Source organism: Clarias gariepinus, chromosome 19, assembly GCF_024256425.1.
Source record: "Clarias gariepinus isolate MV-2021 ecotype Netherlands chromosome 19, CGAR_prim_01v2, whole genome shotgun sequence".
NCBI classification, from domain to species: Eukaryota; Metazoa; Chordata; class Actinopteri; order Siluriformes; family Clariidae; genus Clarias; species Clarias gariepinus.
Genome location: NC_071118.1, coordinates 18,076,380 through 18,364,737, shown reverse-complemented (window position 1 = coordinate 18,364,737; position 288,358 = coordinate 18,076,380). Strand labels below are relative to the sequence as shown.

Below are 288,358 nucleotides of genomic sequence, written 5' to 3'. Positions count from 1 at the left end.
CTAATCCCTTAGTTCCCTGGCATAGGCTCCCGGCCTCCCATGACCATGTACAGGATAAGCATTATAGACAATAAGTAAATGAGAACTTAAGGTTGTGAGTTTTTAAAAGGATATGGACCTTCTAAAAGCAAGGACAAAACTGCACTGTTTTTGCTGTTGCACTGTTTTTACGGTTGTTGTTGGAACCGTTTTTGGAAAAACTGGTGTTTAATTGTGGCAGGTTTATTTTATGTGTTATTTTTTCTAAAATAAGAATATTCTGGCAGGGTGGCGTAGTGGTCTGTACAGTCACCTCACACCTTCAGGGCAGCTTGCGTCCAGTCTCTGTGTATAGAGTTTGCATGTTTGCTGCTTGGTAGTTTGTAGATTGACTTGTGTTACATATTTCAAGGTAGCAGATTAGAAGTTTGTTTAAATATCATTTATTATAAGCAATGTAATCATGCTTTAATGAGAAACTAAATATTTTTTTAAATAATTTTGAACATTCATTAGACTTTCTGAATTAGGCTTTCAGGTGAAAAATACGGTGTGTACAATACATTATGTAGGTCTATGGGCCTCATTTTTTTTTTTTTTTATAAATGTCTGAGAAGATTTCGTTCAGGTGAGGCTATCTGGAAGAAGGTGCTTTGGTGAGATGAGATTGAGATTTGGCTTAAATGCCAAATGCTATGTGTGGTAGAAAACTAACACTGCACATCATCCTGAACACACCAGCCAAACCGTGAAACATGGTAGTGGTGGCATCAAGTTGTAGGGATGCTTTTTTTGAGGTTAATAGGAAAGCTGGTCAGAGTTAATGGGAAGTTGGTTGTAGCCAAATACAGGGCAATATTCTGCAAAAGACTTGAAACTGGGGCAAAGGACAATTATACACAGGTTTACTCAATTTTTTTGTTAGGGGTTTCAGAGCAAAGGGGGCTGAATACAAATGCATGGCACACTTGTGTATAAATGTAAAAAAATTGTGGAAACCATTTATAATTTTTTTTCACTCCATAATTATGTGCCACTTTGTATTGGTCTATATAAAATCCCAATAAATTATATTTGGTTTTATGGTTGTAACTTAATGGGGTTATGAATACTTTTGCAAGCTACTTTATCTAAATTTATGAAAATGCTAAACATGTCTCATATTATATATATTGAGAATGGTAAGGTGTGTGTATACAGGTGATAATACCATAATATATATAACATTAATATAGATGTATACGAAACAAAGCATGGACAGAAAGAAAAAAATCTACACATACGGTGTAGGAACAGTGGGGCTGGGCAGTATAAAAGATTTTTGTATATGACTATAACCAATTCACTTATTTGATTTATCAAGTTTGTTATTTTTTTATTTATTTTTATATTGACCATTATTTGTTGTTAAGACAACTTATATCACTGCTTAAAGGTTTTTACCAAAAGAAGTTATACATAAGCATAAGTGTGCTCTTAAAGGAATTTGACCGTGTATCATTTGCAGAAAACAATTATGTCTGCAATCTGTGGTTGCATATTGTATCAAAAAAGGCAAGAAATAGCCATGATTTCCCAACTTGTGAAAATAGATTCTATGTTTAAAGTTTAATTGATTTTTTGTTCAGTTTGTGTATATTACTGTAGATATATGCATTATTACCAGACATATTTCCCATTTCTGTAGTATCCCATAAATGCACTCACATACAAATTCACTGTTTCAGCACTTCTTATCTCTTATAGTCTTAAGCAGTTTTGATCAGAGTTTACTTACTGTTCTGAGCAGTAAAATACTTGAATGAACTAAATACAAGTTGTTATCATCACTTAATTAAGTATGAGGGTTAATTGATTTTATATTAATTGCAGACAATAAATGCAACAGGCGTAGTTTTATAAACTACAGTTTAACCAGTTAAACATTTCTTTAATTGGTCACTGTTCTTTATATATGTTTTTGTTATATATATATATATATATATATATATATATATATATATATATATATATATATATATATATATATATATATATACTATGTTTTTTTCTTCTTTAATTTTAGTTTCAGGGTGTGCATACATGTGCCTTGAGTTACTTCAGGTATGGCTTGATCTCAGTTAAAAGATACAATTTAATTACTTTTTTTTGTTTTTACTTCAATATGACTTAATGAAATTTTTTTAAATGTTTTTTAAATTTTTTTAAAACACATATTATTCCAGGTTTGAAATGCAGAAGGCAGATTGCATGTGATGTGGATAAATGTGGTTGGCTTACTCCCAGATAAATTAGTAGGATTCAAATTTAAATTTTACTTGTACAGACCAATGAATCATAGTGTAGTAGATTAAATAAATGGTATGGTTAATATACCTTCATCTACGTTATGCTTCTACAATCACAAGTTATGTCACCAAACAAGATTTTTTTACAGGATTTTTATGAGTGGTGCCCTGATAGTTAAACTTCTTTGAAGCTTGAAGGTTTCTTTGTATTTTTATCATGCTCTAAATTGGTCCCACATTTTCCCACACTGTAAGGAAAATAATTGTTATGGAGTTTATGATTTTTGTTTCCGCACTGTGTGATTTTAGGTAGATTTAACACAAATTATCCAATTTTATTAATTAAAAACAGAATTCAGTAAAGTTATTAGATGTTGCTTAAAATTGTGGATATTATAAAGTACAAAATTTCTAATCAGATCTATTGGTCCATTAATGCTAGCTGGATTGTTGCTATGTTAATATGAACTTGGTGGTTAAATGTAATTGCTGTCATTTAGCATACCAGTTAGAGTAGAGAAATAGACACATCAACATTTCTGCACTGCTACTCTGATAAATGCTAAGGTTAAGAATCAAGCATAGTTGTTAAATCAGCAGTTCTCAACCCTGGACTTACTTCCCTGCACATTGTAGTGTTTTCTCAGCTCTCAGCAGACCTGATTTAATTAATCTACTAATTAACAGACTTTTCTGAAAAAGTAATGGGTGTGATAGAGCAGCGTAAACACTAAACTTTGCAGGACAGGAGGTCGTCCAGACCATGGCTGAGAAAACACTGTTCTAAATAAATGGCCAATTAGCCTTTGTAAAATAGTAAGCCAACATTAATTTTTGTGGTTAATCTTGTACCTTACTAGTAAACACTTCCTAGCTAAAACATTTTGGAACACTTCCTAGCCAAAATGGAACCAAAATCATACCCAACTGATATACAGTGTGTTTGATGTCTATATTTGATATATCTACATTATCTTGTAAAGACTTTGACATTAATATTTTAACTGCATCAGCACTGTGAGTATTGAGTTAGTCGTTTTGTTCCAACCAACATTTTGAATTTAGATTGTGAATAGTCACCTAACCTTTATTAGTAAAATAAGCACAAGCACATGGTACGATTTCAGATGTGTTTAGTTCCATATACTGTCAGTTCTGATTTGACAGCAACACATGAAGCCTTTCCAAACCCAGTAAAATTTCTACACTTGTGTTATATTGTTATAACACATAATTTGTGACTCTAGCAGTATTTATTTCAACCACAGTTAAATTTCTCCAAAACCACTATATTGGACTTGTGCTGGAGACTTGCCTGTTAAATGTACAGATCCAAACTTCATTCATGAAGACTGTTTGCCAGATGTGCGTTGGTGAATAAAAAAACTCAAATTATTACCAATGATTTAAAGTAATTAAAACAAAATGAATTACATTTGTTTTTAATTCAGGTTAACAAGTATATACTGTAATACAAAACTTAATAATTATGCACAATTCTGCCAATTTGTAATTATTATTACTAATTAATAAGTCAATTGGTAAAATGTATTGATTAACCTTGATAGGAATTTTCACACTTGATTTGCAGATTTGCTTGCTAAAATAGGATAAACCTTACGGAATAAAACATGGGGTAAAATCTACCCCAAAATGGCTAGGTATTTTGGGATTGTTTACCTAATTTACACAATTCTATATGCCTTTTTCCAGTGTGGGATTCAATTAGCAATAACATAACAAAACGTATTGTATAGACGGCCTACATAGCTAAACACAGTAATGTTAAGTTAAAAAGTATTTTTACTTTTCAACTAAACATACACACTTTCTTCTTTGACTGCATGCCTCACGAACATCTTCAGCCGATTTCTTGTTTGCAGAAATAAGCAATGTCTCTTTAAGAGCGGAAACCTTGGCTGAAACTCTATTGTCCAACCCCCAACAGTCATTGAAAGTGTCAATCAGCGCGTGGTGCCCTTTGATGTTCGCGCTACCCGACTTGTCCTCTGCTCAAAAGCAGTGTTTGTTGGAGGCCGTGACTACAACACTTTTCATCCGAGGTCCTACGTATTTTCTCTGTTTTCTCTCGGAAAGTTCGAACCTTTACATTTCGAAAAAAAAAATCACAAAAGTTTCTGACACGAAAGTGGAAGTTTTTTTACAAAGAAAAAAATGCCGCAGCTCAATAGCGGAGGGGGAGATGATCTCGGAGCCAACGACGAAATGATTGCCTTCAAAGATGAAGGAGAACAAGACGAAAAAATTCAAGAGAACGCGTTTACAGAGCGGGACTTGGCTGATCTGAAGTCGTCCTTGGTGAATGAATCGGAGATCAGTCAAAACTTACACCCGCCGGTAGTATTTCATCTTGTGTTTATTTGCTATCACGTTTTTAACGCTTACCTTCATGTTTTTAAGCCACATGTCGGTGGCAATGTGCTTTTTGCTGTTGATGGAAATATTATTTTCTACTAAGTTAATGGTTTGTTAATAACCACAAGTTGCTCATCTTAGTATAAAGTTTATTCCATTGTATTCGATTGTTTCGAATTCGTGCAGGTGGTCAGAACAGGACATCAGGAGGAGCAGAGAGTGTACGAAGAGAAACACAGGGATCATCTCGAACATCTTGACAGCGGTGAGTCTAATCAAGCTAGGAGTCGAAATCAACACTGAAGAAGGGGAGCCATAACGGAAATTATTGCAGCCATCATTCTGTAGTTTAATTATATTCTTTCGTTCTTCTGCGCTCGTGCGCGCATAACTTTGGAATGTACTCACGCGCAGTTTTCTCAGTTTGTTATTGTTATCACCTGGTAAAGTGACGTCGAAAAGTTCCTTCTTTTCTGCATCTCGCTGTATATATAAGGAGTAACAAACGACAGGCCGTGTTCTAATGTGAAAATTATTCCGGCCAGGCACGATATGGGTTATTTTTATATAAAAAAAGCGGCACGCTGTACAAGCTATATTTCAAGAATACAACAGTGAAATTGTTAGTCAGTCGTATATATTAATCGTTTATAGTATCCTGAGAGGACGCAGACTAGTCCTCAGCTTGCCTGTTAATAGGTCTTCAGGTCTTCGTCGTATTCCTGAAAATAATATATTACTAATTAGTCTGTGAAGACGCCCTAAAGACGACTCTAGTATGTGAACTTAGTAAATTAGTCATAAGGAAGAAGACTGTGTATTTGGACTAATGTATTTGGGGCATTAGATCCTTAGGACGTCCCCATTAAGTCTTTTGTATTTATAGTCAAACTGGCCATACCTTTCACCACTGGGTAGATTTAATTTTATGGGATGGACAAGTTAATAACAATAAAGACATTTTCCTTAACAGCATCTCCTTTCCCTGTGTGTTAAAGTTAAAAACATTACAACTTGTCTTGTCACTGAGATACAAAGAAGCATAAACTCATACTTCATAACAAGTTTCCCAAGACTGTTAAAAATTGCAGACATTCTGGACTTGACTCGTAAGTGTTACACAAACAGAAAACTTCACAATATTAAAGACAACACCTTTTTTCTTTATTTTCTTAAATAACAATACACTTTCAAAATGCTGTTTATAACTTCAATTAGATAATGCAAATTTGTTCACCTCAAAAGTCTCTGTGAAGGTAGTTTTAATGTAAACATAGTCTTTATAATGACTGTCAGAATGACTGTTTAAATAGAAAATTGCAACAAAAAACACTTTCTGATTACAGAATTGTTGTGCTGTAAGTTAAGATGTATGGTTTTCTTTGATTATTAAGTAATTTAGGAGGGAATTGTTAACGTTTGGTGGTTGAAAAAGATTATTGGTCATATTAATGTTTACCACACATATTAGAGTATGCAGAGTATTTTTAATAGACTTTTTAAATAGACTGTCCACTGGGACTGATGGGGCATTAATTTTAGGTATAATAGTAAAATGATTTTACTGTAATCACAGCAACTGTGGATTATAACATTTAATATTTTAGTACCAAAGACTCAAGATGGAGGGATGTACAAATCATCGGCATATACTGGATACCCGTTCCTGATGCTACCAGATCCCTATCATCCCAATGGACAAGTAACACCATCTGTAAGTTTGTCCTTCTTCATTGCACTCATAACTTCTTATTTTGCAGTGTGGAGAAAATCAAAAATACATTGGCTACATCAACTGACCAGATCTGTTTTCTATTGGTCAGAAAAAAAAATCTTGATTTATTTCACTCTTGAGTCATATGGTTAACATGGTATGCTATAGCTGTAAAAGTACAATTGTACATTTAAATAAAAGATGTTTGTCTTCATGTACATCCGCTAAGTGCAGCCTTACTATTAATGCATTGGTTTCAGAACACAGGATATGCAAAGCTATGAACATTTTTGTAGCATTTTTATATCAACCCTTTCAGCTTTGTACTGTATGTGGCTTGAGAAATAATTTTAAATTAATCATTTGACAAACCTTATTGTGTTGGTAGGTGTGTTGAATGTTTAGTCGTATGTACATTTGCCTTTATAAAAAGGCCACATTGGAAACCTTGTGTGTGTATATATGTACACACGCACACACACACACACACACACACACACACACACACACACACACACACACACACACACACACACACACACACACAGAGAGGGAGAGAGAGAGAGAATTAGACAACGTCTAATTCATATTTTAAAAGTTAGGCAAATTTGGGATATTCCCCTTGTTTTTATAAAGTTCTTTTAGCCATTGGAGCACATGTTTAGAAAAACTGATGGATTTCATCTAACATGGCTCATGAAGGTGTACTCTACTACATGAAGGTGTCACACTACTATTATTTAACTAAGCCTAAAAGGGAAAACTATTAAATACTAAGTATTATATATTAATATTACTTAGCTTGTACCTTTCCTTTGTACATGCAAATATACATATATTTTAAAGCATCATTTACAAATCTCTCTCTCTGTTTCTCTCTCTCTCTCTTTCTCTCTCTCTCAAACACACACACACACAATATTTTTGTGAAAAAAATTGGGTCATATAAAGCTGTTGGATTCAATTAAGCTTAATTTCAATTGAGCTTTGTCAAATGAAAGTTTTCCAATTAAACATATAGTTTACCGTGTAGTGTTTCTTCTTGAATTGTAATTGTTTTGCATATTTTATGCTAACATATTTTGACATAATATGTCATAGATAAAAGAGTGGAAGAAAGCACTACTATTAATTTAGTAAGCTATGGCCATTAAAATAATGATTAGCTCAATTACATTGTTTTTGAATGGTTTTTACTAAAGGGATTTGTTTTTAAAAATCATTCATACGTGTCGTTCTTCTATGTGCACTAACTAAACAAACAAACATTTAGTCTTGTTAATACTATAACAATGTTAATATTTATCTATTACAAATGATCTTTCACATTGTTATGTTTGACTTTTGGATTCCTCATGGTTGCACTCATATTACGGTAAAATGAATGTTCATTCCCTATACAAACCCAGGACGAATATCTAACCAGTGATAACTATATTAAAGTTAAGTTTGTCTGTGATAGTCAAGACAAGCATAGGCAAAAAATAAATATGTATAAACTTGCCTTAAACAAGCATATTAAAAATCAGAAACAAGTGAAAATTTTTTTTGTTAGATAATAGAACTGTTAATCTGTAAATAAGCCCTCACTAAAATGCAGAAAGCAAAGCAAATGAAGAAGTTGGAAAAAGATAACAGCATCTATGCTTTCTATGTTCTTCTGCTTTCTACGGTGGACAACAGAAAATACAAGGGCCTATCATCATGATTGTTAAAGATTCAAAAAAATTAGTTTTTAATGGATATCAGTAAAATTAAACTTACTAGTTATCAAAAAAAAATAATGCATTAAAGAATAAACCATTAAAGAATGTGTGTTATTTGCAACTTTACCATCCTTTAAGCTCTTTATTTTAATGAATATATTTAAGAATATAATACTATTTTAAAATATAACATAATAATAATTAATATATACTATAATATAAAATTTGATGATATTTAAAGTACTGAACACACTGTTTTGTTAACGAAGCTTTAGCTCCTGCATGTTATTAAATAATTTTATTTGTTTTAAATTTAAAAAGCATCTGATTCTTGTCAGATGTTCTATTAGCATTCATCTGGGATTTCTTATTTATGTACACTATGTGTAAAAGGTGTATGGACACGTTACCAATCTCACCTATTTTTTGGTTGTTAAAAGTCAGCTGTTCAGCTACAAGACATTAGTGAGGAAAGGCACTAATGTCTTGCCAAGAGGTCAGCAACTTAGTTGGCATTACAATTATTTTGAATGGTGTGGTGGGGTTGAGGTCAGGGCTTTTTACTGGGCAAGTTTTTGCACACCAACCTTCACCATGTCTTTTTGGACCTTGCACACGTGCTTTGCCATACTGGAACAGATTTGCTTGTTGGCTCCAGGGAAGGAACCTATGCTACAGCACAGAAAACATCATAGACCAGAGGTTTTCAATCTTATCCATGAAGTTTGATGTGGCTATAGGCTTTTATTTTAGCCAAATAGAAGCATACTTGATAGGTGATTAGAGACCAAGAGTAAATTATTCAGCAAGTGGAACCAGGATCATTCCTTATTGGTTAGAATGAAAGCCTAAAGACATACAAGCCATTTGTGGATAATATTAAAGGCCCCCTGTTCTAGACATCTAGTACATCAGACTTTGTGGCAATGGTATGGAGATTCCCCACATAGGATTAATGGCGTCCAGATACTTTTGGAAAAGGGGGGTACATAGATAATTATGTTTCCCTTATAATTATCTCTCTAAATCGGTCTTCCTTGTATCGTATTGTGAAGCTTGTTTTGACCCGCTCTTGTCCAGTTAACGTCTGTTTCTGTCCAACATTGCTGTATGTGGTCTATAGAAACTTTATAATTTTTATACCAGAAAATTAAAAAATACCAGAAAAGATTACCAGCAGGAAAAGGGTTAATACTTTAAGGTACATATGTTTTGGTTCTGCTTGTGATGCACTTCAGGAAGGTAGAATCAAATACTATTAAGTCTATTTAATTAAGAGTGCTGGGAATACCTTGAAGTAAAGACAGATAAGTTCAGACAAGATAGACAAGACAACCATAGTCATCAACAAATAAGTGAACATAAAAAATCATGAACAAGTGAAAGACAGTATCTGTCATGACAGACAGTGTGTCCATAATAAGTAAAGGACTTGTCACTTAAATGCAGGAAACAAAGAAAATTGATAAGTTGCATAGAAGACAATTGCATATTAAAGAGATACAGAGATACTTTTAGAAAAACCATAAACAACTCTTTTAGCTATGTAGCCTTCCATTATATGTATAATTTCCATACAAATAAATCATATAATGGGAAGGCTACATTTCTAAAGGAGTTGGTTATTGTTTTGTTATTATTGTTTGATTCTTATGTGTGTATTTTAGATGAAGTTTAGCAATTAATCCAGCCCAGGCATGCAAACATGCCTACATATGATGTAAATGTTCAATATAAAAGTAAACATTAAACAAAAAAAACATTAAATGTAAAATTTAATAAGCCAAAAAAAACCCCACATTTTTGCAGTGGACTATAAGCTGAATTTAGTTCTTATAGGGCACAACATCAAGAGAGAGATTTGCAGAAGTTCCTGTCTGGGATCTTTTTTTTTTTTTTACCAGTGACTAAATTCTAGCAGTCCGGAGACTTGTAACCCCATTATGTTTCATCTTTCTGTACTTTTCTCACCTACTGTATCTTATGTCATCAAAAAACTTTCACTAAGTGAGTCAGTCTGTCATGTTTACTTATATGATGTAAAATGAAAGAAAATCCCCCACCTCAAGGTAACCATAGCTCCCAGATCATACATGATTGATGTCAGTAAGGCCAGATTGATGACACATTTACAGTCTTCAAAGTAATTGCTTGTTCATTAAATGATTGCTAAAAAAATTATAATTCGCTGCTTGTAGTCCAATCATCATAATGTGTGCCTCTAGATTGAAGAAACAGGGATGGAATGGCAAAGGTGTATCTACTTTGTCCTCTCCCAGGTACAAGTATGTGGGGAAACTTGCTTGCTCCATTTGATAGCCATCAATCAGACTGTTTCCTGAGGGGGTGGGGCAATGTAAAGGCAGGAGATGTGAGGTGTGTAATGCTTGTCTTAGCACAGAGTAATGCATACAATAGAACATATGTAACTTCCTAGTAGTAAGAAAGCCCTAACACAACACCCTTTTTGCCCTATAAAAAGACTGTTTCAGATTTGGTTCGATATGTATATGTGACACAAACGTTTTCCTCATCTGCGTTGCTCCGCATTCATCATAAAAGGTTATGTGGTCACGCTACTGTATATGCTGTATGGACTACAGCATAAAGGAAAGAACACATAACTTTAAAAATCTGAGATGTTTGCAGATGTTTGGTGTGGTTGTTGACATGTTGTTTACCTTCTCACACACGCGAATATACAGTAGGTTGTGGATAACATTTTAAAGGCCTATGATACTGTAATTTCTAATATAAAATGGTATAATAGGCAATCCTATAGCATGTTATGTGGGACAGAAAAAAACTCAAAAGTAAATCGACTTTTACTGGGCAGGGTTTGATTATTCCTCATAGCTATTTCTACAATTATTATTTTATCATTTGCTTTGTTGACTTGCAGTGAGCATGATCTGCCACGTGCCTTTATATTTTATTATACCAAAAAGCCTAGTGTGTTGACTCAGCAGTCCATAAAAAACTGATAAGTTTACACATGTGTTAATTCAAACAGAGACTACATATGTTTTTTGTACGCCCATGTACATGTCTGTTTCCATATGTGTGACTCAATGGGTATCAGATGGGAGTGGGATTTGGCTGCTGTGGCCCCATGTGGCTAGGGAGGCTCCGCTGGGTCTAGGCCACACTAATTCAGGGTGTGTGTGGTGTTGGCTGACCATAGCAGAAAGAAGTGGAAGAAGTTCTCCATATGTCCCAGTCTAGAACCATCCTTTCTTTCTTTCTTTCTTTCTTTCTTTCTTTCTTTCTTTCTTTCTTTCTTTCTTTCTTTCTTCCTGATGCCAAAGAAAGATTTTAGATAATTTTGTCTGTTTTTTGTGTTTTTATTTTAGCACATACTTAATGAAATGAACCATGAATTAAAGACTTTATATGGATTTGTATGGTATTTAAGGTACCAGTTTTACAGTATATCATAGTTTAAGGCATTCTGCTACAATAACAGTAGTTTATCAAAAGTAAATAAAACCGTTATCATATAGAATGTTCATTAAGTTTTTACATTTGTTTATTTTTTTTGCTAAATATTGCAAGAAATACACTACTCTGCTTCTGAAGAACAGTTTTAACTACACTCAATGTTGTCTTAGTCTTATGTAGAATGTTTAAAATTGTTGGAAATCAGCATTGTTGCTTCTGAATATCTCACATATGTTGGTGTGAAATCGTTACTACCTCAAGAGAGCAGAAGTGAGGTATAAGTAAGTCGTTCTTGGTAAATCCAAGTGGTCGACCTGAATGCTATGGCCTTGTCCAAATTGCATTTCCCCTTGAAATGAAACTCTGTTGTGCCAAGTAATTTTTTTGTAAAGAGGGGGTTCCCACATTACTAGTTGTTCCCTTCAGATATGGAATGTGGTTTTCCCATGTGTTTTTGTCCCTCTATAATCAGGGGTCCAACTGGAAACGTTTACCTACCATAAATAGAGCAATGCTTGTGGGATTGAGAACAAATCCCACTTGTAGATAGCAGTAAGAAGAAAACTTAAACGTAGCCTGTTGCTTACGATTGTGAACAGGGGAGTCTTGAAATGCAGCATAAATAGGCAGTACTAAGTACTATGGCTCATTATTAGCATTTTTATACTAAGCATAAAAATCATAGCAAAATCATTAAGTTAGTCTGTTCCTTTTAGACATTTCAGAGTGTAGACTTCAAGCTCACATGGTGTGAGCGTTGTGGTAACTGCAATGCGCACATACGTCTTACATCCTGTGTTCAGTGTTATCAAGGCCAAGTTGCTAGTAGAGTAGAGTGATGAGGTATAATGTGGTTACACTAAGAACTGTCTGAATGTTTGCATATGGGTGTTTATGTGTGTATATTTGTATGGATTAGTGTAACATTGCACATAAATGCAGGAAGTAGAAAAAATGTTGAGAGAGGAGAAAATGTGTTGGTCTCTTCTTTCTCTCTTATTTGATTTTTATCAGATAAATAGAGTGGAGCAAACAGTTTGTGAAGCTGAGTTGTGGCGGAAGGGAGTCAGCAGTAAACACTGAGAAGTTAAAAACCATGCACTGCACCTGGCACACCTTTCTTTCTTTGAGTGACTTTCAGCAGTCCTATTTTGACTTTAGCTGTTTCACAATGCTGTTGTAGAAGAACATGTTTATAATGCTTGCTGATCTCTCTTCAATGCGTACACAATCAAACAGTATCATACAAGGTTAGTTCCCTTGAGCATGAAAGCTAAGTTTGTGGTCCTGATCCCAAAATAATGTTAGTGGATACATTTGTTTCTGGCTTCCAAACCGAATGCAGTGGAAAGAGTAGTCATATTCAGAAATTGTTGATAATTGTGCAAAAAGTTACATGCAAAGACAAGAAGTACTGTTGTGAAAACAGTGTCCTTGTTCTTTTTTTTTTTTAATATCCTTAAATGGCCGCGCGTCATGGATTTTAAATATGTGTTGTACATTTTGGTGATAATGGTTATGTTACATATTGATAATTTTATTTATTTATATGTTATTGGATGGCTATTAAAATTTTTATATTCAGGATTTTCTTATAAATTGAGTTTTATGATGAGTCTTGCAGTTAAGTAGAGGACTCTGTAACAGTAAAGCATTCTTACAGAAGTCAAATACAGTCAATCTAGCTTCAGGCCACATGCAAGGTGCTGATATTTCTAATCTAAATACCTGGCAGGTGAATAAAGTCATTATGTTGCTTGAAGTAACAGACAATCAGTTGTAGGGAGGAAGGGTATGTTTTGGCTAAACATCATTGAGTGAATAGCTCTACACAAATGTTGGGTTTGTGCAAGTACAGTTGTTAGGTCTTGTGGTTTACCATGGAAAACAGAGCAAGCTGTTACCTGAGAAACCAAGTAACTGTTATTATGGGTAGCAAAACTTCTAAGCTCGTTGTCACATCTCAGCTACTACTATATATGCAGGTTATGTAGGTTATATAGTGTGTGTCCTCTTCAAGAGGTGAAATGCATGCTGAACCTGGTTATAGTCTGATGATTTACCTTGACGGTCTAAAACCTTCTACTTTTCCCTGTTAAAATCTTTGTGTTGCATTGAGTTTGGGGTCATTGTCTTGCTACTTTAAAGAAATGCCCCACAGTTAGATTGCATGCATTTCAATTGGCAGACAAAATATCTCGTTGCAACCATGCTATTCCATCATAAGTAACATTGTCAATAAAGACCAGTGAGCCCATTCCAGAACTATTGTAGCTCATCTCTGTATTTTAATGTTAATTACAATCTGGCCTTCTGATTTTTGCTGCTTTGTGTTTTTATATTTCTGCTTGCTTGTAAAATTATAGTGGATTATGATTAGAAATGCGTTGAAAGGCAGTTTTATGAGCTGTATCCTAGTTCTGATTTTTGAAGTCTGACAGAGTTTATTTGAGAACTGAACACTTAAGTGTTAATTAGTGGGGAATTTGTTATATAGTAGCTTAAATATTTTTGTAACTTTTTTTATATACTTTATTTTATATTTGATGTATAATTTGATGTGTTTTTCTATGCCCGTGGTTTAAAGGATAAATGAACAATGCATTCATCTGCTACAATTGCAGTTCATTATTATTTAATATTTTCTATATATTTATACATTTTATATTGGTCTCATATGTTATTCCTTAATTTTTAAGAGCATTTACTGCCCAAAACCTAAATTTTAGCATGTTGTATCGTCATTACATCACACTGTTAGTCTGCGGTGCTGGATTTATACTGCCCATGCTATTGCAAGAAAATAGGCTTAAGTCCAACAGTAGGATCATGTGTAGCTGAGACATGGCTCTGTTTTAGGCAAAGTCTGCCCCTTTCATGCAAATGCCTAAGCATAACCTTAGTATATAATTAAATCTGTGCTCTGACCTCAGATTCTGTAGTTCCAGTATAGACTTCTGACGCTGTGTGCTTAGCAGAATTCTGAATACTGTGCGTATAGACTATGCAATATTTCTTTATATGTTTTGTTATGAAAATGATTAAATAATAATTAAGTGTAATGTTTAAATATATTGTAATCTCCTAAATTTAGAGTTATTCAAGACTCTAAGCTTAGGAGATTACATTATATTTAAATATTAGAAGAAGACAAAGGGCTCAAACACAAGTCTTTGTTATTGTAGGGATATGTAGGCAGGGTGTAGACTGTGGGTGGAGTTTGCTTGCTTGTAAAATAGTATTTTATAGGAACAGGATAAATAATTTGTTAAGTACTTATTTCAATGAATTTGTCTCAGTCTGGGTCTAATTTTCCCCTGGTTTAGCTGTGCCACGTAGCATCAGATATTCAACTGAAGACACTCCTTGATTAAAAATTCTTTGACCAAAATTATTTCACTTGCAGGGAAAATTAATAACATTTATAATTTCGAAACAATAGCACCTGGAAAACAGAAAAAATGGGCGGGCATAAGGATCTGATCTACATTGACTAGGGCTAAGTTGTGATTGCTATACGACTGAGTCAAAACATCTTCAAAACAGCAGGTCTTGTGGGGTGTTCCTGGTATGCAGTGCTTAATACCTCCAAAAGGCACAGGATCATGGGCACCCAAGACTTGTTGATGCATGTGGGAAGTGAAGGCTAGCAGTTCTTGTTTAATCTGACAAAAGAGCTACTGCAGTACAAATTTCTGAAAAAGTGAATGCTGGCCCTGATGGAAAGATGTTAGAACACAGTGTTCATCTCAGCTTGAAGTGGTTGGGGCTGTGTCAGGTCAGGGTGCCCATGCTGATTCATGATTAGCACCGAAAGACTATGGAGCAATGCAAAAAGGTGGTCTGATCAATTAAATTTTCTTTTACATCATTTGGACAGCTAGATGCATGTGTATCATTTACCTGAGGAAGAGATGGCACTTAGGTACACTATTGGAAGAAGGCAAGCTAGCAGAGGAAGTGTGAAGATACCACGTCACACTTTCAAAGGTTTAGTGGAGTCCATGCCTTGATAGGTTTGACCTGTTTTGGTGGCACAAGGGAGACCTACACAGTGTTAGACAGGTGGCTTTAATGTTATGGCTAATCTGTGTTTAAAAATGATTATCTGATTAATGCGTATTGGCTGCCTGCTTAAGGAGATAGTAATCAAGGTGCTATGGTCAATGAAGCGGGACATGTTTAATGCAAGATTAAAATGACCTGTGTACAAAGAAAACAGACTTATACTCAAAGAAAACTCATATTCTTTTAACCCATAGATACATTCAACTCTGCAATTTCTATACATTTTGCAAACTAATGCAGCCTCAAGTAATGGCGGTATTTCCTTACTACTAAAATGAATAACTCTTGTATATGTTACAAAATTATACTAATATTTGAAATGAACCTACTATGCTTTTCTAATCAGTATTGCCCCTTCAAATACTTAAAGAATATATCATGGAACAGGAAGACTATAAAGGATACATTTTTAGTAAGTAGAAAACATGCTGCATTAAGCATTTTCTGTGCTAATGTAAAAAAAAAAACCATGACCATAAATTTCCTACTTGCAAAAAAATGCATGGCAAGTGAAAACCAAAGATAATTCATCATAGGTCACAGGGCCTCCTTTCATTTGCTTTTAAGGTGAGCGATTCAGTTACGACTAATAAGCAACTAAAATACAGAGAATTAGACAACTACATGATAATTTGATAATTAAAAACAATAAATATGTATGTGAAGACTTGTGTTCACATTATGATTAAAAAAAATCTATTAATTTAGTTTCAATTAAAAATTATTTTAGATTTTGATTAATTTAGAATTGCTTTTAGATTAGATGGATAGATTTCTAGAATTCAAAACAGAAACAGCAATAAAAGAAGCAATTGTCAGAACTTCTTGCCGGTATTACCATTATTTAAGCCATAATAGGGACATTCTACAGCTGCACTATAGCGAGGACCAGCCCCTACATGGCAGGTTAGCTATTTTGAGACAATTATGGAGCCTACAATTGCAGCGAGACTCGACCTTTTTATTCTGGACACTGTTATTATATCATTTATTTAATTTACATTTATAATGTGTGGTTTTATTTACTTTCATTCATTTAATGTTCACATTGCAGTGATCTTTGACCGTGGCATGGTTTTTGGTGCCAGACAGACTGGTTTTAGTATTTCTGGAAGTACTGGTCTCTACAGTTTATACAGAATGATGTAAACAACAACAACAACAACTATAAGAAGAAACATCTAGTGAGTGGCAGGTGATGGTAACATTTTGATTGGAAAGGTCAAAATAGAGAACACATGGGCAATAAAACACTTAAAGCATGTAGCATACAGTTGTTTGGCTGTAACAACCATACCGCAGTTGTTCCTAATAAAGTGGCACATTTTAACAACTTCCATAGACAACACTTACAAACCCTCAGGAAATAATCCATCTGATTACAGGACAGATAAAGACTTCAATAGGAAAAATTATTCTGAAATTATTCAATTATAAACCTGAAATCAACTGTTACATGATAACTGAATTGTGGTCACAGACGCAGGTGTGTAGCTTAACTGCCATCAGAGTGCTCTAGGACAAGCAGAGATGTAGAAAACAGGAAATGGTATCAGATACATCAGCTGTCAGATTCTTCTGCAGCTTTTACCCTCACATATTTATTGTCACCGTGAAGCTACTGGGACCCTTCAGGAACATGAATAAAATGATTATGTCAGCATATAAATTAATATAATAAAACTAATTTAGGTTAACAAGTAATATTTTATGCATATGAATAGCATTATAAATCACAGTATATAGTTTTTCTCTATACAGGTGTTTTTTAAATTTATAAACATCGACTCTTGTACTGTCCACAATGATTAGAAACTTCTTCTTCTTTGTCTTTCGGCTGTTCCCTTTCAGGGGTCGCCACAGCGAATCATTTGCCTCCATCTAACCCTATCCTCTGCATCCTCTTCTCTCACACCAACAAACTTCATGTCCTCTCTCACTGCATCCATAAATCTCCTCTTTGGTCTTCCTGTAGACCTCCTGCCTGGCAGTTCCAACCTCAGCATCCTTTTACCGATATATTCAGCATCTCTCCTCTGAACATGTCCAAACCACCTCAATCTGGCCTCTCTGACTTTATCTTCAAAACATCTAACGTGGGTTGTCCCTCTGATAAACTCATTCTTGATCCTATCCATCCTTGTCACTCCCAAAGAGAACCTCAACATCTTCAGCTCCGCTACCTCCAACTCTGCCTCCTGTCTTTTCTTCAGCGCCACTGTCTCTAAGCCGTAGAGCATTGCTGGTCTTACCACTGTCCTGTACACCTTTCCTTTCATTCTCGCTGATACTCTTTTATCGCACAACACACCTGACACTTTTCTCCACCCATTCCAACCTGCTTGTACCTGCCTCTTCACCTTCTTTGAACACTCTCCGTTGCTCTGGACTGTAGACCCTAAGTACTTAAAATCCTGCACCTTCTTTACCTCTGCTCCCTGTAGCCTCACCGATCCTTCTGAGTCCCTCTCATTTACACACATGTATTCCGTCTTGCTGCGGCTAACCTTCATTCCTCTGCTTTCCAGAGCATACCTCCACCTCTCCAAATTTTCCTCCACCTGTTTCCTGCTCTTGCTACAGAGCACAATGTCATATGCAAACATCATAGTCCATGGAGACTCCTGTCTTACCTCATCTGTCATCATGTCCATCACCAGAGCAAACAAAAAGGGGCTTAGAGCCGATCCTTGATGCAGACCCACCTCCACCCTGAACTCTTCTGTCACACCTACAGCACATCTTACCACTATCCTACAGCTCTCATACATGTCCTGCACCACTCTAACATACTTCTCTGCCACTTCAGAGCTTCTCATACAATACCATAGCTTCTCTCTTGGCACCCTGTCATACGCTTTCTCTAAATCTAAAAAGACACAATGCAACTGCCTGTTACCTTCTCTGTACTTCTCCGCCAGCATCCTCAAAGCAAATACTGCATCTGATGTACTCTTTCTAGGCATAAAACCATATTGCTGCTCACAAATGCTCACCTCTGCCCTTAACCTAGCTTCCACTACTCTTTCCCACAGCTTCATTGTCTGGCTCATTAGCTTTATACCTCTATAATTGCCACAGCTTTGCACATCTTCCTTGTTCTTAAAAATTGGCACCAATACACTTATCCTCCATTTCTCTGGAATCCTCTCACTCTCCAAGATCTTGTTAAACAAACTTGTCAAAAACTCTACTGCCACCTCTCCTAAGCACTTCCATACCTCCACAGGTATGTCATTAGGACCAACAGCCTTTCCACTCTTCATCCTCTTCAACGCCCTTCTCACCTCACTTCTACTAATATTTGCTACTTCCTGTTCCACAACAGTTACCTCTTCTATTCTTTGTTCTCTTTCGTTTTCCTCATTCATCAACTCCTTAAAGTACTCCTTCCATCTTCCCATCACCCTCCTGGCATCTGTCAGTACATTTCCATCTCTATCTTTAATCACTCTAACCTGCTGCACATTCTTCCCATCTCTATCTCTCTGCCTTGCCAACCTGTACAGATCCACCTCTCCCTCCCTACTGTCTAGCCTAGCATACAAGTCCTTATATGCTCTTTGTTTGGCCTTTGCCACCTCTACCTTCAACTTACTCTGCATCTCCCTGTACTCCTGTCTACTCTCTTCAGTCCTCTCAGTGTCCCACTTGTTCTTAGCTAGCCTCTTTCCCTGTATACACTCCTGTACTTCCTCATTCCACCACCAAGTCTCCTTGTCCACTTTCCCCTTACCTGATGATACACCAAGTAGCCTCCTACCTGTCTCCCTGATCACATTGGCTGTAGTTGTCCAGTTAACTGAAAGCCCCTCCTGACCACCCATAGCCTGTCTCAACTCCTCCCTAAAGACTTCACAACATTCTTCCTTTCTCAGCTTCCACCACTTTGTCCTCTGCTCTGCCTTTGTCCTCTTCGCCTTCCTCACCACCAGGGTTATTTTACACACCACAATTCTGTGTTGTCTGGCTACACTCTCCCCTACCAACACTTTGCAGTCACTGATCTCTTTCAGGTTACAACATGGACACAAGATGTAGTCGACCTGAGTGCTTCTGCCTCCACTCTTATGTGTCACCCTATGTTCCTGCCTCTTCTGAAAGAAAGTATTTACTACTGCCATTTCCATCCTCTTTGCAAAGTCCACCACCATCTGTCCTTCTACATTCCTGTCCTGAAGACAAAACCTGCACATTACATTTTCATCACCTCTGTTCCCTACCCCAACATGTCCATTGAAGTCTGCACCAATCACCACTCTTTCACCTCTGGGGATGCTCTGCATCACTTCATCTAACTCACTCCAGAATTTCTCTTTCTCTTTTAACTCACATCCTACCTGTGGGGCATAACCACTAACAACATTGAACATTATTCCTTCAATTTCCAGCTTCAGACTCATCACCCTATCTGATACTCTCTTCACCTCTAGAACATTCCTTACAAACTCCTCTTTCAAAATAACTCCTACTCCATTTCTTTTCCTATACACACCATGGTAAAACAATTTAAACCCTGATCCTAAGCTTCTAGCCTTGCTACCTTTCCACCTGGTCTCCTGGACACAGTATATCCACCTTCTTTCTCTGCATCATATCAACTAACTCTCTTCCCTTCCCTGTCATGGTCCCAACATTCAAAGTCCCTACTATCACTCCTAAACTCTTGCCTTTCCTCTTCTCTCTCTGCTTTCGAACAAGCCTTCCTCATATCCTTCTTTGACCAACAGTAGCCCAATTTCCACCAGCACCCTGTAGGTCAACAACACCAGTGGCAGTCGTTGTTAACCCGGGCCACGACCAATCCGGTATGGGAATTATATCTGTGATTCGCATCATTGATTTGGCAAATGTTTTACGTCGGATGCCCTTCCTGACACAAACCCTGCATTTATCCAGACTTGGGACTGGCACAAGAAGACACTGGATTGCATAGCAGATTTTGTACAAAATCCCTTAGAAAGTATCTGAGGGATATTGGACAACATCTGTTATGCATAATATTTCAAGTATCTTTATAATGTTAGGTTTGTCCAAGTTATAGGCCACATGATTTTAATAGAACTCTAATCTGGAGACTGACACAGACAGTACAAACAACTATAGTGCAGAATTTTATGTTTAGGTTTGGCTTGTGAAAAATTTGATTTTTCACTGATTCCTAACCTCCTAAAAAAGCCTCGGACATTTTACCCCTTTTTGGTATAATATTTTAATAATTTTCATATATATATATATATATATATATATATATATATATATATATACACACACACATACTCAGTTGCAAGATGCAAGTTTGTGATGTTGTCATACAAAGGTGGAGAGCTAATTTCAGATTACTGGTTTGTCAAACAAGTGTAATTCATGAGTGGTGGATTTGACCTATAATTGAGAGACATGTTGTGGTATCGTTATTAAAAGGATTTTGTTCAAATAGCAGTCCCTCAGGAGTCTCAGAAGACTTTCAGCAAGGCTTTCACTAAATAGAACTGTAAGTATACTGTAAATTTTGAATTATTTGGTGCTGAAATGCTAGAAATGTTTTATTTATTGTTTTAATTCATTCAATTTACAAATTTCAAAGTTATAAATTCAAAGTTGATAATTGACTCTAGCTGGTCGTTTCTCTGTGCAACATTTGGTTTGGTTGACAGCAGTTTGGTTGTCTTTTGTCTGCAACTCCTCACAAACCATTAATGGAAATTTTAATTTCCAGAACAGAAGCTTTATTAGGAAACATGCATTTGCACTAGATGTGCACATTCTCCGGTGTTTTTGAAAATATGCCTTTTAAACATATAACAAAAGGGAATGAGCAAATCTTTTATCCACAGCTCCCCTTAAATAATTAATGGTAATTTGATCATTTCTTAATTGAACCTTTAGTGGGAAGCATAGATGTGTTTTTTAATAAATGTTTTAGTATTATTAGTTTAATTATAATATTCTATAAACCATTACATTTACAGCATTTATCTCATTATACATCTGCAAGTTTGAGGGTTTTTGCTCAAGGGCCCAACAGTGGAAGCTTGGTGAGGCTGTGGTTTGATCCCATCATGGTAAATAACACCACAAAGTGGGACATAATTTTTGTTGGAGTAGACCACAGCTAAATGCATGTTCAGAACTTTAGCTAAGATGCTGCGTTGATTATTTGTGATGCTTCCACCTCGTTGAAATTACCCTTCCATGTAAGGAGCAGGGCAGGGTATAAAGGAGACAGTTCATATATAACAAATGAATGTAGTGTTGTGAACAACTGGCTTGGGTTGATCTTTAATGCTGACCAAATCAACTACAGTGTGGAAGTGTCCATCCAGATTTTTGTGTTTTTCACCTCTCTAGGTCAACTTTCTATCCTGCTACAGGCTTACAGTAGGTTCCCCACAATGAAGTTGTATGTTTCATATTCCTATCACATACTTACAGAAATCTGTTGGCATCAACACAGGATGTTGGACTGATGGTAGCACTCACCTTCATACATTTCAAGAAGGGTAGCAAAGAAGCCACTTATTGCCAGGAAAAACATCAGGGACAGACTGATATTCTGCAAATGGTACGGGGATTTGACTGCTGAGAAAAGGTGAGCACTACCATTAGTCCTGTGTCATGCCAACAGTAAAACATTCTGAGACTATTCACGGTGTGGAGTTGCTTCTCAGCCAAGGGATTGGGCTTTGCCTAATCATGAATAAATAATTGTACAAAAACAGCCTCAAAGAGCATCTTCTCCCAAACATCTAAGAAAAGTTTGGTGACGAACAATGCCTTTTCTATCAGGATGGAGCACCTTGCCATAGGGCCGTGGTTCTCAAAGTGTGGGGCGTGAAACTAATTCATGCTTTTCCTTAATGACAATAAAGATCGGACACTCGAAACTAAACAATCACACGCAAAGAAATAGATCAATAATACAAGTAAATTAAAATAATGTCAGAGAAAAAGTGGAACCATAGTGCAACAATAACGGTTTAACGTCGACATGTTAATTGCAGCAGAACAATATATAAGAAAACATTCTGTATTATATATGTAATTTCATTTATTCCAATGTGTTTGCTGATGTTTCTGTATTTTTGTTAAAAAATACTATTTTATCAGGCAGTACTAGTCTGGCATTACTAGTTTCCAGTGTGGCAACAAAGTTGCTTTTTGATCCTTCAGGCGGGAAGATCAATATCGTTCTACGCTTTTTGTTGGTGTGCGGCATTTTGCGATGACCCCTAAATCATTCGTTGCGCCGTAGAGAATAATGGTGTTTATGCTCTTAAACATGTATCATTTAAGGCAGATGTAGCCTAAAGACAATGTAAAAAGGAAATAGATGTTGGTATCATATTTGCGGGTTTATTTAGGCAGCTATTAAATTCGGAGATGCGAATATCAAACTAACTTTACCGCGGATACAAACCGGGTCAGTAGCGTACTGTATGTAGTGGGCATAATAATGTCAATGGATACATTTGTTACATTGACCACAAAAAAATAGGTGATTCAGCACTACCAGCCTAATCAACCAAAAAGCCAACCAAAAGGAAAACATGATGAAGCTTACATTGTGCTTGGATTCATGGTGGGGATGGTGGGGTCAGAGGAGAGACCTGTGTGAGTTTTGTGTCTTAAACCACTGGCAGCAGACAGCAAACAGGAAGACACTTAGAGACAACACACCCAGTCACGTTAATAAGCCACTCGACTTCTTTGAAAGAAAGTTCTATATAAGTGACTAAGTAAGCCTTTTATAACAATTGCACGTGTATTTTATCTGTTTTGAACTTTTATTTAATTAGAAATTTATATTTAAATAAATAGTAAACAAGTTGACAAGTGGGGCTTGAAAATTCGCCCACCCCCTTAAGTGGGGAATGTTTGAGAACCACTGCCATAAGGCAAAGTTATAACTAAGTGGATAGAGGAACAAAGCATGGGGATTTTGGGTCCATGACCAGGAAACTCCCCAGAAGTTGTGAGCATACCAGGGTGAATTGCAAATGTCTTTAAAAAGAAGGGTCAACATTTCAAAAATTTACTCTTTGCATAAAATGTAATTTTCAAAGAAGCATTTGACACTTATAAAATTCTTGTAATTATAATTCAGTTATACCATAGTAACATCTGACAAAAAGTTCTAAAACCACTGAAGCAGCAGACTTTGTGAAAGTTAATATTTGTGTCATTCTCAAAACTTTTGGCTATGGCTACAGTTATTATTTTTATCAGTAAAAGGATAAATGTCTCGCATGCACATTCACACAGACACACACTCAAAAATATATACTCTATTACAGTGTTTCTCAACTCGTGGGTCTGGGAAGATTTTCAGTAGGTCATGGAGTGTGTGGTCAAAAAAACAACAAAAGTTTAATTTTTAACTTATTTTGCTTATACCGGACTTTTATTTTAAAATGCGCGCGCGACAACCGCACCGTTTGACACATGAAATTTAATTTAATTATAGCAACAAATATGTCGAAGCGCAAGTACGACCCCGAATATGTAAAGTATGGATTTACATATATTGATGACAAAAAAGGCTTAAAACCAAACATCCCAAAAAAAACAACAACCAAAAAATGGTTATGATTATTTTAATCATTTTACTGTAATTTGCTGGTTTGTTCTGTTCAACAGAAGAAGTGTTAAAGTTTTATTAACAGTTCAGTTTAGTTCATGGTAACTGAACCTTTCCTTACCCTAACCACTGTTTACAGTATTTGTTGTTTTTACTTTTTGTTAAATGACAGCAATAAAATATTGTTTATTTGTAAGTCTTGGTGATTTTCTTATGATTTATCTGTCACTACTTGTGTATGATAACAAATAAATACAAATTAATTATAATTTCTAAAATTATATTATAGTTCCTACAAATTTGGGTCGCGGCTTGATGACCATGTAAAAATGTGGGTCCCATGGCCAAACCAGTTGAGAACCACTGCTCTATTACTTTCTGAACAGAGACAGACATGTACAGTTCTAATTGGAATATAACTTACTGTAGTAGTTAATTAAACCTGATATGTTTATTCTAGCTGTTACACAGAACCTCTGAAAACAATCTATATAGAATTATACTAGTAGTCTAAGTAGTCTAAGTATACTAAGTATGTTAAATAAATAAAACCTTGAATAGAAATGAATAAAAAATAGAGGTAACAGATTAAATTTTCCAGTTCAAAATATTTCATATAAAGTTACCCGTTTCATATCTCATTGGCACAAGGCGAGGAAATTCATCCTGAAGGAATAAATTATTATTTATAAAACATATATTTATAAATGAATGTCATTTAAATAAATGTAATATATATTCATTTATGCAAAGTCCAACTTTGATTTTTTTAGTTGGAAATGTAAGTTCACCTTCAAACAAGGACTATGTAGCCATACCTAAACCCTCTCCCTTATCCATAACATAAAAGGATTTAAGTAAACCCCAGACAAGATGAGGGTGTGTTTTGAGGTCTGCAAGATGAAAGGAAGAGCCTGAACATTAAATCAATATTTCCCTCAATAGAAACATCTACAGAAGATTAAAGAGAAAAAATGGTGTTTGCCATGTGCTAATAGTGCACTGGGCATTAGTTTAATTGATATGAAGAGAAGTATAATAGAAGAGAGAAATATAATACACATGTGGATGAAGGTGTTATAATGGCACACTGAAGATCTTCAGAACATAATGTATCTCCCACAGAGGGTGCCCTGATTCTTCAATCAACCATGGTTCTTAAAATAAATCAATGATCACTTCAAAAGTGATTCTCTTATCAGATGCTTTTCTATTGGCTGTGTTGTAAGGCAAGGTGTTTTATTAAGATACTTAATTAAATTATATTTCGAGTTTTGTGGACTTGCAGAAATCTCTGCTCAGTAATAATTATTATTGCATGTATTGATAATTTACCTTTGGGTTAATATTTAACTATTTTTTTTCTCACGCATGCATAGGCATAACATTTACATTTAGGCATTTGGCAGAGCGACTTACAATTTTATCTCATTACACATCTGAGCAGTTGAGGGTTAAGGGCCTCGCTCAAGGGCCCAACAGTGGCAACTTGGTGTTTGAACCTGGGATCTTTCGAACCATAGGCCAATGCCTAAACCACTGAGCTAGCCCTGGCCCCCATCAACATCTTTTTCATATAATAGTAATATATTTAAACATGCATTTCAGAACTATAAACCTGTGGTTATAGAAAAGAAATGCACATATTAGCTTATGATGTGCCACTGAAATTCAAATAAAAATTTTATTTGTCACATACACAGTCATACATAGTCATACACAGTACGATATGCAGTGAAATGCTTATACGACTGCCAGTGACCTTAAAAAAATAGTAAAAGCTTATACATAAGAAATAATATGAATGAAAGAAATAAGTAAAAAAAAATTAACTAGTAAAATATGCTGTACAAAGTAAAATATACTGTAATAAAAGAAATACGTTAGAAAAATAGGATTAACTAGTGCAATGTACTGTACAAAGTAAAAGTAAAATATACTGTACAAATAAGAACAAAATATCAATATAAAAACAAAATATCAATATAACAAATATAGAAATATAGAAAAGAAAATAGAAATAGAAATTTGTCAAAAACAGAAATTTAGAATTTTTAGATGGCTGTGGTGTGCAAATATGCATAAAAAGGGACTTCGTAAATTTGTCTTATTCAAAGTGATTTGTGCAGTGGTCCATAGATGAAAAATATAAATATATAGTGCAGTGTGCATGAATGTGTTCAAAGTGGCCATGAATGCCCAGTCAGTCTTGGATGTTACAAAAAGATGGTAATTAGTCCCGTGTTGTGTTGTGGTTAAGAGACCTTATCGCTAGGAATTATGAGCTAGGAAAATGATTGTATCTGGGTTAGGGACTTTGGTGGCCAGTTTATGACCTCTCCCTAAATCCACTCTTTTACAATTTGAGTTTGATGAATCTTTGTCATTTTGGATTATGCAGGAAAAGTCCATTGATGGAAAAACCCAGTCATTCAGTATATTCGGGTGATCATCTGACCTAATCTTTTGGGCACATGACATAGTTAAACACAAACCTGACCAACAGAAGCAACACCAGATCATAACTCTTCTCACTCTGGCTTAAGCTGTAGGCAATAGGCATGAAGGGTGCATCACTGTATCTGCCTGTCTTCTTACTCTGACGTGTCCATCACTTTGAAACACGATAAATCTAGACATACATCTGCTGTGTATCTAGTGTTAAAGCTAGACAAAAATCTATCCAATATGACCAAAATATCCAATATGTCTTTTCTTATTTAAAGGGGTCATACGGGCCTACATGCACTTTTTCAAGCTGTTTGGACTAAAATGTGTGTTACGAGAATGTGTACACAACCACTCTACAATAATAAAGAGCCGCCCAGTGATTTTTTTTTTCATTTATTAAAATAACATGCCCCTTCTGAAATCAGGCCAATCTCAAATGCCTGTCAATGTGACGCCACACCGACAGAGGCCGCTCCTACTATAGTTGATTGACACTGGTGTTTTAGCAAAGACCCGCCCCGAGTGAGAAGAAGCTGTCGGCCATTGTTTTTCGCCGCTGGAGCAAAATGTCGCCTAACGAGTGTGGTGTACAGTTGTTGGGTGTAATAGCGAACACAGCAGTCGTCATTCACTACCGACATCTGAGCCGCTGAGGACGCAGTGGCTGAATTTTGTTTTTGAAGCTAACATCCCCGCCGATCTACCTAAATGCGTTCATGTTTGCACTAATCATTTTTCACCAGACTGCTTTATAAACGCGGGTCAATATAAAGCAGGTTTTGCTAGGAAGCAGCTCCTAAAAAAATGGATTTGTACTAACGCTTCGTGTTCCTGCTTCATCTTCACCAGGCTTGGTGAGTGTGATTTCTTTTTCTATGAATCTTTGCAGATCGCCTTTTCTAATAATCACGATGAATGCAAACTGTGTACGTAGTCGGAAAACTATATTATGCTACCTTTGTAACGTTAGATGGTTTATAATGATGTCTGTCAAAGATTAAGAAGTCATGTAAACACATCAGTAAACACATCGCGTTCGTATCTCTCTCAGTAAGCTTCTCCGCTTTTGTTGTTGTTGCTCGCGGCAGTGATGAGAAAGACAACTGGGTCGATGCATGTCCATTCTTTTAATTTCTGCATTGTCAGGCGATATTACAAACTTTCGGGTGAGTTCCGTACTTAAATCAAACCAAAAACTACCTAAGAAAACTGGCTCAGGCTTTATATTCCAGCGTTTTCCAGTTTGGACTGCATTACCCACAAAGCATTGCCCGCACTGCGTTGTGGGCAATGCTTTGTGGGTAATGCAGTCCAAAGCATTGCCCGCACTGGACTACACTCCCGTGGCTATACCCCACGTGTGTTGTGAAGACACGCCCAACAGAATTGGGGGGCGGGCTCAGCAGAGATCATAAGCATTTAAAGGAGCATGTACTGAAACAGGTTGCTGAGAACAGAGCTAGTTTTTACCAGGTAAAAGTAGTGTTTTTTTTACACAACCATTGAGAATTTTTAATTGAAGTATATTACAAACTTTTCTTTAGGACCCTAAAGATCATATTAACATTTAATGAAAAATGGGGCTGGATGACCCCTTTACGACTTATCTTTTTAACTTATGAGAAAAAGTGAAAGCACAAAACAACACAAGTTTCAAACAATTTCTAGTTTTATTCTTAGATATTTTTACCATTTTTTCAAAAAATTGTTTGAATATGAAAACTTCAGATACGACTTGCCGACTGTTGGGTTAGTTTTGTGTTGGAGTGGGAGTGTTTTCAGCACTGCTAAGGTGCGACTATGTTAGTGTAATCTGGCAATGCTGGCTTATAGGTCACTTAATGTACTATACAGTAGAATCTCAAGAGTTTGGAAAATACTGTGACGTACCATGGCTCTCTGTCAAAGATGTGGGTATATCTAAATAAACCTGTGAGGAGCAGAGGCAAGGTTTATGTTTGAATGACAGCAATCACTTCAACGTATTACCTGTTAGAAAAGGGCTTTTGTCTCCAATCAATCTTCATGCTCCTATTGTCTCTCCTGTTAGAGATGCAATTAATTGTAAACTGAAAAAGCTGTAATTTCATTGATAATAATGTTATCTAGGTTGGCATTGCTTCTTGTTCTTATGTAAGCAAGGAATTGAGAAAATAAGCTCATTTAGATTTTTAAGCTTTCTTAGATTTTCTTTCATGGCTTTTCTCAGAAATGGCTTCTTAATTGCCACGTCTCCACGATCTTTAAAGCTCTCATTACGTTGTTGATGTCTGCACAACTTCTCCTATTTCAGATGACGATCTCGGTAACTTCTTCAACTGTTGCTAGACTGTTAAATAATTCTCTAACAATTGCCCTTTTTTGTTGAAGCACTCTGCCTAATCTTGGTAGTGTCAGGGTGTAAAACTATTTTTTGTAGCAGATTTTACAGTGCTCTTAATAAGATTTAAGCACTGTTGGTCATTTAAAACAATATTTTGTCCTTCTAACAACTTCATCTTGAAGCTTAATGGCTGAATCAGGGTTAGTTTTCTAAAGTGTACATCACGCTACATGAACACATGTTCTTTAATTAATGTAGGTTTCCTAAAATGCTAGCATGTAAACTAGTTTTGTTTAGTTTACAAGTAGTTAAATGTAATCTGAAATTAACAAGTAACCTGACCCATTCATTATTCAAAAAGCACTTTCTTGTTCGTCTTGGCTTAAAAAGGCACAGACCACTCATTTTTATATAGAAATCTTTTCAGGTAGTTATAGTAAGTGTGATCTTTTGCCCAACTTTATTAATTAGGTTGTTCATAGCATGGTGGTGCAGTGGGTTGTATGAGCACATCATATCATTGTTTTAGGTTTAAGCCACTGCTGTGGTAACTGTGGAGGGTTGCAAATTGCTTTAAGTAATCTGTACACTATCTGTACACAAACACAAAAGTACTTTTAAAGTTTTTTTTAGATAAAGCAGTCCATTCAGTGTATGAAATCTCTTTTGGTATATCTTTTTGTACACTCTGGTCATTGAACCTAAGACACTGGAGCTGTGCATCAGCAGTGATATTTACTCTTCTGCAACCCTGATGAGGATAAACAGGTTTCGGAATAATTAATAAATGCATGATAGATTTTAGTAATTCACTGAAATGTTCCAAAAGATGGTTATGTGAAATATGACATCTGTCATTGACAAATGTTTATACTTATTGTTTATGTTTAATCATAACCATAATGATGTGTTTCTATCTATATATTCTAAGTGGATAAAGCCTCTACAGGATGTTTAAATGTTGGGAGCAATAGTAGCATCAGGTGTGGGTGCAGAGGCAAAGATTGATTTTAGTGTGTTTGACCATGCCCACCTTGTTATGTCTGCAGTGTCTTTGATGTCCTCCAAACTTCCAACTAGGTGGCTTTTTTTTCTCTCTCAGAAATGGCAAATCATTTCCAGATTGTGGCACAAATGCCAGCGTGGACTTGTTGTCACTCAATAAAACAACAACAGAAGAATCCCTAGTTTACTATGCAGCCTTTTATATAGGATAAACAGGATAAATACATACAGAGGTTTAAAGACTGAGATATAATTCTTATCTAATCTTACTTTGACACATAGTTCTAATTGACTTTTTTATGATAATTACACAAAACATTTTCCAAATACGCAATCAATCAATCAATCAATCAATCATTAGTTTTCTTTTACCACATTGACAATTTCAAAATCCTGTATCCTTCGTCTCATTTTTATGATGCTGTCTAAACAAGTGTGGGCAGCTTTGAAAGCTGGTAACTAACTGCGTTTTCCCACAGACTGATGCCCACATACACTGCACAGACAAAAAGCAAGTGCCCTCATAAGCAGGAGAATCACAAGGGTCTTTATATGGAAGCTGCATGCAAACTATGGTGAGCCTCAATGGAGGCAACATTACTGCTCATACAATTTATAAGTGTAATAATTATAATAATGTTTGTAATTTCATATACTTTAATTTCATATAATGTATTGCATTGCAAAGTATTTTGGTGGCAACTAATAAATCAGTTAGCACACCCTTAGAGGATAGTCATAAGAAGCTTGTTATTAATTTTAACATCCTTAGTCTAGCTTCATCAAAGGATAAAACACATTCACATTAAATTGTTGCTCTCCCTTTAAGTGGGAGAGTGCAAATAACTTGTGTAATATGTATCAATGTTCAAATAGGAGATTAAAGACCTGACTCTCAAAGCAGCTCTCTGTTCCTAAAAGACCTCTAATTTCCTCTTCAAAAAGCTACCTACTTACATGTTTAAAACCAAAGGATATGTTACGATGCACAGTGTTTCATCTGTAATGTGAGTGAATTGACACACAAGTGGGTCATGGTGGTCAGTGCAATGGGACCTTCATTAATTTCCAGTGATCTGTCTTACACTTTTTGCCCAGCAGTTTTCTTGTTCAAACAAACATTAGATAAAAGCAAATCACATTTTGTTAGAAGATTTTGTTTGGTAACAATGTAGCTGGAGATCTGCTTTGATTCCACATTGACCAGGACAAGTTTTTTTTTTTTGTAGTTTTTGTGGGTGTACTGCTTTGCATTGTATAACTACGGAAATATATTTATTGTAAGCTGATGTTTTAAAAGGAGGTTGATAAATATGTTACCCTACTCTGCTCATTTAGCCCGAATAAGGGAAGAAATAGCTGAACATGGAAAAAAACACTGCAAGAACTGATAATTGCATTAATTATATCAAGTATGTAAAATTAAACTTAATACAAGTGTATTCTACTAAATTAGAGTAATAGAAAATAGAAAACTTTTATAGTTTCATAAAAAACCTTTCAGTTCTTATAGCTTCTAGAACTGTGTTTTGTATTCTCCCTCTCTCTCTCTCTGACTTGAACCAGTATTGGAAAATTATCAGTAACGCTTTTATGAGGTTGAGTCAAAACTTATGGACACTCTTGTTGTATAATTTATTTTGATAAATTTTTTGAAAAAACAAATACATAATTTTTTGACATATTCTCCTTGCTAGGCCACACAGTGACTTAGTTGTTTGCTCTGTCACCTTGCCCCTCCAGGGTCCAGGTTAGATTCCAGGCCAGGTTCGATTCCTACCCATGTGTGCATGGAGTTTGCATGTTTTCCCCGTAATTGGTGGGTTTCCTTTGGGTTCCTCCAGTTGGGTTCCTCCACAGTCCAAAGACATGCAGTGAGTCGACATGAGTCGACTCACTGCATGTCTTTGGACTGTGGAGGAACCAGTCCAAAGACATGAGTCGACTCACTGCTTGAGTGTCTATAGTGCAGGCAGAAGTGTGCAAATGTGCATTGTCATACAAGATAACATCTGTGATTTAGACTTTATCTCTTCAATAATCATCTCACTGTAACGAGCACTGTTGATTGTTGAACTCTTTGACTGATAATTTTCCAATACTGGCTCTCGAGAATCCCAGAAAGCTCTAAGCATTAATTTTCCAGCTGAGGTTAATTTTTTAAAACTTTTTCAATTGAGGATGTTTCAATCCCATACTCTGCTGTTTACTCTCAGACTCATAGTGATGAATCCCTCCGTCAGTTGTTTTGGCACCAAGTGCACTCTCAGACAACAAAATAGATAACTACGCGCTGCTGTTGTGCAAATAACAAGTAATACCTATATCCTTTATTGTTTGCACCACCATTATAAATGCACTGTTTGTGACGTCAGAGGTAGCTTAATGGTTAAGGCATTGGACTATGGTTTGGAAGGTCCCAGGTTCAAACCCCACGACCACCAGGTTGCCACTGTTGAGCCCTTGAGCAAGGCCCTTAACCCTCAACTGCTCAGATTTATAATGAGCTAAAAATGTAAGTTGCTCTGGACAAGGATGTCTGATAAATGTAGAAGACAGTAGTGTTGAACAGAAAGGGCTGATAAGACAGTGTGGCCAATGGAAGTTTTAATACTCTTATTACTCTTTAATATCTCAATAAAAAAAAGAAACATAAAAGGGTTTTATTTCCTTTTGAATATAATGGTGTTACAAATGAAAGTTTTTATTCTAAATCTATTTTTAGATTATTATTATTTTGGAATTATTTAATCCTTTTTGTAATCTAAAGGGCATTTATTCTGAACTGTATGCTGTAACCTCTCTTTCTCTCTTATTTGTGTAATATTTGTAGGCTAACAAAGTGGCAGTGGTACAGCAGCCTCATGGGATGCACCCACTTACATCACTTCTGCCATACAGCAATGAACACTTCAATCCCAACCCTTCACATCTGACATCAGATATAAACCAAAAACCAGGTTTGTACATGAGTTCTCATGTGTTGATGCAAGTTTATGCCTTACTGCCAAAACAGAGAAATTATTTTATGGTTTCCTTATAAATAATTTCCACCCATTGAAAAGTTCAGAGGGTTTTTAATTTTCTCTTACTTACTCACTTCCTTATGTTGCTGACATTTTCTCAAAACTATCAAATGAGAAATGCAGACAGCCACCTAACGTGACATTTAAAGGTTTAATGGTAACCCTTTGATTTTCAGCATAGTCAAATCATGGCCAGAGGACAATAATGACTTATGCTTGGCCACAGAAATTGAGAAAGAGCAGAGCACTGTATACACTGGTCCTTTAATAACCAAAAGCCTGCTTAGGGTAGAAGTTAGGTAGTCATACGAAATGTACACATCAACACAGGCATTCTTAGCTATTAGGAACAATCTCTGTTCCATAGGCTACTCTAATTAATATGCAGAAATCTTGAAATAAAATATGCAGTACATATAGACCGCCATGATCTTATAATCACAAAATAAATAAAAAGCAGAAGTAGAATTAGGTAATTGCTCCAGGCAAATATACAGTAGTTTCAAGGAAAAATTTAACTGTGTCTAAATTATAATGCATTTTAATATTTGATGCCACAGAACAATTCCTTTAAAAAAATGTATATGTTTTGTATACCCAGGGCATATGTGATGTGTCAGATTAACTTAGGGAAAAGAGGATTTCCAGAAACTTTTCAAGCATGAAAAGTAAAGGCTTTTCCTAAACATAATAAAATAATAATGTAATGCTGCCGGTCTGCTGAAACTGTTGAGGATTGGTTTTAGTTTTCAGAAATTAATTAAAACGTTTTTTTTTTTTTGCTTTTAAAATAAAAACTTTAAAATCTATACTGTAAAACACCTCTTTGTAGTAGTCCCCCATTCTTTAGAATCCTTTTAAACAAATCAAGACAGCAGAGGTAATTTACAGTAGATATAAACCTAGTTAAAATAGCAGATCTTTGTGAAGTAAAGCAAAATCAATTATAATAAATAAAAAGCATTTTTTTTGCATCTTTTTGGGTAAAGGTTAATTAGCTTGGCCATCTGGTTTTCTATTCTGTCTTGCAAAAGCATTGAAACTCAATATTTATGGGTCAACTTATGTTTTTAGATTGTATTGGGAATCTGGATTTTGACTGGGCCCTTCCAAAGTATTGATTTTATTTTAGCCATTTCTTTGTTTACATTTAGCAGACATCCTTATTCAGAGCGACTTGCATTTTTAATTCATTGCACATCTGAGCACTTGAGAATTAAGGGCCTTGCTCAAGGGCCCAACAGTGGAGACTTGGTGGTTGTGGCGTTTGAACCTGGGACCTTCTGAATCATAGTCCAATGTCGTAACCACTGAGCTACTTCGAACATGAAACCTAATCATGGCGCTTTAATCAAAAGCTAAATTAAAAGCAATAGAAAAGCAGTCTCATTTCATGATGCTGTCACCTTGGTGATTTTAGGATGAGGTTTTTTGGCATGTACTGTGTATTTTTATTAAAAATTAATAGGTAAAATCAATTGTTGCACAGTATACTGGTAATAAAAAAGTACAGTGATACTATATTATATCAGCATTTTAAATAATCAATACTTTTGCTATGAATATGTTCATATACAGTGCATCCGAAAAGTATTCACAGCACATCACCTTTTTCACACTTTGTTATGTTACAGCCTTATTCCAAAATGGATTAAATACATTTTTTCCTCAGAATTCTAAACACAACACTCCATAATGACAACGTGAAAAAAGTTTACTTGAGGTTTTTGCAAATTTATATATATATATATATATATAAACAATAACTGAGAAATCACATGTACATAAGTATTCACAGACTTTGCTTAATACTTTGTCAATGCACCTTTGGCAGCAATTACAGCCTAGAGTCTTATAAATATGATGCCACAAACTTGGCATACCTATCCTTGGCCAGTTTCACCCATTCCCCTTTGCATCACCTCTCAAGTGTCGGTGCACAGCCAGTTTAAGATCTCTCCAGAGATGTTCAATCGGATTCAAGTCTGAGCTCTGGCTGGGCCACTCAAGGATATTTACAAAGTTGTCCTTAAGCCACTCCTTTGATATCTTGGCTGTGTGCTTAGGGTCGTTGTCCTGCTGAAAGATGAACCATTGCCCCAGTCTGAGGTCAAGAGCGCTCTGAAGCAGGTTTTATCCTGAGAATTTTGTTTCTCATTGTCTCAGAGTCCTTTAGGTGCCTTTTGGCAAACTCCAAACGGGCTGCCATGTGCCTTTTACTAAGGAGTGGCTTCCGTCTGGCCACTCTACCATATAGGCCTGATTGGTGGATTGCTGCAGAGATGGTTGTCTTTCTGGAAGGTTCTTCTCCCTTCACAGAGGACCTCTGGAGCTCTGACAGAGTGACCATCGGGTTCTTGGTCACCTCCCTGACTAAGGCCCTTCTCCTCCGATCGCTTAGTTTAGATGGTCGGCCAGCTCTAGGAAGAGTCCTTATATAGACAATTTTGAGCTTCATGGCAAAGGCTCTGAATACTTATGTACATGAGCTTTCTCAATTTTTTTATTTTTAATAAATTAGCAAAAATCTCAAGTAAACTTTTTTCATGTTGTCATTATGATGTGTTGTGTGTAGAATTTAGAGGAAAAAAATGAATTTGATCCATTTAAGAATAAGGCTTTGACATAACATGGTCAGGGGTAGCTCAGTGGTTAAGGCATTGGACTACGGTTCGGAAGATCCCAGGTTCAAACCCCACAACCACCAAGTTGCCACTGTTGGGCCCTTGAGCAAGGCCCTTAACCCTCAACTGCACTGATGTATAATGAGATAAAATTGTAAGTCACTCTGGATAAGAGTGTCTGCCAAATGCCTAAATGTGAAAAAAGTAATGTGCAGTGAATACTTTCCGTATGCACTGTATATGTCTAATAGTATTTGTCTCTTTAAGCACAATACTGCAGCAGTGACGTGTGTGACATTTACATTTAGGCATTTGGCAGACGCTCTTATCCAGAGCGACTGACAAAAAAGTGCTTTAATGTTTACAACATTGGATACATACAGTAGAGGGAAAAACCGTGGCTGTTTTTGTTATATAAGTCACAGGAAACATTAGATGAATCTCAAGCAATAATAGAGAGTGCTGATCACTTTTCTTTTATTTAGAGACTAGACTTAAAGAGATGCCAGCAGCAAAAAGGTTCCCCAAAGTGAAATTTGGGGATATTTTGGTTAAACACACGCACCTACTGTATAAGGATTTTATATTATGGTTACAATAATTTAATATTGGAACAGTCGTAATATTGTACCAGCCATTTGAGATTCTCTCTTATATATTTTTATAAACATACAACAACCCTCCACCGATTCAACAATGGTTTTTATTTAGGGCAGTTCTGGAAGGTAAAAGAGAGGGGTGCTGCAACAATTTTCGATGGGGGTATGTTGTCCTGTATGAATCCCAGATTGAATGGATGAAGTCTTCTCTCTAGAAGTCTGGCATAGATTTTTCCTGGGATACTGAGTTTTGTAATTACCATGTCATAGGAACACATTTTTCTTTCAGTTGTATATAAGGAAAAAGGGACCACACATTTTGCCAGTCCATGGTCACTGCCCTAGGTTTCCAAATAACACTGATGACACATGCTAACTCTATGATTCCATTCTTTGTTAATTGCATGGTTGAATCTTGTCCCTGCAGCCTTGCCACTATGAAAATTTCTTTATGCTATTTATTCTACTCGGCCACAGGTATAAACTCAAAACACCATATATTTCTGCCCTTGCTTCCTGAAGATAATGCCCACTGAATTAAGGAGTACCTCTTTATGAGTTTTTGAGTACACCTTCTATTGCTTACCAATATCCACAACAAGTAAAATCCGACATGCAGTTTGTCCATACCTCCTAAGTCAGTGCTTGTTTGCCAGTACATCTTTGGGGTCAACTGTCTCTTTCCATGTCCTTTCTAAACTTATTCATTGCTAAGATTTTGCTTTTGCAACTGCTTTTGCCAGAACCCTTCTGGGTCATCTATATCCCTAAATTAAACAAGAAAATTCTGTAGGAAACTGTTACTTAGTACTTAGTAACAGTTTGGTCACATTTTAGAAAACATAAAAGTGAAATATACCCAAACAAATCATTGTAAGTTTAAATAAATGCGAATGAAATAATGAATTTTTGTGATTAATCTTACTAACAAGTGACTTTCTTATGGCCACACAGCATTTTAGTCCTAATTCAGTTTGGCCTCCTGACATTGAAATGCTCTTACTTTAACCATTAAATGTAGCAGCTTCACAAACTATTTAAGTATATCCAATCATGGTCATTAGTAATTTTCAACCACAAATCTTACACAAAGTTAACGGTTCAGCACTATATTTCCAGGCTTTAATAATGTTTAACCAAATTAATCTTAACCAATTTTTTGTAGTTTCAATTTAATCTCCTAAGCTGTTTTCATTGCTTGATGCAGGCCAAGGGATACAACTTGGTTGACATGGTTGTTTAAAGGGGATGTAATCTTATGTTATTATATAAATGTTAAAATATCTTATAATTAACTTTTAGCTTTAAAGCGCACAGCTGCTTTGTGACAATGAAGCAGCTGTGTTAAAAGTCCTATGCAAATAAAATAAAATAAAATTAAATCTATTATGAAAATTAACTTTTTGACAATTTTAGAACAGTCACATGGGTCTCTAGCATTTCTAGCAGGAGTTGCTATTTTATTTAAAACAGACACAAAAGACACAGCACAGATATATACACTACTCACAATAATTTAGGGATATTGTAATTTACATGAGTGCTTTTTCTATTTGCTCTGAATTTAAATGAAATAAGTAAAAGTTCCCTTCGATATTACTAATAATGCATGAGAAGAAACACCATTTTTATTAGTTTAATATTTATCACCCCAATAATTTACACAATAACAGGGATAGCCCCAAATAACAAAAATTGACAATGTCAGCAGCAGGTGTTTCCACCATTTGCCGCAATGACAGCTTGACAGCAACGTCTCATGCTCCTCACTAGCCTCATGATTTTGTTTTGAGGCAATGTGTTCCACTCTTCCATACTGTAAGTGCTACATGCCGTTCAGCCAGGTCATGTGGGGGTGGGGTACGATCATCCAGTCTCTGCTTCAACTGGCCCTAGACATGCTCTATGGGGTTCAGGTCAGGGGACGTTGATGGCCATACCATATGAGGCACTCCAACTTCTTGAAGTCGAGCTGTGACAATTCTGCCACGATGTGGTGGAGCATTATCATCCATGAACAGAAAGTTGCGCTGACTGCTCAGACAGTTGTACCTTCTCCACCAAAGCAAACCCTGGGGACCATGTTGACCTCAGCATATCGCTCAACTTGCCTTCTCCAGCAACGCTGACGACAATCATTTCTGTGCACAGGATGATAGATAACTGCTTCATTGTCCAGGTCACATGGTCTTCTGCCGACTGCAAACGTTCAAGGCAGTGTCTTGGTGTCAGTGGATTCACCAGCAATGGTCGTCTGGCATTCAAGTCAGAGTAGTGGAGTCGGTTGCAAATGGTTTGTCTGGAAACCCAAGTACCCCTCGCATCTTGTGAACGGGGCTGCAGCTGTGTGGTTGTTGCATGACGATGTCTAAGTGCATAGGTCCTTAGGTACTGGTTATCGTTGCGGTCTATCACTTATAGGGCTTCTCTCCTGGGTCTGTCATGAACTCTGCCAGTAGTTCTGTGTTCTGTAACGTCGTGTGTTCATGGCGCTTGTAATGATGAACTTGAAATGACATACTGACAATATCAGTTTTTTATACCCACAGAATGTTGAAATTGATGCCACATTAAAAAAGGTTGTCTTTTGGGATTGGCCCCAATATAAGGCACACCTGTACACAATGAGACCATTACATGGAAAACACAAAATGAGGTGTGTCTGTCACCCCAATACAATTGCCTTACTATCCCAAAAAATGTCTGAAGTGAAACAAACACCATGTGTATGACATCCACTTAGTCTCTCGCAATATCCCTAACTTATTGTGAGTAGTGTATATTTAGGGCCCAATCACTATAGGTACTATGCTCAGAAAAAACTAATCAAAAAATTTGCAGACAGGTTGGAATCTGCTGCCCTTAGGATGCCTGAGAGTCTGGGCCCCAGGCATGGTACATGTGCCCTCACATGAAATTTTGCCACCAAATCGCCACCAAAACCAGGCCTATATGATCTAAAGCCATTGAGGATGGAAAATTTTAAAGGGATTTTTGATATTGCAAACGGGACGATGCCTTAAACTTACGCCAAAAAGTGCTTAATAACTTTCTGTGTGACATTATATTGAGTGACACGTTCAGTGACATTGAGTAACATTATAGTGTGATGCTTTTTTTCCAGCATCTGCGGGCTATTCTACACACGTACACATCACAAATATTAACTCACACACATCTCTCTCACACGCACAAAAACACTCATACATTACTCACATGACAAATGTTAACACTCTCACAGACCCACATGCACACACATGTACAGACATACTCATATCACACACATACACACATCACAAATGCACTTACACACTCACATCACTCTCTCTCACACAGACACACACGCACGCACAAACACACTCAAACATCACACACATACACACATCACTACTGTTAACACAGACACTCACATCTCTCTCTCACCACACACATGCAGAAACACACCAACAAGTTACATTTCTCAAACACACATACGCCCTCACACACGCACAAACATACTCATACATCACACACATATTCACGCATAGATACACTGATATCACACACATACACACACATCACAAATGTTAACACAGACTCACACACCACATACACAAACATGCACAAACACATCTACTCGTCACACACAGACTGACACAACCAGATGTCGCACACACGCACGCACGCACACACACACACACACGCACACACACCTCTCTCTCACACACACTAACACTCACTTGTCACACACACACTAACACACTCAACAAATATTTGTTGGGCCCAAACTGACATCAGTCCTATATAGTGTGTAATGTGTACAAGTTGTGTGGGGAACATGGGTGGTGATGGCTTTTTGTAGGTCTTAACATGCTCAAATAACACACAGGTTGTGGGGTGCACCTGGGAGGCGATAGCGCAAGGTGCTTGAATTGGGCAACTGAGAGAGTAACATCAAAAGTAACGTGTGTTACCTCATTAAAAAAAAATTAATAAGGGACAATCTGTATGTTTTGTTTTCTAGCTTAAAAAAGTTGTAGCAACTAGAACTTTTTGCTTCCTTAATTTCTCAAAAGCAGCATCAGCCAAAAATAGTTCATCTATATGGCAGAAAGGTGTAGGATAACTCGGGACCTCCACTAATATGACAAGCTTTACTCTATTTCCGTCAGTTGTCAATATGTAACCTAAATTTAAATATATTCATTTTAAACCCTGGTAGGTATGTGTGGGTCATTTCCTTTGGCTAAATAAAGTGGTAGGAAATCGGCAGCAAAATTTGGAGTTGATAGTTTAATGAAAACTCTGTCAAATACTGTTTAAGAATTTTTAAACTCTGCCATGCATTTTGTTAGGCACATTTGACCATTTTTTGTCTGAAGTCTAAAGATATGGCAAAAATCCAAGAAAAGTCTCCTGCAAAGAAGTTTTGCATATCAAGCAAATTCTCATGGTGTAAGGAAGGAAAGCATGGTAAAAAAAGATATAAACCTTCTTTAAAAAAATATTTGCTTCCTTTTGTGCATTCTGCAATTTTTTTTCAGAGATTCAGAGATAGACTTAATTTTTATTTGTACTAGTATTGTCCACGTTTTTAAAATCTTTCATGATTCTTTTTGCTGTTAATTTTTTTTTTGGCCAGATATTCCAATCAGATATTTACTAAAGTTATTATATGGCCATAAGAAAACCACTTGTTGAGGAGACTAATCAGAAAAAAATGCTTCAGTTTGGACTATGGAGCAATGAAAAAAGGGACACATTTCCTTATAAGTTCAGGTTGACCCTATTCCAGGGTGATGGGTGCATCAGGGTAACAAGGAAACCACATGTGATGCACCCATCATGCACAGTAGCCACTGTACAAGCCTCTGAAGGCAGAGTTATGAATGAAAATTTAAAAAAAAATCCAGTTTTTTTTTTTTAGAGAGAACTTAGTGAATTTTGCTAAGTAGATTGACACCAAGCTTGTAAAGATAAACGTAGGACAAATTCTTGATAACAGCAAATCACCATGGGAACTTATGTCAGGACAATATTCTGTTAACATCTTAGCTGGAGATAAAATAATAATTTGTAGACCATTAAAAAAATTCCTGTTGTTTTCACAACAGAGATCTGTGTGTGTAAAGGATGTCATTTTTTAGCAGCAAGCATCTAGCACATAAATGTGGCTTAAAGGCAACTTGTGTTTGAAGAATGCTTCAAACAAAAGAATGCTGCTTGATGACTGTAATTTGCCAATGCTTTAGGCATGTTTTTGGACTCAACCTATAAATCTATTGGGATTGGAATGTAACTGAGTCAGCTTACTTTGTCTTTGCTTCCCACCCCCTAACAAAAGCTGCATAACACATTTGGGAATGCTCAGTTCCTTTGAACATCAGTCACTTCCTATGAAGGTGCCATTAGCGAAAGGCTAATGCATGTCTATGACAGGACACGTATGACCCAAATGAGTTAGCAGACTAGCAGCCAGGTATCTTCATTTTATTAAATCAGAAGAGCTGCTCTATGTTATGAAAAGAATACATAATGTTTTTTTTTTTAACAGCTTTAAATACATGTTTTTCCTTACAGTTAAAAAGCCTGCGGACAATAGAATGATAGTAGTATCAGTAGCATATAATGATTATATAAACCTTTTTTTAAGAATCAGTAATTGCAGGCCCCTTACTGGGCTGGTGGGGCCAGATAGTCTGCCAAAACATAGTTCGAGTTGCTTAAACAAAGTTCAAGATTAATAAAGCACTGTTTTTTATTTAAATGTTATGAATCCATGATTATTTGCTTGTCCCCCCCATAGACAGTTTCCCAGAGCCACCTTATCAACTGCAGACAGAGATAACTCTTCAGCTGCGGCTACAGCAAATCTTGGCAAACTAGAAAGAAAACAAGGAGAAAAACATGTTCAAAGTAATCTTTTGACATAAATAAATAAATAAATAAATAAATAAATAAATAGATAGATAGATAAAAAGTCTTTATTCAAAGGGCTATTTCATAGTGTAATTCTAATCACTTGCATAATACTAGTACATATAAAAATGCACCCAAGTGAAAGCCCATGTGTAATGGCACAAACATTTTTTTTCAGGGCAAAGACCTCAGTGTAAAATACTTGACAACTACATGTACTTGATCAAAAAGCCATTAAACTTATAGGTGACAAATGCAACGTATGACCACTAGATGGCTATATGGAACAAGGTGAATAAAATGAGACAAAATAGATACGCAGACCAACACTAAAAACAAAAACAATGCCGCAATAAACCAATATGCAGCAATGATCTGTTCTGCAACAGAACATCAAAACCTCAGAGCTTCCTTTTTTATTACAAATTTAGGGATAAACTGGACTTTTTTGTAAGCATCTTAAACAATTAACTTCATTTTTATTTTTTGCTGGTATTGTTGATATTATTTTTTTGGCTTTTGTTTTTTGGCCATTTCTTCTTTATTGACACTGTGGACATATTCTTTCTGAAACTAGAAAGCAAGATTAATTTAGACTGATTACCTAATAAAAAGTCTAAATTAGGTAATAATTTAGTTTCAAATAAGCAAATACCTAAAAGGCATTGATCAGATATTTACGAAAGTTATTATATGACCATAAGAAAACCACTTGTTGGGGAGACTTATCAGAAACAAGGCTTCAGTCTGCTAGGAAGCAGAAAAATTGCACTATGGAGCAATGGAAAAAGGACATGTTTTCTAATAAGTTCAGGTTGACCCTATTCCAGGGTGATGAGTGCATCAGGGTGAGAAGTGAAACGCATGTGATGCACCCATCATGTATAGGGTCCACTGTCTCTGAAGCCTCTGAAGGCAGTGTTATGATTATGGGTTGCTTCAGATGTTCAGGTCTAGACTCAGCAATGTTATGTGGTAATAAAATACAGTTAGTTAAAAAAAACTGTGACTTAAAAAAAAAGAATTTTAACATTATTTGACAAACGTGACAAATGTATATACTGTTTATTGTAGCTAACAGCAAAAGATAGGCAAAATATATAACTTTTTTTTAATAACCTTTTACTCTTCCAAGTTTTGGTCTTGCTTTCCCGGGATGGCTTTTATGAGAATCAGTTTCATCAGGATGCTTGATGGGTTTTGGAAATACACTTGACAATGCTGTTCTTGCAAAAACTATTCTAGAAGAGCTGGCTTTTATGTCTTAAAAAAACAACTGATAGTTGTTTTTGTTGTCATTGTTACTAATTTACCTGGTATAAGGTAACTTAGTATGTGTTATTTCAGAGTAAAAAAAAAAAAAACTGTATTACCAAATTTGTGTCCAAACTTTTGTCTGGTACTGTATTGACTCCAGCAAAACTCTTCCTTCTGAAGCTCTCCAAAGGTCTTGAATCGGCTTTGCTTAGCAGTTTTCTTAAGGCTGCAGTCATCCCTGTTGCTTGTCTTATACACCTTATCTTACCACGCTTTCTCTTCCAGTCAACTTTCCTTGACTTTGCTTTAATATAGCCCTTTCATTGATCACCTTCTGTGGTTTTAACATCCTTGTAGAGGGTTTCAGTGATTGTCTTCTGAACAACTCTCAAATCCGCAGTCTTGAGATATATGGTATTAATTGTGTTTGTACCGTGATTTACTTAAACTTAAAATAAAATATTCAAATGTTTTGGATACCATATCTACATTTTTATGAATCATTGAAATAAAAAAAAGCCTTAAATAATTTTTGAAAGAAAATTTACTTTTTCATAATATTCTAGTTGTTTAAAGCAACCATATCAACCATAAAATTATCACCACTCACCTAATATTGAGTAGTTCTTGTAGTACTTAAAGCACATGGAGAGTAAAAGAAGAGCAGCTTGCAGTAATGTGTTTTTTTATGGTGTAAGGGTGTATCTGGTGCTGTTATTTATTGAAGACTGTGTGACAGTGTTTGAATATTTGAAAACAAAATTTGGTCCAATACTCTAAGGAAGGTGAAAGTTTTATTAAGAGAATCATTATGAGACATGGATTTACCAATACGAGCCTAGAATGGAAACATTCTCAATCACAGACAAGAAAGAAATGCTGTCAGTTTTCTGGGATTCTCAAAGGCAGTTTTGGAATATTATTAAGAAAACGGTTCAAGAATTAGCAGTGCGCGTTACAGTGAGATGTTTATTTAGGAGCTAAAGCCTAAATTTTGGATTAAACACAAAGGACTGTAATCCTATGTGATCTTGCACAATAATGGACGTCCGTGCACACTTTTGCCCGCCATGTTGACACTCTGCAAAACTCTGTTTTGAAGTATTAAAGTATCATTCCTATAGTCCTAATCTTACTCCATCTAACTTTCATCTATTTGCTTAGTGCTTTGGGTCATTGTCATGTTGGAAGACCCAGCCACGACCCATCTTTAATGCTCTGACTGAGGGAAGAAAGTTTTTGCCCGATATGTCACAATACATGGCCCCGTTCATCCTCTCCTTAATACAGTACAGTGCAGTCGTCCTCTCCCCTGTGCAGAAAAACACCCTCAGAACATGATGCTTCCAGCCCCATGCTTCACTGAGGTATGGGATTATTGGGATGATACTCATCATTCTTCTTCCTCCAACTACGCCAAATGGCGTTAAGACCAAAAAGTTCTACTTTGGTCTCATCTGACCACAGGACTTTCTCCCATAACTCTTCTGGATCATGGACATGGGCTGACTTAAGCACGGGAAACTTCTGTGCAGTGCAAAATTGTAAACCATGACGTCTTGAAAACGATGGCCCCAGCTCTCTTCAGGGCATTGACCAGCTCCTCCCATGTAGTTTTGGGCTGATTCTTCGCATCATTGATACCCCATGTATCTACTTAGACTTTGGCTTGTGGGGTGCACAGGTGTCTTTATGACAGCTAATGACCTCAAACAGGTGCTACTAATTTAGAATCAGAGTGTAGCTGGACTGTTTAAAAGCAAAACAACAGGTCTTTGAGGGTCATAAATCTGGCTGATAAGCAAGTGATCAAATACTTACTGTATTTGACACAGTAATTCACAAATAAATTGATTAAAAATGATACAATGTGATTTCTGGATTTTGCTTTTTAGATTCCGAATCTCACATTGGAAATGCACCTATGCTGAAAATTGTAGACTCCTCCATGATTTCTAAGTAAGAGAACTAGCAAAATCACAGGGTGATCAAATACTTATTGACCTCACTGTATATATATATATACTCTCAACAAAAATTTAAACGCAACACCTTTGTTTATGCTCCGATTTTTCCATGAGGTGGCTCCATGCGATTGGAGCCACCACAAGCGACAAGGGCAACATAGACTTCGGAATGCAAATCAGATCCGCCAGCAGATAATAGCAAGACAGCGCATCCACTTTGGTATTTTTAGAGCCGGGGCGATAAGTGATATGAAAATTGAAATGCATAAATAACAGCGCCCACCGGGCTTGATGAGGATTTAGCCTTTTTGCTTGTTAAATGTACTCAATATTACGGTAATCTCTGAGTACCGTAAAAGGGTGGTTAGCTCCCTTCAACCAATGCCGCCACTTCTCTAATGCCATTTTGACTTCTAACAGTTCTTGGTTTCCGATATCATAATTTCGTTCGGCAGGTGTTAATTTAAGCGAAAAGAAAGCGCATGGGTGGAGTTTTTCTGCGTTGCCCTGGCGTTGTGAAAGAACCGCTCCTATAACCACTTCCGACGCGTCGACTTTCACTATAAAGGGCTTCTCTGTGTCACGTAGTTTAAGAATAGGCGCGGTAGTAAATGGCATTTTTACTATTTGCCAAATCTTTTTGGTTTCTCTTTTAGCAAAGTAGTTAGCGGTGCTGCCACAGTACTGAAGCCCCGAATAAACTGCCTGTAGAAATTGGCAAATCCAAGAAAACTTTGTAGCGCCATTGTTGTACCGTCGCAACCTTGATTGCCTCCATCTCGACCCCCTGATGCGATAGCGGAGAAACAAAATCTTCTGCTTATGGAATTCACATTTCTCTGCCTTTGCATAGAGTCCATGTTTGCGCAGGCAATGAAGGACGGTGGATACATGAAGGACGTGCTCGGAATATGACCGCGAGTATACTAGAATATCATTTAGATATACTACCACAAAACGGTTTAACATATGCCGGAACACGTCATTCATAAAACCCTGAAACATTGCAGGTGCATTGACAAGCCCATATGCCGTGACATTGTATTGGTAATGCCCCGATGACGTACTAAACGCAGTCTTTCATTCATCGCCTTTTTGCTCACAAACGAGGTTATAAGCACTGCGGAGGTCAAGTTTAGACAAAAATGGAGGCGCCACGGAGTTGGTCGATAGCCACTGGCACCAGTGGTAGTGGGTGCTTTTATTTTACTGTGACCGCGTTGAGGCCGCGGTAATCAATACAGGGACGTAACCCACCTCCTTTTTTCTCAATAAAAAAGAAACCTGCCAAAGCAGGTGACGTGGACCTACTGATGAGTACCTGCTAAAGAGCCTCACTCCTGTATTTTTCCATTGCCCGTGTTTCCTCCAAGGACAATGGATAAACATGCGAGTAAGGCGGTGTTTTCCCTGGCAAGCGCTCTATCGCACAGTCCCATGGACGATGAGGGGGAAGTCGTGCTGTTGCCCTGACACTAAACACATCTTTGAACGCTGCATTTTCGAATGGCATACTAACTGAAACATGGGCAAGCAGACTTACAATGCTGGTCATTTTGATCATCAATTCCGGGACCCGAAACACCTAGGGGCCCAAGACATGATGCCAAGTTTGCCCAATCAAAATTAGGATTGTGGGAGCTGAGCCAGGGTAGACCCAGCACGACGGACTGATCCACCTGCACATAAAATTTCAGCTCTTCGGTGTAATCGGAAAACGTTTACTGAAGGGGCACTGACATAAATTCATTAGTCGATTGCTTAAGATTGCGGCCACCCAGAGCCTTGGGTATGAACTGGTATCAGGCATGTAAGCTTCAACACGGGAGCTCGCAGCGAGGAAATGACAGTGGAGGATATGAAATTGCCAGCCGACCCGGAATCTATAAGGGGACAAACAGACACAGTATGATTATCATATAAAATGTGGGATTTTAAACAAAAAGTGTTGTGCGTGTGTGGTGTAAGTGAATTTACTCTGCAAAATGGACAGGTGTCAACTCTGTGCTTTCCCCCCCCCACAGTACAGGCTCAACTCCGCGATCAGTCGTCGCTCTCTCTCCTAGGCTGGTAGGCGGAATGTATTCACGTCCATGGGTTCAGGAGAGGTCTCTTCGTGGTTGTCTGGAGAGAGTGTGTCAAGGCTGTCACTGCGGCGACCCCGTGCCGTTTATCGGACCATCGATGACGTGGGACGGCGTTGGCCGTGTAGTTAATACACACATCCAGTGACGTGCTGGCATCCCTGCAGGCGAGGTCCAACTGGATTTTGGGTTGAAGTCCATCACGGAAGCGTGCCAGTAATGCTTTATCGCAAGACCCACTCTCCTCGGCCAACACACGGAATTGGACAGAGTAATTGGCGAGAGGGGTATTTTTCTGGCGTAGCCTCAACAAAAGTTGTTCTCCAGACTTGCCTTGATCTGGATGATCAAAAACTCTGCAAAGGGCTTGGATGAATCGCCCATATTTGGACATGTTGTCCCCACCAGAGCCCCATACTGCTGCCGCCCAATCCATTTCTGAGCCTAAAGGTTGCTGGATAACAAAACCGATTTTTTGTTTATCGGTCATCTCGGGATATTCTGCCAGATACAACTCGCAGGCCAGGAGGAAGCGTTTGCATCCCTCGGGGATACCTGAGTAATGCTCTGGTGGGACTGGCGTGGCAGTGATGGTGTGGAGTGCTGGCGTGGCGGGGTAGACGGAGAGTGTGCCGCCACGACCTGACTCACACGGTCATTGAACATCCGGGCTAGACTGTCTATCTCTCGCTGCTGGCAGGGGAGATATTCCTGCAGTGGATCTTCCTCTTTGTGTAGGGGGGAACCTGCACATGTTTTCTGGGTAAATAGGAGGACACAAATGCAGGTTTCGAAGCAGAGTCTTTATTTTCGCTAATTACGCGGTAAACAGAAAGAACCACCAACAAACAAAAAAAGGAAACGTGTCCAATTTAACAAACTGAATCTGCAGGCTGGTGTGTGCGTCTGAGAAAATAAAAAAACTAATAATCGAGCAAACAAAAAGGGTTGACCCTGAACTTGCTCCAAATAACTGACAAAGTCCAGGCTCTGCTGACGCGCCTCAGTCCTGAGGAGAGAGCAAAATTGCAATAAAACATGTTACTAGGACAAACAGGAAGTGACACAACAGTGGACAGACAGGGGGTTACAGGTTCGGCTGACTTAAATAGGCGGACACACATGGTAGACACAGGTGATAATATTTAGTGCCTTAGTGAAACACATTCAAACACAGACACACCAGATACACACATCAGCTCAGTAATCTGGGGAGCCGGATCTGCAGACTTCTTTGGACCTCTTTGGACCTCATGTTGACAGTTTAAATAAACAGCTTCCAAATTTAAATGTAACGCCTCGAACCACCTTCAGGCCGTTTGTCTGCTTGATTAGTCATGCAAGGAAACAGGCCAAAATCTGGCCATGCAACTGCTTGTCAGCCATTTGTTTTATTATTTCTGATCACCCCAAAATGGGAGTATGTTTATGAAAATAGTATTAATTCCTGAATAGCTAATGCCACAGTTTTGATAAACCCCTTGAATTATAAAGAGGTCAAGTTATTTATTTACTGTATATTTGTATATTTTGCAATTAAACAGCTGTACAGTACCTCATCAATGACATTTTCACACAACAAATGAACTGAAAGTGAAGCAATAGTTATCTGTTACTGGGTAGGCTGGAACATGTAAGAATACTAATGCACAATGCACAATTCACAAAATTAGCACAAATGCTAATCTTGAAATCTTTCACACCTTCTCTATTTGATAATGAATTATTCACACATTCCTGACTCAGTAACAGCAATCACTTTAGCTGTCACATTCCTTACACAGTCACTCTTACATGTGATAGACCTGTTATATTAGCCAAACATCCTAGCAGGATTAATACAGTACTTATAATAAGTACAGTGATATGTAATATTTACTGACTAAGGTACTATTATTTTTATATTGATACCCCATATATTCCTCTATCGTCTGTCAATTTTAGGTGTTCACAGACATCAGCCCCATGATCTTTCAAGCTTCTATTCCCTGCCTTCAGGAGGAGTTGGCCAGATAACCCCATCTATGGGTTGGTAAGTTCCAAAAATTCTGTTTCTGCACCCAAAACTATGATGCCTTTGACAAGATAACTTTGTCAGTCAGGTCGCTTACATTTAATAGCTACATTATTTACCATCCTTCATGGGTTTTTGGTGAATGCGTTTTATACACATATATTCAAAGTGTATTCAGACCGCTTTACCTTTTCTTCTTCTGTTTTTGATTAGTCAAATGTTGTACATTTGGTTGCATTTTTACAAAGGTTGCTATTTTGGAGGGTAAACTTTTACTCCATTTTAAGGGTAATGATCAGTTTTATCTTTAAATTCTGACAAACTTTGCAGTGCCTGCAGCTACCAATGATTTCCATAGCATGATGCTGATTTCATTATGCTTTACCATAAGGATGGGAGAGAAGATTATTATTATTTTTTTTCATAAAATCATGTTTTTACACTCCCTAAGACTTCTTTTGTTGCCTTTTGGCAAACTCATTCAAAGCAGTTCACCCTTAATTAAATGTTTGTTTGTTTGTTTAGTGCTTTTAACAATAGATATTACTATATATATATTAGTCCCGTCTAAAAGTATTTAAACAGCAAGGTAACATCTTTTGTTTTCTCTCAATTAGATTAAGGGCATTTTTTTGTAAATTGGCAGACAAAACAACTTTTAAATTTTTGTCTCCTGCCGCATCATGAACTATAATTTCAATAGAAATTAGTTAGCCCATGTAAGGACTATAGTAATTCCTGCTCCGATATAGTTACATTGTCATCCACAATGTTACATAATAAATTGTACAGCTTTAGTATTAAAGTAAAAAATTTTTGTCAGATATTTTTAATTTCATCCTTAAAAAAACTGATTTATTATTACTATTTATTATTGGTGGGCATATTTTTTGGTGCTCTTATTTCTAGTTAATTTTGCCACAGTAATAAATAAAAAAATGTAGAGCGAAGCAATATGTTGATCTGGCAGCATTAAGATTTTTTTTATAGATAAGGACACTGTTTTCGAATGTTTTAAGGTGCATGTGTGATCATTATATTAGGGTGCTATTTTTTCTCTCTAATTATTTTTGTTTAGGAGGAACTACATTGAGCGTATAATGGAACTCCTCAGTCACCTGCTTGAGTTCTGTGGGGTCCGACAGTGATACAATCAGTGCACTAGCTGACGTAAATCTATATTTACCATGATTGCATGGCAAGGTCTTTTATTTCTAAAAAAAAAAAAAAAAAAAAGGATACTACTACTGCTCAAAAGTTTGGGATCACTTTTGGGATTACTTAGAAATGTAACTGTTTTCCAAGGAAAAAAATGAAATTAGACTTAATAGAAAATCCATTAACTTTAATTGTTTGTTAAATTAGTAAAATTGTTTTTGAATTGCATTAAATTTTGCAAGTGATTTCAAACTTTTGGTAGTGCAGATTTAAATTAGACCAGATCATAATAATAATAATAACAATAATAATAATCAACTGTGCAGACTTGTTTTGTAGCTACGATTGTTATGTTTAGGTAAAGAACCCTAAACACAAATACATAATATTTTACAAATGTATTATATGCCTGATCAGTGATATTAACAGTCCTAGCTTCACATCAAAGAGTTCTGGGTGTGTAGCAGTATGCTCAATATGGTAGAACCTGAGTGAAGGCTTAGTACAGCTAGCAATATTTTTGTTTAGCCTGTTTGTGTGCTCCTTAGGGTGACATCTGGATTGTCACTGTTTAACAAGACCTGTTCTGGGACTATGAACTATTTCATTAGAAATGAGAGCAGCACCTTCCTAAAGTAGATGGACACTGTCACACCAAAGTGGGATGTGGGATGGACGCCAAACAGGCCACCCCTTGTCCTTAAAATTACTTCTATTATCTATAAGGCCTGCATTATTTTGGAAGCACCATCTATACATCCAGCATTTCAACCTGCTGGCAATGTCCCTACCCCCTCATTCTTTACTAATGAGTTGATTAGTTGGTTTTGTCTTGCTCGACATTTTAGCCCCTTTCTCACTTAATCTTGCCCCAAGAACTTTTCAATGTCTGTGTATCTGGCCTTTCAATTATTACTGATGATCAGTGGTTTACATCTTGGGGTTTAGTCTCTATATATCTACAGCAGGAACTCTAGGAACCCTAACATTTGGTGACCATTGTAATATAGATGTGACGTTGTTGAGATGATGTCCACTGTCAGGACATGTGCGTTTTTAAAAGTTAGAATGACTTAGATAAAATAAACAGAATTTCACAGAACAAGTCTTATGATATATATACACTACCGTTCAAAAGTTTGGGGTTTTATTTCTTCTTACATTGTAAAGGAATGCTGAAGACGTCCAAAAATGCATTAATCTCCTTTGAACAATTATTGGTGAGATGTGTCTGCTACTTATGCTCTGTAAAGACTTCATTATGTCTCTAATCTTCGGTGCTGTTAATTGGTCATTTTTCAGCCTGATAACTCTAAATTAACTTCTCATCTGCGGCAGAGGTAGGTTTTGGTCTCGCCCTCCTGGGATGGCCTTCATGAGAGCCAGTTTCATTATGGTGCTTGACGGATTTTGCAAATGCACTTGACAATACTGTTCTTGCAAGAACTGTTACAAAAGGCTGACCTCTGTGTCTTAAAATAACAACTAACTGTTGTTTTTGTTGTTGTTACAAACAAAGAAATTTGCAAGTGACCCCAAACTTTTGAACAGTAGTGTATATTTACCCTTTAGGCTGCTTTTCAATTTATTGTTTTGGATAGGTTCTGTTGTTCAGTGTTGTGTGGCACCCCCACACAGGGAACCCATCCTCATTTGGCTGATAACAGATAGCAGGAATTGTTGTGCAGTTAAACTGTGTGTTAGGTGGTTAAGAATTCAGTATAACAGATGATTGAGTTTGTTATTGGAGGCTTAGGTAGAGAGCTGGAAATTCCAGTCCTGAACTATTGAGTGACTGCAGTCACAAGTCCTCAGAGAACAGCTGTCTGCATCAGCCAAGACCAGAGTCTTCCGTCTTCATGGTAAAGTGGAACCATCCCCAGTCACCACACACATCCTTCATGTGCCACACGCAGCCTCCATCAGCCCCACAGGGCCTCCATGTGACAAGATCACCAAACAGAAGCAGGGACCAGTATGAGTCAGACAGGTCCAGAGGGCAGAGGGGGTCTCTGGTAGCTAACATCACTCATAGCTTAGGAGCGGCATATGTAGCTCGAGAGAGAGGGAGGAAAAGAGAGAGAGAGAAAGGACGAGAAAAAGTTGGGTATAGTCACAGTCACATAATGTATAACGTGAATGTATATTTAATGTAAGCAGGGACTTTGGCAGTACTAACTATAGTTAGCAGCATACTGTAACTAAAAGGAAGAGCCAGAATGAAACACAGGCCTGAAGGCTGATTAGGATGTAAATCAACCAATCAACAAACCTGAGTTTACTGTCAACAAACCTGAGTGATCAATGAGAGTGGGAAAGACAGCATCTAAACATACCAGTTCCCCATAATACTCTATGTCCATGAGTCCCCAGATCTGGGCTTTTAAAACAAATCTTTCACAAAAATGCTTGGCTAAATAAATAAGTGTTTAGTCTAGACTTAAACACTGAGACCTAGACCCGAACATTAATTGGAAAGCTATTTCATAACTTTGGGGCTTTGTAAAAAAAAAAAGCTCTGTCCCCTGTTGTATTTTTCACAATACAGACAAGCAGCCTTTTATTAAGGTAGGTGTTAATAAAACACCATCCTTTTATTAAGGTAGGTGTGGTGGATCGTAAGAAACTAGTAGTTAATTTAGGTACTGCCGCGCAAGAACAATTAATGCTTAAGAGGTCATGAGTAGTATTTTAAAATCTATTTTAAAACACTACTCTTAATGTGTTCAAATCTTGTTCGAGTGAGGATTCTCACTGCTGCATTCTGGCAGGGGTCAAGGTCAGGTTTCTTAAGTAGTGGTTTAATAACTGCTAAATTAAAAGATTTTGGAACATAACATGCTGAGTGAAGAGTTAACTATTTTCAACAGGGGTTCCATTATTGCTGGTACTATTTGCTTGAGAACATTTGTTGGTATAGGATCTAATACAATGTGTGCTTAAACAATGTTCATTATGAGCCTAATATTCTTTATGATTAGTGGGTAGTGTATTAGTCTACAGCAGTGGTTCCCAACCATGAGGATCCTTGAAGATCTTCCCAATGTCTTCTCTGCTACCAGCACACCTGGTTTACATAATCAGTTATTAACAGAACAGAAGTTGGTGTGGTAGAGCAGAGAAAATGCACAAATGTGCAGAGCAAGAGGGCCTCCAGGACAAGAGTTGCGAAACAATGGTCTACAGTGTTCAGGTGATATTATAAAGAAAGAGTCCTAGCATGTACTAGCATTTTCCAGTATGATTTATGTATAATGGTCTCTAACAGATCGTCGTAGCTCCAGATCATCAAGTAGTGGAAAGGTACCCCAATTAGCCAAGGTTCCTGAACCTTGGTCTGTTCTTGTTTAAGAATAGTTTTCTCCGGCATGTCAATATTCACAATAAGATTATATTTCTTGAGTATTTGCAAATGCTTCTTGTTCTATGATACCCTCTGGATGTGCTGATTAGGTCATAATCCTGTTGCACTTGTGTTTTAGACTTCTCTCATGGCCAGCCCAAGATAGATAGTAAAGAGAATTGTACTGAAGGAGCCTCCTTGTGGTGTGCCGATCTTGGTGCTGAATGTCTGAGACAGAAAGTTTTGTATTCTTGCTTGGAGTTTAGTAGGGCTTTTGTCATCCTCCAGTGTGATTGTTCTAAGCTCTTTGAGTAGTTTCTGTGGAGCTGTGGTGTCAAACATTCAACTCATGTCTAAACCTAGGATTTGAATCACTTCTAGTGCTGACTGGCTATTTCTGAGCCCACTATGAATCGGATGTGCTTCTATAGAAACCCACTTTTGTTTGGAGTGATGAACTTTTCTATAACACGTCATGCAGAAAAGGGTTTTGTACAGCATGTTGAGGACAAATGATCTGAGGTGGCTCACTGCTCCAGGGTCTGTTCCATGTTTGTGTAGAACTATCAGAGTGCTTTTGCTAAGTTATAGTTCTTATCATTCTCAAACATATTGTTGAGGATGTTTGCAACCTACTGATATATGATTGGGATGCTGTACTTCATCTGGACCACTGGCTCTGCTGTTCTTTAGTTTTTTTACTGCTATTTCTAACTGGTGGTGATGTGAAGAGCAGTCCTTTTGGACTTGTTTCCTACTGTAACTGTGTCACATGCTCAAAGGGCAATTTTTGAGTTGAAGTCATCAGCGATCACCTGATCACTCCGCTCTTTTCGTTAGGTATTATAGACTTTGAGTGACATTTATTTGGTTCTATTTATTTGTGGCCACAATAATTCATTGTACACAGCCTAGTTCAAGAGTTGTTAGTGTCTCATCCAAGACATGTATTTGCCTTTAACAAGAAATGTATCAAAATGGCTAAGCATAAATAAAATCTAAACATGGTGTTTGCAATCTTAGACTTTTAGACATTAAGCAGGAACTTGCATCTTTTGATTAAAGTAAAGAGATTTGCTCCGGCACTCTATGGTGAGTAAAAAGTTGAAAAACAGAAAACCTTAGTCAAGTTGTCTCAACAAGATCTTTTATGTATAAGGAATTTTTTAAGAACCTACAATTTTTACTTATATTATTTACAGCACTAAAAACAATAAATGACCATAAAATAAACATAACAAATAAAATAAAAGTCATGAGGTCTGAATACCCTCTGAATATATTGTCTATTTCTACTGTATAATACTTTTTGGAATAAATGAAATTGTGACATGTCTGATTACTTTGAAATGCCAGGGCCAACATTTATAATACCTTTCTGCTTTCATCTATGAAATTTATCAGTATTTTAGTTATTAATCTACCAATCTATTTTACATAATAATTTAATTTGTACACTGGAAAAGTGTAAATCTGTTTATTATTTTACAATGATTGTATTATTTTATAGAGAAAAAGAATTTAAAATAAAATAATTCTTAAACCATTCACTCTACCATCCTAAATGTAGACAATAATATAGAATAAACAGTTGGTTAAATTCTTAGTTCATGTTAAATCATGTTAAATTAATGTACAGTATGCCTTTATATGCAAATATGCAATAATAGTAATGTAGAAAAATGTAAAAAAAAAAAAAAACATACTGTATTTAAGCACCCATGGTTGTTTTTAATTCAAATTTTACCATGAGTGACCATATGTCTGGCATTAAATGTTTTATGTGATTTTTTTCGTTCTTTGCCTCTGTCTAAAGTCATTGAATAAAATGTAGCTAAATGCAGTGTTTCTGTTAGTCAATGTGGCAGCAGCATTATCCATAATATCATGCAGAAACAGGTCAAGAGTTTCATCTTCACTGTCATATAAACACAAAAAAATCAAATAAAAAAGGCCTGTCACTAAGAATGCTCCTTCAGTTCTTCTTAACAACTAAACAGATGAAAATGTACACAATAAGTAAACAACAGGCCTACTAGCTCTGATAAATTGGTTAGTTTTTTTTTTTTACTGAGGTCGCTTGAAATGTGGTTGATATGCACTGAACGGTCATAACATTAACATCCAGACACACTCATCATCTATACCGCTTTATCTTGTATTCAGGGTCAAGTGGGCATGGAGCCTATCCCATTAAACATAGGGCACGAGATAAGGTACACCCTGGACACTTACACACTACGGGAAATTTGGAAATGCCAATTAGCCTAATTTGTCTAATCAGACTTTGGGAGGAAACCGGAGTACCCAGAGGAAACCCACCAAGTGCGAAGAGAACATGCAAACTCCATGCACATGAAGGGGTATCAGACCTGTCTGGGAATCAAACCCGGGACCTGGAGGTCCAAGGAGACAGTTCTAACCACTATACCACCACGGGACAGTGGTGCTCAGGAGACTAAGGCACTGAGTTACTGATCGGAAGATCGGCGGTTCGATCCCCAGCTCCAGCAGGTTGCCACTGATGGGCCCTTGAGCAAGGCCCTTAACCCTATCTTCTCCAGGGGCGCTGTATCATGGCTGACCCTGCGCTCTGACCCCAGTTATGCTGGGCTATGCAAAGAAGGAATTTCACTGTACTTGTAATGTATATGTGAAAAATAGAGGCTTAACTTAACTCAACCCAGCCACCTACTTGCTAGTCATTGCATTGTTATTAGATAGAGCACCTTAAAACTGACATTAAGGAGATCTTGTGATCTCATGTATATAAATTCACCAAAATTTTTTATGAGATATAGCATTTTAAGAAATCAGTCTAGTAAGGTTTGTCTTTTCGTTCCTTCTAATGACCACTTTGGGGCTCTGCAGAGTTAATGAACCTAGAAGCGCAATTTCTTTTGAGGCACAGGACTTTTTCTTGAGCTGTGAAGAATACTTTACACATCATATTTTTACCTGGAATTTTTGACAATTACATATAATACAATCAGGCATTAGCACAGTAGCATATTAGACAGGGCAGCTGATCTTGTAAACACCAGATTAGTGTGAGACAGATGCAAACTTTGTCATGGGTTAGGGGATATTATTTAATCCAATATCTCACAATTTAAAATATATTGATATATCTTAAATAATCAATTCCACCAAGCACTTTAATAGAATATGGAAATGAGAGATGCCTGGATTACTTCGCCGGATGAATGGCTGTTCCTTTTGGAAGTCTTAGTGCTCCAGTACAACCAGCTTGATGATTGTCCCACTCCTGTTTACAGGGGTCCTTTAGCTGCTGTAGTTAAGCAAAGGGCTGGCTGACCTTAGGGAGCTATTATGACTGAAAGCAGTGCTTCTCAGGTGTCAGCCAATGCACTGTATAACATTGTTCTTATTACATTGGAATAGTCCTGCTGCATCCATGGCAGCAGCTGTTGGGCAACAAGTTGAGTTGATGAGCTGAGCTGAGTTTTTGGAAGTACCACTGGTACTCATTGTGCAGGTCAAGAAGTGCTTGTGTTGGGTTTGGTTAAAGAGGAGAATGGACTTCATGATCTCATCAAGTGTAGAGTTTTTTATGACAACCTACCAGTCTTCATCGAAAACAGGTGATTTTAGGACCACTGGAGAACCCCAGTGAATGCGGCCGAAATTTGTCTCAGCACCAGGATCGCATTTATCCAGTCTGCCTTTTTTTACTGCATTTCTCACAAAAAGGACAACAGTTTATGGTTATATTCCTGATTCTCAGCTTTTTCTCCAGGTCTTTGCCTGTGTGTTTATGTCATGTCTTGCAAGGTCCTTCAGCGATATCACACTCACTCACTCTCCATCTCCCTCTGGTTATGAAAATCACTTTAAGCAAAAAACAGCCATAAATTTAACCTCCAACTCCAACCTCTACCACATACAGAAACTCCTAAACTGGACTCACCCATTGACTGTATTTTACCTGCCTGGTTTGCACAGTGAAGCAGCTGATGGGCTACAGTGGATATGATCAGGAAAGTGACATATCTGAAGTTGTTGTAAAATTTCAAGCACATGTGGCATGTTAGCCTTTATCTTCTAAACTATTTCATTAACTTAACATTTCCACCAACAGAATTGCTGGCTAATAGATGTTTTTGTTTTTCATATCATTTTGTCTGTAACCACAATATTTGAAATAATTTACGACAGTCAAGTAAAGCTTGTGACCTGTATCTGCATGATTTTATGCATTAATTTGGTGACCCATAATTGACTGATTAGATAAATGCATAAAAAAAACAGGAAATACTATTAATAAGGGTAATCAGTAAATATATAAAATTAGCTAGTAAATCTCAGAAAGCTTGGTCAGAAGGTCACTTGAACCTTACCTTACCTACCCCAACTCCCAATTACCTGCAGGCAAAGTCAGCCTGTCTATCCACTCTCCTCGTGTGGCTTCAGGCAACCCTACTCTTCCAGTCTCAGCAGCAACCCGTCCTATTCCAGGTATAGTATCAGCTGAAATTATCCTGTCTGAGGTTTCACCTAAAAGTGCCTGCTTGTGCAACTTCTGCCCAGCCTCGCTTGCATAAGCTTTTGCCATGTATGTGCCCTACATTGCTTTAAACAAATAATTGCCCAAAGACTACTGTATAAGGTGATGTATGTATAAATGAAGATATTTGTTGTTTAAACTGAGGTACTTGCAAAACCTCTTTAACAGGACCTAGACTAATAATGCGTTCAACCAAAGCTTGTAATTCAGAATTCAACTTAACCAGAATTTCTATCAAGAATTTGACAAGTTCTTGTCAATTCCTACACAGACAGCACACATATGCATTGCCGACATCAGCCTCAGAGTGCCACTTAAACCTCAGAGCAGTGAATGTCCAGCTCCTATTTCTAGCATTTGCAATATATTTGGACGAGAGCACAGATACAGCTGGTCAATTTGACCCGAATCTAAAGTTACATTGGCACAGAGAGCATTTGTTAAATGACAATACAGTATGTTGCAAAAACATCTACAACAAAATGCCCACCAGATGACATTTGGATGATGAATCGAAGCTAATACCATGGAAGTTAAAATAACTACTGACATCCAAAAGTAACTTTCTTTTTCTCCCCTGTTTTACTTTCTACTTCATCATTCTCATGGTTTATCCTTATCAATCAGTCCAGATTTCCCCTGTGACCCTTATATGGGCGTAAGAAACTTTAATTTCGGACTGAATGCCATTAAAAAGAACTTTAGTTCTAAACTTTTCTAAATGGAAGTTAACCTAAGGAGAAGAGGTCAGCTTTCAAATGTTACTTAATGTTACTCCAGTGGCAATGCTGAGACTGCAGCTTTCGCTGGCATTGCGTTAGCATTTTTCAGGAGACCCACAAGCTTCTGCGTACTTGCGTGAACCATGTTTCAGTCCATGTTTAGGGCTTTAGTGTTTGGTTGTCTTGATTTTATCTAAATCGATCTACCAGCCAGCAGTTATTTTTTTATATTTTTTATTTGATTTTTTTTATTAGTTAATTTTTTTTAAAATTATTTTACAGTCCTAATGGGATGTCCATATGGGATGCCTAGCACAAGTTTTTTTTTTTTTTTCATAAAGTGCTCACTGCTTTTTGCCATGAAGAGAATAATGTTTACCTCTGTTTACTTCAATTGTTTGTGTTTTTTTCTTGAGCTGGAGTTAATTTTTATCTCATTCAGTCTGACATTAAAGTTTTTTAAATTGAATCGTGTCCCGTCATTATACACACACAAAATTGGGTTTAGACAGTGGTGCCTTAGGCCCCCAAGTTTATGGGTTGCTGTTTGAAGGGGCCGGGGTTTGATTCCTGCCACTGAAAAAGGCAACAGGACTTACCAATGTACAGGATGTTCTGCGAGAACAAGGTAAGAGAGGATGGTGAAGGGGTTATCAAAAACTACTCTTTTTCTCCAATAGCATTAGCTTTGATTTGCCCAAACATCATCTGGAAAGAATTTCCCAATTAGCAAACGCTCTCTGTGGTACATCTTATAACCTGAGGATGATGTGAATTGATATTCATCTGCCAGACATACAGGTTCATCTTAATAAATTAAAATATCATCAAAAAGTTTATTTCATTATAGTAATTAAATTTAAAAAGTGAAACTCATATTATATAGATTGATATATTTCAATTTTATTTCTTTTCATTTTGATATTTATGGCTTACAGCTAAAGAAAACCAAAAACTCAGTGTCTCAGAAAAATAGAAAAAAAGTTAAAAAAAAAATTTAACACAGAAATGTTGGACTACTAAAAAGTATGAACATGTTCAGCACTTAATACTTGGTTAGGACTCCCTTTGCTGATAAATCTGATAAATCTGATAAATCACAGCGCACCAACACCAGCAGATGACATGTCTCTCCAAAACCACTACTGACTACAAACTTTACACTGAACTTTGATTCTATGCCTCTCCTATCTTCCTCCAGACGCTGGGACTTTGACTTCCAAATTAAATGCAAAAGTCCTTTTTTCATCTGACCCACAGAGCAAAAGTCTAGCCCTTTTTGTTCTTAGTCCAGGTGTGATGCCTTCATGGATACGTCTGTGGGTGGTGGCTCTTAAAAGACTGTCTTCACCTACAGTTTCATAATCCTCTCAAGGCAGCAGTTATCCCTGTTGCTTGGGAACCTTTTTTGCTACCCTTTATGTTCAGGGTGTCAAGTCAGCAACTATATCAAGTCAGCAGTCCTCCCCATGATTAGCATACTGAACGAGACAGGAAGACCATTTAAAGGCTTGGAAAACATTCCTTGTAGGTGTTTTGAGTTAATTAGCTGATTAAAGTGTGACAGCATCTTTTTAGAGTCTCCAAAACTGAACTTTTTCACAGTACTGTATTTTAATTTTCTGAGATACTGAATTTTCACTGCAAAGCCATAACCATCAAAATTGAAAGAAATAAACACTTGAAATATATCAGTCTGTGTTTAATGAATCCATATAATTTACAAGTTTAACTTTTTAAAATTAAATTACTGAAATAAGTTAATTTTTAGAGGATTTTTTTTTCAGTTTATTGAGATGCAACATGGTGCCAACAGTAAACAAAGCAGCACTTATTTACCTTTTTTATGCAAACTATTATGTTGAATATAATGGGCATTAGTGGCTCTCTGGTAGGTCTTTCACCGACCCGGGTTCGGTTCCCAGCCATTGCCCAAACCCCAGGCACTTGATGCAATGCCAGTCCGAAGACTGGATAAAAAGGGAGGTTTGTGTCAGGAAGGGCATCCGGTGTAAAACCTGTTTACAGGTGTACAACCTGTTGCCACCAACAAGTTGTTGTGTGGATCAGTTGGTCTGCTGTGGCGACCCCTCAAGACTAGCAACATTATGTTGGATGAGACACTGCAATTAATTTTTGTCCTCTGTGAGGGACATGATACTGTGGTTTTTATTTCAAACACCATGCATGCAGTGTGTTTTTTTCCTAATGTACTGTAAAGAGTACATACTGGGCTTTCTATTAATGTCACACAAGTGGGGTTGTGGCCAGCATATCACATGTTCTGTCTTTCTAAATTGGCGGCGATTGCAGGAAGCACATTCTATGGCAGTAAGGGGTTTAAGTGATCAAATTTTTAAATACAGGATGTAGTTATTTTTTCTTATGATATTGTTTTTTATTTGTGAAGATTTAAGTGACATTATATTACAATTTAATTAGGGCATGTTATTTTTAAGCCTTTTAAAATACACATTTCACTTCATGTCTTTTATAGGGGACAGGGGACTTGCATTATCCCATTTTCAAACCTTGCCCTTAAATACATTAAGCTTCATTTCTATTGGGCAGGAAAGGCAATGCCATTACAGAAAGCCATTACTGCTAATGGGACAGATTTTTTTAACTTCGCCAGTTCATTAAATGACCTTGCCATTCTAAAGATGGCAAGGTCATTTAATGATCCAGAAAATGAGGATGCTTATAAAGTCCCAGTGGTTTGGTGCTTAATTTTAAAGTCTACAGGAGTCAAAAAACATTTTAAGACAAGCAGGTGGGGTTTTTTAAAGAAATGCTGTTGTTTGCATGGCAGGGTCACTACCAGAAATCAAAGTGCTTTATCGCTTAAAGAAAAATGCTCTCCTGGCAACAGGGACTATTATTTAGAACCGAATCTTCAAATCTTTTTTAGATCTGTAAGTCTTAAATGTCCAGTGACAATGAACAGGAGAGAGGTGCATCAGAGATGATAGTCAGGAAACACATAACTAAATGGCTGGACATCAAGAAAGGTCCTTTGGCATCTTTCATTCATGGAATAGAGCCTCAGGATATCTGCCCAAGATGGTTAACAAAAGACAAAGCGCAATGTTACTGCATTTATACCGGTTTTTGTAACATAGTTTAATAAAAACGTGGGCGGAGTGGACCACATGATCAGCCTCTATCCTATGTCAAGCTGCACAAGGGAATGGACTGTCCGCACCATCCTATGGCTGCCACAAACATTTGTATCCAGTACAGATCAGACCACCAGGCCTCTGGGAAACTGGCAAAAGACCACACGTTTTGTATACATATGTATCCTATTAGGGCCCAAGCACTATGACATCAGCACTATGTCATCTCAGTGTTTGAAGAGCCGTAAAGTTTTCCTAAGAATTATTTTTTTCACCATTTTGGGCCTATTGGGGGTTTTAAAATTTTTGCTGCCGGAAAAATCGCAGAAAATCGGTCTTGGGCGTAGCTCAGGACCCTCACACAAGAATTTGCTGCATAGCCCATACTCACTTGCACAAATGACAGCTCATTGAGCGAAACAAATTTCACATTGCATGTCATGGGCTCAACTCAACAGAAAGTCAATTTTTAATATCTTAAACTGGTCAGCTGTGAAGATGCCTTAAACATACACCGAAAAGTGGTTAAGAACCTTCTGTGGACATCATATTGAGTGACATCACGTTCAGTGACATCACATTGAGTGACATCATAGCTTTGCCCAGGTGGTGATATTCTAAGACCGTCACATACAAATACAATTTTATTAAATGTCTCGATTGCCACCGCAGCACAGGGGTATAGTTAGCACGTCTTGCACCGCCAGGGTCTGGGTTTGAATCAAACCCAGACCCTGGCGGTGCAAGACGACAGTGCTAACTACTATGGCTTGATTCCCGCCTCTGTGTCCCTGGAGTTCGCATGTTGTCCCTGTGCTTGGTGGGTTTTCTTCCGGGTACTCCGGTTTCCTTCCACAGTCCAAAGACATGTAGGTTAGCTTAATTGGTGTTCTCAAATTGCCCATAGAGTGTGAATGAATGTGTGTACTGTATGTCTGTGCCCCCTGTGATGGATTGGCATGATTTCCTCATGCCCTAAGTTTCCTGGGATAGGCTCCCTGTGACCCTGAACACAGGATTAAGCAGTAACGAGTGAGTGAGAGTGAGTCTAGATCGCCAATTGCTAAATTGCCATTGCCATGGGCATATGTCTACTTGTACATATAGTTTAGAGGAGTTCAACACCACAAGTTCAATATTTCAGATAATTAAGGAATGAAGATGAAATATCTATAATTAATAATGTAATTAACCTGCAAATGAAGAGTTTTAAGAGTTTAGTGTAAAAAAAATTTAATGCTGGGCAAGGCTCTTGCTTTGTGTGTGGTCAACTCCTTTTGTTGTAAATTGGATAATGAAGACTCTGTGTCCTCAATGTTTTACTTGATGACTGGTTTCAATTAGAGCCTTGCAACCTCTTGCAAACCATTGCTGTTGCTTTTCACATCAGCTCGGCCATCAAAGTATTGATTTGTAGAGACATTAAATTAAATATGAATTTTACTATATAATATTTTATACATTTTATTTCAGTGTGATTATTATTGTTGCCTTGAACCTTTAGGGATGAGAGTTTGAATCTTGCTTTTGGTTTCCATCCCAGTGAAGTTTCGTGTTCTCCCTGTGCTTTGTGGGTTTCCTTCAGGTATTTTGTTTCCCTCCCAGTCCAAAGACATGCAGTGCATGCGACTGGTTATTCTAAATTGTGTGTACCTTAGTTCACTGGAATAGCCTACAGGTGTTGCGACCATACAAAGGATAAAAGGTATAGACGATGGATAAATAAAAATTCAGTTATCCTTATAACGAGTGACATACTTGCAAAGTAGCTTTACAGAAATGCAGATCACAGACTCTTAATGACCGAAGTGATTACTTTCCAAGATGACACACCTTATTTGCAGGTGATAAGGGACTGATAGGTGAAAAGGGATTGAAACCCTCAGATTCTCATGACCCTCAGTAAGTACAAGGCTAAGTATCTAGTTAGAAGTATCTACTGAAACAGAAAGGTAAGTGTTGTGACCTATATTTGGTCTGCTCAAAAAATGTAAACAATACTTTCTGCTTTTTGTTAAGAAATGTATAACACGAACAAGTGGTAATTACAGATTATCTGGACACATTTTTTCTACCAGTTGTGACCAGAAAAAGTAAAATCTGAAGACTCTTTTTAAGAAGCTTTTTATACTTACTTTGATAAGGATCTGAGGAGGTAAGGATGTAATCATCATTTATTATCAAAAGTATATAATAGTTTGTTGAAAAAAACACAAACTCTATGATGAAACTAGGCTATTCGCTTTAGTGCTAACAATAAACATTATTGCCAAGGTGGCAATAACCACCCGCCTTATATTGTATACTGTAGGCCCCCCTTCAAGGCATGGTCTCTGTAAAACCTGTAGGATTTGCAGTATTTGGCTTCAAGACATTAGCAGCAGATCCTTTAAATCATGTAAATTGCGATTTCTGACCGGCTGAAACTCTTTGCCATGTAAGTCAACCAATTTCCGCACATTTCTGTAGTGTGGCAGGACACATTTTTTTTTCTGCCATTGGAAACACCGTTATTACAAAGGTGTGCACTTGGCCAAGCATCATACTACCTTCACCAGTTTGCCTTCCTCTCTGAGTGCATCCTGGTCCCATCTCTCCCTCAGGCAAGAAACACTTAAGCAACCACCTACCAGAAGGGAAGGATTGAGAAAACAGTAGGATTGAGAACAGGGTCCTTACGTCAAGGCCACCTCCATTTTCTCTTTAGGAGGCTGGCTCCACTCGAAGTGCAGGTGCAGCTTGTGCAGTCCTTCAGCCTTGTCCCTTGGCAGCCGGTTAAACATCATCCATATATATACCTATATATATATATATATATATATATATATATATGTCCTTCTCAAAAAATTAGCATATTGTGATAAAGTTCATTATTTTCTGTAATGTACTGATAAACATTAGACTTTCATATATTTTTGATTCATTACACACAACTGAAGTAGTTCAAGCCTTTCATTGTTTTAATATTGATGATTTTGGCATACAGCTCATGAAAACCCAAAATTTCTATTTCAAAAAATTAGCATATCATGAAAAGGTTCTCTAAACAAACTATTAACCTAATCATCTGAATCAACTAATTAACTCTAAACACCTGCAAAAGATTCCTGAGGCTTTTAAAAATGAGTTCATTACTCAAAACCGCAATCATGGGTAAGACTGCCAACCTGACTGCTGTCCAGAAGGCCATCATTGACACCCTCAAGCAAGAGGGTAAGACACAGAAAAAAATTTCTGAACGAATAGGCTGTTCCCAGAGTGCTGTATCAAGGCACCTCAGTGGGAAGTCTGTGGGGAGGAAAAGGTGTGGCAGAAAACGCTGCACAACGAGAAGAGGTGACCGGACCCTGAGGAAGATTGTGGAGAAGGACCAATTTTAGACCTTGGGGGACCTGCGGAAGCAATGGACTGAGTCTGGAGTAGAAACATCCAAAGCCACCGTGTACAGGCGTGTGCAGGAAATGGGCTACAGGTGCCGCAATCCCCAGGTCAAGCCACTTTTGAACCATAAACAGCGGCAGAAGCGCCTGACCTGGGCTACAGAGAAGCAGCACTGGACTGTTGCTCAGTGCTCGAAAGTACTTTTTTCGGATGAAAGCAACTTTTGCATGTCATTCGGAAATCAAGGTGCCAGAGTCTGGAAGAAGACTGGGGAGAGGGAAATGCCAAAATGCCCGAAGTCCAGTGTCAAGTACCCACAGTCAGTAATGGTCTGGGGTGCCATGTCAGCTGCTGGTGTTGGTCCACTGTGTTTTATCAAGGGCGGGGTCAATGCAGCTAGCTATCAGGAGATTTTGGAGCACTTCATGCTTCCATCTGCTGAAAAGCTTTATGGAGATGAAGATTGAATTTTTCAGCATGACCTGGCACCTGCTCACAGTGCCAAAACCACTGGTAAATGGTTTACTGACCATGGCATACTGTGCTCAATTGGCCTGCCAACTCTCCTGACCTGAACCCCATAGAGAATCTGTGGGATATTGTGAAGAGAAAGTTGAGAGACGCAAGACCCAACACTCTGGATGAGCTTAAAGGGCCTACACATTATATTTTTCATTAAATTTTAATATGATCTTTAGGGTCCTAATGAAAAGTTTGTATTATACGTTAATTAAAAATTCAAAAGGATTGTGTAAAAAGAACACTGCTTTTACCTGGTAAAAACTAGCTCTGTTCTCAGCAACCTGTTTCAGTACATGCTAATTTAAATGCTCATGACCTCTGCTGAGCCCGCCCCCCCCGTTCTGTGGGGCGTGACACGTGGGGTATAGCGACGGAAGTGTAGTCCAGTGCGGGCAATGCTTTGGACTGCATTACCCACAAAGCATTGCCACAACGTAGTGCTTTGTGGGTAATGCAGTCCAAACTGGAAAACTATGAATTATTGAGCCCGAGCCTGTTTTTTTTTTCAGTCGTTTTTGGTTTGATTTAAGTACGGAACCTACGCGGAAGTTTGTAATATCGCCTGACAACGCAGAAATTAAAAGAATGGACATCCATCGACCTGTTTGTCTTTCTAATCACTGCATAGGCATAAATTAACGGGCTGTTGCGCTGCCGCGAGCAACAACAACAACAAAAGCGGAGAAACTTACCGAGAGAGATACGGACGCGATGTGTTTACTGATGTGTTTACATGACTTCTTAATCTTCGACAGACATCGTTATAAACCACCTAACGTAACAAAGGTAAGCATAATATAGTTTTCCGACTACGTACACAGTTTGCAACTAGACAGTCACCTTAATGCATTGTTTATTATAAATGGGCGATTAGGAATTATATAGAGACGGATGTACATAGAGAAGAAGCCATAACCATGTTCTATGAGAGTGTAAGTTAACTTACACTCCGCATTCATCGTGATTATTAGAAAAGGCGATCTGCAAAGAGTCATAGTAAAATAAATTACACTCACCGAGCCTGGTGAAGATGAAGCAGGAACACGAAGGTAGTACAGATCCATTTTTAGGAGCAGCTTCCTAGTAAAACCAGCTTTATATTGACCCGCGTTTATAAAGCAGTCTGGTGAAAAATGAGTAGTGCAAACATGAACGCATTTAGGTAGATCGGCAGGGGACGTTAGCTTTAAAAACTAAATTCAGCCACTGCGTCCTCAGTGGCTCAGATACCTAACCCTAGGTAGGTACCCTAGGTCACTAACCCTAGGTAGTGAATGACGACTGCTATGTTCGCTATTACACCCAACAACTGTACACAACACTCACTTAGGCAACATTTTGCTCCAGCGGCGAAAAAACAATGGCCGACAGCGTCTTCTCACTCGGGGCGGGTCTTTGCTAAAACACCAGTGTCAATCAACTTGTGTAGGAACGACCTCTTGTGGTGTGGCGTCACAAGGCAAGGCTTTTGCGATTGGCCTGATTTCAGAAGGGGGATGTTACTGTAATAAACGAAAAGAAAACCACTGGGCGGCTCTTTATCATCGTAGAGTGGTTGTGTACGCACTCTCCTAACACACAGTTTAGTCCAAACAGGTTAAAATAGTGCATGTAGTGCTGTATGACCCCTTTAAGGCCGCTATCAAAGCATCCTGGGCCTCATAACACCTCAGCAGTGCCACGGGCTGATTGCCTACATGCCACGCCGCATTGAAGCAGTCATTTCTGCAAAAGGATTCCCGACCAAGTATTGAGTGCAAAACTCAATTCATACTGGTCGTATGAAATATGCTAATGTTTTGAGATAGGAATTTTGGGTTTTCATGAGCTGTATGCCAAAATCATCAATATTAAAACAATAAAAGGCTTGAACTACTTCAGTTGTGTGTAATAAATCTAAAATATATGAAAATCTAATGTTTATCAGTACATTACAGAAAATAATAATAACTTTATCACAATATGCTAATTTATTGAGAAGGACCTGTGTGTGTGTATATATATATATATATAAACAATATTCATTTCATACATCTTTAGAGCCCCTGGGGCACTTGGGATAGACCCTATTACTTTCCTCTTTCGATGATGGTGCACCCACATTTTTATCATACTTGTCGAAATTAGTTTTTTTGCGGTCACAGCCAGCGGTTTCAGGACAGCCACAGGTGAGTCAAATGTAACAGCTTCGTGACTGGGAATGGAGGCCTTGCGTCAAGGCAGCGGCCTTGTACCTTTTGGCAGAAGCTAAAAGCGCCGGGGTAGCTCATGTGCTCCTTCAGCGGCTGTCTGCCCACCTTTAACCCTTGTATTGTCTTCACTTTTGGGACCCTCTGGTGTCATTCATGTCAGACTGACCCAAGACATATTTGGGGATTTAAAAACAAATAAATAAAGAGATAAAATTATACTTCAGAAACCAATAAAATATAGTGTCAGTGTCAATTTTAAACAACAGAGAGAACGCATACAGTTGTGTTTAAAATAATAGCAGTGTGTTAAAAAAAGTGAGTAAAGCTCCATAACCATATAATAACTTTTCATTCAAATTCAATTCAATTCAATTCAATTTTATTTGTATAGCGCTTTTAGCAATTTTCATTGCCGCAAAGCAGCTTTACATAGTCAAAAGAATTATTTAAGTTTGTATGAAATGTGAATTTGTATGAATCAAAATGGTCAGTTTGTCCCTGGTGAGCAAGCCGAGGGCGACAGTGGCAAGAAAAACTCCCTGAGATGGTAATAGGAAGAAACCTTGAGAGGAACCAGACTCAACAGGGAACCCATCCTCATTTGGGTGAAACAGAAAGCAGTAAATGATCTGCATTTATACAGTGTGTAGGGTGGGAGGCAGTTCAGCTATAATAGCTGATGTTAATTGATGTTAATATGGAGTCCAGGTAGTTATTGAAGACCCAGGTAGACTTGTAAGAAGTTCCAGTCATGAACTATCGAACTGTCAAGTCCCCAGAGAAACAGTTGCCAACACCAGTCAAGGCCAGAACCATTTTCTAGGTAGAGAGAATCATTCCCAGACACCAGACGCATCCCAGAGAGACACACGGGGCATCCATGTGACGAGATCTTCAGCCAGAAGGTCCGGAGGGCAGAGGGAGTCTGGATCACTGGCAGCTCAGGAACGACATGTGTAGCTCGACAGAGAGAGAGAGAAAAAGAGTGAAAGGGGGGGACAGGAGGAGAGAGGAAAAAGAAAGAGGGGGGGGGAAAGAGAAGAAGAGGAGAGATGGCAGTTAGGTATGGTCACAGTCACACAATGTATAATGTGAATGTATATTAACTGTAGAGTGCAAGCAGAGACTCCGGCAGGACTAACTATGACAGCATAACTAAAAGGGAGAGCCAGAAGGAAACACAAACATGAGGGCTTCCTGACATGTAAAGCAAACAATCACCTCACCGTCAGCAAACCTGAGTGATCAATGAGAGTGAGGAAGACAGCATCCAAACATACCAGTTCACCATAATACTCTACGTCCATGAGTCCCCCAGATCTGCTCCTTTACCTATGGCAAATCTATTTATAAAAATGCTTGGCTAAATAAATAGGTTTTTAGCCTGGACTTAAACACTGAGACTGTGTCTGAGTCCCGAACACTATTTGGAAGACTATTTCATAACTTTGGGGCTTTATAAGAAAAAGCTCTGCCCCAGCTGTATTTTTCATAATACGCGGTACTGACAAGCAGCCTGCATCCTTTGATCGAAGTAGGCGTGGCGGATCGTAAGACACTAGCATTTCGCTCAGGTACTGCGGCGCGAGACCATTTAATGCTTTATATGTCAAGAGTAGTATTTAAAAATCAATGCGAAATTTCACAGGGAGCCAATGGAGTGAAGATAAGATAGGGGTGATGTGCTCATATCTTCTGGTTCTGGTGAGGACTCTCGCTGCTGCATTCTGGACTAGCTGAAGCTTATTTATGCATCTAGCTGAACAACCAGACAGTAAGGCATTACAATAGTCCAACCTAGAGGTGATAAAAGCATGAACTAGTTTTTCTGCGTCGTTTAGCGACAATAAATTTCTTATTCTGGCAATATTTCTGAGGTGAAAGAATGCTATCCTGGTAATATTATCTACATGTGCTTCAAATGAAAGGCTGGAATCAATAATCACACCAAGGTCTTTCACTGTTGCATTTGATGGAACAGAAAGGCCATGATCTAAAATGTGTGATCACGGTGTGATCTAAAATTTTACTCCTAGCTGTATGCGGTCCTATGACTAGAACTTCTGTCTTATCCGGATTTAGCAGAAGGAAGTTAATTAGCATCCAATTTCTTATGTCCTGCACACATTGCTCAATTTTAGTAAGCTGTTTTTTCTCATCAGGTTTTGCTGAGACATATAACTGTGTATCGTCAGCATAACAATGAAAACTAATACCATGCTTACGGATTATGTTGCCCAGAGGAAGCATGTAAAGGGAAAAAAGCAGTGGACCTAAAACTGAACCCTGCGGAACGCCAAACTCCACTAGAGAACATGCAGAATAATCACCATTTAAGTCTACATACTGATAACGATGGGTCAGATAGGATCTGAGCCAGGAGAGGGCTGTACCCTTTATTCCCACTACATTTTCTAATCTGTGAAGAAGAATAGCGTGATCAACAGTGTCAAAAGCTGCACTGAGGTCAAGTAATACAAGCATAGTTACACAACCCTGATCAGAGGCCAATAGAATGTCATTTACTACTTTAACGAGCGCTGTCTCTGTACTGTGATGAGGCCTAAATCCTGACTGATACAGTTCATGTATGCCATTTCTATGTATATATGAGCATAGCTGCTCCGCTACTATCTTTTCCAGGATCTTAGAGATAAAGGGGAGGTTTGATATTGGTCTGTAACTGGACAGCTGACAGGGGTCGAGTTCAGGTTTCTTAATTATTGGTTTGATAACTGCTAATTTAAAAGATTTTGGAACATATCCAATGCTGAGTGAAGAATTAATTATTCTCAACAGGGGTTCTATTATTGCTGGTACTATCTGTTTAAGAAAATGTGTCGGTACAGGATCTAATATACAGGTTGATGAATTTGAAGAAGAGATGAGTGAAATTAGTTCATTCTCTTCAAGGGGAGTAAAGTATTCTAGGTTGTGGTCTGACATGGCTAGATTAACATCTGCATCAATTACATCGTTCGGTTTCAAAACCTCAATTTTATGCCTAATATTTACAATTTTATTATTAAAAAAGTTCATGAAGTCCTCACTATTGCATGATGTTGTTGTGGAGATTTCTGCAGTGGTCTTATTTCTGGTTAATTTGGCTACAGCATTAAATAAGAATCTAGAATTATTTTTGTTATTTTCTATAAGAGTGGAGAGATATGTTGATCTAGCTACACTAAGAGCTTTTCTATAGTTCAGGATGCTCTCCTTCCATGCTATTTGAAATACTAGTAATTTAGTTTGACGCCATTTACGTTCTAATTTCCGAGCGGTCTGTTTTAGAGTGCGCGTGTGATCGTTATACCAGGGAGCAAGTTTTTTATCTCTAATAATTTTTCTCTTGACTGGAGCTACATTATCTAGGGTATAGCGAAATGTCGACTCTAAATATTCAGTCGCCTGATCGAGTTCTGTGGGGTCAGACGGTGATCTAATCGTAGTTGGGAACTCTGGGAGATTACTGATAAAACTCTGTTTGGTAGTTGATGTGAATGTACGTTTTATACGGTAGCGCGGCGCTGTGTGTACATTATTATTGTGACACACTTGAATTGAGACAAGATAGTGATCTGAGATAACTTCAGATAGTGGTATTGTGAATAAATTTTTTATACTTAATCCAAATAATATTATTAAATCTAAAGTGTGACCTGCTTTATGAGTGGGTCCTACTACACACTGATTTACTCCTACCGAGTCCAGTATAGACATAAATGCAGTTCTCAGAGGGTCTTCTGGGTTTTCAAAATGAATATTAAAATCTCCAGCAATTAACATTTTGTCTACAGAAACGACTAGGTTTGAGAGGAAATCTGCAAATTCACTAAGAAATTCCGAGTACGGCCCTGGAGGTCTGTAAATGACAATTAGCGGGATCGACTGAGCTGACTTAATATAGTTAAATACACTTATGTTACTATAAAGAATTTCAAATGAATTAAATTTGTGTCTGTGTTTTTGTACAATAGTCAAATTATCATTGTGAATAACTGCGACGCCTCCTCCTCTACCAGTTAACCGAGGCTGGTGTATGTAGCTGTATCCAGGAGGACTAGCTTCATTTAGAGCTACATACTCGTCCTGTTTAATCCAGGTTTCTGTTAAACAGAGTATATCAAACTCTTGATCTGTGATAATTTCATTAACTATAACTGCTTTAGATGCGAGAGATCTAATATTTAACAGTCCTAGCTTCAGATCAGAGGTGCCGGCTGCGCATTCAGTCTGATCCAAGTTTGTGGTCTTTATGCTAATTAAATTACTAAAACAGACTTTCTGAGTCTTTCTAAATTTGATTTTAGCTCGGGGAACAGACACAGTCTCAATAGAGTGAACTCTGGGTGACGACTCTATGCAGCTAGCAGACGGTTGGGTTAGCCTGTCTGTCTGCTCCCTGGCCTGGGCTCTGGATTGTCACCGATTAACTAGGCCTTTTCTAAGACTATGAGCTATACTACAAGAAATGAGAGCAGCACCTTCCCGAGTGGGATGGACACCGTCCCGCCCTAACAGGCCAGCTTTGCCCTCAAAGGTCTTCCAATTATCTATAAAGCCCACGTTGTTTTCGGAGCACCACCTGGACATCCAGCGGTTCAGCGACCATAACCTGCTGTAAGTTATGTCACCACGTCTCATTGGGATGGGACCAGAGCATACTACTCCATCGGACATCGCCTTCGCTAATTTAAACACCTCTATAAAGTTATTCTTACTAACCTCTGACTGACGAAAGCGTATATCGTTAGCTCCAGCATGTACTACTATCTTGGAGAACCTGTGCTGTCCTAGAGCCCTAAGATTACCTGCTATGTCCGGTGCTCTGGCTCCCGGGATACACCTAACCACTGCCGCTGGTGCCCCTAAAGGTCTAGCTAATTTCACGTGTCTCAGTATAGAGTCTCCTATAACCAGAGCTCTTTCAGGTTTCTCAGTGGGTGTATCACTGAGGAGAGCAAACCTGTTGGACACGTGAAGCGCAGAAGAGGTGTGCTCCGGTGGGCTAGCCTTAGCGTTAGCTTTGGCTGAACGAGTATGCCGCCGAGTCGTCACCCACTCGCCCCGCTGTGAGGGCTCTAATGCCGGAGTCGGAGGCTGGTTATCTCCGCCTGCGGCACCCAGACTGTCCGCTACAGGAATAACGCTGCTGTCACACTCTCTAACCCTCTCTAAAGTCTGGATGTGCTCCTCTAACGCTGATATCTTCTCCGTCAGAGTGCTCACTAACACACACCTATCACAAATAAAATTACCGCTAATGACGGAGGAAGAATGTCTAAACATCCTGCACTCTACACACTGAACAAGCTGAATATTGGACATGATAACGTACCTGAGTCGGAGTTGTAGTTGTTTGGAGCTGAATTCCGTTTGTTGTTTTTAGAAAAAGAAACTCGCGCGTTCTCCAAAAAGCGCAGAAAAAGGCGAAGCCAAATAGTGAGAGATGTAAAAACTAGTTGCTATTAATATTATTATTGTATAAATGAAAAAAAGTATGTAATTTAAATCACACACACAAATGCATTGGACACCCTGCACGTTCTATTCTGAATCACAACATTAAGAAAAATATGCTTATTGTATTATTACTGTAGTTTACAGGAAGTGAAGAAAAGCAAATATTAGTCTGTTCAAAAAAATAGCAGTGTCATCATTCATCTTTACAAAGTGATACATTTACAGTTTAAACAAAAATGCTTGAAGTTTAATCTTTCTTGTGCATCTCTGAACTAAGATTTAGTTGTATAACCATGGTTTCTGAGAACTGCTTCACATCTGTGCTGTCAACCAACCTCTGGCACCTTTAAACAGGTATTCCAGCCCAAGAAGCCTGTTTTTTTGTCTCAGAAACAGCATTTTTATTGTCAGCCCACAAGTTTTCTATTGGATTAAGGTCTGGGGATTGGGCTGGCCACTCCATAAAGTTAATCTTGTTGGTCTGGAACCAAGATGCTGCATGCTTACTGGTGTGTTCGGGGTCATTGTGGGCATTTCCTCTTCGGCATAAGGCAATGTGACCTCTTTAAGTATTCTGATGTACTCAAATTGATTCATGATCCCTGAAATGTGATAAATAGGCCCAACACCATCATACGAGAAGCATCCCCATATCATGATGCTTGTCCCTCCATGCTTTACTGTCTTCACAATGTACTGTGGCTTGAATTCAGTGTTTGGGGGTCGCCTGACAAACTGTCTGCGGCCTCTAGACCCAAAAAAAACAATCTTGCTTTTATCAGTCCACAAAATATTACGCCATTTCTCTAGGCCAGTCAATGGTTTCCTTGGCGAACTGTAACCTCTTCAGCACATGTCTTTTTTCAACAATGGAACTTTGCGGGGGCTTCTTGCTAATACCTTTCTGGTTTTGGTCTCTATTTTAAAGCATGTGCTATCATTTTAGCAGAGCAGCCTCTCATTTTCTGCTCTTCTTTGTATGTTTTCCCATCTCTTATCAACTTTTGAATCAAAGTACGCTGTTCTTCTGAACAATGTCTGAAATGACCCATTTCATTTCAGGAAGAAATGCACCGGACAACCTTTTCAGCATTTATCCTTGACTTTTTTTTATCCTTGAATTTGTTTTACACCTGTTTTTCACAGAAAAATTCACCTCTCTAATTGAACTTCACACTGCTATTATTTTGAACATGACCCTTTTCAATTAATGATTCAATTACACAGAATCAGGTGCATTCAAGTCATGACTGTTGGGTCTGTTGTTTTCTATTACTCCACTACAACTACAAGTACAATATTTACCATGAAGAAATATAATTTCTCCCCAAAACAATTATTGATCTGTTTACTGATGTTGGACTGCTATTAATCGTTATTTTGTCATAAGGATGTAATTTAATGTAAAAAATCCACTATACTAATCCAGACTTAGGTGTCATAAATTATGCTTATCTTAGAAAAAATGATGTCACCAGCCGCACTATGGCTAAAGAAGATAGAGTCCTGGGCACATGTCTCCTTTGGATGTATGGTGTCACCAGTGCCTTGCCTAGCTCCTCAAGTCATCTTCTTTGGAGCTTCCTTTGGTTCCAGTCTGGATTGGTTGCCACCCAGCTTGTAAATGCAGTATAGGTTGAGACAAGATGGTCACCATATTCATTCTTCATTGACAGCTGTAGCAGGTCAGCAGCTTATCAAACTGATTTGAAGACCATTTGAAGGAAACAAATGTGTGGGGTAGTACCATGTGTTTTCAATTACTTTTTTTTGTTTGTACATGTTTATTACAACAACAAAAAAAGGATATTGAGTTACAGTTTCTGTTTTTGCTTGCTTTCATGACCAGTTATTTTGTTGTCCCAACATTAAGGGAAAGGTTGTTGTCATATTACCACTGTAAGTGTTCTGACCTTCTCCCTGTATGCTATCTTACAGTTATTTGAGATCAGGCCTATGACCAAGAAACTTTATGAAGAAACAGGGAAGAAATGAACACTATTTTAGTCAGAAAACTCTATCTAAATGTTTTTTCTTTAAATGATTAAAAGATGCCCTTGGTAAAGCTGCAGTTGTATGACTTTAGTGGATTCAGTGAGCCTATATTGTACATCTAATAAAAAAGGAGGCTGCAAGCTTGACAGTGCCAGTCTCTGTTGTTTTATGTTAATAGGAGGTAATCACAGAATTCTTATAGCCATACATCTGTGAATGACGATCCCAAGGTGGCTCAGAGGCCATTGCAGGCATTCCTGTGAACATTCAGCAAGTGGAACACCTGATTCGTGAAAATTTATGGATATCTTGTTAACAGCTTGAAGAAAAGATGCAACTTTCTGTTGGAAGTGTATACACAATCATTTACAAACACCACTCGAATGTTGCATGATGTACTGTTATACAAAAAGCCCATACAATCCTGACCTAGCCTCAAGCAATTTCAACATGCTTAGGCGATTAAAAGGGTTTCTGGAAGGTTTCAGACATGAAACAGGCAGTACAAGTATTCCAAGCAAGGGAAACCCTGAAATAAGTATATTACTGTAGCTGAGGATTATATAGAGAAATAAAGACAGTTTAAGTAGACTTAAAGTCTAAACTGACTAAGCAAACATACTGTAAACCTTATCCACGCGCAATGTGAGATGTTTGTCATGTAGCGTTTCATTTATTTTTTCTCCCAAATAATTTGAAATGTCACATATATGCCTTGAAACCGTCATTTAAATGTCAAACAACTTAGCATGAGTTTATTTATGCTTAAGTATTTACTGATAATTATTTTTTTAAATCAGAGTTCCTGTCCATGATATTTTCTCCATCAATTGAGTTCTTTCTTAACATGATTGTTAGTGATCCAAAATGGGACTGTGGTAACAGCATGTGGCGGCCAGATTAAAAATGATGCTAGCCCAACTTATTTCTTTTGTTCCATTGGTACATGGATATTGGGGCAACTAATGTTAATGCCCACCACTGCCAGAGTCACATATTACAGAAATAACACACACACAAAAAAAAAAAAACATACACAAAGACCTGCTGGAGTAGCTATGCAGTTTTGGCTTATCGTTGGTCCATGCTAGGCTAAAAGCAAAACCTAGCCAACTGATTCTCACATCCATCCTGATCTCAAATAAACTAGACTATATCCGACTACAGTGAACTACTGCTAAGACTGCTGAATGTTTATTTTCACAGAGACATACCTCAGGAGCAGTTCAGGATGCTGAGCTAGGCAAACAGGCAAACCCACTGGATCTTGTTTACACAAACTTTCCAGTGCATACAGGGCAAAGCACCCTGCAACCCAGCTATTTTGACCAAATATATGTTATACTAATTAAACTATACTAAAGGGCAAACTTTCCAAGGCCATCAAAAAGGTCAAAGTGAGCACATAACCATTAAATACACAACCACTTCTAAAAGAGAGGCAATACGACATGACGTGTGTGGCAGGGCATTCAGGGCATTGACAACTACAGGACAATAACATTTCCCTATGACATCCCTTCCAAATGCACTGAACAAGATCTATGCATGGTTTGAGGTGCAAAATGATGTGGTCGTATGGAAGACCCCACCCCTCCAAAGGAACGAGGATGGCACAAAATTCCCACTTTGAGTTGGCTACGTGACTTGGGCTTCTTTTTTCTCTCTTTCTCTATCTTTCCTGATAAATCAAAGACTTTATCACTGCCTTCCACAGGTCACTGAGGTAAGGGGTGGTCAGTTTGCATGTGACAATACTATCACAAATTCTCATCAAATATGGCTTGTATGAAAGGGTTGCAAAAACAAGCACACCTCAAGAAAGGCTACATGCAGTCATGACTGTATCTGCATGTTGTTTACCTTCCAACATGACAATGGAGCAAACTACACAGCAAAACTGACAACACGGTAGTTGAAGGAGAAAATAGTAAATGTTCTTGCATGGCGTATTCAGAGCCCTGACTTACTGTAAACCCCATTGAAACTCTGTGGAATGACTTGAAGACTGCAGTCCAGAAATGGTCACCATCAAATTTAACTTAACTTGAGCAGTTCTGCAAAGAAAGTGGGCAATATTGCAAAGTCTGGATCTCCAAAGCTTTGTGTTAGCTTCACCTGATTGAGTTTACACATCATTTTTAGGAGGGGGTGATCCTTTTTCAAATCAATATTTCAAATCAGCATTTAAGTCATTCCACATTTCTTTTGAAATTTGAGGGGAGGGAAAGCACTTTATGCGTGTACTCCCCTGCGTGCTCAGCGTATTTTCCACGCATGCATGCAGCATGCTTTTTTTGTGCACTCTCGACTGCTTGCACGCAACATTTCTTGTCTGTGCACGCTTTACTCTTGTCTGCACACTCGCTCATTTTGTCCACCATAACAAAACTTTCACAAAACTAGCCAATCACAGACTTCCACACACTACTTTTGATTGGATATTTCTTCTCTAATCATGTGGCACTATTAACCACAGAACGAAAGCATTGTAAATAATAAATATAATTGCAAGCAACGGTGAGCAGGCCCAATAGGAGGAATTTTATGTTAAGACCTCCAAAAAGCTGGTGTATGTTTATGTGTGTCATCTATGAGTGTTTTTGTGTGTGTGTATGTGTGTGTGTGTGTGTGTGTGTGTGTCTAAACGTGATGTCACTCTATATTATGTCACTGAACGTGATGTCACTCAAAATGATGTCCCACAGAAAATTATTAACCACTTTTCAGCACGTTAAGGTATCGCACAGCTGACCAGTTTGAGATCCCCAAAATCCCTCTACAATTTTGCATCCTCAATGTCTTTAGATCACATAGGCCTGGTTTGGTGGCGATCGTATAAATTCCCTAGGAGGAGTATATCAAAATCCTTTAGGTGCATTTTGGCAAACGACACAAAATAACTGACTTCCTGTTAAGTAGAGCCCATGACATGCAATAGAAAAATATTTAAAAAGTAAATTATAAACTAGTTATATTAATATTATTTACAGTGGAACCTCAGCTTACGAGTAACGCGGTTTACGAGTGTTCCGCAAGACAAGCAAAGATTTTTAATACATTTTGACTTGAAAAACGAGCATTGTCTTGGTTTACGAGCACTGAGTATCATGTTTCACGCATGCGCTTCTTGTTTAGATGACGAGCGTCATGTGTTCACAACTGAGACAACGGTTTTGCTCTTTCTTGTGCTGCGGAATCATCTTCCCTATTGGGTCTTAGTGTTCGTCTTTTACTGGTATAATCAACATCCATGCACGCGTGTACTGTTTACTATAACACTGTAACCACGTATGTGTGTAAAACATATTTTATGTTGTGTTCCTATAAGACACGTGTGTGCGCGGGAGTAAAGCAAAATAAATTCTCGATACAGAGGTTAAAAATCTATTTTCTTCCTCATCGCGGTGTTTGTGTTTGTGTGTGCGCGCACAAACGTAATTTGACACTGTGCCGGCTATGTATGTGTGTGTGTGTGTGTGAAACCCCCTTCACAAACGCACACTCTGCTCTCCGAAGAAACTCGCAAATCTTTTCAGAGGTAAGGTGCTGGTTCATTTGTTTGTTTGTTTTACTTTACAGCAGTGATTCTGTTAGTTTGCGCTCACACGAGTGTCATTAGCAATGGTAATTGTAGCGGGAGAGAGACATTGATTTACGGAAGTGTAGTCCAGTGCGGGAGATGCATTTGGGTAATGCAGTCCGGTGTGTGTGAACGCGAATGTGAGATGTAAGCTAGGATATAGAGCGTGAGTTTTGTTCTTCAGTAGTTTTTTTTGTTGAATTTAACTGCAGGATCTACCTGAAAGTTTGTACTATAGCCTGACAATGCAGCAAATAAAAGGACAGGGGCATCGAGCAGTTTGTCCATCTCATCAGTACATGGGCATGAATTAATGGGCTGTTACGCTGTTGCGAGCAACATTAAAATAAAGCGGAGAAGCTTTAATAATTAAGAAGAGAACAACAGTCTTTCCGTTAACGTGTGTGAGTGTGTTTAAACGAGAGGAGAAAGTTTTAATGTGTAAGATGAGGAGGGGGAGACAGGAGGGGCTGAAAGCAAGAGTCTCCACTTACTTTTAGCCTTACAAACACACACATACACACATACACAGCGCCTGCATGCACAAACAGAAAGACTTATATGCTGTAATTTATTTTTTTACTTTTTTGAAAGGTAAAGTGCAGGTTAATTTGTTTTATTTTTACTATATATTTTGTATTAATTATTTTTATGTATTTATTTTTTTGGGTTGTAGAACGAATAATTTAAGTTTCCATTATTTCTTATGGGAAAATTAAATTTGGAATACGAGCCCACTTCCGGAACGAATTATGCTCATAATCTGAGGTTCCACTGTATTATAAATAATTTTTTTTAATATACAATGCTTCCCTTATATAATGTCCTTTAAATTGTATAATTAAATATAATACTAATATAATTTCAATTTCCTATAATTTTATTTTGATTTTGTAAAGCTGCTTTGCGACAATGACCATTTTTAAAAGCACTATACAGTAGAAATAAAATTTAATTGCAATCAATTTCAATATGTTGTAGTCCCAGGTGATTAGAGATAAAATACCCAATCCGGAGTAGTGATTTGCCTTGTTTTTTGGCAGTTTTGTAACACAGAGGGCAAGCAGAGATAACTAAAACTAAATAAGTAAAAGGGATAGCCAAAAGGAAACATAGACATGAGGGCTCCCTTGGAAGTAAAGCAATTAGTTACTCTACCGTCAAAAAACCTGAGTGATCAAAAGGAGTGGGGGAAGACAATATCCAAGCACACCAGTTATATAATATTTCTGTGGTGGTCTTTTTGCTAGTTAATTTTGTTACAATATTAAATAGGAATCCAGAAATAATGCTGCTCTTGTGGTCAACTTTAAATCTCTCTAAAATCTGGATGCACTCCTCTAATGCTATCTTCTCCACCGGGGTGTTAACTAGTAAGCACATATCACAAATAAACTTGTTACTAATAATGGAGAAAAAATGACTAAAATTCTGCACTCCATACACTAAATGAGCTGAATGTTGGCCTTGATAAGTGTTTAATGTACCTTACTCAGGATTTTGTTGCTAGTAGTTACTCCAGAGAGATATGGCATGGATAGTAACTACTCCAGAAAGATGTGGCATGGATGGATTCCATTGCGGTTTTTAGACAGAAAAAATCATTCTTTAAAAACCAGAAAAGCTAAAAAATGACAAAAGTGGAAGATGCACTAAAACAAAATTAAATCATTAAACTGTCAGTGTTGATCGCCAATGAATCAGAATCAGTAATAGTAATATTAGAATTTATTTGTTTGCGTAATGTGTGGTATTAGGCATTAAATGGTTTTATACTTGATTTGTTACCATTTTCATAAGAAGGTTTATAACATAATTTGATTGATTCAATGCTTAAGTAATCTAAAGAAACTATAGAAGAATTAAGATTATAATGATCTTATAATTATCAATAAAAAGTTTGAAATGTAAGTGGTGCAACCGGGAGAGAAAAAGAGAAGCTGAAGGATTGTGAAATCTTCAAGACAAATCTGTGACGTTTATAAATGCTTTATACAATTGGACAAGGTATGAGTGTTAAAGCAATGTAAAACTGGATCAAGTGCTGCAATAGTGCATATGACTGAATATAGAAATCACAAATGTTTACAGATATGATTACAAAAACATACAATGGATCAAGGGCAGACCTGTGAATCATAAAATAGCTCATCTTTACATTTTTTGAGTGTATTAAAAAATGTTGCCCAGGCTGCAGCTCACTACAGTACATGTTACTCCGGCACACACGTAAGCCACAATCCTATCATAAAACTCTTCAAGGCTCATCACACTTCATGAATTTGCAGTGATCCATAGCAAAAATAATAAAATGTAACAATGGTAGGAGTGGTGCAACTTTTAGGGCCCTCAGGAATTGCAGCTTTCAAATCTTTTCTCTGTTTTGACGCCGAGCATCACGTGATCACAACTGAGCCAATGGTTATTCTCTGTGGAATTGTGGGCAATGATCTTCATCATCTGTGCACATGTTTACTATAACACAGTGACCACATGTGTGCGTAAGGCATCTTTTTTTTTGTTGTTTGTGTGTGTGTGTGTGACACCAGTTTAAAGAATAGAAGAATAGAGACACTCCCGCGCGTTTGTGAGTTGAGATTCGATAAATTAGTGTGTGTGTGTGTGTACGTAGAAGTCGTCCTATGCAGCAGCTGCCTCCCACCCTTGTCTGCAAGCTAGTGGGTGTGTTTGTGTCTGTGTGCGCGCGCCTGGTTGAGTGAGAGTCTGTGTAAACTGGTGTCCTTGTATGTGTGTGCGTGTGTGTGAAAGTCATACTACACAGCAACCCTCCTCCCCCCACCTTCTTCCCCTCCTCTTTCTGGTCTCAATCACTACAGCCAAGATTCTTTTCAAAGCTAAACTGCAGGTTAATTTGTTTTATTTTGACTTTAGATTTTTTATTAACTACAGTGAAACCTTGAATAACGAGCATATAAATCATTCTGGAAGCAGGCTCGTATTCCAAAACACTCATAAACCAAATTAAATTTTTCCATAAGAAACAATGGAAACTTTAATTATTCGTTCCACAGCCCCCAAAAAAATAATTATTAACACAAAATAAAATAAAACACAAAATAAAATAAAGTAAAAATAAAACAAATTAACCTGCACTTTATCTTTAAAAAAAAAAGTACAAATAAATCCAGACAGATAAGCGTTTCCATTTGTGCGCAGATGCTGTGTATGTGTGTGTGTGAATCGAAAGTAAGCTCCCCAGTCCCCCTCTTCCCCTTCTTGTTACCTTTCCTTCACTCTTTTCACACACATGTGCGCGACACAGTGGAAATACTGTTTTATCGGAAAAATAAACTCTCAAATCTCGATTGAACAACACACTAATGGAATCACTGCTTTAAAGTAAAATTAAACAAATTAACCTGCACTTTACCTTTGAAAAGAATCGCAACAGAGCAGTGCTGCTGTGTAAAGCAAGTGAAAGAGTGTGTGTGTGTGTGTGTGTGTGTGTGAAGACAAAAGTAGGAGGGGTCTGTGGATACAGACTTAGCCTTGAGTAGAGAAATCTCTCTAATGAGACTTGCTTTTTCTTTACACACGCGCTGTACACACATGCATAGAGACACAAAAAAAAATATGTTTAAAGTGCACACACGTGGTCACAGTGTTATAGTAAACAGTACACACATGCACGGGATTATACCCGTTGACTATACCAGTAAGGGCACTAAGACCCAGCAGGAGAGTCGATACACCACAATTCTGCAGCATAAACGAGAGAAAAACTGTTGGCTCAGTTGTGATCATGTGACGAAAAAAGATGTGCAGATATAAGTAATGTAAAGATATAAGACAGTTCCCTGTTAACTTAAAATGGTAATCTGTCTTGTCCCAGCTAGCCAGCTAATTAGGGGCAGTGGTGGCTCAGAGGGCTAAAGCACCAAGTTACTCATCGGAAGACCAGCGGTTCGATCCCCAGCTCCACCAGGTTGCCACTGTTGGGCCCTTGAGCAAGGCCCTTAACCCTTACTGCTCTAGGGGCGCTGTATCATGGCTGACCCTGCGCTCTGACCCCAGTTACACTGGGATATGCGAAGAAGGAATTTCCCGGTTCAGTAATGTATATGTGGCTTTAAAAAAAGAATAAAAATAATTAGGTCTCTAAGTTAGCAAGTTAGTTTTTTGGTAATTCATATGTCATGTCAATCTGTCTTGTCTCAGCTAGCCAGCTAATTAGGTTTCTTAGTTAGCTAATTAGTTTCTGTTAATTTATGTTGTATGTAGCACCTTGGTCCTGGGAAAACGTTGTTTCATTTCACTGTGTACTAATCTATATATGGTTGAAGTGACAATAAAAGCCTACTTGACTTGATTTAGGGCCATGGTATCAATTACAAATGTAGCCTGGAGAGGGGTGGGGTTAGCAGGTGGTCGCAGCCCACATACTGATGTACATTAGGCCTCAATTTTAAAACTAAAGTAAAATTTCAATGTTTAGGATCATGTTAAGACCTTCAAAAAGTTATTGATGTCACTCAATGTGGGCTGTGTTTGGTGGCGGTGCTTGGGCCGGTCATCGTTTGTTTAGGATATGTAGTGTATATGTACAGTCGTGGCCAAAAGTTTTGATAATTACATAAATATTGGAAATTGGAAAAGTTGTAGCTTAAGTTTTTATAATAGCAATTTGCATATACTCCAGAATGTTATGAAGAGTGATCAGATGAATTGCATAGTCCTTCTTTGTCATGAAAATTAACTTAATCCCCAAAAAACTTTCTACTGCATTTCATTGCTGTCATTAAAGGACCTGCTGAGATCATTTCAGTAATCATCTTGTTAAGGTGAGAATGTTGATGAGCACAAGGCTGGAGATCATTATATCAGGCTGATTGGGTTAGAATGGCAGACTTGACATGCAAAAAGGAGGGTGATGCTTGAAATCATTGTTCTTTCATTGTAAACCATGGTGACCTGCAAAGAAACGCTTGCAGCCATCATTGTGTTCCATAAAAATGGCTTTACAGGCAAGGATATTGTGGCTACTAAGATTGCACCTAAATCAACAATTTATAGGAACATCAAGAACTTCTTGTTCAAGAAAGAGGTTAAATTTTTGTTAAGAAGGCTTCAGGGCGTCCAAGAAAGTCCAGCAAGCGCCAGGATCGTCTCAGCTGCGGGATCGAAGTGCCACCAATGCAGAGCTTGCTCAGGAATGGCAGCAGGCAGGTGTGAGCACATCTGCACGCACAGTGAGGCGAAGACTTTTGGAAGATGGCCTAGTGTCAAGAAGAGCAGCAAAAAAGCTACTTTTCACATCAGAGACAGTTTGATCTTCTGCAGAAAGTATGGTGAATGGACTGCTGAGGACTGGGGCAAATTCTCCGATGAAGCCTCTTTCCGATTGTTTGGGGCATCTGAATAAAGGCTTGTCCGGAGAAGAAAAGGTGAGCGCTACCATCAGTCAAGCCAACAGTAAAGCATCCTGAGACCATTCATGTGTGGGGTTGCTTCTCATTCAAGGGAGTGGGCTCACTCACAATTTTGCCCAAAAACACAGCCATAAATAAAGAATGGTACCAAAACAGCCTCCAACAGCAACTTCTTCCAACAATCCAACAACAGTTTGGTAAAGAACGTCTCGGGTTACTTTGCTGTAACCCTGTTCCCTGAAAAGGCGGGAAGAGATGCTGCTTGAAAACGCTATGGGAAACATCTTGTCATGTTGCCAGTTGTGAAGCATGTGTGTATCAAACACGAAAAATTTCGGCTTATATAACCTCGGTCGGGTGACGTCATCTGATGAGACGCACCAGCAGGTTATAAATAGGAGTGAAACGGAAACATTCCTCAGATTGATTTGTCTGAACGGACGTACGGTCACGTAGGCAGTGCGGCATTGGGACGCAGCATCTCGTTCCCGCCTTTTCAGGGAACAGGGTTACAGCAAAGTAATATTTGGTAAGCTGACTCGAGGACCCGTGAGCCCGGAGTGGCATGAACATCCAGATTAGAAAATCTAACAAATGTGTGCGAAAAGGACCACCCCGCCGCATCACACAATTGCTGCAGGAGAATACCTCCTGCTAGTGCAGTAGATGAGGCGATCCCCCTGGTTGAATGAGCCCTGATTCCTAGAGGCGAAGTGAGCCCATGCGCAATAGCATTCCTCACCCAGGGTAGTGGGGGCCGCACCCCCGGTTGCAGTCCCAAAACATGTAAAAGCTGCTCTGACTTACGCCACTGGCTGATGCGGTTGACGTAAATCTGAAAAGCACTTACTGGACACAGTAAGTCTCTGTTGCTCCAAAGCTGTAAAAGGCGAAGGACAGAAGGCTTTAAAACAATAGGGTGCATGTTGAGAATGGAACTTTCGGAAGATAGTTCAGTGAGGATGCAAAATGGCCCTGACTAGCCCAGGGGCAAAGTCTAGGCAGGATGAGGAGACTGACAGATCTCCAATCCTCTCCAGAGAGGTAACGGCCCTTAGAAAACCATCTTAAAGGTCAGAAACCTGAGGCACTGACTCTAGTGGTTAAAAAAAAAGGGTGTCAATTGAGTGTCAAAAGAGCACGATAGACAAAAACCCACAAAAGGGACCGTGTCACAGTAACCCCACCAATCAGGACGTAGCAGGCTGAAATAGCAGTTACGTACGTCCTGAGGGTACAAGGGCACAAGCCAGAGGACAACTTTTCTTGCAGAAACTCCAGCACTGAAACATTTCAGCAGTAATTACGCTGGCTGGAAGACCAGCTTGACTTAGTTGGTCCCGTTCGTGAAGGTTCCAAAGCTCAGGTTGGGGATGAAATATCGTCCCCTGCGCCTAAGACAGAAGATCCTACCTCATTGGAATCACCCATGGTGAGCCGTTGAAGAGGGATACTAGATCCGAGAACCACACTCTGGTCGGCCAACAGGGCGCTATCAATAAGAGGCGCAAATGCTGTTGATGGTCCCTCGCCAAGACTCCCGAGAGCAGAGCTATCAGGAAAAGCGCATAAAGGCGTAACCAGGGCCATGTACGGGCCAAGGCGTCCAGACCCGGGGTAGCTGGAAGAGTCAGAGAGTAGTAAAGGGGACATTTGCTGATCTTGCGAGGCAAAGAGGTTAACCTCTTCTACCTGAAATCTCTCCCAGATTGACTAACTACTTCGGGGTGGGGTTTCCATTCCCCGTGTGTCAGAGATTGACTGGACAGTACAACTGCTCCCACATTCATATGCCCTGGAATGTAAATCGCCCTAAGGGACAGGAACCTGTTGCGCTAGCTATTTAGCGGCGCGAGCACAGTCCGCCCTGGCGATTAATATATGAGACTGCCATAGTGTTGTCCACCCGCACTAGGACATGGAAGCCTCACAACTGCTGGAGGAAGTGCTTTAGGGCCAGAAATAGAGCCATCATTTCGAGGCAATTGATGTGCCGCGCGAGAAGATGGCCTCTCCAGCTCCCTTGGGCTGGACGGTCATCTAAGATCGCACACCAGCCCATGAGGGAAGCGTCTGTAGTTAGCATCTGCGACAACAAGACGAACTTAGAGTGGGACCCAAAGCCAGAAACCGGGTTCTGAACCACATAGGAAGGGTACGAAGCACCTGGCGCGTAACCCTTTTTGGGGATTGGCCCTAGAGTGAAATTCCCTGGTTCTTAGCCACAACTGAAATGCTCTCATGTGCAAAAGGCCCAAAGGTGTCACCGTGGATACAGCTGCCATAAGAGCTAAGATCTCTGAAAGTGATATTCACTTTCTGGTCTAGCTTGATTTCCTTGAGGGTGTTGAGAATGGATTTGACACGAGTGGGAGACAGCTGTGCCAGCTTACGATCGAATCCCATGTGACACCCATTATGTTGTCCTCTGAACAGAAAAGAGCACGCTTTTCGTGGCGTTGGCTCTCAATTCTAAGAAACAAAGATAAGCTAGGATAACATGCTGATGTCAAAGCGCTAGCTACTAAGACTGGGCCAGCCAGTCGTCTATGTAATTCAAATCCGGATGCCCTGGAGTCGTAAGTGCCAGAACTACATCCATGCATTTCGTATATGTGCGGGTGAGAAAGCTAGACCAAATGAAAGGACCCGATACTGGTAAGCTTTGCCAGGTTCGAAAGCGACCTTAGGAACCTCCTGTGTTGTGGCAATATTTCTATATGAAGTAAGCGTCCTTCAATCGATTGTCCGAAATCAATCGCTTGGTAGGATTTGAAAGCAATCACTTTGACAGTCAACATTTTGAAGATGTATTTATTTATTTTAGATAGCAGAACAGCCTGCGAAAATAAAAAAATTGGACGTAGCCCCCCGTTCCACTTGGGAACCAAGAAATACTGACTGTAGTAGCCTGACTCACTGTCTGGTAGGGGAACATGTTCCCTGGCCCCATTCCCCAGCAACTTCTGTCAGCAGATGCGCACTTTCCGGTTTCACTGAAGTGGAGACCACGCCGTTGAAACACGGAGGGTGATGTGAGAACTGCATCCTGTAGTTTCTCTCTACAGTGCTTAGTCTTCAAGGAGATATTCTTGGCAGTAATTTCCACGCTGCCAGTTTTTCTGAGAGAGGCAAAAGTCTCGGCGGCTTAATTAAACGCGGGGACAATGTTAGATGTTCGGCATCCTGAAACATGGCAGGAAGATCTAACACTTTATTGGAGACTGGTGTTGCCCAAAACACCAGTGGTGGCAGAGCAAAAACACAGACCTCCTGGGGTGCCAGGGAGAACACTTTATTCTCGAAAGGAATTCTGCGTACCTCTCCCAATTGGGGGAGCCACCCCCATGGTCCTGGGCACATGAACCTGAGGGCTTCTTTGTGAAGAAGACAATATGCCAGTCTGAGCTCTTTTGAGACGTTGAGGCGACGCACCCCAATCTTTCCGAGGGAGTGCCCGGCTCAAAAACACTCTCCTTGTGTGTTTTACGCCTTGCAAGAGTCAGACCTGGTCGAGACTGGATGGCCGACAGTCCCGACTCTTGAGCACGGCGGGGAAGGAATTTCCGAAGGCTTGTTCATATAACTTCGCCTCATGAACCCAGTGGCGAACATCGTAAAACAGGCCCGGAAGGCAACATAGGGGCATCAAGGAGGAATGCACGATCCTATGCTTGCTGCCGCTGAGATTCAGCCACAAGTCTGTGGCCCGGCGTAATTTCAGAACGTAATTCTGGGCATCATCATATAACCCTGCGCTTCCACCTCAACTATATTTAAACAAATAAATAAGTAGGTTGATAAATACAGCTTACTCCATGAAAGGGTTAACTCATATGGAGATTGCTAAGAAAAAGGGAGAAAGCGTCGTTGAGGCTCCGCCCCCCGGCCCCCCGACAGAACCTGCCGTCTAATGTTTTTTTTTTTTTTTTTTTTAAGTACTTGGGTGCTATTTCCATCTCGGAGCGAAAGAGGATGTTTATCCTTGCCCATTCACAAGAAGCGCAGGGCGCGCTTGCGAGCAGACAGAGGGATTTCCCGATCCAACGAGGGAGTGAGAGATAGGAGTTTTTAATCCATCTCTCACAGCTCTGCTAGATACATGCGTTTTAAGCCCCAGAAATGCGCCGCGGCCCGGAGCTTCTTCAGAAATGCAAGCACTTTATTCAAAGCAGTAAAGTGTAGAGATCGCCCTCCAATATGGATTTATCAGACACGAAGGGATATCTCATTTAAAACTCTGCCATATCGGTGAGTTAAACACTTTCTTATTTTGCTGGTTTAAACACAGACATGCATACACAACTAGGTCAGTGAAGACAAAAGATCTGAGGAATGTTTCCGGTTCACTCCTATTTATAACCTGCAGGTGCGTCTCATCAGATGACGTCACCCAACCGAGGTTATATAAGCCAAAATTTGGCGTGTTTGATGCACACATGCTTCACAGATGTTTCCCATAGCGTTTTCATGCAGCATCGAGTGTAGCCTTTGAAAGGGAACAATGCATATTCCAGCCAGATGGAGCACCATGCCATAATGCAAAAGTGATAACTAAGTGGCCTTTCCTCCAGTCAAAACGTTGAAATTTTGGGTCCATGGCCTGGAAACTCCACGGATCTTAATCCCATTGAGAACTTGTGGTTAATCCTCAAGAGTCGGGTGGACAAACCCACTAATTCTGACAAATTCCAAGAAGTGATTATGAAACACTGCAAATACTGACTCTTTGCATAAATGTCATGTAATTGTCGATAAAGGCCTTTGAAACATATGAAGTGCTTGTAATTATATCACAGAAACAACTGAAACAAAGATCTAAAAGCAGTTTAGCAGCAAACTTTGTGAAAACTAATATTTGTGTCATTCTCAAAATCTTTGGCCTCGACTGTAGAATGTGTAGTGTGTGTGTAGATGTTTGGAAAAAAAGGGGAAAAAAAGAACCCTTAGAAGAACAATTTATGACATCAGCAATATTAAAACAGCATTATCTGAGTAATGGTGATGATGTCATAGTCATGGCATCATCGTGCTTGGGCCCTAATGAAATGGAAGAGTGGAAGATCCTGGCATGTCCTGGAAAATGTTATGTATTGAGCTGCTGCCATGAAATTTTGATTGGATAATTGTATAAATGAACAGGTCCTTTAATGTTATATGCTGGAAATTACATTTTCATCCAGATGTGGTGCATTACACAAATATTTTCATGAATTTTCAGTCAAGTCAAATTATTATTTTAAATGTTTTTTAAGCAGTAAAAAAGAGTGTGGGGTCTTTCTGCATGCTTAGTGCTACTTTGTATGCTTTACCGCATGCTCAGGTCACTGTGGTCCTTCTTTGATTTAAGTAGCTTGTATTAGACATTGTTGTTTTGTTAGCATTTTAAAACAACTTTTGTAAATACAAAATATTTACATTTGCTGATAGTTATGTCTTACTGTATACTTCTACTCACAACTGTAAAGGAGGGCTTTATGTAGGTTACTGCCCATCTGCTGACTGAAGCTGACAGCCAAGTTATTTTTTTTTTGTTATTGCATTTAAATTATTTGTTGGTTAAATTTTAATTTAGTACCATTATGATATAGGTTTCATGTTTGCACATTTGTGATCAAGGAATTAACTCTGGTCTTCCTGTGTGTTTTTGAAGGTTCTCTCACTCTCTTATTATGGGGCCATCTGGAATGCACCCTACAGGAATCCCACACCCTGCTATAGTGCCCTCTTCAGGCAGGCAAGAGCATGACCAGTTTGACATGTATGTGTAAAGGAAAAAAATCTTACCACATTTTTTTTCTTTTCACTGATCCCACTGCAAGTCGATGGTAGACAAGTGGGCTTCTTTAAATTACCAATTAATTAAGTTTTATTACGTTCACTTTTATTTGTGCAGTGCTTTAAAATGTGTTTATTGTCGCAAAGTATGTTTACAGAATTAAAAAAAATAAGGAAACATATATAACTTGTAATATAACTTGTAATAACTTGATGAGCAAGCTGGTTATGAAGGTGGCAAGGAAAAACTTCTTTAGCAGTCAAGAGGAAGAAAGCTTGAGAGAAACCAGACTCAACAAGAACCCATCATCATTTGTGTGATTTCAGAAGGATATAGCAGGGATTGATTTGTGGTCATACTGTGTGCTTTGAGGCTTAAGGTTCAGTATAGAAAGTAAATTTTTGTTGTTGGAGACCCGGGTGCAAAAACGGTGAATTTTAGTCCTAAACTATTGAGCAACTATGGTCACAAGCCATCAGTAAAAAACTGCCTGCATCAGGCAAGTCCTAGACCATCTTTTTGGTTAAATGAAACTGTTCCCAGTCACTACACCACAAGCAAACCACACATAGCCATCCTAAGACCTCCATGCAATAGGAAATCCAACCAGAGGGCAGAAGGGTTCAGGATCGCTGGCAACTCAGAAGCAAAGAGAAAGAGAGAGGGAGAGAGAGAGAGAGTTAGCTATACTCACAGTTTTATAACGGATAAGGCCAATGTGTTTTTTTGTGCGGAGAGCAAACTAGGCAATCAGTCACTTCACTTTACTCAACAAATCTGTTGAAATCAATTGTGGTGGGGGAAGATAGCATCCAAACATACCAGTTCACCATAATACTCTACGGCCATGAGTCCCCCAGATCTGTGCCTTTGCATATAACAAATTTATTCACAATGGCTTGGCTAAATAAATAAGTTTTCAACCTAGACTTGAACATTAATTGGAAGACTATTCCATTCCTTTGGCGCTTTTTAAGAAAAATCCCAGAACCCTGATGTAGTTTACCATCATACAAGGTACCAACAAGCAGCCTTCACCTTTTAATCGCAGTAGGTATGGTAGAGCATGAAACACTAGCAGTTCAGTCAGGTAGCATCCTGTGAGACCATTTAGTGCTTTTTATGTCAGTAGTAGTATTTGAAAATTGCTATAAAATTTCACAGCCAATGCATTAATAAGCATCCAGTATCTAATATCCTTTTCACATTCCTCAACTTTTTAAGCTGGTGTCCCTCATCTGACTGAGACAGATAACTGTGTGTCATCAGCATAACAGTGAAAACTAACACCATGCTGACGAATTATGTTCCCCAGAAGATGCATACAGAGAGAAAACACAAAACTTACCTTGGTACACATAGAATATTCACCATTTACATCTAAAAAATGTCACATAGGACAATACACAACCCTGATCACAGACATTACTTTCAGTCATTGAGCTACTTTGTCTCCTGATGTTAGGATTTTATTTTTACCTGTGATTTTGCCCATGAGGCGATTCAAAGGCTTCTAGCTTATAACATGATAGATTATAACACTAAAATATGTGATATTCCTTGAGCTTCCATACATTTTTGAGCTTCCTTTCACTATGGTAGTTATGAAGTTATCATTATTATGCAGTTATGCAATCATGCTCTACATCACTCTTACTAATAAGAAATATACAGTAAAACAATGAATGCACTTTTAAAGAAAGTGCAGAAGAGATTTCTGGGTTCATAACTGGTTAACATTGTTATTTGCTGTCTACAGTATTAAAAAGATGAACAAATGAAACTTGAAATGTTGTTTTCTTTCTGCACTGCAGTAAGCCTCATTCAGAATCAAAGAGGGAGAGAGAACCTAAGAAACCAGTCATCAAGAAGCCTCTGAATGCCTTTATGCTGTATATGAAGGAGATGAGGGCAAAAGTCATTGCAGAATGCACCTTGAAAGAGAGTGCAGCAATCAACCAGATACTTGGACGTAGGGTGAGTGTTTCCCAGATTGATACACTAATGTGCTTAAATATGGGAATAATGTAACAAACATTTGTTATCATTCATAACAAATGATATATATCTTGCAATATCCTCTCACGGGTACAGACCACTTCCTGGTGTTCATGCAGGGAAAGAAATACCATAGGCACATTTGATCATGTTTTTTGATTGTTGTTTTTCAGTTTTTATGGCTAGAAAATAATAATATGACTATTTTTGTGAGTTGTACTTTTTATTAGTTTTAAAAATAATGGATTTCTTTAATTTCCTTGTGGATAGATAGAGCAACCTTTTACACGTACGTTTTCTATTGCAATAGGGAGTCAGTTGTTCTTCAGACTCCTGAAGGTGACAAATGATGTCATGTCTTTGTGCGATTACTTAGTCTTAAGGAAGACACTGAACTTAAGACTGGGGAGTTTGGATCATCCTTGACACTTTACAGTAGCGACATAAAAAAAAAAACAGAAATAGGTGCATACACTACACATGACATACAAACAATATTTACACACACACACACAGTCACTGGTGTGACTGTTGCTCAGCATCTATGAAAGAAACAAAAACAGACCATCATATTAGCAACAATGAGAAAATGAACATCAAAATATGAACCACGAAAAACTGGCCTTTAGATGGCAGCACCTTTAGATGGCAGCAAGATTGGTACAGAGATTGTAGGCTTGTTGAACTGCGCCTCTGCCAGGGCATGCTGTTGTTTGGCTATCTCCAGCTTGGCCCTCTTTAGCTCCAGTGATTGTCGAGTGAGGTTGTTTGCTTTGGTCAGCTGGCACTGAATGTCATGCAATACCACTAACTTTTCTCATTCTAGATTTACTAGTTTCTCGCTACAACGGCATGGTGACAATTTGCGTTTTGTACTGTAGCGACGTCGTCCTGGGAAGGACGCGCATTCTGGAGGCAGTGGAGTAGTGCACTCTTCAGGCTCGCTGCTACCCGGAGAGAAGGGTGCTGCAGGTTTCTGAGTAACCGGGGAGCATGGTGTACTGGGAGGTGGCGATGGTCTGGCCTGTGAGCATGAAGCATACTCAGCATCATCTCTTCTTACATCAATTCTCCCAGGGATTCCATGAGAGGCTGATTCTCCCATTACTGCCAATGCCTTCTCCTCCAGTGGTGTTAGTGGTGACACTGAAATGGACCCAGCACCTGTCCTTGCCCGATCTCTTTGGGGTGCAGCAGCTTTCTGACCTTGGCATGGCTCGAGAAATCATGCCATTTTTTCTGCACATCCTGCCAGTCTCTGGGTGCACCTGAACCAGAGGCAGCCATCTTTCTCACAACGTCACTCAAGATCTCTTTTTTTACTGCTGTTACACACATTGTTTTTGAAGCTTGCGGAAAGTGTTGTCTTGTGGATGTACACCTCGTCCAGCAAAATTCCAACTTCTTCTGATTAGAAGCTTGGTGCCCTTTTTTTTTGTTGCCTCTTCTCTGCCATCTTCTCCATCCTATCTCTTTCTCTGTTTAGTGTAGGTAGGTTTCTTTTATTAAAGGTTTCAACCAATGGCAATTTAAGAGTGCCTTGCACATAAGTAATCGCAGCTGTTTGTCAATTAACTATGATTGCATACCCGGCTCGTTTCACCGCCACTACAGGTTACATGAAAATATTAGCGAAAAATCAGTTTGGTGATTTAATTAATATATTTGTCTATTATGGCATGCTATTGATAAGTTAACCCATGTCGAAATAAACGTTATTGGAAGCATTTTGTGCAATGTTTAATTTGGATAGAAAGTGTTGTCTTAACGCTGTAATGCAAAAGGAGTGTAAAAATCGGTTCCTGAGCAATCGATATCAGCTAATGTAGACAGCGCCTTGTAACGTCGGACGTAAGAGGTAGCGCCGTAAGAAGACTCCTAAGGGACAGTTCGGGTAACACACTTAGAAAAATAAACAACTTACGTAAGATATATCTTAAAAGTCTTCTGTGCGCGCTAAGAGTATGCGTTATTCGGAAACCAGTCCCTGGTCAATGCTTTGTCTGTGAATACATTTTTAACCTGGGTCACCTTGCATTGTTCAAACCAAATAAAAAATCCAAATAAAATAAGATGACCTTTTCATTTCTGAAAAAAAGTACTGTTTAAATACTTCAAAACATATAGTATTGATACTGATTTGAATAAATCTTATGTTTAATTATTATTACCTTGCTTTTATTAGAAACCTACCTGAAAATATATATTTTATGTGTATATGTTTGACAGTGGCATGCTCTGACTCGTGAGGAACAGGCCAAGTACTATGAGCTTGCCAGGAAAGAGCGGCAGCTTCACATGCAACTCTACCCCAGCTGGTCTGCCAGAGACAACTATGTAAGTACTTTTAGTCAAAGGTACGCATAGACATAGTAGTGGTAGACTCGGTCTCTGTCAAAAATTAGGCATTTATCACATTAGATTTAAGTAGTTACCAGGAAGAACTAGGAGTCATGCAACTCTAAACTAATAGACCAAGACAGTAACTTACTACAGGATCATTAATCCTTAAATTGCCCTAGAACTGCTATACAGTTATATTCACATTCTGGTTCTACATGCAACAACCATGTTATATAAAAAAAAAATCTCTTTTAAACAACTTATTTTTGAATTTTTCTTTTTTTTCATTTAAGACAAGCTATAATATGGATTCATTTAATTTGAACATTGACCTAATGATATTACTAGAGGCTTTAAAGACTAGAGATTAAATTGGTAACATGAGAACTGGAATTATCCCCAACTAATATTCCACTTTTTATGTTAAACCTGATCCATTTTTGGTTTTGACTGTCATCGAGTAGTCAGTTGTTGTAACATTGATGTGTTTTGAACAACAAAATAAACTTTAGAATTATTTGATTATTTGTAGATTCATCTGAAGAATATCTACCAAATTCTGTGCAGATGTAAGATATTGTGGAAACGGTGTTGACACGTATCTGACAGTGTTGACATGTATAGAGAACAGAATTCTGTTTGTTTGTTTTGGCAGTGGGTTGTGGGTGGTGCATAGCCAGTGGGCAGTGTTATTTGCACATATGCAATTATCAGCTGTGGGGATGTCACAAATGTGCCTGGCAGACTGTAACAGAAGGCAACATCATTATAAACCTTTACATCATTCTGTGAGCATGTCCCAGGTATTCACTACTAAATGTAACAGTAGGCAGCAATGTCTGCAATGAAAACAGCTAATGAAACCCTGGATTAGACTGGAGAGCATCTACAGCAACAGGCGCATACAACAGGCAGAAGTAGGGGCAGCCGAAACATTAAAGCAGCATGAGAAGCCACAGCGAGTTGATCACACACTCAGTTTACAGGTAACGGTAGCACATTGGTGTCAGGATCTGCATGCGGGCAGAACCGTGGGTGAATGTGAATGTGTATGAATCAAAATTATATGATTGTCCCTGATGAGCAAGCCTAGGACGACGGCGACAGTGGCAAGGAAAAACTCCCTGAGATGGTAATAGGAAGAAACCTTGAGAGGAACCAGACTCAACAGGGAACCCATCCTCATCTGGGTGAAAACAGATAGCAGGGATTGATGTGCATAATAATATGCGAGACTGGAAGTTCAGTATAAGAGGAGATGTGTAAGATTAAAGTCCAGTTTGTTCCTGGAGGCTCAGGTAGACTGTGAGAAATTCCAGTCCTGAACTATTGAGCGACTGAAGTCACAGGTCCTCAGAGAACAGCTGTCTGCATCAGTCGAGGACAGAACCACCTTCATGGAAAAGTGGAACCAACCCCAGTCACCACATGCATTCCAGGCAGACCACACGGGGGCATCCATGTGATGAGATCTCCAACCAGAAGCAGGACTCCAGGATGAGTTAAAGAGGTCCAGCGGGCAGAGGGGGTCTGGATCACTGGCAGCTCAGGAGCGACATGTATAGCTCGACAGAAAGATAGGTAGAGGAAAAAGGAGAGAGGGAGAGAGAGAGGAGAGAGCAGAAAAGGAAAAATAGAAAACTATTAAATAGTATTGTAAATATTTATGCAGCCTTTATTCACATTGTCAAACATTTCTTATGTAGATTCATCAAACTCTTTTGGAATCCAGCTTTTATAATGTATTTTTAAAACCAATGAATTGTGATTTAGGCAGCATGGTGGCTTAGTGGTTAGCACTTGAACCTCCAGGGGAGTTCTGCTTTGGGTCTGTGTGCAGGAAGTTTGCATTTTCTTCCCCATGCTAGGTGTGTTTCCTCCAGGTACTCTGGTTTTCTCCCACAGTCCAAAGACATGCAGATTAGGCTAACTGGATTTCCCAGTAGTGTGTGATTGAGCGTGTGTGCCCTTTTTAAAGCAATGAATCCTGCTTTAAACAAAACAATGTATGGACAGGAATTTAACAAAAGGTTTTGATGAAGAAAATGTAAAAATGATTTTAAGTGAATTAAAACCTACTTTGGATGTATTTGTCAACCCTGTCAAACAATAAGTTACCACCACCAGATGAATTTCCTGACAGTGTCGACAAAATTTCACGTTATGCTGGATAACGTGTGAAATGTATGTGGGAGCCAGTTTGTTTTGCTAGATGCATATTTAATGTGCTTGAAATTCATTAATAAAAAAATTTTTTTTTACTAAAAACTGTCCCACATTTAATATAATTAAAGACTGAAAGTCTTGACATGTTATGGTTGTGGACACAGCACTATTATTGTAAAATCTTAAAAATATAAAAAGTGACCAAAACATTTTTTTTTTTAGAAATGTCTGACAGTGCTAAAAAAAAAATTATTATGAAAATTTATTACATTATTTTTTTTACAGCTATTAATTAATTAACATACTGACAGACTGTAACTTTTATTTTACTCAACACACAATAAGTGATTTTTTTCATATGTTTAAATTAAATGTGAACTCTTCAAGCGTTAAAGACACTTAATCAAATTAAAAAAAATCATTTTAAGTGGGATAAAAAAAAAAAAATTTTGTTATGCTATGAGTTGGTTCATCTTATAACATTTATTGTAATCAAAATATTAATAGAAATTATAATATGAATTTTACAGAAAAACAATATTATGTGCTGGTTATGTCATTTGGTTCTCAAGAATTTTTGTTCAAAAGCTTTCATTGGCAAAATAGGTACTATCAAATGGTCTTTATGTCTGTCCTCATTAAGTGGTGCTGTCTTGTTCTTGTTTTGGGGCAAAATTTCATTTACAAATTTCAATTCATACATTCATAAAACTAATTAAATTATGTATGTGAACCTGAAGATTGTTTTTGTTGTGCCCAGTGCAGTCTTTATAGATGCTGTTTTTCTATCAAAGAAGGAAAAAAATGCAAGGGGCTACCTTTTCTAAAGAGATTCATTAGGGTTTCAAATACAAGAGTTTCAAATACAAAGTGTCACATTGAGTGTTGGATGTTACATAAATAATGTCAAAGAATTGTATTGCTTCGTTTCTCCAGTGAGTTGATGGCTTGCTGATTCCTGTTTTTGGTATATACTACCTCCTAGTCCCCGGGTTTCCAACCATGGTAATAAAGTACCCTTTGTACTGTACATCTAGAATTTTCCCTGCATAACATATTGCAACCATAATTAAAGGTCCTTCTACATGTTGAAATTAATGTGTTTGAATCAAAGAACAGAAAGAGAGCGAGAGAGAGTGCAGGATGGTGGTGTCTGTAGAACCAGGAATAGGGACTTCTGTATTAGTATATTGATGATCCGAAATAGCCATTCACAGGCATTCACATTTCAACAGGGGAATCTTTATTTCCTAAACAATCAAATTATGCTGAAAAGACTTTAATCTCCATTAAAGTTTTTTTTTTTTTTTTTAAATGTAACTAGTTCTTTTCTTTATTATGTCTGCACAAATGTCTTTAACAAATAGTTCTGTGTGTGTTCAATCATTTACAGGGCAAAAAGAAGAGAAGAAAAAGAGACAAGCAGCATGATTCTGCCTCAGGTACAACAATGGATGTGTTTAGATATTTGCCTTCTTCATTAAAAAGAAAAAATCTAAAAAAAATTGTTTCATTTCAACAGTGGGGTGCAATATTCAGTAAATCATAACATTAAACAATGATGCTAAAAAGAGGTTAGATATTTTACCATTTTAAAACAGCTACAATACGCGGCCAAAAGTTTGAGAACAGTGCATCACACCTAAATATGCTTTTTGAACAACCTATTTCTGATTCAGTCCCTAAAATCCCCTTAAATCCCCCTAAAGGGAATACACATTCCCTTCATGAGAATATATGTGTGAAAATAATGAACACCTCCATGTAAAATACAGTAACTAGCTTTGAAAAAAAATTTTGCCTTTGCATTAATTTATGTTCAGAACCTTCAATTCTTAACTTCTAAAATCCTCAGTTCTAAAGTTCTTCACTTCTAACCTAATGTTTTTTGCTTTTTTATGTTGTCTCTGTCTGTTAACAACGGACTCTGCCTGTGTCTTTTCCTTCTCCCTTCTTCCAATCTTCTTTTTGCTCCTTAATTTTCTATGTTTGCATGCTTGCTGGTTTGCATTCAGACCCTGGCTTCCCTAAGAAATGCCGAGCTCGTTTCGGCCTCAATCAACAAATGGACTGGTGTGACCCCTGCAGGTGTGTACCTCTTCTTTTCCGCTATTCTTAAATTTGCCCACCTTTCCTTCTCTGTCTGTTGCTGCTCTATGCTGCTTTGCATGGTGGCCTCTACTAACACTAGAGCACCCACTGTTCAGTATTTTTTGATAAATGTTTAAATAAATTAATTTGAAATCCGTACATTAATTTGAAATAAACAAATGGATTTTAATCTCTTAGATAAATTTGGGTTTTTTTTTAATAAGGTGCATATTAACCAACTAAACAGTAAAACAACATTTTATCCTTTAAATAATTATTGTATATAGACATCTTAATTCCAGTCATGCTATGCATTTATTTCATGTAAATATTTTAGTTTCCCCTGCTTTAACATGTCTAAATTGATCAAAGAGTAGCTTACAATTTAAATTAAATTCATTTAATTAGGAATGTTAAAATGTGTAGAGCTGTATTAACTAAGCATTTCAAAATGACTCCTAGGAAGTTTATTTAGCACTGAAAATATTTTTAGCTCAAAGTAGGACAAAAGTTCTTTAGGAAGCTTCCTATGTTTAGAGTAGGACTGTGCCAGGAAAAGCGTGCACTTTTTATGACACTGGGAGGCACGAAGTAGACTTCACATTATAGTGGGTATTGTAGTTTTGACAGGTTTTTGTAGTTTTAAACGAAGTGAGAATGGTGAAATCAGCAGCAGTTGTGTAAAAGCTTTATGCACATAGACAGAGTTTATTGATACGTGACTTAACTACATGATTCGATCTTCCCCTCCCCCTCATCACATTGTTAACCTTATTTGCAATTGTTGATTTCTTCTTTATAACATCAGAAGAATTTTTCCATTATTCTCCACATAGGCTACTAAGGTGCTTGTTTATCACTCCTGCCAGGGCTGCCTCTGCACACAATTTGCCCTTTGCAGCTGATCTAGAATGTAGCAGCATGACTTGTTTTCAATTGTTACAGCACCACAGCATGACTGCAGGTTACAAATGACCTGCTGATGACTCTGTCTCTCATCCTACTTGATTTGACATCTACATTTGACACTGTCAACCATGGCAACTTACTCAACCATATCCAAAATATCTGTGAACTATCTGGGTGTGCTCAAGGGTGTCTCTTATCCTATTTGTCAGTCAGACAGAAGTAGGTATGCTTGGGAAGTTTAAAGTCTACTATGTTACCTGCCATCTTTGGGGTACCTCAAGGGTCTGTCCTTGCACATATCCTTTCCACTATCACTTGATCATGTCAATAGCTAAAATGTAGTCATTGCTAGACACCCAAATTTACATTAAGACTGCCTCGGTTCTTCTACAACAATTTTAGGCTTTTACCTTGAGGCCATAAAGACCTGGCGGAGACATAATTTACTGCAGTTAAACAGCTTAAAAGGGAAACTAATTCTTGTTCGCACCCCTGACCAAGCCTGTCGTTATTCTATAACTCACATCATGTTTACATTATGCACATATGTTAACATTATACACCAACATTCAGTGACCAACCTATTAGGTTTGACCCTTACTTCATGTTTGATAATTTCAAGCACATTTGTAAAATCCCCTTTCTTCATCTTTAGAACATAACTTCCACTCTAAGTTTTGCGAACTCTAAAAAACTTGTCCATGCTTTTACCTTGCTATGCCCTGGTTATGTGCTTTTTATCAGGCTTTCTGGTTGCAATCTTCTGAAATTTCAGTATATTTAAAACAGTGTTGTCAGAATCCTGTTGAGAGCAAGAATGTTCCTACAGAGTTGACGAGTAAATACTACACCTGATCCACTAATGCATCCATAGGGCTTCCCTCCTTTATTTGCAAGAACAGTTCCCTCTAGTTAGGCCAAACTGTATCTCTCACCACAGCAGTTGGCTCCTTTTTCTCCTGAGGATCAAGCTCTGTTCAATGTTAGATAGGGCATTTTGCTTTCTTGCACCAACTTTCTCCCAGAGCATTCCAGTCTACTTTCCACAGCCTGTACATGTCTGTATATGAAGAGCAGGTCACAATACAAGGCTTGGTCTGAGATTTGTTGAGATGCGGAACAGAGCTTTTGGCCCAGGTCACCCATCATCTTCCAATCCCATGTCATGCCTAGTTGTCTGGTTTCTGGTGTAGTTGTAAGAAGCTTGGAATGATTCTAGTCATTATCGTTAAATGCTGTTGGTTTTCTATACACAAGAGTAGGTAACTGATTTTTGGCCATCTGAAATGTTTTAAAGATGTTGTGCCAGCAGGTGTATCTGCCTTGTGTTCGGCATGTTTTGTAGCCAAGCAGAATGTGTCTCTGTTGCTGGAGATGGGTATAGTGGGCATGTTCGTTCGAGTCATGCAATTGGCTGGGACTTTTGGGAGATAGCCATCATATAAATGCAATAATGAAAGCTTGATGTAAGTGCTTGCAAATTTTCCCAGAGCTCTTCTCACTTCCATCTTACATGAATAGAAGGTTTCGAACAAATTAAATATCTTGTGTAGAAGCAAGAGCTCAGACCTGCTTATTGATCCAGAACTATTAAATACTCACCCCTTTGTTTTTCTTCTGACTTAAGCTAAAGATAAGATAAAGGTGCATCAGTTTACAGGTGAAAGGTCAGCTACATAAAATAGACACAACAAGTAACCACAAATATGTTTATCAAATACTGTATACTTTCTACTTCAAGTGAATCAGACTGTATTTTATTTAATATTGCTATTGGATGGATATTTTTGGTTGGGGCCATATTCACATTTAATTAGTGATTACTAGAGCAAAATCCTTCTTACTCTACAGCAACTTCATGGCAACTCCACAGCAGAAGGACCCTGGTAGAGAACTCTAGGCCCTCCTATGTATATATATGAGGTCTCATTCGGCCTCTACCCATCTTGAATCATACTATATCTCGCATTTTTCCTTCCAGAATTACAAGGACACCGTCAGTCATTGGGGCACTAGGTAGTCAGTCTTACTCCCCAGCACTATGGTGTCTAAGATTATTTACACAGAGGATAAAGAAAATTATAATATTTGCATTGAGTTTAATGATACACAAAATAATGTATCACAATTTATATATTTATAGGAACACTATAGAGAATCCAAATACACGCAACATTATATAAAATACAATAGTCATGCAGGAGCTGTGGATCAGAGAGGATTAGGCTTAGTGAACAAGATACTAAGGGTTTTATCTGGGAGACATGGAATGAAGGGTTGATGTGTCGCATAGTGGAAGGTAGAAGCAGTCTGACTGTGCAGGTGTTGATGATCTTAACTATGGTGAATGGTCCAATGAACCTGGGAGAGACCTTGTGGGAAAGTGTCTTAATGGGGATGTTGCAAAAGGCGTGCATGACCCTCTGTTCAACAAGGTAGGTAGGGGCTCTGGAACGGTGGCGATCAGTCTGATGCTTGAACAGAGATATTGAATTTTGAAGCCTAGCTCCCGCTCGCAGCAAGGTCCTTTTGCAATGCCGCATGAAAATCTGGGCAGAGGGAACTGCCACCTCCTCCTCTTGGGATGGAAATAATGGAGGCTGGTAGCCTAGACAACACTGGAATGGAGCAAAGTGGACGGCCTCAGAGAGGCGATCAATAATGGTCAAAATACAGGTATAGCCATCAGAATCTGGGAGCCCTATGACGACATCTAAGACAATGTGGGACCAGGGTCTGTGGGGCACTGGAAGTGTTCTTAGCAGACGTGCTGGTGGTTTATTGCTGGTCTTGTTGCGAGCACAGACATCACAGGTGACCACAAACCGGCGAGTGTCGTCTCTGACAAAGGGCCACCAAAAGTGTTGTTAAATCAAGGCGAGGGTGCAAGCTCCGCCAGGGTGGCAGGCTCATCGTGAGCTATGCTCCCATTTCAGGACTTGGTGGCGAGCTACTGGTGGTACATAGAGTTTTCCCAGGGGTGCCTTTGGGGAACCGGGTTCCTGTTCCAATGCCTGCTTAACTTGGACCTCGATGTCAAGGGAGGTAGCTCCAATAAGACATTGTGATGGCAGGATGGTGGATACTGGGGCGTCGTCTGTGATCGAGGCAAACTGACAGAAGAGAGCATCGGGCTTGGTGTTCATGCTTCCAGGCTGAAAAGATAGGGAAAATTTGAAGCGGGAGAAGAATAAGGACCATCTGGCTTGACGAGCATTCAAGATTCTTATGGCCCGTCCAGATGAAAAACAGAATCTCAGTCTCCTCAAGCCAGTGTCTCCATTCGTCTAGCGCCAGCTTTATTGCCAGTAACTCCTGATCACCAACCCTATAGTTCTTTTCGGTGACTGAGAGACGGCGAGAGAAAAAACAGCAGGGATGCAATTTGCCATCTGTTTGAGACCTCTGAGAGAGCACAGCTCCCACTCCGGAATCAGAAGCATCTACTTCCACTACGAGCAGGATCTGGCTGTGTGAGAATGGGTGCTGAGGTAAACAGATTCTTTAATCTGGTGAATGACTCCTCCACCTGCTTGGGCCACTGAAAGGGCTCTTAGTGGATGTGAGAGAGATGAGTAGACTTGTTATGGTGCTGTAATTTCTGATGAACCGATGGTAGAAGTTTGCAAAGCCAAGAAAGCATTGAAGATCCTTTTGGGTGGATGGTTTCGCCCAGTCGGTTACAGCTTTGGACTGCTAAATGATCCCTGCAGCTAGAGATTCGGAGTTATACCTGTCCATGGCCTCCCTCTCATTTAATGAAAGAGAATACAATCTTCCCCTTGAAGGTGTACAGCCCGGGGGGGGTCAATGGCACAGTCATAAGGTCTGTGGGGTGGTAGAGAGAGCCCGCGATTTGCTGAAGACCTGCTTGAGGTCGGTGTAGTCAGGAGAAACAGCTGAGAGGTCTGGGAATTCCTCCTTGTTAGAGGACGTGACTGGGGAACTGTGAGCTGACCTAAGACAGGATGACAGACACGAAGGACTCCATTCTTGAATGGTGTTCTTGGCCCAGTCAATGCGGGGGTGGTGACAAGTCAATCAGGGGTTCTGAGAACCAAAGGCAAGTGGGCGTTTCTCATGATCAGGAAGGAGGTCTCTTCGGTGTGGTTACCAGAAATCTGCAGGGTTATCGGGGACGTACTCTGGGTGATTACTGACAGAGGGGTTCCATCGAGGGCCGAAATGGCTAATGGGTTCTCCAAGGTTTGCTTTGGGAGATTAAGTATCTGAACCTTTGAGGCGGATATTAGGTTCTGATCAGATCCACAGTCAATTAAAGCTGAGATTGTGTGAGATCTGCCTTGCACTACGAGAATGGCTGGAAGGAGCGGACGTGGGCTAGGGAAATGGTTAGTTGCTGGCCCCTCCAGAGCCCCTAGGTTCATCGAAGGGGCTTTGCTTTTAACAGACTTTTAACCAGTCCATAGGTTCTGGATCTGACCTGGTGCTTGGCGATGAAATAGGGTTGGAAGGATGTAGGGGTGAAGTCGAGGGTCTGGACCCAGAGGTAGGCTAAGAGGCTAGTTAGACGTGCGTCCACACTTCCTGCTAAGTTCATGAGACCATTTAGATTACTGGGAAGTTCCTGGCTGATCAGATGGTCCTTAACGTTCTCGGATAGGCCACGGAAGAAGGCATCATAAAGTGTTTGGGCGTCCCAGTTTGCAGATGCCGCCAGCGTATGGAACTCAAACCGCAATCCCCCGTTTGCGAACTCGGTCAGTGAGGAGCATGATCGCATAAGCCACTCTTGAGCGTTCAGTAGGGAAAAGAGGTATCTGGAGCTCCAACAATAAAGAGCATTGGGAAAGGAAGGAGCGTCAAGTTCCCGGGTTCACCGTTCTATGGTTGTAGGTTCGGAAGCTGGGGTTCAAGACGTGGGGTTTGCATCGGGGCCAGGGGAAGTTGAGTGGTGATGGAAGAAAGAATCTGGGTCACCCCCTGGATGCTTTTTTGGTGAGAACCCAGCAGCGCCCCCTGTTGTGAGAGCACTTGCTTTAACTGCGGAAAACAGCGGTTTGATTCTCTCAGTGATCGCAGTATGAAAGCTGACTTGGGGAGAAGGAAAAGGCGTAGGACGAGAAGAGTCATTTTTACCAGGCGGGAGTTGGTATCCAGAAATTCAGCAGTGAGGGCGAACGAATCCAAATCGTAAGTACTTTATCCGAAGTCCAGAAAGCTTACGTAGGGATAAACAAAGTTAATTCAAAGGGCTAGGCATGAGATAAAATCAAGAAAATGGGCAGGTCGAACAGAGGTTAAAAATCTATTTTCTTCCCGTGTGTGTTTGTGCGCGCAATTAATTTGACACTGTGCCGGCTTTATGTGTGTGTGTGTGTGTGTGTGTGTGTGTGTGTGTGTGAAATTAAGGTGAGAGACACACACTCTGCTTTCCGAAGAAACTCACAAATCTTTTCAGAGGTAAGGTGCTGGTTCATTTGTTTGTTTGTTTTACTTTACAGCAGTGATTCTGTTAGTTTGCGCTCACACGAGTGTCATTAGCGCTGTATATTGCTAATTTTCAGATAAAACAGTGTAGCGGGAGAGAGACATTGATTTATGACCGCTGTTTACGGAAGTGTACTCCAGTGCGGTAGATGCATTGTGGGTAATGCAGTCCGGTGTGTGTGAACGCGTATGCGAGATGTAAGTTACGATATAGAGCGTGAGTTTTGTTCTTCAGTATTTTTTTTTGTTGGATTTAAGTGCAGGATCCACACGAAAGTTTGTACTATAGCCTGACAATGCATCAAATAAAAGAACGGGGGCATCGGGCAGTTTTTCCATCTCATTAGTACATGGGCATGAATTAACGGGCTGTTATGCTGTCGCGAGCAACATTAAAATAAAGCGGAAAAGCTTTAATAATTTAGAAGAGACCAACAGTCTTTCCTTTAATGTGTGTATGAGTGTGCTTAAACAAGAGGAGAAAGTTTTAAAGTGTAAGATGAGGAGGGGGAGACAGGAGAGTCTCCACTTACTCTAGCCTCACACACACACGCACATACACAGCACCTGCGTGCACAAACGGAAACATTTATCTGCTGGGATTTATATTTTACTTTTTTGAAAGGTAAAGTGCAGGTTAATTTGTTTTATTTTACATTATATTTTGTAATAATTATTTTATGTATTTATTTTTTGGGATGTAGAACGAATCATTTAAGTTTCCATTATTTCTTATGGGAAAATGAAATTTGGTTTTGGAGTGTTTTGGAATACAGTCACTTTCTGGAATTAATTATGCTCGTAATCCGAGGTTCCACTGTATGCGTTTGTGTGTGCACGCACTGTGTGTGTATGTTTGTGTGTGCTCACATGTTTGAAGCTGAAGTAAGACGAGAGAACGAAAAGGGCAACTTCCTCACTTTCACCTCCCTTCTTTGGACTTTCACACACACACAAACACACAGACACACACACAATAATGGAAACACTGCTTTGTCTGGAAACTTTTTTAACAAGGAACTTCTCTAATGACACTTCAGCGGGCATGCACACTAACAGAATCACTGCTGTAAAATAAAAATAAAACAAATTAACCTGCACTTTACTTTTGAAAAAAATCCAGACAGAGTAATGTTTCCATTATTGTGTGTGCACATGCGGTTGTTATGGAACCTCTTTAATGACACTCGCAGGTGTGCACACACTAACAGAATCTCTGCTTTCTGACAGAGAGAGTGCCTCTAGATAATGACACTTAATCAGTACCTCTTTAATGACACTTGCTTTTGCTTCACATCCACACACATATGGTCACAATGTTATAGGAAATAGTCCACGTGCACACAGATATTAACTATACAAGTGATGCATGCGCACTGAGACTGATCATGGGATCATCTCGCAAAATGCTTACAGACCAAGTTACTTGCAATCTAGGGTTTCATTGTATTACATTCTTTTAGTGCCTAGTATTTGCGTCGTGCAAATACTAAAATACGTCATGTATAATTACTGAATCATATTGCTCATGCCATCAATTTGTGATAGAAAGCTCTGCATGTGTCAGGGTATTTTTACCAACAAGTGGAACGCAATGACAATGTAGTAAATGTAATAGAATTCTGGTAAGAGCCTTGTGCGATGTGGAGTTGACTTCACTGGTCCAATGGTGTTACCTTTTTTACTATACCTAAAACTGCACATAAATCGTGGGTGTTATAAAAAAGCTAAAGTAAGTATAGATACAGTGCCAATGGAAAGTTTTCAGACCCTTTAAAGTTTTCCACATATTATGTTTCACACTTTAATCACATAGATTAAATTATTTTACACACAATACTTCACAGAAGTGTTGTTAATTTATTAAAAAATAAAGACCAAAATATCAAAGGGCTGATAATTCATAGCACCCGTCTTTAACTTACCCTCTTAAGTGCTGTGAAAGCAGTAAAACGTACTTATTATTGCCCACATGTTTTGTTAAATAAATAATGGTACGTAAAAAAAAATCAAATAGCTTTGTCTGTCTGAGGTTCTATTAACTAACACTGCTTATTATCAGATAATTTTTATTATGTTAATACACGAAAATACATGGAATTTTTTTTGCCATGGAAAACTGGCAAGAAGAATATTCGTGCATGTCCGGGAAGAGAGAATATAACAGTTTATGTGGCTATGTTTACATAGCAAGTCTGTACCCCTTAATAATAATACATACCAAATAAAACTGTATTTTGGATAATTCAACTGTGTCAGCACCAGGGTAAATTTAAAACAACAGCTGTAAGCAACACCATAGACATTTTTTTGGACAATTACATAAAGACAGGCAGACATAAACAAACATTCAGCTTTACTGCACTTCATTGCTGTCATTAAAGGACCTGCTGAGATCATTTCAGTAATCGTCTTGTTAACTCAGGTGAGAATGTTGATGAGCACAAGGCTGGAGATCATTATGTCAGGCTGATTGGGTTAGAATGCCAGACTTGACATGTTAAAAGGAGGGTGATGCTTGAAATCATTGTTCTTTGAAATCAGTTGTTAACCATGGTGACCTGCAAAGAAACGTGTGCAGCCATCATTGCGTTGCATAAAAATGGCTTTACAGGAAAGGATATTGTGGCTACTAAGATTGCACCTAAATCAACAATTTATAGGATCATTAAGAACTTCAAAGAAAGAAATTCGATTCTTGTTAAGAAGGCTTTAGGGTGTCCCAGAAAGTCCAGCAAGCGCCAGGATCGTCTCCTAAAGAGGATTCAGCTGCGGGATCAGAGTGCCACCAGTGCAGAGCTTGCTCAGGAATAGCAGCAGGCAGGTGTGAACGCATCTGCATGCACAGTGAGGCGAAGACTTTTGGAAGATGGCCTGGTGTCAAGAAGGGCAGCAAAGAAGCCACTTCTCTCCAAAAAAAAAAATCAGGGACAGATTGATCTTCTGCAGAAAATATAGTGAATGGACTGCTGAGGACTGGGGCAAAGTCATATTCTCCGATGAAGCCTCTTTTCTGATTGTTCGGGGCATTTGGAAGAATGATTGTCCGGAAAAGAAAAGGTAAGCGCTACCATCAGTCCTGTGTCATGCCAACAGTAAAGCATCCTGAAACCATTCATATGTGCGGTTGCTTCTCATCCAAGGGAGTGGGCTCACCCACAATTTTGCCCAAAAACACAGCCATGAATAAAGAATGGTACCAAAACACCCTCCAACAGCAACTTCTTCCAACAATCCAACAACAGTTTGGTGAAGAACAATGCATTTTCCAGCACGATGGAGAACCATGCCATAAGGCAAAAGTGATAACTAAGTGGCTCGGGGACCGAAACGTTGAAATTTTGGGTCCATGGCCTGGAAACTCCCGAGATCTTAATCCCATTGAGGACTTGTGGTCAATCCTCAAGAGGCGGGTGGACAAACAAAAGCCCACTAATTCTGAAAAACTCCAAGAAGTGATTATGAAAGAATGGGTTGCTATCAGTCAGGATTTGGCCCAGAGGTTGATTGAGAGAATGCCCAGTCGAATTGCAGAGGCCCTAAAAAAGAAGGGCCAACACTGCAAATACTGACTCTTTGCATAAATGTCATGTAATTGTCGATAAAAGCCTTTGAAACGTATGCATGCTTGTATTTAGATTTCAGTACATTACAAAAACAACTAAAACAAAGATCTAAAAGCAGTGCAGCAGCAAACTTTGTGAAAATTAATATTTGTGTCATTCTCAAAACTTTTGGCCACGACAGTACAATTCAATACTTAAGTTTATCCTATTCCTTGACAGGTGCTTTTGTAACATTGTTAGACAATAACCCAACAAATACACAACCCATTAACATTACCAACAGGATCCAATGATTTATGCTAAGCAAGATTTATTTTATATCATGTACATTTGTTGTTGTTGGTCTTTCGGCTGCTCCCGGCTAGGGGTCGCCACAGCGGAATATCCAGTCTGCGCAACAACTTAGCACAGGTTTTACACTGGATGCCCTTCCTGACGCAAACATCCCATTTTATCCGAGTTTGGGACCGGCACTGCATCCATTGGCTGGGGGGTTTGGGCACTGGCTGGGAATCGAACCCGGCCCTTCCGCATGGCAGGCGAAACACCTACCACTGAGCTATTTTATATCATGTACACTATATGGCCGAAAGTCCATTGGTGTTCCTTAACTGTCTAGAACTGTCTTGATTTCCCTTTCACTTGGACTAATAGGCCTAGGTCAAACTAATTCCAGCATGACAATGCCCCTGCACACTAAGTGAGAACCACAAGGACATGATTCGCCAGTAGTGTTAAGGAAGAACTCAGTGTCAATATAGAAACCTGATCTTGAACCCCACTGAGCACCTTTGGTTTGAATTGGAATGGTTGTTGTGCTACAGGTTTTCTTACATGACAGCTGTGCCCAACTAACCTGTTTAAATACCTTTGGCCAAATAGTGTGCCTAATAACCCTTTCATGTTTTGTAGAACTTTTTTTGTCATTGAATGTGCATATTTGTGACATTTTACATCCACATTTTATTCACAGATAACTCTCTTGACTGTTCTTAGGAGAAAAAAGAAGTGCATTCGCTACCTTCAAGGAGGACAGTGCGCCAGCCCCGATTCTTCCGATGGAAGTGCTGTAGATTCACCCTCCTCACCTATTCATCATTTTACACACCTTACTTCTTCTCTAAACTGCCCCTTTTCTTTTCCCAATGCCAGCAATCTCCATGCACAGACCAGAAACCACCCTTGTCCTCAACTGTCAGTCCTCACACACTCTCAATATTCTTCAGGAGAGCGAAAAATAAGACCACAATCCACACATCTGTAGTCCACACCATTAAACAATGAGTCCCAGAAACTCTTCTGCCCTCAGTGTTTTTACTAGACACTATAACATTTTTAATGAAGATATCAGCTGCTGTGTGTATCACATTGCTAGCAACTTAATTGTAAGAGATTTAAATGTCATCAAATTACATTCTATACCTAATATTACATTTGTTTTTGTTTGCCATTTCTTTAATCCTGTTTTTCCAGTTATTTTCAAACTGCCACTTTCTGAGTACTGTGATTATTTCTGTGCCAGAGTCAAATATGTTTCAAGCAACCACAATGAAAATTATACATTTTACTGTTTATGTTGTCTGTCATCAATAAAAAGTAATGATTCTAAATCTATTCAGTCATAGAATAGAAAAGACAAGAAGTTCTCATGCCATAATGGAGAGTTTTGTTTTGACTTAATGAAGCTCGTCAAATTACTCTACTTGTTTACTTCATATAGAACAAAGTTTTTTGTTGCCTGTAAGTATTTTTTGTTTCTTTTGCTATTTTTATACAGGTGGTGATTTGTTGTGTTTTCTTTGGTAACATATCCATTTTAATATATTAAAAAATGGAAATATTTTAATTGAATTCATGTTTTTCATGCCAATATTAAAAGCAATCCTCCAGTGTTTTTTAGCCATCATCTATCCAAACGTTAAATTAATTATAAAGACTTGGACTTTAATGTAAGAATACCTCACAAAAATAACAAATTATTGTACATAAATGTATTGACTACCAACAAAATACAGTTACACCAACAAAATACAGTTACACAAGTATTCAGATAGTACTGAAGCATCCTGGCAGTGATGTATGAAGTATTTCAGTGGTAGTACTTCAGACCTGAACCCAATTGAGATGGTTTGGGGTGAGCTGGACCGCAGAGTGAAGGCAAAGAGGCCAACAAGTGCTAAACACCTCTGGCAACTCCTTCAAGACTGTTGGAAACCATTTCAGGTGACTATCTCTTGAAGCTCATTGAGAGAATGCCAAGAGTGTGCAAAGGAGTAATCAGAGCAAAGGGTGGCTATTTTAAAGAAACTCGAATATTCAATTCAACTCAATTTTATTTGTATGGCGCTTTTGGCAATTTTCATTGCCGCAAAGCAGCTTTACACAATCAAAATAATTATTTAAGTTTGTATGAAATGTGAATTTGTATGAATCAAAATGGTCAGTTTGTCCCTGGTGAGCAAGCCGAGGGCGACAGTGGCGAGAAAAACTCCCTAAGATGGTAATAGGAAGAAACCTTGAGAGGAACCAGACTCAACAGGGAACCCATCCGCATTTAGGTGAAACAGAAAGAGAGATGGCAGTTAGGTATGGTCACAGTCACACAATGTATAATGTGAATGTATATTAACTGTAGAATGCAAGTAGAGACTCCGGCAGGACTAACTATGACAGCATAATTAAAAAAGGGAGCGCCATAAGGAAACACAAACATGAGGGCTTCCTGAGATGTAAAGCAAACAATCACCTCACCGTCAGCAAACCTGAGTGATCAATGAGAGTGAGGAAGACAGCATCCAAGCATACCAGTTCACCATAATACTCTACGTCCATGAGTCCCCCAGATCTGCTCCTTTACCTATGGCAAATCTATTTATAAAAATGCTTGGCTAAATAAATAGGTTTTTAGCCTGGACTTAAACACTGAGACTGTGTCTGAGTCCCGAACACTATTTGGAAGACTATTCCATAATTTTGGGGCTTTGTAAGAAAAAGCTCTGCCCCCAGCTGTATTTTTCATAATACGCGGTACTGACAAGCAGCCTGCATCCTTTGATCTAAGTAAGCGTGGCGGATCGTAAGACACTAGCAGTTCGCTCAGGTACTGCGGCGCGAGACCATTTAATGCTTTATATGTCAAGAGTAGTATTTTAAAATCAATGCGAAATTTCACAGGAAGCCAATGCAGTGAAGATAAGATAGGGGTGATGTGCTCATATCTTCTGGTTCTAGTGAGGACTCTCGCTGCTGCATTCTGGACTAGCTGAAGCTTATTTATGCATCTAGCTTAACAACAGTAAGGCTTTACAATAGTCCAACCTAGAGGTGATAAAAGCATGAACTAGTTTTTCCGCATTGTTTAGCGACAATAAATTTCTTATCCTGGCAATATTTCTGAGGTGAAAGAATGCTATCCTGGTAATATTACATGAGCTTCAAATGAAAGGCTGGAATCAATAATCACACCAAGGTCTGATCACAAAAAGGTAATCTGTGAAGAAGAATAGCGTGATCAGTGGTGTCAAAAGCTGCACTGAGGTCGAGTAATACAAGCATAGTTACACAACCCTGATCAGAGGCCAATAGGATGTCATTTACTACTTTAACGAGTGCTGTCTCTGTACTGTGATGAGGCCTAAATCCTGTGTGTTTTAGTTCATGTATGCCATTTCTTTGTAGATATGAGCATAGCTGCTCTGCTACTATCTTTTCCAGAATCTTAGAGATAAAGGGGAGGTTTGATATCGGTCTGTAACTGGACAGCTGACAGGGGTCGAGGTCAGGTTTCTTAATTATTGGTTTGATAACTGCTAATTTAAAACATAACCAATGCTGAGTGAAGAATTAATTATTCTCAACAGGGGTTCTGTTATTGCTGGTACTATCTGTTTAAGAAAATGTGTCGGTACAAGATCTAATATACAGGTTGATGAATTTGCAAAAGAGATGAGTGAAATTAGTTCATTCTCTTCAAGGGGAGTAAAGTATTCTAGGTTCTGATCTGACATGGCTAGATTAACATCTGCATCAATTACATTGTTCGGTTTCAAAACCTCAATTTTATGCCTAATATTTACAATTTTATAATTAAAAAAGTTCATGAAGTCCTCACTATTGCATGATGTTGTTGTTGAGATTTCTGCAGTGGTCTTATTTCTGGTTAATTTGGCTACAGCATTAAATAAAAATCTAGGATTATTTTTGTTATTTTCTATAAAAGTGAAGAGATATGTTGATCTAGCTACACTTAGAGCTTTTCTTATGGAGTTTATGTGCCAAAATTTACCAAACAAACACAATCCGATTTGCAAAGAAAAAAATTCAACTTTCTCACAAATGCACCCTCCGTATTTTCTCACAAATGCACCCAACCTATTTTCTCACAAATGCAATGGAGCAACTTCCTCTTCCAAAACAGCAGATGGCGCTATCGGTCAATTTACTCTATTCTCCCGAGACCTCAAACAACGTGTTTATATGGTTTACCCTTATGTTCCATAGGAATATGAGTGGGGAACAGTTTTGAGGTGTCCATTATATATCCAGACAGCCAGAGATATTAACAATCCACTATCTTTAGGATAGAGCCCTGTAGGGGAATACAGTTATATCAAACCACAGCTGCATTTTAATTAACTATTGAATTATTATAATAATATATAACTATATAATAATATATATATTATAACTATTTATAATTATAAAAGATCTTGATGCATCATGTCGCATACGTCCGTTATGGATATAAAAAGCCGAACATGATGGCAGTTCTTTCAGTTAATTAAAATGCAGCTGTGGTTTGATATAACTGTATCCCCCTACAGGGCTCTATCCTAAAGATAGTGGATTGTTAATATCTCTGGCTGTCTGGATATATAATGGACACCTCAAAACTGTTCCCCACTCATATTCCTATGGAACATAAGGGTAAACCATATAAACACGTTGTTTGAGGTCTCGAGAGAATAGAGTAAATTGACCGATAGCGCCATCTGCTGTTTTGGAAGGGGAAGTTGCTCCATTGCATTTGTGAGAAAATAGGTTGGGTGCATGTGTGAGAAAATACGGAGGGTGCATTTGTGAGAAAATACAGTTGGGTGCATTTGTGAGAAAATACAGTTGGTGCATTTGTGAGAAAATACGGAGGGTGCATTTGTGAGAAAATACGGTGGGTGCATTTGTGAGAAAATACGTTCGGCGCATTTGTGAGAAAATACGTTCGGCGCATTTGTGAGAAAGTTGAATTTTTTTCTTTGCAAATCGGATTGTGTTTGTTTGCAAAACGCTGCATTTGTGAGAAAGTCTTTTTTTTCTTTGCAAAGCAGATTGTGTTTGTTTGTTAAATTTTGGCACATAATTAACTCCATATTTTCTATAGTTCAGGATGCTCTCCTTCCATGCTATTTGAAATACTAACAATTTAGTTTGACGCCATTTATGTTCTAATTTCTGAGCGGTCTGTTTTAAAGTGCGCGTATGATCGTTATACCAGGGAGCAAGTTTCTTATCTCTAATAATTTTTCTTTTAACTGGAGCTACATTATCTAAGGTATAGCGAAATGTCGACTCTAAATATTTAGTCGCCTGATCGAGTTCTGTGGGGTCAGACGGTGATCTAATTGAAGTTGGGAACTCTGGGAGATTACTGATAAAACTCTGTTTGGTAGTTGATGTGAATGTACGTTTTATACGGTAGCGCGGCGCTGTGCGTACATTATTACTGTGGCACACTTGAATTGAGACAAGATGGTAATCTGAGATAACTTCAGATAGTGGAATTGTGAATAAATTTCTTATACTTAATCCGAATAATATTATTAAATCTAAAGTGTCACCTGCTTTATGAGTGGGTCCTACTACACACGATTTACTTCTACCAAGTCCAGTATGGACATAAATGCTGTTTTCAGAGGGTCTTCTGAATTTTCTAAAGGAATATTAAAATCTCCAGCAATTAACACTTTGTCTACAGAAACAATTCAGAGTACGGCCCTGGAGGTCTGTAAATGACAATTAGCGGAATCGACTGAGCTGACTTAATATAGTTGAATACACTTATGTTACTATAAAGAATTTCAAATGAATTAAATTTGTGTCCGTGTTTTTGTACAATAGTCAAATTATCATTGTGAATAACTGCGACGCCTCCTCCTCTACCAGTTAACCGAGGCTGGTGTGTGTAGCTGTATCCAGGAGGACTAGCTTCATTTAGAGCCACATACTCGTCCTGTTTAATCCAGGTTTCAGTTAAACAGAGTATATCAAATTTCTGATCTGTGATAATTTCATTAACTATAACTGCTTTAGATACGAGAGATCTAATATTTAACAGTTCTAGCTTCAGATCAGAGGTGCCGGCTGCGCATTCAGTCTGATCCAAGTTTGTGGTCTTTATGTTAATTAAATTACTAAAACAGACTTTCTGAGTCTTTCTAAATTTGTTTTTAGCTCGGGGAACAAACACAGTCTCAATATGATGAACCCTGAGTGATGACTCTATGCAGCTAGCAGACGGTTGGTTTAGCCTGTCTGTCTGCTCCCTGGCCTGGGCTCTGGATTGTCACCGATTAACTAGGCCTCTTCTGAGACTATGAGCTATACTGCAAGAAATGAGAGCAGCACCTTCCCGAGTGGGATGGACACCGTCCCGCCCTAACAGGCCAGTTTTGCCCTCAAAGGTCTTCCAATTATCAATGAAGCCCACATTTTTTAGAGCACCACCTGGACATCCAGCGGTTCAGCGACCATAACCTGCTGTAAGTTATGTCACCACGTCTCATTGGGATGGGACCAGAGCATACTACTCCATCGGACATCGCCTTCGCTAATTTAAACACCTCTATAAAGTTATTCTTACTAACCTCTGACTGACGAAGGCGTATATCGTTAGCTCCAGCATGTACCACTATCTTGGAGAACCTGTGCTGTCCTAGAGCCCTAAGATTACCTGCTATGTCCGGTGCTCTGGCTCCGGGGATACACCTAACCACTGCCGCTGGTGCCCCTAAAGGCCTAGCTAATTTCACGTGCCTCATTATAGAGTCTCCTATAACCAGAGCTCTTTCAGGTTTCTCATTGGGTGCATCACTATTTCCGGCTGCGGCACCCAGACTGTCCACTACAGGAATAACGCTGCTCTTACACTCTCTAACCCTCTCTAATGTTTGGATGCGCTCCTCTAACACTGATATCTTTTCCGTGCTCACTAACACAATAGGATCTGAGCCAGGAGAGGGCTGTACCCTTAATTCCTGCTACATTTTCTAATCTGTGAAGAAGAATACTATGATCAATGGTGTCAAAAGCTGCACTGAGGTCGAGTAATACAAGCATGGTTACACAACCCTGATCAGAGGCCAATAGGAGGTCATTTACTACTTTAACGAGTGCTGTCTTTGTGCTGTGATGAGGCCTAAATCCTGACTGATACAGTTCATGTATGCCATTTCTATGTAGATATGAGCATAGCTGCTGAATCTTAGAGATAAAGGGGAGGTTTGATATTGGCCTAAATCTCTCTGAATCTCTGTGCGTAAGGGTCAAGGCCGGAAGACCATACTGGATGCCCATAATCTGGCATTGGGGCACTGCATCACATACAGGAATGCTACTGTAATGGAAATCACAACATGGGCTCAGGAATACTTACAGAAAACATTGTCGGTGAACACAATCCATCGTGCCATGCGCCAGTGCCGGCTAAAACTCTATAGGTCAAAAAGAAGCCATATCTAAACATGATCCAGAAGCACAGGCGTTTTCTGTGGGCCAAGGCTCATTTAAAATGGACTGCGGCAAAGTGGAAAACTGTTCTGTGGTCAGACGAATCAAAATTTGAAGTTCTTCTTGGGAAACTGGGATGCCGTGTCATCCGGACTAGGACAAGGACAACCCAAGTTGTCAGTTTGCTCAGTTCAGAAGCCTGCATCTCTGATGGTATGGGGTTGCATGAGTGCGTGGGGCATGGGCAGCTTACACATCTGGAAAGGCACCATCAATGCTGAAAGGTATATCCAAGTTCTAGAACAACACATGCTCCCATCCAGACATCGTCTCTTTCAGGGAAGACCTTGCATTTTTAATGCCAGACCACATACTGCATCAATTACAACATCATGGCTGCGTAGGATAAGGATCCGGGTACTGAAATGGCCAGGCTGCAGTCCAGTTCTTTTACCCATAGAAAACATTTTCATAGAAAACCTAAGACAGTTGAACAACTAGAAGCCTGTATTAGACAAGAATGGGACAACATTCCCATTCCTAAACTTGAGCAATTTGTCTTCTTAGTCCCCAGACGTTTGCAGACAGTTATAAAAAGAAGTGATTCAACATGGCCTTGTCCCAACTTATTTGAGATGTGTTGATGCCATGAAATTTAAAATCAACTTACAGCATTTTTCCCCTTAAAATAATACATTATAGCCACAGCACTACTAACACAACAGTGTTAGAACAGTGGCAACAAAACAGATGCGTAATTTGCTGGTTACTCCAAGGACTATTTATACACACTTACCTAGACAAGCTGCAGGTAAGGGCAATTCAAACGTTACAGAGGTGCACTCTGGAAAATGAAGTCCCTCCATGAACATGAACGTGTCCCTGGATGCAAGGCCTGAATCTTGTTTGACTGCACTTTCACCAGTCATCATATTATAATTTGTAGGATAAGTAGTAGTGCACTTGTCTATTTTCATTTCTGTTGCTATTTTATGACTTGATTCTGTGCTTAGGCACTACAAATGTCTGTATTTGTAATACCCTTAAAGCATCCTTTAAATCTTTGATTTTTTCTCTATCTTAGACCCACTAAGGACCATTGGCTGATCCACTTTGGTTGCTTTTCTATCCTTTAATTTAGAATAACTTTATTTTCCTGTGTCAAACCAGCTTTTGTGAGAACTTCTGTTGATGGTTGTTATTCTCTCTTTGTTTCCTCCTTCTATGTAGCAAAAAGTGCTGTGTGTTCGATTAGTTGTATTGTTGTAAGCTCCTGTTCTCCATTTGGCATCTGCTGGTTTTCTCGTCTGCATTACCCGTGCAGCTCATGTATAATAAAAATGTCTAAACCCACATCACGTCTTTTATATTTAATTATGTCGGGGACAATGGATAAGTAGTATTATAGTATAGTATAAGTACTATACGATTTATTATTATACTTACATTATGTTTTCCAAAAAAAAAAAACTTTTTTTCCACCAAATGTGCTACCTTTAAAAATTAAAATATCTAATGCACATTTATGCTTCCTAATGAAGATTTCGTGAAGGTTTGGTAAAATTCTCACGGATGGTTTAGGTGGAGTTGCAGATGACAAAAGTGTGACGATGACATATGCTGAGGCCGCCGAAGGCGACAGTGTTACCTATGCTTCACAGCTTGGCATATACTGTAAAAGCATGTAAAACTCAGTTATCTTACTGATATACTACTGTTATCCTACCATATACTATGATTTAATATGCACACAAACTGTTAAATTACAGTACATTCCTTGTTTGTAACAGTAAAACTCTTATTTATAGAACAATTTACAGAACCTTTAATTTACATGTAAAACTGTTTTATGAATGTTTCATTAAATCTTTATGAATAAACCAAATTTTATTAGGTATTACCTTTATATTTATAGATAAATACTCTTCCTTCATAAATATGCTAAATACTCAAATCTGCACACAGACACCCCAAAACAAATAAATAAACTAAATAAACAATAAGACTGTGTCTGGGCTCCATTCTTCGTACGTCGCTTGACACATCCGAGATGAACCGACACATCTAAGATGATCTGGCTAAGTTGGTTCTTCGAGCACACCTGCTGTTGATGATTAGTATAGCTGGATTGAGTTGTCTAGGATTATTGCGCGTTCGTGCGCTGGTTTAAAAGGCGTTATACATCGACAGTAGAAACACTGATCACAAGCCCTCCGATTGGTTGACGAAATGGAAAAAGAGCGGCTCAACTTTTCTGTAACACGTGTTATGCGCTGAAATGCCCCCTGCCATGGATTGCCCCCCCTACATAATCGCTATCAAATATTATATTAGAACATAACCTTATAGGTTTATGGTTTACAAATTACATGAGACAATAAAATAAAATAAGCAATATGAAAATAAAAATGTATATTAAAAAATAAAAATATTTTTTTCAAATACATGTTTTTGCATATACATTAGTTTTGCCCAATTTATCATAAAAATATTTATTTTTATTATATATAAATATTTATTTGCATATTCATGACAAACCCCTGAAAAATGTTACAAAATAAACATTATACAATAATTTGTATTAATAATCTTGACGGCCGTCTCATGCCTAGGGTTTATTATAATAGTAATATTATATTTGATAATAAGAAACCTATGAATTTATGTTCTAATATAATATTTGATAGCGATTTTATATATATATGCGCAGGATACTTTTCTTTTCCCTGATGAGTCAGTCCGCGTCAGTCGTGCTCCTCAACCAATCAGATATGACCTCGCCATTTCAACCAATCATAACCCGCCAGGAGCGCAGCATAAATCCTGTTTACATGAAATAAACCTACTCCCGAGCAGGTTCAAGCTTACGTATAAGGTGCTATGACAACAAATGCGAGAAGCGCATCGAAGAACGAAACAATCCAAGATCAGGGCAAATCCACAACAATCAAATCCAGCTAACTAAGTTAGCGACGTACGAAGAACGGACCCCTGGATAGCAGATGCTTAAGGTTTTTGAATTTCTTCGCGGTAAAACATTTAGAAATAAAGAAAGAACCAAAACAGATTCTTCAAAGGAACATGGAACACACAGGCACATTTTTTGTCCGTTTTATTAATTTTTTTTTAACTAAATGATAACTATGCTCTGTCTTAAGAACAGAATTAAGAAATGGTATATGATCTTTTACAATGTTATAAGAGGCAACATACATAACCATGCTCCAGGAGAACACATTTAACATTTCATTAAGCAAGCATTTTAGTCCACAGGCCAAGCTAAAATTTTAGCAACCTATTAGATTTTCTCAACCTTCCTATACCTGAATTATGAGAAGCCTGCACACGCAAGTCTGCATTCCAAAAAAAAAAAAAAAAAAAAAAAAAAAAACACAGGCTTCAAATAATGTTGCCAAAGTTGTAATTGGTGCTGATGACCGTTGATTCGAAAAGGCAAAGAGAAAAGTAAAGGGCTTCTACTTCAGAGAGGTGAAAAGACTATTTATTTCCGCTGAATATACAAAGAATAAAAACAGATACCACTTAAATTATATTTTCTTTTTCACTAACAAGCAATGAAGATCATGCCATCAATACACAACAGGTCTAATTCTACTGGTCTACTAGTAAATATCAGCAAGTATGAATAGCGCAGTGCAACCAGTAAATGTTTTTGGGAACAATCCTTACAGTGCGACATCGTCTGGATGAACTTTATTTTTCTTCACACCACTGGTTCTCCTTGCGTACCTGTGTGAAACAGTGCAAATTTAGGTTTTCACAGACACCAGACTATGATAGGAAATTAAGATTATTTAATATGTTTATTTGGTACGTTTAGATAAGATCATTAAATAGTGGTGTTCAGTTACAGTAGCCATAATTTAAACACAGGATTTGGGGAACCGCAGGTTAGTATCAAAAACCTATTAAACAACTTTCCAAACAACTTATAATTTGTTTGGACATAATAGGACATAAACAGTATGTGCTTAACTAGTATGTGCCTTAGTAATCAAATGTCACCTTATGCAAATGTTATTGGATTCTTTATTTATTTTTTATAACAAATAGAAATATTTACCAACAATAACATGCCAGGGGATAGTCTGACTTGTTACTGCTGAAATACACTGACCTAGGATGATTTTACAAATGCAATATCTTTAAATTAAATATAATTAAATTAATAAATACTTTTAGAAAAAAGTGTGGACAAACCATTACTGCCAACATTGAACATTTTTGTGTTTACAGGAATATTTCAGATGTACATTCAAAAAATAAGGTTGATTCATGCCAGGAGAAATTAAATTCATGTTTTAATCGCTTTGCCTACAGGCTAAATAGGCAGATTAGCAAATTGATTAAAATTGACTAAAATAATATTTTTCTTACCTGAGCTTCCTCTTCCTCTGTGAAGTCATTTTTAATATTGAATGTCTTCCTGATTTCTTCTGGGGTTTTACCTTTGATCATATTTGCAACTGTTTTGCAGGTGACATCTAGCAGTCCTTTGATGTCCAAATAATTTGCTGCCTAAACAAAGGAAGCAAAATGCAAGGCAAAGAGTAAAATATCAATATAAATATAAACTGATGCATACTGAACCTAAACTGAAATCATGTCATGTGTAACCATTCCTGCATCCCCCATTAGCACAATATGGACAAAAATAACCTCAGTATTTTTAAGGCTGAATACTGCTAAACCATGTATACAATATCAGTCAAAAGACACATTTTGTAAATGAGCAGTCTTTCCATATTAGTTTCCAGACCAATGCAGAAGGCATGAAAAAATGCAGTCATTTCTTTGGAACAATTGCTTTTGAGATGTGTCTGCTACATGTGCTCTGAAAAGCATTCATGAAGGCTATAATCTGATTATGGCTATGGTAATCTTACAGTTCTGATACACATATGCAATGTCATAATTATTTCCATCCAGAGTGACAATTTGTCTTCAAGATCTTGTATTGATGATTGAAGAATCAGACTGCTGCATAAAGTCTTCTACTGCATATCCCAAAAATTGTCAAATGATCTGTTCTATGCTCTGTGGTGGCTAATTCAGTATATTCAGGTAGTCAGCTGACCTACTGTTTCTGGGCTTATAATATTGCTCAACCTAGATTTGACCAATAGAAGCACCTCCAGATCATAACACTGATTCCACAGGCTTGTATGGCAGGCACTAAGCATTATGGGTGCATTATTTCATCTGCTTCTCGTCTTACCCTGGTGCACTCTAGAACAGCATAAATCTGGACCCATTAGACCACATGACCTTTATCCAATGTTCCAGTGTATATTCTTTATGCTCCCTAGCAAATGTATGTATTTTTTTCCAGAATAGCCTCGTTGTTTGGTTTCCTTAAGGCTACACAGCTGATTAGTCCCAATCCCTTAAATTATATTCACACTGTGTAGAAATGCCCTTACTTCCACCATTAAACATGGCCACAAGTTCTAATCTTTAATTGGGGCCCAAGTAGGGCTGGGCGATATGGCTGAAAACTGTATCATGATATCAGTGTTTCATATCGGTCGATATCGATAATTATTGATATTTTTATAACCCATTTAAAATAGGGACCAAAAGAAAAATATATTACATTTAAACATTTTTTTTTTTACTTAACCTTCCTCTGATCATAGTCCCCTCAGTTATTAAGACAGAAAATGTCAATAACCATGGAAAACTCAAATAATTAAAATGTAAACATAGGTCTAAAGTCACAATGAACACTTAATTATCTCTTAACATTTACGGTGCAAAATAAAAGAAAATGTAAGAAATGCTTAATAAAGTGTAATAAAATAAGTTTTCTCCTTTTGAAGAGGAATCCAGCAGACCAGCATGGGGCAACCAAATGTGATACTGTTACATGATTGACGTTAGTGCATCACTCCCCACATTGCTAGGTTACCAGAGAGCAAGTGCCTTTGTTAATGCAACTGTCACGCGTAACCGGAAGCGGACCAGAAGACTAGCAGTTAGCCCTTGTAGCATGGATGGTAAATCCAAACGCGGAAATGGCGCGAACAGGCAGGATAACCACGCGAGTCATTGTAAGAACTCTCACGCCGAGAGCAAGAGTTTACACAATTATACCCGCTATTGCGGGAAAGAGGTTGATTTTACGGCAGCTGTTTACGGGAGTGTAGTCCAGTGCAGGCAATGCTGTGTGTGTAATGCAGTCCAATGTGCGTGAACGCGGAAATGTGAGATGAGCTGGAATATAGAGCCTGAACTTGTTTTCTTTTAGTAGTTTTTGGTTTGATTTAAGTACAGAATCCACCCGGAAGTTTGTAATATCACCTGACGATGCAGAAAATAAAAGAATGGACATGCATCGACTCATTTGTCTTTCCCATCACTGCATGGGCATGATTTAACGGGCTGTTGCGCTGCCGTGAGAAACGTCAAAATAAAGCGGAGAAGCTAACACCGCGTTCTAGCAACACACACTCAATCAGGAATTGTACCCAAAATCACATAAGATCCAGCAAAGCGTCGGAAATGGCATGGGCAGACTCAATGACTGAGCAATGTGAAGCACCATCTTGTCTCCTTTTATACGCCCTGAATAGTCCTAGAAAAGGTCCTAGTGCCGGTCGCGAAGCGAGTGCGCATGACAGCAGCCAAACTAGCTTTGCGACCTCTGTTTTCTTCCGACAAAGAATAAAAATTATCGAACACATTTTTTATTGATTTCGATTACGTGTATCGCGATACATATCGTTATCGTTTTATAGCCCAGCCCTAGGCCCAAGCACTATAGAAATGCAGGACCCTCTTCCTAACAATTATTTTTTTTTTTTTATCATTTTGGGCTTTCTGGGGGTCTTAACATGGTCAAAACCGCTTGCAAATTGGTAGACAGGTTAAAATCTGCTGCCATTTGGATTCCTGAGAGTCCACGCCCGGGGCCTTTAGACAAGATTTTGCTGCATAGCTCATACACACTTGCACATACGCATGCGAAACCGGCACACATTTAAAGCTCTTTGAGCTGAACAATTTTCGCAGTCAATTATTTTGGGTCGTTCGCAAAACGTACCTTATGGATTTTGATATACTCTTTCTAGGGGATTTATACAATCGCCACCAAACCGGGCCTTTGTGATCTATATAGAGATATTTTTGATCTCAAACGAGTCAGCCGTGACGACGCCTTAAACTTATGCCGAAAAAGTGGTTAATAACTTTGTGTGACATTATATTGAGTAACATTATAGCGTGATGGTTTTTTCCCCCTCAGCATCTGCAGCCTATTCGACACACATAAACATCACAAATGTTATCCCACACACAACTCTGACAAACCCAAAAATATTTATATAAAAATAATAACGATAAAAATAATAAAAATAAAACAATTTAACCTGCCCTTTACCTTAGAAAAGAATCATGGTTTTATTATATATATATATATATATATATATATATATATATATATATACACACACATACATACATATATATATATATATACACACACACACACAGGGACTCTCACTCACAGATAGACACGCACTCCTCGCACATCAACTGAGATAATTACCCACAATACTGCTCGTATTTCAAGACCTCGTGGTTTACATTTTTTGCTCTTCTTGCAAAACACAGATCAAGGTACTCAAAAATGATATAAAATAGTCGATGCAGGACAAGATGGTCGATTCATGACAACAGAAAAAACAAGCATTCACTTGGTCTGAGACCCATGAAAATGAAACAGGGAAATATAATGCAGCCCATATTTCTGCCCAATTTACCAACAACTATATTAACCAATTAAAAATAATCAACATCTTCATTGCATTTACTAAGCAAAAGCAAAAAAATCTCTAAACACATTAGTTAAAAGCTCTTAAAAGACATGATAATAACAGACCAGAATGAGCTCAAAGAGTGTGCCCTGGTCCACTTTGAGGAACTCCTGATCCCAAACAGGAATATCATCGGTCCTCTTCTCTTTGTTTTCATCATCCTCAGGGGGTGGGGGATCATCTTTGTGATGAGTGCACCACTGAATTACCTGAAAACACACACACACAGACATAATTTTTAAGTGTCAAAATCAATCATGTAAGCCAATAGTCTAACAACATTTCACATAATTTGTCTAGTTAAAGATGCCGGATTACACACAAAAAAAAAAAAACATAAAACATGTATCATTACAGTAGACGCAATTAATGCAAAAGTGACATGTGCACAACCCTTTGTAGAATGGAAGGAGGAGACCCTTCATGTAGACCCTAACGCTTCAGTGCTACCTTGCTTCCATTACCTGCAAATGGAGTCTGCGGTCAACTACCCAAGACTCCTCATGCTGCTCCAAAATTTCGGCAGCCCAGTCGGAAAATTTCCCCACTACTATATATTCCACACTCAACTGTTAATAGTAGTCTCAAGCCTGAAAACACCAGCACCTGCTCCAGATCATTGATGTAAAGACTGCGTTGCTCCTGTGACCACCTTTGCTTTTGAAGGTGAAACGACCCGGGTTGCCACTTTGCTGAGAAGAGACTTTATCTCCTTCTTGAGCACTGTGGTGTCAGGCAATGGTGCAGCGGTGTTGACCACGAAAGAAAAAATGCCGTGGCTTTTACAAAACTGCAGCATTCCATAGCGACTGTTTTCTGCCCATCAAGATGCATGCATGCCACTTGAGAAAGTGGGACGAAGACGGTGGCAGTCTCTTGGAAGGGGGCTGCAGGGAGGTCATTTTTAAAGCAATACGCTGTTTGGATTTTACCACTCGTTGCAAAATGATGTCACATACCATTGTATGATGGCATACACATACCATAATGATGCAATAGATGCCTTGCCACCATTGGTGCCACCTTCCTATGCTGATGGAGGGAGCCGCACAACAGAATATGTGCAGAATGTAGACTGTTGAGTTCCTGACCTCACTGAGCAGTGCACATAACGGGCTACTCTGAGCATTTTTTTTCGAGTTTGTGTCCAAGTGTAGTGACTGTTCTTTAGCAACTGCACCAAAAAGTTTAAAAGCTGTAGCAGTGCAAGAGATGAATCTGTTTAGAGGAGTGATTTAAGTAATGTGGGTGTGTGTGCGCATGTGTGCAAGCGAGGGTGTGAAAGTCATCCTACACAGTAACCCCCCTGCTCTTGCTCTCATCTTTTTAAAAGTAAAGGGCAGGCTAGTTTTTTTTGGGCCCTAGCACTATAGGGTGCGCAGGTTTTCCTAAGGATTTTTTTTTAAACACCATTTTGGGCTTTTGAGAGATCTTAACATGCTCAAAAACTCATTGCACACTTATACAGTAGTTAGTCAAGGGGAATGTCCATTACCGCCGCGCTCTCTGTCGCGCCAAAACGGCAACGGCCAAAATAAATCAGTCGCATATCATGTCATTCATGAAACTACCACCAGGTGGCGCAAAATGAAATGTTCATTCGACGCAGTTTTTAAATAGGATTTGAGCTTAAGTCAGAAAAAAAGGCATATGTTGACTTTCGAGAAATACTAGCGATGGTAACTTCCACATCAGAGTACTTTATACAACAAACATGAAAAAACAGGTCTATTGACATTTATTGTACAATAATGATTTTTAAAAAAGTTGGTTAAATTTTGTTCAGACAGACAAGTTCACTAGCTAACAATTTTATTTGTACAAAGAATTAACTGTTATATAGCCTCTATTTGTATCGGTTTATTGTTATTATTTTTTAAAAATGTTCTATTTAAAGACATCAAACTTTAAATATAGAAATAACTGGGAAAATAGGCTTTCAGAATAGAACATTAGAATAACTCAAAGAATACACTCTGAAAAATTTGGAAAATCCAGTTTTTTTTTTTCTGTAAAACCCTGGTTGAGTTATTTTGACCCAACAACTGTTTTATTCTCCGTTTTGTCCAAACAGCCTGCAAAATGTTCAAAATATTACTGTTATTGTGTCACAAAGTGTAAGAGTTTTTTAGGCAAGAATGCATGCGTGTAAAGCTCAAAAGCTCCATCGGTTATTAAACATAGCGTCTATTTAGAAAACAATGCCCCAACGTTTTCGGGGATTTGGCAATGCCCATGTTCAGCCTCACTGTGGAAAGATTTTCTGAAAACTGCCTCTAGCTGTGATATGTGTCTGTAATTGTTAAAACATCGAAGGTAATTTACTTTGGGTATTTCTAATCTTCTTTGGTATAATATGGTTATAGAATGATATATCGCGGCTGTGTGACGTATCCTGTACTCTGTGTTCCAGACTCTTTGGTGGATGTTGATATTTATTTATTTTTTGTCTTTGATTTTACCTACACAAAGCAGTGAGTTCCCACCTGGAAGTTTCACCAGCATATTGTTTTTGTCATGTCAGATTAATGGACCTTAAAGAATGGACAATTAAAGAGATTAAAGTCCTCATCTGTTATTTTTTTAAAACACCACCCCTCCCCAGGTGTGAATTAGCTGTTCTCACCTATACATTCAGAGAAACTAAAATGCACCCCATCCGAATTTAAAACCCTCTTGGATCTGGTGTCTTTCTGTAGGCCTGCAGTGCTCCAGGCCTCTTCTTAAATTTGTGTAAAATTCAAATCTTCTGGATTCTTGATTTTAAAATTGACATATAATATTATATATATAAAAGTTTCCCTAATTTAGTCATGTCCAATTCCTCCCTGTCACTAGGGGGCTCCCACATTAAGGCTACTACTACCACTCAGTCAGGAGGGCCAAAAACGAGTGTTTTCCTCCGAACCACGTGACACCAGCCAACCGCATCTTTTCGAACTGCTCGCTCACGCACCGTTGGGGGCGGCGTAACACTCGGAGGGCAGCGCTATCCGCTCCTTTCGTGTGCGTGAGCTCACAAACGCCCCTGATTGGCTGTAGTGCTGTGATTAATGTGGGAGCACATTTACCTCTGTAATTTAGGGAAAATTTAGGGAAATTTATTGTGATATACGAGTGCTTTAATAAGCAAGCACACTTAATAATGCTTGTAATCTACAGTTTAACTGTAACATACACACACAGTATATACAGGTATGCATGTACTATGTCACCACAGGTTTGCCTGCCCTTACAGTGTAAATATAGATGTATCAAAATGATATCCCATGCAGTGTGTTGTACCAAGGGAACAGCATTTTGTATCTAAATCACTAAAAATATTTTTTAAATAAAATTAAAAAAAATTCAAGAAGAATATTTTTTCATGGCACTGTACGGTGGATAGAAACTCAACGCTTTTAAAATTGCACATTTTTGTGATATAAAAGATAAACAAAGATAAATAATGCAAGTTCTTTTCTCAAGCCTCCAATTATAATGATGCTAAACTTTCTAAAGAAAAAACATGCTGTAATTTATAATACAGTTTCTTTTGCCTATTTTGTAGTCCTACCTGTTCTCTGAATCTTTGAAAGTGCAACACAATTTCAAGACCTTTTTTTTTTACCTTACCTATATCATTACCTATATTTTTTACATATACTTTGTGGAATATTGTAATTCTTTTGCTCATAAATTCCAGGTTAATAGAAAGTTAGGGTAAGAGCATAATTTGGCACACTGAGAGCAGATAGGAGTTAAGGTCTTGATTAAGGGCCCAACTCAAAGCTTGGTGGCATGATATTCTTTATAGAACAAACTGACCATACTTGATACACTTTCAGCAGATGCAAATGCTGCACTGAATGTGCTAAAGCCATAGTGAAACAATGCCAATGAATTCACGGATCAGAAAGGAGAATAATCAGCATTGTAAATTATTTTCAGGATCGTCATTACACCCCTTACTACCCAGGCCACTGCATGCAGTGCCAGTCCCAATTCCAAATTAAAAGGGAAGGCTGCCATGAAGGGCTTTAATTGTAAAACCTGTGCCAAGTTGTGTGCAAATCTGATGGTCTGCTGTGGCGACCACTTAATGGGATCAGATGAAAGAAAAAAAAAAATGGTAAAATTGCATAAACATATCTTGAAATATAATTTTTTTTTTCAAACAAATCCCGCTTTTTATGTTATGCCTCATTACAAAAATTCCATCTCCTCTATAATTGTTAGATCGTCACAGAACATAAAATGTTACCATAAAGCATGAAGGTGGGATTAAACACATCTTGTGTTTAGGGTAGTTTAGTACCATAAAATATACATCACCTGATCTTTTTGAAGTTGAGATGCCTAAAGGCTGAACCTTTTTAGGATACAATTATCATGACACACACACACGAAACAGAAATTCTGTTTAAACGGCATTTGGGTGTTCGCACAGGTAGTTCCATCATAGACGTGTTTTATGTCATTAACTTTTGTGTCATACTATAAGTGTGTCATAGGCGTTTTTTACCAAGTGTAAAAGTAGGCAGGGTCATCTGTGGGAAAACTGCCATATCAGGCTGAGTTCAAAGCTTTGGAGCTGAAACTCCAAATCAGGCTTCAGAGCGTCTACAGCGACACCGCATACGACAACCAGGAGCAGTGTAATGAGTGACAGCAAGTTAAATGCACACTCCATTTACAGGTAATAGTAGTACACTGGATGTGAACGCGGGTAAACCTCCAATAAGTAAACAAAAATTAGCAGAATCGGCGTCGATCCGGGAGGACGTTTATAACTCGGATTCGTTTGACAGTCGGACAAAGTGAGTCTTGTACACCCTTGACACAAACATACAATGCAAGGCATAATTTTTTTTTAAAAAACACAAGTTTAGTGTTTTGGTCATGCATTATATCATTATGAGACTGTGTCTTAAAATTACGAGGGGAACCCGGTGACAGAATGGTGTCAGCTGACCTCCAGCAGCCTGGGAAGACGGTTGGGGGGCTAGGGGGAGACAACGCTACATGGTGTTCACAGCGCCCTTGATTGAATGCCATTTTGTCTCAGAGCGGTTTCAGACTGTGCCTTGTTGAGGATTTTGATTTTGCTTATCATCATGCTCCCGGACTAATTAATTGAAACCAGTGAGGCCGACTCATTCTCCTGCACTCCTATATGCACACACCACCCCCACAAATAAACCAGACTTTGGACATTTTATACATTCACATACACCCTGAAAATATTGTATACAATTGTAAATATTGGAACTTGTTCACTGCAGTGTCCTTTTTTTGCACATTACATGTGAAATACTTCCGCGGTTTGTTCACATTTATGAACAAACACAGTGGTCTGTATCTGCGAAAAATCCTAAACCCAAATCTTCATAAGTCAATAAGACGATAAAAAATTTCTTTTTGACCTGAAATCTAGCAAAAAAGAGCAAAAACAACTGCAAAGAACTGCATTCTTCAGCGTATTCCTTTATGGGAATCTGCTAGTCAACCATAGTACAGACTGGGGTTGTTATTGGTTACTCATTCAATAATTATTGCCCTTATGAACTCACCAAATATAATTTAAAATGCATTCCCATAATGCCTATTAAGGTCGAGTTATTTTCAATAAATAACAAACTGTAAATACTGTAAAACTGGATACTAGACCTTTCTGAGGATGGCTGCATTCACATTTGGAAGAGGTACAGGATCATCATCCCCTTCATCATCCATGCCTAAATCTAAAAGACAAAGCCAGAACCAATTAAAATATCAGAAACTATCCTTTAATATAGTTCAAATAATGAGATGATAAAAATTAAAACAGTGGCATGACTACCACAAGAATTTGAATAACTTACCTTCCAACATTGTCTTTATAGTTACAGATTGCTTGGCAATTTCAACATCCACTTCAAACATATCTCCATCTGAACTTTGTAGCTTAATTGTTGGCATCTATGAAAAATTATCCCAAGTTAATGAATAACGTACAATGGTAGCAATTACTTAGGGTAGACTGGCAAGTATTATTTGCTATCTTGCATAAACTAGATTGACTTTTTAAAAACAAATATGGAATCTTAACACATTTTATTCTTTAACAACATACCATAATAGTAATAAAACATTTTAGATGATCTTTTTCACGTTAACAATCATTAATTAGCTTAAACTGAGCTTTGCTATGGCAATTACCGCTAGCTTACAAACTGTTGGTTGTTGGTGGTGTCGCCAATATTTTAACAGCAGCATTGTTCAGAGAATGATGTAACGGAGAGGTGTTGTTGTTGGCTAGCCCGATGGCGATGAACAGACTCAGCCACAACAGTAACGTTTATCGACCCACAAACTAACAATACAATGCGTGTGTGTGTGTGCTTACATACTTGCATGCATACATACATACATACTCATTAAAAGCATAACTGGAACTGGTCCGAACCAACTAACAATTTCAACAAGCTAGCAGTTAGCTCAGAGCTGATATTTGACTCTATTGAGGCCTAGCAACCGTTCACTAACATTTAAGCAAAATTTGACAAAACTAAAAGATAGGTTACAATTACGACTTATCGCAAGCACGCGTGTTTTATTCACCAATACACTAAATACTTACAATGAACAAATTCTTAAAAGATTCAAGGACAAAATGAAACGTCGAAACGAGCCGTCACAACTGCTGACCAACTACTACTGCTGCTGCTGTCTTCTTCGTCTTTTTTCTTCCTCTTCTTAGTTTACCTTAACAGGGGTTGGCAAATAGGATTTCGTGTATTACCGCCCCAACTGGTCTGGAGTGTAAGGTCGGTAACGCTTCTTGTTTTACGATGGCTGGCATACAGTAAGTATATATTACAGCCGTCTAAGTCAGCTTCTCTCGACCCTTTTTATTACCGGTAAAAAAAAAAGAATAAGGAAGCCTTATTACGCATTAATATCCAAATTAAGCGCTTAGGTCGTTGAACGCTTATATATATGCGTAGTACGGCTTTTATGACGTAGAATCAAAGTCAGATTAAATAAATAAATAAAATTAAATTTATCCAATTTAGGGATCAAAACCTTTGCACCATAAATGTTCTGTTCTGTATTAAATAATTAAATTCGAATTAATCCCATAATTTAATTTGGTCACCTTTTTTATTTCCCATAAGTCATTGCGTCTCGCTGGAGCGTGAAATAAATGGTGCTCGAAAAGGATTTATATATTTATCATTATTATTGAGAACAGGTAAGTGTTTCGCCTGCCATGCGGAAGTCCCGGGTTCGATTCCCAGCCAGTGCCCAAACCCCAGCCACTGGATGAAGTGCCTGTTCCAAGTTCGGATAAAATGGGAGGGTTGCGTCAGGAAGGGGCATCCGGCGTAAAACGCTGTGGCGACCCCTTCCCGGGAGCAGCCGAAAGACTAACAACAACAATTAAAAAATTAATTTAATCAAGAAATCCTTGGTATTATATAGGCTAGTGATTTAAAAATTATAATTAAAAAAATATCTGTACATCATGTAATCAATTATTATTATTAATCAGTTATACACGTTTCAGTAGTATTTTTATAATGGTATCAGTTTGTTTCACTACGGACATTAAATATTCAATATTTAATGTCCGTAGTGTGAAATTTCCACAGCAGTAGCGACAGGTATCCGAAGTGCTTATGTGACGATAATAACGCACGGAGGAAATGACATCTGCGCTGGTGACTTTCGCAGTGTGTTCCAATTGGGGGAGTTTTGTCAAGTGAAGTACCCTTAACTGACACTCCCTGCACAGGGAGTAGGGAGCACAGTTTGAAGTTCACTTCGGACTGGAACGCAGCCCTATTTTTCCATACATAGTTTACAGTTCCCTTTGAACTAAGCAGTTTCTCTCCCTGCAATTTGTAATCACACTTAAAATGGCTGAACACCCTACGTAGCATACTTCGCAGGGTACGTCAGGCCGATTGGAATGCACCTTTTAGCGGTTGGCATCCACTATTTTGCATTACCGCCACCTTCTGGTCTTGACCTCCCTCATCGAGGGAGAGGGTGCTCGCTGCAGAGCCAAATGGGAGGAGCTGGAGCTAGGTATCAAGCGCTACCAAGTGAATGTTAATGTCAGTGCAAGTTCAAACATAATGGAAGTAAATGCTTATCTTTCTCTAATATTTGTCATGATTATGATTTATTATTTTCAGCATGGCCAGTACCATTTTTGTGACTAACGGCATTACGTAAATACTTTATTTTAATAATGCTTTATTGCCCACAAATAGTGTAGTTTTACGCAATTACTTGATAAGAACATTACTCACACTATATATGTGTGTGTTTCTAATACCTTTTTAAACGTTGTATTTATGTAAGCTTGTCTTATTTACTACTTATAAGAATGAATAGTTTCCTCACTTAAATTGCTTTGGATAAAACCGTTTGCTAACTATCTGTGCACCCCTCTTTAATTCATCAAGTATTCTAAAGCATCTGATTAATAATGTAATAAATAATAATAAATAATGAAGTTTATTTAGATTGAATTTTGACTATAATTTTAGACAGACTCCACCTTTATGTGATAGGCTACACATTATGCTATTTTTTATGTTTCATTATTATTATTTTAAATGGAAATAAGTGACCAGTCCAGTAGCCTAAAACCAGCCATGCAACTTCATTTAATGGTCACATACTCCACTGTCCTACAAGTTTTTTGCTGGATTTATTTGTTTCTGTTAACCTAAAACAGGAAAATGTGCATCTAAACACAAAATAAATCTTAAATTTGGATAAAATGTCATAATAAGAAGTATTAAAATATTATAAATATATATCAAGAACACAACACTTCTTTTCACACAAGATTTTAATAGTATAACAATATATTAAAATAAATATATTTCAAAAACACAACACTAATTTTTCACACAAAATATTAAAGAAATTTGACAAAACAAAAATCAATATTTACATTATAGTACCCCACTAGTACATTCACAAGTGAGGGTTGTGTAAACAAGACACACGGATGTCTCTTTTGTCTCGTATTTCCTGCAAGAAAATGTCCATGTCCTCTACTCTCTGAAAAGTAAAAAGAAGGGGAGCCTAAATTTCTTCTTTATCCCTTTCTCCTTCATAAAACATGGTGTTTAGGAACAAGTCTTGCATTGTGATAGCCAACAATGCATCTTCCTCCTTCATCTTCAGGATCTTTGGCAGTTCAATCTTCCCAGCAAATTGGTGTTGGTTCTCATCCACCCACTTACAGGCCAGCAAAATGTTTTTCATCGCCGCTGAGTCCTGTGTGCAATATAAGGATTCCAATAATAATGTAATTAGTGAAGTTCTGCTTATAAACACCTATATAAAACAGAAAAGGTAAATGCATAAACGATTTAAGCAATACATAAACATTGTGTCTACATACATAGATTCCTGTGGATGGGGTGATCTCCAAGCTATCTGACTCAGCTGGAGTGACTTCCAACATGTCATCTGGATTTGGTAGTTGTTCCTGGGTGACTAGTTGTTGGACTTGACTGTGGCAAGTAACAAACATTAGGCATGGTTTTAGGCATGCATTGTTTATATATTGTCTGCACACTGGAAATCCACAGTATGGATGTTTAAATTAAAAGTATGATTATCAGTACCATACCTTGTCAGAGGAAATATCTAAATTAACTGATAGCACCACCACTTCCTGATTATAGGCATGTCAGACTAATAAAAGATAGCAATTGAAAGGCTTAGACTTTTTTTTTATTTTCTCACCGTCCTTTTTGCTTTATAAATAACCATAAATTTAGGCAAAGTCACCGCAGCAAAATCAAATGGCTTTTAGAGCGTAACATGGAGTGCATACTAAAAAACAAAAACAAAACTTTATTAACAAATGTGGTGTTTAGCACACAAACACAGCTGCATAGCAATTATAAAACCACTTACCATCAACATGAATACCCCACAATCAATTTCTTCAAGCTGAAGAGGGGCACCCTGTAAATTTTAGACAATTTACAGTTAGACCATATTCTATAAATACATTATATAGCTGTCATGTCCGGTAAATGTTTTTGTTTTGCTTTGTCTCTGTTTATAGTTTTGTTTAAAAAAGTGCACTTTGAACTCAGTTCTCCCATAGCGGGTTATTTGCACTGCATTCTTTCTTAACACTCAACTACAGCAAAGAAGTTAAAAAGCCGTACCTTAAAATCTGCCAGTACAGACATGTTCCAGTGGCCAGGTAAATGTGACTTGCCAGTTTTCTAAAGGAATTACAGGCAGTCACATGTAAACAAAGATGTATTTGACCATATTGCAATAATAATGTTGGAGCTTTATGTTAGAGCCAGGGGTTTGTGTTTTACCATGATTAAATTATAATTAGATAATACTAAAAACCATAACTGGCTGAAACATAAAAATATGAGCTCAAACAGATCCACCATACATTTCCTAATGCGCTATACATTTTAGTTAAAAAAACCAAAAAAACAAAGGATGTGAAATTCAAAATTCCCAAAAGTTTCACGACAGGAGAACATATTAAATGAACAATATATTTAAGATTTAAATGCTAAGAAGAAATGACAATGCAAAAACTTAAAGGTTCAACAAGCATAATGTGTTTCTCACACGCACAGTACTACAATTAAAATTATTCACAACACATATACCTTCTTCTTGAACTGCATTTCGCATGTGATTAGCTACATGATTCCGGAGCTCATGCAAATGGTTGTAAACAGATTTACAGTAGGTACAGTGGTATTTTTGGCAGCACACTATGCATCTCTGGATAGACAGCAGGGGATCCTGTCCTCGCAAAAGTATTGTCTGATGCATCTGTACAGGTTAATCTGAAGAAAAAAAAAAACTATGATTATATATAAACACTACACATGCTGAAATGTAGCATGGGAGATGGGAGAATGCTAGCATTAGATATGCGAAAAAAAAAACTGATTAACGTTTCTGTTCAAGGGTGTGAAAAACATAGCAACCATAGTCATGTCGAGACAGCGATAAATGTAAGATGTTTCAATGTAAAGTTTATCTTTAAAGTGCAGTGTTCTTACCGTCTCAAGCACCGTCCACTAGATCTAGCGAGGCGGAGCTAGAGCTCCAGCAAGGGGGAGCTGGAGCTCCAGCTCCTCCCATTTGGCTCTGCAGCGAGCACCACTTGCATCGAGGAGCCCCAGTCTGCAGCCTACATAGATTCTCATTGGTTGTAAGTAAATTAATGACATCGAAGCAGCGTTCCTCCCACAACTCCTCTCATTGGTTAGTGAAATAGATTGAGATCGCTACCACGATAAACAGGAAATGCAGTTGGAAACAATACTTATAAATTATACATTTTATACAAACGTGGAATCCTTTGCTTATTTATTCAGCTTTTAGATGCATACAAATCTCACTTAATTTTTTTTTTTAATGTACGCTTATGACAGGTTTGTGGTTCAAGGTTACATACATTTACAAGAGAGACTTATCTTTCCGCTGTTTAATTCTCTCATTTCTGGTAATCCGTGACTATAAATCAAAATGTCAACCAATCAAGTTTATTTACACCTTTTTTAAAATATTGTTAATAAAATACATAAATGTGGAATATGCTAAGCAAAAGTATCCACTATCCTTGTTCGTGCATGTTATTCACAAGTTCTGACGCGTGTCCCTTTGTTACACAGTGTCACTGACGACTCCAAACGTTCGTTGATTTCTTTGTCTCTTGTTTTATTTTCAACATCAAAGTACAACGGTTGTTACAGTTTCTTGCATAAATCCACTGTAGTCACGACAAGTCGTTTGCTGTGTTCTGTACACTGTAAAAAAAATCCCGTAGTTTTTACGGAAAAAAACTGGCAGCTGGGGTTACCAGAACAATTCCGTAAAATATACAGCAAAACAGTAATTGCTTTTACTGCATAACATGTATTTTTTGCAGTTTAAACCAGTAAATATAACAGAAGTCCAGTGTGTTATATGCTGGTTTAAACTGTAAAATGTACATGTTATGCAGTAAAAGCAATTACTGTTTTGCTGTATATTTTACGGAATTGTTCTGGTAACCCCAGCTGCCAGTTTTTTTCCGTAAAAACTACGGGATTTTTTTTACAGAGTAGCTTCAGTAGGTTACAGTTACCACAACTTATTTTACTGTATCTTTCAGCTTACCGTCTCATGTGGCTCACGGTCAAAAGCTTGTGTACTCCCAACCTTTCTGTATCCTTCTGTGTCTTAACAGCAACTGAACAACTAACGTGCGTGATAGACATACAGCTACACAACTGTGGAATGATGTCACAGAACAACTCATAAAATGATGTCACAATACAAATTGTGAGTATGATACTTAGTGCTTAATGCTTAACTAATAGACTGAAATGAAATAAACACAACAACAAATCACAAGAATGAAATATGGCCCTTACATTTCCAGCCCCTAATTGACAGGCAGGAAGACACATTTTTTTTTTTTTTTTTTTACAATGGGGCCAAAACATTTACTATTAGATTAAAATTTGAATTAACTTTCTTAACACTTTAAACATTTGTTAACGGTTTAACTTAAGGTATTCATATCATTGCGTACCAAATGAAAGGAACATGACTACTTTATAAGGTAATTAACAATCCATTTCACATATGAGGCACAGCTTATCGATAGGTCTTTCCAGGGTACTGGTTTTAGTTTTGACCAGCACACATCTCACAAGTCCTTTTTTATCAGGGAACACTTTCGTGATCCGTCCGACGACCCATGAATTTCTTGGAGAAGACTCGTCAATTATTAGGACTACGTCTCCGATCGTGAGGTTTTTTCTCACTTGAGACCATTTTTGGCGCTCCTGAAGCAAGGGCAAGTATTCACGCACCCATCGCTTCCAGAATAAATCGGCAAGGTATTAAATTTGCTTCCACTTGCGACGTGCATAAATGTCCTCTTTTTTGAAAAGACCAGAAGGCAAGTTTGGCTGTTTTTTCATCAGCAGCAGGTGGTTAGGTGTCAGGGGCTCCAGGTCTGTGGGATCGTCTGTAGCAGTGGTAAGGGGATGGTCATTCGTTTTAGCTTCCACCTCATACAGGAATGTATGCAAGCTCTCATCGTTTAGTGTTTGTTCTTTTAGTACGGACCTCAAGATTTTTTTAACTGATCTTATCTGCCTTTCCCATATTCCACCGAAATGAGACCCAGCAGGAGGATTAAATATCCATTGTATCCCCTTTTGCAGGAGGACGCCTTCCATTTTTGACTGATTCCACTGTTGGATAGCTTTACGCAATTCAATCTCAGCACCTATAAAGTTTGTTCCATTATCACTTCTCATAACTAACACCTGGCCTCTTCTACACATACAGTGGTGTGAAAAACTATTTTCCCCCTTCCTGATTTCTTATTCTTTTGCATGTTTGTCACACTTAAATGTTTCTCATCAAAAACCGTTAACTATTAGTCAAAGATAACATAATTAAACACAAAATGCAGTTTTTAAATGATGGTTTTTATTATTTAGGAAGAAAAAAAATCCAAACCTACATGGCCCTGTGTAAAAAAGTGATTGCCCCCCTTGTTAAAAAATAACTTAACTGTGGTTTATCACACCTGAGTTCAATTTCTGTAGTCACCCCCAGGCCTGATTACTGCCACACCTGTTTCAATCAAGAAATCACTTAAATAGGAGCTACCTGAAACAGAGAAGTAGACCAAAAGCACCTCAAAAGCTAGACATCATGCCAAGATCCAAAGAAATTCAGGAACAAATGAGAACAAAAGTAATGGAGATCTATCAGTCTGGCAAAGGTTATAAAGCCATTTCTAAAGCTTTGGGACTCCAGCGAACCACAGTGAAAGCCATTATCCACAAATGGCAAAAACATGGAAAAGTGGTGAACCTTGGAGTGGCCGGCCAACCAAAATTACCCCAAGAGCGCAGAGACAACTCATCCGAGAGGCCACAAAAGACCCCAGGACAACATCTAAAAAACTGCAGGCCTCACTTGCCTCAATTAAGGTCAGTGTTCATGACTCCACCATAAGAAAGAGACTGGGCAAAAACTGCCTGCATGGCAGATTTTCAATGTGCAAACCACTTTTAAGCAAAAAGAACATTAAGGCTCGTCTCAATTTTGCTAAAAAAAACATCTCAATGATTGCCAAAACTTTTGGAAAAATACCTTGTGGACCGACGAGACAAAAGTTGAACTTTTTGGAAAGTGCGTGTCCCGTTACATCTGGCGTAAAAGTAACACAGCATTTCAGAAAAAGAACATCATACCAACAGTAAAATATGGTGGGGGTAGTGTGATGATCTGGGGTTGTTTTGCTGCTTCAGCAAGGCTTGCTGTGATAGATGGAACCATGAATTTTACTGTCTACCAAAAAATCCTAAAGGAGAATGTCCGGCCATCTGTTCGTCAACTCAAGCTGAAGCGATCTTGGGTGCTGCAGCAGGACAATGACCCAAAACACACCAGCAAATCCACCTCTGAATGGCTGAAGAAAAACAAAATGAACACTTTGGAGTGGCCTAGTCAAAGTCCTGACCTGAATCCTATTGAGATGTTGTGGGATGACTTTAAAAAGGCGGTTCATGCTAGAAAACCCTCAAATAAAGCTGAATTACAACAATTCTGCAAAGATGAGTGGGCCAGAATTCCTCCAGAGCGCTGTAAAAGACTCATTGCAAGTTATCGCAAACGCTTGATTGCAGTTATTTTAAGGGTGGCCCAACCAGTTATTAGGTTCTGGGACAATTACTTTTTCACACAGGTTTGAAGTGGCATCCTACACTGAGGCTCCACTATGTCAGTGTTGTAAAGTGAGTGTTCGTTACCTTGGGTAGGCCTTTCCATTAGGGTGCTTGACATTATGGGTTTGGCACTCACAGGCATGCTTAAGTGGGTTGCTCGGAGGTGTGATGGCAGTTCTAGGTATTCCGTTGCCAAACTGTGGTCGTGGTGGTCATTGTGTTCCTGTTCAGGAGCGCATGCACCACGCGTTTCGATGGTCACATCCTGTCTTGCAGGACCTTGTCGTTCTTCACAACCCTGATACACTGTTATTTTTGCATTAACCTTTGCAAGCTTCGCTTCGAATTCCAGCCTTTCCTTTTTAACCTTTAATCGTGCTTGGAATTGTGCTTCCTCCATTTCTAACGCCTGCCGTTGCTCTAAGATTGCTGCTTCAGCCAGCAAGGATGTCAGCTTCTGCCAGTTTTAACCGAGCTAAAGATGCTGTAGATGTTGAGGACTTTTTGGATGCTGCCGTCACTACGCTTCCGTGCTTGTTAGGCGCGAGCGTCCTTGATTCCACCATTGACACACTGTCTTCTGGTAAAACTCCGCCGTCGAATGTTTGAGGCGGCTTAGAGCGGTTCTGAGTTTCTGTAATCCACGTCTCTACCCTTTTCCTGAATTCTGTGGTGCACAGCAATTTAGACATATACCAGTTTTGCCGATCATGTTCGCGTTCGTCTTCGGTTAAGTGCAATCGCACATCCCTATTGCTTTCAACAAAGTCCTCTAGTAGTGCCTTGTATTTCGTATGGCATTTGGTTTCAACGTCATACAGATTGTAGGCATCGTACATAAGCAACTCTAATTCACCGATTAATGCAGTCAATTGACTCCACTTGCCTTCTCTGGCGTTCTTCAGTTCGTGAAGCTTGTCTGCGGCTTCCTTGTCGTCGGGCGCCATCACATGCTCAGGTTCGGCGACAGCAGCATTGTCCTCGCCGTCTGACATAGTGAAATTTAAAGCAGGCAAGTCCTTTTGTCGTTTTCGGTTGCTCGTTGGCAGTCGATGCGCGTTTTTGAGGTCGCACGCGCACTCTTCACTCCACGTTCACACTCTTAAATCACTTATCTTTATTTTTGCAGCGGAGCAAGCTTTTGTTCGTGCATGTTATTCACAAGTTCTGATGCGTGTCCCTTTGTTACACAGTGTCACTGACGACTTCAGACGTTCGTTGATTTCTTTGTCTCGTTTTATTTTCAACATCAAAGTACAACGGTTGTTACAGTTTCTTGCATAAATCCACTGTAGTCACGACAAGTCGTTTGCTGTTTTCTGTAGCTTCAGTAGGTTACAGTTACCACAACTTATTTTACTGTATCGTTTAGCTTACAGTCTCATGTGGCTCACGGTCAAAAGCTTGTGTACTCCAAACCTTTCTGTATCCTTCCGTGTCTTAACAGCAACTGAACAACTAACGTGCGTGATAGACATGCAGCTACACAACTGTGGGATGATGTCACAGAACAAATTATGAGTATGATACTTAGTGCTTAATGCTTAACTAATAGACTGAAATGAAATAAACACAACAACAAATCACAAGAATGAAATATGGCCCTTACAATCCTTATGTTATTAGATTAAATAGAAAAGGGTTGTTAAACATCAGAATTGTTTATAAATACAGACATTTATGACACATGAATGAATTATGATGACATAAATGAATTGCGGTGTTATTTATTTAAGATGATACTGTTCATAGTTATTTCTGATAGAGGAGAAAGCAGGTATTTATACATCTCTCTGTGGTCAAGCATTAATTCTCCCTCCCAATTTAATAATGGCACGTGAAACAGCAGTCTGGGTCCTCTGTGACATCATAAAATCCTCTAAGCCAACAATGTTTCCCATTTCTGTAATAACCGAAGCAGGTCTTGAATAACGTTTTACACATTTTACATTCTTTCATTTCAAAAGGCACTCGTAATTCATCCCTTGATGTTTCACTCCAATTTTCCCAGTTCACAACACCTGTAGCCAAAAACACACACACAAAAGGAAAGGAGAGGTATGTTTATATTATTTAAATAAAAGTTTTCAAAATAATAAGTGCAACGCCTTTAAAATTAAAAATTGACTGATTCTTATTAAATGTACATGTTCATGACCCTAAATAGATTAAAAACTGAAGCGATTGTTCATATCACAATATGTACATTTACAATACTTTAATCATTTTTATTATATTGCACAGGTCTAGTATGGATAATGTAAATGTGACACCTCAGCAAAAGGTTTAGTGCTAGTTCATAAAATGTAGAGAATTAAAGGAAAGACAAACCTCAAGGTGAAATTCTCTAAAAGAAGCAAACACCACCATCTCCTAATACCAGGCGTGTCTGTCTAAGGGGAAAATATACTTTCTAATTACTTTCTATTATAAGGCAAATATACATTAGAGTTTTTACTCACCTCTGTAAAATCAAAGTCCCCTGCGGTTGCAAAACTCAGGAATTACTGGAATTGTAAACATTACAAATACATTTGTTCTATACTGGATCAAAATCTGGTAAAAAACAACAAACAAAAAAAAACATCAGCTCTATAAACTTACCATCAAAACAAAGATTCAAGATTCAATGAACTTTATTAATCCCAAAGGGAAATTGCTAATATACAACAGACAAGCGACAAAGGTGGGATGTCACAGTTGTTGCTGAAATGTTGTTGTGGAAGGCCCCATTGATGTAGCCATGAACACAGTCAATCTACCTTGAAAAACAAATTATTTTAAATGCTTTACATTTATTTATTCAAATGATGATTGGTACCATATTGTTGACACAGTATTCATACTTAAAAATCAGACATACACAGACATACTTAAAAAATATTCACAGAGCATTACTGTCTGGTTTGGCACCATAGTAAACAAACTAAAGTGACAAATGAAAAAATGTTAAACTTACCATCATGGTGCACTGCCAGCTGGAAATGGTTTTTGATGTGATAGTTCACCAACTGTGGCATACTGGTGTATGAGCAGAAAGGGCAATTGCTGCAGCAGTCTTTAAATACTGCTCACTGCCCCTTGCTTAACACTGTTTTGTGCATGTTTGCAAGGAAATGGCTCTTAAAAGAGCCCCTTGGGTTATGTAAAGAAAACAAAGAGAAAATTGATGTGTAGCATAAGGGTTAGAGAATAACAGCAAAACAAAACAAGCTAAACAAAATAGAAAATGTGGTGCACAGGGAATATCAAGGATCTGGAAATAGAAGAAATAAATCACTGGTTTTAGTATCAAATGATTTTGAATTGTGCTTATATAGAAGTTGCATATATAGTTGTTATAATTAAGTTTTTAGTCACAGAAACAAATTCTAACATTTTGCTCTTTTTAAGTACAAGTTAAAATCACTACATTAAAAATGAAACCATTTAATGAAACTTCTTAGTATCATGGCTAGTATCATGGCTAGTATCATGGCTTAGTATCATGGATACAGCACATCCCCTACCCGAGTCACTGATGTCATACAGGAGCACGTTCAGCCACAGACTGAGACTACCAAAGTCTTAAACTGAACGCCACAGGACATAATTTATACCAGTGGCAATCAAACTCTATAACTCCTCCCCTTTCATTCGGGAGCTGTCATGACAGAATAATCAATAGAGCTTTATCATGCCCTGATACACTGTGCAATATTATCACAATAACAATATCACATGCAAAACCACTAATTATACAATATTATGAAAATCATGTGCAATATTTATATATATATATATATATATATATATATATATATATCTGGTGTGCTATATCATTACTACTCTATGTGCAATATCAAATATTATGTGCAATATAATCATGGGTGCAATAAAATAAATGTACAAGAGACAATTCTGCACCTTTCTGTACAGTCTGTAGTTTTTTCTATATATTTTTTATTCTCTTTATATCTGGGTTTATTCCCCCCTATTGTATTTTTATCTTTTTAAATATGCAGCCACTGGAAAAACAATTTCCTTCGGAATTAATAAAGACCCATATTATTTTATCTTATCTTAAAGTTAATTTACTGAGGGAAAAAATACAGTTAAACTAACTCAGAAATGTTAGTCCCTTTACAGTTACTGTTGTAATAAAGATACACACTTATTACATCGAGGCTTGTTAGTGAAACATCATCTGCGACAGGCGGCAAATTGTGTGTGTGTATATATATATATATATATATATATATATATATACACATACAGTGGTAAAAACTATTTGCCCCCTTCCTGATTTCTTATTCCTTTGCATGTTTGTCACACAAAATGTTTCTGATCATCAAACACATTTAACTATTAGTCAAAGATAACACAAGTAAACACAAAATGCAGTTTTTAAATGATGGTTTTTATTATTTAGGGAGAAAAAAAAAATCCAAACCTACATGGCCCTGTGTGAAAAAGTAATTGCCCCCTGAACCTAATGACTGGTTGGGCCACCCTTGGCAGCAATAACTGCAATCAAGCGTTTGCGAAAACTTGCAATGAGTCTTTTACAGCACTCTGGAGGAATTTTGGCCCACTCATCTTTGCAGAATTGTTGTAATTCAGCTTTATTTGAGGGTTTTCTAGCATGAACCGCCTTTTTAAGGTCATGCCACAACATCTCAATAGGATTCAGGTCAGGACTTTGACTAGGCCACTCCAAAGTCTCCATTTTGTTTTTCTTCAGCCATTCAGAGGTGGATTTGCTGGTGTGTTTTGGGTCATTGTCCTGCTGCAGCACACAAGATCGCTTCAGCTTGAGTTGACGAACAGATGGCCGGACATTCTCCTTCAGGATTTTTTTTAGACAGTAGAATTCATGGTTCCATCTATCACAGCAAGCCTTCCAGGTCCTGAAGCAGCAAAACAACCCCAGACCATCACACTACCACCACCATATTTTACTGTTGGTATGATGTTCTTTTTCTGAAATGCTGTGTTACTTTTACGCCAGATGTAACGGGACACGCACCTTCCAAAAAGTTCAACTTTTGTCTCGTCAGTCCACAAGGTATTTTCCCAAAAGTCTTGGCAATCATTGAGATGTTTTTTAGAATTGAGATGAGCCTTAAAGTTCTTTTTGCTTAAAAGTTTTTGCCCAGTCTCTTCCTTATGGTGGAGTCGTGAACACTGACCTTAATTGAGGCAGGTGAGGCCTGCAGTTCTTTAGATGTTGTCCTGGGGTCTTTTGTGGCCTCTCGGATGAGTTGTCTCTGCGCTCTTGGGGTAATTTTGGTTGGTCGGCCACTCCTGGGAAGGTTCACCACTGTTCCATGTTTTTGCCATTTGTGGATGGCACTGTGGTTCGCTGGAGTCCAAAGCTTTAGAAATGGCTTTATAACCTTCATCAGACTGATAGATTTCAATTACTTTTGTTCTCATTTGTTCCTGAATTTCTTTGGGTCTTGGCATGATGTCTAGCTTTTCAGGTGCTTTTGGTCTACTTCTCTGTGTCAGGTTGCTCCTATTTAAGTGAATTCTTGATTGAAACAGGTGTGGCAGTAATCAGGCCTGGGGGTGACTACAGAAATTTAACTCAGGTGTGATAAACCACAGAGTTATTTTTTAACAAGGGGGGCAATCACTTTTTCACACAGGGCCATGTAGGTTTGATTTTTTTCTCCCTAAATAATAAAAACCATCATTTAAAAACTGCATTTTGTGTTCAATTATGTTATCTTTGACTAATAGTTAAATGTGTTGATGATCAAAAACATTTTGTGTGACAAACATGCAAAAGAATAAGAAATCAGGAAGGAAGCAAATAGTTTTTTACACCACTATATATACGCATGAATTACTTACATTTATAAATGGAAACTACCGTAATTTCCGGACTATAACCCGCACCTGGCTATAAGCCGCACCTAGTACATATTTTAAAGAAAAAAACATTTTGTACATACATAAACCGCACCTGACTATAAGCCGCATGTGCCCACATTGAAACATGGGATATTTACAAAGAAAGACGGTACACAAAAAGAGTTTTCATTGTTTTAATAACATAACTTAGCTTTTCTTTTTTTTTCGACTTTTTACATTGCTCCAGTTCTTCCCGCTGCCGTTTCCAGCGTCTCACCATCGACTCATCTATGCGAAATTTACGTGCTGCAGCTGTTTCCTTCTTTATCGGCCAGCTCGATTACTTTTAACTTGAAAGCTGCGTCATATGCTTTTCTTTTTGCATTTTCCATGATAAGGGTAGGCTTATGCTAATTTTATTCATGTACAAAGCGCGCGAAGTTATCGTACGTTAAATTTCTTCTTCTATGGTGTTTATTAGCGGTTGTGACTTGCGTCTTCCTCGACAACACATGTCTCACTCTTACCTTTTCTGCTCAAGCGCCCCTGGCGGCCGTTAGAAAAAATGCATACATTAGCCGCATCTCTGCATAAGCCGCAGGGTTGAAATTGTGTAACAAAAGTCGCGGCTTATAGTCCGGAAAGTATGGTATATCCATGACATACTGTATCACGCATGCACTGGGGAAGACACATCAACTCATATGCATTAAAAAGCACACAATAAAAACTTTAACACTATAACAATTAAAGTTAACAATTTAAAGTAAAGAACACCAGAAATAAAGGTTTCAACATCATTACTTTGCCACCAGTGAGATGAGTTGTGGGAGCCAGCACCACTGATCTGAAGCTAGGACTGTTAAATATTAGATCTCTCGCATCCAAAGCAGTTATAGTTAATGAAATTATCACGGATCAGGAATTTGATATACTCTGTTTAACAGAAACCTGGATTAAACAGGACGAGTATCTAGCTCTAAATGAAGCCAGTCTGAGGAGGCGTTGCAGTTATTCACAATGATAATTTGACTATTATACAAAAACACGGACACAAATGTAATTAATTTGAAGTTCTCTATAGTAACATAACAAGTGTAGCTACAAATATTAAGTCAGCACAGTCGATTCCACTAATTGTCATTTAGACCTCCAGGGCCATACTCTGAATTTCTTAGTGAATTTGCAGATTTCCTCTCAAACCTAGTCGTTTCTGTAGACAAGGCATTAATTGCTGGAGATTTTAAGATTCATTTTGAAAATCCAGAAGACCCTGTGCGTAAATAGACTAGACTCAGTAGGAGTAAATCAGTGTGTAGTAGGACCCACTCATAAAGCAGGACACACTTTAGATTTAATAATATTCTTCGGATTAAGTATAAGAAATTTATTTACAAGTCCATTGTCTGAAGCTATATCAGATCACTATCTTGTCTCAATTTAAGTGTGTCATAGTAATAAACTACGCACAGCGCCGCGCTACCATTCTAAAAGTACATTCACATCAACTACCACACAGAGTTTTATCAGTAATCTCCCAGAGTTATCAACTTTGATTAGATCACCACCTGACCCCACAGAACTCGATCAGGCGACTAAATATTTAGAGTCGACGTTCCGTTATACCTTAGATAATGTAGCTCCAGTTAAAAGAAAAATTATTAAAGATAAGAAACTCGCTCCCTGGTATAACAATCATACACGCTCTTTAAAACAGACCGCTCAGAAATTAGAACGTAAATGGCGTCAAACTAAATTGCTAGTATTTCAAATAGCATGGAAGGAGAGCATCCTGAACTATAGAAAAGCTCTTTTAGTAGCTAGATCAATGTATCTCTCCACTCTTATAGAAAATAACAAAAATAATCCTAGATTTTTATTTAATACCGTAGCCAAATTAACCAGAAATAAGACCACTGCAGAAATCTCCACAACAACTTCATGTAATAGTGAGGACTTCATGATCTTTTTTAATAATAAAATTGTAAATATTAGGCATAAAATTGAAGCTTTGAAACCAAACAATGTAAGTTATGCAGATGTTTGCGCTCATCCCTCCCCCGCCAAAGGACTCCGGCATTCCCAACGCCAGTGCCGACCACCTTCACGCCTCCGAGACGGAGTTCGTCATGGTGACCGGGGACGGTCACAGCTCAGTGTGGCGTGGGCGGGGCGGCGGCAGACGACCGGCTTGCATTGCGGGGGGCTTTGCAATGTGTTCACCATGTTGGGAAAGGGTGTTTGGGTTAGTGGCTTCGGCCATGTTTGTGTATGGTGTGTGTGTGACATGTTGAATGTGCTTCGGTTTATGCTTAGGCTAAATTGGATGTGGGTCTCATGTGAATGTGCTGCTCATGTTATACATGCTGCGTGTAAAATGAAGTACTCCCAGCCATTGCATTGGGCAGCAAGTAAGCTCACTCGTCTCTCCAACATCCTTTCCGGCGGTAAAACGCTACAATATGTTTATGCAAAGAGTCATTATTTGTTGTCCCTTTTTTTTTCAAGACCTGTGCAATTTGCCCTGGCATGCTGTCAATCCACTACTGGTCCTCATCCTGACTGATGGCAGCAATACTTATAATCAGCATAATCAATAATTGCATGGGTTTTTGTTTGTCCACCAGTCTTTTGGGTATTGACCACAAGTTCTTAAAGGTCCTACACATCCCATTTTTCATTATATGTTTTAATATGATTTTTAGGGTCCTAATGAAAAGTTTGTATTATACGTTAATTAAAAATTCAAAAGGATTGTGTAAAAAAAAAACACTACTTTTACCTGGTAAAAACTAGCTCTGTTCTCAGCAACCTGTTTCAGTACATGCTAGTGCCAGTTCTGTGGGGCGTGTCTTCACAACACATGTGGGGTATAGCCACGGAAGTGTAGTCCAGTGCGGGCAATGCTTTGGACTGCATTATCCACAAAGCATTGCCCACAACGCAGTGCTTTGTCGGTAATGCAGTCCAAACTGAAAAACGCTGGATTATGGAGCCTGAGCCTGTTTTCTTCAGTCGTTTTTGGTTTGATTTAAGTACGGAACCTATGCGGAAGTTTGTAATATCGCCTGACAATGCAGAAATTAAAAGAATGGACATGCATCGACTCGATTTGTCTTTCTCATTACTGCATGGGCATGAATTAACGGGCTGTTGCGCTGCCGCGAGCAACAACAACAAAAAGAGGAGAAGCTTACCGAGAGAGATACGGACGCGATGTGTTTACTGATGTGTTTACATGACTTCTTAATCTTCGACAGACATCGTTATAAACCATCTAACGTAACAAAGGTAAGCATAATATAGTTTTCTGACTATGTACACAGTTTGCAACTAGACAATCACCTTAATCCATTGTTTATTATAAACGGGTGATTAGGGATTATATAGAGACGGATGTACATAGAGAAGAAGCCATAACCATGTTCTATGAGAGTGTAAGTTAACTTACACTCCGCATTCATCGTGATTATTAGAAAAGGCGATCTGCAAAAAGTCATAGTAAAAGGAATTACACTCACCGAGCCTGGTGAAGATGAAGCAGGAACACGAAGCGTTAGTACAGATCCGATTTTCAGGAGCAGCTTCCTAGCAAAACCTGCTTTATATTGACCCGCGTTTATAAAGCAGTCTGGTAAAAAATGATTATCGCAAACATGAACGCATTTAGGTAAATCGGCGGGGACGTTAGCTTCAAAAACTAAATTCAGCCACTGCGTCCTTAGTGGCTCAGATACCTAACCCTAGGTACGTACCCTAGGTCACTAACCCTAGGTAGTGAATGACGACTGCTGTGTTCGCTATTACACCCAACAACTGTACACAACACTCGCTTAGGCGCCATTTTGCTCCAGCGGCGAAAAACAATGGCCGACAGCTTCTTCTCACTCGGGGCAGGTCTTTGCTAAAACACCAGTGTCAATCAACTAGTGTAGGAGCGGCCTCTTGTGGTGTGGCGTCACATCGACAGGCATTTGCGATTGGCCTGATTTCAGAAGGGGCATGTTATTATGTTATTGTGCTATATTATGTTATACTGGGCGGCTCTTTATTATCGTAGAGTGGTTGTGTACGCACTCTCCTAACACACAGTTCAGTCCAAACGGCTTAAAAAAGTGCATGTTAAACCCCTTTAATGGGATTAAGGTCTAGGAGTTTCCTGGCTATGGATTCAAAATTAAGATATTTTGTTCCCTGAGCAACTTAGTTATTACTTTTGCCTCATGGCAAGGTGCTCCATCTTGCTGAGAAAATTCAGATACACCTGATTTCATTCTTCCTTTGACATTTCGGATTCAGCTCTGTCTGTTGTACTTCTGCTGGAACCGGTTTTCATTTAGGATGTCTATAGCCTTAATAGCTGATCTCAGGTGTCTGTCCTCCTTCTTTTTGGTTTCCATGGGGGTGGGAATGTTTTTTACCCTATTGTTTATGGCAGACAACATCCCCACCTCCCACCAGCCCCACTGGCTACTTCAGACCTGATGTAAAACTAAGCAATTTCATCTGGCAATCTAAATGGTTGTCTGAGTGCTTACACAACAGGGATTGCAGGTTGTGGTTGACATTAATATGTAATGTACACCTTAGGTCTTGTGACCCTCTCCTTAAGCAGAGGTGTCAAGTAATGAAGTACAAATACTCCGTTACCTTACTTAAGTAGAAATTTTGGGTATCTATACTTTACTGGAGTAATTTTTTTTCAGCCGACTTTTTACTTTTACAATAATTTGTAAATTATTGTAAAAGTAAAAAGTCGGCTGAAAAAAAATTACTCCAGTAAAGTACTTACAATTATCTGTACTTTATACTCTTTACATTTTAAAAATAGCCTCGTTACTCCTATTTTATATTTATTCAAAAAACAAAACAAAACAAAAAACATCCGGATAAATCGCGCCATCTGGATGGATCGAATTTGATTGTGGTTGGATGAGAAGTATAAACATACCATTCCGACACCCTATTGCAGTGGTTCTCAAACATTTTCTGTCATTCCCCACTTAAGAGGATGGGCGAATTTTCAAGCCCCACTTGTCAACAAAATGATAACGAAAACGGCCAAGTGTACTATTTATTGAAATATCAATTTCTAAACCGATAAGATCAAATAAAACCAAGTTCAAAACAGATAAAATACGCGTGCAATTGTTATAAGTGTCTTCCTACTTTGTTGGGTCTCATGCTGTCTGCTGCCAGCGGTTTAAGGCACAAAACACACACGGGTCTCTCTTCTGCCCCACCATTCCCAGCATGAATCCAAGCGCAACATAGGCTTCATCATGTTTTCCTTTCGGCTGGGTTTTTGGTTGATTAGGCTGATGATGTTGAATCACCTGCTTTTTTGTGGTCCATGTAGCAAATGTATCCATTGACGTTATTATGCTCACTACATACAGTACGCTACTGACCAGGTGGTGTTAGCTCTAAAATGCCCCCCCTGCCACGGATTGCCCCCCCTACATAATCTCTTTCAAATAATATATTAAAACATAAATTCATAGGTTTATGGTTTACAAATCAAAACAAATGAATTTAATTATTAAATAAGCAATATAAAAATTTATAGGGAAAAAATATATAAATTATATATATTTTTCATATACATGTGTATTTTTATATTGCTTATTTTATAATTAAATCGTTTCCTGTAATTTTTCACCACAAACATTTGTGTACATTGACAAACCCCTGCAAAATAAATGTGCTATAAAATAATCATTTTTGGGGGATTTGCATTAATCGTCTCGACGGCTGTCACGTGCCTGGGGTTAATTATAAAAGTAATAATATATTTAATAATAAACCTTTGAATGTCCTAATATAATATTTGATAGAGATTATGTAGGGGGGCAATCCGTGGCAGGGGGGGATTTTAGCGCATAACACTTGTTTGTGTCCGCGGTAAAGTTAGTTTGATATTCGCATCTCCGAATTCAATAGCTGCGTAAATAAACCCGCGAATAAGATACCCAGATATATTTTTCTCTTTACATTGTCTTTAAGCTCCATCCGCCTTAAATTATACATGTTTAAAAGCATAAACACCATTATTCTCTACGGCGCAACGAGTCATTTTGCGATGATTTAGGGATCATCGCAAAATGCCGCATACCAACAAAAAGCGTAGAACGATATTGATCTTCCCTTCTGTTCAGCGCCTCAAGGTTTAAAAAGCAACTTTGTTGCCACACTGAAAACTAGAAATGCCAGACCAGTACTGCCTGAAAAAATATTAATGTTTAACAAAAATACAGAAACATCAGCATACACATTGGAATAAATTAAATTAAATATATAATACCAAATGTTTCCTTATATATTGTTCCTCTGCAATTAACATGCCGACGTTAAACCGTTATTGTTGCACTATGACTATGGTTTGCTGGCGCCATCTTGTTGCAGTTTGGTGTAACAACAAAGGGCATTGGTAATTAAAGCTATTTTCTAAGTTGTTGATTTAGACAATGTGACTCTTGGGTTAAAGGTTAACCAGAAAATAATTGCAGTGTTCCAGATTCTTTCCATACGGTTGCCCAAGAAGTCTCTTCATTTTGTTCCCTTTTTTGTGTCTTAGAAATGGTTTGCCTGTAGGTTTGTTACCTTTCTTCAGAGTTTGTACAAATGAATATGTACATTTGAATATTCTGTAACAAGACATTTGCAATCTTTGTGTGTTTCAGTTTTACAAGAAAAATAATAAGAGAAAAAGGGGAAAAGATCATAACAGTGAAGCTTTAAACTTTGGTCATGCGTCTGCCTCTGACTCCCCCTTTTTCTGAGTTTTAACTGTTAGCTATCTGTCAGTGCTGCATAGACAGAACACGCATATAGGACAGAATAGTTATGTTAAACCTTGTCATATTTTGTGCAGTGCTATGTTATACACTGCCTGGCTGAAAAAACAAGTCACCATAGGATTTAAGTAAGCACATAGGCTTCCATTGGATAATAACTGCAGTGATTAAAATTCAGCTGGCAACAGGTTATCAAATTATAAAAGAACAACAGTAGAACTTTCAGCCATGTTTTAGTAAGAGCATTTCCACACGCATACTGTGAAAAGAATTAAGAGCAATTAAAATTAAACAGCTGCGTAGCCTTAAGAAATATATTTATCTGTGAAGTTAATCCGGGGGGCAAAAGGATTCAGTGTACTAGTGAATATAAAATATGGACTGTGGAGCTTTGGAAAAAAAAGGATTTTGTGTCCTGATGAGTCCAGATTTACCCTGTACATGAGTGATGGTAAGCATCTTATTCACACATGTATTTTCCACCACAGTGCCCATATTTATTAAGCGTTTTAGAGTAGGAAATTGCACCTAAGTGGGTAAAATTTCTCAGAGTAAAGCAAATTTGGTCCTACTTTTAGGAGTAAGAGCAATTTATTAACATTCTTAAAATAGTAAATCTCTCCTATCTCCAAGAAAGTGTAGGAGAGCTCCAGCGGTGTCCTTTTTCACTGTTTAGAAGTGACAAATAAATGACAGAAATGCACAAAGTAGAAATGTACAGTATTATGCCATTGAGCGACCTAGAGCTCATAAAAGGTTAACACATTGCACACGATATGCAACTACTACATTAACGATAATATCGTATGCTTTCTCCGCAGTTGACTGCTCTATGTTTTAGTAACAGTGAAGATGCAGCTTTAAAACAGTGATTTGGGTTTGTCACAAATAATAAATCAAACTTTACTCTTACAGCACAGATCATGCACAGACTTCTTTTCCCCACTACGAAGCTTGAAATCAACCATAAACAAACTGCATTCTTGGAATTGTGGCCATCATTTATGGTACTCCCATTAAAATAATTATACTATACAGTATATACATTGCATTTATTCATATAAAATTGAGTGTACACTACTGTTTTCTCTCTTTTTTTTCGGAATTATCTATTATAAGCATCACTTCATTAAGACAGCATACCCCAGCCACTAGTGATGGGAAGTTTAGATCATTTCAGTGACTCGGTTCTTTGAATTCAATTCAATTCAATTTTATTTATATAGTGCTTTTAACCATGATCATTGTCTCAAAGCAACTTCACAAAAATAAAAGAAATTTAAAAAGAAGTAAATTAGGTTTGGCAATATTTCTAAGATGGAAAAAGGCTGTTTTTGTGATATTGGAAATATGATTTTGAAAGGACAAGTCACTGTCTAATATTACGCCCAGGTCTTTTACTGTCGCAGGCTGAATTGTAAGAGCTGTTGTGTGCTGGTTTTTGGGCCAATAAGTAATATCTCTGTCTTATCTGAATTTAGTAAAAGAAGGTTATTGGTCATCCATCTTTTATGTCCTGGACACACTCAGTATTTTGTCTGGTTTAGTTGAGATCAGGGGCGGATTGGGACCAAAAAGTGGCCCTGGATTTCTGGCCCACAGCAGCCCACATCATAAGACATTGGCTCATTAATGTAGAGATAAATTTTTAACACCAGTTACTAATATAAAAATATAACACAGTACAGAAATCAATGCTATTTAAACATATTATTTGAAGTATCACTGAACATATATTGGGTCATATTAGTAAAACAAAGAAACAAAGGAAAGGACATCAAGAGAAACAACATATAAATCTATAAAGACAATAAAGCTGAACAAGTAAGCTGAAATACAGTCGGTAGAAGCATTAGCTCACGCTATTTAACTAGTTACTTATTTTAATTATTATGTTAGTCAATTCTAATATGAAATTATGCTGAGAAACATTATTTTGAATTAATATTGACCATTATAATAATTACTAGCATAAGTTAATGCTGCTACTGATTTTATTCCAGCTTACCTGTTCAGTTTGATTGCCATTCTTTTCACTCGGCTCTGGTAGATCAGGGAAGGGTCATCATCAGCAGGCACTGGTTCATCATCACTGACCTGCTGCACTTGCAGCTCACATTGATGGGTGGTATGTCTTACATTGCATCACGATTATACCACCTGCGAAATGTTCATGATATCTCACAAACAAAAAGGTGAATTTGTCTTTTCCTCATAAAGTGTTTAGGTGAAATTCCACCCATACAAATGTGACAAATATGCAAAGAAAAAAAAATCAGGAAGGGGCAAATACTTTTTCATGGCACTGCACATGTAGTCAGATTGTTCCACTGGGATGAAATTGTGGCAGGTAGAGTTATAGCACTTTCAAAATCATACTAACTTTACACTGATATGAATAACTTTGAATGATGAATACTTTTTAACACATGCTCGTGACTCAATAAGAGACAAGAACACAGATGGAATAGACCAAACAAATTAATATTGAGGAAGGGCAATACATTTGCATGCGCAGTAACATAAACACACGCTCTTTGTTGGCAGGCACCCGTGCGATCGACGCATTCATCCATATGCATCATATGTAAAAAAGAGATGCAATATTATGGTTTTCGTCATTTTTTTATATATTTGTGTACTGACTGGGCCGGCCCACATTGGCCAGTGGCCCACCAGGAAAACTCCCAGTGATCCAGATGGCCAGTCCGCCACTGGTTAAGATATATAATTTGGTATCATCAGCATAACAATGGAAACTAATCCCATGTCTTCTAATGATGTTACCCAAGGGAAGCATGTATATTGAGAACAGCAGAGGTCCTAAAACTGACAGTGTGGGAACCCATATTTCACTGGCATTATACCAGACGATTCTCCATTTAGATCTACAAAATGGTATCGATCAGACAGGTAGGATCTAAACCATTTTAATGCCTGTCCCTGAATACCTATGTGATTTTGTAAGCGATCTACGAGAATATTATGATCTATAGTGTCTAATGTAACACCTTGCTACATCTGTATTGTAGCAGGTTGTAGCAAAAACCTAGGCGGCTATCTAATATGAGAGGAGATGTGTAAAAATTAAAACACAAATTGTCTGAGCCTGTGTTTACTAAGCGTCTCAGAATCACTTGTAGGAATAGGAATTGTGCTCAAAGTTATTTGAGACTGGACTGGAAATATTTCTAGCTCAGACAACATTTTTGTAAGTTAAAATGACTGATGATAAGAATGGTAAAATAATGTTAAGGTTACATTTAATGAATGATCCAAACAGTGTTGCAAATGCAACCTCAAAACAACAAAATTTTAATCAATAATAAACATTAACTGTATGCCACTTGACATCCATTTGTTCGAAGTCCAACCACAGCTACGGTACCATTTGGGGATCAATGATGCAAATATCACTTTTGGCTCATTTTTGACAGTCACATGAGACCTTTCTCCAGCTCAGTGTCATTTTGTATCTGGCTAAAGCAAACTTGTGAAATTGTACTGAAAACGTTCGGAACTGTGACTTCAATGAAGTATGTACCAAACTGAGGTTTATAAACAAGAGAACTAGATGTCAGGAACTAACCTGGGGTGACCAGAAGACGTAGCTTTAGCGGTTAGCCCTTTGTAGCGTGAATGGTAAACCCAAACGCGGAAGAACACGAGTAGGCAGGATAATCACGCTATTTAGTCTAAGGACTCTCACAAATGGGGAGTAAGGGAAAGACATGATCTAACCCTCGTCCTATAAATACACACTCGATCAGGAAATTAAGCCAAGAAGGTGAGTACGGATTCCGACGTAGCATCGGCGAGACTCAATGACTGAGCAAGGTACTATGGTTTGTTTACTCCTTTTATACTTCCTGGTTCACGACCGCTTAACTTCCGGGTCCTAGTGCCGGTCGCGTGCCGAGTGTGCATGACAGTACCCCCCTGTCCAGGACCGGCTCCAGACGGTCCTGAGGTGGAGGATACCCTGTGACGGTAGTCTCGGATGAGTTCGGGGTCGAGGATGAACCGCGCTGGAACCCATGATCGCTCCTTCCCAATCAACCCTGGTACGTCAACCTCCGGTTCTTGATGGTTGAACATTGGAGGATGGAAACCGTGGCACACCTCAAATGGGCTTAGGTTGGTGGCTGAGGAGACGTGGAGGTTGTGGGACAGTTCGGCCCATTTGAGGTAGCGGGCCCAGGAGCCCTGGTGATCGGAAACAAAACATCTCAGGTAGCGCTCCAGTTGTTGGTTGGTCCATTCCGTCTGACCATTAGTCTGGGGGTGGTAACCAGATGACATACTACAGGTGGAATTGATCAGACGGCAGAAGGTCTTCCAGAACCATGCGGTGAACTGAGGCCCCCTGTCCGAGACGATGTCCTTTGGGAACCCATTCAGTCGGACTACGTGTTCCAAGATCAATTCAGCGGTGTCCTTAGCTGATGGGAGTCCGGTTAGGGCCACCAAGTGCACGGCCTTGGAGAACCGATCAACATTGGTTAATATAGTGTTCTTACCCTCTGAAACCGGCAGGCCCGTGAAGAAATCCAGGGCGATGTGCAGCCGTTGAGGAACTGGGAGTGGTTGGAGTTCTCCCGGAGTTGGTTGGTTTGTGTCTTTTGCCCTGGCGCACACCGGGCACGCCTAAACGAACTAAAGAATGTCTCTCCTCAAGGAGGGCCACCAGAACGTCTGTCGGATGAATGATGGGGTTCGTTGGGCTCCAGAATGTCCAGCGATGATAGACGAATCGCAGATGTTGGGGTACGTGGAGTCGTCCAGGCGGCACACCTGCCGGTTCGGTCTCCGCCGCCTGTGCCTGGCGGACCCTGGTCTCCAAGTCCCAGTGGAGGGGTGCGATGATTCGAGATGGAGGGATGACAGGCACGGGTTCCCCCGGGGGGAGATCGTCCTCATGTTGGCGTGATCTGCGTCGGCTTTGGTGTTCTTCGACCCCGGGCGGTAAGAAAGATTCATTATTGTTAAAAAAATAATGCCCACCGTGCCTGTCGTGGATTAAACTGTTTTAGGTTCTTGATGGTGATCAGGTTCTGATGATCGGTTTAGACGATGAATGGCTCACTGGCGCTCTGGAGCCAGTGACGCCATTCCTCCAAAGCCCACTTTATGCCCAACAGCTCGTGGTCCCCTACCCCGTATCGCTGCTGAGTGTGGTCAAATTTTTTGGAGAAGAAACTGCAAGGGTGCAGTTTCTGGTCTGGACCTCGCTGGGAGAGAACTGTGCTGACGCCCACATCTGACGCGTCCATCTCCACAACGAAGGGTTTGCTGGCATCGGGATGAAGAAGAATGGGGGCGGTGGTGAAGCGATGGCAGAGTTCCTTGAAGCCTGAGATGGCAGCTGGGTTGAGTTAAAATGGGTGAGATGAGGGCCTGGTCAATGTGGTTAATGGTGCTGCAACTGTACTGTAGCCCCGGATAAAGCTGCGATAAAAATTCGCAAATCCGAGAAACCGCTGAAGCTGTTTTAGTGTCCTGGGTAGGGGCCAGTGACGTAGAGCTTCTAGCTTCTGCGGGTCCATGGCCACACCCTGGGGCGAGATGAACTTAAAACCCAGGAACGTGGTGAAGTGCTGGTGAAAAGCACATTTTTCCAGCTTGCAGTACAGTTGGTGAGCGAGCAATCTCTTTAAAACAGCACGTGCATGTTGGATGTGTTCTTCCAGGTTGCGGGAGTAAATGAGGATGTCATCCAGGTAGACGAACACCCATCGGCCCAGCATATCTCGGAGGACGTCATTTATGAACTGTTGGAAGGCCGTTACAGAGTCCGAATGGTATGACCAGGCTCTCATAATGTCCGTTGGGTGTGATGAATGCAGTCTTCCACTCATCACCCTTTCTGATGCGCACCAAGTTGTAGGCGCTCCAGAGGTTCAACTTGGTGAACACGGTGGCACCAGAGAGGGCGTCCAGGGCTGAGTTGGTGAGTGGTCGTGGATGTCTGTTCCTAATTGTGATGTTGTTTAGCCCCCGATAGTCGACACATGGGCGAAGTTCGCCCCCTTTCTTCTTGACGAAGAAGAACCCCGCGGTGGCAGGCGAGGTGGAGGGCCGGATATGTCCCCTGACGGAGGGCGTTGGTGACGTATTCCTCCATCGCCTGCGTCTCCGAGGTGGATAACGAATAGAGATGGCCGCGGGGAGGGACGGAACCCGGCTGAAGTTCTATCGACAGGTCGTATGGGCGATGAGGTGCGAGGTGGGTAGCTCGTCTCTTGCAAAAAACTTCAGCCAAGTCCTGATAGGTAACAGGGATGGCGTTGGTGTCAACGTTGGGGGCCTCAGACTCCCTGGAACACGTCCCAGTCCGTGCCTGTAGGCAGAGTTTGGTGCAGGTCGGCCCCCACTGGAGGATCCGGTTCCAGGTCCACGAAATGATCGGATCGTGCTGCAACAGCCAGGGATAGCCGAGGATGATGGGCGGTGATGAGATGGACGTGAGGTGGAATTGGATCTGCTCCTGGTGCTGGTCTATGGCGAGCGTGATGGGTTGGGTCTGATGGGTGATAGGGCTGGATGATAAGGGCCGACCGTCGACCGAAGTGATTTTTACCGGCTGGGATAACGCCTCAATCTTCACCTCCAAATCTTTGGCATAATTAGAGTCAATGAAGTTACGGCAGCGGCACCGGAATCGATGAATGCCGTGCTTCGAACTCGTTTGTGGCCAATTTGGAGGTTTACCTACACTTTGAAACGTGAGATGGTGTCGTCGGTTGTGGTGGAGAGGTGGAGGGGGCTGCGCGTTTCCCAGGCAAATTGGGCAGATTGCCCGGTGGTGCGCCGCCGACCCACAGTAGGCACACAGACCCCCTCGATACCGTCGTTCGCGTTCCGCCACGGTCAGGGAGGCGCATCCTAATTGCATGGGTTCCCCGGCTCCGGTGTCAACCACGGCAGGAGGTGGAGATCCGACAGATCCAGTAGTTGGGGTGGTGAGAGCAGTAGGTGGTCGTGGTGTGGTGTAGGAGAAGGTGGGTGCAGGCGGCAGGGTCCTAGGGGCTCGCTTTGGGCGAGAGAGGATGCGCTGATCGATACGGAGGGCAAGCTGGATCATCCTCTCCAGGGTGGCAGGAAGCTCTCGCCCAGCGGGCTCGCCTTTGATGCGTGGAGCCAGTCCCTCATAGAAGGATGCACGGCATCTCCCCAGTCGGTCTGCACAGCGAGGGTCCGGAACTCAGCAGCGTACCGGCTCACGGACGATCCTCCCTGCCGCAGATGGTAGAGTTTGGTGTCGGTCTCCACCTCGCCCGCTGGGTGTTCGAACGTGAGTCTAAGTTGGCGGGTGAACTCATTATATGAGTGTGCGGTGTCTGTATCCGCTCTGAGAACTGCCGTGGCCCACTCAGCTGCCTGCCCGGATAGCAACGAGACCGGAAGCGCGATGCGTAGCCGATCGGTGGAGTACCTAGTGGCATTGAACTCAAACACCCGATCAAGCGCTGTTAAAAACGCACTACACTTCCCGTCCTTGCCATCCCACTTATCCGGGAGTGCCAGAAATACATCAGAAGGAGGAGGGGGGGCGGGTTGGTGCGGCGCCGCAGTCGCCGCGACGAGAGATCGGCTAGCCGCGCCATCCACAGCCGCCCGGAGATCCACGTTCTCCTACCGGGGTCTTGGAGATCCCGGCGCAGATTAGCGATCTCCCCGGTTAGCGTGTTGATGAGCTTGGCGTGCTGATCTACCACATCGCAGAGGCGCGGAAGGCTCAGTCATTCTGTCAAGAACTAACCTGGGGTGACCAGAAGACGTAGCTTTAGCGGTTAGCCCTTTGTAGCGTGGATGGTAAATCCAAACGCGGAAGAACACGAGTAGGCAGGATAATCACGCTATTTAGTCTAAGGACTCTTACAAATGGGGAGTAAGGGAAAGACACAACCTAACCCGCGTCCTATAAATACACACTCGATCAGGAAATTAAGCCAAGAAGGTGAGTACTCACAGTTTGGTGAAGGATTCTGGCGTAGCATTGGCGAGACTCAATGACTGAGCGAGGTGCTATGGTTTGTTTGCCAAATGCCTAAATGTAAATGTAAATGTAAATGTAAATGTTTGTTTACTCCTTTTATACTTCCTGGTTCGCGACCGCTTAACTTCCGGGTCCTAGTGCCAGTCACGTGCCGAGTGTGCATGACAGTAGGCATGTGCATCTCTAATTGGGATGTTTTGGTTAAATAAACCTGATGTGTTAATTTACACAGACTCTGGAAACATGGCAAAAGTTAGAATTTCAGCTATACTTCTGAACAGTTGAGCAATAAAACTACATGTATTTAACAGCAAACTACAGTTTTATTTACCTTATGTTCTCAAAAAGGAAGAGATAATGCAATACAGTTCTTGCAGTCACAAAAACCACAATCAATGAATTGCTGTATAAATTTCCCCTCACTCTGAGACTCTGCGAGTGGTCTGTTGAGAAACAGTTTAGTTGGATAGTATTGAATTTTATCGGGCTACATTCTGTTCTTTTCTAACACTCAGTGACAGTGCACTGAAAGATTCATGACGTCAGTTAAGATTTAGTGTTAAATGTTAGTGTAAAATCATCATTCTTACATTTAAATCAATCATATTCTTTACTTACATCATCATTCTTACATTTAAAGTTCATTACATCTGTTTGAAAAGGAGTAGGTTGAAGTATAAACTTATATGATACCCCTTTTTTATATTATATCACTTACATGTTACACTTACTAATTGTATAATAATACTAATCCAGACATAAAACAAAAAAACTAATTAAGCAAGACAAAGAACCCATCTTTGAACAAAAGCAAAAACAGAAAAGCAAAATGACACTTAGAATAGGCAAAGCAAAATAGCTCATCTTTTTTCCTCTGTATACCCGTTTATAACTTCCTCTGTATACCCGTAAATATATTTCATTTTGAACTAGTTTATGTTTTTACTTACTTTTATTTCCTCTTCTAAACTGTTCCATAACTTGACCCCCACTATTGCGATACCAATACTTTTTAAAGTTGTTCTAACACTATGCCTCTATAAATTTAGTCTTCCTTTCTAGTTATATCCCCCTTCTCTCTCTGTGAACAATTTCTGTAATGTGTCAGGTAATAATTAATTTCTTGCTTTGTAAATAATTTGTGCTGTTTTGTCTTTAACCAAGACTTGGAATTTTACCATCTGTGCTTTAATAAAAAGTTCATTTGTTCATTTATTACTGATAGCATTATAGTTATTGTTTGTGTGTTACTTTTATATGTGTTTCCCCAGACCTCTACATAAAGTGCTTTCTGATTTAAAATTTGCTTAGTTTTTCTCATGACAGCAATGGTCAGGGGTAGCTCAGTGGTTAAGGCATTGGACTGCGGTTCAGAAGAACCCAGGTTCAAACCCCACAACCACCAAGTTGCCACTGTTGGGCCCTTGAGCAAGGCCCTTAACCCTCAACTGCTCAGATGTGTAATGAGATAAAAAAAAAAAAAAAGTAAGTCGCTCTGGATAAGAGCGTCTGCCAAATGCCTAAATGTAATGGCCCATGCCAGCTCCCCTCTTACATATTTTATGTGTGGTTTCCAACAGATTTTGTTATCTATGATCACTCCAAGAAATTTTATATCATTTACTCTTTCAATATACACATTATCAAAATAGATTTTTACCTTATTGATTATCTTTTGATTTCCAAATATCAATTTTTATTTACATTTAGTCACAATTTATTTATATCGAACCACTTTTTTAATTTATGTATTTCTTTTGTGGTCACCTCCAAAATCTGTTTCAATTCTACCCCAGAACAAAAGATATTTGTGTCATCTGCAAAAATTGCAAATTTAAATATCTTTGAAACTTTGCAAATGTCATTTATATACATAATAAACAGTTTCGGTCCTAAAACAAATCCTTCTGGTACCCCACATACTATATTCATTAATCCAGATTCATTTAACATTCTCATATTAAAAGTGTCGGGTATTTTTCTTCATAACTTGCCCTCCACCACTCCATCTGTTATCTGTGCTGTCTGACATCCAAAAATCATTTAAACTATCCCAGAAATGAAATTTTAAAGGCTTTACATTTGACGGACGTCTCTCTCTCTCTTACTCTGCCTGTCTTTATTACATACTGATTCACTGATCACTTTTCTCAATGGATGGGGATTTGCTTTCAACATTTCTCTCTCCACATCAGTTCAGTCATCAAAAAGGTGGAAATCAAAATCCAGCCTAATAGCAGTGAAAATAATGGCAGTTTTGTTCAAATTTAAATTTTATTTGTCACATACACAGTCATACACAGTACGATATGCAATGAAACGCTTATAGGACCGCTCGCAACCTTAAAGTAAAAATAAAAAAAAATATTATTAATTATAAAATAAGAAATAGAATAAAGAGAAACTTAGCTATAGAAAAACATAGCTATTGAAAAAAACTAAGCTAAACAATATAGTAAATATTGAAATATAGAAAACTAAAGCAAAATCTTGGCTGTAAACTTTTTTTGTAAGTTTAAATATACACATTATGTACATTGAGGGGAAAAAATGCAAATGTGCATGATTGTGTACATGTGCGTATGTCCATAATGCAAAAAAAGTGCCCGTATCGCCTGCGGGAAGAAGGTTCTCCTTATTCTCTCTGTGTCCGCCTTCAGGGAGCGGAAGTGCTTTCCTGACCGCAACAGAGAGAACAGTCCATTGTTGGGGTGGCTGAGGTCCTTCGCTACACTGTTTTTTTCAATAACAATTTTTCTGTAGCCCATGGTGGATTTATTGGTTGTAAAAGACATGTTGAGTTGAGGTTAAAATCTGCATTTAATCCTTCCATTTAATAGCTTAGGTTATCTAAACTAGGCGGCACTGTGGTTTAGTGGTTAGCACTGTCGCCTTGTCCCTTGTCTGGGTTTCATTCCTGTCTTTGTGTGCATGGAGTTTGCATGTTCTCGCCGTGCTTGGTGGGTTTCCCCCGGTTACTTCAGTTTCCTCCAACAGTTCAGAGATCTGCAGATTAGGCTAATTGGTGTTCCCAAATTGCCTGCAGTGTGTGTGTGTACTGTATGTGTGTGCACTGTAAGGGATTGGCACTCTGTCCAAAGTGTACCCTGCCTTCATGCTAAGTCTCCTGGGATAGGCTCCAGGCCCCCTGTTATCCTGAATACAGGATAAAGTGGTATAGACGATGAGTGAGTGAGTGTTGTTTGAACTAGCTGGCTAGATGCTGCTCTGTGAGTTACAATTTTCTGTATACCTCGTTAAAAGTTTAATAGAACAAAAAAATGACCCTGATGCTAACAATGTAATAAAAAGCAATATAGTGTAATGTTAAGTAATACACTGCGCAGCCAAAAAATTAAATAAATAAATCACATATTTAATTGGAACGCCTTGCTTTGATTGTGGCACTGATTAGCTGTGGCATTTTTTCGGTAAGCTTGTGGAACTTATTTATGACCAGAATCACATTAAGTTCTCTCCAAGATATTATGTTATTGATAGGAGAGTTGGACCTCTGTGCCACATAGCACTCCAGCACATTCCAAAGGTGCTCAGTGGGGTTAAGGTCTAGGCCCATATTTACTAATCATCTTAGAATTACTTGTAGGGATCGTGTTCAAAGTTCATTAAGGACTGAAAATAGTCCTACCTCAGAATAGGAGATAAAAGTTTATTTTTAATTCATAAAGCTTCCTATTCTTAAGTTCGGCGAGGAGTAGGACTGTGCCAAGGAAAGCATGTGACATCACGTTTTACGACACAGAGAGCCGCAAAGTAGCCTGCACATTAAAGAGGGTATTGTAGTTTTTACAGGTTTTTGTAGTTTTAAAAGGTGTAAAAGTTAAATACTGAAGTCAGCAGCAGTTGAAAGCTTTATGACATAAAACTTATAGATGAGTGACTCGGCTGCATGACGTTATGCTAATCAGATTGCTTCAATCACAACTGCTTCAGCCCCTATATGGAGAAGATATATATATATATATGTCCAGATGTCCAGGCCCATCTGAAGTTTGCCAGAGACCATCTGGATGATCCAGAGGAGTCATGGGAGAAATTCCTGTGGTCAGATGAAACCAAAGGAGAGCTTTTTGGTCTTAACTCCATTTGCCGTGGTTGGAGGAAGAAGAATGATGAGTAGCATCCAAATAATACCATACAGTACCTACAGTGAAGCATGGGGGCTGGAAGCATCATGCTCTGGGGGTATTTTTCTGCACAGGGGACAGGACGACTGCACTGTATTAAGAAGAGAATGAACAGGGCCATGTATTGTGACATATTGGGCAAAAACCTCCTTCCCTCATTCAGAGCATTAAAGATGGGTCGTGGCTGGGTCTTCCAACATGACAATGATCCAAATCACACAGCCAGGAAAACCAAGGAGTGGCTCCATAAGAAGCATATGGATTATTTAAAAGCAAAATAACAGGTCTTTGAGGGTCAGAAATCTGACTGATAAGCAAGTGATCAAATACTTATTTGACACAGTAATTCACAAATAAATTGTTTAAAAATCATACAATGTGATTTCCGGATTTTTCTTTTTAGATTCTGTCTCTCACAGTGGACATGCACCTATGCTGAAAATTGTAGACTCCTCCATGTAAGAGAACTTGCAAAATCACAGGGTGATTAAATATTTATTGACCTCACTGCATGTGTGTGTGTGTTATATAAATTTTCGCCATTACATTCCCCTTTATCAAAATGATTTTAGGTTTTATATGTTCTGCTTAATATAACTGAGTTAGCAAGTTAACTGTGTTCCAAAATATTAGCTTTTCCAAATCCCCAAACTGTTTTTTAGGCTATACTTTAAGCAACTAATAACAAATAATAACAGTAGCCACTATAAATGCAGAACACTATAAATGTGCGGAATACTGTGAATGTGTAGTTCTGCTGTATTCATTTCAATGCTCAAAGTTAAATATAGATTTGAGTTTTTAACAAAAGCTGACAAATCAAGAAAAACAATATCAATTAAAGGTTACTAAGATTAGAGCTTTATTGGTGTTTGGTGGACACAATCATTAAAAGGTAAAAAGTTGAGCTACCTCATGCCACAGCTTCATTGAATACAAATCCAAAGCACTGAAGACAGGTATTCAGAAAAGCATTTGGAGGTTTATAATTCAAAGTATTATCAGCTGTGCACTAAATTGAATCCTTTTTGTATTGCTTAGAGGAAACAATGAACAAAATAAAATGTTCAACTAATATTATTTTATTTTTTCCCTATCCATATTATGGTTCTAAAGCAATTTCTTTACACAGAATTTTTTTTTTATTAAAATAAATCTGTTTGCAGCTAATTTATAACATTTCTTACATTAACTTTTTTCTTTAAATTATGGCATGAAATGCACAAGATATTGAAAATACTACCAAGTCCAAATATGTAGGTTGATGGCATGCTCAGTTTGCAAAAAGCATGCAGATTTAGAATAATATTGCTGCATTTTATATCTCATAATTAGGCCATATGTATGTGTATAAGTTTGTGTGTGTTTTGACATGTAAACCTCCAAATAATCAAGAAAAAACTTTTCTACCTCATCAAGTATTGTTCTTTGTTAAAAAAAGCAATTTGTTTATAGTTGGCCCTCATAATCAAACACAATTAAAATATCAATGTCAAACCATGTTGCTTAAGTAGTCACTTATCAAGACGAAGGAATGCATGCATGCTTGTGTGTTTTTTAAAGAGACAAAATTGGTGGTAAATATTCCTCCTTTTCCAGAGGCACACCAACTGTTTACAATCATGGCCTAGAGATGTGTACTTTCCTTTGAGTCTATATTCACAATAAACTTCATCTTCCCATCATGCATGCTTTGTATGCTTTTTGTAGTTTGATCAGAATTTAATGACAAATTATTAAAAAGAAAAAACATAAAATCACAAAAAAAGTCTTCATTTCAATTAAGTAATTAGTACAGTACTTTAGTACAGGATTGTTTACATTGTGATATTGTCATACAGATGTTGTATCTGCTGTTTGAAATATTCTTTAAGCTCTGGCCTTTTGGCTTTTAAGGTTGGGGTCAGCAATCCATTTTCTATAGAGAACATCTCATTATGAATGTGGATATCTTTTACCTGGAAAGAAAAAAATTAGAGGTTTAGAAATAAATCACAGATCATATGTGGTTTACAATGAAGCAAACTTTAAACTATGCACCAACTTGCTCAAATGAATGGAGGCCACCGGCTTTGCCCAAACCCACAAGGTCGTCTAAGATGGCTTTTTTTAGTTCCTTAAAAATAACAGGGGAAAGTCAATCAGTAATAATGTGGTAAATGCAGGTACATTTCACGTCCAAATTTCACGTCCACAAAAACATTTCATTTTGTGTAAAGCAAAAGCAATTCTCATTAGAGAGGTTAAAAATCCATTTTCTCTTTCTGCTCAAAGCTTAGTTTGCTCTTTGCCTTACCGTGCCACACACACACACAGACCCCTTCTACTTTCACCTTCACAGACACACACACACTCTTTCTCTCTGCTCTACACAGAAACACTGCTCTGCCGCGATTCTTAAAGGTAAATTGCAGGTTATTTTTTTTATTTTTACTTTACAGCAGTGATTCGCTAGTATGTCACTTAATCGGGTGTCATTAGAAAGTTTTCTTGTTTATTTTTTCGATAAACCAGTGTTTCTGTTGTTGTTGTTTTATATATGTATACTGTTCAAAAGTTTTAGAACACTTTCTAACTCCATGATGGTTCCTGATTTTTATTCCTTTCTACATTGTAAAGGAATGCTGAATGCGTCCAAAAAATGCATTAATCTCCTTTGAACAGTTGATACTGAGATGTGTCTGCTACTTATGCTCTGTAAAGACTTCATAACGCAGCTAATCTGAGGTGCTGTTAATTGGTAATTTTTCAGGCTGATAACTCTAAATAAACTTCTCGTCTGCGGCAGAGGTAGGTTTTGGTCTCACCCTCCTGGGATGGCCTTCATGAGAGCCAGTTTCATTATGGTGCTTGACAGATTTTGCAAATGCACTTGACAATACTGTTCTGGCAAGAACTATTAGAGAAAGGCTGACCTTTGTGTCTTAAAATAACAACTAACTGTTGCTTTTCTTGTTGTTACGTAATTACCTAATCCCATATGTGTTATTTCATAGTTTTGAAATCCACATTATTGTTGTAGAATGTAGAAAATAAATCACTAAACAAAAACAAAGAAAAAGTGTTCTAAAACTTTTGAACGGTAGTGTATATAAATAAAAAACAACAAAAGTATAGGCTGTATAAGTATAATGTGTGTGTATATATATATATATATATATATATATATATATATATATATATACACACACACATTATATATATATACACACACACACACACACACACACACATACAGTATATAAGCATATATTTATTTGCATGGAACTCACCACATTTTTACACAGCTCATCATAGCATCCATCAATGCCCTTTTTCTGGGCCCATGAAGGCATCATTTCAGGGTCTGGAACAACAATCCCAACTAGACATGCCTGTAAAGAAATGAAATGGGTAACTTGCTTCTGCGAAAGAAAGATGAATCTGGTTTACAGTATTTTCCTTTTTTTTTTAAAGCCAATTATTCGGCCCTGACTGGGCACCAACCTGCAGGCTGTCTCCATGAACATAGAGCTGAGAAACAGGCTCACTGCGAATATAGATGTTCTCAATCTTCTCTGGTGAAATATATTCACCCTGTGCAAGCTTAAATATGTGCTTCTTTCTGTCTATTATCTTTAATGTGCCATTCTGAAAAACAAGAACAGCTGTTTATATTTGCTTCCAGTATAATACCATACAATAGCGAGAATGCTTTCAGTTGACTTATGTACATATCAGAAATATACGATCACCTAGGATTATTAGGAACACCATACTAATATGGTGTTTGACCCCCTTTCGCCTTTAGAACTGCCTTAATTCTACGTGGCATTGATTCAACAAGGTGCTGAAAGCATTCTTTAAAAATGTTGTCCCATATTGATAGGATAGCATCTTGCAGTTGATGGAGATTTGTGGGATGCACATCCAGGGCACGTAGCTCCCATTCCACCACATCCCAAAAATGCTCTATTGGGTTGAGATCTGGTGACTGTGGGGGCCATTTTAGTACAGTGAACTCATTGTCATGTTCAAGAAACTAATTTACAATGATTCGAGCTTTGTGACATGGTGCATTATCCTGCTGGAAGTAGCCATCAGAGGATGGGTACATGGTGGTCATAAAGGGATGGACATGGTCAGAAACAATGCTCAGGTAGCCTGTGGCATTTAAACGATGCCCAATTGGCACTAAGGGGCCCAAAGTGTGCCAAGAAAATATCCCCCACACCATTAGACCACCACCACTAGCCAGCACAGTGGTAACAAGGCATGATGGATCCATGTTCTCATTCTGTTTACGCCAAATTCTGACTCTACTTATTAAATGTCTCAACAGAAATCGAGACTCATCAGACCAGGCAACATTTTTCCAGTCTTCAACTGTCCAATTTTGGTGAGCTCGAGCAAATTGTAGCCTCTTTTTCCTATTTGTAGTGGAGATGAGTGGTACCCGGTGAGGTCCTCTGCTGTTGTAGCCCACCTGCCTCAAGGTTGTGCGTGTTGTGGCTTCACAAATTATTTGCTGCATATCTCGATTGTAACAAGTGGTTATTTCAGTCAAAGTTGCTCTTCTATCAGCTTCAGTCGGCCCATTCTCCTCTGACCTTTTAGCATCAACAAGGCATTTTCGCCCACAGGACTGCCGCATACTGGATGTTTTTCCCTTTTCAAACAATTCTTTGTAAACTCTAGAAATGGTTGTGCGTGAAAATCTCAGTAACTGAGCAGATTGTGAAATACTCAGACCAGCCCGTCTGGCACCAACAACCATGCTCAAAATTGCTTAAATTACCTTTCTTTCCGATTCTGACATTCAGTTTAGAGTTCAGGAGATTGTCTTGTCCTGTTGGGCCCTTGAGCAAGGCCCTTAACCCTCAACTGCTCAGATGTATAATGAGATAAAAATGTAAGTCGCTCTGGATAAGAGCGTCTGCCAAATGCGCAAATGTAAATGCATTGAAGCAACTACCATGTAATTGGTTAATTAGATAATTGCATTAATGAGAAATTGAACAGGTGTTCCTAATAATCCTTTAGGTGAGTGTATTAAAAACATTTATATAAAAGTATATTTGGCCTAAATTGACCAACAACCAGAAAAAAAGTACTTTATTTTTAAGGAAAGTATTATTGCATTGTAAATAATTTTCAAGTAAACTTGTCTTGTACTATAATACCTTTAATTTTTAAGTATACGTCTTGTAGTTTGGTGTGGAACAGAACTTGATCTTTTATAAACACAGTGTTATCAACCCCCATAGAAACAGATAAACATATGGCTGATTTTACTGACCATTCTTTAAAGGTGTTACAGTATTTTAACTCCATAGTTATCCTTACTACATATCTACATTTCTACTGTAGTCCAGTGTGACAAATTAACCTGCATTCAGCAAGAGTGGATGTTTAGCTGCTGTCCGAGGGTCACACACTGTTTTCCTTTTAGCACCCAAGCTAACATTTTTACTGTTAAGTAACTAAACCCCACAACAAAACTACCATATCCAGAGCTCCAAATGAAATGAACAGATTACACCGAACTGGTTTCACTGCATAATAATTAAATGAGGTGGTATAATTGGGCTAAGGAATAACACCAACCCTAGCTCTTTAAAAGTAATTGATATTTGGTGGTCATAATGTAACTAAATGTCAACATATTTTTGATAATTATTGAGGTGCAAATGTAGGAACTAAGTAGTTTTTTTTGTGAAAATTGTGAAGATAGGACAGGATCTCAGTTGGACATAATATTGATACTCTTTTGTCTGCATCAAAGAAGGAATAAGTAGCATAACTAATTTTCATTGTAAACCTTACAGTACTCTCTGTATGAAAACATGAAACATTTTAATACAGCCTCATGAGTAACAGATAGTAGGATTGTTTACTAGCCTAGTTTATGGCTGTAGGACCTAAAACCAGTTACTAGTGAACAGTTTTAGCCAAAAAAAAAAATTTTTTTTTTTGAAGCCACTGTATGTGTAACATTTAACTTTCAGAGTACATAGTCTATTATATCACTTTTTGGTATTAACAGAATTCTTCTCCCAGAATGGATCAAATGATATGAATGTTGTAAGCACACCGGTAACCATTGTCCAATGTCTCCTGTGTGAAGCCATCCATCTGAATCCAATGTTTCTGCTGTCAAAACTGGATCCTTCAAATATCCCTTAAAGACATTTGGGCCTTTGACACACACCTGTAATTTAATAAGAATGTTTTTGAGGCCAAATTAAATAATCAAGATACATAATGAAATATTAATTGGTAGTGTTGGTAGTTGCTGTTGTCCAATAGTGCAAATTCTTAATATAATATTATTTTTACCTCTCCCTTTCCATTTGAGGTAAAGTAGTTCTTCTCTGGAACATCCACAAGCTTAATGAGGTTGCACGGTAATGGTGCACCTACATGCCCTTCAAACAGTAGAGAAGAAAATTATTATGTAAGAAAACATACATAATAATTGGAAACTATAATTGATTAAAACTGAATATAATATCTAATACTGATTGGTCCTTCGCAGATATAAATTTATAGAACTAAAGAGAGTGACTAGATAAAAAGGTAGAAACCATTTCTTAAATTATAAGAAAAACAGCAAAAAGTTACTTGTCATAGATGTCTAATAATGTTCTTTCCCTCAGTAGTTACAAGAAATGTGATGCATCGATGTATTTAGAATATGGGTGATTGTATAACTGAAAATTATGTGATACAAGGCTAAAAGCTTCACCTGACGTCCAGTCTCCAGGAGTGGTAAAGGTGCAGCCGGCTGTGCACTCCGTCTGTCCATATGCTTCGTACACCTTTAAACACACATGTATGCACAATATTTAAGTGTGTAAATGTTAATTGCGCAATGTTTAGTTGGCTGACAATCTGTGTGAAAACATAAAAAACTTTAATACAGCCTTAATAAGTAACAGGTAGTAAGATTGTTTACTAGCCTAGTTTATGCTTGTATGTCCTAAAACCAGTTTGGAGTAAACATGCCAGTTCCCAACTTACAAATTTCCCCAGATATGAACAGCCCGTGGTTCTATGAACATTCGTAGGTGCGGACGAAATGCACTGAAATGCCCCCCTGCCATGGATTGCCCCTTTAACACAATCACTATTCATTATTTGAGAACATTAACTCATAGGTTAGTGTTTTACAAATTACAAATTACATAAGATAATAAAATAAAATAAGCAATATGAGAATATATATGTTGTATATAAAAAAAAATATTAATAGTTCTTTCTATACAACATGTGTACTTTTATAGTGTTTATTTTATAATTAAAGTAGTTTAATCTAATTTTTCATCATAAACAATATTTATTTTTATTGTATATACTGTATATAAATGTTTATTTGCATACTCATGACAAACCCCCGAAAAATAAATGTGCCACAAAATAAACATTGTACAAGAATTTGTATTAATGGTCTTGACGGCTGTCACATGCCTAGAGTTCATTATAATAGTAATATTATATTAGATAATAATAAACCAATCAGTGTGTGTATTATGTTCTAATATAATATTTTATAGTGATTATGTTGTGGGGGGCAATACATGACAGGGGGGCATTTTAGCGCATAACACCGGCTTATGTTATTCAACATGTCATCGGGTACTCTCGCGCAGTAGCTGCGTATTCTTGCGAGAGCCTTAACCCTAGCCCCAAACACTGTCATGGGACACTTAAACCATATCGGGTACATTTCCTGGTGCAGGTGAGCTCTATCAGCTACTAATTATTAGCCTGCTATATAAAAAGATCATTTTATGTGGCCGCGCTACAATCTTCCTCATCATATTCATCATCAACATTACAGCATCTCTGGAGAACTCTGACTCTAGTCTTTGTAAAAATATTAATAATTTGAGTGTAATAAAAAAAGTGTGACATTCCGTTAAAGTATGACCGCAAAACTAATATTAAATAATGAATAATGTTGGGCTGTAAACGGGTTCGGGCTTTTAAAAGGCTGTCAATCAAAATGTACTTGTCGGGTTTGGACCAAAATCTCTCGGGCTCGGTCCCTGTCGGGCCTAACTTTTAAGGTCCAATTACAGCTCTGCCTTATGCTACTGTATTCACTGGCAACAGGTCGATTAGCCTAGAATAAAAGTTATATAAAGATATATGCAATCATCTCCCTTGAACAGTTAATATTGAGATGTGTCTGCTGTGTATGTTCAGTAAAGCCTTCACAACGGCTTTAATCTGTGGTGCTTATTTTTGAGGCTGTTAACTGTGCTGTTTTTTGTTCTTGCTTTTCTGGGATGGTCTTTATGAGAGTCAGTTTCATCATGAGCCTTGATGCGTTCTGCAAATGCACATGACAATAATGTTCTTGCAAGAACTGGTTCAGAATAGCTGACCTTTGTGTCTTACAATAACATAAAAATGGAAACCTAATCACAGCGCTAAAACTTACGGCCACAATGCGAAACCACATAGGTGAGATAGGGGTATTAGTAGTTAACAGATTATGGTCCAAAATTCACTGAGTGATAATGTTAGAATAAAAAAGTAAAAGAATATAAAAGTCTTGACTAAAACAACATGCATGAGGAATCAAAAAGGACTTTTCATTTTTTGCAATGAAAATGCACTCTAACTACTTACTTTTATCAGGAAGTAACGCTGTAACTAATTACTTTTTAAAGACAGTAATTTTGTAAAGTAATTAGTTACTTAAAAAACTTCCCTCAACACTGGTTATCATATATATGATTTAACTAATCAGGTAATTAACAGTCATTTCTGGCTGTGGTAGACCCTGCCCTTAGATAACATCAGGTTTCATACTAAATTTCAAGTTTTCATTCATTATATTCCAAGTTTTCATTCATGTCTACCATTGGATAATTACTGTTGTGATTATTATGTTTTAACTGGCAACAACTTATTTAACCCAAAGTAGCTTTTTATTTTTTAAATAAAAATTTCTGTGGTCAATGCAAAAATCTAACTCTTTAAGATTTTTTTCCTGTTTTAAGAAGAGGGGAAAAAAATGGGGAGATTTTTTAAACTATTGAAATTGAGTTTAGTTGAGTGGGGCTAATCAGAAAAAAGGCTTAAATTTGCCAGAGTGCATAAAGAATGTGTCATGATTCTACCTGCTGTCATTTTCCTACGTGCTCATGTTTTCCCTAGCCCATCACGTGTCCTCCTTGTTTCCTCCCTGTCTGCCCACCAGTCTTGCATTCCATGCTGATTACTCCAGCACTTAAGCAAGCACGGCCCGCTACTTCATTGCTTCAAATCAGCGCGCGGGTAGACATTTTGAGAGCAGACAAAGCACTCTATGCGCATGCAGTGTCTCGACTGCATGCTCAACAGCTCGATTCTGCGGGCAGTGTCTCACAGACATCCACATACTACTTCTGATTAGCTGTTCCTTCTCTATCAGCCCTTATTTACAAACTTACAAATTCTTACAAACTTAAATTTTAAACTTAAATTTACAAACTTAATTCTTTTGATTGTGTAAAGCTGCTTTGTGATGATGTAAATTGTTAAAAGCGCTATACAAATAAAATTGAATTGAATTGAATTATTTATTCAACAGCGATTCCGTTATGCGGTCGATATTGCCAGCTGATAAAGAAGGAACAGCCAATCAGAAGTACTGTGTGGATGTCTGTGATTGGATAGGTTCATGGCAGTTTTGTAAAACTGGACAAAGTTGAGCGAACGTACAGGCAGAGTCGAGCGGAGAACATGTTAAGCGAGCATTGGAAACACTGCACATGCATAGAGTGCTTTGTCTGCTTTTAAAACGTCAAACCACGTTCTCAGAATTGTGGCAGGAATATAACGCCATAAAACAAGCCCTGACTGACTTCACGACCCGGCTTTAACAAATCCAACTCCAACCTATAAAGGTGATCCAGACACATGGCGCTCCTTCCTCTCTCAGTGCTCATTGGTATTTGAGCTGCGGAATGCTCTAAGGTACCGTACATGATCACGCTCCTCTAGGGACGGGCCCAGGAGCGGAGCACTGCACTCTGGGATGCCCACGATCCTTGATGTTCCAACTTTGAGGACTTCTCTAAGGAGATGAGGCGGGTGTTTGACCCCTCATGTAATGATCAACTCCCGAAGGACTACTTCTTTTTCGCCAGACACCCTCTCAGGGTAATTCATGACCACCCACAACACTGCCTATGATACGAAACCGCTCTTCCTCCCCCTTGCTTGTTTGTTGCAGCCGAGCTCGACAGCCAAGACTAAAGTCAAGCAAGCCCTATCACGTGGAGACAAGTAACACACCCCCTATTTTTCTCTTCAGTCCCCTCTTTTTGCGCTCTCATGTCCTGGAATGGGCACACAGCTTCAAGCTTTCTCACCACCATGGCTTAGCTCGACACCTGTCGCAAGTCCAACAGTGTTTTGGAGCCCACGCTAAATGAGGACATCTCCAGCCTTGTGTCACCATGCGACATCTGTGTGAGGTGCAAACATGCCAATATTGCCAGTAGGCCTCTTCAGACCCCTGCCTATCTCATAGCGAACTTCATCAAGTTACCCACCTCCGACAGCCACACCTGCATCATGACTGTAATGGATCAGTTCTCCAAAGCTGCTCACTTCATTCCCCTCCCAAAACTCCCATCCGCCAAGGAATCTGCAGAAGATTTATCTTGTCTTCAAACTCCATGGCCTTCCTAAGGACATTGTCTTTGACCATGGCCCGCAGTTCACCTTGCAGTTTTTAAAGCCATTTTGGAAGGCATTCTCAAAATTGCCCTGAGCAGGTTATATCATGAAAGACTATCTTAAGCTGGGAGAAAAACAAGTCCTGTATTACATGAAGAGACATAAGGATTTGAGGCAGCCTACAGCCACCAAAAATATGTGATTAGTTCTTAAAAGCTGTGTGCATTTGTACCATTGCATGGTGTTATGCACGTGAGCTCTTATACTGATCTTATTTGGCTATCTCTCACTCTCTTTCTCATATATATATATATATATATATATTCTAGCTGTTAATTTGTTGAGGTAATCTGGAGAAATTTCACCCCACACTTCTAGAAGCCCCTCCCACAAGTTGCTTTGGTTGGATGGGCACTTCTTGCATACCATATGGTCAAGCTGCTCCCACAACAGCTCAGTGGGGTTTAGATATATATATATATATATATATATATATATATATATATATATATATATATATATATATATGTAAAACTGAAAAGATGCTGGAAGAGTGCCTGATGCCATCTGTCAAGCAAGGTGGGGGTAACATGATGGTCTGGGGTTGCTTTGGTGCTGGTAAGGTGGGAGGTTTGTTCAGGGTAAAAGGGGTTTTGAATAAAGAAGGCTATCACTTCATTTTGCAACGCCATGCCATACCCTGCGGACAGCACTTGATTGGAGCCAGTTTCATTCTACAACAGGACAATGACCCAAAGCACACCTCCAAATTGTGCAAGAACTATTTAGAGAAGAAGCAGGCAGTTGGTATTCTATCTGTAATGGAGTGGCCAGCGCAGTCACCAGATCTAAACCCCATTGAGCTGTTGTGGGAGCAGCTTGACCATATGGTATGCAAGAAGTGCCCATCCAACCAAAGCAACTTGTGGGAGGGGCTTCTAGAAGTGTGGGGTGAAATTTCTCCAGATTACCTCAACAAATTAACAGCTAGAATGCCAAAGGTCTGCAATGCTGCAATTGCTGCAAATAGAGGATTCTTTGACGAAAGCACAGTTTGAAGGAAACAATTATTATTTCAAATAAATATCATTATTTTTAACATTGCCAATGTCTTTACTATGTTTTCTATTCATTTTCCAGCTCATGTGGTAAATAAAAGTGTGACTTTTCATGGAAAACATAAAATTGTCTGGGTGACCCCAAACCTTTGAATGGTAGTGTACTGTATATATACACAGGTGTTCTCACCTGGCAGCCCAGGGCTGCTCTCAAGAAGCTGAGTACTGTAGGAGAGGTGGGAGCAGCACCTGTTATAACCATGCGAAGCCTTCCACCTACATTGGCCTGTGGAGAAAGTAAACTCTGATTAGTCACAATATCACACATAGTGTCATACTCTTCTATGCCCTATGTATCTATTATGCCTGACATGCATGCTTAATTAAAGTTGTGGGATTAACAAAAGCTTTGAATATTAGAAAGCCGGCTTTAGCCTCATGACAACACATACCTGAATTTTGCTGAAGAAGATCTTATCCCAAATACTGTCATTGCGAATGATCCCGCTGCTGACCTCTTTCGATTTTTTTTTTGCAGCAAAATTCAGGAGCCAACGCTTCACAGGTGTATTGGCCTGAGAGAAGATCTGAACAACAATAACCAAGAAGCTATCTCAGTTGATATGCTGCATATATATAGAAAAATGTTTAATGCAGTTAATAAATACAAATATTTCACAAAAGCAGTTTCTGGTGGGGAACACAAAAGATGCCAAAAGTATTAATAAAAACCTTATAAGCAAATTACAGTACATGCTGATTTGTTAGCATGTGGAGCAGTGTGGCCCAAGTTTGCTTTTGAAACATGAATGGGGGAATCTGCTAAGCTTATACCTGACTGCTATTCCTTAAAATGAAACATCTGATCTTAATTAACAATTTAAATCAACTCCTAAAGCGCTACATACCAAAAATATTGAATGTTAGATAATTAATACTAATTAAATGCAAAAAATATAATGTTTTGTAACATTTGTCTAACAGTATTATCTCTACATAGCTTTAGAGCTTAGATGATCAGCTCATATCTGATCAAAATAAATGCATACATACATGAAAAAACCAAGTGTTTCAGTAAATTCTACTAGTAAATTTATAGTTTCTACAGTAAATTTCTAGTATAAGCTCATTTGTTACCTACAGAAACCATGCACACTCTTACATCCTCACGCAAATCTTTTTCTTAATATTACACATTAATTACACATGCACACTCATTCACCCACTCCCTTACACACACACATATACACACACTCTATCTATGCATTATGCATGTTCTTTGCACTTTTTCATACACACATCAACATGATTTTTTTTTTTTGTCTTACACTGAAACTCTTCTAACACAATTCCATTCTTACTTTTACTCCATCTATCAGTGACACACTTTTTTTCTCCTACCTTGCATAACGTTTGGCATGATCTTTTCGTTTGGCATTAAATTTTGTTTTTGACACCTGTTAAATGCATAGCCTGCTTGGACAAAAAAAAAATTGCATTCTAATGAACTTATTCTTAGTTTAATAATTGGTTTGATAATTAGCTTCGATTATGGCACACCATGGCATGGTTTCAACCAACTTACTGTATGCAGTGTCACATTTATTTTAGTATGTCAGAGACACGATTGAACTGCCTGCTTCACATCTAAAACAATGGCCTTCCAGGGACTCCTTTATGGCCCAAACATGTGGAAGTGGCTTGTATCAAGGTCAGGGCCTGTATTTACTAAGTGTTCCAGAATCACTCATAGGAAACGTGCTTAAAGTTAATTTACGACTGAACATAGTCCTACCTCAGAGGAGGACATAAGTTATTTATAAAGCAGAAATATAGATAGAAAGCATCTGACATCACTTTTTACGAGAAAAAAACGGTCGAAAAAAGAAATCGTGAAATTAGCGGCAGTTGTGTAAAAGCTTTATTTACACACAGACTAAAGGTTTAGTTGCATGACTCGCTGCATTACGTTATTTTAATCAAACTGCCCCAATCACAATTGTTTGAAGCCGCTATAATAGATCTGTGTAGGTCTGTCATCTGATCAAAATGATTTCGAAAATAAAGCGGAACTGGGAAGAGAATGAGAAAAGGAGGTAAAATGTAAGGAATTTTTTTAAGTAAAATTCTGCCTTTACTTCTACAGAAAAAAAATTACCTGAGGAAATTTGCGAAAGCATCAATACTACCTGTCAGTTTGCCACATCTACTCCATGAAGAGATGCCGTATTAATAAAGTGATAAAGTATATAAAATGTATACAATATAAATACAGTAAATATGACTATTTTAATGTGTGTGCCATGGATCATACCCACATGATCCATGGCACACGGATGTCCATGAACGCAGCTTGTCTTTTGTTGATTTCATGCTGCATGGTGGGAAATGTATGAATCTGCGCATCATCTGCGGTGCTGTAAGAACAACGTTTAATTTATTACTTCCGCATCTTCACTTTTACTAAAACCATACAGTATCAGTCACTTGTGGAGACAGCATACAGAATGCAAGCGATAAAATATATATTTTTAAAAATATTTTCCTCACTACTCCTAACCAGTTAGGACACCTCTGGAGGTCTCCTACATTTCGTGGAGATAAGAGTGATTTCCTGTTTTAAGAATAAATGAATAGCTCTTACTCCTAGTCCTAAAATGGGGACCAAAATGGCATCATTCTGAGAATTTATGGCCACTTAGGAGCAATTTCCTACTCTGAGATGCTTAGTAAATACAGGGCCAGGACTGTACAGGGGATATACTGTAACTCCCAGCAATAACTCCCAGTCGAGTTCCTGTAATGTGCAAGTGGTGTTAGTAAATAATTGTGTGCACAGTTTACAAAGACAGATACATCTTTCTTGGAAGTTGGCAACAAACTATCTGATAATTTTCAAGGATCAGGCTTTTCAATTCTTCTGAATGTTTAAAGGAACAAAGTGGGCTCTGAGCCACCTTTCCAGAAATCATTCACAGATGTGCGGCCTTCTTTAAAAGGATTTAATATGTTGGACAGTTTTGAACTCAGTTTGAGTCATTTATACAATTTCAAACAACTTTTTATACATATATCTATATTTAAACAACTTTGCGATTTATAAAGTACTCATCTATCTATCTATCTATCTATCTATCTATCTATCTATCTATCTATCTATCTGTCTGTCTGTCTGTCTGTCTATCCATCCATCTATGACTAAGTAATTTTAAATATTCTTAGTTGTTTTCTGTTTTTCGCAGGGCAGTAATTTGACCTTTTTGAAACAGCAACCGTTTTTTGGCCAGCCAGTGGATTTATTAGTTCAGTCTGTATTTACTTCTCATTGATTTGTTACTTTTTCTTCTCCTGAAATCTCTTTTTGCCCTTTAGACCCATTATGTTTAAACTTGTCAAATCAAATAAATTTTTAATTATGTGTATGAACTGGTAGACTTGTATTATTTTTAGTTTATACACAAGGTATAGGCAAGATAATGTGTGTACAAGAACTAAAATAAAATTTCAAGTATTTGGATGATGCAACAAACTACAAAATGGTAAAAACTGGGCCACATGTGTCTTTGTTTAGCAGAGGTAAAAAGAAGGGGTTTAATGTTTAGAGCTGGGCAACTTTAAATGTGTTGTGCTTAATTTGATGTAATAATAATCCCTGAGTCTTAGCTCTACAAACCTTTACATAAGCTCTACAGAACATATCTCTTTTTTGGCCCATTGTGCAAAAATAAGCTGGGCCAAGTCCGTTTGCCAGGTTTGCTGGAAATTTTAGGAAAAGTCTGGGCGAGATCAAGACCAATGTACTTTTGCTTTTGGGTCTGATATTGGCCAAATGAGTACACACACACACACACCCACACACACACACTTCTTCATCATTTTCATTGGTTATTTTGCTGCTCTCCTGCTTCATTTTGTTCACCTTAACACCTAACACTCATACTAGTCATGCTAGTGACTAATTACAGTTTGTAAGTACGACTAAAAACAGGCTTTTGTTAGGCCAACTGAAATCATACTAAATCAACATTCACAAAGTTGCACTAGCACACCCATAGCGTGGGTGGGAGTCAAGATATTCCCATACTTATAACTCAGACAGAATCGCCCTATGTGCTTTGTCCATTTTACACAGTTCCTGCCCCAGGCTTTGTTGAGGAAGTCGAACAAAATGCATAACAGTGGAAGAAGCCATTAACAATAAAGTGGTGGAGCTGGATTAATGAACTGCCTGATTCGTAAGGCATAGCTAACCTTTATTTGACACTAGACTTATCCAAGGGCTACTGGCCGATTACCTCGACTTTATTATACATATACAAATATATATATATATATATATATATATATATATATATATATATATATATATATATATATATATATATATATATATATATATATATATGTGTGTGTGTGTTGATTTGTTTTAGTATTTCTTACCTTATCGTACATGCGGTTGAGGAGCCGAGGCACCACAGGAAAGACAGTTGGGCGGAGGGCCTTCATGTCATCAGAAAGAAGACGGATATCACCCTGAAAAAAGCCAATCCTTCCCCCATGACAGTAAACCACTGCCTGAAGACAAACACGCATTAATATCATTTGTAAGTGTCTTCCATTGTCAATTAATAATATATTTAAAGAGAGTTATGCATAAATATAAACATAACCTTAATATCAACCATATAAAATGAAATCATTTAAAAATTCTTTAAAAAATAATATAATGGATATAAATGGAGTAGTACATTTAAGCTCATGTGTGCTTTAAAGATAAATATGAGTACTAAATTTTAACTTCTTTATTATACAATTTAAAAAAAAATACTTTTTGGATACATGTCCTTAAATTTTAGACACCCACTACTGTTCAGGTTTTAAAATCTCAAAGCCAACAAAAAACAATAGGACACTGGCCACATGGCACCCAACTGTTACTAAGGCCAGAACCAAAATTTATCATAAGAACATGGAATCATGCATCTATGGCCTAACAAAAAGACAGGTACTCCTGGTCAATGCCATGGTTCTGACTGTAATCCCCAGACATCACATTGTATGCATGATGGCAGTAAAATGCAAGCACTACATGAGGATTGGATTATTAGGATAGAACTGCAGCCTCAGCAGTGGTTGCCTTGGGCCTAATTTACCTAAAGGTTTGTCAAAAATAGTTCACCAGCCTGTGGCTGAATTGCCTATTCAATCAACAGACAGAACTAGACAAAAGGGACACAATGCCTTACTCACTGGAGGCATAAAGCTCTTCCCATAAAAAGGGTACTCATGAAAGCAGTTTCTTATTCACACTGCTAATAAATATCTTGCATCTAAACCAATATGAAAATAATAGTGGGAAGGCAGTTGCCTCCCACTGGTTGGGGAGCAGTATGATGTTGCAAAGGCAGTATGGACCCACAATGTGTGATCAAAATACATCACCATAGAATTAGAATTGGGGACTGTTTGGTTGGGCCTCTGGTTCTTCCGACCTTTTCTGAAAAAAAGTCCTATATGATCTGTCTTTACAATAAGATTAATTGTCAAGCACATAAATAATTCCCTATGCCACCAAATCCACCCTTTGTCTGACATGAAAGTTTCTTAACTTACCTATTTAGTCAACACATAATGTATTGAATGTGCTCTCCAGGTAGTGTAAATGCTCAGGAGAGTGCTGCTTACACCCAGAGATTATTAAACAAATTCAGATGGTTTAACTGGTTCAATGCATATCGGACCCAGTGTGCAACACAATGCATAAAGTACATGCATAAATGGCAGCTCATAGACCAAAATCTGCATCATTTTGCCATGTTCTTCCAAACGCCTGGAATGGGACTTCCCATACATGTTGGCTCTTTAGCCACTGGGTATTATCTTAAGCTGGTTTGCTTGAAATAACTTTTGCAAGAAGGTGGGGAGATCTACACTGTTATGCTTGGAGGACTGTTAACTAGTCATGTGCTTGTTTTTTGCCTGTCAAGTTAGTTATTTTTACTTTTGTACTATTTGCAATGATTGTGGAGCTCATAATTAATTTGTTGAAGATTATACTGTAGTAGAAGGGTGTGACACAATACCTATAGAGTGCTAGACCTTTTACAAGAGCCAGTGGACGGTGGCAAGTCCCAGTCCATACTTCTAGTGTATGAGTCAGCCAGGTAAGCACTGGAGACTGAAAGGTGGGATTCTGAACATACAGTAGCTTGTCTGAGAGCGGTTCTGTAGTGTGCATACCCATATGTGAATCACTCCACAGTGATTTTGTGCTTTTCAAAGTTAGTTTAAGTTTAAGCCTTTATTTGTCACATATACATTACAGCACAGTGAAATTCCTTCTTCGCGTATCCCAGCGTAACTGGGGTCAGAGCGCAGGGTCAGACATGATACAGCCCCCCTGGAGCAGATAGGGTTAAGGGCCTCGCTCAAGGGCCCAACAGTGGCAACCTAGTGGAGCTGGGGATCGAACCGCCGATCTTCCGATCAGTAACTCAGTGTCTTAGCCCTCTGAGCTACCACTGCCCCTACTGCCGTACTCAGTGTACTCAGCATACCAATTATATGATTTGGTAAATAATGTTTAGTTATGGAAAGATATTTACATAGATCTGTCAACATGAACATCATGACAGTATTGGCCGTTTTATAATTTCTTTGGGCTGGTTGTCCAAAGAAATTAGATAACATGCATCATTAGGGTTAGATAACATGCATCATTAATATAAGAAAACTTAAAAATTACTACTAAATTTACTACATTTAATTTACTTAGGGCTTTCTTATATGTACACAGGATCTAAAGTATATCTAAAGTATATTATTAAATTAATAAACAAAGTGGATGTGTATATTTCGACCTTGTGTATATACACACACACACACACACACACACACACACACACGGTCAAAATATACACATCCACTTTGTTTATTAATTTAATAATGCTGCATGTCCCAAACATTTCCATAATTTTCTGTTTGATTCTGTAAAGCTGCTTTGTGGTAATAAATAAATAAAATAAATAAAATCTAATTGAATTTAGTCAAAGCCATTTAACTTTCTGTTAATGATTATTGACAGCTGGTAGTTTCTCTGTGCCAACATAAAAAGGGTTTATAGTAAACGAATCTGTGTGTGAATCTAAAAAACAAACAATAGCCAGTTAGTCTCCTATCTATCCTGCTCTCCAATGTCTGCTTCCTGGATGACCACCTAAATTACGTTCTGCATTTGTGTATTGACAAAGACATGAGTTATGAATGGCAAAATTTATTTAGATGGGCATGTTTTGTTTCAGACCACTAGAACTGCAGCTGTATGCATTGGGGTGGGGGGCTCTTAGGGTGTTTACATTTAGAAATTTGGCAGATGTGACTTACATTTGTTTTTTTATCTTAATATACAGCCTTAACCACTAAGCCACCCCTGACCCCCATGTGTTTACATCAACAAGCAATGATGGAAAAACTTAGTGCCAATTCTAGTTACTGTTTGTTGCTGGGAAAGTTTTTGTAACTGCAGACTATTTGATTTATAATGGAAATTCACCATGGTCACAGTGTACAGTATGTTCCCCATAGTGATAATGTTAAGGATGTGCTTTGTACTGTATAGGGTTATGAGTATCTGGAATTTGTTTACATAAATATCCAGGTGTATACTGGGCAGAGACCCAACCCCATCCCAGCTTCTTAGACCACATCTTTGTTACGCTCATTCCAGCATACAGACTGTTCACGGATATGTTTCAAATCGGTCCACCTTCTATAGAGGAACTATCGAGAGCATTCTGAGCGGCTGCATCACTGTCTGGTTTGGGAATTGTGCCATATCGGACCGCAAAACCCTACAGCGGATAGTGAGGACAGCGAAGAAGATCATCGGGGTCTCTCTCCCCTCTATTGAAGACATCTACACCACACGCTGCATCTGCAAAGCCACCAGCATTGTGTCTGATCGGAAACACCCCTCTCACACACACTTCACACTCCTGCCATCTGGAAAAAGGTACCGAAGCATTCGGGCACACACATCCAGACTGTGCAACAGTTTTTTTCCACAAGCCATCCGTCTCCTCAACAAAAAGGGACTGGACTGATAAACACAAACACACACACACACACACACACACACACACAAACACAAACATTATCACACAGCTTAACTCAACTACCTCAAAATATTGGGACTCGACTGACTAATCAACACAAGTGCAGACACACTGACCTACACCACCAAATTATCGTACACACCAACCTGTAAATGCTGCACTGTTTATCTTTTGCACAATGATCATTACTGGACTAATTTTTGCACTAATTCCTCAATTCTTGCTGCTGTTTTTAAAGAATGTTTATGTTTACCCACTACCTCAACACCATATTCTATGTTCTGTTATGTCGTGGTTGCGCACTGTCACTTTGTTGTTGCTCTTGTTTGCACATTTGCACGTGCACTTTATGTTGTCTGTAAAAATGTTATACTTAGCTAGTTAGTTTTTGTTAATTTATGTTGTAATTTATGTTAGGTCTCTCTGTCCTGTCTCTGCTAGCCAGCTAACTAGGCCTCTTGGTTAGCTAGTTTAGTGTCTATGTTAATTTATGTTGTAAATTTATGTTGCATGTAGCACCTTGGTCCTGGAGGAACGTTGTTTCGTTTCACTGTGTACTAACTGTGTGATGCTTGCAGCAGGGCATCAACGCCATCACTAGTACAGGATAACACTGTCTGCCTATGACAGTGATGCGCCCTTCCTGTTGCACTGAACAACTTCTATGATTGGTTTGATTTGCAAAATAATGTGACACCAATAAACTGCACCCCACCTCCTAACAATCAGCTGCTCTGCCTTATTACAGTGAATATGAGCTAAAGAATGTGCAGAGTTAAATAATACAAAGCTGTTGGACCAGACAACACTCCTGGCAGCATGCACAGAGGATGTACATAGCCAAACACATAGTTCTTTTTGACATTTTCAATTATCAACCTGACCACTGTCATTAAACCAACAGGCTTCATGACCATTACCAATGTGCCTGCCCAAAGTCTTAAGGGGCCTCCCCATTGCAATCATATCCATCATTAGGAAGTGCTTCAAGAGGCTTGTCATTAGGCATATAAAGACCCTGCTCCCCCAAATGTTGTGTTACAGACCTTTAGTATTCAGCAAAATTATTCCTTAGCACCTAATTGTAAAGCTGAACTTGCTAGTCCTAAATCCTTTATATGGATCCTGTACAAAGCTAGCAACCTGTCTCTGAGCACAGACATGTGTAAAGAGATGTTGAAAGGTTGTTAAAAGTTGTTCGTGAGAGCACAAATAACCCCCCACTGAACATGGACAGCTCTTCCATGAAGACTTTCAAGAATAGCTAATTCCTTGGTGTTTAAAGAGCTCCATTGCAAAGTAAGCTCAGCAGCTCATTACTTTCTGCGAAGGCTGAGAAAAGCCCATCTCCCATACCCTATTCTCACTACATTCTACAAAGGGACTCATGGGCTACTTTATCACTGGTAATTGGTACCAGTGGTATAGGCACACACACGCGTACTGTAACAGTGAAAAAATTTCTCAAATCTGTTGATGAGAATTTATATAGTATAAAAGAGTTATTTTGGGGCTTAAAGAGCTTATTTTAAAAGCTTTTTCATGAGTATTTCTGACAGACCTAAGGCATTTTAAAATGATAATTTATTGAATTAGATGGATGGATGGATGGATGGATGGATGGATGGATGGATGGATGGATGGATGGATGGATGGATAGAGAGAGAGAGAGAGAGAGAGAGAGAGAGAGATAATGTGCAAATGTTTTAGCCAGGCTTTCAGCTTTAAATCAGCATCAATTCTTATACTTAGACACTTGCACAAAGTCAGGCATTTTGTAGGAACAGAGTCAAATCTAAATTAGCCAATGACACCAAGGTGCTAATTTCATATGTACTGTAGGTTGAAATATAGTCATTAACTGAAACAGCTATGTAGGAGGCTTAAAACTGGGTGAGGAGCAGTCAAACTCTGCTACTAAGCATGGCAAACCATGGCAAAACTGACCACAACAACAAAGTAGTTATACTGTCAAGGTAGTTATACTCTCTCTCATGCATATTTATCTGTAGCAGGAGGCAGGGTGTTTGGTGGAGTGCTGGAGAGCAGTACAATAATGAGTGTCTGCAGGCAACAGTGAAGCATGGTGGAGGTTTCTTGCAATTATGCATTTCAATACATGTTTAAAACATTCAATACAATTTAAAACAAAAATAAATTTACATAATTTACAAACACACACAAGCAACAAACACACACATGCATGTTTGTAGTGTTACCTCAATAAGTCGCTCAAACATGTGTGCAAGGGGTAAGAAAGAAATGAGAACGTCGTCTTGATTTGGAGATATGACTTTCTGTGTGATAGACAATTATGGCAATTAAACTGAGTAAAAAAATTAAGGAAGGGTTTATTTAGAGTCCGGTCCATAAGTATTAGGGCAAGGATGCAATTTTTCTATTTGTGCTTACTGTAAAACACCAAATAGTTTTTTAATTTAGCAGTCAATATGTGATTGAAATGTAGACTTTAAACTTAAAAAAACTAATACGGTAAATAAGTTATTATCCCAAGGAGGCCAACTAAAGTCATAAAATGACTAAGGCCACAGGCCACAGCTGGCCCTTAAACTGCTTATTCATTAAATTGCGTTTGAGCCTGTAAAAATTAAGGGGCCACTGCAAAAAATGGCTAAAATTCCCAAAAAGTTAATATTATACATAATAAAATACAATATTTGTGATAAATGCCTTGAATGAAAGCTGTCAGGTTACACTAAAATCACTGCTTGCCTAATTTCAAACATTTTGTGGTGCTGTACATCCACTAATAAGTATGTCACTGTCCGAAAATTTATGGACCAGACTGTAACAAAGGTCAACTCCAATATTATTTAGAATTCGTGCAGACTTTAGTGACAATGTCTACCAGACCTGTGTTTTACTAGCACTTACATCTGTTGCTTTCAGAAATCCAGAGAAATCCGCAACAATGTTCCCATGTGTAAGCATCACACCCTTTGGATTTCCTAAAGAAAAACACACAGACCTATAAACAAATCACTTCATGATATTGCCAACAGGCCAGTGTGAAAATTCTAGTTTGTGTTTTAGTTCATGTAAAGGCTTATTTATTTATTTTCCAAATTCATATGATCAATTGAAAATTTGGGCTTTTATTTAAAATAATTTTTCTAATTCTGTCTTGTTTGTGCTACTGTACTAGACACTCAAATATAGTAATATAAAAGTGAATAAAAAATAAAAGTGACACTTTGATATATTTTATATTATTTAACAATTTAAATTACGTGTAAAGTGAAGTATTTCAAGCCATTTTCATTTAAAATTTGATTAATAATTAGCAATTACACCTCAAAGATCTATTATTTCGAAATATTAAAATGTAGCATGGAGACGATCAGCCTGTGGCAATGCTGAGGCAATTTTGGAGAACATGTTGCTTTGATAGCAGCTTTAGCTTATTTGTTTTGTTTGGTCCGGTGGTCCTACTCTTCCTCTTGACAACACCCCAGAGAGAATCAGGTTAAGTTTCTGTTTCTTAGTATTTGGTATGTCCCCTTTTTGTTTTAACGACAGTGTACATTGAATCCTTTGTAATCTATTTAGATCTATTCTAGATCAGTGTGTCATCTGAACACATGCTTTAAGATGTGCAAAATCTTTATTTTTCAAACAAAATTTTTAATAATCAATAGTCTAACTTTTTCTTAAATTTAAATTAGAACCTATTAATGGTGCAAAATCTTAAATATAAACGACCACTACTAAAACATGAATACCAGTGACTGAACTAATTTCCTCAACAAAATCATTAACTTAGTAGATCAACGTACTAGATCCTGTAGATAACTGAACCTATTTTAAAAATACAAAATTTGTCCTAAAGCACTGACTATGTACCTACATTTTTTAAACTAGCAGTTATTAAACCCCTAATTAAGAAACCTGCTCCTTCTCTTTAAGATCCTAGAATAGATTGTAGCATGGCAGGCCCTACATACACTAAGAATAACAAAAATGCAGTTGGGATTTAGTTGTCATTGTCAAACGTCATTAGTTTCCACAGGCAAGATTAGAATTGACAGTCCTCGAGGGTCATATCTCACAATTACTCACCCACAATTATTTTAAATAAAACATTTTAATGAAAGCCTAAATCTTTAAACATTTAAATAACGATGTCTAAATACAGTGGAACCTTGGATTACGAGCATTATTCATTCCAGAAGCGGACTCGTATCTTAAACCAAATTTAATAATTTACCCATAAGAAATAATGGAAACTTAAATTATTCGATCCACAGCCCCAAAAAATAAATACATAAAAAAATTCACACAAAATATTAAGTAAAAATAAATATTAATAAATATTAAGTAAAATTAACCTGCACTTTCCCTATTAAAAAAAGACAAACTGGCTAAACCAACCGTCCACTAGCTGCATAGAGTCGTCATTCAAGGTTCACTGTATTGAGACTGTGTGTGTTCCCCGAGCTAAGCAAAAATGTAGAAAGACCGAGAAAGTCTGTTTTAGTAATTTAATTAACATAGATACCACAAACTCGGATCACACTGAATGCACAGCCGGCACCTCTAATCTGAAGCTAGGACTGTTAAATATTAGATCTCTCGCATCTAAAGCAGTTATAGTTAATTGAATTATTACAGATCAGGAGTTTTATATACTCTGTTTAACAGAAACCTGGATTCAACAGGACGCGTATGTAGCTCTAAATCACACAAATTTAATTCATTTGAAGTTCTCTATGGTAACATAACAAGTGTAGCTACAAATATTAAGTCAGCTCAGTCGATTTCACTAATTGTCATTTACAGACCTCCAGGGCCGTACTCTGAATTTCTAGTGAATTTGCAGATTTCCTCTCAAACCTAGTCGTTTTTGTAGACAAGGTGTTAAATGCTCTACGCACAGGGTCTTCTGGATTTTCAAAATGAATATTAAAATCTCCAGCAATTATCTCCATACTGGACTCAGTAGGAGTAAATCAGTGTGTAGTAGGACCCACTCATAAAGCAGGTCACACTTAAGATTTATTAATATTCTTTAAATTAAGTATAAGAAATTTATTTACAATTACATTGTCTGAAGTTATATCAGATCACAATCTTGTCTCAATTTAAGTGTGTCATAGTAATAACATACGAACAGTGCCGCGCTACCGTACTAACATACATTCACATCAACTACCACATAGGGTTTTATGAGTAATCTCCCAGAGTTATCAACTTTGATTAGATAACCGTCTGACCCCACAGAACTTGATCAGGAGACTGAATATTTAGAATCAACATTTCGTTACACCGTAGATAATGTAGTTCCAGTTAAAAGGAAAATTATTAGAAATAAGAAACTTGCTCCCTGGTATAACGATCATACATGCTCTTTAAAACAGACCGCTCGGAAATTAGAACGTAAATGGCGTCAAACTAAATTGTTAGTATTTCAAATAGCATGGAAGAAGAGCATCCTGAACTATAGAAAAGCTCTTAGTGTAGCTAGATTAACGTATCTCTCCACTCTTATAGAAAATGACAAAAAATAATTTTAGATTTTAATTTAATACTGTAGCCAAATTAACCAGAAATAAGACCACTGCAGAAATCTCCACAACAACATTGTGTAATAGTGAGGACTTTATGAACTTTTTTAATAATAAAATTGTAAATATTAGGCATAAAATTGAGGCTTCGAAACCAAACAATGTAAGTTATGCAGATGTTAAACTAGCCATGTCAGATCGGAACCTAGAATACTTTTACTCCCCCTTGAAGAGAATGAACTAATTTCCTCATCTCTTCTGCAAATTCATCAACCTGTATATTAGATCCTGTACAAACACATTTTCTTAAACAGATAGTACCAGCAATAACAGAACCCCTGTTGAAAATAATTAATTCTTCACTTATCATTGGGTATGTTACAAAATCTTTTAAATTAGCAGTTATTAAACCGATTATTAAGAAACCTAACCTTGACCCCTGTCAGCTGTCAAATTACAGGCCAATATCAAACCCCTCATTTATCTCTAAGATTCTGGAAAAGATAGTAGCGGAGCAGCTATGCTCATATCTACATAGAAATGGCTTACATGAACTGTATCAGTCAGGATTTAGGCCTCATCACAGCACAGAGAAAGCACTTGTTAAAGTAGTAAATGACCTCCTATTGGCCTCTGGTCAAGGTTGTCTAACCATGCTTGTATTACTTGACATCAGTGCAGCTTTTGACACCATTGATCATAGTATTCTTCTTCATAGATTAGAAAATGGAAAATGTAGTAGGAATTAAGGGTACAGCCCTCTCTTGGCTCAGATCCTATTTGACCGATCGGTATCAGTATGTAGACTTAAATGGTGATTATTCTGCATGTTCTTTAGTGGAGTTTGGTGTTCTACAGGGTTCAGTTTTAGGTCCATTGCTTTTTTCCCTTTACATGCTTCCTCTGGGCAAGATCATTTGTAAGCATGGTATTCATTTTCACTGTTATGCTGACGACATACAGTTATATATCTCAGCAAAACCTGATGAGCTTACTAAAGTTGAGCAATGTGTGCAGGACATAAGAAATTGAATGCTAATTAACTTCCGTTTGCTTAATCCAGATGAGACAGAAGTTCTAGTCATAGGACCACATACAGCTAGAAGTAAGTTTCTAGATCACTCTGTAACTTTAGATGGCCTTTCTGTTCCATCAAGTGCAACAGTAAAAGACCTCAGTGTGATTATAGATTCCAGCCTTTCATTTGAAGCTCATGTAGATAATATTACCAGGCTAGCAATCTTTCACCTCAGAAATATTGCCAAGATAGGAAATATATTGTCACTAAATGATGCATAAAAACTAGTTCATGCTTTTATCACCTCTAGGTTGGACTATTGTACTGCCCTACTGTATGGTTGTTCAACTAGGTGCATAAACAAGCTTCAGCTACTCCAGAATGCAGCAGTGAGAGTCCTTACTAGAACCAGAAGATATGAGCACATCAAACCTATCTTATCTTCACTTCATTGGCTTCCTGTGAAATTTCGCATTGATTTTAAAATACTACTTTTGACATATAAAGAATTATATCTGAGTGAACTGCTAGTGTCTTACGATTCGCCACGCCTACTTCGATCAAAGGATGCAGGCTGCTTATCAGTACCGCGTATTATGAAAACAGCTTGGGGCAGAGCTTTTTCTTACAAAGCCCAAAAATTATGGAATCGTCTTCCAAATAGTGTTCGGGACTCAGACACAGTCTCAGTGTTTAAGTCCAGGCTAAAAACCTATTTATTTAATCAAGCATTTTTATAAATAGATTTGCCTCAGGTAAAGGAGCAGATCTGGGGGACTCATGGACGTAGAGTATTATGTTGAACTGGTATGTTTAGATGCTGTCCTCCCCACTATCATCGATCACTCAGGTTTGTTGACGGTGAGGTGATTGGTTGCTTTACATCTCAGGGAGCCCTCATGTCTGTGCTTCCTTCTGGCTCTTCCTTTTAGTTATGCTGTCATAGTTAGTCCTGCTGGAGTCTCTGCTTGCACTCTACAGTAAATATACATTTACATTATACATTATATGACTGTTACCAGACCTAACTGTTATCTCTCCTCTTCTGCTCTCTCTCCCGCTCTTTCTCTTCCCTCTCTCCCCCTCTCTCTCCTTCCCTCTCTCTGTCGAGCTACACCTGCTTCTGGTTGGAGATCTCGTCACATGGATGTGTCTCTTTGGGATGCGTCTCATGTCTGGGGATGGTTCTCTCTACCTACAAGATGGTTCTGGCCTCGACTGGTGTTGGCAGCTGTTTCTCTGAGAACTTGATCGTTAGATAATTCAGGACTGGAAATTCATACAAGTCTACCTAAGTTTTCAATAACTAATTAGACTCTATATTAACATCAATTAACTTCAACTGTTATGCTGAACTGCCTGCCAACTAACACACAGTATGAATGCAGATCAATTCCAGCTCTTTGTTTCACCCAAATGAGGATGGGTTCCCTGTTGAGTCTGGTTCCTCTCAAGGTTTCTTCCTACTACCATTTTACTTCTTTTTTTTTTTTTACTTTTTAAAGTTTTTCTTTGCCACTGTCGCCCTCTGCTTGCTCACCAGGGACTATCTGACCATTATGATTCATACACATTCAAACTCCATACAAACTTAAAGCTGTAAAGCTGGTATAGGACAATGCCAATTGTTAAAAGCGCTATACAAATAGAATAGAATTGAATTGATGTGTGTGTGTGTGTGTGTGTGTGTGTGTGTGTGTTTGAAGCCCCTCCAGTCCCGAGAGAGTGTGTGTGAACCGGTGTCAAATTACGCACATGCACACACATAAGAGTGGCTGAGGGAGAAAATTAATTTTTAACCTTCTCATAAACCTTTATTACACTGTTAACCTTTGTCCTTCCTTATTTGAATTTCACATAAACACACATTAATGGAAAGACTGTTTTGTCGGAAATATTTGCAAGGAACATCGCTAATGACACTTGTGCGAGCGCATACTAACAGAATCACTGCTGTAAAGTAAAACAAACAAACAAATGAACTAGCACTTTACCTTTGAAGAGAATCGCGACAGGGCAAAGTTTCTCTGAAAAGCAGAGAGTGTGTGTGTTTGTGTGTATGAAGCAAAGAGTTAAGACGGACACTAAGATCCAGCATGGGAGACGATTTAACCACAATTCTTCAGCGCAAGAGAGGGAAAAACCATTGGCTCAGTTGTGATCACTTGATGCTCGGCATCAAAACAAGAAGCACATGCGTGATACATGATACTCGGCGTACACCAAGACTTGCTCGTTTTTCAAGTCAAAATTTGTAAAAATCTTTGCTCGTCTTGCGGAACACTCGCAAACCATATTACTTGTAATCCAAGGTTTCACTCTATGTTTTGTATGTTTTCTAATCATACAGTATAGGTACCCCTTGATAAATAAAAGATTTTGGTAATTTTTTTAATTGAAAAGATGTTAACACAGTTTATCTCGAAAATGGAAAAAATGTACAATATTTTTGGCAAATATTGATGCATAGATGCATAGCTTTTTATGACATAAATTGAACAAAGATAAAAAAAAAAAAAACATTATTGTGGCACTGTGCAAAGTTTGGGCACCCTACACAATCAGTACTTAGAAACACCTCCAAAAACGCTTTTTATAGCCAGCTAAAAGTCTTTCAATTCTTGTACTTTGGATTTCTCCCATTCTTCCCATTCTTTCAAAAAGCTTATAGTTCTGTAATATTCTTTGGTCGTCTTGCATGCACAGCTCTTTTAAGATCTACCCACAAATTTTCAATGATGTTTAAATCAGGGGACTGTGATGGACATTCAAATCCTTCAGCTTGCGTTTTCTCGAGAGGTATTCCATAGTGGATGTCGAGATATGTTTAGGATCATTGTCCTGTTGTAGAAGCCATCCTCTTTTTAGCTTCAGCTTTTTTTTTTTTTTTACAAATTGTTTGATGTTTGCTTCCAGAATTTGCTGGTATTTAGTTGAATCCATTCTTCCCTCCACCCATGCAATGTTTCCAGTGCCACTGGCTGCAACATAACCCTAAAGCATGATAGATCCACCCCCATGCTTAATAGTTAATAAGGTTATTCTGTACATGAAATGCTGCTCCTTTTTTTCCAAACATTCCCTAGTTGATTGTGGCCCTGTGGATTTTAGCCCTGTCAGAGAAAAATCGCCACATTGAAATCTGCCTACTCCCGTGCAAGTGGCATTATTACTCGAACTTTAACTGATCAAGAGAGAGTGACGTGTGCATCCCTGCAGACCACTTGGGTGCTTTGCAGACATAACCGGCCTTTCGTGGAAAGTGAGGTTTTAAAGGAGTTCATGATCACCGTTCTGGAGGAACTTGCCCCCGACAAACCAATGGACAGAATTATTGCATCTGTCAAACAAGTACCTCTATCTGCCTCAACTAATGCATGTCGTGTGCATGTTTTGGCAGAACAAGTGCAGAAAGCTGTCATTGACGGGGTTAAGAAAGCCAAATACTTTTCGCTAGCTATTGATGAGTCCACTGACAACACAGATATCTCACAGTTGTGCGTTTTTGTCAGATACTTTGATGGCAAAGATTTCAGAGAAGAGCTGCTGGCATTGCTTCTGCTGAAGGACAACACCACTGCTGACATCATCTTTGGAAAACTGGAGGATTTTTTTAAAAGCCATGGATTGCCCCTGGATAAAATCAACCTGACAGTGACAGATGATGCACCTGCAATGATTGGAAAAAACAAGGGTCTGGTGAGCAGAATAAAGACTGTCGCTTCTAAAACTAACGCACTCCACTGTATCATCCATCAGAGCGTAAAGACACATTATACGTGTGCAACGTTGCATTTTTAACAGACATCTTCTCCCATTTGAATACACTTAATCTCCAGCTGCAAGGAAAAGGAAAATCAGTGGTGGATTTGGTGGAAAAACTTGACGCCTTTGGGAACAAACTCGATCTGTTCCACGCAGATTTGTCGTCAGGGAGGCTGCTGCACTTTAACACACTGAAGACGGTGGGAAAAGGCAACGTAACAGACAAAATGAAGACATTTATCACACAATTAAAAGACTGCTAGATTAGATGACTTTTTCATTTCATTTTGGGTATCTTGTCCCGAGACCTATGACACATTGAAAACGCTGGCTATGTATGTGCTCACTATGTTCGGTTCAACCTACACCTGTGAGGCTGCATTCTCCAAGATGAACTCGATAAAAACACACGAGAGGAACCGACTGTCAACCCAGTCTTTGGAGGACTGTTTGCGCATAAGTCTGACAGCGGCCAAGCCTAATGTGAAGAAGTTGGTGTCAGAGGGAAAATGTAACTTTAGCCGTTGATTAAGCACTGTGAGTAGCCCGTTTCAGCATTGTGATTTGAATTCAAGCCCACTTAATGTTTAATTTGATGTGCGAACATTATTTGTGACCTGTTTTGTTCTGGTACCAGGTTATTTATTTACCTTGCTATTTTAAGTTGTGCCAAATTGTTGTTGAGACTTAGAAATTAAAAAACAAAATAAATGTTAAGTAAGGGCATGAGGAAAAGTTATGCGTTCGTTTTTTTTTTTTAAACCCGTTATTTTAAACAATAAATGCTTAATGCTAGTCTGTCTGAGTCTGTCCTCATTTCGGAGTGTAGCCTAAATATAGTCATAAATGGTGGTTATTCTGACAAGAGACTCAGTTGTTATTTTTAGTTGCTTTAATAGTGTGGACCACTATTTTCTTTTTGATCCACAATTTTGGAATCCAGTTGCGGGCCGGATTGAAAGGCTCAGTGGGCCGGATTCAGCCCGCGGGCCGCCAGTTGATGATCAGTGCTGTAGATGTTCTGTTGCATACTTCTGACATTGGATTTTATGATGGGGACACAAGTAATGTTTTCTGTTGCTGACTCTTCTTTCTTGTCTGTGCAAGCATCGCGTGGAACAGTGAACCAACACTCCTTAGTCTGCTAAATCTTCCTGCAGGTTTTTTTGCAGTCAAATGGGGTTTTTTGATTTGTCTTTCTGACCAGCATACAAGCAGTTCTCTCCGAGAGATTTCTTGTTCTTCCAGATTTCATCTTGACCTCCACAGTTGATCTGAACTGCCATGTCATTATTACATCTCTAACTGTGGAAACTGCAAGCTGCAATCTTCTTGTAGTGTTCTCCTACATTGTGGGCATTAATAACTTTAAATTTTAGAGTCTTACACAGCTGCTTAGAGGAGCCCTTGGTTGTTGAGTGTCCACAAGTTTGTGCACAAGGTTTGAAGTTAAAAAGTATTTGTAAAGCTTAGAAATTGGCATTTACTAATGACAGCTGTTGGCATGCATTAGATCTAACGAACTGATTAACGTCCGAAACCTTATAAAAGAAATCTGAGAACCTGCAGCTATTAGGGAGCTCTTCAAACATTTGCACAGTGCCATAATAATGTTTTTATTTTTGTTCAATTCATGGGATAAAAAGTAACTATGCAACAATGTTTGTTAAAAAAAATTGTGCACTTTTGTCCATTTCTAAGAGAGACTGTGTTAACATTTTTTGAATTAAAAAATCACCAAAACCTGTTATTTATTAAGGGGTGCCTAAACTTTTTCATAAGACTGTAATTGAAGATTGTAGTCAGACAATCCTGTAACTAAATTAAATAATCTAATTAACACAAACTGGTTTATTACTGTAAATTAAGCATTTTGATTTATTCATAGGATGATTAAGTTATCATTGTATTATCTCACTATATATTTTCAAGCCACTTAATATAAAAATTAAATTATAAATCAACAAGTATATTATATATACAGTATATTTAGAACAAATATATTTCAAGTAAGGTATTTAGAACCACAAGTCAATTAAATTATAAGATTAATAATTACATTCAGTAACTATAAAAATTTGTCTTAAAACAGTAACAATCGGTCCAATCCAATCTAAAGTGTGTTATTCAATGTAACATACTGTATATGAACACATATTTATATCGGTTTTTACATTGTATCTTCACTAGTGAAGTACTTACCTGTTGTTCCACTGGTGAAGCAGATTATTGACAGGTCTTCTGAACAAGGTGGCTAAACAAATAAAAAAAATTTTACTTATACAATGTATAAAACATAAAGATTCATTCAGCATGCCCATTAAGAACTCTTAAACATGTCCATGACTATTCTATGCTACATTAAAAAGTTCTATATTTAATACAGTGGTACCAGTGGTAATGTATTAACTAGCAGAAGCTAGATTGTACAAATATAGCTAGTGTATTTTAAAACGTTGAAAAGTCATGATTAATTGTGTAATAAATTCAATTTAATTTTAGATCACAAGTTCGTCCAATCTACAGTTGGTCCAATCTAAAAGAGCCATATTTTTTTAATAACATTGGAACATTTGAAATATTGTGTAAAGCTGCTTTGTGACAATGTAAATTGTTAAAAGCGCTATACAAAAAAAAAGGAATTGAATTAAATTGAAATATGCGGGAATAGGGAATTATATTTACAATACAAATTTTTATTTTGGGGGATGGTTCACTCTACCATAAAAATGGTTCTGGCCTCGACTGGTGACAGCTGTTTCTCTGAGGACTTGACTTGGCTGCGGTTGCTCGATAGTTCAAGACTGCAATTGTCTCCAATAACTACCTGGACTCCATATTAACATCAATTAAAATTAACTGTTATAGCTGAACTGGCTGCCACCTAACACACTGTATAAATGCAGATCAATTCCTGCTTTCTATTTCACCCAAATGAGGATGGATTCCCTGTAGGGTCTGGTTCCTCTCAAGCTGCTTTGCGACAATGACAAATTGTTAAAAGCGCTATACAAATAAAATTGAATTAAATTGAATGTCAACTGAACATTAGGTTTCACTAGGTATGAGATATATATATATATAGATAGTATGTAATCCGAGTGAAACCTTGGATTACGAGCATAATTCATTCAGGAAGCATGTTCATATATCAAAACATTCATAAATCAAAGCAAATTTCCCCTTAAGAAATAATAAAAACTCAGGTTATTCATTCTACAACCAAAAAAAAATAAATACATAAAAATAATTATTACAAAATATAAAGAAAAAATAAAACTAATTAACCTGCACTTTACATTTAATCCGGTAAAAAAAATAAATAACAGTGTTTGTCTAAGCCATGTAAATATGTATGCCCTCATGCGCTGTGTATGTGTGTGTGTGTGTGCGTTTGTGCGATACCCTCTTCCTCTTTTCGTCTTACACAGTAACCTTCCTCTTCTCTTGTTTGAGAGGGGGAAAAAAATACTGTGCGAAACAACTTTCACACACACACACACACACACACACACACACACACTAAGAGAAACACTGCCTCATTGGAAAAATTAACAAAAAAAACATCTCTGACACTCAACACGCACATTAACGAACTCACTGCTGTAAAGTAAAAATACATTAAAAAATAACCTGCACTTTACCTTTAAAAAGAATTGTGACAGAGTGTGTGTGTGTTTGTGTGTGAAGGCGAGAGGAAGAGGAGTGTGTGCGTGTGTGTGTATGTGTATTAGAGGGAAAAGATAAGGCTGCCCGTGGTTTCTAAATTTATTTGAGTGCAAAGGATGCAGGATAGGATAAGTTGGTATGGGATTTTTTGGACTGAAATTGTGTTCCAGTTTGGGTGAGAGGGTTGTCAGTGATGCCCATTATAGCTAAACGGTTTAATAGAATAGTGTGACATAGCGTTGAAGGCTGGACTCAATTCTAGCAGGACAAGGACTGTTAAAAGTCCGGCATCAGCAGCCACCAAGACTTTATTAACCTTCACCAGAGCAGTTTCTGTACTATGTTCGGTATGGAATCCGGACTGAAATGATTTAAAAAGGTTATTGTCACTAAGGTGAGTATGAAGCTGTATGAAGCTGATGGGACAATTCCAGAAATGAGAGAGGAGTGAATTTTAAGAGTTATAAAAGAGGAGAGTGAGGGCGTACAGGCTTTAACCAGATGGTTTGGCACAGGATCTAGCTGATGTGAAAAATTTAGACTTATCAATGAAAATGAAATTTCAGATTTCGAGACGAGATCCACAATGGAGATCCACAGACGAGATCCACAATGGATGTATTTCTGCCATGGGTGACAGACGATGTCCTGGTAGAGGTAGAGAGGGCAGTGGTACAGTAGAGTAGGGCCACAGCCAGAGAAGCAGCGAAGTTGCTACTTGCAGCAATGGACGAAAGGAATCCAGGTGATTACGGCATAAGGTATAAAATTTTACATCCACATAATGTCTCTTGGTTAGCAGGAACAATAACACAGCAAAACAGCAGCAACAAACAACAGGAGCAGCAACAAACAACAACAGGAACCTCCAGGAGCAGCGGCAGCCAGACACGCCAGCGTTTACTTACCGGAGGTCTCCAATTAATAAAGCCATGTTATCTCACAATGGGAAAGGCTTTGACGTAAGTATATGCAATCACTCCTACAGCATGCTAACATCACGCACATCCCTCTACACCATAACAACCACTTATTCACTCACATCATCGTCTTTATCCTATATAAAGGTTCGCTAAGGCCTGGAGCCGGGTACACCCCAGATGGGGTGCCAATCCATCTCAGGGCACACACACTCATTCACATATTAACGGCAATTTGGAAATGCCACTTAGCCTAATCTGTATGTCTTTAAACTTTTGAAAAAAAATCTGAGTATCTGGAGCAAACCCACCAAGCACGGAGAGAACATGGAAACCCATGCACATAGAGACAGGAATTGAACCCAGATCCTGGAGGTGTAAGGCGACAGTGCTAACCACTATACCACCATGCCGCCCTATAACAACCATTTGGATTTAAATAAGCAAGAGCCTCTAATTTGAAAATTACTTCAAAAATATGTTTAGCTGGCAGCAATTTCTTTTAACAAAAACTGATCTAGCATGTAGCTTCTTATTTTTTATAACGACGGTCTTGGAATTTCCTACAAGTCTATCAGAGCCTCAAACAACAAACTGGACGTCATATTAACTTAACGACATCAAGTGTTATATTTAACTGCCAGCTGCCTAACAGATAGTATTAGTGGAGATCAATCCTTGCTATCGGTTATCACCTAAATGAGAATGGGTTCCCTGTTGAGTTTGGTTCCACTCAAGGTTTCTTTCTACTGCCATCTCAGGGAGTTTTTCCTTGCCACTGTCAACATCGCCCTTCATCATGGACAATCTTATAATTTTGACTCATACACTTTCACATTTCTTACAAACTTCCATAATTCTTTTGACTGTGTAAAGCTGTTTTGCGATAATGACAATTGTTAAAAGCGCTATACAGTGAAACCTCGGATTACCAAATTATAGTATTAGTATTTTCCCGTAGGAAATAATGAAAACTTAAATTATTTGTTCCACAGCCCAATAAATAAATACATACAAATAATAAATACAACATATGAAGTCAAAATAAAACAAATTAACCTGCGCTGTACCATTAAAAACACACACATTGACAGAAACACTGTTTTAATGAAAAAATCAGCAAGGAACATTGCTAATAACACTCGCGTGAGCACATGCTAACAGAATTACTGCCGTAAAGTAAAAATAAAACAAATTGATCTGCACTCAACATTTGAAAAGTATCAGTATCAGAACAGTGTTTCTGTGTAGAGCAGAGAGTGTGTGTGTGAAGGCGAGAGGAGAAAGGGGTGGGTGGGTGTGAAGGCGAGAGAAGCAGGGTGTGTGTGAAGAGTCATTGTGTCCAATGATGAGCGCACACATAATGGCAGGCTGAAACAGAGAGAAAAAATGGATCTTTCCCCTCTCTTCACTTTCTTTTGCTTTACACTCGGCACACACGAGTGTTATAATAAACAGTACACATGCACAGATGTTAATTATACCAGTGAGAGACGCGCACTAAGACCGAGCAGGGGAGATGATTACCCACAATTCTGCAGCGTAAGAGAGAGAAATACCATTGACTCAGTTGTGATCACGTGATGCTCGGCGTCAAAACAAGAAGTGCATGTCTGATACATGATACTAGGTACTCGTAAACCAAGACAACACTCGCAAACTGCGTAACTTGCAATCTGAGGTTCCACTGTACAAATAAAATTGAATTGAATTGAATTGAATTTTATCCATTGTGTTGTCTTCAGGGTCAAAATTACCTGCCACTATATTTAACAGTTTAAATGTAAATGTAATGACTCTTCCTAAAGTTACTGAGACATCATGCTGTACACCACCAGGGTACAAATATTGTCTTTGTTTTTTGTTTTTTTTCACCCTGGAAATAAATTTGAACGATTTATGTGTAAACGTCTTCATATTTACAGAAACCCTTTATATTTGTAGAATACTGGCCTGTAGGCATACAGAAAGCTGTTAATAGCAGTTGTAGAAAGGCAAATCCATGTAACAGTACGTGTAACGTACCCAGCACTTTTGAAAACTCGGTTCATGAACATACTTTTTTGGTCAAATTTATATAAAAGTTGGAGCCATTTCACATTTATTTGTGTGACATCGGGACAGAGTCAGATTTGCAGACAGCAGCCGAAACCGATCCGGATTCATTTTTGTTCAAACCATACAAGTTGTTGCTATAATAATAATAATTAAATATCAATTAGGTACAAAGTACAAGGCTCTGATGTTTCCCAAGATCTGTAACATATCTGGTAACCAACTAAATTTAACTTTTAGTAATAATTGAGGAGTGCAATATTGGTTTGTGTTCAAGGTTGAGTTCCATGAACATATAGGCTTCATTAAATTTACAAAATAAAGGAACATTTTTTGGGCTGTGTTTTTGCCACAGCTTTTGCAGAGAACTAGTAAAAGTTATTATTTTGGAATCAAATTACTCATTGTTTTATCCACTCTAAATATATTTATTTTAACAATGTTTGTCATAGAATTGAATTTGCTGTATTGGAATGTATACAGGCTGATGTTATTTCTTCAGTGTGCATGATGAGATTTTATAAACACATGGTAATGCTTTTGCACACCACATAACCAATAATAGTTTATTGGATAAATATATATATATACGCACACCACTGCATGTCTGTGCAATCAAATTTAAATTCAAATAAAATTCAAATTGTATTTGTCACATACACAGTCATACACAGTATTGTAACACTTGGATTTAATTAAACCACTAGTTACTTTGCTACGGGGTCGAGAATCAAAATACGGGTTTTTAAACTGCACTTCCGGTATTGCGCAATCAAGACAGGACAAGTAAAGACGCGACACAATAACTATATATAAACCAAACCAAAGTGTATTAAACCAAACAAACCAACAAACAAACAAACAAGGTGCACCAAAACCAATATATACAAAATATATACAAATATAAACAATGTGTATGGTGTATGCGGGTGTGTGAGTGCGTGTATGATTGTCCAGAGTTAATGATATTGCAGTGTGTGAAATGATGCACGGGAGAGATTGGCTCGGCCTCACCGGTATTGATGACAAATCCGGGAGCTCGAGCAACGGAACGAGAGGTGAATTGTGAGTGTCTATGAGGAATAATCCGACCGGGGAAAAGTACTCCTTTAGGACCATCAAACAAACTCTCTCTCGGAATAAACAGCGCGCTGGGTAAATCTCTCCGTCTTGAGCCACTTGCCGGTTCCGGCTTTATACCGGCACACGTGACCCGACGCCGCTTCCGGGTCCGCTCGCGCTGCGATCGCGCATGCTCGCGAGGGCTTACCCTGTGACCAACACCGTCAATGGGGACAAATAAAACCAGATCGGGCAATTTTACGAGCACAGGTGAGCCGCATTAGCTCCTTAATCCATTTCCCTGTTATAGTTAAAATGCCCTTTTATGTGGCTGCGCTACATAGACCCCCCCCCCAAGCCTCCGGCGTCTGAGGAGAACGTCCGTAAAAGCGCTTTAGATTAACCACGTTCACTGTATCAGTTTTTTGTGGATTGCCCCAAGACACAGTGTAGTTAATTGGTCCTTTTTTGGTTTTTATTTCTGCTGGTCCCTCCCACTTGGGCGCTAGCTTGGCAGAAAATCTTTTCGCTGCGGAGGAGAGTGGGTGAGTTTTTATCCAAACTAGATCTCCCGGTTTAAAGTGCGCATCTTTTCTCCGGGCATTGTAGTATCTAGCTTGTTTGGACTGTTGTTGTTTTACTCTTTGTCTCACCTCCTCCATGATAAGTTGTTGTCGGTCTAGTAATGAGTAGGCTGTGTGATCCGGTGTTGGAGGGTGATTCATGAGCCTTTCGAGTGGCCCTTTTAGTTGCCGACCCAGTGTGAGTTCTGCAGGTGTCTTTCCAGTAGTTTCCTGTTGGGCCGTATTGATGGCGAATCTGAGCTCTGGTAACCATTGGTCCCAGTTTTGGTGATGGTCCCCGACGTATGAAGCGATCATTGTCTTCAGAGTTCGGTTAACTCGTTCCGTCAGGTTCGTTTGTGGGTGGTAGCTCGTAGTTAGCTTTTGGACGCTCCCCCAGGTTTGGCAGAGGTGTGCCAGTAGCTGAGACGTAAACTGGGGACCTCGATCGGAAACTAGATATTTGGGTACTCCCCATCTAGTAAAGATCTCCTCTCTTAGAACCTTCACCAGTTTTGGCGTCTTTACATCCCTGAGGGGAAACATCTCCACCCATTTGGTGAAATAATCTACCACCACCAGCAGATATTCATTTTGCCTTTTACTTCGGGGAAAAGGACCCATGATGTCCAATCCCAAGGTGTGTCCTGGCTCTGGAACCTCCGTGCTCTGTAGTAGCCCACTAGGTCTAGTGTTTTCTGTTTTATACTGTTGACACACGCTGCAAGTTCTCACATAGTGCCAGACGTCTTTCCGCACCGTAGGCCACCATGCCACATCTAGTAACCTCAGCAGGGTTTTTAGTTGCCCCAGGTGTCCTCCCAAGGGATTGTCATGATAGTAGTGTAAAAAGTTTTTTACTAATGACTGGGGGACAACTAGTTGAAATTTTTCTCCGTGTCTTACCGGTACCCGGCGATATAACGCCCCTTGGTGATGTTCGAACGAGACCCTCTGCTCCCTTGTGCTTCGTGGCTGGTAATTAGAGAGCAGCTTCGTGATGGTGGGGTCCTCCTGTTGGGCTTGAGTTATTTCGCACAGGTCGTTTGGTAAGTCGGATGAACATTTAGAGGTTGTGATGGCGAGACATGGAGCGGTGCCCACTTCCAACGGCGGGGGCGCCCGGGATAGCGCATCTGGTCCCAGATTTAAGCAGCCTTTTCTATGATGTACTGTAAAAACGAACTGTTGTAGGCGTAACGTCCATCGGGTGAGACGAGAGCTGGTTTTCGGGCAGTTGAAGGCCCATGACAGGGCGGCATGGTCGGTAAAGACCTCGAAAGCACGACCTTCTAGATAGTGCCTCCATTTTTCTACAGCCCAGACCACGGCCAAACACTCCTTTTCTGACGTGGAGTAATTCTGCTCAGCTCCTCTCAACATTCGTGAGGCGTAAGCTACTGCTCTTTCTCCTTCTGCTGCAGTTTGGGTGAGGATGGCTCCCAGGCCCACTTCGCTGGCGTCGGTGTGCAATTGGAATGGCAGATTTAGGTTTGGTTGTATTAGTACTGGTGGGTTTTGAAGTGCGTGTTTGATGACATCCATACTGTTCTGGCATTCTTCGGTCCACTCCCATTTTACTCCCTTCCTTTTTAAATTATTTAATGGAGCTGTTATGTCTGCGAAGTGGGGAATGAACTTGTGATACCAGCCCGCGAGACCCAGAAAACGTTGAAGAGATTTTAAGTCTTGAGGAGGAGGATATTCTGCCACAGCCTTTGTTTTCTCCGGGTCTAGCTGCACACCTTCTTCAGAGATGACATGACCAAGGAACTTCAGCCGCCTTTTGAAGAAATGACACTTCTTCATGTTGAGGGAGAGATTGGCTTGGGTGAGTCTGGAAAATACTGCGTTGAGATGCATTCTATGTTGTTCTAGGGATTGTGAGTAAATGATGATGTCATCTATATAGACGAAGCAATACTTTCCTCTTAGATCTGCCAAGACTTTCTCCATCAGTCGTTGGAACGTTGCAGCTGCGTTTCTGAGTCCGTAGGGCATGGACCGGAATTGAAACAGACCTTTGGTAGTGATGAAGGCGGTCTTCTCACAGCTGTCTCTCTCCATCTCCACCTGCCAGTAACCGGATTGCAGATCCAATGTTGAGAACCAGGAGGCGCCATCCAGTGATTCAATGATGTCGTGTATTAAAGGCATTGGATATGCATCAGGTTTGGTTTTGCTGTTCAATTTTCTAAAATCTACACAGAAACGGTAAGTCCCATCGGGTTTAGGTACTAAAACAACCGGTGACGACCATGATGAACAGGAAGGTTCGATGATGTTGTCCTTCAGCATCTGGTCGACTTGATCTTCTATAATCTTTTTCTTTAAGGGTGATACTCGGTACGCTCTGGATCTAAATGGGGTGTCGTCAGATAAAGTGATTTTGTGTCTCTCTAATGCTGTTTTGCCCAAGATGTTGGAGGTGGTGCGGGGCCAAGCGGCCATTAGTTTCAGCAGCTCCTCTTCGTTGTCGGTGTCCCATGATGTCACACTTTTTAAGTTTTCCTCCGCACATAGGAGATTATCAGGAGTCACAGGTAAGGCTAGATACAGGTTAGCTGTAGCCAGGAGATGTGTGTGTGTCCTTGGAGCTGACTTCGATGGTGCCGAGTGGGGTTGGGACATTATGAAGGGATGAAAAGTGACTCCCTCCTCTGTTTTCAGCCCGTACTCCCCGCGTGCGACGTCCAAGGTGGCTCCTGTGGCTTTTAAGAAGTCCAGCCCCACGATCAGCGGGAAAGCCAGGTGAGAGTTGCTCATGACGTAAGTGTCTAGCTCACATTCGATCGTGTGCCAGTTGTAACTCAGCCTTCTCTGGGTTTGCGCCTGGTGTGTTTTCCCATCAGCCATCACAAACTTCTGAGGAGAAGGAACATCACACCTGACTTCCCGTTCGCAGAGCTGCCTCCATAGATGTTCCCTCATCAACGTGTAGGAGCTTCCTGTATCGACCACAGCATTCACCTTCCTTCCTTGCACTGTTACTGGAACCAGGAGAAGCGAAGGAGTTGCCAGAGGTTGAGCAATGGAGAGTCCCGCTGCGTGTTTTGAAAGAACTCGCTCACCTGCCTTCTTATGACTCTTTTCCTTGTTGTGCTGGGAGTCCACCTTTTGCCAATAGTCTTTGGAGCTCTTGCAGTCTTTTTCCACCCTAGAACCTATCTTCACCAGCTGTTCCACGGTGTTCACGGTTCCTCTCAGACATCCTGCCACTCTTGGGTTGATGTTGTTCAGGATTCGCCCCACTAGTTCTTCCTCGGAGATATCAGGCTTCCACTTCATACAGAGGGCGCGGTAGTCATAGGCGAAGTCTCTAAGGCGTTGACTGGGCTGCTGTACCAGAGACCTTAAGTTTTCTTCCACTTCTGTGAGGTAGTCATCCGGTAAGAAAGCCGCCATAAATGCCTGTTTAAAAGACTTCCAGTCCTTCACCTTGCCTTTCTCTGCCTTCCACCAGCTCAGAGCAGGTCCTCGTAGCACCGTGCTGAGGGTTCCTAGCAGTTCTGGGCTGGGCAGTGGTCTGATCTCCAGATAGTTTTCACACTGTTCAATGAAGTTAAGAACATCCGCTGTCTCTGAAGCGTCGCCAAAGGCTGGAAACTCCAGGCGGATGGGTGGTCGGCCATAAAAGGAAGAAGAAGAGGGTGAAACTGAGGAGGTAAGCTGAGCAGAAGCGTGTGGTTGAACACAAGGAGGAATGTCGTATGTTTCATGACTGCTTATGTGCTTTACCTTAGCCGTAGATGCTGTGATCGCCGTGCTGGGAGAATGTAGAACAGGAGATTGCGGAGATGCAGGGGTGTAGGCCTTTAACCTTTGGATGGTGGGCGTACTTGTGAGCCGTAGTTTTTTCATCTGGTTTTCCCAGAGTACGTCACGTCGCAGAAAACAGTCAGTGACAGCTCTTTCCAGTTTCTCCAGGGCCTCTTGGCAGTAGCGCTCCAGCCCTTCTAAGCTAGCGTCCACTGCGTCCCGAAAACTGGTTTCCCTGTTCAAACTGCTGTTTACGGATTGTCTAAAATCCTGCTCCAACGTGTTCACTTTGTCAGTAAGCGCCCCCATATCCTCCTTGCATTGATTCAGTTCAGTTTGCAATGTATGCACAACATTAATATCAGACACAACATCATCATCATCATCGTCATCATGTCTGTCAGATATATATAGTGAACTAATCAATGAGGTTATTTCAGCTGTAGGGTTACGGCGTGTAACAAATGCATCATCTACATCCTCCAGCACATTATTAGCTACAGCCAGGTCGGCCTGCACGGCACCACTAGCATTAGCATTAGCAATGTTAGCATCCATTTTGTTCTGCCAAGACACACAAAACCGGAAAATACCCGAAAATACCGATTCCCCGTACGTACGGGCCACCACTATGTAACACTTGGATTTAATTAAACCACTAGTTACTTTGCTACGGGGTCGAGAATCAAAATACGGGTTTTTAAACTGCACTTCCGGTATTGCGCAATCAAGACAGGACAAGTAAAGACGCGACACAATAACTATATATAAACCAAACCAAAGTGTATTAAACCAAACAAACCAACAAACAAACAAACAAGGTGCACCAAAACCAATATATACAAAATATATACAAATATAAACAATGTGTATGGTGTATGCGGGTGTGTGAGTGCGTGTATGATTGTCCAGAGTTAATGATATTGCAGTGTGTGAAATGATGCACGGGAGAGATTGGCTCGGCCTCACCGGTATTGATGACAAATCCGGGAGCTCGAGCAACGGAACGAGAGGTGAATTGTGAGTGTCTATGAGGAATAATCCGACCGGGGAAAAGTACTCCTTTAGGACCATCAAACAAACTCTCTCTCGGAATAAACAGCGCGCTGGGTAAATCTCTCCGTCTTGAGCCACTTGCCGGTTCCGGCTTTATACCGGCACACGTGACCCGACGCCGCTTCCGGGTCCGCTCGCGCTGCGATCGCGCATGCTCGCGAGGGCTTACCCTGTGACCAACACCGTCAATGGGGACAAATAAAACCAGATCGGGCAATTTTACGAGCACAGGTGAGCCGCATTAGCTCCTTAATCCATTTCCCTGTTATAGTTAAAATGCCCTTTTATGTGGCTGCGCTACAGTATGATATGCAGTGAAATGCTTTGACAACTGCTCGTGACCTTAAGATAAAACCCCCATAAAGTTAAATTAACACCGTACAGTGTTTATTTGGTTCCAGTACTAAAAGTTAAATTTAGTTGGTTACTTTTTTATTGACCGACCACATAGCTACAATTTAAGAATGACCTGCCACTACCGAACATCAGAAGCCTCCAATCTGGATCCACAGCGGATGTGATGCAGATCTGCTGGATGTAAAGCTGATTCGAGTCTGATCTGGATTGGAGTCTTGAACGATTCATTCATTCCTCTGGAAATTATTCCTTCAATCGCTCATGCAGAATATGATTCTGTTCTGTACAGGGATAAGTTCATCTGTTTCGAGTCTTCGGGTTTTTCACGTAGTTCGTTTATCGCGTGACAGCCCCACACTTAACCAATGCAGTCTGACCCGGGAAACGGAATTGATTAGTTCACCTTTCCAGTCTACACTTCTTTCAAGTCGTTAGTTCATCAAGTCAGAGCCCAATAAGCTTAACCTATGCAGTCAGAGTCATTGTCGTCTGAGTATTACGCAATGCATAGGTAGTAGATGTTAGGGAAGTACCACATAAGATTTTAATTACATTTTGCTAAAACGAGGCTCAAAGATCCTCAAAGAGTCTGAACTTCCCATAACTAATGTTCAGGTCATAAGTCTTTATGTTTTGGCAATGACATGCCTCTTACATTTTTAAAGGGGTGACACAGTTACACAGTATACTATATACTATAGCGTTGACCCGATGGCAAAAGTTCAAATAGAAGGCTTGGGTGTGAGGGGTCAAAAAAGATATTCCGAGCCCTTTTCCTCACTCTGCATGTATACAGTTCTTTTAGCGTGGGCAGGGAATTGCCAATAATTCTTTCAGCAGTCCGAACCGTCCTTTGTAGTCTCCTGATGTCTGCTTATGTAGCTGAGCCAAACCAGACAGTTATTGAAGTGCGGATTCAATGACGGCTGAGTAGAACTGTGTGAGCAGCTCCTGTGGCAGGTTGAATTTCTTCAGCTGGTGAAGGAATTACAACCTCTGGTGGGCCTTTTTAACAATGGAGTCAATGTGAATGTCCCACTTCGGGTCCTGAGAGATGGTCGTGCCCAGGAACCGGCATGACTCCACTGCTGTCACAGTGCTGTTCATGATGGTGAGTGGGGAAAGTGCAGGTGGGTTCCTCCTGAAGTCCACTGTTTTGAGCGTGTTCAACTCCAGGTTGTTGTGACTGCACCAGACAGCCAGCTGCTCGACCTGACTTCTGTATGCAGACTCGTCACCGTTCTGAATGAGGCAGATGATTATAGTGTCATCTGCAAATTTCAGGAGCTTGACAGTGGGGTCTGTAGAGGTGCAATCGTTGGTGTGGAGGGAGCAGTGCGGAGAGAACGCATCCCTGAGGGGCTCCATTATTGGTGGTGTGGCTGTTGGACATGAATTACCCCAATCTCACTAGCTGTGCCTGTCTGTCAGAAAGCTGGTGATCCAGTGACACATAGAGCTAGGAACAGAGAGCTGTTTCAGTTTGGTCTGAAGCAGTGCTGGGATGATCGTATTAAAAGCTGATGAAAAGTCTATAAACAAGACCCTTGCATAAGTCCCTGGTTTGTCCAGATGTTGAAGGATGAAGTGCAGTCCCATGTTGACTGCATCATCAACAGACCTGTTTGCTCTATAAGCAAACTGCAGGGGCTCCAGTAAGGGTCCTGTGATGTGCCTCAGATAGACCAACACCAGTCTTTCAAATGACTTCATGACCACAGATGTTAGGGCGACTGGTCTGTAGTCAGTAAGTCCTGTGATTTTTGTTTTGTTTTAAATGGGGATGATTGTGGAATGTTTAAAGCACAAAGGCACTTCACATTGTTCCAGTGATCTGTTAAAGATCTGTGTGAAGATGGGAGCCAGCTGGTCAGCACAGGATTTCAGACAGGCTGGTGTCACACCGTCTGGGCCTGGAGCTTTCCTTCTCTCTTCTTTCAGAAAGATCTGGCGAACATCCTTTTCTCAGACCTGGAGTGCAGGAGGTGAAGAGAGGGTGGTTGTCAGAGGTGATAATGGTGGTGTAGAAAGAGGGTCAGGACAGGGGTGTGGTGTGAGACTGGGAGTTTAAAATCTACAATAGAACTCATTCAGGTCATCAATCAGTAGTTGATTCCCTACAGAGTTGGGGAATGGCGTCTTTTACTTAGTGATAGTTTTAAGGCCTTTCCACACTGAAGCAGGGTCGTTTGGCCTGACGAATCTGTCTGAGTTTTGCTGTAAACCATAGTTTGTCATTGTTATATGTTAAAAAAGTCCTGGTAGAGATGCACATGTCCTCACAGAAACTGATGTAGAATGTTACAGAATCTGTGAGCTCGTCGATTGGTGGCACCAGCTTAAAAAACACTCCATTCAGTGCAGTCAAAACAGGCCTGTAATTCCTGCTCTGCTTCACTGGTCCATCTCTTAACTGTCCTTACTACAGGCTTAGCAGATTTTTGTTTTTGCCTAAAGGTCGGGAGAAGATGAACCAGGCAGTGGTCAGAAAGTCCTAAAGCTGCTCTGGGGACGGAACGATATGCATCCTTTATTGTGGTGTAGCAGTGATCCAAAGTGGTTTTGTCTTTGGTGGGGCATGTAATGTACTGTTTGTATTTAGGCAGTTGACGTTTGAGGTTTGCTTTGTTAAAATTCCCAAGTATAATTATAACAGAGTCTGGTTGTTGTTGCTCCATGTCTGTGATGCGAGCAGCCAGCTGTTGCAATGCTGCGTTCACACACGCTTGTGGAGGGATGTACACACTCACAAGAGAGAACCAGGTAAACTCCCGCGGCAAATAGACATTTATACGCTACTGTATCTTTCTTACACACACACACCTTCCCCCCAGATCATAAGACTACTTCAGAGATTTGTACAGTGGCCATTATGTATGATGGGTGCATCGCTTTATGCACTTTCCTTCTTAACCAGACACACTCATTGCTCTGGAACAGGGTCAGTCTGAACTCATCCATTGCACTAAAGTACATATTTATGCTTCTTTATGCCTTTTTTTTCTGAGTCTTACTGACAAGTAGTTTTCTTATGACACATCAAGGTAGAAAAAAATCTCAGTATGTCAGACCCATGACCGGACCGCCGGAACTCCTTCAATGCAAACTCCCAAACATGTGGAATTAGCTTGGAGCCAGATCAGGACTGTATAAGGGGGATGTGGCATTAACTTCCAGCCAAGTTCCTAAAACGTGCAAATGGTTTTAGTAAATGATTGTGTGGACAGTTCCCACAGACAGATGCATCTCTTCTGAAAGTTGGAAACAAGTTATCCATCAATTTTCAAGAAGCTTTTCACTTGCTGAATGTGCACAGGAGCAACTGCATTGGGCTCTGAGCCACCTTTCCTAGAATCATGATTTAATCGTGAAAATATCCTTAGTTGTTTTGTCCTTGGTAGGCTAGTAATTTGACCCTTGCGAAAAACAGCAACCATTTTTTCCAGGCAGTGGATTAGTTCAGTCTGTATTCATTTCTTGTTGTTTTGTTACTTTTTCTTCACTTGAAATCTCTTTTTGTCCTTTGTACCCTTTGTGTATAAACTTGTCAAGTAAATTATATATATATATATATATATATAAAATATATATATGTGAACTGGAACTGGAATTTTCTGTATCATTTTTAGTTTATAAACTTGGTATAGAAAATACAGGGCATGTTACAAGAACAACCATGGCATTTTAAGTCTTTGGATGAAGAAACTACAAAATGATAAAAAGTAAGCCGCGTCTGTCTTGGTCTAGCAGGGGTGAAAAGCAGGAGTTTGGAGCTGGGCAACCATACATGTCCTGTACCACATTTGGACCAGATGTGATAATGATCTCTGTGTCTGATCTGGACCAGTTCTGGCCAAAACGTAAGCTCTACAGAACATATCTGAGCCAGTTTTAGCTAACTGTGCAAATATTAGCTGGGCCAAATCTGTTTTCTGGAGATTTTGGGAAAAATCTGGGCAAGATCAAGGGCAACGTAGTTTTGCTACTGTATCTGATCTGGGCCAAATATAATAAATTAATAAATTGTGTTGGCCCAGCTCTGGCCTAGATAGGACTGATCTGTGCTGTATTTAGTCTGAAAATAAGATGGACTAAATTTTGTTCAGATCTGTTACAGACCTTGGGAAAAGCTATAGCACAGATTTATACCAGATTTGTGCAGTATTTGGCCCAATGTGAAAAAATAGGCTGTGCCAAATCTTGTTATCAGATCTGTTACAGATCTTGGGAAACATCTGGGCCAGTGTAGTCTTGTATCTGTCACAGGTGGAAATTTCTTCACATCTTATGACCGCAACCAGTAACTCCTTAATAAGCAGATCATAATAGTTGGCACAGTTAAAAAGAACAAGATCCCTGCACTTCTTGCAACAAAGAGGGGAGAGTAGTCTTCTCAAAAATGTTTCACTGTGTTGCAACACCACTCACCTCTTCTTTATACCAAAGAGTAAAATAATGTGGTACTTTCAGGCTCAGTGCACAAGATTCCTGAGACTAATTATTATGAAGTCAAGAAGTAAGCCATCATTCTGGATTGCAATCAAAACAAAGAAAGCATGGACAGCCTGAAAAATTTGCATATAGCACTTATAACCCCGTATTTTCAAGATGGGAGTGCCTGCTTATTTCTTGAATCTGGACCCATTACAGTATACATACTCTCTCAAACACTTAACAGATGACATCATCACACAATCACAACACACAACCTTGACCCATCTGGACACCAGGAGTCTAAACTATGCCAAAATGCAGCTGGATGACAGTTTGTAATTTAACAATATAATCCCTCCAAACTCCCCACCATTTTTTTTTTTTTTTTTTACTTTGAGTGCTTTGATATACAAGCATGCTTCTGGAACGAACTGATCACACACTGGAAACTTTATAAATGCAACAACATAAATGCAACGTATAGCTACAATATTAGTCACATATACTACAATCACTTTCAGTAATAATAAACCAGGAAAGTACATCTCATGAAGAGCTATGGTTTGAAAACAAACATGCAATCATGCAACAACTAATAATCTCAGACGGATGTTAATGTGTAACAAATAGATGGCAAGTTTACTTACCATAGGTTTTCTGTAATGTTCTTGTCCTAAGGCCTGCAGGCAACAAAACCAACACATGAACACAGAACATTAAACATACAGTTCATCCGGAAATTATTCACAGTGCATCACTTTGTCACAGCTTTATTCTAAAATGGATTGAATAAATTTTTTACTCAAAGTTCTACACACAACACCCCATAATGACAACATGTAAAAAGTTTACTTAAGATTTTTGCAAATTTATTACAAATTAAAAAATTGAGAAAGCTTATTTACATAAGTTTTCACAGCCTTTGCCATGCAGCTCAAAATTGAGCTCAGACGCAACCTGTTTCCCCTAATCATCTTTGAGATGTTTTTGCAGCTTAATTGGAGTCCACCTGTAGTAAATTAAGTTGATTGGACATGATTTGGAAAGGCACACACCTGTCTATATAAGGTCCCACAGTTCATGTCAGAGCACAAACCAGGCATGAAGTCAAAGAATTGTCTCAAGGCACAAATCTGGGGAAGGTTACAAAAAAATTTCTGCTGCTTTGAAGGTCCCAATGAGTACAGTGGCCTCCATCCAGTGGCTACACCAGGACTCTTTCTAGAGCTGGGGGCCATCTAAACTGAGCGATCGGGGGAGAAGGGCCTTAGTCAGGGAGGTGACCAAAAACGACGTGGCAACGTGGTAGATCAGCACGGCAAACTAATCAATCAGCTAAACGGAGACCTCGCTACTCTGCGCCGAAGCGTCCAAGACATCGCGGCCTTGCGCGGAGCTTCGGCAGGAGAATGCGGCCCTTCGCGAGGCGGTTGCTAGCGCGGCTAACCGGCCTCCCGTCGCGGCGGCCGCAGCGTTTCCGGGAGGGGCTGTGCGCCTATTGTGAGTCGGTGGTGCACCACCGAGCAATTTGCCCCCTTCATCCGGGAAACGCTCAGGCCCGGTGAGGAGGGAGAAAAACTCACCCGGCCTCCTCCAACTCTCCTCCATGACCACCGACACCATCCCTCGTCTCACGGTTTAGGTAACCCTTCAATTTGGCCACAAACGGGTCAGAAGTACCGCGTTCTTCGATTCTGGTGCCGCAGGTAACTTCATTGACTCTACCTATGCCAAAGAATTGGGGGTAAAGACCGAGGCGTTATCCCAGCCCGTTCGGATTACCTCGGTAGATGGTCGCCCCCTCTCATCCAGTCCTATCACCACTCAAACTCAACCCATCACCCTAATCATCGACCGGCACCAAGAGCAAGTCCAGTTTCACCTCACCTCCATCTCATCACCTCCCCTCACCTCACCTCTCGGACACCCTCGGTTACTACAACACGACCCCCTCATCTCCTGGACACAGAACCGGATCTTACAATGGGGGCCGACCTGCACCGAACTCTGCCTACAGGCATCGGCTGGGACATGTTCTAGGGAGTCCGAGGTCCCCAACGTCGACACCAACGCCATCCCCACCGCCTACCAGGACCTGGCTAAATTGTTCTGCAAGAAGCGTGCCACACAACTACCTCCTCATCGCTCCTACGACCTCGCCATGGACCTTCAGCCGGGTGCCGTTCCCCCCCGCGGCCATCTTTACTCCTTATCTTCCACAGAGACACAGGCGATGGTGGAGTATGTAGCCAATGCACTCCGCCAGGGTACCATCCGACCCTCCTCCTCGCCTGCTGCCGTGCGGTTCTTCTTCGTGAAGAAAAAAGGCGGGGAACTTCGCCCCTGTGTCGACTATCGGGGGCTCAACAACATCACCATAAAGAATCGTTATGCCAACTCAGCCCCGGACGCCCTCTCTGGTGCCACCATTTTCACTAAGTTGGACCTTCGGAGCACCTACAACTTGGTGCGCATCAGAGAGGGTGATGAGTGGAAGACGGCCTTTATCACCCCCAATGGACACTACGAGAGCCTGGTGATCCCTTTTGGCCTCTGCAACGCCCCCACCGCCTTCCAACATTTCACTGGGTGTTCGTCTATCTGGATGACATATTAATCTACTCACGCACAGTCGACGAACACATCCAACACGTCAGGGCGGTTCTTAAGAGATTGCTTACTCACCAGCTGTATTGTAAGTTGGAGAAGTGCGCTTTTCACAGGCGCTCCACCACGTTCCTGGGTTTCGTCATCTCACTCCAGGGTGTGGCCATGGACCCGCAGAAACTTGAGGCTGTGCGTCATTGGCCCCTACCCAAGACCCTCAAGCAGCTTCAACGGTTTCTCGAGTTTGCGAACTTCTATCGTCGCTTTATCCGGGACTACAGTACAGTTGCAGCACCCCTAACTGCCCTGACCCGTCCATCTTCTCATCACTTCAACCTCAACTCCGCCGCCATCTCTGCTTTCCAGGAACTCTGCCACCGATTCACCACCGCACCGATTCTCCTCCATCCAGATGCTAGCCAACCCTTCGTTGTAGAGGTGGGCGCCGGGGCCGTTCTCTCGCAGCGAGGTCCAGACCAGAAACTACACCCATGTAGTTTCTTCTTCAAAAAGTTTGACCCCACTCAGCAGCGATACGGGGTAGGGGACCGCGAGCTGCTGGCCATAAAGTGGGCTTTGGAGGAATGGCGTCACTGGCTCCAGGGCGCCAGGGAGCCGTTCATCGTCTGGACCGATCACCAGAACCTTATCACCATCCGAAACATGAAGCCCAACTCAACCCCAGGCAGGCGCGGTGGGCTTTATTCTTTGAACAATTCAATTTCCACCTTTCCTACCGCGCGGGGTCCAAGAACACCAAGACGGACGCCCTCTCCCGACAACACGAGGAAGACGTCCCCCGGGCGGACCCCGTGCCTGTCCTCCCAGCATCCAAAATCATCGCTCCGCTCCACTGGGATTTGGAAACGAGAGTCCGCCAGGCACAGGCCGAAGAGACCGCCTGGACGACTGTACGTGCCACACTCCAGGAGAGTGGAAGTTCTTTAGTGGGGCCATTCATCGCCACTCTCTGGACCCCCGGGCACTCACCGGACTCTCCAATTCATTCAGCGTGCTTTCTGGTGGCCATCGATAAGAAGAGATGTCGACGAATTCGTCTAGGCGTGCCCTGTGTGTGCCAGGGCAAAGGATAACAACCAGCCAACGCCGGAGGAACTCCAACCACTACCTGTCCCACGTCGCCCCCTGGACACACATAGCCATCGATTTCGTCACTGGTCTGCCGTTAGGGGGCAGAACCCCGTTATGACAATCATGGATCGATTCTCCAAAGCCGTACACCTGGTGGCTCTCGCCGGACTCTCATCAGCCAAAAAAACAGCCAAGCTGATACTAGAACATGTAGTCCGTTTGCATGGGTTCCCGAAGGACATCGTCTCGGACAGGGGGCCCTAGTTCACTGCCTGGTTCTGGAAGGCCTTCTGCCCTCTGATCGATTCAACCTGCAGTCTATCTTCTGGATACCATCCTCAGACTAACGGTCAGACGGAGCGGACCAACCAACAACTGGAGCGCTACCTGAGATGCTTCATCACCGATCGCCAGCGCTCCTGGGCCCGCTACCTCATTTGGGCAGAACTGTCGCACATCCTCCATGTCTTGTCAGCTACTAACCTAAGTCCATTCGAGGTATGCCATGGTTTCCAACCTTCCATGTTCGAACACCAGGAACCGGAGGTTGATGTACTGTCGGCCCAACAGTTGGTCCACCGGTGACGACGGTTGTGGTGCCGAGCCAACCACGCCATCCAACAGGCCAACGCTCGCTGCACCATTCAACATCGCCGTCGACACCCTCCGGGACGATTGTACAATGTAGGTGACTTGTACAAGGTATGGTTATCGACAAAAATTCTTCATCTCCATACAGAGGCACGGAAACTTTCACCCCGATTCATCGGCCCATATCGCATTACCCTCCGGATTAATCCTGTCAACTACCGGCTCCAGCTGCCTGCGGCGCTCCGAATCCATCCGGTCTTTCACACCTCACAACTGAAACCCTTCACCACTTTACCCATGATTCCACCCTCCCCCCCTGCTCCTCCTCCCCGAATCATTGACGGTGGCCCTGCTTACACCGTGCGCCAGATCCTCGATTTGCGACCTAGGGGCCTGGTCAACTGGGAGGGCTACGGTCCAGAGGAGCGATCGTGGGTTCCGGCCCAGTTCATCCTCGACCCCAAGCTCATCAGGGATTACCGTCGTGGGGTATCCTCCACCCCAGGACCGTCGGGAGTCGGTCCTGGACAGGGGGGTACTGTCACACACACCCGTTCCGCGACCGGCACTAGGACCCGGAAGTAGTACCGTCGCGAAACAGGAAGCATAAAAGAAGACAAGATGGCGCTTCACACTCGCTCAATGAGTTTCGCCCATGTTGGTCCAGATTGTCTGTCCGCCAAATCATGAGTACTCATTTTCTTGGGTTTGCTTTCTGATTCGAGTGTGTGTTTATAGGACGCGGGTTAAACTTGTGTTTGTCCCTTGCTCCCCTTGTGTGAGAGTCCTTAGATAAAATCGCGTGGCTATTCTGCCTATTCGCTTACTTCCGCGTTTGGGTTTACCATCCACGCTACAAAGGGCTAACCGCTACTACTAAAGTCTTCCGATCATCCCGGTTAGTTCGTGACAACGGAAGCCACTCCTTAGTAAAAGGTACATGGCAGCCCGCCTGGAGTTTCTCAAAAGGCACATGTGGGACTTTCAGACCATGAGAAACAAAATTCTCAGCTTTGATGAGACCCTCTGGTGTTCCCCCAAGCAGAGGGTGGATTCAATACACCACACCCCCTCTACACATGCGAGTGGAGTGGTTCCATTAAGAGAAAATTGAGTTTCTGATTTTGGAACGATCCACCGCTGACCTCATTCTTGAACACCCGTGGTTCGCCCAAAATCAAACAATTATCTTCTTGGAGAGTGGAGAGATACTGAAATGGGGGGATAAATTGTGTTGAGCATTGTATGAAAAGTATTCCTGTCATTTCCATCAATACCACTTACTTCGAAAGCCCTAGTAATCAGCAATTTACAGTTACTCTGGACACCAACTCCTATTTCTGGGGGGGTGTTCTTTGCCAAGGGTGTGCCACGCAGCTACCTCTACATAGACCAGGGGACACAATACTATGTATTGTAGAAGTACATCAGGTGAAAAAAGTGCATAACCACCATTCAGCTTGTTCAGTTTCAGATGGTGATCATCCACATTGGCCAGTTTTTCTTAATGAAGAATTACCGTTACCCAGTCCCAGTATTCCCCTACATCACTGGGTTTTATGGGCTCTCATTCCTGGTATACATCAAGGAAATTCTCATCTAATACCGGAATGAAACAAAACATCACCTCCATGTCCATAAGGTTCTCCGGAGACCCTAGCTGTTTCTAAAGGCAGAGAAATGTTCCTTCCTGCAATCCTCCATACAAGTTTTTGACTACAATATCAATTCCCACGGGATCAAGGTAAAACTTATTTAGTCCTGGCCTATTCCATCGGATATGAGACAGCTTCAATGTTTCCTAGGGGTTGCCTATTTCTATAAAAGATCTTTAAAGAGGTACAGTTCGCTCATATCCCCACTCACCATTCTCCTAAAAGGTGAACCCAAAGCCCTTTCCTGGACTTCTGAGGTCACAAAAGCCATATCTCTCCTCCAGAAAGCATTCACATCAGCATCAATCCTCTTTCTCCCTGATCCCAACAAACCTCTTCTCATAGAAGTCCAAGCATTACAATCAGAGGTTGGTGCTGTACCTTCTCAACAGGAAAGGATTTCCAATGTGAGGGAGATCCTGAGACCCTGACAGCGTCTCCTGCGGCCCTCAGGAGTGGTCCGTGGAGGAGTGGGTTCTGTCATGGACACGCCAGGCTCCTCCCCCAATCAGTGCTCCCAATCTCCCAAATTCTTAGCACACACACCTGAATCTCATTACCAACATGACACAATTACATTTCACTTCCCTTCACTCAATGTCTGGTCTCCCTTATGGACAAGGACTCCATGCGTTACCTTTTTCAAGCGAACATCCCTTATCTCTGTGCCTCCTCGTCTTTGCATCTCCTCATCTGCTTGTCTCTCCAGGCTCTGTGTCCTGTTTACCAGTTTCACTGTTCCTGATCCTCCGTCCACCAGCTCCAGCGATGTCCCACTCCGTGTCTCTGGCCTCTCTTATCTCCTTGTCTCTCTGGGCTCTGTGCCCCATTTACCAGTTCCACTGTTCCTGATCCTCCATCCAGCAGCTCCAGCACCATATCAGCTAAGACTTTCCGGTTTACTCTCTTATCCACATCTCATCCCAAACAGTTATCATTCATTGTTAATAAAAGCACCTGTTTGTGGAGTCTTTTATTCCGTAACACCATTCTATCTCTAAGATTTTGGCAAAGATAGTAGCACAGCAGCTATGTTCATATCCACATAAAAATAACATTCACAAACTGTATCAGTCAGGATTTAGGCCTCATCACAGCACAGAGACGGCACAGTTAAAGTAATAAATGACCTCCTATTGGCCTCTGATCAGGGTTGCGTCACTATGCTTGTGTTACTTGACCTTAGTGCAGCTTTTGACACCATTGATTATAGTATTCTTTTTCACAGGTTGGTAGATTTAAATGGTGATTATTTTGCATGTTCTTAAGTGGAGTTTGGTGTTCCACAGGGTTCAGTTTTAGGCCCATTGCTTTTTTCTCTTTACATGATTCCTCTGGGCAACATAATTCATAAGCATCAGTGGAACCTCAGATTGCAAGTAACCTGCACGCATTGAGCTGCTTGTTCTTCGCTCTTTTTGAACATGCCAATCCTTACCATTACCATCACTACTGCCATTTAGTGGAAAGGTGAACAATAAATTGAGCCCTCATGTTTGTTTCCTTCTGGCTCTCCCTTTTAGCTATGCTGTCTTAGTTAGTCCTGCCGGAGTCCCTGCTTGCACTCTGCACTATATATACATTCACCTTATACATTGTGTGACTGTAACCATACCTAACTGTTATCTCTCCTTCTTTTATGCTCTCTTCTCTTCTCTCTATCATGAAGACAGTCCTGGTCTTACCTAATGCTGACAGCTGTTCTCTGAGGCCGTGTGACTGCAGTTACTCGATAGTTCAGGACTGGAATTTCCTACAGTCTCCCTGAGCCTCCATCAACAAACTGGATTTCAATTTAACTTAAAGACATTAATTGTTATATTGAACATCCAGCCTCCTAACACACAGTATAACTGCAGATCAATCCCTGCTATCAGGTTATACTGGATAGCAGGGACTGATCTGTGAGGTGAGTTTCCTGTGAGGGACGAGTTCCAATGAGGGTAAGTTCCCTGTTTAGTCTAGTTCCTCTCAAGGTTTCTTCCTATTGCAGGGAGTTTTTCCTTTCCACTGTCGCTGTTGCCCTTGGCTTGCTCATCAGGGACAATCTTATCATTATGATTTATACACTTTCACATTTCATACAAACTTCCATAATTTCTTTTGATTGTGTAAAGCTGCTTTGCGACAATGACAATTGTTAAAAGCGCTATACAAAAAAATTAGTTGAATTAAATAGATTAGGCTGGCATTAGAACTGGCATTCCCAAATTGCCCGTAGAGTGTGTATGTGTGTGCCCTGAATGTCTGTATGTGTGTGTGCCCTGCAATGAATTTGCATTTTGTCATTTGTATGTACAACCACCAATTGTGCAAGTTTCGAAAATTTTAAAAAATTTATTTGCAAATTATGTTGGAAAATAAGTATTTGGTCAATAACAAAATTTAATCTCAGTACTTTGTTATATACCCTTTGTTGGCAATGACAGAGGTCAAATGTTTTCTGTAAGTCTTCACAAGGTTTTTACACCCTGTTGCTGGTATTTTGGCCCATTCCTTTTGATGTTTTGGGGCTGTCACTGGGCAACACGGACTTTCAATTCCCTCCAAAGATTTTCTATGGGGTTGAGATCTTACAAAGCCACTCCTTGATTCCCCGGGTCTTCAGTCAAAATCTCATGATACATGGACCCTTCTTACCTTTACACGGATCAGTAGTCCTGGTCCCTTTGCCGAAAAAGAACCCCAAAGTATGATGTTTCCAACCCCATGGTGGTAGGTATGGTGTTCTTTGGTTGCAACTCAGTACTCTTTCTGCTCCAAACACAAAGTTTTATTTTGGTTTCCTCATATGACCATATGAGATTATGCCAATCCTCTTCTGCATCATCCAAATGCTCTATAGCAAACTTCAGACAGGTCTGGACATGCACTGCTAAAGCAGGGGGACACGTCTGGCACTGCATGATTTGAGTCCCTGGCAGCGCAGTGTGTTACTGATGGTAGCCTTTATTACAGTACTTTGGTCCCAGCTTTCTGCAGGTCTTTCACTAGGTCCCCCCGTGTGGTTGTGGGATTTTTGCTCACAGTTCTTGTGATCTTTTTGTGATCTGTTCTTGTATGTCTTCCATTTTCTAATAATTGCTCTCACGCTTGATTTCTTCACACCAAGCTGCTAACCTATTGCAGATTCAGTCTTCCCAGCCTGGTGCAGGTCTACAATTTTTTTTCTGGTGTCCTTTGACAGCTCTTTGGTCTTGGTCATAGTGTAGTTTGGAGTGTGACTGTTGAAGGTTGTGGTCAGGTGTCTTTAATACTGATAACAGATGCCATTAATACAGGTAACGAGTGAAAGACAGAGTAGCCTCTTAAAGAAGAAGTTACAGGTCTGCGAGAGCCAGAAATGCTTGTTTGTAAATGACCAGATACTTATTTTCCACCATAATTTGCAAATGAACTCTTTAAAAATTCTACAGTGTGATTTTCTGAATTTTGTTACATATTTTGTCTCTCATAGTTGAGAGAAAATTATGATGAAAACTACAGGCCTATCTTATCTTTTTAAGTGGGAGAATTAGCACAATTGGTGGCTGACTAAATACTTTTTTGCCCCACTGTGTTTTGTGTGAAAATGTTAACCATCAAAGAATCTGTTTTTCTAGCATGTTTTTAAAGCTGGAGATCAGGTCGTGAAAATTTTCAAGTGTTTCATTAAATGAATTTTTTCCCAGAACCCACTCTACACAGCCATTGTGGAGGGACTTTTTAAGCGTACATTATTTCATACTCATATTAAAATTAATGAATATTTCACAGTGGCAAAGTAAAATGGGTTTGGGGTGTTTTGTTAATTTATATAAAACAATATTCCATGTAGGTAAGGATTCAGACTCTTTGTTATGATACTTGAGCTGTGTTCCAATTGTCAAATAAGTTCCTGCGAAGTGGACTGCACAGATTTTTCAGCCATGTAAAGTACTATTCTAAACCAAAACTGCTCGGTTCAAAGGGAATGGTGGAAAAACTGGTTTATCACCTTATCTGAAATGGGCATACAAATTTTCCTATTTCACACACAGATTTCTATCATTAATAGAAGTGCCCGTGACTTCATTGGTGTACGTGCATAAGTGCGTTTTTTATGTACAATGGCATCTGTTGAATTTTGAAACAAACTAAAATTTGTACGTGTTACCGTGAAGTGCATGGTATAAAGGTGTAAGATCACCTTTATTGAGTAGATTTCAACTGCACACTCATAAGCGTGTATTAAAAAATGAACAGCACCATCTGTTGCATTTTGAAAAGAACTAGTGATTTATAATAGTGAACTGTTGATATAGTCTAGGCCGAGTGTGCCACATAAAGAAGCAACTAATGTTAGTTCCGACTCGGATGTTAAGCTGCACATAATTTGAACACAGTTTGCCAACAGTCAATAAACAGATTCTTCTTTAGCACACTGTTTTAACTCTGTTGTGGAGAAGTCTGATTTGATCAACCATCAATCGCTTATTTTATAGGAAATTATGTTAATGAGGAAATGGTCTCCTCCTGATTCCACTAATAGGTGGCTGGAAGCACTCCAGGTTGTGGTCCCTTGCTCTCTCAGAAACTAAGTTTTAACCTTAGCCTATGCTTTGGCCATTTAGACATGCATTCATTGTGTGCATTAAATATTTTGCTTGGTCTAGCATGAAAGGTAGATTGGTACTACAGTACAGTATAGTATGTCAGCTGACGGTCACTGTCACATGTTCTGCATACTACCCATATACAGTAGGTAGACAACCAGAATGGGTATTACCCTCGCGCTCACTGCCATGGGAAAATGTCAGCAGCCAAAATAAATCAGTCACTCGCCGCAGTTTTAAATTCTGTATAATTAAATCATAAAAAAAGTCTTAACAATATTTTGTATCGAAGAAATACTACAGTGATTGTAATTTCCACATCTGAGAACTTTATACCACAAAATATACCTAAAATAAAAAATCTTAACCAGAGCTATTAATATTTATTGTATAATAATGAGTCATTTGTTAAATGTTGTTTGGATAGACGATCAAGTTCACTAGCTGATAATTTTATTTGTACAAAGAATCTCTGTTTGTATCTGTTTATTGTTATTTTAAAAAATACATTCAAAGATACATCAAACTTTAAATATACAAATAACTCGTAAAATAGACTTTCAGAATAAAACATTACAATAACCCAAAAAAGATGCACTAAAAATGCTGTGTTGTTTCTGTAATCACAGAACCCCATCGTTGGGTGGTTTACGCTGGGTTAAAATTCTGGGTTATTTCGGGTACTTTAAACACATTGTTAGGTTGCTCATGTTGGGTCAAATGGGATGTAGTAAGTCATTTACAAATAAACACCTGGTTGGGTTTTTTTTTTTTTTTTTACCCAACAACTGGTTTATTCTTTATTTTCTGGTTTCTCCAAACGGCAGCCTGCAAAATGTTTGCAATATTACTGTTATTGTGTCACAAGTGTAGTTTCGGAGATTTGAGCTTCAGTACCTTGAGCTTTGAGCTTCTGGTTTCTCCAAACGGCAGCCTGCAAAATGTTTGCAATATTACTGTTATTGTGTCACAAGTGTAGTTTCGGAGATTTGAGCTTCTCCCGGCGCTCTGCGCATAACACCGGCCTAACGCAGCCTCAAAAAGAATTTCTAAACGTTTTTTAAACGTGGGCTATTGTTGTTTACTTACAAAATTTGTTAATTTTATTTAAGTAAGGTTTTGGCTTGGGATTTTTATTTGGTATCTGTAACGGGTTCAACCCTATTTGCACGGACGGCACCATAAAGCACGGACACAAGGCGAGGTCTTATGGAAAAAAGGTAATTTTTTTAGGTAAAATAGGATAGGAAAGGGTTAAAGGAGGGAGAACGGAAAGAAAGCAGAAGGGATAAAGTGCACGTGCAGATCCGGGGGCAGTGCCATGCTGGCATGCGGGCACACCGCATGGCAGAACAGAGCACGCGGAGACAGCGCTCCTGCACAAAGTGAAGGCGCTGCGGGATCGCGGGGATCGAAGGACGAAATTCCAGTGTCCTGTTTAAAGTCTTTGGCATGTCCCACTCTCATGCCACTCTTTCCTACTCCACCGCATCACGTACTTCTCCGCGCCTTGATTTTATATTGCGGAGCAAGCCTGAGATCCTATTAACGTTAATTATCTCCAGCCGGCATAATTGGCAAATGATCCGACAGGCCTGTATCAATGATACTAATATCCAGTATAGGTAATCCACGTAATAGAATTAAATCCAAGGTATGCCCCTGAATATGGGTGCATATTCATATCCTAACAGAGTCGATAGCCGTGCGAATATTCAATAGTGTTTGGCGGGCATACACCAGTGACATTTTGCAATCAGTAATTAGTAAAAACAAGCATAAAATCATTAAATTTAAAAACCAGAAAGAGAACGACAGACGCCACACACAATGGCGCCATCTTGTCAAAGCATGAATGTTCACTGAGAATACAGGGGATTTTAGGAAAACATAACAAGCCCTTTACAGATGAGGAAATAGTAAAGGAGTTGTTAATTTTTAAGTTGTTGGCAACTTTTAAGTTGTTAATGTTTAAATTAATTTATGTTCTGTTTAGATTTAGAGATAAAGGCATTTTGCACAGTTTCCTTCATCATATTTTTGTCAGACATTGTTACTGGTTTAATTAAATTATTTTGTACCAAAGCAACATAAAGGACAGAACAGAACAGCATTAAAATGAGATCCAATTTGTGAAGGATGAAAATTGGTCTGTTTACACATACAAAAAGACATGTTTATCCATATAAAAACATATATTGGATACACCTAAAGCATCAGTGTCTGTTTTGGGTTGTCCGGACTTTAGCTGGTGAGGAGTGATTATTTACCGGACCTCAAGCAATTTTAGCTGAAGACCCCTGTGATAGAGGTTCTGATTTTTGTGGGGGGCTGTTACAACATGCAGTGTATGGGAATTGATTTGATATTGTGTGCGTTTTCCTTTGTCCGGATCACTCCATTCCTGTTTCAGTCCAAAGTTGATGTTATCATTGAGTGAATGCATATTAGCCATGAAAGCCAGCACTAGTTTTCTGTGTAAGTTTTTGCAAGTTTTCTGTGTTGCTTTGGCCTGTGTACTGTGCTTGTGTTAGACTCTGACTCATTAGTCCACAGTACCTGCTGCAATTTTTCTGTATCCCTTTGTTTCTATGCATATTTGAGACACTCAGCCTTGTTTCCATGTTGGAGAAATGCCTGTTGGTCTGCAATTTTTCAATGATGGCTATCTGCCCAGACTTCTCTGGATAGTAAATGGGTATACCTGGGTTTTACTGGTTTCTGCCAAAGATACATTTACTGTATAAATAGTAATTTACTCAAACTTAAAATTATATTCTATTCAAAAAAATATATACTCATCAAAAATATAAACGCAACACCTTTGTTTCTGCTCCGATTATTCAAAATCGCCATCAATAAAATGTACCTGTGTTCTTCGTCCATAACAGATGCCTGCCCATACCATAACCCCACCACCACCATGGGCCACTCGATCCACAACATTGACATCAGCAAAGCGCTCACCCACACGACGCCACACACGCTGTCTGCCATCTGCCCTGAACAATGTAAACCAAGATTCATCCGTGAAGAGAACACCTCTCCAACGACGCCATTGAATGTGAGCATTTGCCCACTTAAGTCTGTTATGGCGACGAGCTGGAGTCAGGTCAAGACTCCGATGAGGACGACGAGCATGCAGTTGAGCTTCCCTGAGACGGTTTCTGACAGTTTGTGCAGAAATTGTTTGGTTATGCAAACCAATTGTTTCAGCAGCTGTCTGAGTGGCTGGTCTCAGACGATCTTGGAGGTGAACCTGCTGGATGTGGAGGTCCTGGGCTGGTGTGGTTACACGTGGTCTGCGGTTTTGAGGCCGGTTGGATGTACTGCCATATTCTCTGAAACGCCTTTGGAGATGGCTTATGGTGGAGAAATAAACATTCAATGCATGAGCAACAGATCTGGTTGACATTCCTGCTGTCAGCATGCCAATTGCACGCTCCCTCAATGCTTGTGGCATCTGTGGCATTTTGCTGTGAGACAAAACTGCACATTCCAGGGTGGCCTTTATTGTGGGCAGTATAAGGTACACCTGGTCACTACTCATGATGTCAGATCAGCATCTTGATGTGGCACACCGAATGGGATGGATTATCCCACACCGGTGGGATGGATTATCTCAGCAAAGCAAAAGTGCTCACTATCACACATTTAGACTGATTTGTGAACAATGTTTGAGAGAAATAGTAATATTGTGTATCTGGAATGAATTTTAGATCTTTAAGTCCATCTCATGAAAAATCGAAGCAGAAACAAAGGTGTTGCGTTTATATTTTTGTTGAGTGTATATGATACTGATTGTTTTATTTTATTTTCATAAGCTGTAAGCCATAATCATTTAAATTAAACAAAAAGGCTTGTCAAGTCCTGTGTTCTTTGCTGATGGCATTGTTGGACCTCTTGTGATGTTAAAATGAAGTAAGCATGATGTGTCTTTCATCTGCTGAACTAAGTTCCCTTGGCCAATCACTGCATTTTTGGTCATCAACATTGCCTGTTTACTTGTGCTTCAGCAAAACAGCTTGAACAGCACATCTTGGAACTTCAGTGTGTTTTGGAACCACTGCATAGGAGAGATCTTGCTGATGCAGTATAACTACATTGGATCTTGTTTCTGTGTTCAGTCTTGCCATGCTGTATGACCTGTGACATGAAACTCTTCCAGAACCTCACCCTAGTAGCAGAGTCTGGCTGTTTTTTACCCAGTTTTAAGCCTCCAACACAGCTGTTTCTGTTTCGATTATGACTAAACAATGATCCTTGCCGAGGTGGCACAGTACATGTTCCCATGTACATTTAGCAAGTAGGATGTCTGATGCTTAAAAATTGATGGATGACTTGTCACCAGTTTTATCCAATCAGATATTTTTCATCCCAAATGGCGAAGCCATATTCCAGGACTACATTGTAAAAAAGTAGACCTGTGAGCATAAGTAATCATATTACATGAGTGCACACCTTTTTTTTTAACCCTCTATTATATTATTCCTAAAAAACATAAATACATAATTTAAGTGTTTTTTTTGTTGTTGTTTTTTTTACCACATATTCATCGAAATTATACTACATAGACAGTATTGCATGTGGTAATAGAAAACAAATGCAGCAGATTAACAAACATAGCAAAAAACAGCACTACGTAACTAAAACCCTTTAGTTTTGCCCCACACTCCTAAGATATGCCGTGCAGAATGATTATCATTCCTAAATTACACAGTATATGATTGGGTGTGCTATATCCTGCTTTGTGCCACAAATACTGTAGGGTGCAGGCAGCTCACAACCCTAAACGTGATAAGTGGTACAGACAATGGATGGATGTCTAGATTGTGTGATATCTTTATTTTTGCCAAACCCTTTCATACCTCAACTTCTTTCAGGACCTGGATGTGAACACCACACTTTCTGGCCTGCTCCACAAGTTCTGTGTTGAATGGGTCCATGAGGATAACCCACTTTAGAGTTGGTGTCTTCTGTCTTTCCACATTATCTAAAAGCACCTTGGCCTTTTCAGGTTTATCACAGATCACTGTAGATATCTCTGCTACATGTATAAAAGACAGAAAGTAAAATATTTTAACTACTTGTATTTAAGACAATTAAAAGGCTGGAGATTATAAAAATGATAAAAAATAATGATAAAGTTACTACATATAGAAGTATATAAAAATTTGTTTGCCATTATAAAGTATTTTATACTATGTTGATGTAGGGTTTAATATGATGTCAGCCCACCCTTTACAGCTTTAATACTGTAGCTTCAACTATTTTGGGAAGGCTTTCCACAAGGTTTAGGAGTGTGTTTTATGGGAATTTTTGACCGTTCTTCCAGAAGCGCATTTATGAGGTCAGACACTGATGTTGGATGAGAAGGCTTATAGTCTTTGCTCTATTATATCACTCAGGTTTGTTGACGGTGAGGTAATTGGCTGCTTATCATGTCTGTGTTTCCTTCTGGCTCTCCCTTTTAGTTATGCTGTCATAGTTATTCCTGCCGGAGTCTCTGCTTGCACACTACAGTAAATAAACATTTACAGTATACATTATGTGACTGTGACCAGACCTAACTTTTATCTCTTCTCTTCTGCTCTCTCTCCCACCCTTTCTCTTCCCTCTCTCCCCCTCTCTCTCCTTCCCTCTCTCTGTCAAGCTACACATGTCGTTCCTGAGCTGCTAGTAATCCAGTCACCCTCTGCCCTCCAGACCTGTCTGACCCATCCTGGTGCCCCGCTTCTGGTTGGAGATCTCGTCACATGGATGCCCCGTGTGTCTCTTTGGGATGCATCTTGTGTCCGGGGATGGTTCTCTCTACCTACAAGACGGTTTTGGCCTCGACTGGTGTTGGCAGCTGTTTCTCTGAGGACTTGACTGGACTAACTGGACTCCATATTTACATCAATTAACATCAACTGTTATGCTGAACTGCCTGCCAACTAACACACAGTATGAATGCAGATCAATTCCTGCTTTCTGTTTCACCCAAATGAGGATGGGTTCCCTGTTGAGTCTGGTTCCTCTCAAGGTTTCTTCCTACTACCATCTCAGGGAGTTTTTCCTTGCCACTGTCGCCCTCGGCTTGCTCACCAGGGACTATCTGACCATTTTGATTCATACACATTCAAATTCCATACAAACTTAAATAATTATTTTGATTGTGTAAAGCTACTTTGGGGCAATGCCAATTGTTAAAAAAAAGCGCTATACAAATAAAATTTAATTGAATTTAATTAAATATTTCATCCCAAAAGTGTTCTATTAGGTTAAGGTGCAGGTCAGTCAAGTTCTTCAATGGACTTTGTTTTGTGCACACGCACATTGGAACTGGTATGGGTTGTTTTTTAGGAGTTACAGTAGGCTCAGCTCTTTACTTCTAGTGAAAGGAACTTTTAATGCTTTAGCATACCAAGACATTTGGACAATTTCAGGCTCGCAACTTTGTGGGAACAGTTTGGGGACAAAACAAGTCCATAAAGATATGGATGACCAAGTTTAGTGTGGAAGAACTTGAGCTCAACTCAAAAGCCTACCATCTTTTTACCAGAAGAGCAGAAGAGTTGAAACTGTTATAGCTGCAAAGGGTGGGCCAGCATCATATTAAACCCTATAAATTAAGATTTGGATGTTACTCAAATTTACATGCAAGTGAAGGCAGGCGAGCAAATACTTTTGGAAATATGTATATATAGTGTGTGTGTGTATATATATATATATATATATATATATATATATATATATATATATATATATATATCCTGCTTTGTGTTAATAATCTTATTACTTATTCTAATCATATCATTATTCCAAAAATTTGCATATTCCTCTTTCTATTACCTAGATGGCAAAATAATTCATTATGTAAAAACAGATATCAATAACAGCAACAGTCTTACCAGTGTTTATTATGTATCGAATTGAATCAGGACCCAGTGTATCATATAATGGTACCACCACCATGGAGTAGGTGTAACAAGCCAGCTCAGAGATTATCCACTAACAACACAAAGAAAAACACAAAGTGACAAAGACAGCAAGACAAAGGCATATATTCAATGAATGCCTTACTGTTGTTACCAGTTTGTTTCCATTAAACAGCATTAAATGGTCTCGCACTGCAGTATCTGAGTGAACTGCTAGTGTCTTACGATCCGCCACGCCTGCTTCGATCAAAGGATGCAGGCTGCTTATCAGTACCGCGTATTATGAAAACTAAAGCTGGGGGCAGAGCTTTTTCTTACAAAGCCCCGAAATTATGGAATAGTCTTCCAATTAGTGTTCAGGACTTAGACACAGTCTCAGTGTTTAAGTCCAGGCTAAAAACCTATTTATTTAATCAAGCATTTTTATGAATAGATTTGCCTTAGGTAAAGGAGCAGATCTGGGGGACTCATAGATGTAGAGTATTATGGTGAACTGGTATGTTTGGATGCTGTCTTCCTCACTCTCATTGATCACTCAGGTTTGCTGACGGTGAGGTGATTGGTTGCTTTACATCTTAGGAAGCCCTCATGTCTGTGTTTCCTTCTGGCTCTCCCTTTTAGAGAGCCAGAAGGAAACACAGACATGGTTCTCTGGTTGGAGATCTCGTCACATGGATGCCCCGTGTGTCTCTCTGGGATGCGTCTCGTGTCTGGGGATGGTTCTCTCTACCTACAAGATGGTTCTGGCCTCAACTGGTGTCAGCAGCTGTTTCTCTGAGGACTTGACTGTTCAATAGTTTAGGACTGGAACTTTATACAGGTCTACCTGAGTTTTCAATAACTAACTGGACTCCATATTAACATCAATTAACATCAACTGTTATGCTGAACTGCCTGCCAACTAACACACAGTATAAATGCAGATCAATTCCTGCTTTCTGTTTTACCCAAATGAGGATGGGTTCCCTGTTGAGTCTGGTTCCTCTCAAGGTTTCTTCCTACTACCATCTCAGGGAGTTTTTTCTTGCCACTGTCGCCCTCGGCTTGCTCACCAGGGACTATCTGACCATTTTGATTCATACACATTCAAATTCCATACAAACTTAAATAATTCTTTTAATTGTGTAAAGCTACTTTGGGACAATGCCAATTGTTAAAAAAAGCGCTATACAAATAAAATTGAATTAAACTGAATTGAATTGTTTCCCTTTGACATCTCACCTCTGGCCTGTTTTGGGAAAACACTCCAATAAACTGCTTGGAATTGGGCTGACAACCCTGGAACAGTAAGCCTGAGCCCAGGTGCTCTGCCCGAGTTGTGACCTGTGCAAGTAACAAAAACAAAAGCCATTTTATTTAAGAATTTCAAGAAAAAGCAAATACCAAACCTAAAATTGTCAGTAGGTCACACTAAAAAACTGTAAGAGAAATCTCTGGACAAAATTTAAACTACAAATATTCAGTTCACTGTATGGTTTTACTGTATTATGGATAATGTTACCTCAGATAAATATACATACAGCCTATGCCTAAGCACCACTGATATAAGTAGTACATCATGACTATGGATACTATATATAACCATGATTCTACCATGAGCTAATATGGAAATTCATTTTAACTTCACTACATGACCAAAAAATTTTAGAGGATTTGTTTGCATACTGTACGATTAGAATTTTTTTTTCACTGGAACCAAGAACAGCACACAGGTGTCTGACATCACTTATGCTCTTGTAGATAAATTAAACTCAAGTTGATTATATTTATCTAGAACAATCTATATTGCGACAAAGCAACTTTACAGAAATGCTGTAACAGTTTAACCCTTATTTTATAGTCACTATGGCTATTGTTTATATAACCATGATTTTACCATGAGGTATTATGGTCCCTTGTGGTATCCATGTTTATACTGTAGTATTGTCATAGATTTATTATGATAATTTATAGTAAAATTTCTATTTAGTAGTTAACCATGATTCTGACATGGTTACTACTATGGTGCCTTATGGTAACTGTTATACAGCCATGTATTTACTTTGTGGGTTTTAGTGCATGAGGTACAGTATGATATTCCAAGACTTTGATCTTTGATCCTTAACCCCTCGAGCAGCAAGGAAACCTGTCCAGACCGCGAACGGCAGTGCACTAGCCAAGCTTGCCTAGCTTTGCAACTAGTAAAAATTGCCTTAAAATTGGCCTGTTTAACAACACATGCTCACCGTTACAAATAGGACTGGTAGAAACATAATTTAGTTTAGGGTAGGGTAGGTAGAGAGCAGGTTTTGTGGGGTGTTCCTGCAATACAATAATAAGTATTTACAAAAAAAAGTCAGAATAACAATTAATTTGCTTGTATTTTTGACTTGATCAGGTTATGATTATACCATTATGCTTTTAAAGAGAATACTTGCGGTTCTTTGTTGTAGTGGTTGCTACAGTAGCTACATAATACAGCATAGTATTTTTCTAGTTGGAGCAGCTCCTCTGATGACTATACTCTGATGACTATTCGAGCCAACAGGCTTCCAAATCCACTGGTTCACAGTAAGGCTGTGCAAATTTAAAATGGGATGAAGTGTGTTTTTCTTATGTTTTTCGCATGTTCACACGTACTAGAGAATTATGTAACTGTTCAAAATAATTAAAAAGTTAATTCTGCACTATTAAGCTACATTTACAGTGTCAGTTAAATGTGACCCAATTCCAATTTTTTTGCTCATATGTGACATAAATCAGATTTGTTCTATGTCCATGTAAACAGGGGAAAAAACGCATGCATTCCGATATTTCGAGATCGGTTTCAGGCCTTCTTCATATTTGGAAATAAATCAGATATAAATCAGATATGTGCTAATGTGATTCTCATGTAAACAGACAGATCGGATTTCCTGAGGCATTGTGTTCTGTACGTCATTAAAACTGCGACTTTTTCGCGGTTTAATGACGTAATGTTATTCTCCGGTGGAAGCGCATGTGGAATGATATTATCGCAGGTGACAAGCTAAATAACATTAAGAAATCAGTATTTGGTGAATGAAGCATATGCACAGGCTGCAATTATGGCGTATTTTTCCTTCTCCTCCGTTTCAAAACCATGGTGACGTTTCGCAAACTTTGCATACTGTATATCGCAGAGCTACAGTATAGTCAAGCATATTTTGCCTTCGTCCATCTTGACTACTGTGTAGCGCAAGAACCTCTCTTTAAATATGCGCGATGTTTCAGATGGTATGGCAAGTGTAAACACTTGAATCGGATATGGGTCATAGTTGAAAGAATGTTTAAACAAAAAAGACCGTCAAAAAAAATCAGATAGGCAACAAATCAGAATTGGGCATCAAGACCTGCAGTGTAAACGGGGCTTAAGTCTCCTTAGATATGGATTTGGTCTTAATCTTTTAAGCAGACATCCTAAAAGTTCCAGGCCCCTAAAGTATATTGATAGCAGGTCGTTGTTGCCCACAAGTAATGTACAATATGCCAGAAATCAAACTTTTGAGCACAAGGAAGTGTGAGTGTGTGCATAATGATTTGTCCCCCTGTGGACCTGAGTGAACAGTGTGGCTATCACTTTTCTTAGTGGGTGAAGCTTTACATTTAACACACACACATATACATACATACATACACACACACACACACACACAAACACACATGCTGTGGTGTCTGTCACCCGGATTTTAGAGGTGGATCCTGTAGGCGATGTGGGTTGCAGGTTGGAGTCTCTGTAAATCGGGCTTTGTCTGGGCATCCCTCAAATTTTAGATCAGATAGGAATCTAGAGGCTAAATCAACAACCTTGAACTCTTTGCTAGTAATTCTATTTTGGCAAGGACAGAAAGCATCCTGTAAAGCTGGAAAGGAAAGCTGCTTTAACCACAGTGTAATTATTTTGCTTCTTTCTCACAATGCAGAACACATTGTTTAGTTTATTTTGGTTGCCAATATTTGACTACTGATCATTTCCATCTTGCTTTTGTGTTTTCCCTTGAAAGTTAACAGGGTTTGTGGTACTTGAAGGTTCTAAATGAAGGAATTGAAGTGCTCTTTTTACCTTAAACCATATTTATAATCTTATATGGTCAAATATTTTGTTTCACTGACATTGTTAAAAACACACAGCTGGCATTCTTATTTATTAGATGAATTTTTGTGATTCTTATTCTTCATCATCCTTTTTCAAATTTTTTATCTGAAAGTCTTATTAAAGATTATTTTCCACTAAGGATGCTGTGAAAACATGCATTTTAGGTGTGAGGCCAAATTTTCTTGGTAAAGCTGCTCTTTTCTTTTCCTTCAAAGTTTATTATCCTCTTCCAGTTTAAGTTTGTTCTTTTAATACTATGCTATGTGTTTGTTTATTGTATCACAATAAAAAAAATGGTAATAAGTTGCAGTTGGTAATCAAATTTATTTGAAGCCCTTTGTGTTTAATTTCTTTAAATACCCATATTCCATTTTAGCATTTATTTGACTATTATTAAAAATAATAATTAGCTTACGCTTCAATAAATAAATGATGTGTGTGTGAATGATATAAATCCAATAAACAGTCTATTTACCTTTGCAAATTAGCAACAACTTACAAATCATAAACACAAACCCAAGATTCCCAGTGTAACAACACAGAGATAATTTTTTCCCTTAATATACACTTCTACAGACAAATTTGCCTAGGTTTTGTAACTACTTGTGGCTGATAAAAAATATTTAAAAAATAACAACAAAATATCTAAAAGCATACTGTAAGTTTCAAGTGCTCCTACAAGTACAAAATATTTTTTTAAACAAAAACGTGAAATTAAGGCGAGGGATGGCAAAAAAAAGGTTTGTTTTATACAAACACAAATAGTGCCACTCCTTGCTAATTTAAATGAGAATGCAGCTGAACCTAGCGACTCAATGGTAACCCAATCAAATGCCTGCTTAAATCTCACTGGCTGATGGCAGCCATGTTTTAATTAAGTAGGTCATTAAAAAAACATGTATACAGTACATGAGAAAAACAGTAGATTTCTTATTTACTCATCTTAGCCCCAGCCCATGCATAATCATGCTTCTTACATGACCTTAGAATCTTCTCTTGTTTATTAGTGATGGGTCGTTCATGAATGATTCATTCTTTTTGAACGAATCTTTAAGATGACTCAGAAGAGCGAGTAGTCTCAGAAAGTGATTTGTTCCTTTTTATACTGGGCGCTCATGCGCAAATCATCGCAAACCCCCGTAGGTTATGTACAGGAAACAGAATTAAGCGATTCTCTCAATGACTCTTCTACTGCGAGTCGTTCGTTCTTTTGTCACATGACTCTCATAGACGCTATGCAGTGCAATAGATTCAAAATAATGAACTACTCAAACTAAAAGATATGAGAGGTGAGCTACTCATTTTGTTTATTGTGATATGTCCTTATCCTTACCTTATCTTAGCTGCATTGTAATATTTTCATTACTGGAATTATAGCCAAAATGTGTGCATGTAGATGTATTAGGGGTCTGTTTATTGAAAATGTAGCATTTCATTTTATTTCTGATCAAAAGAATGAAATTAACTAAATGACTCAAAAATATTGTTTATTTTACTCACACTAGACGTAGATAATAGGTCTACCTAGGTAATCTGGTGCAGTCGCAAGGTCCAGAGGGGGGAGGTCCTCTGTGTGGGACGACTTTTACACAAACACACATTAACAGAAACATCGACAGTAGAAACACTGATCACAACCCCTCCGATTGGTTAACGAAATGGCAAAAGAGCGGCTCAATTTTTTTTGTAACACGTGTTATGCGCTGAAATGCCCTCCCTTTTTTTTTTAAATACAACATGTACACTTTTATATTGTTTATGTTTTAATAAAATTTTATCCTTATAAAAATATATTTTCTTATTATATATTATGTATATAATTTTTTATTTGCATATTCATGACAAACCTCTGAAAAATAAACATGTTACAAAATAAACATTATACAAGAATTTGTATTAATGGTCTTGACGGCTGTCATGTGCCTAGAGTTTATTATAATAATTATATAATATTTGATATTAACAAACCTATGAATTTATGCCTTGTCGGGAAAATTAACAAGTAACACTCGAGTGCGCACACACACTAACGGACTCACTGCTGTAAAGTAAAAATAAAACAAATTAACTTGCACTTTACCTTTGAAAAGAATCGCAACAGAGCAGTGTTTCCATTATAGTGTGTGTGTGGTTGTGTGTGTGTGTGAAGGCGAGAAGAGGAGGAAATTGTGTGAAGGCGAGAGAAGGAGGGAATGGGAATGCAGTCCAATGATGCACGCACAGACACATGAACGGAATCAGTAGAGGCTGAAAGAGAAAATGGATCTAAAATAAAAATGAAAAGATGCTTTACACGCCAGCAAGTGGTCACAGTGTTATAGTAAATAGTACGCGCACGCACAGATGTTGATTATACCAGTAAGAGCACTAAGACCGAGCAGGGGAGACGATTACCCACAATTCTGCAGTGCAAGAGAAAAAAAAAAACATTGGCTCAATTGTGATGACCAGGGGTCCGTTCTTCGTACGTCGCTTGACACATCCGAGATGAATTGACACATGAGGTCATCGCGCTAATTACGATCTGGCTAAGTTGGTTCTTTGAGCACACCTGTTGTTGATGATTAGTATAGCTGGATTGAGTTGTCTAGGGTAAATGCATGTTTGTGCGTTGGTTTAAAAGGCGATATGCATCGACAGTAGAAACACTGATCACAACCCCTCCGATTGGTTGACGAAATGGCAAAAGAGCGGCTAAATACAACATGTACACTTTTATATTGTTTATGTTTTAATAAAATTGATCCTTATAAAAATATATATTCTTATTATATATTATGTATATAATTTTTTATTTGCATATTTATGACAAACCTCTGAAAAATAAACGTGTTACAAAATAAACATTATACAAGAATTTGTATTAATGGTCTTGACGGCTGTCATGTGCCTAGGGTTTATTATAATAATTATATAATATTTGATATTAATAAACCTATGAATTTATGTTCTAATATAATATTTGATAGCGATTATATATATTGGTATATATGCAAGATACTTTTCTTTTCCCCGATGAGTCAGTCCGCGTCAGTCGTGCTCTTTAACCAATCAGATGTGACCTCGCCATTTCAACTAATCATAACCCGCCAGGAGTGCAGGCTAAATCCTGTTTGCATGAAATAAACCTGCTTCCGAGCAGGTTCAAGCTTATGGACATGTTGCTACAGTATGACAGCAAATGCGAGAAGTGCATCAAAGATCGAAACAATTCAAGATCAGGACAAATCCACAACAATCAAATCCAGCTAACTGAGTTAGCGACGTACAAAGAACGGACCCCTGATGCTCGGCGTCAAAACAAGAAGCGCATGTGTGCTACATAATACTCAGTACTAAACCAAGACTTGATCGCCTTCCGAAGCACTTGCAAACCGGGGACCAATTCTTCGCAATCCGAGGTTACACTGTACATCTATGCAGATACTATTGTATGATAATAATAAGTTATAAGTATATTGTTATAGACTCTATATTTTTATAGACTCTATTTACAGGTAAAAAAGCATAATTTAGCTGGGTGTGAAAGTTGCAGTAAAAATGTTGGTGGTTTGGTCAAAAACAAGAAAATATGTTTTTTGTCGGTTAAAAACTAAGCAACCAGCTTACTACACTTTACAAGTTTCATGTGAATTAATGTGCCACATCTGTTTATGTAAATGAGTCTGTTCTGGCATGGCTAAATGTTAAATCTGTATTGTTATATCATGTTTTCACAGCCTGCTTAACTCTTTCCTCGTACTCAGCATCTAAATAACTAACTCAAGTATTGCATTAGGATAGTTAAATATTAAGAATTGTGAAACTACTAAACACTCAAACAGGTAAACAGCAAGGTCTAATCATTAATTCAAAAAATATTATATAACTAACTTGGGTTAATATCACAAAGGAACATCTAACATGCTGCATATTGCTTCAATTCCTGTAGAGCTTTGCTACTCACTATGCATAAACACAACTGATCTAAAAAGGCAATTACCAAAAAAATAAGTTCCATAATAAATGTAAACAAAACACTGACATTGCCACTCAGTCGGTTGAAAAAAAGGATACTGGCTACTGATTCTATCATTGTGGACAATATTTCTTTTATCTGAAATCATTCTGAATTGAGCTAAACTTCCCTGGACACTGATCTGATAATGCGTGTGCTCTCATGCTGAACACATTTAATCAAAATGTAACTTTTTGTCCCCGTGCAAAGTGGTTTAAATTGTTTAATCTGCCAAAAATATATCAGAATAACATTCCAATTAAAAATCCATTCCAATTAGTCTAAATCAGGCAAGTCTAAAGTCAGGCAAGGTTTTTTACATAGGTATTTTTATTCTGATTGGGCTATTATTCTGATTATTAGTAAAAATGTAAATGCACCTAATTACTTACTGCTTCATCAATGCCATGTGTTAACCAATAAAACTTACCTCCTCTTTCTGTCACATGTACTGCAAATACTGATCAACGTCACAGTCAAACTGGAGACTAAACAATAAAACTTATTTAGACTGTGACAGAGGTTCATTATGTTTGACCCACGCCTGCTGTTAGGATGGTCGAAGCGTACAGGGCATCTTAAGGAGGGCCAATACTTGCAAAGGTAGCACCAGCATGTTACTCCAGTATAGGGCAAAAAGACAAAGACAAAGTCTTTTAATGTCAGAAGGCGGTGCACTAGAGAGAGAGAGAGAAAGAGGAGAGAGAGAGAAAAAGAGAGAGAGAGAAAGAGAGAGCCCAGCATGATACCTGTTAAGTGTGTGCTCTTGGTTCAGTAAAAAAAAAACACAAATACAACAAAAAGCCCATAGAAGAAAGGACGGAAAAGAGTTTATTTTTAGATTTCAGAGATTTGTCCTACGTCAAAGAAACAGAGGAGATCTATTGGTTTTGTGTTTCAGTCTTCTTTGGTTTTTTTTGAGTTTCTAATTATTTAACCCACATAAAAAAAACTACCAAAAAAATTTAAAGAAGCAACACAGTAAATGCAGTTGTCATTTCTCACCTCTCGATAAGAAAGCCATTTGTAAGGTTGATTCGGGAGACGAGAACCTAAGCATGGTCCATCACCTAAAGTGAGAAAGCAAAGAAAAATAATTAATGAACACTTCTGCTTCATTATATGTTATGTTTACATCTGTTAGTTGATACTGACTTAAAGGACAGATGTGGTTTGAGACCTTGTGGCCAGTTTTTTTACTTTCAAATCTCACAAACTGTCAATTGTCACATTATTTTTCCACATCTTTTTCCAAACTGTAAATCTATTGATGTAATTAAAGTTCTTTGATGTAATTTAAGCAATATAATATAAATTATATTTATAAAATAAAAAAAACATAATAATAAAAAAACATAGTAATTATGACATTCTGCTCAATGTGTTTATTGCCATTTAAATACAAAAAAAGTCAAATACAACATTCAAAACCAGTCACAGAAGCATGCAAGAAAACACATGTCATAACAATATGTTATCTTAAAAAGAAACACTTTAACTTCCTAATAATTGATTCTAAGTTGTTAAGTTGTTTTAAACTGCATGTGGAGCATCTAAACCATCTGTGTTTTTATATTTACAACTACAAGGATAACTAGCTCCTAATGAGCAAGGCCCAACAAGGCTTCAAATCGCTCTCCAACCCCTGATCAATACATGGTGAATATGATAATAGATTGTAATGCCTTGCACACTAGCTTTGCATTTAGGATTTAACCCAGGAAAACTGTCGCGTGCGCGCGGCTCGTGGGCTGTGGAGATGGACCCAGGTGCAGGTGCGGGTGGGTCATGAGCCCTCCAGTCCTTCTGCGGTGCCGCTGTACTGAGAGCGAAGGCGCTGGAGTCAAGATGCGGGATCCGTAGCGGCGCATTGCCGGCGGGGCGTGAGACAGAGCCGTGTTGATTAGCTTGGTTATAGTAAATGGGCCGATGAAGCGTGGGGAAAGCTTGCGGGAGAGTGTCTTTAGGGGGATGTCCCTGGTGGCGAGCATGACTCTGTCTCCTACATGATACCTTGGGGTCTTGGAGCGATGGCGGAGAGAGCCCTGTGGAGGCAGAAGGTAAGGAGTTGTGAGCATACTCGACCCATGGGAGGAACTTACTCCAGGTGGTAGCGTCACGAGTGGTCATACACCGGAGGGCGACCTCCATTGCTTGATTCTTTTGTTCCGTCTGACCGTTGGATTGGGGATGAAAGCCCGAAGACAGGCTAGGAGAGGCTCCGATGAGTTTGCAAAAGGCCCTCCAAAATCGCGAGGTGAATTGAGGCCCACAATCTGAGACTATGTCAGTAGGGAGACCATGGAGACGGACGACATGGAGGATCTACTGCTCTGCAGTCTCTTTGGCGGAAGGAAGTTTGGACAGTGGAACCAGTTGGACGGATTTGGAGAAGCGGTCGACGATGGTCATGATGCAGGTATTCCCATCAGATGAGGGTAGGCCTGTTACAAAATCCAGCGAGATGTGTGACCATGGGCGATGAGGTATGGGTAGGGGTCTGAGGAGACCAGCTGGAGGGCGGTTGTTGGGTTTACAGCGGGTGCAGATGTCGCAGGCTGCCACAAAACTGGAAACGTCCTTCCCCATCGTGGGCCACCAGAAGCGCTGTTGAATGATAAAGAGTGTTCGGGCAGAGCCTGGGTGACAGGACAGCTTGGATCCATGACCCCATTCCAGGACCTGTGAGCGCAGACAAAGGGGAACAAAGAGACAATCCGGAGGAACATTGCTTGGGCCGGGCTCTTGAGTCGACGCCTCCTTGACTTTAGTCTCGATGTCTAGTTCTAGGGCGGCAAGGAGACAATGCGATGGCAAAATGGAGCTGCATGGTGCGGGATCCTGTGGGGGGGAGAACTGACGTGAAAGGGCATCGGGCTTAGTGTTTTTAGAGCCTGGGCGGTAGGACAGGGTGAAGTTGAACCTGGAGAAGAATAATGACCACCGAGCTTGACGGGCATTGAGCCTTTTGGCGGAGCGTAGGTACTCCAGGTTCCGATGATCGGTCCATACTATGAAGAGGAGCTCGGTCCCCTCCAGCCAATGTCTCCATTCCTCCAGGGCTAGCTTGATGGCAAGGAGCTCTCGGTCACCTACATCATAGTTCCTCTCGGCCGGAGAAAGACGGCGGGAATAGAATGAGCATGGGTGCAGCTTGTTGTCTCGTGGGGACCTCTGGGAGAGGATTCCCCCAACGCCAGTGTTGGAGGCGTCCACTTCTACCACAAACTGGCGAGATGGGTCGGGTATGGTGAGAATGGGGGCTGAGGTGAACCGTTCCTTGAGGTCTGCGAATGCCTTGTCTGCCTCCTCGTTCCAGCAGAACCACGTCTTCTGGGAAGTCAGGGAGGTTAGAGGAGCGGCGACGGAACTGTAACCCCGAATGAAGCGGCGATAGAAGTTCGCGAACCCCAGGAACCGTTGGAGGTCACGTCGGGAGACTGGCGTGGGCCAGTGGGAAACGGCCTGGACCTTGGCTGGCTCCATCTCCAGTCTGGAGGGAGAGATGACAAAGCCTAGGAATGTTGTGGAGGTCGTATGGAACTCACACTTCTCAGCTTTCACAAAGAGATGGTTTTCTAGGAGCCTCTGCAGAACCTTGCGAACGTGGTGCCGGTGCTCCTCCAGTCCTTGAGAGAAAATTAAAATGTCGTCCAGATACACGAACACAAAGGAATTCAAGAAGTCACGGAGGACGTCATTGATGAGGGCTTGTTCCAGTCAATTTGGGGGCCATGGAGGGTTAGCCAGGGAAGTCCAAGGACCAAAGCGGTGTGAGATTTGTTCATGACGAAGAGGCAGATCTCCTCTAAGTGATTTCCTGACGTCCTTAAAGTTAGCGGATGGGTCGTGAGAGTGATGGGTGGAAGCTGGGTCCCATCCAAGGCCTGAACGGCCTGAACGGAGGGTCCAGCGGTACACAAGGGATCCTTAATGCCTTGACTGTGGAGGCGCTGACCAGGTTTCGGTCAGAGCCAGAGTCAATGAGCGCCTGAATAGGGTGGACTTGGCCGCCGACGATTAGGTTTACAGGGAGTAAAGGACGTGTTTGTGAGAGTCTGTCGGAAGAAGGAACCTCTAGTGCCCCCAGTCTGACTAAAGGCCGCCTCCCCTTTACTGGACAGTCTTTTAGCCTGTGTCCTGAAGCTCCACAGTAAAAACACGCCCCTTGCAGACGGCGTCGGCGTCTCTCCTCGTCTGAGATGCGGGTCCTGCCCAGCTGCATGGGCTCCTCCTGAGTCGTCTGCTTCGGAGTAGGAGATATGTGGTCCCATCTGGGTTGGGGGGGCCTTTCAGCGGAGGGCACCGCCCCTGGATGTCCTTCTTAACCGGAGGCGTGAGTCAATCCGCCCGGCGAGGTCCATGAGCTCGTGGAGGTCTGTGGGAAGTTCACAAGAGGTGAGCTCGTCCTTGAGAGCTTCTAACAGCCCCTCCAGGAAGACATCGGCTAGGGCTCTGTCGTTCCACCCACTAGAGGCGGCTAGGGTGCGGAACTCAATGGCATAGTCGTAGGCAGAGCGGGATCCTTGACAAAGTCTCAATTACCTAGTTCCGGCCTCCCTGCCGACAAAAGAGTTCTCAAAGACTCGCTTCATCTCCTTGAAGAAGTCCTCAAAGTTCTCGCAGTGTGGGTCGTGTGCCTCCCAGAGGGCCGTGCTCCACTCCCGGGCTCTACCGGTTAGTAATGTGATGACGTAGACCACCCGAGAAGGTTCTGTCGAGAAGGAAGAAGCTGGTAGCTCGAAAATCAGTGAGCACTGCGAGAGGAATGACCTACAAGTTCCTGGTTCTCCTCCATAAGTAGGAGGGGCTGGTAGGCATGGCTCTCGCAGTGTTCCGAAGCTTGAGGTCAGAGCTGTAGGCGCCTGGAGAAGCTGCACTTGAGAAGCAATGTCAGCTAAAGCCCGTTTCGTGGCGATAAGCTCCTCTTGGTGTTTATTGAGGAGCGCGCCTTGGCCCTCCAGTGCCTGTATCACCCGGTTTAAACCTGCTGGATCCATAGTAGTGGATTATTCTGTCGCGTGCGCGCGGCTCGTGGGCTGTGGAGATGGATCCAGGTGCGGGTCATGAGCCCTCCAGTCCTTCTGCGGTGCCGCTGTATTGAGAGCGAAGGCGCTGGAGTCGAGATGCGGGATCCGTAGCGTCGCATTGCCGGCGGGGCGTGAGACAGAGCCGTGGTCGTGAAGGCGGAAGTGTTAGATCGAAGCCGTGAAGTCCGTCCGCGATGTCGTTGTGCCAAAACGTGAAGCTGAGCCATAGTCGAGGATGTGAGAGCGGGAGTTCGGGTTGAAACTGACGCGAAGCAAGGTCGTGGTCGAGAAACGAAAGTGAAAGTCCAGAGCCGTTAAATCCAAGCGTGGCGATAAATCCAAATCGTGAGGCAAGGGGCAAAAACGAGGAACAAAGCGAAATCGGCAACGTGAAAAACCATGAACATAAACGCGAGAAAACTGCGGCGAAACAACACAAAATAATCCAGCGGCGAGACAGCGCGCTCTTCTTTATAAGCTGGATGAAATCAGCGCCAGATGAGAAACCGGTGTGCCGGCGGGGCGGTGCAGGGGCGTGTTAGGAGCAATGACAGCGTGGGAAAATATGGCCGCGGGATGAGAAGTCTGACAGCGTGAGAGAGGAAGTGTCAAAGGGCAAGAGCGGTCTTTGATCAGCGCGAGACGCTGAGAGCATGACAAAAACAGTAATTAACAGAGCTGATATCCTAAACCAGAATAAGTGGAAATATATAGAGAAACTAACAATAAAACTTAAAATAAAATTACTTTATTCTCCTCATTTTTTACCTATATAATACTGGTATTAAAAGATTCAAAATACTCTACACACCAGTTATATGCAGTCCCCGTTGGAAGGCCTCATACAAGGTTTTGGTGTCTTCATAGTAGTGTGTGAACAGCTTGGGACTGTCAACCAACACTGATCTATGGCCACCTCCCTGAAAAAGAAACCAAGTTGTACAAAATGTACTTAAACACATTTTAAAAGTACACTTAAATAATGTACTTTAAAAATGCATGTAAATAATTTGGGTAATACATAAACAATTTGTGAATGAACAGTGGGTTAATATTAAACATATAAAATAACAATATCAATTATTACATTGTATGAATTGTATTTATCTGTTCATTTATTTATTTATTATTTGGTGTCTATGGAGGAGATGAAACAACAACTTGCTTTGAAATAGTAGTTCAGTTCATTGCTTCATTCAATTCATTATTATTTGTACAGCAATTTAATATGAGACATGGTCACAGAACAGCTCTGAAAAAAACAATGTATATTTTAGTCTAGATCAATCAAGAACAGGCCAACAATCACAGTAGCAAAACAGTAGCAAAGAAAAACTCCTTGAGATAACATAGGGAGGAAAAAGGGGGAAACAGTATAAGACCCCTGTTTACCTATGCCAAAGAACCTATCTAAACAAGTAGGTACACTTTCACCTACACTTTTTTGATTGATACTTAAATCTTAAACATTTTTTTGGAAGCCCACGGGTGTAGCGTTTATCATTATTGGAACTGATAAAGTACCTGCAACTTTTAAACATAATAGACATGGTGCATAGACAACACTGCTCAGGTATTTGAAATTTATATTTAATTTGTAGTATTTTATAGTCAATGCACAATTATACTACACAATTACTGCTGCACATGATCTTTCTGAATTGCACATTCAAAGTATCATGTCAATCGGCTGCCTGTACCCCTAGCAAAAGTACTTATGTAAGTATGCAGACCATTGTTTTTGTTACAATTGTTATATGTATTTAGACAGGTTACCAACATTTTGTTCCAAAGCCATTTGTTGGCAAATAGAGCTTCAAGATCTAAAGAAATAATCAAATTTAACATCACTTTCCTTCTTTTTCTCTTTCTTTCTTGAGGATTTAATTTTATTGTATTTTATTTTACTTATTTAAATAATTTATTTTTAAAAAGTGAAAACGCAACCAGAATAAAGGCAAGTCTGGAGCTCAGCTAAAATTCCACCTGCCTTCCAAGCCTCCACACCTATGGAACTCCAAAATGTTCAAAATTAAATAAATAAATAGGACATAATGAAATAAATAACTCTATGAATAAATAAGACACATACATGTAATATGAGAATGATATTGTGAAATAATGGAACATATTTTGAAAAAAAGTTTATTATTGTGAAATATATTGCACTCTGCAAATAATTTTTTCCAATAACAGAGATTATTGCAGAGGCATTTTATTTAATTTATGCTGTTTTTATTTCAAAATGTCATTTTTTCAAAGTCAGTTTTTATTTAAAAATCCTGTTTTTCACGATAGCCTATTCATTTCATAATGCGACTTTTCAGCAGAATGAGTCGTTCTGTCAATCAAGAGCGATAGGGCGGAGCCAGCTGTGTGATTGGTTGCTCCTTTATTCAGACGCAAGTAGTAGCGCATGAAGTATCGAGTTAGGTCTAATGGTGCAATACGTATTCTATGCAGTAGGTGGCAGTACAGTGTCTACTGGTAAATTATCCCTCTCTATCTGATCAGCGAAAAATTAGCAGAACTGACTGCAATCTTCCGTGACTTTTGACTTAGCACACAAGTATTACTAGCTTACTAGTATAAAAATATAACGCAATACAGAAATAAATGCTTTTTAAGTATATTATTTGAAGTATCACTGAACATACACTACTGTTCAAAAGTTTTAGAACACTTTCTAACTCCATGATCGTTCCTGATTTATAATTTTTTGTTCGACATTGTAAAGGAATACTAAAGGCGTCCAAAAAATGCATTAATCTCCTTTAGACAGTTCATATTGAGATGTTTCTGCTACTGGTGCTCTGTAAAGACTTCATAACGCCTCTAATCTAAGGTGCTGTTAATTGGTCATTTTTCAGGCTGATAACTCTAAATGAACTTCTTGTCTGTGGCAGAGGTAGGTTTTGGTCTCGCCCTCCTGGGATGGCCTTCATGAGAGCCAGTTTCATTATGGTGCTTGACGGATTTTGCAAATGCACTTGACAATACAGTCCTTGCAAGAACTATTACAGGAAGGCTGACCTCTGTGTCTTATAATGACAACTAAATGTTGTTTTTGTTGTTGTTATGTAATTACCTACTTCCATATGTGTTATTTTATAGTTTTGAAATCCCCAGTATTGTAGAATATAGAAAATAAATCACTAAACAAAAACAAAGAAATTTGCAAGTGACCCCAAACTTTTGAACGGTAGTGTATATTGGGTCATATTTGTAAAACAAAGGAAAGAACATTAAGACAAGCAACATATAAAAACTATAATTTAATATTTTAGCAGGTCAGGGAGGATCATCTTGATGCAGTCAGTGTATCAGCATGCAAGTATACACCACTCAGTGTATCAGCATGCAAGTATACACCAATCAGTGTAAGCTGCAAGTGCAGCAGGTCAGGGATGATGAACCAGTGCCTGCTGATGATGACCAACACCTCTCCCCTTCTCTACCAGAGTGAAAATGATGCCAATCAAACTGAACAGGTAAGCTGGAATAAAATCAGTAGCAGCATCAGCTCATGCTAGTAATTATTATTGTAGTCAATATTATTTCAAAATAATATTTTCTCAGCCTTATTTTGAATTAATATTGTCTACAACATTAACTAAAATAAGTAAGTTTACTAGCCCGTGCTAATGCTGCCTATAATTTTATTTCAGTTTATCTGTTCAGTTGATTTTCACTTGGCTCGGGTACATAGGGGGAGAGGTGCTGGTCATCATCACTGACCCTGAGGCTGCTGGATCCAGACTCTCTCCTTGCTCGTAATGTTAGAGCTGTCAAAGCCTGTGGAACTGTAATTTTCCCTCACGCCAAAGGCATAATCTGCTAATCTGAAGAATTTCACAGCATCTGCTTTTAAAGCTTTTTTCTTCGTATGGAATAGGATTACAATACATTCACATGCACACAAACTGTGCCGCTTTGGACCGGATAGCCAGGAAAAAAGAGCTCAGAGCCAACAATAGCGTTCAGCACAAAACCTTTATGAACCTTTTTCAGCGTCACAAAATCATAATACAAAACATACAGGAAAAGTAAAGAAAAGGGTAAAACAATCGAGCGTTTCAGTGGGGAGCAGCACAGCTGAGCTACTGCTCTGTTCTCTCCTCCTCACACGCACACACACCTCCTCACGCGCAGCAACTCATAAAGGGCAACATACACTACACATTTAATGTGATAGACAACATAGTGGTGGCCGTCACAAAACGCACTCATCTATCTGCGTAAAAAAGAGATGCAGTATTATAGTTTCCGCATTTTTAAAATAAATTCTGACTGGGCCGGCCACATAGACTAGCGGCCCACCAGGAGACCGCCCGGTACTCCAGACGGCCATTCTGCCACTGCCTAGCACGTTATTGCTAGCTGTATCAGCGGTCCGCGGAGCAGGTATTCAGGAAAACTAATCGATTTTAAAAAATCAGCCAATAGGCGCGCAGGTCCAACCCACTGGCGCTGATTGACAGAACGACTCATTCTGCTGAAAAGTCGCATTATGAAATAACGGGATTTTAAAATAAAAACTTAGTTTGAAAAAATGACATTTTACAATATCATTCTCATATTACATGTATGTGTCTTATTTATTCATAGAGTTATTTATTTCATCATGTCCTATTTATTTATTTAATTTTGAACACTTTGGAGTTCCATACACACCCACCAGAGGTAAGTATACTGTAAGTGATTGTGTTTACGTGGTAGATTTAATGAGACGTAGCAACAATAGTCAGATGTAGTCAAATCTCCAGTGGTAGTGGACAGTGAAGGAAACATGTCGTTAATTTAGCTGTTTTATTTAATGTTGCAATGTCAACATATATAATTAGCAAATAAGCTAGAGGCTAAAAAATATAAGATTCTTACATTTGTTTTGCTGGACACAGTTTATGGTAAAGTGAGACCTCTTGTACACATGTTCTAATGTTATTTTCTATCTGCTGAGCTATTTGCAGGGCAACTGAATATACTGTTACATATATATATATATATATATATATATATAAACTATACTTAAACTATTTCCAGTGTAAGTATATAACAGTATATATATATACTGTTATATACTTACACTGGAAATAGTTTTCACTGTTCAAACATACATATGTTACCTACAGTAGGTATTTGTTTCAAATGCCTACTTTTAGTTGAGAAAAAAAGTGAGATTAGGAAATTTGTGTTTCTTGTTCCTTCATTTGCTATTTAGGAAAGATATTGTTTTATTTATTTCATTTATTTATAGAAATGTCAGAATTTGTCCATTATTTATAATATATTGAGTAGTCTTTCACCAAGTACTTTTTTTTTCTTATTCGAGTAATATTTTGAATGACTACTTTTTACTTCTACTTGAGTAATATTATTTTAAAGTACAGCTACTCTTAATTGAGTAAAAGTTTTTGGATACTCTACACACCTCTGTCCACACCCTCAAATACTGGGTTCTACTTTTACTTAACTGTTTTGTTTGATGTATTATACATTTTAAATCACAACTGTTACTGAGTAAAAATATAAATAAAAACGTGAGGAAAAAATTGTGTTTACATTATACAATACACATACAAAAAGTGTATTGTATAATGTAGTGAATGGTTGTCAGAAAACAAACTTGTGCTAAAATCACAAGAAAGAAATATAGTTGCAAACATCAATGAGGGGGCCCAAGCACCCTGTGCCATTGCCAACCGGGCACACCACACAACCTGTTTGTCTTTTAATTCAATTCAATTCAATTCAATTTTATTTGTATAGCGCTTTTAGCAATTTTCATTGCCGCAAAGCAGCTTTACATAGTCAAAAGAATTATTTAAGTTTGTATGAAATGTGAATTTGTATGAATCAAAATGGTCAGTTTGTCCCTGGTGAGCAAGCCGAGGGCGACAGTGGCAAGAAAAACTCCCTAAGATGGTAATAGGAAGAAACCTTGAGAGGAACCAGACTCAACAGGGAACCCATCCTCATTTGGGTGAAACAGAAAGCAGTAAATGATCTGCATTTATACAGTGTGTAGGGTGGGAGGCAGTTCAGCTATAATAGCTGATGTTAATTGAATAGCTGATGTTAATTGAGTGAAGTTGAGTGAAGTGAAGATATGAGCACATATTTAACTGAGTGAAGATATGAGCACATCACCCCTATCTTATCTTCACTGCATTGGCTTCCTGTGAAATTTCGCATTGATTTTAAAATACCACTCTTGACATATAAAGCATTAAATGGTCTCACGCCGCAGTACCTAAGCGAACTGCTAGTGTCTTATGAACCGCCACGCCTACTTCGATCAAAGGATGCAGGCTGAGGTGAGGTGATTGTTTGCTTTACATCTCAGGAAGCCCTCATGTTTGTGTTTCCTTCTGGCTCTCCCTTTTAGTTATGCTGTCATAGTTAGTCCTGTCGGAGTCTCTACTTGCACTCTACAGTTAATATACATTCACATTATACATTGTGTGACTGTGACCATACCTAACTGCCATCTCTCCTCTTCTTCTTTATTTCCCCTTTCTTTTTCCTCTCTCCCCCTGTCTTCCCCTTTCACTCTTTTTCTCTCTCTCTGTCGAGGTACACATGTCGTTCCCGAGCTGCCAGTGATCCAGACTCCCTCTGCCCTCCGGACCTGTCTGACCCATCCTGGTGCCCCACTTCTGGTTGAAGATCTCGTCACATGGATGCCCTGTGTGTCTCTCTGGGATGCGTCTGGTGTCTGGGGATGGTTCTCTCTACCTAGAAGATGGTTCTGGCCTTGACTGGTGTTGGCAACTGTTTCTCTGGGGACTTGACAGTTCGATAGTTCAGAACTGGAACTTCATACAAGTCTACCTGAGTTTTCAATAACTAACTAGACTCCATATCAACATCAATTAACATCAACTGTTATGCTGAACTGCCTGCCAACTAACACACAGTATAAATGCAGATCATTTACTGCTTTCTGTTTCACCCAAATGAGGATGGGTTCCCTGTTGAGTCTGGTTCCCTCTCAAGGTTTCTTCCTATTACCATCTCAGGGAGTTTTTCCTTGCCACTGTCGCCCTCGGCTTGCTCACCAGGGACAAAATGACCATTTTTATTCATACAAATTCACATTTCATACAAACTTAAATAATTATTTTGATTGTGTAAAGCTGCTTTGCAGCAATGAAAATTGCTAAAAGCGCTATACAAATAAAATTGAATTGAATTGAATTGAATTGAATTGAATTAAGACCTACAAAAAGCCAATGCCACCTGGGTACACCACACAACCTGCAAACATCACACACTATAAAGGGCTGGTGACAGTTTGGGCCCTAAATATTTATTGAGTGTGTGTGTGTGTGTGTGTGTGTGTGTGTGTGTGACATGTAGGTGTGTCAGTCTGTGTGTAACGAGTAAATGTGTTTGTGTATGTTTGTGTGTGTGGTGTGGGAGCCGGTGTGTTAACATTTGTGATGTGTGTGTCAGTATGGTTGTAATGTGTGTGTGAGACATGTGACTTGTTAGTGTATGTGGGTGTGTGTATGTGTGTGTTTCTGCATGTATGCGTGAAAGAGAGATGTGTGCTAACATTTCTGATCTGTTTGTATTTGTGTGATATATGAGTGTTTGTGTGTGCGTCTTTGTATATGTGTGTTCGTGTGTGTGTGTGTGTGTGCGTGTCTGTGTGAGTGTGACAGTGTTAACATTTGTTATGTGTGTGTTTGTATGTGTACATGTGTGTGATGTACGAGTGTGTTTGAGGATGCGTGTGTGTATGTGAGAGATAGAATAGGCCGCAGATGTAGAATAGGCCGCAGATGCTGAAAAGAAAAAAAAGCATCACACTATGATGACACTAAACGTGATGTCACTGAAGGTGTCATGTTCAATATAATGTCACTCGATATAAAGCCACACAGAAATGTATTAACCATTTCACCATCAACAAGCTTTACAATTGTACCTGGTTTCGCGTGCATACGTGCAAGTGTGTATGTAAAATCTCATGTGGGGGCCCCGCGACTCTCAAGCATCCGAATAGCAGCAGATTCCAACCTGTCTGCCAATTTTCATGTGTTTTTAAAGATGTTAAGACCCTCAAAAAGCCCTAATAATTCTTAAAGGGGTCATACAGGCCTACATGCACTTTTTTAAGCCGTTTGGACTGAACTGTGTGTTAGGAGAGTGCGTACACAACCACTCTACGATGATAAAGAGCCGCCCAGTGGTTTTCTTTTCATTTATTACAATAACATGCCCCTTCTGAAATCAGGCCAATCGCAAATGCCTTGCCATGTGACGCCACACCACAAGAGGCCACTCCTACACTAGTTGATTGACACTGGTGTTTTAGCAAAGACCCGCCCCGAGTGAGAAGAAGCTGTCGGCCATTGTTTTTCGCCGCTGGAGCAAAATGGCGCCTAAGCGAGTGTTGTGTACAGTTGTTGGGTGTAATAGCGAACACAGCAGTCGTCATTCACTACCTAGGGTTAGTGACCTAGGGTACCTACCTAGGGTTAGGTACAGTATCTGAGCCACTGACGCAGTGGCTGAATTTAGTTTTTGAAGCTAACCCCCTAATCGGCTAAATTCCCGCTGATTTACCTAAATGCGTTCATGTTTGCGATAATCATTTTTCACCAGACTGCTTTATAAACGCGGGTCAATATAAAGCAGGTTTTACTAGGAAGCTGCTCCTGAAAATCGAATCTGTACTAACGCTTCGTGTTCCTGCTTCATCTTCACCAGGCTCGGTGAGTGTAATTCCTTTTACTATGAATTTTTGCAGATCGCCTTTTCTAATAATCACGATGAATGCGGAGTGTAAGTTAACTTATACTCTCATAGAACATGGTTATGGCTTCTTCTCTATGTACATCCGTCTCTATATAATCCCTAATCGCCCGTTTATAATAAACAATGCATTAAGGTGATTGTCTAGTTGCAAACTGTGTACGTAGTCGGAAAACTATATTATGCTTACCTTTGTTACGTTAGATGGTTTATAACGATGTCTGTCGAAGATTAAGAAGTCATGTAAACACATCAGTAAACACATCGCGTCCGTATCTCTCTCAGTAAGTTTCTCCGCTATTTGTTGTTGTTGCTCGCGGCAGCGCAACAGCCCGTTAATTCATGCCCATGCAGTGATGAGAAAGACAAATCGAGTCGATGCATGTCCATTCTTTTAATTTCTGCATTGTCAGGCGATATTACAAACTTCCGCATAGGTTCCGTACTTAAATCAAACCAAAAACGACTGAAGAAAACAGGCTTAGGCTCTATAATCCAGCGTTTTCCAGTTTGGACTGCATTACCCACAAAGCACTGCGTTTGTGGGGGGGGCTCAGCAGAGGTCATGAGCATTTAAATTAGCATGTACTGAAACAGGTTGCTGAGAACAGAGCTAGTTTTTACCAGGTAAAAGTAGTGGTTTTTTTACACAATCCTTTTGAATTTTTAATTAACGTATAATACAAACTTTTCATTAGGACCCTAAAGATCATATTAACATTTAATGAAAAATGGGATGTGTAGGACCTTTAAGAAAACAAGAGTGCAAGCATCAATAAGCTGCCCAAGCACCCTGTGCCAATGCCACCAAGGCAGATATTTGTCATGTCTGTGAATGTGTGTATCTGTGTCTGTCTTTGAGAGTGAGAGATGTGTGTGTGTGTGTGTGTGTGTTTGTGTGTGTGTGTGTGTGTGAGAGAGAGAGAGAGAGAGAGAGAAAGATGTGTGTGCGCGACGTTTGTTGACATTTGTGATGTGTACGTGTCTACAATATGCCAAGATGCTGGAAAAAAGCATCACACTATGATGTTGCTTAATGTGATATCACTGAACGTGATGTCACTCAATATACAGTAATGCCGCACAGAAAGTTATTAACCACATTTCGGCATAGGATTAAGCTGACCCATTTATGATATCAAGATTCCCTCCACAATTTTGCATTCTCAATGTCTTTAGATCACATAGGCCCGGTTTGTTGGCAATTGTATGAATCCCCTAGAAGGAGTATATCAAGGTCCATCAGGTGCATTTTGCGAACAACCCAAATTAACTGACTCCCTGTTAAATTGAGCCCATGACATTCAGTGCGAAAGTTGTTTGGCTCAATGAGCTCTAAATGTCTACTGGGTTTTGTGTGCATTTGTGCACGTGTACATTCACCTTATACATTGTGTGACAGTGACCATACCTAACTGCCATCTCTCCTTCTCCTCTGCTCTCTCTTCTTCTCTTTTTTCTCTTCTCTCTCTCATTCTCTCTTTAAGGCCTTGTTCACACGGGCGTTAAATTTTTGTATAAACGAACGTGCTCTGAACGTCCTAGACGTTTATGTTGCGTTTTGTAGTGGCGCTTGATTGACTTCTACACCGGCGTTCGTTTGTCTCTGTCTTACCTCAACCTGCAGCCCAAATTGTAGTTTGTGTGTTAACCTGTGGGGGCAGTGTCGGGAACTGGATATGAAAGCCCGCCGCTACCGGGTTCACTCTCTGACTGCACAACGTCGGATTAAAGGAAGTTTTTTTGTGGTTTATAAAGAAATGTTTTTCAACAATTATTTTTTTTATTTAGCTTTTTTCCGCATTTTCCTATAGCATGTAGGATCATGGGATATATCCGGTCCTCCGAAGCGTAAAATGAACGTGAAGAAACGTGCATGCAACGTTTTTTTAATGCCGTATAAACGCGCAGCCGGACAAACGCACGTCACCAAAGCCCTTGTGAACACTTTCATTGACTCCTATATGTAGAAAACACTCGCCGCTTGATTTTAACGCCGTGTGAACGAGGCCTTACTCTCTCTGTCGAGCTGCCTGTTCATGGCGTTTAGGAGACTGCCTAAACAAAAAGAGCTGTTTTGTGGGGGCGTGTGCAAAATTCAGGGGAACACCCAGTCCAAAAATCTGAAAAACTGAAATTGGGGGGAAAATAGTCGGTCAAAAAGTAACAGCACACCGTGCCCAGGAGGGAACCAAATCACCAATTTTTTGCCCTTAAATAACAATAACTACACAAAACTATTAATTAAAACTAAGAATATCTTTATCAGATCAGCAATAGAATGTTTATTCTCAAGAAACTAAACTAAATTCCTTATTAAAACCTTGTGTACTAGAGCCTGTACCTTACATATCTACTGTATGTATTTAAACAGAAATAATTTAACTCTTTCAAAAATGCTTTTGATGCTAATTTTTTCCCTTAGCACTGGCTATGTACAGTGCCTAAGTCTTTTAAACTACTAGTTATTAAACCCTTAATTGAAAAAAAAAAACTGACCTTGACCTTTGCAGGCTGTCCAGCTATACAGTATACTATAATAAAAACTACCATTTATCTGCAAAAAAAAATGCTGTAGTACAGCATGTCCCCTTATACCAACATAGGAATATTATTCATTGAATGTATTAGTCAGGATTTAGGCCTCACCATAGCACAAAGACAGCATTGGTTAAACTGGTAAATGGCCTCTGATCAGGGTTTTGTCTACATGTTGTGCATCCTTGCTTACATTGTTCAACCTTAGTGCAGCTTTTGGTTATATGGTAATGCTTTTAGGCCCATTGCTTAGTTGTCTATATAGGTTTTCTCTGGGTAATATAATTTTTTTAAATTGTATGAGATTCTACAGTTATGTAAATGTCACTATACAATGCAGAGAAACTCTTTATGCATTTGTTAACTCTAGGTTGGATTATTGTAACACTTTACTATATGGATGTTCCACTGGATACACAGATAAAGAGCTAGCTAGTCTTTGCTATAGCTGTCTGTCTGATCTCAGACCACTGTTTGCCCTTTGGATTTAGATTCTGTTTCTGTCTGTCTGACTATAACCTTAGTGGTCATCTACTTACTCTGTCATACATACCAATGAAAGAAGCTAGCCCTGAATCTGCTGTTCCTGGTACTTTCTCCTGGATGGATGAAGGGCAAACAGAAATAAAAGCAAAGAAATCCCTAATGATGCTTGCTCTGTGTAGACACCTACTGTGATAAAGATGTCCAATCACTGGTTGCTGGGTGTTATGATGCCAGCACCTATCCTCAGAGATGTGGACATTTATGAACCTGAAGCCAGGAACATGTACCACTTTAATCTAAACTGATTAAGATGGGACAACTGCATACAGTCATTGGTAAACACTGGTATAGCAGAGGACTCAGCACACAACCCTCTGGAATGCCAGTGTTCAGAATTAATGTAGAGGACCAAACCTAACTTAGTGAGGTTTTATCAGTTAGGAAATCCAGAATCCAGCTGCTTATGAATGTGCTGATGCCCAGGTCTTTGAGCTTGGTGATCAGATTAGTGACTAATGACTAATGATGTGTGAAATGCAGGCATTAAAAAAAAAAAACTAAACAATACTTGTAACTTGTTATTCTTGTTCCATATTATGAGTTGGTGGTGTTGTTCAGATGGGTGAAAGCTGAATGAAGAGCAGTAGAAATAATTTTTCAGCCCCTTTTCAGTTTGGCACTTTGAATAATATTAGATAAGATAAGAATCTGATTAAGAACGTTTTTCACATGTTTGATGGTTGTGACTGTAGTAAACCTCAGCCACACAATAAAAAAGCTCACCAATGTTTCCAAAAGCATTCATAATGCATGTGCATTCATTTGCTATATTTGAAAGTTGAGCATTTCTTTTGTCACTTTAAAAAAATTAGAGTTAATATGAATGAATGTTTTTAAGGTCATTTACAATGACATTTTTTATGCATTAATTATGGTCTAGGACAGAAGATGTGCAGGTGTTCAGATCTGTGTAAAAGATCTGTGTGTGTCCAAACTTTTGACTTTAATTGCTACACACACATACACACACATAGCACTGTGCAAAAAAAGCCACTGCACTATCAAATTGTGTTATATATGCTTATAATGTCTGTAAAAAAAAAAACAATTCACTTTACAAACATACCTTAAAAATAAATAGTATAACATTACAGATAATATTTGCATGCCTGTAAAGAAAGCAACATATTACATGAAATGGAGAAGTCACCATTTATCAGTCAAATCAGACATGAACCAAGGTTGAAGTTCTTCTCCACTCACTAACGTCCTGCAGGGACTGCGGAAATCTTTTTTAAGAGAAACAGTTATGGCCAATCCAAATGGAGGTAAAATCCACAAATAGCCTTAGTTCTTTTGTTTCTAATTTACCTTTGTTTCTATTTAAATTAAATCTGTACAAACAGGGTTTAAAATCAAGTATACCTCAACTTCTTCAGACTGGCGCTGAAGGTCACATGGGGGTATGAGGGCACGTGGGCGTGTTGCCAGCCAGTAGGCCAACATGGCAGTGAGACCACCAACCCCGAGCAGTGCAGCAGTGGACGTTGAACACATCAGATGAAACAGCTTTTCCAATTCACACAGCCACAGGCTATGCATCAGCTCCGGTACCTGCATCCTCTCAAATAGCGTAGTGCTCAACTCTAAGAAGTGAGGGGAAAAAACAGAAGAAGAAAAAATAAAATAGACCTGGCCAGTTTATATTTTATAGTTTAAGGCAGGTTTGAAGAACGGCAGTAAACTAAGAATGCTTTTAAAAATATTGTCTTGAACACCTTCTACGCTCTCTTCAAAGCTACAGCTAACAATGCTAATAGCACTTGCAAGGCTAACAATGCTAGTGATGCTAATGGCTGCTGACAGGAGAGGAATGCCAACAACGGAAACTCGTTTATCATCTTAGAGCCTTCGCTGACCAGCTAGCACATGTATTCACAGTAATATTCAACCTCTCCTTATGCCAATCAGTAATCCCCACATGCTTTAAAAAGTCCATTATTGTTCCTGTCCCGAAGAAATCCCATCCCGCTTCCCTCAACAACCAATCCCTGAATTCAGTAGTGAATTGCTTTGAGTGGCTTGTCAGAGACTTCATCTCTTCACTATCTGACTACTTAACCCATTACAGTTTGCATACCTTCCAAAACGATCGACTCATTCACCTTGACACTAGAATTATGTTAAATGCTGCAGTTCAGTGTTTAATACTACAGTACATCATAATTCTCTCCACACTCATCACCAAGCTGAACCACCTGGTGTGTATGTGAAGCACCCTTTCTCTGCTTCACACACACAAACACAAGAGATAGAGTGTGAACCGGCACGGTGTCAAATTACGCGCCAACTACGTGCACACACATAACGACAGTCTGAGGGGCTGAAAGTAAGCCCCCTCTTACTTTAAAGTCTTCTCTTACTTTAGGCTTACACATATTCACAAACACACACATACACACACACACCGCCTGCGCGCATAAACGGAAACACTTATCTGTTGGGATTTATTTTCACTTTTTTTTAAAGGTAAAGTGCAGGTTAATTTGTTTTCTTTTTACTTTATATTTTGTATTAATTATTTTTACATATTAATTTTTTGGGGCTATGGAATAAATTATTTTCGATTTATTTTGTTCCATTATTTTGTTATCTTTAATTAGATATGTTTCTTATGTTTCTAAGTTAATTAATATGTTTCTTATGCCTAATTTTATTTGATTTATGTTTTGGAATACGAGCCTGCTTCTGGAACAAATTATGCCTGTAATCCAAGGGTACCCTGTATTTGTTTTTATTGTTATGCTGATTACACACAGTTATATGTCTCAGCAAAAACCAAATGAGATAAACCAGCTGACTAAAGTTGAGCAATGTGAGAAGGACATAAGAGACTGGATGTTAATCAACTTCCAATTTAACTATTAACTATTACCAGGATAGCATTCACCTCAGAAATATTCCCAAGATAAGGAATAAATTGACAATAAACAATGCAGAAAAACTAGTTCATGCTTTTATCACCTCTAGTTTGGACTATTGTAAGGTTTTACTGTCTGGTTGTTCAACTACTGTAGGTCCATGAACAAGCTTCAATTAGTCCAGAATGCAGCAGCAAAAGTCCTCACTTAAACCAGAAAATACAATCCACCAGGACTACTTCAATCAAAGGATGCAGGCTGCTTGTCAGTACCATGTATTATGAAAACTACAGCAGGGAGCGGAGCTTTTTCTTACAAAGCCTCAAAGTTATGGAATAGTCTTTCAATTAATGTTCGGGACTTAGATACAGTCTAAGTATGAATGACTGTATTCAGTATGCACTGAATATACATTCACTTTATACATTGTGTGACAGTGACCATACATAACTGTTATCTCTTCTCTTCTGCTCTTTTCTCTTTTCTCTCTTCTCCCCTCTCTCTCCCTCTCTTTCTTTTCCTTTCCCTGTCTCTCTGTCGAGCTGTACATGTCGTCCCTGAGCTGCCAGTGACCCAGATCCCCTCTGCCTTCTGGACCTGTCTGACTCATCCTGGTGTCCCGCTTCTGGTTGGAGATCTCGTCGCATGGATGCCCCGTGTAGTCTGCCTGGGATGCATGTGGTGACTGGGGACAGTTCCACTTTCCCATGAATACGGTTCTGGCCTTGGCTCATGCTGACAGCTGTTCTTTGAGGACTCATGACTGCAGTTGCTCGATAGTTCAGGACTGGAGTTTCCTACAGTCTACCTGAGCCTCTAAAAATGAACTGGAATCCATATTAACTAATCTCCTGTTATACTGAACTTCCAGTCTCACACAGTGTGACTGCAGATCAATCCCTGCTATCTATTATTACCCAAATGAGGATGGGTTCCTTGTTAAGTCAGGCTCCTCTTAAAGTTTCTTCCTACTGCCATCATAGGAAGTTTTTCTTGGCCACTGTTGTTGTTGTCCTCAGCTTGCTCATCAGGGACAATCTTATCATTGAATTCATACACATTCACATTTCATACAAACTTAAATAATTCTTTTGATTGTGTAAAGATGCTTTAAGTGCTTTTAACAATGTCAATTGTTAAAAGCACTATACAAATAAAATTTAATTGAATTGAATCCTGACAGGAAACATCACAACACAACACAACACACAAGGAGGGTGCGATCAGCTGAGTGCATCATCTGCACTGAGTTCCCTGACCTGCGCTTAATCTACAGCAAGTGGTGCTTGACCAAGGCCAGGAAGATAGTGAAGGACCTCAACAATGGACTGTTTTGAAAGCATATTCTCTCCTTAAAGGCCTACAATGTCAGCATGTCTTTTTCTTTTGCTATATTTTCAATTCAGTCTAATATCATGCGTGTTTCCTTAAAAAGCAATGAAATTTCTAAGTGATCTCAAACTTTTGAGAGTAGTGTTTGTACCTTCATGATGGGCCTGTGACTGGCAAAAATAAAATAATAATAAAATAATACATTATTGAACTTGGAAAAACTGTTGCAGGATCCAAGTCATCTTTTATCTTCTGCCAACATAAATTCCTAGCACACTAATACTTGCAATTTCAGTAGCTATCTATTCAATTCAATTTTATTTGTATAGCGCTTTTAGCAATTTTCATTGCCGCAAAGCAGCTTTACATAGTCAAAAGAATTATTTAAGTTTGTATGAAATGTGAATTTGTATGAATCAAAATGGTCAGTTTGTCCCTGGTGAGCAAGCCGAGGGCGACAGTGGCAAGGAAAAACTCCCTGAGATGGTAATAGGAAGAAACCTTGAGAGGAACCAGACTCAACAGGGAACCCATCCTCATTTGGGTGAGAGCTACAGCTACTATCTCTGCTACAGTCGTTGTCCCTAACATACAGTATAAGTATCATTGTTATATTCTCATTGGATTTATTTTTAAGTTTTTCTTCATAAAATCCTAGATATCCCATGATTTGGTCTCTGGCGCAGGCTTTTCAGGCATATCAATAATGCAGTTCCCATCTGAGATTTTCTGACAGAAAATCTCAGAAATCCCCGCTTTCTTAAGCAATTTGGCAGAGCATGTCTGCAATAATCCTTTTTAAACATTTGTGTAAATAGTTGGCTTTGCATTTTCTTATTAATCCTTTTAAGGGTAGAGCTAATTTTATTGAAAAAACACTTAAAGCTGCTTTCAGGTAAATATTCTTTATGACAACCAATATGATCTAGAAAAGAACTCTGTGCCAATAAAACTTTATTTTATGAATATTATTGGCCAAATAAATAAATAAATAAATAAATAAATTTACCAATCCCTTGCCAATGACATTCATATTTGCTAAACCATTCAGGCTTGCACAAAACATGACTGTAATCCCTATGCTCTTTAAGAACATGACATATGCTCTTTGGTACACCTCAAAGGTGTTATTTAAAGTCATGACTATTGTCTTTCTCTTAGCCTAAAGCAATCTGGTCATTCACCTCTGACTTCTTCGCGTTTGGTGTAAAGGTTGGCTTTACCACAGAATCTGTGTTTTATAGTTAACCTCTTACCCCATTTCCCCTTGATTGGCATACTCAGTTTAAATGTTCCCACAAACTTTGGTCCTCATGCATGTGGCTTATCTCCTTTCAAAGCTAAGACCACAATAAACAGAAAATTAGTGAGATATACTAGAACACAGAAGCTAGAATAAAGAATCGTATTTCCACCTGCTTTATTCATCTCTGAAGAGATCTATGCCTCTTGTTTCAGGTCAGCAGGGTGACCTTAGAAAGTCTACCAGGTTAGCACAGGTCTTATGTAGCTCTGGTAATAAATTTCAAAGCGATTCAATATTTTGCAAATGTATTTGTAATAATATAGTGTATTAACATATAGCTCCAAAATTTAATGCTTAAAAATTAAATATACAAAAAAATATATACTGGAAGTGTACGCAAACAGGCACATTTAAGGGTGTCAGTTGGTGGTTAACAAAAGAAAAGACAATAATTGCCTCCTAGTTCGTGGTGATATGGTAAGTATAAGGGATTTGTACTAATTAATTTACTGCAAGAAATGTAGGAAAGACTTGATTCATGGCTGTTTTTAGTAAAAGTTAATACTGATACAGCAAGTCCCCAACTTACGAACATCTGAGGTACGAATTTCTGCAGATACAAACAGGCAGCAGATCTATAAACATTTTTAGATGTGAACAAATCACGAAAGTTTCTCATGTTTATTGTTAAAAAAAAAAAACACTGCAGTGCACCAGATACAAATATTTACAATTACAGTATTTTTTGTGTGTAAATGAATGTATAAAATGTCCAAAGTCCAGAATATTGTATGTGTGCATGTGGGGGTGCGGGAGAAATGTATTTACTGGTTTCAATGAATCAATCCGGGAGCAAGATGATAGAAAATGGCTGTCTTGTAAAGCTGTTCCGATGGTAAATAATCCCAATTTTTAAAAATTGCCAACAAGTTCACAGTCTAATACAGCTCTGAGAGAAAAAAGGCATCCATTCAAGTGTGCAGTAATCACCATATGTCATTGTTCTCCCCTCGACTTCTTCTCACCTTGAAGTCTTTAAACGTGATCCAGTGGTCCTAAATCATTGTGCTTCTTTGCCGGTCCTAACATATTTCCTTTTTCTCTGGAACGATGTAATCACATCAGGATAAAATGTGGTCGATTATCTAGGTGTGATTTCAGACCAAGGCTACAATGTGTCAGATCAGGTCTTTACCTAGATCCTTCCTTAATAGTACATAAAAACTGTGTCAGGTTTCTAGCTTCTAGCCCTTCTGAAACAAAAATTATGTATTGATTCTTTTGGTTCTTTATATTTTAACAAAGTATAAGATTTTTTTTCTAAATCTGCTTTTACTAGAAGGCCACAAAAACATTTATATGAGCCTTAAGGTTATTGGGCAGACCAGTCACTGTGCTTATGTTAATTTATGGATGCACTTTCCCATGTCCTGAGTAGAAGCCCAGATTACATTTACTAAAGTAACTTTTGTGGGGGGGTACTTTTATGAGTAGTTTTAATGCACCATACTTATTACTTTTACTTGAATAGATTTGTGAAGAAGAAATGCTACTCTTACTCTGCATTAAATTTGTCTACCCTCGACTTGTTACTTTTTAAACTATTTATTCTACACATGTAGCCGGTAGAGCTATCACATGACTGTTTTACCAGTCAGATGCAGCAACAATAATCACATAACTATGTTTGACCAATCAGCCGCAATAACAATAACCATGTTATTGTGGCTGATTGGTCAGGTGACATAGTTAGGGAAAAAAGCCGGTGTTCTATAAATTTATCCTACCCATACATCCGTCCTACATATGTTCACTGTGCATGCGCAAACAACAGTTTCCACAACTTTCTCAAATTTTGCGGAACGCCCATAAATCCATGCTGCTTCTAGTTTATTCTACACAAGCAGCCAGTGGATGAACCACATGACTGTGTTTTACCAATCAGACATAGCAACAATAATCACATGAATCTTGTTTAACCAATAAGCCGCAGTAACAATAAACACATGACCACACACAAACTGGCAGCATAGCGGGAACAAATCTACAGCCGTGTTAGATAGGGAATGAAAACAAAATTAGTAGAGGCATCTGGCTCCAATGCTACAACAGAAAAGGATGAACACCACTGACCTTATATTTAAACCATGTTTACACACTGTGGAAAAGAACAGATTCATAATGCGGTGTTTTCTCTGCCTTCTAAAACATACAGTCATTTCAGCATAGAAAAACTTGACTTGAAAGTGAAGAAACATGTTATAGTAAGTTTAGCTGTTTCATTGAATGTTGCAATGTTAGCATATAAATAGTTATTATAATTATATATAATATACAATATAATTTTATATATTATACTGTGTACTGTGCATGTGTATAATAATATATAATTATTATGATTTAAAAAAAAAAAATTTAATTGGACATTACGATTGAAACAGTTACAGTACTCAGTACTTTTTTACTGTTACTTGAGTAATATTTTAGATGACTACTTTTTTACTTTTACTTGGGTAATATTATTTTGAAGAACAAATACTCTTATTTGAGTAAATTTTTTGTCTACTTCACCCACCTCTGCTCATAAGTCAAGAATAATTTTTTATTCACATTACTTAACCGCCCTCCTTTTGCGCCTGTGGGGCCTGGAACTTCTCCAGCTACTAAAATTTCTTTTTTACCTGCAGAAACCGTCATTTTATCTACCCTTCCTCTGTGTCTTCATGCACCCTATCATCCCAACCAGACCCAGCCTCCTTTTCCTCTATACCACTAGAAACTGCGATTAAAACTTTCCTCTCCTCTCTCTCCTCATCCATGGATCTCCTATGCCCTCTATTTTTTAAACCATGGAAGATTACTTGTCCTGTTCCTTGGCTATCTAATGTATTGCTCAACAACAGGAGAGAATTAAAAACTGCAAAGAGAAAATAGAAGAAATCGCAGCTTGATGCAGATCTTGTCTGACTTCTACAGGGAAAAGCTGGAAGCCTCTGCACAGGTTCCTGGCAAACTCCACAATATCTTCTCCTCCCCACCGGATCCTCCTGCCCCTTCCTCTCTGACTGCTGATAACTTTGCCACAATCTACGATGGAAAAATTGCAGCAATCCACCAGTCCTTTGCTCCCAACAAAACTCCTACACCACAACTTTAGGACCTTCCCTCCCCTCACTTAGCAGAATTCTGCAACCTGTCATCTGATGAGATTCAGCAGATCATCTCATCATCCAACTCCTCAACCTGTTCATTAGACCCAGTCCCATCCACAATGCTCCAGACCATTTCATGGGACCTCCTTCACCACTACCATCATCAACCATTCTATATCATCTGGTCATGTTCCTGCAACTTTTAGGTTATTGGCAAGGGTTATTCCCATCCTCAAGAAACCCTGCTTGGATCCAGCAGAAGTTAGCAACTATCGCCCAGCATCGCTTCTCTATTTTATTTTATTTAATTCTTGAAAGGACTGTTTATAATCAAAGGTCTCTTTATCTTTTACTAGAACAACATTAATGATCCCAATCTAGATTCAAGGTGGCACATTTCAGTCAGTCACTGAGAAGCTCCATGCTGCTAGATCAACTAAACTATTATTTGTCCTTATCCTTCTGGACCTGCCACTGCCCCCAAACTGTGGACAACCATCTGTCATTTTCCCCACACATCACTAACCTTACTGGCTCTTGTCGATTTCTTCTTTACAACATCAGAAGGATCAGCCCATTTCTTTCTTCACAGGCTACTCAGGAGCTTGTTCAGTCCCTTGTTATTTTTCAAGACTATACTACTGCAACTCACTACTGGCAGGTCTGGCTCTGTCAACGATTCGTCCTCTGCAGCTGATCCAGAATGCAGCAGCGTGGCTCGTTTTCAACCTTCCCTTCAAGTTCTTTCACACCACCCCACTTCTTTACTCCTTGCACTGGCTTTCTGTAGCTGCCCGCATCAAATTCAAAACTCAGATTTTCACCTACAAACCTAAAAAAGGCCCAACACCCACTTAACTCTCTGCTCTAATCACACCACACACTGCACCACAGTCCCTCAGATCCTCCAGCACTGCTTGTCTCATTTCATCCTCTTTTTAGGGACAGAGGAAGACGTTCATCCAGACTCTTTTCTGGTCTGGCACCAAGGTGGTGGAACGAACTTCCTCTTGATGTCCGTACAGCGGAGACTTTGACAATCTTTAAATGACGACTGTATTTGTTTCTTCGATACTTGGACTAATCCACCTCCACCACCCCCCAGAAGAAAAAAAAAATAAAAAACTCTTCCTTACTGTGTTTGACTGATGGCTCTTAGTTAGTAACCTAGTAACCCAGTGTAAGTATATATCTAGTGATGGAAAACTTCAAAGAACATTTTAAGTCACTCTGGATAAGAGCATCTGCCAAATCCCTAAATGTAAATATAAATGCTACTCCTTGGACATTTGAACGAGTTCTTGGTTTTGGCTTGATCATGGATCAGGTCCAACCATAGCAATGACTCCATGTGTAGCACATTTAGGATCATGTGAAATTGAGGACTGGATAGAGGCAGAATCAATGTTGTGGGTATTTGTTTGTTTAGTTGTTGTTTTAATCAATTGAATTTACAGAATTTTTGGTCAGGTAGTGTGTATATAATAATGTCAACATCCCCCTAAAATGTCTAGAATGCTGGATCCAAATATTATTTTGACATTTTATGTGGCACTATTTAGTAAAACATAGAAAATATCTATGTTTGAGTAATCCATTTTCAGGTTTCCCTTCTTTTCAAAGTATTTTTATTGTGGTGTGGTGGTAAAGTACCTCCCAAATGTTTTGTACATCTTCTTAAATTAAGACCTCATTTGTAAGTTGCTGCTGGTGTCAAATAAAATCTCTTTTTTATCCCGTTTGTCTTATGCTTCCTTCCTTCACAGAATTCTGTTGACCAGGGCTTGAAATTTTAATTTACTTGAGTTGGATCAACTTAATTTACCACTGAAAAATTTGTTGTACCAACGCTATTCATTTATGTTAACAGCATTAAATTATGTTGGACGCAGCTGTAGTAAATAAGTTAAATGAACCTAATAAAATTAAATGACTGAACTTAAGAACATTAAGTTGGGCCAACAAAATTGCTTAATGCTGAAAGAAAGCCATTAAATCAGGTGGAAATTCTTTCCATGATTTAATTATGTTCATTCAACGAGTTATTTTTTGAGTGTATTATAAAGTTTAACAAACAGCATAGATACCATATTTTCCTATCAAGAAGACAACATAACAAGAGAGATGCTTGTGCTCTTTTTTTCCTTACCTTGCTACATGTATGTGTAGGTTTTTCAAACTTAGCTGAGGTGCTGAAACTATTGAATTTAAAACCTCACTATGCATCAATGTTTTGCATTTAACATGTTTTGTGTGCAGTGTGTTTATATTGTATTTTTGTAAATAAAAAAAATGAATGTATACTCTAAAATCCAAAATGAGTTGGGTGATTTAAAATAGAGACAGAATACTGGTTAGAGTGCAAAATAGTTTATTAAAAATTATTAAAATAAAATATAATTCAAGGGGGGAGGTCACGTGACCCGAAGCAGGATGACAGCCTAGGAGTTTTGCTCTGCATGTATTTTTCTTATTACGCCCTATTTTTTACCCAGTGTTAAATAATGTGATTATTTAATAAAATTTTTAGAAATGGGAAATGGAGGGGATATAGACTTTCCTATTTTTACAGTGACAAGATCACAAAAAAAGTAAAAAAAGAAAAGAAAAAAAACCACCGCGCGTGATGGAGAACGGGAAGAGGCTAGTGCTAACCTTAAGTCAGACACCTCGCTAATTTTAACCGAAATTAGGGCTGTTAAAATAGCTACCTCAGTAACAGTTCTTGAGAACTTTTCACTGCTCTCACCGCACGAGTTACCGACACTGGAACCCGGCTAAGCACAGCTGAGCAGCGGATTTCTGTAGTAGAGGACCCAGGGAGTGCACACGGCACTCAGATGGCCGATTTGCGCAGGACGGTGGAAACACTCCAAGCAAAAGTGGATGACTTGGAGAACCGTCGGGTCACCGAGCGCACCGCCGAGAAGTGTTATTGTGTGTTTCCTACGCTTCTCGGTAAAGGAGGCAGTTTTGCAAGCAGCTTAGAAAACCAAAGTCAGTTATAAAGGTGCCACATTACGCTTGTTTCCGGACTTATTTGCAGAGATTGTGCGAAAGCGGCGGGTGTTTTGGAGCAGTGTGCAAGTCTATGGTGAAACGAGGTGTTTACCGAGGTTTTGCATACCCGGCTAGACTCCACTGTTTACATAACGGAAAGATTATTTTATTCGATAATGTTGAATTAGCCAATAAATTCCTGGAGGTTCCGGATAAATTAGCTTTTCTGATTGATTGGCATGGACTTTAAGACAGTTTTTCTTTCTTTAAACAATTTGAGGGTTTGTTTTTTCATATTGAACTTAATTGTGAATAAATGGCTTTTTTAAGGTGATGGAGCTGCAGGGGGCTCGTGGGGGGTTTTGTTTGTGTTTAGCAGAGGTGATCATATTTTGGACATACATTGTTTACTTCACTTCTGTCCACTTACAGCATCTAAATACTTTGTACCGCACTAACATATGTCCAACCTGACTAGGGTGAACGTGAAGGGCATGGGTAATGTAGTCAAAAGAAAGAAAATTTCAACATTTCTGAGGAAAGAAAATGTAACTATTGCACTTCTACAAGATACACATTTGTCAGATAGGGAACATTTACAGCTCTAAAGAGATTGAATTGGTCAGGAATATTTCAGTTCTTTTTCATCAAACAAACAGGGAGTTGCTATTTTTTTTATTCATAAAAACTTTTCTTTTATTTTAAAGCAAATCGAACAGGATCCTGATGGCAGATTTATTTTGATTACCGTTCACATCTTTTGGAAACCCTCAACTGTTTTAAATGTGTATGCCCCGAATGAGGACAGTCCTGATTTTATATCAAAGATAATTGTTTAATCATCATTGTAATAGTCTGGGGATTTTGATTGTGCCATGAATAACAAGTTGGACAGGTCATCTTCAAATCAACCTCCCATTCTTCACAAACTCTTAAAAATAGGAGTGTGCTTCAGGCTTGGTGTATACAGTATATGCTGAGAACTACATCCAGGTGTCAAAGACTATACCTTCTCATTGAAAAGTCTAACAATTTCTTAGTGCTTACATTATTCAAATGTTTAATGTAATTTTAATTAAAAAAAATTAATCAGTCAAATTAATTTTATTAGATCCATTTAACTTATTTACTAAAGCTGAGTCCAACATAATTTAATACTGTTAACATAAATGAATAGGGTTTAACTCAAGTAAACTTAAATTTTAAGCCCTGGTCAACAGAATTCTGTAAAGGAAGGAAGCATAAGACAAATGGGATAAAATGGAGATTTTTAATTTATATTTAATAAAAACCCTGTTTTACATCAGCAGCAACTTAAAAATGAGGTTTCAATTTGAAAAGATGTACAAAACATAAAACACCACAAAAAAGTATTAATTATAGAAAAAAGAATTATACACCAACAGAAACATTTTGTACTTTAACTGTACGTTATGACTTTTAAATATGACCGTTTGATACGGTTGGTCAGACAACTCTCAGATGCAGACAGGACACTTTTCAGTCACAAACTGCTGTAAAAAAAATACAGAGAGGTATTCCATTAAAATTCATGATACTTAAATAAGCGAATGAAAAATATCTATACTTTGTTTCTTTCACTTCACAACTCATGAGAACAGACCGAAACGAGAACCGAACCGCAGATTAAGCACACGCATATAACCGTCTGTATTTTAAGTGGGATTAAAAATACAAGAAATAGCCTAAACCAAAATAACGTGACTAAAGATCACTAAACAACATGTGACATTTATGTTCACTATTTCGTTTTTATTTAGAAAGATGGGAATTCATTCCTGCTTACCTTTTCCACACGCCCGCCAAACATTTGTCTTCTCAACAAACTGTTCTCTTCTCGCGATATCTTCTCGCGATGTTTGCTTTGATATTTCCGGTTTTCATAGTGACAAGATCTCTTTGGTTTATCTCAACATGATTGAATCTAAAACATATTAAGTTGTTGAATTTCATGAAAATACAACATAATTTATTCATGTTCATCTTGGAAACATGAATTATGTACAAAACACATATTACACTTTAGTACATGTAACAGGTAGCCAAGTTCCTTTTTTTCAGTGTACTCTCCTCCCCATAGTTCCTCTTCCAGATTAGACTATCTATTCTTGCCTTCCAGATATATTAATTGTGTAAGATCTTGTAAAATTGGTCCAATGGTTCTTTCTGATCATAGCCCTGTTTATTTAGGTTTGACAGAATTTTCAACCCCTAAATCATCTTATTGGAAATTTAATAGTACTCACCTTAATGACAAATCCCAAGCCATGTTTTTAAATGCCCCACAGAATGTTTAATTACAGTGTCCCTTTCACATCACTGACTCTGTTTTTTTCTTATTTGGGCATACACATAACCAGGCCTGGACTGACCATAGGGCATATGGGGCAATGCCCGGTGGGCCGACACACATTTTTGGGCTGGGGCTGTCAGTCATAATTTAATATTTAAAAAAAAGTTTATTAGGCCAATTTTTTTATTACCGCGATGGTAGAGTATCTGAGACCTGAATCGCGGCCCATTGGTTGACTGTCTTAAAGAACATTGAGCTAGTCCAATGAAATCTCCGGCCACGCTCTGCCTCCCTCCTGGCCAGCCCTCATCTCACCTTGACAAAATCTGCTAGTTAAGAGTTCGACCAGAGTTTAAGATGAGTCCGTCTATAACAATGAATAAACCAGAAATAGAGAGAAAAAAAGCAAGGGGGGTGCAGAGAAACTGCGGGAGAAAAGACGCAAAAGCGTGGAAACTGCAAAATGTGTGAAAATCACAGAAATGTTTGCCACCACCACACGTTCAATTGCAGCTGCTGGTGTACAGTAGGGCCATCAAGATCTAGCAACAGTGCAGAGGCAGTACAGAGTGCTCAGGCTGCCGGAGCGGCACAAGGGAGTGTAGAACAGAGTAACGTCAACGTTAGTTACACAGAAAATTGATTCGGAGGAGAAGGTGGTGAGAGAGGTGACCCAGCAGGGACAGACTGAGGAAGGCTTCAGAATACCTACGAGTCCGGTAAGAAGTAGCCAAAGTGTTGGCAGAGTGAAGGGAGGGACATTTATGTAGGGAAGACAGAGGGCTTTTTTTGTGGTCTGTGTGTGTGTGTGTCACTCGTGCATTTGAGTGTTTGTCGACAACCTGCACCACTAGCCTACCTAGCTGCTACTCGCAAATGAACCGTCTGCCAATTAGGTACATTGCCATCCACATCAAATTAACGAGTGGTCTTACGTCTATCACGATTGATTGAAATTGTTGTCAATCTTCACGCAGTACAACAAATAAACCCTCATAGTTATATAAATGACATGGCTGACTATCGGATTTCTAGGTAGACACACGTAGGCCTACACACACGCAGAATGATGATAGGCCATGAAATTAACAATGAAAATGTTAAGTGTAGCCTACATCTTTACTAAATAGTAAGCTATCTGGAGGATTTGTAGGCTAACACTGTGCAAATGCTCAAATTATTGCAGTCAGACTTAAAAACATTTAATAGGAGACAATGAGTTTTGTGCAGAACTTCATCCTTGCTAGGTTGGAGGTCACTCACGTGTGTGTGTGAGAGAGACAGAGGGAGAGAGAGAGAGAGAATTGCTAATAAAACATGTCATAATAATTAAGAATAATTTTTTATCAAGGTTATTCGCTTCCATGCAAGTTACTGTGGTTTAATGTTTGAAACAAAACAGTGAGCGCATATCCTTTGATGTGTCATATGCCTCAGCATATTATTAAATAATCATGGTGGGCCGCTATGTCCAAAAATGCCAGGGCCATTTTTTGGTCCCAGTCCAGCCCTGCACATAACCCCTGACTTTAAAGATTTGTTCTTCAAGAATTATTGACCCTTAACGACAAAACTTAAGTTGGATATGAATAGGTGGACTTCGTTGCTAATTTCTTTTTTTTTGGAAGAATTACAGTAGCACAATTAAAATGAATGTGCCTCCCCATTTACTTTATTTATGCATACCCTGTTATTTGAACTCTAACTTTTTTTAAGGGTCTGAATACAGCCATCAGTAAGTTTATATAAAATAATAAAAAACCCAGGATTAAATTCACTTCTCTCCTCAAGCCAAAGGGGTGTCTAGGCGGATCTTTGCCCAACATACAGCTTTACTACTGGGGTGCTCAGATCAAACAAATGCTTAGATGATTTTCAAATGATACAGGCTCTTTGTGGGTCACTGTGGAATTCTTTGCATGTGCCCTGAGAACATCAGCATCTCTTCCATTTATTAATAATTTTAAGGAGATCCGGCCAGTAGTTGAAAACTTTTTGTAATAAATACCCCTTTGTCTTGGGTAGATGTCAAAAAATATGTCCACCTCCCTGGGAATTTAACCATGCAATCCCCAATTATTTACTGATGATAAATGGCTCTCTATATGTGAGGAGGTTTTTTACAAATCAACGTCAGTTTCTGTGCATGAGCAAAACTTGAAATTCATGTATAGAACATATCTCACCCCTGTACGCCTCCACAAATGTATCTCAGCTGTGTTTTAAATGTAATTTAAAACCGGAAACATTGATGCATATATTCTGGGAGTGTAAGAAAATAAAACTTTTTGGTATGAAGTGCATGATCTGATTGAGAAAATACTGACTAGAAAATTCACTATGTCTCCAACTATATGCCTGTTAAATTGTAAAATATCACTAGATCTTCCTTCTGGTTTAAATTGTTTATTAAATTTTATTACTTATCTGGCAAAGAAATGTATACTTATCTTGTGGTCAACATCTTGTGTACCAACTTTAAAGATGTGTTTGGCACAAGTGGGTAATCTTCTGCCATTGAAAAAACTTACATACGATTTACAGAACAAACCTGAACTATTCTGGCAGATATGGGCCTCTTTGTGGGATCTACTTGAGCAATCATGACTCTTTCTTTCTTTTATGCCTTCTTTTACTGAACTGTTTTGCCCTTGGGTGTTTCCATGTTCACTTTTATATAAACAGATTATTGTTTGTTTTTAAACGTTTGCTGTGGGTGTTGGCTGTATATTGACCTGGCTCTGCTTTTTTGTTGTTGTTAAATATCAAATAAAATATAGTAAATTGTCATGCCACGTCAAGCCACAGTCTTGCCATGATCACTAAAGCATTCCCGTTCCTTTCTCCCAACAACTCCTTCCAACTCACCATCACAGAAACTTTGCAATCTCTTTCTGCTCAGATTCAGGATCGGCCACCTCCTGCACCCACTCCTTGCCCCCCCACTCAGATACTTCCTCCGGCTCAGGAGCCACGCCTCCCTGCTCCACCTACCTATGATGGCAACCCAGGCACGTGTCGCTCTTTTTTTATCTCAATGCTCCCTCGTACTAGAACTGCAGGCTATTTCATTTCCCACAGTGCGTTCCAAGGTTGCCTATATTATCACCCTCCTCACTGGAAAGGCCAGAGAGTGGGGGACGGCATTATGAGATGCCCAAGTTCCATGCTATTTCACGTATAAGACATTCACTGACGAAATGAGGAGAGTTTTCGATCGCTTATTTACGGGACATCAGGCGGCAACCCAGATACTTCAGCTTCGTCAAGGAACACGCTCCGTCTCAGACTACGCCATAGATTTCCGGACTCTGGCTCCCTCCTGTGATTGGGATGAAAGAGCCATTTTTGACTGCTTCCTCCATGGACTCTCAGATACAATCAAAGATGAGCTCGCGGCTCGAGATCTCCCCTTGGATCTGCAGGGGCTCATCGACCTAGCAACCCGCGTTGACGCCCGGAGAAGGATTCAGCGAAGTGAACAGCAGCCTTTGCTCGCTCCTTACACCCCAGTACCTGTCCTAGTCCCCCCCCGAGACACCCCCTGAACCCATGCAGATAGGTCGCACGCGCATTTCGACAAAGGAGCGTCAGCGCCCAGAGACAATGTCGCCTGCTTCTACTGCGGCTAGACAGGCCACGTCGTGCGATCCTGCCCACTAAAAGGGCAGGCCCCCCCGTAATTCTGGGGATGCAGGGGGGCCCAACTTCTAGCTCTTCCCCGGACCAGCGCTCATTTTTCTTAGTGACTGTGACCCATGATGATCGGTCGTATACCACTCATGCCTTAGTGGACTCCGGGGCGGACCAGAATCTAATTTCCTCCTCTACTGCCTCCGACTTCCAAATGCCTCTCACTCCCCTGTGCCAGCCTTTTTCTGTTCAGGCCCTTGATGGTAGCAGACTCACTCCCATTACCCATCGGACTGCCCCCATCACCCTACAGTTTTCAGGCAACCACACGGAGACTATTTCCCTCCTGACCGTACAAAATGCTCATGCACCCATCGTTTTGGGGCTCCCTTGGCTCAGATTACATAACCCCCACATTGATTGGATTAAAAGGAGCATCATTGATTGGAGCCCCACCTGCCTCTTCTCATGTCTACACACAGCCCCTGTGGACCGGACCTCGCCAGCATCACGAGAGGAGATCCCTGACTTAACCAAGGTTCCCGCTGAATATCACGATTTGCGACAGGTGTTCAGTAAGTCACGGGCGATCTCCTTACCACCTCACCACCCCATGACTGCGTTATTGACCTGCTTCCCGGCACCTCCCCACCCAAGGGGCGACTCTACTCACTTTCTCGCCCAGAGAGAGAGACCATTAATCATTACATTAACGAGTCACTAGCAGCAGGCATAATCCGTCCGTCGTCTTCTCCGGCGGGAGCTGGGGTTTTTTTTGTTGAAAAAAAGGACAAGTCCCTTAGACCTTGTATTGATTACAGAGGCTTAAATGAGATCACAGTAATGAACCATTACCCCCTCCCGCTGATGACGTCCGCCTGCGAACTTCTTCAGGTTGCCCGTGTATTTACCTGGGAGTGGAAGACTGCCTTCAACACCCCAACGGACCATTACAAATATCTTGTAGTCCCATTTGGTCTGACCAATGCACCGGCCGTGTTCCAGGTCCTCATAAACGATGTCCTTAGGGACTTCCTTAATGTTTTCGTCTTTGCTTATTTGGATGATATCCTAATCTTTTCACGCTCTGTAAGGGAACACAAATGTCATGTTTGCTAGGTCTTGCAACGACTATTGGAAAACAAGCTCTACGTTAAGGCAGAAAAATGTGAGTTCCACTGCACCTCCACTTCCCTTTTAGGCCACTCCATCTCCCCGGTAGGCATCCAGATGGACCCCGCAAAGGTCAAGGCAGTCACTGACTGGCCAGTACCCTCCTCGCGACGTGAACTTCAGCGGTTCCTGGGGTTCGCCAACTTTTATCATCGCTTCATCCGAAGTTATAGCACGGTGGCAGCCCCACTTACGTCACTAACCTCTTCCAAAACGCCATTCCGATGGAACTCACGGGCTGAGGAGGCTTTCAGGGAACTCAAGCACCGCTTCACCACAGCACCCGTCCTCATTTTTCCTGACCCCGCCTCCAGTTTGTTTTTGAGGTAGACGCACCAAAAACTGGAGTATGAGCTATGCTGTCACAGAGGTCTCCAAAGGATAATAAACTCCACCCCTGCTCTTTCTTCTCTCGCCGACTTACAGCCCCTGATCGTAATTATGGCATCGGGGATCGTGAGCTTCTGGCAGTCAAGCTGGCACTCGAGGAATGGAGACATTGGTTAGAAGGGGCGGAACATCCCTTTCTCGTATGGACGGATCACCGAAACCTTCAATATCTAAAAACAGCTAAAAGACTGAACTCACGCCAGGCACGCTGGTCACTGTTTTTTTCCCGTTTTCAGTTTACGTTGTCTTACCGTCCTGGGACCAAGAATGTAAAACCTGATGCTCTCTCCCGACAGTTCTCTACCCCTCAAGACATGTCCATGCCAGAGACAATCCTACCCCCTCACTGCCTTGTTGCATTCACCCAACTGGACGTAGAGCACCTGGTTCAACAGACCCTGGAACAAGAACCAGGCCCAAGTATCGTTCCCACAAATAAACTCTTTGTTCCAGCCTCCGTGCGCCCTCAGGTATTGGACTGGGCCCACGGTTCCAGATTGGCGTGCCATCCAGGAGCAGCACGCACTCTTTTCCTCCTGCACCAACGCTTCTGGTGGCCCACCATCAAAGAGGATGTAAAGAACTTTGTGGCCTCCTGCAATATCTGTTCCAGAAACAAGAATACTAACCGACCTCCGGAGGGCCTACTCAGACCTCTCCCCATCCCTCACCGCCCCTGGTCTCACATATCTCTCGACTTCGTCACTGGCCTACCACCGTCACAGAATAACACCTGCATCCTGACCATTGTGGACCGTTTCTCCAAATCGGCCCACTTTATCCCACTACCCAAGCTTCCATCTGCCAAGGAAACTGAACTCCTGGTCAATCATGTCTTCCGACTTCACGGGCTTCCTGTCGACATAGTCTCGGACAGGGGTCCCCAGTTCTCGGCCCAGTTCTGGAAGGCATTTTGCAACCTTGTCAGCGCCACCCCCAGCCTCTCATCTGGATTTCACCCACAGACTAACGGACAGACTGAGCGAATGAACCAGGAGCTTGAGAAGGCCCTAAGGTGCATGGCTTCTCGGGACCCATCCTCTTGGAGCCGATTCATTCCCTGGGTCGAGTATGCCCACAACTCGCTCCCAACTTCCTCCTCAGGCATGTCTCCCTTTCACTGCTGCCTGGGTTATCAACCACCTCTCTTTCCTGCCCAAAAAGAGGAGGCCACAGTCAAGCCACAGTCTCGCCATGATCACTAAAGCCTTCCCGTTCCTTTCTCCCAACCACTCCTTCCAACTCACCACCTCACCTTCCGCTCTCCACACACCTGTCTCCTATCAGCAATCACCGCTTATGCTTATTTAAGCCATGCGCTGACACCACCACATCGCCAGTTTTTTGTGTGCCTTCTCAGCCTTAATTTACCAGCGCTATCTCTCGTCTCAGCCTGCCAAGTATCGACCTGGCTTCGCCCTTTTGACTACGACTTTGCCTTTTCGTTTTGGATTTGACACATTTGGAGTTTTCCCGTTACCGACTGCTTACCTGCCGCCGACCACGAATTTGGATCACGGACCTCTTCCCCTTTCTTCGGCTTCAACCCTCCCCAGCTCCAAGACCCTGATTTATCTCCTCTCCTCACCGGACTCACGCTGCCGTTTCTCGCCGGCTCCCCGCAAGGCTCAGGCTTTTTCATACCAGCATAAAGCTTGCGCTTCCGCGTTTCTGCGAGCCAAGCGTCATACACACCGCCTCCTCCCTCGGCCCGCCCGTGCCGGCGCTCCGCGCTTTCGCTTTCCAGCGGATTTATTCCAAATCCCAGCTCTACGCGGAATTAAGGTCAAGGCATTAAGCTATAACGTTGTCAACCAAGTCACAAGCACCCAAACTCCATTTGCTATCTGAAGTGATCTGTCTCTTCTGCATTTGGATCCACCACGCCCCCTACCGATCCCTGACAGTAAATATAATAAAGCTTTTGCAACAAAAGTAGCTGTCAAATTGTAGAAAAATTTAAACATTACAACATGTAAATGATTATTTACTTCTACTTTCATAGCAAGAAGGTGTGTGTTACTGAAATAAAGACAACAGTTAGTCCATCGTCTGCATTAACATCCTATTCAATCTCTTGATGTTCCTTTCTCTGTATTGTGAGTCTCCTGCTCTTGCTTTTGCACATCATGTTTTGCCTTTTTCTTCTGTTGTTAGCTGGTCTTGTGCTACTGTCAAAAACTTAGTCTGTGTTTCCTCCAGTGTCTGTCTGCAAAAAATATATATAAAAGCAAGAAGCTTGAAAGTTGCAATCATAACAGCTTGTACAAATTTAAAAAGATTTTCAACATCTAAATTTTGTCACAACAATCGGAGGTAACCTGAAATTGTGAAAGGACTCTATGTGGATCATCAGCATCTTAATTTTATAAGTCTCTCTGAAATGTGTTGAAGTATATACATAAAGATTATACATAAAATAATGAGTAAAGTACTTGTAACTTTAATAGCTACATAAGCACAGCACTTGAGTTCATCATATTCTACTTTTTTGATCAGGGAAAGGATCTGGTGTCTTAAAGTAAGCAGACAGAAGGAACATTCAAAGTTAACTTTGTTGTGAGCTAATGTGAAAGGATCATCGTGTATCATATGCATTCAAAATGTCACTACAAAATCCACAGAAAATTACCAGGAGATATCGTGATAATACGGAACTCTCTTTAGCAATGTTAATATTGTTAGTATTTAACATTAACTTACCATTCGCTTACAGGCTCTCTGCTGGACCAGGCTCGATGCTGTCCGGTGTTCAATAGAAAAATGCTACCCATCAAGTTGTGCTACATACCGTATCTGCGCATGCGCAGTCACACAAGTTTGCACTCTGTTTCCACGCCCATAATTCCATGCTACCTTGGTGCTGAGACTTCGGTTGACAGTAAGTTTAAACCGTTTTCCTTACTTACTTTGACCGAAACATTTGAGTTTCTGCATAAATTGTCATGAATGAGCCTTAACATTAAGGAAAATAAAAACTTGGAGCTGAAAACTATCGAAAAGCTTTATTACTCAAATTTAAACACCTACATTTACATCTTACATGTATACTTGAAGCTCTTCTAATAACATTGAACGTCCATAGTGTAGTTTTTAAAAAATTCGGTCAGCATTTATTAATTTACAAAAACCTTAGTAACAATAAGTGCGAATGAACTCCTAACTAACTTCTGCGCCATTACCCCGGTGAAAAGGTTTACCGTACGAATTACGGTAGCATAAATCGATAGTCTCTGCTATCGATTTGTGCTACAGTAGCATTTTTCGACAAGGCAGCAAAAATCGACAGAACACTTTCAGATTATAAACATAGATGATGTCGTAGGACAGAGGGGTTCTGACTCGATCACACTAGATGAATTAATTAAACGGAGGAAGAAAAAAAGGTGGAGCTAAAAGTTACACGAAAATAAGAAAAAAGCTTTAGAGGTAAATGTTGTGAAATGCTTCAAATGAACAGATTATGCCTTTGGTGTAAAGAAAAATTACAGTTCTGCAGGCTCTGACAGCTCTAACATTATGGTCAGGGACAGCGAAATTTGAAAGTGCTTTACCGCCACCTGGCACAGTTTCATCCCAGTGGAACAATCTGACTACATGTGCAGTGCCATGGAAAAGTATTTGCCCCTTCCTGATTTTTTTTTCCCTTTGCATATTTGTCACACGTGTATGGGTGGAATTTCACAAAAAAACTTTATGAGGACAAAACAGATTGGCCTTTTTGTTTGTGAGATATTAACATTGCACAGAGGATGTCATTGTGATGCAGTGTAAGATATACCACCCATCAGTGTAAGCTGCAAATGCAGCAGGTCAGTGATGATGAACCACCAGCGCCTGCTGATGAAGACCAACACCTCTCCCCTGATCTACCGGAGCCGAGTAAAAAGAATCACAATCAAACTGAACAGGTAAGCTGGAATAAAATCAGTAGCAGCATTAACTCGTGCTAGTAATTATTATGGTAGTCAATATTAATTCAAAATAACATTTCTCAGCCTTATTTCAAATTAATATTGACTACCAAAATAATTAAAATAAGTAACTAGTTTACTAGCGTAAGCTAATGCTGCTACTGAATTTTATTTCAGCTTACCAGTTCAGTTTTATTCCCATTCTGTTTTTAAAATATTGTCTTTATAGATTTATATGTTCTTTGTGTTGATGTTCCTTCCTTTGTTTCTTTGTTTTACTAATATGACCCAATATATGTTCAGTGATACTTCAAATAATATGTTTAAAAAGCATTGATTTCTGTATTGTGTTATATCTTTATACTTGTAACTGGTGTTAAAACTTTATCTCTACATTAATGAGCCAATGTATTATGATGTGGGCTGCTGCGAGCTAGAAAGTCCAGGGCCACTTTTTGGTCCCAGTCCGCCCCTGCTGCACGGCATTGCTCAGTGTTGCTGCACACTCGTGTAAATACGTATGGAAATATCAGTTTTTATTGACTTTGGATGTTTTCATCTGTCTAAATTTTGAGTAAACACTGTACTTCGGCATTACTCCACAGAGATTCTTCAGCAGCCACGTTTGTTTGTGCACGGAGTCAAACAGTAATTACGTCACTCCGTCTTTTGGTTTCCAAGACCACCTCTGTAATTGGTCCAGGGATTGGTTCTCGAGCTCGGAAGGATTGCATGCTCACAGACAAAAATCAACTGGTCCCGGGGCCTAGTGTGCTCAGAAATGGTTTCCGAACCCCAGTGAGAAAATGCCCTAAGCTACCATAAGCCTTAAAACTGTCCCTTCAAACAGTGTTCTCCCCTCTATTACATCATTCTCTTTCTGCTCTTATGTCTCCCCAGCTTCCTCTTTCCATGCAAGTAGCCATTTTTACATCCTACAGGACCAGAGTAAAGCCAGGAAGTGTAAGCTGTTTTTATTATAAAACCTGGCAAGTTCAGTGTTCTCTCATGGAAGTTAGAGACCCACAGTAAGTGGAGCAGCCTAGCTGTCTATGTGGCCAAGACTGACAAGTAGGTTCGTTTTTGTGTTTTTTTGATACTTGCATTCATCATTCTGGCACATAATTGAAATAATGTGACTCTCAGTTTTTGGGAGAACTGTTTGGAATTTAAGTACAGTGTAAAAGCAACTTTTCTTGTATTTTTACACTGTATATGTATACGGTACACGCTACTGTATTTGTACTAAAGTATAAAGTTTTACATAGGTTCTACTGTATATGAAAAAGATATTTCCTGACCATTGTATGTATGGATGAATGGATGAATGGATTGGTGTGAGGGTCAACCCCTAGAGGGAGCCAAAGCGCCCGAAGACTATTTTTGTTTGAAGTGCTTTTTTGAGTATGTTTAATCAGGAACTGCTTGTCCCAGACTGCACCTCGGTCAGGTGAGGGAAGCACTAACCTGAGCCGAGAAAAGTGATTGTGTTGATTATAAATAGCCTGACTGAAAATCAGTTGGTGTCTAGCTTTTGTTACAAGTACTGCTGATGTAGCTTCTGTTGCTATTATTGTCCTTGTAGAACTTTAAATGAGTAGTGTTATATGGGTGACATTAAAGGTTACTAGGGCTCTAAGAAAAGAGCTTTTGTTTTTGTTTTATGTTCTATGGTGAATAAAAGAACCTATAAACCAACATCTTGCCTCTGCGACTATGCCTCATCCACACACACGGCGACAACGTGACAGATAGCTAGACCGTATAAGAGGCATAGCGGAGGTCTCTCCCCTAGATGTATTTTGGGGGGGAGCCATCACCATCTTGCCCAAACTGGCGGTAATGCTGAACAACAGTGAGGAGCAAGGAGAGAGAGGTGTGGCAGAGCTGGGAGGGCTGCAGACTCGGCATCCGGCGAGCGCCGCCGCCGTTCTTCGTCATGGAGGATACAGCGCTTCACGAACCTCAGCTGGACAGCTTCCTTCCTTCCCCGCCTCTCCTAGACAGTGGGGACGTCGCGCTTCTTCTGCTGCTGCCAGGCTTCGAAGACACCGGGCCTCTTTTTCTGCACGACCTCGAGGACATCACGTTTCCTCCTCCTCCGCCGCTGCTCGACAGCGAGGACATCGCGCTTCCTTTTCCTTCGTCGCAGCTTGAGAGCGAGGACATCGCGCTTCGTGTTCCTCCGCCGCTGCTTGAGAGCGAGGATGTTGCCCTTCCTCCTCCTTTGTCTCCGTTCGTCAGCGAGGACGTCGCGCCTCCTCCTCATCCTCCGCAGCACGACAGCAAGGATGCATGCTGCGGCTGCATGGTGATGAGGACGCGTTTCCTCCACCTCCACCGCCCCTGCCCGACACGAAGGAATACGCGTTGCTGCTGATGTGCTTCCTCCACCTCGGCTTGACGGAGAGGACTTCGCACCGCCGCTGATCAGCGAGGACGACACGCTTCTTCTTCCGCTGCTTCCAGGCTTTGAGGCCATCGTGCCAGCTCCTCAGCCCGGCTTCAAGAACATAGAGCTTCTTCCTCTGCCTCCGGCTTCGAGGACACCGTGCCAACACCGCAGCCTCCAAGCGGCACAGACATGGCTTCAGCTCTGCTGCCGCCAAGATCCGCGGATGTCACTTCAGTTCTGCAGCCGCCGAGTCCCATGAACATCGCATCAGCCCCTCTGCCGCCAATTGCCACAGGTGTCGTGTCTGCTCCTCCGCTACCAAGCTCCAAGACCGTCGCGCCCGTTCCGCAATTGGATTCGGAGAGCTATGTGCCAGCTGAATGGCTTGGCTCTAAAGCTCCTCGTCAACTCGACAAGGGGGAGCAAATCAACCGCCTCTGGGGTAGGAGACCAGACTGGAACCATTGCAGGGAAAGTCCAGGACCTCCAGCAACGGTCCGGAGGAGCGTTTTTTGAGGGGGGGTACTGTGAGGGTCAACCCCTAGACTGCACCTCGGTCAGGTGAGGGAAGCACTAACCTGAGCCGAGAAATGTGATTATGTTGATTATAAATAGCCTGACTGAAAATCAGTCGGTGTCTAGCTTTTGTTACAACTATTGCTGATGTAGCTTCTGTTGCTATTATTGTCCTTGTAGAACTTTAAATGAGTAGTGTTATATAGGTGACATTAAAGGTTATTAGGGCTGTAAGAAAAGAGCTTTTGTTTTTGTTTTATGTTTTATGGTGAATAAAAGAACCTATAAACCAACATCCTGCCTCTGTGACTATGCCTCGTCCACACACACAGCGACAACTTGACAATTGGTAATACAACACAATTGCTTTTATCTGTTTTGGGCACAAAATATACATTTACAGTTTTCTTAGCATTACACAATGCTTGAATGATCTAAGTGATGTTTTTTTAGTACCATGAAGTAGTACCATGCATCATGATTTACTGTGAGTTTTGGCACTGCAATTACGTTTCCATTTTTCCATGCGAAAAAATTAAACATGTTTAAGCCGCCTTAAATACATGTTTAAACATGTTTAATTTTTTTTTCGGACCTTGCGGAACTTCGCGGAATGTCGGCGGGCAATCACGGCTGCTCACAGAGCCTAACACCGCATCTCACTGCATGTCAAACCGCATAGGTGAGATAGGGGTATAAGCAATTCCTTGTATTGTGAATAATGACAATGTTTATTTTTAGGACTTTCCACTAGAGCTTTGGAGGCAATTTTGCAGTGATTTTAGGGCCTTTTTTGAAGGGATGAATTATTTTTTATTGACACAATCAAAAAAGCCTACCAAAGTAGCCATGTCTTGTTTGCCGATCTGACTTAAAATGAGCAAGCTCTTACTCAAGGGAACAAAGTGGTTCATCACAGGATCATTAAAAATTGTGCATTTTTACAGGGTTTTCAAGTAGACATTTTAAAATAAGAATTGTGGGTATGTGTGCAAAGTTCAGGGCAATGCAGCTGCCCAGGCCCAAATTGGAAAAACATGAATTTTGGGAAAACTGTCAGTCAGTCTCTTTGAAAAGTAATAGCACAACAATCCCAGCAGAAAGGAGTTATTTGGGCGGATATCCACGGGTATGATGCACATTAATTGCCAAAGTTTTTATGCATCGAAAATAACAATTACAAATATAGTTTCAAGCAAAGATAAGCTGGCCCAAGCACCCTGCCCAATCGCCACCCGGGCGCCCCACATAACCTGTTTATCTTTTGAGCATTGTAAGGCCTGCGAAAAGCCATTGCCGCCCGGGTATACCGCAAAACTTGCACACACAATATGACATAATAGGGCTAAGGTCAGCTTGGGCCCTAAATATTTGTAATGTCAACTGTGTGTGTGTGTGTGTGTGTGTGTGTGTGTGTGTGTGTGTGTGTGCATGTGTGTATGCGTATGTGTGTGTGAGAGTGATAGAAAGAGAGATGTGAGTGTGAGAGTGTTAACATTCTTTGTGTGTGTGTGTGTGTGTGTGTGTGTGTGTGTGTAGAATAGGGGAAATTTATGTTAAGATCTCTAAAAAGGGCCGAGGTGCACTGTACAACCTGTGTTTTTTGAGCATGTTAAACCCTACAAAAAGCCATCGCTGCCTGGTTGCAGTGCATAACTTACACATTGTTTCATTGGGTTATGTTTGTATAATATTCAAAATTGTTTGATCTCAATCATTTAAGCCCTCTGTGTGTGTGTATATGTGTGTGTGTAATGAGTAAATGCGTTTGTCCGTTTGTGTGTGGTGTGTGAGTCTGTGTTAACATTTGTGATGTGTGTGTTAGTACAGTATTTGTGTGATATATGTGCGTGTGAGGGATGTGTAAAAAAAAAAAAGGCATCACACTATGATGTTACTTAATGTGATGTCACTGAACATGATGTCACTGAATGTGTCACTCAATATAATGCCACACAGTAAATTAAACACTTTTCAGCATAAGTTTAAAGCATTGTCACGGCTGACCTGTTTAAGATATCAAAAATCCTCAATATCTTTAGATCCCAGTTTGGTGGCGATCGTGTAAATTCCCTAGGAGGAGTATATCAAAATCCATCGGATGCGTTTTGGCAAATGACACAAAATAACTGACTTCCTGTTAAGTTGAGACATGTAGTGCGACAGCTGTTCAGCTCAATGAGCAGCAAAATCTTGTGTTTGTGTGTGTGGTGTGTGAGTCTGTGTGTTAAAATTTATGATGTGTGTGTCTGTGACACATGTGACTTGTTAGTGTGTGTGTGCGTGTGTGTGTGTGTGTGTGTGCTTTGCGACAATGACAATTGTTAAAAGCACTATACAAATAAAATTGAATTGAATTAAATTACATTTGTAATGCGTGTGTGTGTTTGTGTGTGTGAGAGAGATGTGTGTGATCTATATACAGTAAAATAACAAGTATGAACAAAAACAAGTAAAGACTAAATAGTTTCATCTTGCAGACCGATTATATATTGTTCTTAAGGATTTCACACAAAACAGAAAAATGAAATAAGCCTGCAAAACTATACAGTACAATATATATTTTTAGTATTATGAATAATCTGTGGTTTATTCTGTAGCATTTCATAGTGTGATTAATTTTACTAGTTGCTGTACAAGTAAGTTCTTACAACACAAACTACAATCAGGGTACCATCAAAGTTGACCCATATGGTGACATGAAACATGTGATGTGCAATAGAGCAATCAGCAATAAAAAAACAATTTTGCAAACATTATCATAATTCTGAAAAACTTTTTATTTCCTTTCTTTTTTTTCTTTCTTTTCTTTTCTTAGTGCTGCTCTCAGCAGTATGATGCCCTGATCGACCATCCATGTCACTCTTATCTAAATCTGTCTTATACAGTATTTAAAGTTAATAGCCAACTTGTAAAACTTTTGTGCAAATCATCAAAATGTATTGATGGTGGATGCACCATTTAAGAAAAAATATTCCACTTACATTTCTAGTTACTAAAAAGTTAGTACTGTGTTACAATATTAAAAGTTTCTACCAAAAGTAATATATACTGCAGTAATATCCTACTTTTGTAAGGCATTTAAAATGTGGGCTAGCAAACATAAAAAATTTAGTAAGCTGAATGGTGCTGCAACGCATCAGAACAATGCTTCTGCCATGTGTAGGAACGCATGTGTGTTATGTTCAACCTTTGTCGGCCTGGTTCACAGTTTTCACTGATTTTTCCCCAACAACCAAAGCACACATAAGTAACGTTTCTGTTATCTGCTGTTAGCCCACCTTCTCTTTTGTCTTCAGCTGATTTTTAACCACGTCTATGCTACTGTACCACACACATGTTCTGTGAGAGCTTTATTTATTTTTCATGTTAGAAATACAGTATATTCAGTTTGAATATAAAAAGTGATAAACAACATTTTCGACTTCCTTTCATTTTGGCCAGTATTTTTTTAGACAAACAAGGTTGTCTATAATAACTACAACAGAAGAGAATGAACACCCTGGCCTCAAAGTATACAAAGCATGTTTCGCTTACACACAGTGCTTACTGTATAAACAGCTTCATTATGCGGTGTCTTCTCTGTCTGCCAAAACAGACAGACATTTCAGCATATAAAAACTCAATGTTGCAATGTTAGCATATATAATTAGCAAATAAGCTAGAGCCAAAAAATATATAAGTTTCTTACATTTGTTCTACTGGACACAGTTTATGGTAAAGTGAGACCTCTTGTACATGTTCTAGTGTTATTTTCTATCTGCTTAGCCACTTGCAGGGCAACTGAATATACAGTATATCTTACACTGGAAATAGTTACCTACAGTAGGTATTTGTTTCAAATGCCTAATTTTTTTGTTACGAAAAAAGTGAGATTAGGAAATTTGTGTTTCTTATTCCTCTATTTGCTATTTTGTAAAGATATTTATTTGTATTCATTTATTTTAGTTATTTCATTTTTGTTATTATTAAATTTTTTTAATTATTTTATCACTTTGGCTAATTGCATAAATTATAAAAAATATAAAAAAAAATAAACATTATGATGAAACAGTTACTCAGGACTTGAGTAGACTTTTTACCAAATAATTTTTTTACTTCTACTTCAGTAAGATTTTGGATGACTTCTTTTTACTTCTACTTGAGTAATATTATTTTGAAGTACAGCTACTCTTACTTGAGTATGTTTGACTACTCTACCCACCTCTAATAATAAAAGCTTGTTGTTGCAAAAAAAAACAAAAAAAAAAACAATGAATCAAGTCCATGTAAACTTAAAAAAAAAGAACATAATCAGATAATGTTCTATACAAGACACACGAGATACACAAACTGTGTGCAGGAAGCTGTTGCGTTTGCTATGTCTGGTTACATTCGTTATGTCCTGTTCAGGATTTATGAAATCTTTTATAACCTTAAGGGACCACAAATGCATATGCAGTCATTGCAGCCTGAATGGATCTTATAAGACATAAAACACCAATCAGCCATAACATTATGACCACCTGCCTAATATGGAGTAGGCTCCTTTTGCCACTGTAACAGTGATGCACTGTGTGTTCTGACATCGTTTTATCACAAACAGCATTAACGTTTTCATTAATTTGATCTAGACATTAATTTGATTCTAGAAGTAAAGTGCAGGTTAATTTGTTTTATTTTTACTTAGATTTTGTATCTTGTTTTTATTTTTATCTTATTTTTATGTATTTGTTTTTGGGGCTGTGAAACGAATAATTTGAGTTTCCATTATTTCTTATGGGGAAATTGTTTTTTTAAGTGTTTTGAAATACGAGCCCGCTTCCAAAACAATTTATGTTTGGAGTCCAAGGTTCCACTGTACCTGAAAATTGGGGAAATACTTACTTAATTGCTTAATGAGGCCTGTCAGTTTGAACAAGTTTGTCATTAATAAAAAAAGGCAGCATCTAGTGTTAGGATATTAGATGTGTGTGTGATGTGTGCACATAGATTAAATTTCTTTTTCCACAATTTGTTAAACATTATTTAGAATTAGTCTACTGAATTAAAAAAAAAGACTACTGAATTACCAAATAAAATCTACCTCAAATCATGCAATTCAGCCATCTTTTAATAAATACTAAACAAATGTCCTCCTTATTTCTGCATTTTTGTTTATATTTACATACTAACCTCTGAAAGCACACACTATTTCTTTAGTCATTGTGTAAACCTGCAACAGAATGCAAGCAATTATATATAAAATTTAACAGTAACAGTTACTTACAGAACTGGAGCCATATGAAGTTAAAGCATATGTATCTTGCATTTTGCAAAGCTGTAGCAACCTCCTACCTTTAAAAGATTATAGCTGATAAGGAGTGCTGAATGGCAGAAAGAGGGATAACACCAAACGCGAAATTAACCCAGCCTTGCTGGCCACCGTATCACACCATACTCAGCAGATGCAGTTCTCACCCCTCCCCCTCTATAATCTGAGCTGCTCTCTTTATCCTTGGCTATGTGATATACTGGTCTTACCTTGCAAAGCACATCAAGTATGCCTTTTTTTATGAACATACTCAGATACCAGATATGCAAACAAATAGAACATGAGTCACACAACCATTGAAGTAAGGTCAATTTACTACTTAAGTCTTAACTAAATTGAAAGTATTTGATAATTCCTTAGTTTGCAGCACTGGGTTAAAAACCACAAAAGGTCACAGTATAGAAAATTTCCCTACAGCAAGTTTATTTTATGCCACAGAAACTATGACAAGGTTGCATCTCAGAATGGAAAATTGACAAGAATGCATGATACTGTTCAAACTTATCAGATGTTTTTGCATATGTCTACAATCAATTGTGGTTGGTCCATGAGCTAAATTAAGAAATGAGCATGGTAACTTTGTGCAAATCACACCTTTTACAGAATACAGTCAACTGACTATTTAAATTATAGTCTATTTATTAGATACTCTAACACTAAGTAGCTATCTAACAATATCACTATGGTCAGTTTTTTTTCCGCATCTTAACAATTCAAACTGAAGTTCAATACCATGCCAGATGAATTACAGCATCTCGACCATGGCAGGGGTCGAGTTCTCTTTCTCTAGTTTTACCTGGCTCGATACATAATGAATAGGGTGCAGTTCCTACCGCGTGAAGAATGTGAACGAGCGTATTAATGTCTTTCTGCAAGAACTGAGCGAATACTATTTAATGCTGTTTGCTAATTTTCAACTAAAGATTAATGAAACTGGGTGCTCAAACGGTTCTAACGAAGTGCTCGCATCCCGGTACTGGTTTTCAGAACCGCCATTGCGTGAACAGCTCCCTTCATGCTGACTCAACCTCACAGGCTTGGGACTTAGGCGGCAGCTCCACAATATTGTCGCTGCAAAACAGCGTGCAAAAAGCCACACTATATAAAACACAGCATTAGTGGGCGGCTCCTTCGTGTCTAGTCGAATTATATATAAAGTGTGAAAATGAAGTTTAATTTATATAGAATTTTATCGATACATTTGTGGAACATTATCATGTGGGCTATTTGTGGCAGCACCGCATCGTCGCACATCCTGTACGCCTCGACCATTCATAATAACGCAGCTGCCCTGGTTATCGCCCTGATTATGTCCCTGGTAGCCTACAAAGCTCGCGAAATAACAGAACCGCAGATTTCACGCTCCTAATATCCATTGTCGAATAAATTCTTGCAGTATCTATTACTGGCAGCCATTATTTCAATGAGCATGGTTACAAAGCACATCTAGCCTCCTGAATCCACGGTTAACCCACAGCCGTCGTCTAATACACATTACATCAATTTGAAATTGAAACATTTGACTTACTTAATATGATCCAAAGTGATCCTGCCAACAGCGCAAATGCGAGCATTGCTTGTGTCATTGACAGCGCAGTCTTAGCAGCATGGCGCCTCTATTACAAGTCGCAGCAGCTACCTGCGAGATTACACGGGGCAATAAAGTAGCCTGGAGCACTTACCAGTGGCAGTACTGTGTATTCTCATTCTAGGACGTGAACGGAGAGTAGGTGAAAAGAGGAGAATGGGAAATGGGGGGAAATGAGTGCATGGATTCATTTGTAAGGGATAGACAGTGTATCGATTCATATTTACAGGCAAGTAATTTAGGCAGTAAATATCAAGATTATATCAGGATTCTGAACAACCATACAGTATATAGTCCTCAAGTGAATTGTGAAATATGCAGGGTTTTTTGGTTTTTCTGGTTTGTTTGTTTTTGTCAGGAACGTTGTGCACAATTACCACTTTCACTGCTAGTAGTTCACAGTATGAATTAAAAGAAGTTATTTTCTGGATTTATTTGCCATACAGCAATCATATTTAGTATTAAGTCCTCTATTCTTGTAAACCTGCTGAATCTCGCTGGGCATGAAGTCAGAAAGACTTTTGCAGTACTGTTGTCACTTGCTTAATCCATGCCTGCTGGATTGCTTCCTAAAGATCATGTATAGAAGACTGAACCTGGCATGGACCATGGCTCCAGAAGCTGAATACCATTGTCACATAATTAGTACAACCGTTCAGGCTAGAAGCAGATAGGCTAGAAGCGAAAAGAAGATTTTATTTGTCACATATATGTTATTTGTCACACATTAGCACAGCTTGGTGGAGCTTGAACCATGAACCATGCTTTTTAGGAGCCCAGAACCTCCTAATCCAGCTAATTATCGAAATTAACTGTTTTAAACAGAGGGAAAATTAATAAATGGCATATGTTGTCTTAATACTTTTCTATGTAATTATACACTGCCTGGCCAAAAAAAGGCACACATTCTAAAATTTAATTTAATCATCTCTAGCTTTGATTACAGCACACAATGTAGTG

General features: G+C 39.2%; 3 protein-coding genes across 7 annotated transcripts; 1 reads left to right on the top strand and 2 right to left on the bottom strand.

Annotated features, from left to right (window-relative positions):
- The first annotated feature begins 4,252 nt into the window (after positions 1-4,252).
- On the top strand, positions 4,253-110,989 carry tcf7 (transcription factor 7). Of its 5 annotated transcripts, none has more exons than XM_053479020.1 (12): positions 4,253-4,625; positions 4,830-4,908; positions 6,251-6,357; positions 32,766-32,892; positions 49,332-49,419; positions 58,295-58,381; positions 90,451-90,558; positions 92,391-92,553; positions 94,804-94,911; positions 98,477-98,525; positions 99,099-99,171; positions 110,097-110,987. In XM_053479020.1, the coding sequence occupies exons 1-12, from the start codon at positions 4,443-4,445 to the stop codon at positions 110,362-110,364; spliced, it is 1,440 nt and encodes a 479-aa protein (XP_053334995.1). In that variant the 5' UTR covers positions 4,253-4,442; the 3' UTR covers positions 110,365-110,987. The 5 variants fall into 5 exon arrangements, with proteins under 5 accessions (XP_053334995.1, XP_053334998.1, XP_053334996.1 ...); XM_053479023.1 differs by having other exon boundaries at positions 110,074-110,239; XM_053479021.1 differs by lacking the exon at positions 58,295-58,381 and having other exon boundaries at positions 110,097-110,989.
- Positions 110,990-119,917: 8,928 nt separating this feature from the next.
- Positions 119,918-131,466, bottom strand: skp1 (S-phase kinase-associated protein 1). Its single transcript, XM_053478999.1, has 6 exons — positions 131,262-131,466; positions 130,504-130,600; positions 130,310-130,383; positions 124,726-124,869; positions 121,221-121,361; positions 119,918-120,572 (listed from the first exon to the last, which is right to left on the bottom strand). Exons 2-6 carry the CDS (start codon positions 130,598-130,600, stop codon positions 120,537-120,539), a joined length of 492 nt encoding a protein of 163 aa, XP_053334974.1. The 5' UTR covers positions 131,262-131,466; the 3' UTR covers positions 119,918-120,536.
- Positions 131,467-165,022: 33,556 nt separating this feature from the next.
- On the bottom strand, positions 165,023-287,462 carry acsl6 (acyl-CoA synthetase long chain family member 6). Its single transcript, XM_053478271.1, has 21 exons — positions 287,339-287,462; positions 255,957-256,177; positions 243,553-243,661; positions 238,717-238,781; positions 230,843-230,944; positions 229,595-229,694; positions 227,570-227,748; positions 212,830-212,862; positions 196,510-196,561; positions 186,895-186,968; positions 186,219-186,296; positions 180,326-180,460; positions 176,338-176,472; positions 176,076-176,171; positions 170,896-170,968; positions 170,487-170,575; positions 170,242-170,358; positions 167,655-167,798; positions 167,441-167,542; positions 166,213-166,284; positions 165,023-166,126 (listed from the first exon to the last, which is right to left on the bottom strand). Exons 1-21 carry the CDS (start codon positions 287,394-287,396, stop codon positions 165,986-165,988), a joined length of 2,175 nt encoding a protein of 724 aa, XP_053334246.1. The 5' UTR covers positions 287,397-287,462; the 3' UTR covers positions 165,023-165,985.
- Between the last annotated feature and the right edge of the window lie 896 nt (positions 287,463-288,358).

Excerpts from the sequence above, each read along its gene's own strand:
- skp1 (XM_053478999.1), bottom strand. The coding sequence starts at position 130,600 with ATGCCAACAATTAAGCTACAAAGTTCAGATGGAGATATGTTTGAAGTG. Across the intron at positions 121,362-124,725 it reads CACTCTTTGAGCTCATTCTG|GCAGCAAATTATTTGGACAT; the intron begins GTCTGTTATTAT and ends TCCTTTGTTTAG. Across the intron at positions 120,573-121,220 it reads CAGAGGAAGAGGAAGCTCAG|GTACGCAAGGAGAACCAGTG; the intron begins GTAAGAAAAATA and ends TGTTTCACACAG.
- tcf7 (XM_053479020.1), top strand. The coding sequence starts at position 4,443 with ATGCCGCAGCTCAATAGCGGAGGGGGAGATGATCTCGGAGCCAACGAC. Across the intron at positions 58,382-90,450 it reads AGCAACCCGTCCTATTCCAG|GTTCTCTCACTCTCTTATTA; the intron begins GTATAGTATCAG and ends GTGTTTTTGAAG. Across the intron at positions 99,172-110,096 it reads GACTGGTGTGACCCCTGCAG|GAGAAAAAAGAAGTGCATTC; the intron begins GTGTGTACCTCT and ends GACTGTTCTTAG.
- acsl6 (XM_053478271.1), bottom strand. The coding sequence starts at position 287,396 with ATGACACAAGCAATGCTCGCATTTGCGCTGTTGGCAGGATCACTTTGG. Across the intron at positions 230,945-238,716 it reads AATGGCTTTCTTATCGAGAG|GTCACAACTCGGGCAGAGCA; the intron begins GTGAGAAATGAC and ends TTACTTGCACAG. Across the intron at positions 186,297-186,894 it reads GATTTCTGAAAGCAACAGAT|AAAGTCATATCTCCAAATCA; the intron begins GTAAGTGCTAGT and ends TCTATCACACAG.